This window comes from Coloeus monedula (assembly GCF_965178545.1).
Source record: "Coloeus monedula genome assembly, chromosome: 8".
In the NCBI taxonomy this organism is placed as follows: domain Eukaryota; kingdom Metazoa; phylum Chordata; class Aves; order Passeriformes; family Corvidae; genus Coloeus; species Coloeus monedula.
Genome location: NC_138788.1, coordinates 3,889,979 through 4,124,408, shown reverse-complemented (window position 1 = coordinate 4,124,408; position 234,430 = coordinate 3,889,979). Strand labels below are relative to the sequence as shown.

Sequence of the window (234,430 nt, the reverse complement as noted above, 5' to 3'; positions counted from 1 at the left end):
CCATGCATCCCTCTATGGGAGCCCACAGTGACCTGCAGCTGAGCTCGCTGCCCCCGGTGCTGCTGCTGCTCTGAGTAATTCCCTCCACGATCCTTTGCTTCATCAGATTTCCAGCAGACACTAGGACCAGCAAAACATAGGCATGGAACACAAAAGAGATAAGGAGCGCGGGCTTATCTGCTCTCCATGCTGCTCTTTGTCTGCAACCTGGGGGAAAAAACCCCCCTCTGCATTTACTCTTTCAACTATTTCCACTCCCAACTTCCTCCCAAGGCTGGCCTTGGGAAACGTGCCACCAGAGCTTCCCACTCTGCTTTCATCTCCCAGCAATTTTCATCCTGGACCTGGCTCTCCTCCAAGGCATGGCACAAGCACAACACTGCTTCGGTTTGCCCTGCAGCGCAGCTAAGGAGCCTGTCCAGGCAGGTATTTTTTGGTTAAAAACGTGTCTAGTCAAGCTAAAAAAAAGGGGGGGGGAAATCACTTCCTATGATGTTTATAAAGTTGCCGAGAATAGTCACAAGCCTCATCAAATTGAAGCCTGGAAACTGCCCATTGGAGGAGAAAGTTGGGAATGGAAAGTCCTTCTGACTCAGAGGTTACACTCAGGAGCAGCAGCAGGAGCTGGTGTTGGTACAAACAGGCACCACTGAAACAACTTTGGTTCCATTGCACGAGCAATTCCAGGTGCATGAGGCTGTCTTCAGTCCACTCTTTTTTCCCACCTGTGCTCTGTGATGACTCAGATGAGCTGTCCTTGTCCTTGGTGTCCCAAAAAGCACTGCCCAGGAAGGGTGTGGAGGCTGGTGGGGGCACAGTAATGCTGGTGACAGGACCAGCACAGGCTTCATGGCCAGGGTAGACTGGTCTTTTCTCTCCCTCACCTTGGTGGTGTCCAAAGAGAGGTGTTTTCTCCTGACCCAGCAGAGAGGAGAGCTGCTGCTCCCACCCCTGGTGAACATGATGGGACTCTGAGACATCAGTGCTGGGCATGGGGGTAAAACACCTGCATCTGCCAGGCAGGGACTAGCCTTTGGAGCTGGATCTGGACCAGGAGCCAGCTAAAACACCTTCAACCTTGAAATCAAGTTGCTGGAAACCACAGACACGGCTGGGGCGGGGTTTGCAGCACCACCTGCGGCAAAGGTGAGCGACTGAACGCGCCGAACTGCTGGGCAGCGAGGGGGGCTATAGAGCAGACCACCAAGACGGGTGAATGGACGGGCCGGCCCTGTTTGCTCGGCGCCGGTGGCACAAGGCCAGCTGCTGTGCGTGCCGGCGGCCTCTGGCCACGCTGGGAACCGCAAATGCCCATCCCTGCTTCAATGAGCCCTTTCTTTGGGGCGCAGAGCCCGCGGTCCCTCCCACCGCCCCACACTCCTTCTCCTCACTGCTCCACGCTCGCCTGGAATCTCTTCAGCCAAATCCATCCCAAAAACAGGGATACCGCTCTCTCTGTGCCTGGCTCTGCTCCCCTTTCAGCCCGAGACAGGCATCTGTAGCACTCCAGGGACCCAGAAGGGACTGGTGGCAAGAGATCGTCGCCGTGGGGAATAGTGACCTGTGCTAGAGTCAGCACAGGGAGACTGGGGATGTGAAAACGAGTCGTATGCTGAAACAACATGGCAGATGTGGGAAAATTGCAGAGTTAAATCCCTGTCCTGGTGTAGTGCTGTAAATCGTCGGCTGTGGTAAAGGAGACCCTTTCCTCCGGGCACCAAAGCCAGGCTCGGTGCAAAGGCAGCGGGGTGTGGGCAGCTCTCCCCAGTGTGGCCGGGAGCAGCTGCTGAAGTCCCGGCAGGCACAGAGGGGAGACTCTGCTGGGATGGCCTTTTCCCCCCAAGGTATCCCCATGCCAGCCACGTCCCATCTGGGGCCGTGAGGGTGTCAGAGTCCCAGCTCCGGCAGAAATGTCGCTGGCTCCCGGGAATCGGCCGAGGGCCAGCGTGCCCCGGTGGCCCTGGGACAGGAGGGGAAAGGCTGTGAACAACTTTCCAGTGCTCCCTGGTAGGGGTTGACAGGCCGGATGATGCAACTCCGGGATGGTTGTGAGAAACTCTCCTTTTCCAAAGTCTCCTTCTGTCGCCCCAGCCGCGCTTCGCTCCGGACGGAGGCTCGGCGCTGCCGCCGCCGAGCTCGATCCTATTCCATTGATTTTTTTTTCCCCCTGGATTTTTCCCCGAAAGAAAGGTATGGGCAGAGCTGCTGAGCAGTCATGTGCTGGGAGGACTTTCGGCGGCAGGGAGCTGGGATCCGGCTGTCCGCCGAGGGGAGGGAGGCAGGGGAGGAAGGGAGGCACCGCTGGCGCTGCCCCGCTGCGGGAGCGGGCGGAGGGGGGCCCCGCACAGAGACAAAGGAGCGGCCGAGGCCGGAGGGCGCACAAAGGAGCCGGCGGAGCCCGGGGCCGCCCCGTGGGGGGATGCGGCCACCGAGCCTCCGGGCTCCCCGCCGGCCCCGCTCCCCCTGCCCGGGGGAGAGCTCGGGGCCGCGGCCCCTCGCACGCCCAACTTCCCGCAACTCCCCGCCGCGCTGGGAAGGGCCCGATCCCCGCCGCCATCCTCCCCCTCGCCCCGGGGCTCCCGCTGCCCATTGCGCCGGTCCCGGCCCCCGGCTGCGCTCCGGCCCCGACTCCGTCGGTCCCGGCCCCCGCTGCACCTACCCGGCGGCGGCCGCTCCGCGGGGCGAGCTCGCCCGGTCCTGCCGTGCGGGAGGAGAGAGAACAGCGGGTCCCCTGCTTTTCTTCACGGTGCTGTCATCCTCCCTCCCTCCTTCCCTGATCCCCTCCCTCCCCTCTTCCCTCCCTCCCTCCCTTCCTCCCTCCCTCCCTCCTTCCTTCCTTCCTTCCTTCCTCCCTCCTGGGGCAGCGGCGGGGGGGAGCGGTCCCGGCGCCTGGACGCGGGTCCCGGGGCGGGGCCGGGCAGGGTCCCCGGGCCAGCCCCCCCGCTGCCCCCACCCCGACAAGCCACGCCGGGAAACCGGGAGTTACCGGCCCCAGCCCCGGGATCTCTGGAAGGTGCCGCCTCGGCGCTGGGGTGGGGAAAGGGGGGAAGTGGGGACCTGGGAACTCACAGACACCCCGCGAAATTGTCCCATCTGGGCCAAGGTGAGTCCCCTCCTGGACACCACGGGGTGATCTGGGCTATAGGCTTCCCGCCCAAAGCAGAGTGACACTGGAGTGGTCAGGGCTTTATCCTGCAAAGCTCCAAGGATGGAGCTAGTACAACCTCTCTTTGCTCACTGTCGTATTGGAGGAAATGTTTCTCCTTATATCCACTCCAAACCTCTCCTGTCCAGCTCTCACCATCCCATCATGTGAGCAACCTGGCTCCATCTCTGTGACCACCTTGTGGGAAGGCTCCTTTTTGTTACCCTCAGCTAAAACTGGCTTCAAGGTCAGCACCTTTCTTCCCAAACTCCACTTTGTCCCCATGCAGGAGCTGTGGGGGGGTCGGTCCCACTGTGGTGTGCTGTGCTGGTGAGTTCGCATCTGTGTGCTCCAAGACGGCAGGGAGTGAGAGCATCCTACTGGGTGCAGCCCAGGAGTGTCGGGGGACACTGGCTGTCACTGCCCCTGCAGGGCAGGCTTAGGGTCCTGGAGCATTAAATATTACAGACATGGCTATTTTGGCTGAAGTGCAGAAATTCACCCAGCTCCCTCAGAGCTCTGTAATGTTAGACATCGAGGAGCTGAAAGATATCTGGTTCTGCAAGCAGAGAGAGATCCAAAGAACTAGTCCCCATAAAAACTTTCAGCCTTCTTTCACATTCCTGACATAGTTTTTCTGCTACACATGTGGCACAGGCAGCAAAATGCAGGTTTTCTTGGCATTTAAGTGTGGTGACCGACATTGCTCCTCAGTGGCTTCCTATGAGCCAAGGTGATGGGGATGGGTTTGCATGGAGTGCCAGCAGCCTGGTGGCACAGCTGGTATGCAAACAGCAAGGCAGGAAAACCCTCCCTCCCTCCCTTCCTTCCTTCCTTCCTCCCTCCCTTCCTTCCTTCCTTCCTCCCTCCCTCCCTTCCTCCCTCCCTCCCTTCCTTCCTCCCTCCCTCCCTTCCTCCCTCCCTCCCTTCTTTCCTTCCTTCCTTCCTCCCTTCCTTCCTTCCTCCCTTCCTTCCTCCCTCCCTCCCTCCCTCCCTTCCTTCCTTCCTTCCTTCCTTCCTTCCTTCCTTCCTTCCTTCCTTCCTTCCTTCCTTCCTTCCTTCCTTCCTTCCTTCCTTCCTTCCTTCCTTCCTTCCTTCCTTCCTTCCTTCCTTCCTTCCTTCCTTCCTTCCTTCCTTCCTTCCTTCCTTCCTTCCTTCCTTCCTTCCTTCCTTCCTTCCTTCCTTCCTTCCTTCCTTCCTTCCTTCCTTCCTTCCTTCCTTCCTTCCTTCCTTCCTTCCTTCCTCCCTCCCTTCCTTCCTTCCTTCCTTCCTCCCTTCCTTCCTTCCTTCCTTCCTTCCTTCCTTCCTCCCTCCCTCCCTCCCTCCCTCCCTCCCTCCCTCCCTTCCTCCCTCCCTTCCTTCCTTCCTTCCTTCCTTCCTTCCTCCCTCCCTCCCTCCCTCCCTCCCTCCCTCCCTCCCTCCCTCCCTTCCTCCCTCCCTCCCTCCCTCCCTCCCTTCCTCCCTCCCTCCCTCCCTCCTTCCCTCCCTTCCTCTTTTCCTGGTTTTAGTGGTCACCCACAGCCAGTGGCTCTGCAATCCAGCTGCAGATAAGCAGGATAACTGATAACTCCAGGGCTCTGGCTTCTGCAGCATTGTTCATGGAGCTGGGGTGAAGGGCAGTGTCTTGGAAACTTTGTCTAAATGAGGCAAACCCAGGCTGGCAGGATCAGGCCTGTGTAGGCTGTCAGGTTGATCATGTCATAAAAAAATTGGGTGTCTGGCTGGCCGCACACTGCAGGAGTTTTGTGGGGTTTTGAGACATGGCAAAGCATTTTTAAGCTCCTCGCTTGTTATTTCAACTTGGAACATGGCATTCTGCCTCGGATTTTGTGGGCAAAGATCTTGGCAAAATTACAATCCTAATATGTAAATAATTTTGAGATGAGGGCAGAGAGAGGCTGGTGGGCAGTTGAACACTCATGCTAGTGGGGTGTCACTGACTGTAGGATGCTTTTGCGGTGGTTCCAGAGGGTGGCAGGAGCAGAGGAGGGACCTTCCCCTGCTGTGGGGCACAGCCTGAGTCCGGGGTGTGCTCCCTGCCTGCTCTGCATGCACACTGGGGCTCGGGACGGAGATCACCTTCCTGCTTCATCAATAAGTAAAGCTGGCACGGGGAGGAACAAAGTGTCTCCTCCACCCCTCAAACTGCCGAGCGAGGCGGCGGGAGAGGCAGGGAGTTGTGTTTCCTCCGCCCTTCACCAGCTGCGGGATCACATTCCCTTCGTCCCCCGTTCCTCACCCCAGGGATAACAGAGACGCTTCTCCTCGCTCCCTATGTTGCACATGGGCGTGTACACGCGTGCGGGAGGAGGCAAAGGAGCAGTCCCCAGAATGACATCAGGAGCAAGGAAAGGGCGACGTGTCACTATAGCAACCAGGATGCTCTGAGTTTTCGGGGAATAAAGGCATCTGCTGCTGGTTTTACGTCCTCAGTTCAAGTTGATGATGTGGCAGTGACCAGGTCAGGCTTCAGTTTAAAAAAGCCTCCACTGGTTTTTCCTCTGTTATCACCAAGGCAGCATTTGCCTAGGACACTGGCATGATAAAAAGCATTATCTTATCTCGCAGGATCTGCTTGAACAATTTGGGTATAAAATAGAGGTAATTAGTTGTTTTTTGGGTGGTAAAATCTACTTAATCTGTAGGAGACAAAATGGGGGTGGTGGTGGAAATTCGAGTTAGTCTGGAGGGAAGAGAATGATTCGAGGTAAAAATGAGGTAATCAACAAGTAGAGAAAATTTCAACTAGAAAACTTTAGGTAATCTGTAAGGCACAGTGAATATTTTGGGGGTTAGATCTGAGATGATCTGTAGGGGACAGAATGACATTTTTTGAGATAATCTAGAGGTAATCATCGTGGGGTTTTTTAGTGGTACCATGTACGCAATCTGTAGGGGAGAGAATGAACATTTTGGGGATAAGATGGAGGTAGTCAGAAGGTTCTTTTGGTTGTAAAATCTGTGCTAATCCGTAGAGGACAAAACTTTTGGGGTCTAAATGGGAGGTAATCTGTAGGGGACTAAATCTTCATCACAGATTGTTGCACAATATCATCCTTTCAGTTTTAAAAACATAAGTCAATGAGCAGCAGGAGTGATCCATGTCCCAAACCACTTCCACCTTTTTTAAACACCAGTGGCTCCATCTGCTGGGAGAAGAAAGTGGGAAACGATGCAAAATAAATTTAGGGAGAGATCAGGGAGTTGCAGAGTGGTTTGGGTTGGAAGGGACTTTTAGGATCATTTCGTTCCACTCCCCTGCCATGGGCAGGGACACCTTCCACTATCCCAGGTAGCTCCAAGCCCCTCCAACCTGGCCTTGGACACTTCCAGGGATGGGGCAGCCACAGTTTTCCTGGGCAGCCTCACTACCCTTACAGGGAAGAATTTCTTCCTAACATCCTATTTTTCCTTTTTTTTTTTTTTTTTTTTCCTCCCCTGCTGAAAGTGGGCTGTGACAAGGAAATTGGCTCCAACGAGATCAAAGATCAGTGCGGGGTCTGTGGCGGGGATGACTCCCAGTGCTGGACAGTGAAGGGGACCTCCAGCCGCCCTCCCCCGCATCCCGGACAAGCGTCCGCCGCACAGGGCGGGGCGGGCGCGGCTCTGCCGGCAGGGCCGGGGCCGGCACAGGCGTCAGGGGCCCCAGGACACTGGAGCCCTGGCGGTCGCCCCCCGCCCCATTTACTCGTTCAGAGCGAGGAATGGGGCGGCAGCGGCGAGGTCCAGATGAGGCGTGGGTCTTCGATCCCCCGTCCCGTACCTTCCTCTACCCCTCCTACTTTCCCTCGCCTTCTGCCTTCCCCCCAGTTCCTGTAACCTCTGCCTCCCCACGACCCGGTCTCCCCCTTCCCCCTCCAGCATCCCCTCTGGATCCCATCCTCCAGACGGGGGCCCAAGGGCTAGGGGGTGGCACTAGGGGAGAGGGGCACTGCTCTCCAGGACAGTCTCTAGTCACGGTGCCTAACTGTACCTGCCTGCTACTGATTACCTCATTTTTACTTCAAGTGTTCGTTCTCTACCCTGCATGTGACCACAGCTTTTCCCTCCACAAATGTCCCCTACAGTCACCAACACCAGCTCCACTTTTTGCCCTGCCAAGGCAGCAGCTCCCTGACCCACTTCAATCACATCAAAGCCTCAAATGGTTCATTTTGGGGATGGCGAAAACCTACATCCTAAGAAGGAGAGGACATATAATTCCGTGTTTATTAAGTGTAAGACAACTGGAACTTGCTTTCTTCCCATGGGTAAATGGAAGGACCAAGATTTACTCTGTAATTTTTAGAATCAGAATGGTTTGGGTTGGAAAAACCCTAAAAGATCACCCAGTTCCAATCATGGAATTTATTTTCCCCCTATATTATCTAAAGCCCTTTGAACTGGTAAGAGTTAAAAGCAAATCTCCTGATCCTCAGGGAACAGGCTAACTTGCACGTTCCTTAGGCATAATAAAGTAATGCTATTTCTGCACCTTTTTGAGTCTCCAAAGCTTGTTTAAAACAAAATGTCTCATGTGGATGCTGAGCATGAGAATAGAAAACCCCAAAGGATCCAATTTATTGGCAGAAGACTTTACAATTCCTCCTCTTTTCCTTTTCCCAAAGAAATTCCCCATGGATCATAAACAATAACAATTTCCCCCACCCTCTAAAGAGGGAGCAGGTTCATCTCAGTGCCAGGGTGTGGGTGTATCACCCCGGAGCTGGGAGCAGGGTGTGTGTGGGTGTGTGCACAGCCATCCCAGAGCCTCCAGTCTCCCATAACCTGCACCTGGCCTTCCCAAGGCAAGCACTTTAATGAGAGCTCTAATGACTCCCTGGCTATGGGCTGGTATCAGGAAGGTATCAGTGTGAAAATCCTCGTTGTCTTCCAAGGGCCGAATGCCATTTTTAATCACTGACCCACCTGTCCTTGGACTTTTCCTCTTGAACCTTCCCACATAAACCTCACAAGGGAGTTTCCATCCTCTGTGCCAGGGCTGCCCTGCTTTTTCTGGGGAATGCAGAACTAAGAATTGAAAGTTTTCTAGCTGTTTTTTGTTTGTTTGTTTTTGTTGTTGTTTTTGTTTGGGTTTTTTTTGTTTGTTTTAATGCTTCTATGAATAATTAAACACATATCCCCTCCTACTGGGAAACCTCTCTGCTTGTAACCATCAATGGGGTGTTCCACCCTCTCTGCCGCTGATGAGTCCTAGGCCAAAGAAGGCTGTAAAAAAGCCAAGCTTGGAAACTCCGTGGTTTTACCCCATTTTCAGAGCCCTGGGATGCAGCTGTTCCTCTCACCGGGCTCCTGCTGCCACCTGCCGACCGCCCGCCGCCCCCTCGCCTCCTTGCGAACTGGTCCCAGTTTCACAGCTGCAGCCCTCACTGGAGCGGGTGCTGCCTTGGGTTTGGGGATTCCTCTCCCAGGGAGCCGAGCTCCCCCCGAGCTTCCTGGCCCTGCAGGTTGGAGGCGGAAAGCGCTGCCAGACTCCACATCTGCTTTTTCTTTTCCTCCTTCCCCATCTCTTCTACGGATTAACCCCAAAAAGCTCCGGTCTGCTCCCTGCATAACCCTTGTCTCCCCCCGCAGTGCCTGTTCCTGTCTCAGCGACTCTGCTGAGTCCCCCAGGGCTGTCCCAGACCCGACGCCACGATGCACAGCCCTGGTGCATCAGCTCTCACGGGGAGGGTATTGCCATCAAAGAGGAAAAAGCAAATTGCCCACAAAGAGGGCAGCAAGCCCAAAGAGTGGTGACAGGACCCAGGGGCTGGGGGAGACGACAGCCAGCAAACAGCATGGAAAGGGCTGTCCCTAAGCCAGCAGGATATGCCATCTGCTCAGCACCCGAGGAAGGAGTTCTGCTCTCCAGGGAGAACTGATACTTGGCCAGTATTTATCCAGTATCTGTGGACATGGCTGATTTCTCATGTTTGCTTTCCCGGCTGGTCTGGCTTGTGCAGCCCCAGCATATCCCATCATCTGAGCTCTCCAGAGGGATTTTCAGTTCATATTTCCCCCACTTTCACAGAAGGTATAATTGAAACAAGCCTTCATAATGAGGGTCGGAGCTCAGTGGGAATCAAGGTGCTCACAGCCGATGTGCTTTTGGCTGAACTCCATTAGCCCTTCCCTCACTGCCTCCTTCAGCCCCCCACAAACATGTGCAGGATCTTCAAATGACCCTGCACCTCATTTTCTGTTCCTTTTTCAATTCCGCTTCTCTAAAACTGCTGAGGGCGAAATAAAGAAGTTGGTTTATTTTTAATCATTGCAAATGCTTTCCAAACCTGCAGCACAGAAGATTCACTTTTGACATGATGAGAGCAGCTGAGCCAGGGGGATTTCTGTTGAGAAGAGAGACTGGCAAACCTTAAAGTAGTGACACCAGTAGAAAAAGCTTCTGATGTCCCCCATCCCAGAAAGCTCAGTCTGCTGCTCTCCCAGGTGAGCAGGAAGCCCTGTGCTTTTTAGTTCGGCTTTTGAAGCTTCTGTCATGGAAGAAAAAAGGCAAGTGAGAACTTAGGGTGGATCACATGCAGGCTGCAAGCGCATTTTTACCAGTGTCACTGGCTCTGGAGCAGCCCTGCAGTGAAAAAAATGCCATCAGGTGACTGTCAGCATCTCAGTAAGGTCAGCAGCATCCTCAGCTGGGTAAAATCTGGGTCCCCCTGCTCTCTACAAACATGAAAAATTCCCCATCTGACCACCTCACTCTTCCAACACACCATTCAAGGAAGGGAACTCTATGTAAGATCAAGCAAGTATAGCTCCTTTTCTTTCTGACTGGGTTTTTGTTGGGAAGTGCCACACAAGGCCACAGGCACAGACCAAACTCTCTGTGGTCTCTGCTGCAGGGTGTCCTCTTCTACTCCTCACCCAGAACACCATGAGACAGTCTTAAGAGTATGGAAATAAATTCAGGCAACGGGGACTTATTAATATCTAAGCCAAACCCTTGGTTTCAATATGAGATGGTGTGGTTTTATCAAGGCATCCTCAAATGTTGACGAAACCTTCAAGAAGCCTTGGAAGTTTGGAAGAGGTTCTTCATGCTGAATGCTTTCATCAGTGAGGTTTAAGGGTGTAACTTATTTCCTTGCCCTAATGTGTTATTTGTATCTCATCTTTTTGTTGCCCTGCAATTTCATGAGGTGCTTAAATCCACCTAATGCAGGGGAAGCACCATCCTGTGCTCTCTTTCTGTCCCTGACACATGTTCTCTCTCCCTCCCTTTGTGTCACCTGCAGTAATATGAGCCTGTAATCTAATATTTTATTGTCTTTCCTTTGCAAAGGGAGAGTTTGGAGTTGGATCCCCCTGATCCTCCTGATGTAGCTGGATCAGGAGCTGATCAGGGCTACTCAGGGTCAGTCTGTCCCTTGGCAGGGAAGCAGTAGGAGCGCGTGGCCAGGGCGTGACAGATGGCAGAGGAGCCCCTTCCAGCATCAGCTCAGGCATGCTCAGTTCCACTGTGAACACCACACAGAAGCCCCTGGGTGGCTTCTGACAATCCCCTAACAGTCATGCTGTGGCCTTGTGGGTCTGTTTCCAAAGGGAAGATAACATCTCTGCCTGGAGACCTTTCTGACTTGTTGATAACCAAACCCGAACTCCTTTACACACAATGAGGGCACCAGGATTTTTGGAGCCTTACTCATAACAGAGAAGGGCCTTTCCAAAGAAGAATCTGAAACAAAAACACCAAGCAGATAAAGAACAGAGAACCAGTATCTGCACAGAAGCCTGGGGAGTTCAGTGGGACGTCCATAGGGTCAGCCAAGCCCTGCAGCTGGACCTCTGGAAGATTCACCTCTAGGAAATGGCACTGCTACATCCTGGCAGCCTGGAAAAATGGAACATGCTTCTCCACCTCTTGGCTGCTCTAGTCATGGTGGGCCTCATTTGAAAGGTGTGTTGTGGAAGCAGAGATGGTGTGTGACACAGGGCAGGACCCTCCTGGTATAGAACCCATAGGTCTCAGGGAGAGAGCAGGATGAGGTCCACCGAGGAGATAATCTGCTTTGTGTGACACCTGCAGGAGGAACCACTGCTGCCAGCAGGGAGGCTGTCACTAGAACAGCTGTTCAGAGCAAGCTAGGGAAACCCAGACACTTTTACTAGAAATCACTACAAATTCCACACGTCTTCTGGTTGCCCCAGGCAGCAACAGGAAAACTAAAGAAGAGCAAAACCTGTTTGCTTTCTAAGCTTCCCTGTGAAACAGGAGCAGCTCAAACCTGGTTTTTTTAATGGAAAAAACAGTTTCCAAATCTCTTGGGGATAATTAAATCTCATTTGCAGATCTGTTAGCAAGGTCAGAACATGGCTCTGGGCCTTGTCCCACTAAAGCAGCATAGAGAGAGATCAGCTGCAGCTGAGCATGAGAAGTACAACCTGAGGGGAAGCAGCTGCTGGGTAAGTTTTAAAAGGCAGTTGCAATAGCCTAGTGAGGGGAAATGGGGATGGTTTTTTTTCAGCAGGTTTGTGGTAGGTGCCTGAGATGTCTTGGGTCAGTTTATCTCCCTGCCCTTATACAAGCGCTGGGTGTGACCCAGTGTGTTAGACCAGGAATGCCATTTCCTGCTCTTGATAAGAGTGGGTTTTTGCCTTTTTTTTCCCTCCTCTCTGTTCCATGGGCTCGGCCATCCTTTTGCTCTGCAGCTGATTGAGTTGCAGTGCCAAAGGCTGAATGCTAACTCCTACGCCTCTCTGCCCTTCCCCAGGGAAGGATAAGAAGGGTTTTGTTTCTCTTTTGACATTCACCATGGCAAACAAGGCTCGGCAGAATGGTGAGTTTTGCTCCAGCTGTTTCCTGGCAGTAGCTGAGCTTGTGTGGGTACATGATGCTGACTTTCTCAAGGCCAGGATTTACAAACTGAGGGTTAAAATAAGCCTTTATTGAACTTTTTTTTTTTTTTTTCTGTGAAGAGCAAGTGTAAAGACACACATCAGGCAATAATCATGGAAATTGTGATTACCATGGAAAACCAGGCTGCAGGCTGCCACTGTGATTGCCATGGAAAACCAGGCTGCCAATACTTCATTAGTCAGCACTGCCCATGGAATTCATAAAGCATCTCTATTACCTGTTTTGAGATGTTCCAATGTTTCCCCAGCTGCTGCTGGGTGAACAGTGGGAAGGACACAGGAAAGGAGGCTGCTGGCAGGGAATCTTCTTGTGAAATCCACAGGTGTTGAATTGTAGCCGTTTGCCTTCCTCGTGCCACTATCCTGGTGGTTTTTTTCCCTGGAGTGAAACAAGCTTTTGCTTTATGAAGTTGGAAGGTGAAGAAACCCTAGAAGAAGCTCAGGAAGTTTGCTGTGGGATGCCTGTCAGACTTGGAGCAAGCAAGGGATGAACACCATACTGGGCAACTTGCTCCCAGCTGTTAAAATCCCAGGCTTAGCTGGGACAGTGGAAGAGAGAGGTTAAGTCTCTGGCTGTATTTTTATCCTTTTGTAAAAGAGGGCAGATATTCAGATGCCCACGACTCTGGGCATGGGTTTTGTCTACTGGTATGATGAAGAAAAACCTTGTGGTGAGAGCCACAGTAGCTGTACTTGCCACTTCCCCCTGTGGCCTTGTGACTTTGATTAATCCCAACCTGTGCCACTTTTGGCCACAGTGGTTGGCTGCTGCTGCAAGCCTCATTGAAATACACAGCCTGGCTTAGAAATCCTGGGCCGTGAGTGTGCAGCTGAGGCGAGATCATGTGTGACGAGGTGCTTGCCTGATGCTTTTTGTGACCCAAAAAAAGAATTGTAGACCTTGCAATAGCACAGAAAGCAGTAATCCCTGCCTGACTTCACAGGCTGTTTGTTAAGATTTTGGACTACATGATCTTCCTGTCCTGTTCTTTCTCTCTTTCCTACACATCAGCTATCAGCTCACCCAGATTTTTGAGGACAGTTTACTTGGGCTTTTATTTCCAGTCCAAACTCTTCTGTTTTGTACCTTCTTCCCCAAATAATAGGTTCTATTTAGTGCCTTCCTTTTTGTTTTGGATAATGAAGGAAGAGAAAGCAAATATTTCAACAGAGAAGGAAACTGAAGAAAGTCTGGGGGGTGGGTGTGTTTCCTCAGCCTGGTTCCTTACAGCAGCTCTTGTAGCTGTTCTCTGCCAGCTCTTATTTCTCCTGCAAAATCTGTAATTCTTTGTGCTTTTCCTTGAAGCCGTAGCTCCTGGAGTCCTGTGATTATCTAATCACTTCTGTGTGAGCCCAAATGAGTCACAGCAGATGGAAAACACTGGATGGCAATAACCTCGACTGCTGAAAAAGCCCTTAGAGCTTCCAAGTGTAATCCTCAAAAACCTGCAAAGCAGAGAGCAAATAAAAGGAACTCAGCCCCATATTTTGTAAACGTTTTTTGGTTCTGGCAGGCAAGTTTTGCCCATTTCTGTCTGGCAATGCTAAAAGCAAAGCTTTGGTGTTTGGAGCTGCCAGTCCTGTGTTGAGAGCTGAGCCTAAAGGCAATGGACCGGTTAAGGAAGAAATGGAAGATGAAGATATTCTCCACTCCACACCAAAAGTAACAGTGAAAGAGAGACCCTACACACACGGGGTCCCCACCCATGCACTCGCCATCCCCATTTGGGTTAAGGGCAAGGCCTGGCTGTGCCATTTGGTATTTGTTTCGGAAAATGCCTGCCCTGCCTGGCATCTTGGATAGAGGTGAAACACTAAATACACCTTCTGGAAAGCAGCTCTTCCATGGATAGACGAGCTGCAAAGACCTGGCTGCTCTATGAAATGGTGGTGAGCTTCAATGCAATAGCACAATGTGACGGAGGGAGGGAGGGCAGCACCAGGCAGGAATAGATACAGGCACTCTTCTGTTCCTCCCTATTTTTTTTTACTGCAGAAATCCTATAAAACATCAAGCCTGCTCCTCTTATTGGAGAGGATCTCAGTTCCCAGTAAGAAGCCCAAGTCATCAGCTTTGGATCTTTATGGGCAAACCAGGAACCAAAAGAAGTACTGCTTCCTGGGAGCTGCTTCTCTGCTATAGTATGAATGGGAACTAAAGACTTCCTAAAATCTTCGTTTTCTTGGTCAGGCTTTATATTTTTGGTATTTCTGAAGTATGTTTTAAAATCTGTTATACATTTCCGTTTGTTTTCTTCCTGGATAACCTAGATGTGTAGTTCCAATTTTTTTTTTTTTTTTTTTTTTTTTTGGGGGGGGGGGTTGGGTAAATAGGATTTACAGAAACATATTACTTTACATTTATAAAAAGAAACCCTCCTTCAAAGGTTGTGGAAGAGATTTATCTGGCTGCAATCTTACTGCTTATGACCCTGACAAGATGACACAACGGGAGCAGTAATGGAATTCTGCATCTTGGTGCATATCCTTTAAAACATTGATGAGGTGGTGCTGCACTATTGATTCCCTTGTATTTAGGCGGAATCATCTGCCTTTCTGGCAACTCTGTTGTTATTCCAGATCTTGCTAGAGCTGGTCAGTAATCCTGGTTCATGAGGGCAAAGCATTTATGGCTGCTGACACTCTTTGTGTTGATCTACTTGGTTTGAAGTACCAGTTGTGGTTTGCCTTGAAATAGGAGTTTAATCCCAGTAAGTAGTACCTAAAATGCTGAGGAAACCTGGAAACAAACCACAGCTTATAACTAAAATGCACAACTTGTATTGGCTGACAAAGGAAATACTGAAATGAGAATTAGCTGCAGTGATTTGGGGTTTTATGTTATGCTTTGCTTGGAAAATCCAGTGTACTTGATGTGAGCCCTTTAGATAATTAAGTTGTGGCTGAGCTGAACATGGGAAGGAATGCGGCCTGTGACTGTGCCAGTGTTAATTGAGAGCTCTGCTGTGGCACAGCTGCCAAAGGGGGATGGTCCTCGATGCTTCCACCCCACGCTGTGCCACAGGCCTTCAGACAGCGAACAGGATCCAGGCCAAAAACTGCCTGGAGAGAGGAAGGGATCACTCCTAAAGGCAGATCAGTCACTGGGCCCAGCAGTGTGTGGTTGTTTTTTGGCTGATGCCAGGGGCCCAGAGGCTGGAAATGTGTAGGGTCATAGACTCACAGCATGGTTTGGGTTGGAAGGGACCTTGAAGGCCATTTTGTTCCATCCCTGCCATGGGCAGGGACATCTTCCACTGGACCAGGTTGCTCCAAGCCCTGTCCAGCCTGGCCTGGGACACTTCCAGGGATGGGGCAGCCACAGCTTCCCTCGGCAGCCCCTTACCAGGGCCTCACACCTTCACAGGGAAGAATTTCTTCCTCATATCTCACCCAAACCTACTGTCTTTCAGTTGGAAGCTGCTGTAGTCCTGCTCTTATAGCCCAGCTGTCTCATCACATGATGCTCTCTGCACCCTGGGCTGATTCAGGCCCTGATCCAGTCAAGCACCATCTGTTTCTGTGGGCCAGGGTGGTGTTTTTTGGTAGTTTCTTTTTTGTGTGTGTGCCAGGAGGAGTGGGACATGTCCCACCTGCCCTGGCTGCTGCTGATGTTGCCAAGCTGCAGCTCTGCCCTTGGATGCAGTCCCTGCAGCACTGCCATCCCATTTGGAAAATGCTCTGATGCTTTCTGCTCTGGGAAGAATGTCAGAGCAGGAGCTATTTCTCTGCAGCCTGTTAGTGGTGAGGAAGGGTGGGTGAGTGTGTGGGTGCCTGTCTCCACTCCAGCGGGACCCGCAAGCCAAACTATCTGGTGAATCACCGGGAGGCTGGTCTTGGGCTGGAATAAACTTCAAACATGTCCAAAGATCTGCATGAGGCTGTCAGGCTGTAATTTGTGGCTGGCTTTACTTCTCTTCCTCCTCCTGCTGCAGTCGGAAATGCAAAATAGTTTGAAAGCCAGGCTGCTGCGGAAAATGCCTCTCTTTATTTATTTCACTTGTTTTGGTTTTTTTCTTTTGCAAAGAGAACACTTCTCCTGCAGAGCTGGCTGCAGCTGCAAAACCAGAGCCTGCAGGGGCCTCTGGCTGGCCTCCCGGGATTGCCAAACAGAGATTCCTCACGTGCCCCACTTATGCAAAGCACAGAACTGGGCGCCAGGAGGGCAAGGTGACGTGGAAGGAATTAGTGTGCTGTAGGCACGACAAAACTGAGCATCAAAACCAGCCCAGGCTCTGGTGCCAGCCCGGTCCAGCTGGTTGGTAGGGAAGGCAGCTGGAAAGTGAGTCATGTCTTTAGCTACAGGAAAGTCCCTCACTTGGCTGCAACTTTCTGAGCCCTTCCTACTCACTTTCTCTATGCAGAGCATGTGCCTCCCAGAAAATGGGACTAAAAATCAAGTTTAGGCTGGGGAAGGCCTTCTCCCTCAGCCACAGCCAAATGACTCAACTGTGTGTCACTACAGACAAGCCATGATCCTTCCTGAGAAGCCTCATCTGGCACCTCATCTGGTGGGGTTTATCTTCAGGAAAACCCCCACATCTCAGCAGAAGCTCAGCAAAAGCAGAAGGTGGTAGGCAGACGGTGGCTGCAGCTCATGCCCTCAGTGCCAGGTCTTGGCTCACATCTGTGAGCTGGACCTGGTCCAACAGGCTGAGATATCCTTGGGAGTTTCCCACTCTTCCAAACATCCATGGCAGACAGCTAGTGCTTGAATTCTTGATGCCATTTTATTTTGTTTAATCCCATTTTTAAGTGAGGAAACTAAGAGGCACTATGGCTAGACCGGGAAAGCTAAGTCATGAAGACAATTTGTTATTGCCAAATATTATATTCTGTGTGCTTGAGAGAGAAAAAAAAGGCCCCAAATCAATGGGAATTGGCAAAGCTCCAGGAAAACCTGAGCTAGCCTGAAATTATAACAGATTGGGGGTAGAACTTGCTAGCTCCACGCTAGTTCTTCCTTCCCCCTGTCCTTCAGCTCTCAGAAGAAAAACACTCTGCCTGCTGAAATAGCTCTTATGTTCCAGACAGTCTTACTTAACCTCCTTTTAAATATTCTTCACAAAGCTCTTTTTTTCGGTGTGTGTTTTCCTAGGTTAGTAGCTGACTGCTGGTTGGAAAGTTGAGGTGCCTCATCAACACTTTATGTGCACTCCTGAGATAAGGGCAGCACACAGAGCCCTGCCTAGGCAAGGTGGCTTTAGAGCCAGAGTAAAGGTTGCTTGTTTAGTCTGGCCAAAATTGGGGGTGGCTTTCTGCCTCGTTGATTCAGTCTGGGTGCACCTGGCTCCAGTTTGGGAATTACCTAAGAACCTGGCACGCGATGGTGGCGATAGCAGAGGCTCTGGAGGTTCCAAATGAAGCTGTGCTGACTTGTGGAGGGGCAAAGGCCTGCGTAAGCATCAAGTTCTCCTGATGTGGTTTGTGAAGAAAATCACGGTAACTGTGAATTTTTAGCCTGGCTTTTAACGGGTCCTTATAAGAAAAGGAGAAATGTGCATTACGCTGTTTGGAATAGCCTGGCAAAGTGAAACAGAACAGATCCACTTCCTCCTAATCCTCATGCTGCAAGTAAAGCTTAAATATTATCAAAATGCTATCAAGTCTGGTCCTTGAAAAATGAACATGTAAGTAAGGACCTAACAAGGTAATAACATGTGTGCCCTCAGATGAAGGGCTGTACCTGGAAGATCCCCATGAACCAGGCAGGATAAGCCTGGCAGAGGGCAAGCTCTTCGGATGGGATAAGTTTGTGTTGTGCTCAGGCCACAGGGGATGCCCAATCCCCCAGGCTGTGGGAAGCGTTATCGGGGACCCTTCTTCCAGCTACAGCAAGCCTTGAGTGTGGGTTTAGAAGAAGAGGGGAGCTGGTCTGGCAGCTCTGCCCAGTCCTGGGGAGCCCATGAGGGATCTGCTCTGTCCCTTGGCTGAGTTGGTTCAGTTTGCTGATTCAGTCAGGAAAACACTGCCTTTTTTTTTTTTTCCTTTCTCCTTTCTGGGTTAGTTTGTTTTTCCAGTTAGCTGTATCAGTGCAAGGGGCACAGCAGGAGTAAGAGGCTGGGAGATAGCAAGTGAGTGAATTCAGGCTATTGTTCTTAATTGTGCTTTAAATTGCTGTTCATTTGGACCACAGGGATGCCTGGCTGCCCTGTGACAATGGGGAGCCTTCCCTGCAGGACAATGAAATAAACAGCATTCCCATTGCCTCCCAAGCAAGATGGGACGCCCGTGAGTTGGAAGTGCTGTGGTGGCAGATGCCCAGCAGGATGTTTGGTTGTGTGGAGACCTCACAGCACATCCTGCTATCTGAAAGAGGCCACAGGGAAGCTGGGGAGGGACTCTTCATCAGCAATTGTAGTGACAGGACCAGGCGGAATGGGTACACTTTGAATGAGAGGTAATTTAGGTTGGATATTAGGAAGAAACTTTATTACTGTAGGGGCAGTGAGGCACTGGCACAGGCTGCACAGGGAGGTTGTGGATGTGCCATCCCTGGAACTGTTCAAGCCCAAGTGGGATACAGCCTTGACCAACCTGGTCCAGTGGGAGGCCCATGGCAGGGGGTTGGAAAAGGTCCATTCCAACCTCTTAACACTACGTCTTCATGTTGGTGTGTGCCTCAATGAGATGCTGCCAGCCTGGCAGGTCTATGTGTGGGGACTCCTGCCTTTGGGACTTCCACTGCCTCAGGGCAGAGCCCGTGGAGGCAAAAATCCCCTTGAAGGCTTTTCTTTTTTCCGGCCTAACACCGCCGTCTCCAGTAGCGGGGGCTCGCAGAGGGCTCCGGGGAGCTGCAGCTCCGGCCTTCGGAACACAGACCCGAGGCCGCCATTTTGCGCTTCCCCGAGACGCCCCCACACGCCCCCGCCCCTCGCCGCTGTCCCGCCAGTGCGCGTGCGCGGGAGGCGGGGCGGTGTGCGCGCGTGCGCGCCCCGCCCCTATATAAGGGTGGGAGCGGCCGGTGCCGGCGGCGCCGCATTGCAGGCGGATAACGAAGCGGTGATTATGGCGCGGCCGCTGATCCTCGGGCTCCTCAGCCTCCTCGGGCTCCTGGCCGCCGGTAAGCGCTGCCCTCCGCCTTTCGAGCTCCTTCCCCGTCAGCTGAGCCCCGGCGGGCTCGAGGAGAGGTTCTCTGAGCGCCCAGCGGGACGAGGGCAGCGTGGAGGGGGGAAGGCCGATCCTAATGCTGTTTGTATTCCCTCAACAGGACCCGCTCCCAGATCCGAAACAGAGGAAGCAGCGATGAGGGAGGGTGGTGGGAGTGGGGCTTTCAAGGGCGCCTTCGGGATGGCTGTGGTGGAAATGCTGTGTTTGGGGAGGGGGGGCGGGTCGCCCAAAAATAGCCCCAGGGAGAAGTGGGGAGTCCCCTTGAGGATCCGGCCATTCCCGCTGCTGGTAGGGAAATGACTTCCCGATGGCACGAATCGGGCAGCTCAGACCCCAGGTTGGTGGGGACAATTGGGAGGGACTGTTTTTCCTGCCAGCAGCGGTGTTTATCTCCGTCACTTCAGGGATAGATGGCTGCTAATCCTCTTGCAGATGGTGGGAGGTTGCCTTTGCTGTTGTGTTTTTGCATTAGGATCTCCTGCTCCATATGGAAAATTCCACTGATTCTGCTGCTCGCTGCCTCGGTACCTGTTGTTGCTGAGGTGAAAATGATGGGAAGAATAGATGATACTCTCCCTTTAGCTGTAGGATTAGAGGTTAGAACATGCGATGCTTGTGTTTTGGACATTGCAGAAGCTTGACAGAGGTATGGAAATGGCTCATAGTCTGATGAGTGGTAATACACCTTTAGGTTGTGGGGTGGAATGGCCAGAACCCCCAAAATGTAAGGATGTGATGTACACAGTTACTTGGCGAATTTTCTTCTAAATAAGATTATTTTAATCTTAGAACTTATTTGCTTACAAGTTTAACCTGCAGCATTTCTAAAAGCAACCAAGAGAAAAAGCCCAACTGGCTGTTTAAAGGCCACAGGAGTAACCAGCTGGCATAGCACAGTAAATGACGCTATGAAATTTTTCATGATTGTACTTTACTGTAGTTTTAATGTCATGAAATCATAGAATGGCCTAGGTTGGAAGGGATCTTAAAGGTCATCTAGTTCCAACCGCCTGCTGAGGACAGGGACACTTTCCCCTAGATACACTGATAATATTTAATATGCTGATACGTGGGCTGTTTAATGGATTATCTCAGACTTTTCAGTCAGGAAGCAGGAAAGCAAATGCCAGCTTTCAATCTGCATGTGTATCTGCTTTAATAGTGTCTTTTGAGTCTGCTCTACACTGGGTTAGCTGCCATCAGTTACCACTCCTGGGACTGTTTCTAAATCGCTGAAATCATTGCAGTTTCTTGTGCTTTGGAAATGAAAAGGCTTCACCTTGAAGTATCCACCAGCTTTCCCTTTAGTGTATTTAGGGAAATTGTAATGAGAAACCAGTTCAGCAATGAGAGTTTGCTTGGCCTACATGTTAAAGGCATGGTATGCAGCTGAGGGTAGCAGGAGACTAGTCAGGCCTGTTTTTCCTTAGGAAGTCGCTCTTTTAACACAAATAAACAGCTGTCTTTTTTCACCAGGGTTCTGTTATGAGTGCTAATTGCCTCACCTACCATGCAGATTTTCCTGAAGATTTTGCTGTGACTACCTGAAACACCGTTTTCGTCTGCTGAGCTCGCTAATTAGCTGTGTAAAAATTCAGCCACCCTTGTCAGATCCTAATGGAGTCACTTGGCTGCCTTACAGGCCGTGAGGGTTTTTGGTTGACCTACTTACAGAGCTTCCGTGCATCTTCCCTTTAAGGGAGATACAGAGGAATTAAAGCAGGCTGTACAGGTCCTGGCACCTCCGGACTACTGATGCGCACTCTGATTATTCCGTGTCTTTGAGGCCAGGGAAGGAGGAGGAAGGCTGGCTGTGCTGTTAAAGTGGGACTCAGTTTCTCTTTAACTGAATATTTCCCCCCTTTTCCTAAATTAAGTTAAGCTGGGAGTGGAAGGTAAAAACTTTGAGGATATGATTTTTTCCACATCCACCCTCCCCTAAAATAGTAGACTTAAAACCTTGTAAGGAAGGAAGATTCAAGTTAATGTGTATTTTCTCTAGGAAACACTGGTCAGAACATCTGGGGACAGGAAATTTGTGAGTTAGCCTGTCTTGGATTTTCTTGAGGATGTGAATAAAGCAGATAATTGGACCGTGTTCTGTAGTTTGCAGGCTTGTTCTGCTATCAGTATGGTTTCTAACAAAGAAAGCCAGGCTGCAGCCCACTGCTGCAGATTAAATTAGAAGAGTGGAGGGTGTCTTGTATCAGCAGTGGTGTGTCCAGCAGGACCAGGGCAGTGACTGTCCCCCTGTGCTGGACACTGCTGAGGCTTCACCTCAAATCTTGTGTCCAGTTCTGGGTCTTCACTACAAGGACACCGAGGTGCTGGAGCATGTCCAGAGAAGGGAACGGAGCTGGGGAAGGGTCTGGAGGGTTAGTCCAGTGAGGAGCAGCTGAGGGAGCTGGGAAAGGGGCTCAGCCTGGAGAAAAGGAGGCTCAGGGGGGACCTTCTCACTCTCTGCAACTCCGTGACAGGAGCAGGGAGCCAGGTGGGGGTCAGGCTCTGCTCCCGAGGAACAAGTGACAGGATGAGAGGACACAGCCTCAAGCTGTGCCAGGGGAGGTTAAGGTTGGAAATAAGGAGAGATTCCTTCTCGGAAAGGGTTGTCAGGCCCTGAAATGGGCTACCCAGGGAGGTGGTGGTGTCACCATCTTTGGAGGTATTCAAGAAACATCTGGACCTGGCACTCAGTGCTCTGGTTTGGATGACAAGGTGGTGGCTGGTCACAGGTCGAACTTGATGATTTTAGAGGTATTTTCCAACCTAAATGGGGCTGTGATTATATAAAAATAAAATCTGTGTTTTGTTGGAGGAGTAACTGGATACGAGGCACTGTCAGGCCATCACATACCGTAGCAGGTGCTTTGATAGCAAACCAGTCATGTGCCCTGTGCAAACCTACCCTTGCACAATCCCCTCCTTGTTTGCTGGGGAGGTATAAATAGAAAGGGTTGCTGTTGGTTGTGTCTGGAGGAGCTGAGCCAGCCGTTCTGCCTGCTTCCAGTCACGCTGGGCTGAGTGCTCCATTGGAGCCGCAGAGCTGCCTGAGCCCAGTGCGGCCTTTCTGCACTCCTGATTTGTGCTGTTTGTGCACCAGAAAGGAGCTGTTCTGGGAGCCTCCGAACACCGAGATGATGTGGAGGCTGGAGCAAGAGAGAGGGAGCTTGTCAGCAAAACTGGATCTGTCACCTGATGTCAGCTGAAGCTTCCCAGGAGGCTGGACTGTGCTATTTCAGGGAAGGCTTTTCTGGTATAAAGTGCAGGGACATTTTGATTTTGTATCTGTGGGGGAAGCAGGACCAATTACTGCTGCTTGCCATGGGTTTTTGTTTCAGTATCTCATGTAGATCTGATTCTTCAGAGCAGGTTGGGGCAACGCCTTAGAACTCTGTGACATAAAAAGAGAGAATTTATTTTTTCTGAAAGGATTTACTCACTTTGTTTTATTTTTTTTCTTTATGGAGCAGCTTTTAAATGCAATTCATTTGCTGCTATTAAAATATCAGAGTTGCTTTTGCAATTTAAAAAGGCTACGTTGACGTGTGTGTATATATTTCAGGGCAGTGCCTCTATGTATATGGTCATGGGGCAGTGTTTGGTTTCAGCTGCTAGATAGCAGATTTTCCCAGTCTTTGTGCTGTGGATATGTTTGTCTGGTGAAAAGGGGCTGTTAAATACAGGATTGCTGCAGAGACTCACATGAAATCTGTCCCCTGCGTCCCTGCAAAAAACCCTCAGAACAAAAGCAGAAAGAATGGAGATGGACAACAAGTATGCCCAAAACATTTTTGTGTATTTCTTCAGGGATCTGCTGCTACTCGTAACTTCTTGGGAATATCTTAGCATACTGTATGGGACCACTTACTCCTGATGACTACCAGGTGCCCTAGAACATCCACTTCTCTTCTGGATTCTGCTGTAGAAAATCTCAGGCAGAAGTCAGGCCTTGCTTGGCAACATATGGCCAACTTGGAGATTATTCTCTTGCAACCTTTGTAGTTACCTGGGACAATTCACTGGGCCAGTAGAGGTGATTTTACTGTCCCACCTCATCCAGTTCTCTGCTCTCTGTAACTTCATTGTGATTGCTTGTACCTACACAAACTGCTTCTCTTGCCATGCTTCTGGTGAGGGAAGCAAGGGAGCACCTGAGGTAGAGGCAGTGTCCCAAAATGAGAATGAGCTCCCCACTTTGGGGAAGACCCTGGTTGTGGTGTTAACTCCAAATTAATTTCTTGCCCATCACTCTAGTTAGAAATGTTTCAGGCTTGGCTTTTTGTCAGTAGATACTGGACAGGAAGACTCATTTTTAACTGGAATGCTGGTAACACTAGCCACATTTCCTCCAGTTTTTCTTCAAATTGCCTGTAATCCCTCAAATGTTATGGTCACTTTTACTGCCTCATTAATCCAGACGCATAGAGTAGCCCTTTGGCAAGAGTCACTGGTGTGTGATGCAGTTATGACTTCTGAAGTTTTACTATTAACTGACCAGAGAGGCTGTGGAGTATTGGGCCCTTCAGATAACTTTACGTTGGGGTCACTCCTTCACTTCTTGACACTTTGTAAGCTTCGGTGAAGAGAGGTTGATCCCTCTTGACTTCTTTAACTTAAACACGCTTTGCTTTTGCAAGTATCAAAGGACATGGGGAAAAGTCAGTAATTAACAGAACACAGATGGCAGAGGCTGATGCATTCACTTGGTCTGTGGTGTCTCTGGGAGATAATGAACGACTTTTTTTAACATTGCAAGTAGGACAGCCTGAGAATAACATCCCTCCTGATGAATAGGTTAATACACTTGGACAAGTTGGACTGTCACAAAAGCATAAGAGTTGACAACACCCCAAATGATCTTCACATTTTACTTCAATCCATTGAGTTGAATAGCAGCTCAGCACTTTCCTTGAGGTTTTTTTTTCCAAATTACAGGTTAATTTGTCTGTAACCAAGGGTTTTTCTAGCAGTTTGGTTTGGAGGAGGCTGGAGTCTTCAGGTTGAATTTCTCTGTGTTCTGGATGGTAGTTTTCTAGTTCATCCTTTGGCTCTTTAAGGTGTCTGGTCTGGGTCCTTAGAATCCCTGTTGACTGATGCATATATAAGGTGTTAACTTTAAGTCTCATTTGTAGCTTCAGGGCAGCTTTGGAGGGGATTTCTTAGGATGTTTTTCTGAGAATCTAAGGGAAAAAATTCTGACTGGCTCTCCGTGGAAGAAGAGTGACACAAATGCTTGAGGGAAGGGAAGGTGTTTTCCAAGAAAGGTAATTGCCTAGCAGTTTTCCTGTAGCTGTCCTTGCAGAATGATAATCCAGACATTATAAGCTTCCTTTTAGGTCCCTGTTTCCTGGAGAGGAGTGGAGAACTGAGCTGTGCTTTCACATGCAAAGCTCTATAAGCCAAGTGGAAAAGGTGATATTTTCTGAGGGTCCATCACCTCTACTTCTCAAATTTGTGTCTGTGTGTTAGGATAAACTTGGTAAAGCAAAGGCTGTTTTTCCTTAAATTGAAGAAGCTACATCTGAAGTGGTTCAAGCAGGGAGAAACCAGTGAAAAAGACAAGTAAAGAAACACCTTGGCCTTCACAGATAAACTTGTTTGATGCTCTAAAATTACTGGCTTGCAAGAACTTCAGGAAACGGGGGACAGGTCTTGGTGGGCATGACATGTGACTGTTGAGAGCTAATCTACAGAGAAAGGAGAAATCTATTAAAAAATAGATGACCTTAGATAAGGAAGAATATATAAAATAGAGATGCTAGAGATAACAAAGGAAGTAATTCCTTTGGGTTTTTCCATCAAGCATTGAGAACTCTGTGAGGTAACTGATGGTGCTTTGCTTTCTCTTGGGTTGCTGCTGTGCTGGGGATGTGACGTACCATGTTAAGGTATTGCTCCTTTTGTAGCTAAGGCTATTTGGAGGGAAAAGTTAAAACTCAAAACTATTTGTTCTGAGGCAGCACAAGGTCTTAACACACTTCACTGGCATGTTTGCTTTTGTTGTAATATAAGTTAATATAGGAGGGAAAAATTCTGTTTCATAGTTTAATAGGAGAACAAGCTAAAAGGGGAAAAAGTGGTAAAGAGTAAAGAGTTTCCAGCTATTCTTTTCTGAATCTGCAAGATCTGAATTAATGCTGCCTTTTTTTAGCTTTGTTTTTCCCAGAATGTTCAGAAAAGGAGGGTGGATTTTGTTGCAATGAAGGTGCATCCTTTCATATTAGATACAATATTTCAAACAAAAGTACTTCCACGTAATACAGAACAAACTAATAAAAGTTTAACTGACTTTGAAGTAACTGTGGAAGGTGTCAGAAAAGAAGCCGTGATTAGTGTGCATCATCTTTATTCTGTAGTTGCTCTAAAATGTGCCAACCATGTGTGGCTCTAACAAGCAGATTTGCTTAGTCACTGTGTGACTGGAAAGTTCTGTACTGAAAACATAAAATTTAGAGTTGTCTTTTCAGAAGAAAAGAACTTTGCCATGTCCTTTGCAGCAGAAAGGGCACTGCTGTTCCATCATTTTCTGTCTTCTGTAGGTAAGTTCATCTTGTAGGTTCATCCTGTGGTGTATCTGATAAAGGTTTCTTGAATCTGTTGGCTTTTTTGACAGAAAGGTCAGGAGGTATAGTGGCATTTCCTCTTGCTCTGATGTTGTGCAGGAGTGAGGACTTCAAATAATACCAGTGGGAAAGTGTTCGGAGTGCGCACTTCCATCCTAAAACAGTTTTTAGTCACTGGCTTACTTCTTCTGCCTCTTAATCCCTGTTATTTTCAAGTTCTTGTAAGATTGTATTTGGTCCTCTCTAGAGGATGGCAGATAGAATTAGTGTCCTTATTGTCAAATTTGAGGTGACTGTGTGCCCAATGCCACTGCTTTGAGCAGAATCTGAACAAAGTGTTGCTGTTTACACCCCTTCTGAGAAAATACTTCTTTTTCAGGGTGGTGAGATGTAGTGCAGGGAAACAGTGCAGTCAGAGGCATGAATAGTCAATGCACTGTCAAAAATCAATCTAATTTTAAGACTTTTTCTTTTCCTCCTTGTGAACAAGTTGGAGCATTGTGACTGTGTGAGCATCTGATACAGAAGCCCTGCAACAGGAAATTTGTGAAAGACACACAGCCAACAAAGCTGATAAGTAAAAATAAATCTGAAGCACAGTATTTTTAAAATTTTTTAAAGAAGGAACAATACATTGTTCTGAAGCTGGTACAGATCTGAAAAGTCATACAGTGACAGGATCTTAAAAGTAAAAAAGCAAACAAAACCAGAGAGCTCACTAAGAGCCTGATCAAACCAGTGCAAGTGACAGCATGAATGCCTCCATTTGGTTTTTAACACTCTCCTAAATCAAGAGTTTGATAAACTGCTTGGAATAACTATTACTGGAGTTGTATAGTTCAGTTTTGTAGTCTATAGTATGCTTCAATGTGGGGGGGGGGGGGGGTAATTGTCTTTTGATAAAGACATACGTTAAAAGCTGTACTTGTAAACAGTTGGGAACCCTTAATTCCACTGTTTAAAGTCCAAGTCTTGATTGACTTTATTCAGAGCTCGGCTCTGCCTTCCAGAGCCTTCCTACCACTGTTCAATGCCAGTATCTGAAAGGGAAGAATAACTTTCCCTCAACCAAGTGTATTCTTGTTAATTGTCACTCTGCCAGAGCTGACAGCTCTTTGGCTGGCCAGTCTGACTTTGAAAATTAACTATTCTTAGTGCTTGCAGATCAATAATGCTGGAATTTAGAATAGACTGTAAATACTTTGCTAACCATACGTTATTAGAAGCTTTGAAGTCTTACTCGTGCATTCTCCCAAGCAATACCAGTGTACTGTACTGCTCAAGAATAATATGCAATGAAGGCTTTTGGCTGGGAAGAGAGGGTGGCAAGCATCAAGCTCTTGTGTAAAAGATTAGGCGTGCAAAGCACATTTTTCTTAAAATGAATGGGTCATTCCTCTGAAATCCAGTATAAACAGGCTTTATAAATCAACAGCTGAGAAGGCTACAGAATGCCACCTATAAAGCAGTGTTTCTCTGGCTGTTTGATGAGTGGTGGCCATGTACCTTCTAGATGCACTGGTAATTCAGCTTTAAATCAATCCTCTAACTGCCTAGAACAAGACATGAGAAATGGAAAAGTGATTATTCATCTGTTGTAACCTTATTAGAAGCTTCACAGGAATGAAACAGCTTAAATCCTGCCTCGTGGTGGACAATGTAATTTGCCAGGGTTTTGTAATGTGTGTTGATGTAAAGATAACAACACCTGTACAGCTAATAGGTTTGAACAGGTTTGGTTTATATTTTGTTTTGTTTTGGTTTTTTTTAATTTTTATATACTTTGGCAGCTGTGCCTTGTAGGCTTGGATCATGGTGGGTTTCTTTGGAACCTGTCTGCTGGAGCCTTTCAGGAGTTGTTTCTTGATTGGTTAGTACAATGTAGGGCATTGTCTCCTGAAGATACAGAGCTTACTGACAGATAGGATGGTTTCAGAAACTGGTAGAAATTGGGTGTCAGGTCCAGACAGCATAATTAAAAAAAAGAAGCTTGGAAAGTCAGTGAAAATGTGCATTTGACTCACTTGTCCTACTGATTACTCATAGTGCAGATATTTTACAATTCTTTACCAGGACTGTCCAGTAAAGGTGTGCTGTGTCTTAGCTGTAAACTTTATAGGTTGCAGGGCAGTCCCACATGGGATGGGAGGTAATGTCCAAAAAAGGACTGGTACATTTTTTCACCCCCACAGATTTTTCTGTACACAGTTGAAGGCCTGACCAAGAGAAAAAAAGGAAGTGTAAGTACGTTTAGTAGGTTTGATAACTATGATAGAACATTCCTTAAGAGCATTCTTAAAGCTTTCTGTTTATGGTCAGTGTTTTGGTCTGTACCTGCTCGTAAGTCTTCCATGCAATATGCACATTGTTGTGGCTCCTAATCTAATTTCTGTCCTCACTCTCTAACTTGCTGTGTGAGAACAGGATGGTTCATGTGGGAGGAGGAATGCAGACAGCAATTGCAAGCTGGTTCAGAGTTGAAGTGACAGTAGGACAGGAGAACAGGGAGGTTGTAGCTTTGGGAATCAGCTGAGGAATAGATTTCTGTAATGAGCAGTTTTTCTGTTTCAAGTCATCTGGTAGTTCTTGTGTGCTAAGCAAAGTGAGGTTTTCTATTTTGGGATTTTAAAAATTTTTTTACGAAAGGTGGATGATGGGGGAAGGTACTGCTGAGGTGCTGAGACTTGGGCACTTCATGAGGGAAGTTCAACTGTTGTGGCTTTTCTAGTTTTTTTTTCTTTGAATCTCTAATCAGAGTTTGGGATGCGTAAAAAATTGCTGGACTGAAATGTGCTTAAAAAGATTAATAAACAGGTGGTTGTACTGCTTGCTTTGCAGTGGGAATCATCCAAGCACGCAGCTGGAAAGGTTGATTCTGTTTCTCTCTCTGGCAGCCGTGGCAAGCCCTGTTCTGTGGCAGAAGGAATGCGTGAAGGGGCCGGAGGTGTGGTGCCAGAGCATTCGCACCGCGTCACAGTGCGGGGCGGTGAAACACTGCCAGCAGAATGTCTGGAACAAGCCTGCTGTGGTAAGTGTCAACCTCTGAGACCTCCCAGGCCCACCTGGGGCTGAGGTGGCTGGTTTCCATATGCTGAGGAAGATTTCTCAAAGCCTCTGATTGGAGTTAAGTGCTACATCTGACTCTGTCATTTGGGTGCTAGATAAAGGTTGCTTTTCACTGCTCTGTCTTGCACAACTTGTCTGCTGACTTCTCCCGTGACCTGTTGTACAATCACCCAGCAATGTATGGAATGGAGCTTGTGGATTTCACTTGTTCCTCTTTATTGCTGGCTCCTAATTCATAGGAATCTTTTCCGAACTTGAGCAATTATTATGAAAAAAGCTGTGTATTTCTTTAGGTCTTTCTCAAAGGTTACAATTCCCAGAAAGATGCAGCATATGCTAAATTATGAAAGTCATGACAGTAAATAGTAGTACCAATATTACATTTAGTGCAGCTTTTCAAGTTGCATTTGCACTAAATGTGAGGGCTGCTTTACTAGATGTAGCTGTAGTTTGGGTATTGTTTCACAGTTTTCTAGGGGAGAAAAAGGTGTTTTACTCACAGATGCATTCAGTCCACATTGGCTGTGTCTGTGCAGAGGTACTTCAGTTTAAGGAAAAACAGGGGAAGGGAGGAATGTCAGAGCACCATTACAATGATTGAAGCTGCCTGAAATGTTCTAAGATTACTAGCAAGTATGAATGCACTGAAGAAAATGGTAAAAGAAGAAGGTGTCTTGGGGCAATCAACTATATTATACTTCAAGGGACTGGGACAAGGTGAAATGAGCAAGTGGTAGCATGCCAGCTTTTTCATACAGTGTTGGTTTACTGAAGAAACTGGAGCTAGACATCTAGACATGCTTGAAATAGCCTCACTCTTTGTTTAAAAATACCTTTTCGCACCCTGGCCTCAACCAGTATTTCTTCCTTAACTTAATTCCAAATCTGTTTGTTCTTTTTGTTGTTCTTTTCAGTTGTTCACACACTGCTCTTACAGGCAGTTAATTCTTTCTCCAAGTAACTCTCTGCTTTGCTCTCCAGAGCAGTATTCCCTGTGACTTGTGTAAGGAGCTTGTGACGGTGGCTGGCAAGGTTTTGAAGGATAATGGCACTGAGGTAAGCAGAGCTCCTTTTCTCCTCACCCCAAAACACTATTTGGTTTCAAGATCTCGTGGTGAGGGGGTGGAAGAGTAGTCAGTTTTCCTAACATAAGCAGCAGATGTTGAAAGTGCATGAGGAAAAGGCTTTTAAACAGCCTTTATTGGTTTAGAAATTAGCACATTCTAGAGCCTCCCATGCCTTAACACATCTGTGATTGACTGTAGATGCTTAATAAAATTGTTCTTGTGCCAGTGGGGCAGCAGTCTTAAAAGATAGGGCACTGCAGTCTGTAGGAGTGAGTGGTTAACCAAGTGAGTAAACCAAGTGGCCTTAATTTTGTTTTCTGAGCACTGCTTCCCTTTTTCTTTTGTCAACTTGTGAGTTCTTTGGATAAACAAGTCACAGTCCCATGAGCCCATAAGTTCACTTTCTGCTCTTAAATGTGAATGTTTGGTTCTGGTGAGGCTGGACTGCGCAGGCCACACAAGCAGTGTTACATGTTTTTGCTGTGGCAGGGTCTCATTGAAGGTCCAGAACTGGGGAAGATATGTCTATAGTGTAGAACCTCATTTTAGTTTCGCTTGTTCCTACCTGGACCTACCTGAATCTGAGGAGCTAGTTTCAGGCTTTGTATTGAGCATTTTGGGAATGGAAGGAGCATTTGAGAGAGAGATTATCTATCTATGCTCACCGCGTCTTTCATAGGACGAGATCCGCTCTTACTTGGAAAAGACGTGCGAGTTTCTTCCTGACCCAGGCCTGGTCTCTGAGTGCAAAGAAATTGTGGATTCCTACCTTCCAGTTATCATGGATATGATCAAGGAAGAGCTTGTAAGTAGATAACAATTTTCAGCTGTTGGTATTAAAAGTTGTGCTCCTGTTGATGCCCAAATTTCTCTTCTGTGTAGGATTGTGCATATGATCTTTCAATCCTGTGTGGATCACTGGTAGTATTAGTTTGAAGCCTGCTTCCTTGCTGTGAAATGTTTTCCCTGTCTTACCATGTTTCAGCTGAATGACTCTCTACTCTGAGCTTTAAAAGTGGCATCAGTTTGGAGCTTTATGTGTGTATCTTGTCTCCCCTAGGATAAACCTGAGGTTGTGTGCAGTGCCCTCGCTCTGTGCCAGTCCCTTCAGAAGCACCTTGCAGCAATGAAGCTCCAGAAGCAGCTCCAGACCAATAAGATCCCAGAGCTGGATTTCTCTGAACTGGCATCCCCATTCATGGCTAACGTGCCTCTTCTCCTTTACCCTCAGGACAAGCCCAAGCAGAAGCTTAAGGTAAGGGTGCCAGGGCTGTTCCAGTGTGGACCATATGTATAATCTCGGATTAAGTTCTACAGTCTGTAAAGGCAAGTCTTGTGCTGTGCTGTTGCTATCCAGGACTGTGGTAATCAAGCAGGTCTTGCTGGAAACAATTTCTTCTGAGAGAAAGCTTGGCACCAGGGTTCAAAGGAAGAACAACTCTTCTCATATTTTGAGCAACCTGCTAGCTGTGCCCCTCAGGGGATGCATTTGTCTCTGAATGTAGAGGTGACAGACTGGATTGGAAAAGAGCAAATAGTTGACAAAGGGGGAATAGATGAGGCAATGAACTTGGGTGCAGAGGCTGAGTGTTGACAGCGAGCCGAGCCGGGGTGTGGGAGTTGAGCAGTGACTGGATTGAGAACAATGCTGCTGTGGGTGGAGCAGGTAAGAACTATGCTGGATTTAGAAACCTCCCCACTGTGGTCTGTAACAAAACCAAGAGATTTGAAGATTGGGTATCTTAACTGTTATCTCTACTTTGAAGCCAGGTAGGTACCTAATCTCCATCTAGTGGCTGGTGCACACACCAGCAGTAGCTTGTCTCCCTACTAGCTCAAGCTTCAAAGTATTCTACAGGGTGTTTATTAAGGTTTGCATATTGCTCAGAATAGCTTGTAAAACTTGGTAGTAACAGAAGCATCTAAAACATGTCATGTGAAGTTACGTCAACTTCAGTTTCCTTTCACTCTTTGTCCAGGCGAGTGGGGATGTGTGCCAAGATTGCATTCAGCTGGTCACTGATGTTCAGGAAGCTGTGAAGACAAACTCCTCTTTTGTAAAGTCTTTGGTTGCTCATGCCAAGGAGGAGTGTGACCGTTTGGGACCAGGGATGTCCGATATGGTAAACTGTCCTTTTTTGTTGAAAAATTCTGTTCCGGTAAGCAAACATAAAATAGTTTGCTCAGTGCCTTAATCCCCTGATCATATTCTCTATTTGATATCACAAAGGAGACTCTGATGCATGTGTTAACACAGTAGAACAATAACACTAAAATTGTAAACTTAATGGTCAGGAAAGTTGGGTGGGGTGTGTGGGACTGGAGAGGAGGAGAAAGACTCCAGATTGCTTTTAGCCATTAAAGGCCTTTTTCACAAAAATGGTCTGGCTGGGTAATGTGGTCGTATCAATGAGGGGGAGGGCTCTTTGACCTGAGAGGAAGAGAAAAGGCTAAGCAGTTAACTGTGCAGCAGTTTAGTAACCTGCAATGCCATTTTGTATTTGGGACAAGCTCTGAAAGACCTGTTGTTATGAAGTAGAACAGGTAAATTAATACCTTGAGATATATTAAAAAATTCTAGATGAACTCTACAGCATGAGTGGTTTGATAGTCACAAGACTTTCTTTTCCCAATTCCTGCAGTGCAAGACCTACATCTCTGAGTATTCTGACTTGGCCATCCAGATGATGATGCACATGGTAAGATCAGCAGAGTGTAATATTTGCTCTCAATTAATTTTTCTGGCTTATGTAGCTGGCTTCTTTGGGAACAGGAAACATGCACTGCAGTAAAACTTTGGGGAGAGCCCTTGCTCTGTAAGTCTTGGTGTTAATGCTTTGAACTTGGTGTTTGAATAATAATTTCAGTTTCAAGATGCTTTCTTCAGCACTTTTCTTTCCATTTTATAACCACTTCTGCACTGCAAAAGGCACTCTAATCCTTTGAAATGTGAAGATACATTACACATGTTCCTTTATATTCTTTTATCTCAGTCCTGTACTTACATCACTTCCCCCTCCCCCAGATACTGTGTTAAGGATATTAGAGTTGTCTTTGTCACAGTTTTGCAAAATTGGCTCACGTGTTAGAGATAAGGTGTCTCCTGGAAGCAAGGCTAAACATCCTTCTGGAATTGCTGTCTCAGGGCTCCTGCTCTCTGGGCTCTTGGCAGGAGCCATGCAAAGTGAGTGGTACCTTCTGCAGCAACATGCATTTACCTCTGACCACCTCGATAGCACCTCTTTATCCAGAGAGCTGAGGGCCTTTAAAAAAAAGAGCTTAGCCTTTCCTTAGAGAATGCAGTCCCTAGATGCCACAGGTGACACAACAAATTACAGGTGAGTTTCTGAGTAGAATATGTGGCTGACTTGAACCTGAAGTTGGCAACATAGTGGCCTTTTTTTGTTTCCAGTTGCTAAAGGCTACTTAGAAGCTCATTGTGTTTCTTAAACATTCTGGGGGGAAGTCAATCTTTGTTCCAGCAGCACTAAGTTTCTCATTTTAAGCATTGCAGTGCAGTGTGTTGTTAATACCTGAAACTGGAATATGACTACACCTTGTATGCATCTAAGTGTTGTCCAGCCTCTTCAGAGGTAGTCTTGCCCACAATGCCTTAATAACTGCAAATGAATAATGCTGGTTAGCACTGTGCAATTAAATGTGAGTTGCTCTAGCTGAGGATCTTTGGGGTGGGGACTGTGTCATATTCCATTATCTTCGTGGAAAGAATTTATGCAGTTCCAAGTGCTTGACATGTTTTTTTCTCTTAACTGTTATCTTAATTTCTCCTTTCTTCCTCTGTCTCCAATCTCCCCTGTCAACAGAAGGATCAGGTAGGTGAGCAACTTGCCTGTGGTGGTAGCCTGCTTGTAGTTCACCCTTTGCTCTTAAAGAGCTTGTGGTTCACTTCTTGCTCTCTTAGCTGTACACATGGTGTGATTGTACTCAGTGCTGACAGATACAAGGGATATTTATGTGATTAAAACAGAGAAAGACTATAGGCTTCATCCAGTGCATCAGTCCTACTTCCAGCTCCAGATACCACTTTGTGCTACTAAGATTTCAACTTGATTATGCCTAGGCCAGTAGACCAGAAAATATCCTCCCTCTTATAGAAGAAGGATAGATGTGGAAAAAGCATGCCAGTGGCTCCTGTCAGCTGCTGGTTTGAAGTCTGGGCTCAAAAGGGCTTGGAGCAAAGCTGTCCCCAGGTCTTTCCTTGGTTAACCTTTAAATCCAGAACAGTGGTATAGATGTTTGAAGTATATGAATTGAAAAGATGAAGGCTTCCTAGAGCAATTTGGGCTTTTAATTTAACCTGTCCTGTGAGACCTTGTGTCTGTCATGTCTCTGTGAGAGAACATGTGTGTATGCGGGTGTTGCTGTAACATTAATACCTGGAACTGCTTCTGACAATGCATGAACCAAAGGGCTTGATTTAGGGGTGCTGCCTGGAGTAGTCTGAAGCAGCACAGTATCTCTGGTGTGCTGCTTTTGCCTGTGCATGAGATTGTGGCATGATATATTAATATTAACTCTAGGATAAGCCTCTGCTGTAAGAAGCTTGTGACAGGTGAGATGTGATCTTCTAATTACCTATAGGACCAAGGGTGTCTTTTTCTAGCTTAAGTAGACTTTAGGTGGGAAAATTCAAGTTTTGTGTCTCTCTCACTTTGCGTATCCTCCTTAGAGCAGTTTGCCTCATATCTGGCATTTCTTTGTGCATTTAGTAATGTATGTTTCAAAAAAGAAGTGCATGAGGAGTGTGTTTCTTTGAGAAAGACTTAGCCTTTCTAAAGACTGATACTGTTTGCTCTTTTCTCTTACTGTGAGAAGAACATGTGAAGTTCAGTTGTTGCAGTACAAATGGTTAGGCTTGAGTTTTAACGAGCTCAACTTTTGTTTCTTGTAGGCTGTGTTCAGTAATGCAAGAAACTGTTTCTGTTTGCAGAATGTGATGTTTCTGGCAGCTTTAAAGAAGGTAGTTTGTGGATGAGGAAAGAGGTTCTTTCTTCTTAGGCATTTCTTTCAGCTTTTGGGTGAACTCTGAAGTCAGGATAATTGACGTCTCCTGTGATTACTTAAAGCTGGGGAGCAGCTTTGTGGATGCAGGTCTGATGTGATGCTGCTGGTGGCCTGTTTTGGTGTTGGTAGCTCTTAAGTCAGCTCCTTTCAAAGGGTGTGGGTAGTGTGGCTCATGGGACGTGGATTTTTAAATGGGGGTTTTAACCTCTTCCTCTTTAACAGGAACCGCTAAATTTCATCCAGTAGCTGTCCTGCCTATAACCTTACCAAATGCTTTGGCAATACTTGAAGTAGAAGTAGTCATGAAACTTCTAGTTGTGTTGGAGCCTTTTAAAATTTAGAGCCCTGCTCACAGGCTCTGTAGAAAGGGCAGAGACTTCTAGACTTTTAAAAATTCCTTGTACATCTCTTTTCAGCAACCAAAGGACATTTGTGCCATGGTTGGGTTCTGTTCTTCTGTGAAATCTGTTCCCCTTCAGCCTCTGGTACCAGCTCACGTGGTTCATGAGGTGAAAATGGAAACTGTGGAGGTAAGATGGGGTTTTTGTACTTTGCTTTCCTTTTTGCTTTAGTGTAACAAACTCAGTGAAACAGAAAAAGATGAGCTTTTATGCACAGAATAATCCAAGTCTTCCTGCATATAAATTCCTGGCCTTTTCTTGTTTCTGATCCTGATTTGTGAAGTTGGAAAGCTGATGATTTGTTTCAAAACCAAAGCTACAAGGTAATGCTTCAGGATTGAAAGGGGAACTCTTGTTCCAGCAGTTCTGAGTGACACCTTAAATGTAAATTCTTAGTTTGAGTTTTGCTCTTTGTTTGGAGTAATACTTTGATCACTTTTAAAAATGGGGCAGCACTCTCTATATGCAGATGGGTGATCAGGGTCAGAATGCTGAAGCTCTTGAGTTTGAAGAAGCGCCTTGTCTTCTCCAAAGTTTTTTTTGTGAACAGGAGGGTGTCTCAATTCTAGGAAATGTTGTCCTCCATTAAGGTATTGTAAAAACCACTATATATTTCCCTTGATTTCTGTCTCTGTGGGATTGCTTATTTCTTTGTGTCTACTAAATTCAACTCCTTATATAGCCTGGGGGTTGTAGTCTTGAAATTGGTCATACAAAAGGCCTGTTCATTCAGACAGGCTTTTTGCTGAGACCTTTGAGGCTGGCTTTGGGTTCTGTGTGACCTTTTGAATACAGCCCAAACTGAGCAGTTAGGTGAATGCTGTTAGGAATTGTCCCTGTCAAGTGGGGTCCATTGCTGATGTATTGTTTGTGTATTTCTTCTGTGTATTCAGAAAGCCGTAGTTCAAGAGAAGACTTTTTCTCTGTGTGAAATCTGTGAGACCATGGTGAAAGAAGTGACTGGCCTCTTGGAGAGCAACAAGACAGAGGTGTGTTGAGTTGGTGGGCATGGTACGCCTTCCTAGGCTTTGGCTGATATGGGGCCATACTGAAGGGGGAAGGAAAGTTAATTTTATTGCCTGTTTTCACAACAGCAAAATTTCTGTCCTGGGTGGGACAAAAAAAGATACGCTTATGAACTGAGTCAGATTTCTCTCCCTCATTTACTCCTCCTCCTCCCCTGTGCTTCAGGAGGAGATTGTGCATGAGATGGAGGTGGTCTGCCGCCTGTTCCCGGGAAGTGTCAAGGACCAGTGCAAGGACTTCATCGAGGTGTATGGCCAGGCTGTGATTGACATGCTCTTGGAGGCAACAAATCCTGAAGCTGTGTGTGCCATGCTGAAATGCTGTGCAGCTGGCAAGCTTCCCCAGCAGCCAGGTGGGTGATGAGGGGTCTGTGGTGTTCAGAATGAGCTGGTTCAGCTATGATGAGCTCTCTCTTAAGGACACTGCAGATACTGCCTCTTTTCTTCTCTTTGGGGGTACTACCCAAGCACTGATGTTTGGTTTGGTTTTTATTTGTCTCAGTTGTAGTGAAACCTGCAGGTGGCTTCTGTGATATTTGTAAGATGGTGGTGGCTTATGCAGACAAAGAGCTAGAGAAGAATGCCACGACAGCTGAAATCGAAGCGTTGCTGGAAAAAGTCTGTCACTTCCTGCCAGAGTCTGTCAGTGATCAGGTAAGGTGTTTGTGCAGGAGGCAGACTAAAAAGCCATGGTCTTGGTGGTTGGGAACTGTCCCTGTTGAGTTGTTTGGTTTGCATAGGTCCTAACAGTGACAATTATGCTTAACTTCATTTTCTGAGTGTTTTACCTGACAGTTTGTCTACATGCTAATTTTAGGTTCGTCTCTCAAGTGTGTCTGCTTCTGCTATAAATGTCCAGGTACTCCTAACAGAGGTCTCTGTGTTTGGCCAAATGCCTTGTCCGTGGCTAGAGACAAACTGTCCACAGGTGCAGCTGGGACTGGCTTGTGTCCAGCAACCTGACCCTTCACAGATTTTTCCCTTTACTAGTTAGCACCAATGCATAACAACTTCTCCTGTGCTGTAGAGCAAAGAAAAAAGGGGGAAAAGGCTTGATCTGAGGCAGCTGAATGACCTTGCTGTGTGGCAGTCTGCCTTCCAGTCAGGAAAAGGCAGATGGAGATGAACAGAAGGATGAAACACAGAATCCTGGAATGGTTTGGGTTGGAAGGGACCTTAAAGACTAATTCCAACCCCCCTGCCATAGGCAGGGACATCTTGCAGAGTATTTGGGAAAACTAGAGAGCAGCTTCTCTTGCTGGTTTTTTAACAGCCTTCTCTGCTAAAGACTGGGAGGAGTTTGGGGTGCAGGCGGTTAGGTTTGCTCAGTTCTCATCCTTGGGAGTTGGCAGTCCTTTGAATAGATGTCTGCTTTTAAGGGCCTGAATTGACTGGCTGGATTGTTGGACTAATTTGCAGTCAGGAAAAGTTTGCCTGGAAATCCTCTGAGGACAGTGGGTGGGAGCAGTTGAAGGTTTGTTGGTTTTTTTTCTCAACACTCTTCCTGTTCAGGGGATTAATGAAGTAATTGGAAGTAGGCTGCTGTAATTTCAGTGGGACACCTGTTAGACCACTGATACCAAGATTTACCTGAAAATCTTATTATGTGGCTGCTGAGTGTCAGCAAGTGGCAGCTGCTTGTAAGTTTACTGGGGATAGAATATAGAGGCTTGAAGCAGCTGTGGAGCAGCTCTTCCTGCTGTGAGGCTGTTTAATAGCTGTGGTTGGTTTATTAATTGATGCCATTCGTCTCTGCTGAGAGTGGCAGCATCTTCCTTAGCTCTGACGGTGGCCTCTCCACTAGAGGGAGAGAGGCTGTTCCTGGCAGAAAGTGCTCCTGGTACTGCCTGGTCTGAGGGAATGAATAGCTTGAGTCCAAGTGCTTAGGAGTCCTTGCTACTGTCCTGCTCAGGATGTTTGTCTCCAGCTGGTTCCATGTGCTTTCCTCTTGAGACAGGAGTGATCTCATGCTCAGAGAAGAAGCTTTGCAGTCAAAGCTTCTCCTGCTTGGTTCTTTTCCCAAAGCCTGTCCTGTTTGGTTCTTTTCCTTGTGATCCCTTCTCTCCTCATAACCTGTCTGCAGGCAGCTGCAGGCAGGTAGGAGCTAGCAAAAACAATGTAGTTGTGTGATTAGTGCCTGACTCCTTTGCCGTCTGCAGAGCTCAAGCCTCTGCTGTATCCTTGTGGAGTGTGTCCTTGGGGTGTTCGGGGTAGCATGCAGGCATGCCTGCTGCAGACCACACATTCCTCTGCTTTCAGAGGCTCCAACGGAAGAATCTCTCACCCTGTGTTTTGTTACAGTGTGTGCAGTTTGTGGAACAGTATGAACCCGTGGTTGTGCAACTCTTGGCAGAGGTGATGGATCCCACTTTTGTTTGCACTGTGAGTATTGCATTTGGTTTTATTGAGTGCAGACTCTGATACAGTCCTGCCTACTGTCCTGGGTGCCTTTCAGTGCCCAGCATGCAGAAACTCCACTGGAATCAAAATCAGCGCGCTGAATACTTAGAGCAAGCCCCTTGAGCAACGCCTGGGGCTTACTGCCTGGCCTGACTGCCAGCCTAGCACAAGGAAGGGCAGAAGGAGAGAGCTGCCAGTGGTTATCCACTGCTGAGGTTCAGTGACAGGGTGTTGTGATGTGCCCTAAGTGTGGTGGGAGGTAAAGTGACATTTCCTGAGAAAGGTCCCTCTCTAGAAGACCTGTTTTTCAAAACTTGGTATGAAGGAGTTGCAGTAACTTAATTTTCCCCTGAGTCAGGTGACAGCTTTGTGGCTGCTGGTTCAGCTGCAGGTGTGACCTCAGTGAGAGCTCCGGCAGCTCCTGCTCCTGTGCAGCTTCCACACTCACTCTCAGATGGAAGCTCATACATAAGGCTGGACTTGAGATCTCTTGGTGCAATTAGAAAGATGCTGACTGTGCTGCTCTTTTCCCAGAAACTCGGAGTCTGTGAGTCAACTAAAGAGCCTCTCCTGGGGAATGATGCCTGTGTCTGGGGTCCAGGCTACTGGTGTAAGAACATGGACACTGCTGCTCAGTGCAACGTACGTAAAGCAGGGTTCTGCCTCCAGTTTCCTATTGATCTTTGACAGCTCCTTCTGAGCTTCTTTTGGCTTCTACCACACTGTGAAGTGGATGAATTCCAGTTGAAAAAATAACCAAATGGGTACTAGTTTGATTAAAAGGTGTCTCATAGCTCTTAGCTTTCCTCTTCTTTTTGTATCCCCCACCTGTCTGCTAGTATTTCAGAATCTATAGTAAGGCACAGTGTCAGCTTTATATTTAGTTAGTGTTCCTGCAGCCAACAGACCATGTCACAATCTCTCATCAGGCTCTAAAAATTGGCTTCCAGTATTGCTTTTTCTGCCAGGCCTTAATGGCTAAGGGTCATCAGCCTTTTCTGAAAGCTCCTGGCTGGTGGGACCAAGGATGTTATTTATTCTAGTCCTCTTTGAAATCACTTACTTTAAGAAAAACATATTTACTCCCAAGATCTTGGCTCAGGATAAGGTGTTGAACTGCTTGTTTGCAAACTGGCTTTTTTCCACTAATATCAGCTGTTTCTTCCCCTTTAGGCTGTTGATCACTGCAAACGTCATGTGTGGAACTAGAAGAAGAATTTCCAGTTCTGAAGGTTTGCCATGGCTCTTAGGAAATGTGGGCTGAGGTTGGCAGAGAGCTGTATCTCACCTGTCCCTCCTCTCTGCTTCATTAACAATTTGACCTTCAAGTTCCTTTGTTGTAACTCTTCTGTAGCAGTGCTGCTGTTGAAGGATCAGATCTTCATCGTTGACTTAACAAAGATATTCCCGATTGTACAGTTTAACTCATTATGCTCCTAAAAATAGTCAGTGTGTTGTAGATTTTTTTTTTTTTTTTTTAATTGGTAGGCTGAAGTGGTTTTTTTATGTGCTGGGAACAATGACAGAGATGACGACATGAGACAAGGCTCTTATATTTTAATTTTAAAAAAAGAACAAGGTAGCAACTAAACTTTCAAATGTCTTTCTGTAGGCAGCATTGGGAAGATTTTATATGCTTTGCATTTTTAACATCTGGCTGGAATGTTTCTTTTCTGTGTATGGGAACTCTAAGGGATAATGTTGAATCTGGAAATCCTTTCAGCTGGAATTTTCAAAGCTCTACAGATGCAGAGGAGGGGGCTTTGTGTGCCCAGCTAACTTTCAAAGTAACTGGTACTTTAAAAGATGCATTTGAGTGATCACGCTTGTGGCTCATGGTGTTGTTATAGCTAAGGAAAACCCTCCCTCAGCCTTTGATCACATCCTTCTGATTTCCTTGGACTACTTGGTCTCAGCATGGGTGTTCTGCTGCCAAGCCCTGTCCAGCGGGATGTCAGTCTCCTGAAGCATGCTGGCGTACCTGAGGAATGACTCTGTTTTTTCTTATCCTAGTTGCTCAATTCTGCTTAGTCTTGCAGCTTCCCACAGGCAGCCCAGCTGGGTGCTGAGGAGGAAGCGTGAGCTGTCACTGGAAGATGGAGGAGGATCAAGTCAGCAGGAGCTGGGAATATGTCAAAGGGAGTTCAGCATTGAGGGCAGAATTTTTGGAAAAACGGGTTTTATTGTAAACTGTTCGTTCCTTGATGTGCTTTTTTTCTCACAGCATATTTCAGTCATCTGAAACTTGTGAGGTGCTGTGAGGTCTGGGGGTACCTCCCCCTGCTACCCACCCACTCTCACTGACACCCTTCTGAGTAACTGGAGGTATGAGTTGTTATCCAGAGTTCCCATTTCTGTTGGGAAGTGCAGCAAGCAGAGATGGCAGGTGGTAGGAGCACTAAAGTAGGTATTTGAAGCTCTGCTGGCACACTTGACAGCCTGCCTTTCAGACCTCTCTGAAATTCCACTGAAATGGCCTGAAATCCCAAAAAACAGCCTTCAAGGCAGACTGCTACCCTGGGAACATGGCAGGCCCTTGATGTGAAGGGTCCTTGGGAGTGAGAATCCTGCTTGTATTCCTTGGGATGGGCCTTGCATTGGGTGTGCACTTCTGATCACGTTAATCCCCACAACAGAGGCACCAAAGTAGCTCTGAGACCTTGGGAAGGAGCAGCTGGGCAGATGTGGAGCTTTGAAAATTCCAGTCCTGTTCAGAAAGATGCTGGTAACTCCTGCTGTTCCTGTGGTGTGTGGGGCATGCAGGAGCTTCCCTAACAACACTGTAGCAGCAAGTAGAGTATTTTTCCTCGGAAAACCACGGGACTGCTGGTTTTTGGTTGATCTGTGTACATGCTAAAAGCCTGGGCGGTGCTAACACATGGCAGCAGAGGTTGGTCTCTCCTGTTTCCTGAATGCTGAAGCACTCATGGCTTTAAACAAGAGGAGAAAAAAGGAAAATTTCTGCTAAAGACATAAAATACCTGCAGCTTTCTGTCCTGACAGGCTTGTGCAGTGGTTCTGGTGGTGTATCCCAGCTGGGGTAGATAGAGCAGATAGGAAATGGGCTCTGTTCTTTTGGCATCACTGCCCTGGAGGGACAGGCTGTGTTACACCACGGTACAGAGGGTGGCATGTGGTGTTTTAAACTGGATGGCGTGGATCTTTCTTGGGGGCAGGTGGAGCTGCACTGACAACTTGGCAGGTTGGGAAGGTTTTATTTTCTTGGGGTTTTTAGCAGGATTCATGCTGGTGACCTGCTGGGCAAGGCAAACCAGGGGAAGTCCTGTGCTGCTGCTGGGAGTCCCTTTAGTTTTTTCTGTTCCTGTGGACTGTGGCACCTGACCTGCTTGAGTCATGCTGGGGGGACACGTGCAGTTGCTTTCTAAAGAACATTGTCTTGATTTTTTCTTTTTTTTTTTCTTTTTTTTTTTTTTGGCACAAAAGCTTCCTTAATGAACAATAAAAACTTCTGTAAACCGGTAAGTTCTTGTGTTTCATTTTTTTCATTGGCAAAGGATCTTGTTGAGGTTCCCTGTGGCTGCAGGGCCAAGAGAAGGCACATCCCAAGGTGTCACTGGGAATCTGGGACTGAATGGATTCAGGTTCCAATTAATCTGCGTGTCCCATCAAGCCTTTGTTCTGCTCAGCATGGTTGCAGGTGGAAGAGGCTTGTCTGGGATTGCTGCTGCTCTCTTCCCTGGACAAACACAACGCCTGGTGTGAGGCAACAGCCCTGTGTTGCAATCGCTGCCTTGCGCAGGCCAGAGGGACTTCTTGATACCGGCCTTCCCTGCTGACTTGCATTTAACGTGGCTTCCCTTGTGTCCTCATTCCTTGCTTGATTTCAAATAAAACATAAAAATGTCTTTTAAAGGCAGGGCACGTGGTGATGTCACGTGGCTCCAGCACAGTTTTCCCTGTCCCTGCCTGCCCTCTGCAGCCAGGTTAGTGTTGAGCAGCAGGTTCTGGGCTGCTTCTGACCTCCTGGGAATACCTGCCTGGCTCAGGTCCCTCCCTCCCTGGTGCTGATTTTATAATCAAGGCATAAAGTGAGGGGTGTGGTAATTGCCCTGCGTAGGTGTGGGTTCTCACTGCTTCTCCCAGCCCATCCAAGATTCCTCAGTCTGGGAGCAGCATAGGAGAGGAACCAGCCACTGAGGACTCTTAGGAGCGGCATGGAGAGCAAATGGAGTAGCTTGGTGCTGATCATTTCTGTGTGCCTGGGCTCCTACCAAGGTAAGGCCAAGCCTGGGGGTGGGTAGGATGTGGAGAGCCCAGAAAACCCTGCTGAATCCCAAAACTGTTCTCAGCTTTGGTGTCTTAAGCTCCATAATGTGCTTCCTCATTCCTCTGGTGTTGGAGTTGGGCAGAGGAGAGCTTGGGGGAAGGTGGCACCACTGGCTGCTTTACCACCTGGATATGAGTGTTGGAACTTAGGCCCTTAAAGGTGATCTCAGGGCAAAAAGGGGTTTGCTCCCTCCCTTCTCTGGGATTCAGGCACAGCTGGTGCTGTGCTGGGGCATAGAAGGAGGAAGCCAATTGCTGGGGGTGTCTGCAGTGGTGCAGGAGAGGGGCTGCTCTCTCTGCTGCCCTTGGTACTGGGGCCTGGCTGCCAACGTGTGAGCTTGGGGAAGCCACTTGCTTGTCACAACAGAGTGATGACGCTGCCACCTGAAGCTGCCCTTTTCCTGATGGTCCTCAGAGGAGATGCAGGAGCAGGAAGTTGCCTCTGCTGTGGCTTGCTGAGCTCTGGGAAGGGTGATGGGGTGATGTGCTCTACTCACATCGGGACTTTGGTCTCTGTGAGCGAATCCTGCTGCAGGCAAAGCTCTGCTGCTGTCCCTTAGTCATGCCCCTCCCCATCCCCAGGAAACAAGCTGGGAAAGGCCTGTTTCTAACCTCTGGTCCTCCCTTGAGGCCAAATCGCTGTGTTTTGGGGAAATCTTCCCCAGAATAAGTAGAGCCCTGCTGTTGTAAGGATATCCCCCATGTTTAAGAGTGAAGAGCCCCCTTTGCACCCCAGTTACCCCAGGCTTGGTTCACTGGGTTCCTCTGGCGTGACCTGCCCAGGCTTTGTGGTGGAGGACTTGTGAGTGCGCACGCGTGGCCCGGGGTGGGGGGGACGTGTCCAGGTGTTGCAGCCAGCAGCAGGCAGAGCAGGAAAGTTCACCTGCGCTCGGCACGTCCAGCCTGGGGTGACGCCTGCCCTGGGAGCCGGCAGGGGCTTGGCTGCACAGCACGGGGGTGCTGCGGGACCGGGGACCCTGCAAGCCTTGGAGAAGGATTTGGGAGCTGGGAAGAGTGTATTTATGGTTCTTGCTGTAACAAGGGGTGCGCGCCAGGCCGGGAATTGGGGCGCTGGGGCCCACGCTGCCACCCCCGGGGTTTACGTCACAACCGGCTCGCCAGGCTCTGCCGGCTCGGCCGGGGCGCTCCGAGACTCCATGGAATGCCAGCAGAGCCCTGCCAGAGCTGGAGCTCGGTGCTGGATCCCCCCTGAGCAAAGCCCACCCCATCCCCCGGGCCTGGCAGACCGGAATAGGGCAGTTGTGGCTGGCCTGGGACCACAGTGGCACGGGAGCATCTCTGCCTTGCTCCTTTTGCTAAAAATGGCATCATCTAATAACCCTGCTGCCTGTGTGCCTGGCAGCATGAGGTGGCTCCGGCACGGCTTTGAAACGTGTAGGAGAGCTCACGAGACACCAGTTGCCCCAGTTGCTTGCCCCGTGGCAGTGGTTTCCATTGGGGGAAGCTCCCCGTGCTCTCAGCTGTTGGGTGTTATGATTAGTCCTAATTACCTTCTGGCCCAGCACTTGATGCATGAGTTTCAGCTTGAGCAGGGCGAGGAGCAAGCGCTGAGCTGAGGAGCTCTGTGAGCCAGGAAAGTTCAGGACCAAACTACCCGTGTCTTCTAGATCCCCCTCTGGGGTCCGGGCTCCAACACAGGGCTGTGAGAAATGCTGGGGGACCAGCTCAGAAAAAAAAAATGCTGTGGGGTTGTTGTCTCCCATCTCCTTGGTTTTGGTGCTGCCCCTTAGTGTCTCTGCTGACTTGCCATTCCTGTTTGCCCTGATGCTGGGGCCAGGGTTGAAAACATAAATATATACCTCTCAGCTGATGCGGCGAGCTCGGCATCGCGCAGCTGGGGAGGTGTGTGGGAAGCCTGGGAAACCGGGGGGACTCGCCCTGCCCCGCGGCTCACCTGTCCCAGTGCTGCCGTCAGCCCGATGGGGAAATCGGGGCTGAAACACGACCCGGCACCCTCCGAGCTGCGCCAGCGCTTTTGGGGGCAGCCGGGACTGGTGAGGGGCTTGGGACCCCTCTCCCCACAACCTCCGGCTCAGGGGACTTTCCAGGGTGGCCCTGGGCACCTCACGCTGCCGTCTCATGGATGAGCTGGAGGCGTTGCCAAAATCCAGCATGCAGGGAAAGCAGCTTTTGGGGAGAAACCTGATAAGGGCAGGGTTGGGTGGAAGGAGCAGTTTCTGCCTTTGGCTTTATTCCTGCTCTGCAAAATCATAGACAGGGCTGGTGGATAAAAGCTGGATGCAAACGCTTGGAGCGGGGAGGGTTGTGGTTTGCTTAGAAACGCCTCTTGCAAGAGGGTCTGCAGCAGGGTCTGCCTGTCCCTCTGCTCGGGTGCTGCTCCCTATATACCCCCAAATTCCCGGAGCGCCTCCCAGCCAAAGTAAGGCAGCGAAGGGCTTGGGTTGTGTCCTCTCCCCGCCTCCTCCCCAACCGCATCCTGGGTGGGCACAGTTCCCGGTGGAAACGAACACTCGCCCCAGCAAAAACGAGTCCTGACACACCAAGGTGACAATTAAAGCGCTGCTCTTGCGCCACGCCACCGCGCTGCCGGGGCGGGCCATGCCGCCGCTGCCGTGCCGGGGATTTACAGTCAGGAGAAAATGCTGTCGTGGGGAGGAAATAAAACCAAAAGAACCCCACCAAAAGTGGGGTTGCTCAATCGTTGCCGGGAGCCGTGGCGTGACTATCCGGCTGCCGTGCGGGGCTGAGCGCCGGCGCCCCGGGTTTGCAAGATTTATTGCTGCTTTTATAAGCAGCCGCCTCTGCAGCGTGTCAGAGGGTGCCGTGAGGTTGAGGATGAGACCCAAATTCCCTTTGCTTCTGACCCTGTGACATCCCATTGAAAAAGCTGGCTGCCTGGCAAAGCCAGCCTTAAAAAATCATTTATAAACGAAACAACCTCCCCCACGACTTTGGGAGCTGAGGTGGAATCACAGCGGGAGGGTGAGGAGCATCACCCCTAGCTCACTGCGGTGCAGATAGGGAGATTAGTTTGGTGTCTTGGGGTGCCTCGTGGGCTGACCGTCTCCTCTCCCCTCTCACAGCCGGGGCCAGCCCCCTCCACGAGTGTGGCAAGCGGCCGGAGGACTGGTGCCGCGACGTGGCGACCGCGGCTAAGTGCGGGGCACTGGAGCTCTGCCAGCTCACCGTGTGGGACCGGGCCCTGGGGGTAACAGTGCTGGGAGCAGGGAATGCGGGGGGCTGCGGGAGAAGTGCCCATCTGCCCCAGAACATGGAGATGGCAGGAGAATCCCAGCCTGCCCACCCCAGCATCTGGCGCCCTCAGGCAGCGACATATCTGCACAGTAAACGGCAAAAATCAATGGGTGCCCCGGGACGTTCCCAAGTGCCCCGTGGTGGGGTGGAGGATTGGGATCTCGGGAGCAAGTGGTGGGTCTGGGTGCTGTGACAGCATCCCCACATGTCCCCTCTCTCAGCAGAAGGGGATCCCCTGTCACCTGTGCCAGGTGGCGGTCTCTGTGGTGGGCAAGATCCTGCAGGACAACTGCACCGAGGTGGGTCTCAGTAGGAAGGGGATGTGGGGCTGGTGTTCCTCCCCACCAACACCACTGAGGCCCTGAACACTCTCTCTGTCACCCAGGAAAAGCTGCGGCTCTTCTTGGATAAGAAATGCCAGTACCTGCCCTTCCAGGACTGGTCTGTCAAGTGCAAGAGGATGGTGGACACTGGCATCCTCGTGCTCGTCCAGCTGGGCAAGCAAGTGCTGGTAATGCAGGGGAAGCCCCTGGGTTTTCATTTCTCCGTGGTTTGGGATGTCTTAGGGGCTTGCAGAGCAAAGGATGCTCCTGGAGCCTGGGACAAAGCATCTGAAGGATGTGATGGAGATGGAAATGACCTGGGGCGGGTGGAGGTAGTGGGTGTGATGGGGCAGATGCAGCCTCAAGCCCCCACCCCTCTGCTCCCCCAGTCGGAACCGAAGGTGGTGTGTGGGACCATCAAGTTGTGCCAGCCCCGGAACAGACCCACGGAGAGCTTGAAGTATGAGAAGCCACCACCAGCTGCCACAGGCCCCACCCAGGACTTCACCGACCTGATCGCCCCCTTCATGGCCAATGTGCCCCTCCTGCTCCATCCCCAGGACCTGCCTCACGGAGAGGCCCAGGTACCCTGGCACGGACAGGAATGGTGCTGATCATGGAATCATGGAACACTTTGCGTGGGAAGGGACCTTACAGATCATCTCATTCCAAACCCCTGCCACAGGCAGGGAATGTGCCCAGGTTGCTCCAAGCTCCATCCGAGCTGGCCTTGGACACTTCCAGGGATGGGTCAGGCACAGCTTCTCTGGGCAACCTGTGCCAGTGTCTTAATGCTGCTCAGGGATGAAAATCCCCTAAAAGCATCACCTACTTAACAACAATAAAAGAAAGCCCCGAAAATTTCTGTGGAGCTGAAATAACTTCTGGTTTTGGGGGTGTCACCAGTTTGGGGGGATATTCCAGGATGCAGGAGGGAACCAGAGAGATGCTGGTCAAAGTGCTGCCCCAAATTGCAGCCAGTATTTAAATCCCAGCCCTGCAAATGCAGGTATTGGGGGGGGGAGGGGGCAGTGTTTGATTTTATTTTGGGGGTACCAATGTGTCCCTGCCCTTGTTATCCTGCAGGAGATGGAAGAGGTGTGTGGGCACTGCCTGCAGCTGGTGACAGCCGTGCAGCTGGAGCTGAGGGCCAACACTGCCTTCACCTGGGCACTGGTGGGCCATGCCAAGCGGGTGTGCGAGACCCTGACACCTGACCTGGCACAGCGGGTGAGGGGGCCAGCAGGGAATCACACAAGGGTTTGGGCTGGAAGGGGCCTTAAGGACAATGTCATTCCACCCCCTGCCATGGGCAGGGACACCTTCCACTGGACCAGGTTGCTCCAAGCCCTGTCCAGTCTGGCCTTGAACACTTCCTGGCACGGGCCCTCTTTTCCTCCTCTATGGGAGCATCTTTTGCAGATGCCTGCCCAGGTGGGGGGCGTCCACTGTCGGGCACTGAGGCTGTGTCTCCCTCCCGCAGTGCAAGCGCTCCCTGGCCGAGTACACGGACACGGCTGCCCAGCTGCTGCGCTACATGGTAAGAGGGTGGGGGCTCCCCGGGGGTGCCAGGGGAGAGTGGCTGCTAGCTGGGGGGCTGAAAGGCACAGCCAAGGGGCCTCATCAGCAAATGCTCCTTTTTTTTAAAGTTAAACTCACTGCATTATATTCCTACAAAATTTAAATGTTTTTCCCCCCTTCTCTCTGGCTTGCAACTGCTGTAATTCTATTTTATGTTCATTTTTTCTTGCCGTTTTCTGGTCCCTCCACTGGTAGCAGGCTGAGGTAAGTGAGACCCATGCCCTGACGGGCTGAAATTCCCCTCCATGGGGGACAATGCCCACCTTATTCGGGATGTTTCTCTCCCCAGGACCCGATGGAGCTGTGTGGCCAGCTGGGACTCTGCGCCTCCACCTCGGCACTGCCCCTCCACACGCTGCTCACAGAGAAGGTGACGCAGGTCCTGAGCATGCTGGGGGTAAGTGGGGTCCCCCCCGCCCCCCCTCCAGTTCTGCTGTGATCCTTAAAATCCAAATCTTGTGAAGAGGGAGCCTTATTTTGTATTTTATTTCCTCAAGCATCTCCATTTATCCAAGGGGGAATGCCTTACATGGGGGGTGATGGTGGAATAGGATGAGGGTGGCTCTGGGGGGGCTCGGCATGCATCCCACCACCTTGTCTCGACAGGACAGGGTGGGGAGCACTCCACTGTGTGACGTGTGCCAGTTCACCGTGAAGACAGTCGAGAGCCTCCTGGAGAACAACGTGACAGAGGTGACCACTGCTGCAGTCTGGGGCTGGGGGGGCTGGGACAGGGGACAAAGGGGCAGCAAGGAGCCAGCGTTTCCCTCTTCTGCTTTGTGCCGGCAGGAGCAACTGGTGAATGACATCGAGAAGGTGTGTTACATGCTGCCCCACAGCGTCATCGGGCAGTGCAAGGACTTCGTCAACTCCTACGGCAAAGCCGTGGTGATCATGCTGCTGGAGGCCACCGACCCCGCGGCCGTCTGCACCATGCTGCGCTGCTGCCCCCGCAGCGGGGACGCCCAGCCCGGTGAGCTGGCACCCAGCACGGGGCCCCGGGGAGCAGGGTGTCCCCTCCGCTGGGTGCTGACGGCCCGTGTCCTCCAGGGGCTGCCTCGCTGGAGCAGCTGGCGGTGAGCGCGGGCGCCTTCTGCAACGTCTGCCAGATCGTCGTCACCTACTTCGACAACGAGCTGCTGAAGAACGAGACGCTGGAGGAGCTGGGCGAGGTGCTGGAGAAGGGCTGCGCGATGCTGCCCACGCCGCTCACCAGCAAGGTGAGCTGAGGGGGGCACACCCAGCCCGGCGGGGACACCCCCGACACCCCCGCCGGGCTCACCCCCTCTCTCCCTCCCAGTGCGAGGCGCTCGTGTTGCAGTACGAGCCGGCGGCCGTGCGGCTCTTCGTGCAGATGATGGACCCCACCTTCGTCTGCACCGTAAGTGTCCTCGTCCCTGGGGGGGCCTGGACCAAGATGGGCAACTTTTGTCCAAGCCTCGGGGCTGGGAGAGGGGCAGAGTGACCAGAGGCTGCTCATGGAGGTTTTTTTCCTCCTCCTCCCACCCTTTTCCTTCACAATGCAGAAAATCAGAGCCTGCGACTCAGGCAAGGAGGATCTCCTGGGCTCGGCCCCCTGTGTCTGGGGCCCGCAATACTGGTGCAAGAACATGGCCACGGCGGTCGAGTGTAATGTAAGTGCCGGTCGTGTCCCCTCCCTGGGCCGGCAGGGTGCCGGGGGTCCCTGTGTCCCACCGCCACCCCACCCCGTTCCTCCTGCAGGCCGTTGCACACTGCCGGCGTCACGTGTGGAACTAGGAGCCATCTCCTCTGCTGGCTGGACTTGCTCTGCCGTTTGGTTCGGGATCCTGGCTCCCTTCCCTTGGGATATGCCTGCACTCACAGACGGCAATGGCAGGAGCCAACCGGCCTCATCGCGCCGGCAGGGCTGCAGGGAACCCCAGCGCCCTCGGCCACTTACTCTTCCACTCCTGGGGCTTGGATTTCCAAATCAGGTTAAGGGACTCGTTAGTATTTTCAGGACTGGGGATTCAGCCCTGACATCTCTCAGGGTAACTGCAAAATCCCCATGCCCACCTCTGTCCCCATCTCTATCCCCATCCCCAATACCATCTCAACCTTTCCATCCCACCCTGAACCACTCGTAAGGCCCAGATCCAGCAACGTGGATCTGTCCCTGTGGACTGGGCTGGGTTCTGCTGCCCAAATGCCGGCCCCCCACTCCTGGCTGGTGGCAGCCTCACCTGAACAGAAAATGAATGAGTTTGGGTGCAAGGATTTCCTTTCACACCCCCCTCCCTGCTGGAGGTCCTGTGCTGATCCAGCCGTGGTGGTGAGGGCAGCGGGGTGCTGGCTCATCGCCCCCGCCCTATCAGGGGGATGCCTGCAGTGCCTGGTGCTGAGTGTGCACGGGAGCATCCCATCACAAATAAACTCTTCCCGTGAGCCTGGCTGGCTGTGTCCTTCCTCCTTGTGCTCGGGCTGCAATGGGGGTGCGGGCAAACCAGGAGGACATTTAATGCTTCCCCCAAAATCCAAGGGGCAGCAACACCCAGGGTGGCATCTTGTGAAGGTGATGGGGTTGAAGGATGAATTAAAAGAGAGTTTTCTCTTCCAAAGGGGGTTTGGGCGTGATGGATTCGGGGAGGAAGGACAACAGACAGGTTACCCAAAGCCATAGACAGTGTATTTCTGAGTCCCGTAACAGACCGTGCCCAACACTCTCCACAAGGTTACGACTGGAAACAAACCCCCGAACAAACAAACCCAAATGCAAGAGAGAAGGGGAAAGAAAAGGGCAACAAAAGACACACACGAGCACTCCACATCCAGAAGCCCCAGTTATTGTTAGTCTCTTTCAACATCGCAAGTAGTTTTGGTAAAGCCAGTGAAATGGAGGAATGTCTTTGGGTTGTTTTTTTTTTTCTTTTTAATTTGTTGGGTCTTTCCTTACTGGAAAGGTGACGTTAATGCCAAAAGGACTCGGTCTCTCCCCATGCTTCTCCGGCTGTCCCCATGCCCGTGGTCGAGGTGTGACAGCTGCTTGTCCCCAGCCTGTGCCCAGGGATGCTGTGGCAGCACATCATCCACATTCTCACTGCACCTTCCCCCCTGTCCAGTCTGGACTCATCAGACTCATTTAGCTTTTCTTTTCCTTTTTTTTTTTTTTAATAAGAAAAATAAAAAAAAATTTAATGGTTTCATGGATAAATGACAGGTGAATAAAAGCATTCCGGTCCTGAGAGCCCTCTCCCGGGGCCAAGCTCTCCAAGGCTGCCGGAGTGATCTGCACCAGGTAGCCTGGACTCCTTCTGCAGGGGAAGAGGGGGCCAAGCACCAGTCTCGGGCTGCCCCTGGCCCCCACCATGGCCCCCCCTGGTCTGTGCTTCATCCCCGCTGGCCCCGGCTTGCCTAGAGGAGCACCAGCAAGCACCACTGCTCGTCATAACTCGGTGATCTCCAGAGGGCTCTCCATGATCACCTCCCTCATCTTGTGCAGGGGGGTGGACTTGGCCGACTCGGTGCGGGCGTTGTGGTCGCTGTAGCCCCCGCAGTCGGCGGTCAGAGTCTCCAACGAGCGACCCAGCACCTTCTGGTCGTCCTCGGGCAGGCTGTTGAGGTCGGAGGCGAGCAGCGTGCCTGTGCTGCCGTGCACCATGTGGATGCCATCGGGACCTTTCAGCTCCACCGGTTGCTTGTGTCGGAAGCGCAGACTGCCCTGGCTGGGACTGCGGTCCTCCTCCTCATCCTCCAGCTCCTTCTGGATCAGCTGCAAAAGAGCCATGGAGTAAGGAATTACCACTGTGGCCATAGCAGCTCCTGGCTTCCATGACTCCTGCAATGCTGGAGTCCAGCGGAGGGAAGGACTCTCCTCTTCTGAAGCACTCTCAGAGCGTGGTGATGAGGATCACCAGGAGATGACCTCCAGCTGGATCACTCTATTTTTGGGTGGATGCCCTGGCTCAGGCACCAGCTACCAGCTGGGTGTCGGGTCCTGCAGCTGCCCCCAGAGTGGCCAAGGAGGAGTTTGGACCCGGGCTGGAATTTGGGGTTGTGTGAGGGTGGAGGAGCAGGAGGCAGACAGGGACAGAAGATGAAGGAAGGCTGGATGGGGCTGGAGGGGAATAAGGGCATAGACAGATGGAGGGCAGAAGGGTTGAAAGGCATCTCCTATCCCACTGCTCTCCTCTGCTCTCTTTGCCCCTCGTTTTGCCCCCTATGAAGGGTAGAAAGCCGCAGGAGGAATTGCTTCTCCCCATACCAGCCCTTCTGCACCAACACCCTCCAATCAGAGGAGCAGAAGGAAGGAAAGATGATCCCTCACAGCTTTGGCCAGCCTTGGCAGAAATGGGAGCTGATGAAGAGAGTCCACCCTACAAAGAGGGATGTCCTCCCCTGGGGTCAGAAAGACCAAGGGAGAAAGTGCTGCTGATGCTCAGAGGAAACACGGAGAGTCACTGTGGGGCATCAGCAGCCTGGAAAACCAGTGAAAAAACAGCAGTGGGAACCAGTGGAAAACCAACATTGGCTCATTTTGACCAAGCAGAGAGTGGAGGGACCACTGTGTGAGAGGGACCAAGAGTGGCCACAGGGAGCGACCACAGCCTGTGGGGCCAGGAAGACACACTGCATCCCAAAGGGCACGGCAAGCATCTCCCCACGCCCATGCACACCCCTCTACCTCTGAGACTGAGGAGCAGTCCCCCTGACTGGCGGTGGCCTTATGCACCATCCGCTGGGCAAAGAGCTTTTTCAAGCGCATGTAATCATCCAGGACCACCTTCAGGAGAGTGCCCTGGGTGGAGGGGGAGAGACTGTGGGTTATCCAAGGGAGATGGTTTGATTAGAGGGAGGCCAGCCTCGTCCTGGCATTTTGTGAAGCGACATCACCCTCTGGCACTGTGAACTTGGAAGGTGTACCTGTAAGAGAAGACCCCTTGGCAGAGGACGCCTGCCCTCAAAACTCACCTTGATGGGTCCCTCCCGCATGATCTGCCCCAGCTTGGCAATGTTGTCGTACTCCTGGATGGCTGCCCGCAGGTAGCGGTCATCCTCGGGCTTGGCGGCAGAGGGCTCTCTCCCGAAGGTGCCCTGCGGGAGGAGAGAGTGGCTCAGGAGGTGCTGTGGGTGACAGGCGCGGGGACACGATGTCCTGGCGGGGGCCGTGTCTCACGTGGGTGCGGGCAGGGCTGTTCCAGAGGTCAGTGATCTCGCTCAGGTTCTCTGGCAGGTCGTCCTCGTGCTCTGCCTGTGCCGCCAGCTCCATATTCCTGCAGAAGGGGTCCAGCCACACCGGGTTGGCCCTGCCCAGGGGGAGGAACTGCCATCAGCACAGGCAAAGAGTGGCATTATCCCTAACGCCATCTGGAGCCTGGATGCTGAGGTTACACTGCCTCCTCCTGCCCTGTGCAGGTATGAATTTGGCTGCTCTGGATCCAGATATGTGTCAAAACATGCCCGTCATCTCTGCTTACCCCAAACCTGGCCAGGATTGGCACAGATGGAGTCACAGGAGAAAGACCAAGATTTTTTAGCTTAGAAAGCTCTCAGAGCAAGCACGTGTCCCAGGGCCAGTCATGCTCCATGCAGAGCAGAGCAGAGCAGAGCAGAGCAGAGAGACATCATGGCTCCACAACACAGGCATCCCTCTCTCGGGAGCAGCCTCCAACCCCAGGGGGTGGCACTCACCCATCAAAAGAGTACTTGTTGGTGTTTGGCATGTCCATAATGTCCATGAAGCCTCTGTTCCCTGCAAAAGGCAGGGATGGGAGTTACAGGGGGACACATTGGTGGGCTGAGCAGCAAACCATGGGGTGACACTTCTTTATCAGGGAGGGATAAAGAGCAACCAGAAAGGCAGTGACAAACATGCTGGGATGTGGCTGATCATGCAGCGCCTGATGCTGCGAAAAGCCTCCCACCACCACACCTTGCTGGGCAGGATCACTTCTGATACACACCCCACGATATCCCCCATGTCTCCCTGTGATCCTCCTCTGTGCTCTCCATGCACCCCACTCTCCCACACAGCTGGGACACCCCAAACACTGCTCACCAGTGGAGCCAGCCACAATGGCTTTCAATTTCCTTTTGTGCCTGCAAAAGAAACAGCCACTCAGGGAGGGAAATAAGGAAGATGCTGGAAAGGAGGACACACAGATTTGCAATAACCCTTCATAGGTGTACCCCCGTGTTAAATAAGGGTGGGAGCTTGGAGGGGAGAGGTACTATCAGTATTAAAACCATGCATTTTGGAGGGGATAGGCAGAGAGAGTTACTCACACTGTCCGATAGTACCAGTTCATGAGGATGAAGAGCATGGCAGCCAGGAAGAGCAGGACGGCCAGCACGATGATTGCCATCTAGGAGAGACAGAGGTGTGGTGGAAACCTCGGGCATGGAGCCAGCACCCACTGGTGGGCACATGCCCAAAGTTATGTGGGTGGAACATCTCGCCAGTTACTGACCAGTCCCCATGGGAAGGAACACCACCACACCTGCGAGCAGCACCTCCAACCCCAGATGGACCCGGACCCATACCTGCAGAGCTGAGAGGTCATCTGGTGCCCGGGCAGTAATGGCAGGCTGCACATCCAGCACGTTGTAGTTCCTGAAGAGATTCCTCAGCTGCTCCTTGTTCTCGTCTATCATCTGAATAACCCTGGGAAGAGAAGGGTTGCTTGGGCACCTTGACATTGAGGGTCCCGAGGGAGCTGGGCCGGGTGGGGGGCCAGGGGACATACCGCTCCACATCCAGGATGCGGTTGGTCTCCCTGTTTACCACATGGATCAGCAGCTCTGTCTGGGCAAAGTTCACCCGGCCTTTCTTGTCAACATGGAACTGGGGAGAGACAGCAAGGTCTCCAGTGTGGGAGAGGAGTCTCCTCCTGAGCATGCTCCAAAGTGTACTCGCGTGGCAAGAGACCCTCAAGCACCAATCTGGACCCCTTCAGTACACCCCAACCTGGAGTGTATTCGTCACCTTCTGAGCCCAAGAGTGTCTATGGTTATCCAGGCAGGATTCCCCCAAAAGAGACTTCCCAAGCAGCATCTGGAAGGTTGCCTACCCCGCAAAGCAACGTCCAAAGAGGATGGTTACCTGCACATCATCTGTGTTGACGATGGCACCTGTGATGTTGGAGAGCAGGCTGATGAACTCCTCCTCAAACTGCCTGACCTTGTCAGGGATCTCATTGATGATGATTTTGACCCTCTGGTCATCCCGCAGGATGTAAATCCCCACAATGGCCGTGTCATTGTGGCCCACCAGGTCAGAGGCCATAATGTCCACCACAAAGTATCCGGGGTTATAGGCCGTGAAGAGGTCAAAGGTTCGCAGGACGCCATCAAGAGTTCCTGGGGAATGGATGGTCACATGCCTGGGATTAGTGACCCCAGCCATGGGGACAGCTTTGGCCGTATCTCTGCCCAAGGTGCCATGCTCCCGGCAGCAGGCTGGGCACTCACCGATGCTGAAGATGTTGGCCACCTCCTCAGAGTCGTTGGAGTGCTGCTTGATGTAGCGAATGCCCAGGATGTTGTACAGGACCAGGCTGTTATTGCCCACATCGGCATCCACTGCGACCACTCTGATCAGCTCCGACCCCACCTTGGCATCAGTGGCAACCCCTTTGAGGGAGAGATGGGAAAGGGACCTGGGGCGAGGCTGGCTCTCGCTGCCCCATCATCCTGCTGGATTTTCCTGGAAGTATCTCTGTCTCCTGGTGCCCCCCCAGCCCCTGGCACCCCTTACCCGCTGTGTACTCCGACTTGGTGAACTGGGGGTACTGGTCATTGATGTCATCCAGGAAGATCCGCACCTCCTGAAGTGTCAGGTCCCCACTGAGGTCCCAGAACTGGGCTCTTCCCGCCTGCTGGTCCCGGGGAGGGGACCAGTTCCTCTGGCTGGATGCTTTTACAATGATTGAGTGGTACGGCTCCTTCTCCCGGTCCAGGTCCCGCAAGACCTTCAGCTTCCCCTCTCGGCTCAGCTGAAAATTGCTCTCCTGGTTCCCAGCTGGGTGCAGAAGGGGGTCCCCAGTTAGGCCCCTTTGGGCTTGGCACTTCCAAAATGCCACCTTGCCCATTGAGAAGGGCAGAGGGGCAGTGAGGAGATGAAGAAAATCCTGGGTGAGGGGTGTGTGGAGGGACACAGAGCTGCCATCTCCACACCCACCTGCTATGAAGTAGTAGACAATGGCATTGGAGCCCTCATCTGCGTCCACTGCACCAGTGACATTCCCCACCACAGTGCCTGGCCGCGAGTGCTCGGGGACAGAGAGTGCCTGGTACTGGGGACTATCCCTCTGCCAGAGACCCCAGAGAAAGGAATGTTAGGAGCACTGAGGTTGCTTTAAATAAAAGCAGACAGATCCCATGGTGCTGCCCACCATGGTGATGCCCAGGGCTGCATGCTCCATCACATGTGCTTGCTGGCATACCCATCCCTGCATCCCCTGCATCCCACCCCCTTCACTCTGGTGCCTTACAGGTGGCCTGAGGAAGATGGGTTCATTGTCATCGATGTCATCGAGCGCTACCTGCAGGGGCTGCATGGTCTCATAGGGTGGCTGGCCCTGGTCACAGGCCACGATGATCAGCTGGGGAGAGAGGCAAAAGGGCTGTCCTGGGCAAAACCACACACACTGGGAGACATCACTGAGGCAGGGACAGAGAGGACAGCTGGATGGTGGACGATTTTGGGGGGATTTAACAGGGAATTGGGTGTTGGCTTACCAGGATGCAACCCCCCTATAACACTTGATAACCACCCAGTTCCTGCTAAGGTGTGGTACCTCCACAACTGTGTCAGCCGACCCCATCCTCACCACATCACTTGCATCCCACCAGCCCCATGCTGGACCCACAGCCTCAATGCCTGCCCCGGCCCCCTGCCCGGCTCACGTTGTACACTGCCTGCTTCTCCCGGTCCAGCCGCATGGCCGTCTGGATCAGCCCACTGACAGAATCGATGCTGAAATACTCCCAGTCCTTGTTCCCTGCCCCAGTTTTCAGCAGGTTGTAGAGCACCACTCCGTTGAGACCCTCGTCTTTGTCTGTGGCATAGACCTCGTAGACGTTGGACCGCAGGGGGATCTCCTGCTTGCACACACACAGCCCTTCAGCCTTGGCACTGCATGCAAACCCCTGCTCCCCCTGCCCCTCCAGACCCCTTGGTCCAAAATCCCTTGGGTTTGGAGGTCAGCAAGCTCCCACTACCCAAACCCAACATGGGGCTGGCAACATTGAGCCATGATTCCCTTTGGCTTGGTGGCTGGGGACTGGCTGAATCAAGCCTGGCTTCCCAGAAAGAGGAAATATCTTAAATGTCAGCATTTCCAGCCCATGTTTATAAACATGCTCTGCACGCACCACACACGGATTGTTTACTAACTCTGAGTGCTGCTGGGGTTTCTGTTCCCCAAATCTGCCCCACTACCCTGCTCGCATGTATGGAGAGAAGCTGTTTTTGAGTGCCCAGCCCCATGAACCAAACCTTGCCAAATGCAAAATCAAGGCCTTGTTCCATCCCCAGTGGAGATGGAGTTTGGATTTTGCTGCTGATAGGCAGGAGTGCTCCTGAATACACTTTCAACATGCCATGACCCTGCTTGCTCCCAAGGGATTTACCTCCTTGATGTGCAGGATAGTGCCATTGGGTGGGCGGATGAAGACGGGGCGGTTGTCATTGATGTCGATGACCTCGATGTGAAGCATGGTGGTCCCCCAAAGAGGGGGATGCCCCTTGTCTGTGGCCACCACAGTCAGGTTGAACCTCTCATAGGACTGCAGGCGCCGCCGGGATGTGACAAGCCCAGAGTCTTTATTGATCTTGAAAGCCTCTGGGGACAGAAAAAATCCCCCACATCTCTGGCTCAGGACACTTTGCGCCAGATAAATTATAATTAAAAATGAGTATACCAGCTGAAGTGCACCCCTCACTGGTGGGAAATCCCTGTCAAGGGTGATGGAGTAGAGCTGGTGCCTGAGGCCAGGAGTGTGGATGGTCTCAGGGTTTTCATGCCATCCCAACCCACTGCCACATCCTTGTCTCTGGGCTCTACTCCCTGGTTACCCCTGTCTGTGTTTCACTCCTGCCCAGGCTGGCATAGTGGAGCCAGAGGAGTCCATGTGTCTCAGGAAAATGAATGTTCTGCCATTCCCCTCTATATGCTGGCTTTTGCCTGATTTCCATGATTTCTCCATGTGCAGATATACTGGATTTCAGGCACTATCACTACCCACCCACACCTTTGCCCTTCAAAGCCTTCACCTAAAGCAGGCAGTGAGCTTGCTGCAAGACACACTGGTGTACATAGAAAGTCCTGCTGGGGTGGGGAAGACAAGAGCATAAGCCAAGGCTGGGCTTCAGGATGAAGTCAGGCAAAGTCCTAACACCCCATGAGGAACTGGGAACTGCAGAGCAATAGCAAAAGCTCCACGCTTTCAGTATTGCTCCCAGGAGCCGAAACCAGCCACCCGAGATGGGCTGTAGGCTTGGTGCCTGCCTATGACTCCTCCCTCTTCATAACCTTCCTCCCTGGGGAAGAGCCCCCTGCCCCCAGCACCTACCTGCTCCAGGACCCTCGATGCTGTAGGTCACCACGCCATTGTCCCCTTCGTCCAGGTCGGTGGCACTCATGGTGATCACTGACGTCCCTGCTGGCTCATTCTCATAGACGCTGGTGCTGAACTGGCTCTTGCTGAACTGGGGCCTTACATCGTTGATGTCCAGGACTGTGATCAGCACCTTCGACAAAGCACAGCCAGCTGGGTGGTGTGAGGCTGGGGAAGGCTGGGCAGGCCCTGGGGCCTCACCCCTGCTGTGACCTTCAGCTCTGTTGCTGGAGCAACTTCCTGCTATTTGTTTCAGCTCCACCAGCTGAATTCCTGCCTCCAACAATGGGGGCCGCCGTGGCTGGGGCACCCATTGATGCCACAGCACTTGCAGACAATAGCATCACCCTCCCCTGCCCCTCCTGCTGACGTGCTGTCCCTGTGGCACAAAGTACCCTGCACCATTCACCCCACAGCTCCTGGCATCATCTGCTCTTCCTTCTGCCTAATTGCCCCCCAGTCCAGCCACTGGGGAGGAAAGGTGGAGCTTTAACACCTTCTTGCTGGTGATCAGCACACAAGGGGTGGTGGGAGGAGGAGAGCCCTACCTGTACCGAGTTCTCCCGACGGTTGCTGGAGACATCCCCAGGGTTGTCCCTGGCCACGGCTGTCAGTGTGTAGCGATCCTTCTTTTCCCGGTCCAGGGCTGACAGGATGTAGATGTCACCCTGCAGCACACAGAGACCTTCAGGTGGACCTCGTCTGGAAGAGCTGGTACTCAAGAAGGGGCAGAAGGTGAGGTGTGGGAGCAAGGCACAATCTGGGACCATTTCAGCCTCCCCTCTCTTTCCCTGCTCTGTTCCAGCCTCGGTTGGCTCCTTACCGTGTTGGGATTTATCCCAAACTTGCCCTCTCCATCGCTCAGGCTGTACTGCATGAGAGCAAACTGCCCGGAATCTGCATCGGTGGCCATGACCCTCACGATGACCGTACCCAATGGCACATCCTCAAAGACAGCTTTCTGCAACAAAGGGAGCAAGCAGGACTGGTTCATCCTGTGCTGTTTCAGTGGGCAGTAACCAAGGGCACAGAGTGGCACCCAGGGCTGGGCACAGCCAGACCCCCAATAAGGTTCTGGCACAGAGCGCATGGCAGGGTTGACTACCTTCAAATGGTTCAAGCACAGGCAGAGGGAAGAAAAGGTGTCCCTGGAGAACCCCCAGCTCTGTGCCTGTCCTCACCAGGCAGGCACTGCCCAGCCCCACAGAGAGAGTTTATTTAACAGCCCAGCTCACCTGGTAGGATGGTTGACTGAAAACAGGGTTGTTGTCATTGATGTCCACGATCTGGAGGTACACGGGGATCTCAGCCGATCTGCGGGGAGAGCCATTGTCGGAGGCTCGGACGGTGAAGTTCAGCCACTGCACCTCCTCATAGTCCACTGTCCTGTTGGCCACAACCTTCCCTAGAGGACGGCAGACCCTGAAATGAGAAACCTGCCCCAGGTCATCAACCTGCCCCAGATACCCACCTCCCCAGGCCACCAACCTGCCGATGGGTCTTCCAGACAGGCGTAACCTTCTGGAGAGAGGTTCAGCAGCTCATAGGTGATCTGCCCATTGGCACCTTTGTCTGGGTCCACCGCTGAGATGGAGATGAGTGTGGTGCCCTGCGTGGCTCCCTCCAGGATCCTCTCAGTGAAATAGGTGACCCCGAAGGGGCGGAAGCGGGGTGTGTTGTCATTGACGTCCAAGACGTTGACTGTCAGCTTTGCTGTGGCCATGGTAGAGACCACAGGGGGAGAGAAGAGATGGAGAACAAGTGACAGATGAGAAGGAAGGTTGGGAAGAAGGAGGGCTGTAAAGACACAATTGTGAAACTCCAGGAGAGCCAACTGGTGCTAGTTCATCACAAAAAATTGCAATATTCCCCAAAGCCACTATGCCTGGAGCATGCTACGGGTGTCCCTATGCCGTAGTGGGACACCTACTCCTGTTCTTTGTGTGTCTTCTCACACAGGAGCCTGAATTTACCCATAGCAGGGTGGCAAGATATGATAGGAATGGTAATGAAGAAATGAGTGTAAGGTTATGGGCACACAGCCCTTTTCACACACACTGTAGCCCTGGGATGTCTGGGACATTCTCTAAAGCTCAGGGGAGAACCTGAACCTGACGGGAGCTGGTCCAGGACTGGTCCCACTGGAAATGCTGCTGGTCAGGATGGAGAGGAACGTGGGAGAGCTTCTGATTATCCAGAAGCTGCAGTGGTGCCTGGGAACGGCTGTGCCAGTCCCTGTCCCCACACTGCCTGGGCAGAGCCCACCCTTACCGTTGGGCACGCTGACCGAGTGGTCGATGACTTCGCTGGCATTGTCATGGACAGAGATGGTGACCTCGTAGGTGGCCACTAGTTCACGGTTGAGGGGAGTTTTGATCTTCACAGCTCCTGTGAACCCCAAAATACGGATGTCACAGGCTGCCCCCTCCAAGGACCCTGGGCAGGGCCGTGTGTACCAGCCAACTGCTGCACCCTGTGCCATGCTTGTTCTCCTGCCTCTCCAAAGGCTGACTGAGGAAAGCACTCGAGAGCTACAGGAAGAAACAACTGTTCTCCCCCCGCTCTCCAACTCCTGCCTTCCTGCCTGTTCCATACAGCCTCATCTGGGTAAGGGTTCCGGTTGTGCATCCAAGAGGGGTCAGGAAACAGCTGTTGCTGTTCCCTTGCACAACCCCATCCACCTGAGCTCAGCATCTCTAATAACCTTGTCCTGTATACTTTCCAACGAGGGCCTTTTTCTTTCCTGGATCAGCTTTCTGCTTCCAAAAGAGATGCAGAGAGCTCCTGGCCCTCCTTCCCCAAAGGAGCCCACCACCTACCCCAGAGTGCCTGCCTTGCTCCCCCAGTGAGGGTGCTTGGGTCCAGTCTGCCAAGGCTGAGCAGCCCCTGGCCCGCAACAGAGGCCATCTCTGCCAATGGAGATGGGTGAGATAGAGGGAGATGACGGGTGGCACGGAGAGAGAAATGAGCACAGACACAGAGACAAACCTGGCAGGCTGAGAGCCAGAAAAGAAAGCAAAGGTAAGTCAGTCAGACAGGTAAGAGAAGACAGGGCAGGGTGAGACAGGGCAGCTGGAGGAGGACAGTGGGGAGGCAGGAAAGGAGCATCACCTCCCTGTACCTTGGTCACCTACCTCCAGGCAGAGAAGAAGCAGAAGCAGAAATGAGGAGAGGGGTCCACACGGCCCGTGCCACCCTTCCTGCTCTCCTACCTGTCCTAAAATCCACAGCGAACGCTCCTTGCTGTTCGGGCACCAGCGCATCCGTGTCATCGCGGGCCACGATCCCCAGCAAGTAGTACTCCAGGCGAGGGTGGAGGTCCCTGTCAATGGCGGTCACCTCGGCCACCACGGTGCCAGGGGGAGCCGACTCGGGGATGCTGACAGTCTGGATGGGGTTGATGAACTCGGGCCGGCAGTCATTGATGTCGTCGATGACGATGCTGATGGTGGCGGTGCCCGAGAGTGCCGGGGTGCCCTGGTCCACGGCCACCACCGTCAGCCGGTAGGCACTGCGCTCCTCCCGGTCGATGGTGATGTTGGCCACGCGGATCACCCCTGTGGTGGCATCAATCAGGAACCTGTCCTGGCCACCACCCTCAATACGGTAATCCAGCTGCTGGTTGAGGCCACTGTCAGCATCTGTGGCTGTCACCTGGAGGACGGAGAAGCCTGGAAAGGTGGGACACAGCCCTCTCAAGCGAGGGTTGGACGGCAGCAGTAACAAGCCCTCGGTCCCAAGGCAAATACCATGAAGCAACATGGGCAGCCTCAATTCCCAGATTTTCCCTTTGACCCCATCCTGGTCAACTGTGTCATTGGGAGCTGGATCTTCACAGTCCCAAGGGGACACCCAGGTCACCCCATTTCCCACTCTCACATCCAGTCCTGACCTGGGGGGCTGTTCTCCAACAGCCGTGCCGTGATGGATGCTGGCTGGAAGATAGGGCGGTTGTCATTGTCATCCAGGATGGTCACTGCCAGGCTGGCAGTGCTATTCAGCCCTCCCACATCACAAGCCACCAGCGTGAACTCCAGATGAGGGTCCAGCAAAGCCTCTCGGTCTATTGCACCACCAGGCTTCACCGAAACCACACCTGGAGAAGGAGAAAAGCCTGGTGGCAGACCACATGGGGACCTGGTGGCCCTGAGCTGAGGACAGAGCAGCTGAGCTACCCCACCTGTCTTGTTGTTGATAACAAAGAGGTTCAGGGATGTCTTCAGGAGCTGGTAGGTCACCACGGCATTGCTGCCCTGGTCAGCATCCAGAGCTAGGATGGGTCCATTGAGCATTGTGACCGGTGTCCCTGGATGAGATGACAAAAGCGTTAGGGAGGGTGGCAGTCCCCTGTGGGGCCTCCCGTTCCCCTCCCACCCTGGTGACACATGAGGGACAGCAATGAATGGATGGAGGAGGTGACAGAGTGGGGCCTTGCAGGGTACGAGGCACTGGGGGGTGGCTGCTGCAGCCTTGCAGACGGACTCGCGAGGCCCAGGAGAGGTGGTGGGACATCCAGCTAAAAGCAAACAGACAGACACATCCATCAGATGGGTGGCACCGGCATCCTGCCACCGAGGGTGTCACCTGGAGACACCCAAACCCTTTTCTTGAGATGTTCCTCAATGGCAGGACGGGATACCTAAGGTCTTGGAGCAGGGAGCAATTTAAACAGCAGGAAGGCAAACAAAATAAAAAGAATAGTGTTTTTAGCTCTTTGTGTGGGAAATATCTACCTGACCAAGCTGGACGTTTTTAAAAATCTCTAAGCCCGGAGCAAGGCAGTTCCAGGTGATGGAGAGATGGCAGTCCCTCCTCTTCAGGCATATTGGGCAGGTGGGTGCCCTCAAGGCTGCCCCCAGGGCTCCACACAGCCCACGGGCACCTGTTGCAGCTGAGCAATTCCCAAATGGGGCTGATTTCTGTCCTGTGCCAGGAATGATTTCCACAAGCAGCATGGACCAAAGCTACAGTCTCCTTAAGGCTGATCAAGGCACAAACTCCTCAAACTCAGTGTCCCTGTCCCACTGAACTGCAGCCCTGTCCTGTTCAATGTCCTGTCTCCTTCACCATGGCCAGGAAACACCTCCCCTCATCCAGCCCTGAAGGCAGCCTCCAGGAGCCACATAAGGGAGCGAAGAGAGACCTACCAGGGGGTGAATTCTCCATCACCTCAGCCTGGTAGGAACTCTGGGTGAAGAGGGGGCGGTTGTCGTTCTCATCCGCTATGGAAATGACCAGCAGGTCAAAATCCTAAAGGAAAATTGGGACAAGAGGGTGATGACCATAATGTCCTTTCCTTGAGCTCACCTTCCCCCTCTCCCATCTCTAGTCAAAGCTGCATTCCCTGGACCACCCTTGAAGGTGTGCAGGGACCCTCACCCTGAGGCAGTCAGCCAAAGGATGCTCCACTATCACTGTGGTTGTCCAACTCCCCAGCCCAACATTGTCCCACCTTCCATGACATCCACTGCTGTTGCATGGAGTCAACAAATGACTTTGGGCTTGCCCTAGATCCTACTGAGCCTGTTCTCTGCTGGGGATGGGGCTGCAGCCCCCTCCTTGTGATCCCCAGATCCCTTCCGGGGACGGGGTTGCTATCAGAAACACTGTGGGTAAAGGCACTGCTTGTTTTTGGCCATGGCAGGAACCCCCTTTTCCACCTGCCCTCCCGTCTGCACCACTGGAGGTCCCGGCAGTGTCCGTAATTACCCGCCTGGCATTGCGTATGTTCTCGGGGTTGTCCTTCACTGTGATGGTCAGCCTGTACTCGGCCACCCGCTCCCTGTCCAGCGGGCGGTTCACGTACACAGTGCCACTCTACCAGGAAAAATAAGGGAGAAAACATCACATGGGATGTGAGGAATGCTTCCCCTAGGGGCATCTCCTGCCAGGGCAAGGATGCCAGACAGCACACCTGCGTTCCCACCCTCCTTATCCCAGCATCCCACCCCCCAGGCCGTACGGTGCTGTTGATGTAGAAGGCATTCTCTGTGTTCCCTGCTGTTATGTCGAAGGTCAGGAGGGCGTTGGGGCCCTGGTCCGCATCCCGGGCAAGGACACGGGTGACAAAGCTGGAGACAGCGGCGTTCTCACTGAGAGTGAGGTTCATTGGAAGGTTCAGGAGCACAGGGTCGTTGTCATTGATGTCCAGCACACGGACACCCACAAGGATCTGCCAGGGGAACAAGCAGGGCAGGCATGTGGCACTTATTTACACCCCTCCCATCCTTTCCTCGCACTCCCCAGGCAAGAGGTGGGTTTTCCCACTCAGCCCAGTATGGAAAGGCCTAGGGACAAGAAGAAGGAGGTGGAGGAGAGGAGAATGAAGCCAGAGACCAGAGGGAAGGAATTGGGCATGGGGGACGGCAGGCCACAGCCCCCTGCGCCAGCCTGGGGGACTCACCGTGGAGCTGAGGGGAGGCACTCCCCGGTCCCGGGCGGCAATGGTGAGGTTGTAGAAGGGGATGTTCTCGCGATCCAGCTCGGCATCCTTCCGCACTCGCAGCTCTCCTTCCACCGGGGAGATGACAAATTCCCCTGCCGGAGACAGCAGGGCCCTGGCTCTCACTGTGCCTTGGCTCCCCAAGGGAGTGGCTTGTCTGGGAGCTAGGGCACCGTGCCAGGTCTGGGGACAAACTCATGTCCTGTTACTGCAGATATAGGAGGACTGTGACAGCTGGGGACTGTGCTGGATGCACCCTCAGGAACCAGAAGGAGCAGGGGATGGAGTGAGTGGCCAATTAAGAGGTGCCCGTTCTCGTTTTCTGGGCCTTTCTGGAAGATGCCAACAGCCCCTCCATGCCCTGGGATGGCATGGACACAGCACAGACCCCCCACGAGCTGAAGGGCCTCGTCCTTTGCTGTTCTGGCAAAGCTTTGCAGTGGGGTCAGCTGGGAGATGTGATCGGGCTCTGCCTTCCAGATTCCCACCACCCCCTTCACAGGGGGACCGCCAGATGTTCCCACGGTTAGGGATGGCCCCCGCTCCTCTGCCATCTGCACCATGGTGCTGGTGGAGCTGTGAGTGCTGGTGAGCAACTCGGTCCCCAAACACCCTTCAAACCCCACAGGGACTCAGGGACAGGGCTCAGTTTCTCTTTCTGTGCTTTGGTTTTTTTGCCTTTTTGATTTCTTTTTGCCTTTATTGTTTAGCAAATTTCCCCCTTCCCTCCACAAGTCCCAGCCGCCCCCTGTCCAGGCATGAACAGGTTAAGTTTCCTGTTGCTCAAAACAGGATTTCCTGGTGTCGACAGGCTGAGCAGGAAGGGAGGATGGCTTTTCTAAAGCGCTTCCTCCTCGCGCTCCTGCAAGCCAGGCTCTTCTCACCGAGGGGGTCCCCGGCAATGATGCTGTATTCCACTTGTCCACTGGGTCCTGAGTCCCCATCATGGGCCAGGAAAGTCCAGACACGAGGGCCGGGCTGCCCCTCGGTGACATCGAAGGGACCCTCGTAGGGCCGTGGGAAGGTGGGACAGTTGTCGTTAATGTCATTGAGGTTCACCAGCACCTGCGGTCAGGGTGAGAAGGATGAGAGTTGTGAGAGGAGAGGGATGGAAGGGGAAGACCACCCCACTGGTCATGAGCATGGGAAGCCATGGATGGGTGACACTGGCAAAATGCCTCCTGTATTTCTAGCTTTTCTGGGTTCACCAGACATCCAACTCATAGCTCAGAGATTCAAACTCGGTTATTCCTGACCACAGCCATCCTACAGCCACACTACAGAACTCCAGCTGCACACTGCTAAACCCCTGAGCCATACACCACGGTGGGGAACTCAGTGCAAAAGCCCACTGTCCTCCACATTCATGTCCAAGCAGGACAGACAAAAACACAGACATGAGTTAGGAGACACCCGATCTCTGCAGCAGCTGCACACTTGCTCACTCCTTTTCCTCCAACAAATACTTAATTCCTAATGCTGAGCAAACTTTAAAAAACTGGCACGTTGCATCCTTGTTCCAACAAAACCACCACCACCAATGGTGGTACTGATGGTTTTGAGAAGGACACTGGAAATGAGGAATTTTCTGACCTCCTGGGTTAAAGAATAGTGAAATCCACAAGATGGGCATTTGTTGCTGGTTAAATCTAATCTTTACAGAGAGTATATCCAAATTTCTGCTCCGTTTCCTAGCAGTAGAGAAAACAAACACTGGCACGTCTTATCAGGATGATGGACTTGCCATCACTGGGGATCTCAAATAATCCCTCAAACTCCTCCTAAAAGCTGTGTTTTCATACATTGCTGGCACAAACTCCTTGGGCAGTGGAGGGAGGGTGCTTCCTATCTTTTCTGGCTTTGGTGCTTGTTGCTGAAGGGGTTTCCAAGTTCATGTCTCTGCTTGAGCCAAGTGCAGGGGAAGCTCTGCCTTCACCTGCAGCACATGGCAGCTGCTGCCTTCGCTGCCTGCAGTTGAACCCCGGGTCTATCCTGGGCCGGGAAGTCATCACCAGTAGTATCAGATGCCCAAATCTGAAGGCTTCACCTTTTCCCAAGCACGGAGTCCCACTGCCAGGCTTGTGAGGACAGATTTATCCATAGAAATCTCCCACACTGGTAATCCCACTTTCCTTCAGTTTTTCTTTTTTTCCCCCTTCACACACAAGAACTTATCTCCTTTTGGGGGATTACAGAACCTGTGGCTCAATATCAGGGTGAGGTACAATGGTCCACGGCAACCGAGACAGAAGATTTAACCCATCCCTGACACCTGCAGACCACCAAATCAATCTGGGCATGTGGCACAATTTATCAAGTCACAAAAATAATCAGTGTACTCAATTTCTGCAAAATATTTTCTTTGGAGCTGCTCGCCTGCCCTCCCCGTCTTTGAGCAGTGCACTAAGTTCAGGTCAATGAGGCCCAGGGAGAAGAGAAAGAGCTAGAGAGAAAAGTAACATAAAAATGACTAAAAGCTTTAAATAACCTCCTTACAAGAAGGGAAAAAGGAATTTTAAAAGCACATAAATAACCACAGAAGATAAAGATTAAGCTGAAATTAATGCTATAGCAATGCTTTACTACCTGCTGTCCCTTCAAGCAAGAAGAACCAAGAGGCCAACTCAAGAAAACATAACGCAACTTAAAAGGAGTTCCAGGAATTTCTCTATGTCTTTGCAGGACCTAACAACTGGGCTAATTAACCCATAAGTGTCCATTGTGCATGACCCTGTTTTGAAACCCCCCTGAGGGAGCAAAGTGACAGCAACTGGGCAAACCGGCCACAGCTGGGAAAAGCAACTGGTTACCACTGGGAAGGAGATGTGAAACTGCTCACAGAGCAGGAACTCCTTGACCCCAAAAAGGCCACAGTGTCGCAACCCCCCCATCAGCTCCTTACTGTGGTGGTCGATGTCAGCCGGCGCGAGACAATGGGGCACTGGTCGGTGGCGGTGACGATCAAGGTGTAGCGCCCGTGGCTGATCTCGTAGTCCAGCTCCTTCATCGTGCGGATCTCCCCCTGCAAGGACAGGGGAGAGCAGCTGGGAGTGAAGGGAGCAGGATAGGGACACATCTGGAATGGGGCCGGCATCTGTACTGACCGTGGTGTTGTCAATGTGGAAGGTACCCAAGATGTTGCCTTCGGTGATGCCATAGGCCACCGTGCCATTGGGTCCCTCATCCTGATCCAGGGCGTGCACAGTGACCAGGGTGGCGTTGAGTGTGGAGGGACCTTCATCGAGGGTCACCTCGTACAGCTGCTGCCGGAAGGTGGGAGCACTGTCGTTCTCATCCAGGATGGTGACATACACCGTGGTGGTGGCCTGTGGGACACGGGACATCACGTTAGACACTGTGGAGGCATTTGCTGGGCAGTCTCTGGAGCTGGCTGGGGAAGGCTGGATCTGTCAAGGCCAATGACCAACACAGGCTCAACAGTGCCAAGAGACAAAAACAGAGTGCAGGGTTCCAAATGAAATGAGCCGTGGCAGCAAACGCACTTCCAGGTAACGGCTGGGTACAGAGATAAACGTACTGAGATTAAATCACACCCTTGGTCCCAAGCAAATCATGTCTCTATGAGGTCTCTCCTCTTTTCACAGTTTACCATTGCTGGCAACACCAGGGAGCAGCCCATGGCACAGGGAAAACCAGAGGCTGAACCTCACTGTGCCTCCCTGCCTTTGGAGGAGGCACGTGTGAGTCCTTGCCTAGCCACTGGGAACACCATGGCTGCTATTAACAAGTGTGGCAATATGGATGGAAAATACCTGGAGATGACGCTGCCACAGCTCAGGGGAGGAACAAAACCGAGCACCTTGGACAACTGGACTGACCTCTCACAGTCCCACCATCTCCCTGCTCACCACAATGTCACTGCTGGTCAGGCTCAGCCAGATCTGAGCCTCTTCCAGCTGTCCCTGGCTCTGCACAGGCACCTGGATGTCCTGGTTGTCTTCTGCAGGTGTCACCCCACCTGGGGATGGGGAGGTGACAATGGCACAGCACTCTGCCTAAGGGCTCAGCACAGAGGTGGGGGCTTGGGACAATAAACCATTTTCTTGGAGTCTCTGGACTTCATCCTACACCTTCCCCAAGCAACACACTTCTTCCAGCCAGCCAAGGGTTACATTTTTGGCAGGAGCATCACAGCCGTGTTTGCTGTAAAACCACAATGCCACACGGTAATTAGGTACTTTTCAATTTCCCTGCACGCTCCAGATTCAGAGCAGGCAAGCAGCAAAGTTTCCTGTGGTTTGCAAAAACTCCCCGTGTCTGCGGGCTCCACTTTCCAGGGAACGCTGACTGGAAATGAGGCAGCTCTCAGCTGCAGCCAGAGATTTTGTTGATGCCTTAGGAATTTGAAGAGAAGCTCCCAGAGGAGTTATGTGTCAGACCATGGGGCTGCTTTGCTATTTCAGGGCAGAGTGTAAATGGGCTGTGGGAGGGGATGCTTTGCTCCCATTTTTTGGGGAAAGCTCCGTTTCCTTTTCCAAGCCAGCATTGCTCTGAGTTACGCTTCCCTGTACCTGCCTCCCGTTCATCCCAGGAGAGGTTCTGCCTCCTTAATCCTCACAAACACGGGAAAAACAGTCCTTGCAAGTAAAGTAATTACAACCAGGCCCAAGGAATCAGCTCCTGCTGGGAAAGGGATGGAGACCAGCACCCGCAAGTCCCTTGGCACGGCGAGCATCCCGCTAAGCACCCCAAAAATGCAGGCAGGAGGACCAGCTGGTTCTACGTGAGGCTGTAAGGGAAGAAACCCAGCAAACGCACCCACTGCCCGAAGAGGTGGGGTCCGAAGTGATTCCCCCCTGCGGGTGCTCCCGCCCGCAGCTCCCTGCAGCCTCTCACCTCCGGGGGGTGCTCGCCGTTCTCTCCAGCGCTGCGCGACATCGCAATGAAATTTCCTGTGTGTGCAAGTCCGGCTGTCGCTGCGGGGCTGCTCAGAGCGTGCAGTGGCTCCGCAGAGGCCACCTCTCCGCGGTCACCCCGCCACCATGGGGGCAGCGTCCCCCCGAACCGGGCTGCTCCTGGCTGCGCTCTGCCTGCTCGCTTCCCACGGTAAGCTCCAGCTCGCTTTCCTCTCCTCCCTGACCGGAGAAACTCTCCTCACTGGGGCACCGTGTTCGCCTGCCCGGGGCTGTGTCGCGGCACAAGGAATTAGGGGTGTTTGGGGCGTTATTTATTCTCTTTCCCTGTGATTCTGGTGTGTGGGGGATCAAGCCAGTGTTTCACACGGTGCTAGTTGTGCTGGGGTAAAGGGGCCACAGGGGAACTGCTGTTCTAAAACTCTGAGACTGTTTTTTTCTTTCTTCCTCTGCTTTGATCTAACATGCGTGGAAGGAAAGCAGCCCCCTGTCCCCGCCAGCCTCCCGCTGGAGACCCCCGGCTGGAAAAGCTGCTCCGTTCCCGCACGGCACTTTTCCCTGGCACTGCGGGGGTCCCCGGCTGTGCCACGGTGAGAAGATCCTTCCAACAGCCCTGGGGGAGCGGAGAGAGGGGATTTGTGCGAGCGGGGCTGGGATGCCCTCTCTAAGGATGCTGCGCTCCGCCGGGATGTGCCGGGCAGCTTCTCCGGGTGGGCAACCAGCCGTGGCCAGGGCCACTGTGAGTGGCTGCCGAGTTCCCCTTCCTCGGAGTGAGCGCTTCCCAGTGCTGGAAGCTCGCTGGCTGCTTATCAGGGGGACGCTTTGGGAGGGGGCTGCTTCAGACTCCGCACCAGCCCTGGCAGGCAGCGTTTCCGTTCGGGGCTCCGGGGCCAGGCGGTGAAACAGGGGCGGTGGCATTAAAACCGCGGTTCGGCTCTGGACGACTCAGAAAAGGAAGCTGGGACGGACCATGATCCCTCCCTGCCCTGCGCAGGCAGAAGGTGGGCATCGGGCTTGGCTTCACCCTCTCTCCCGGGACAAAGTGACTGCCTCCATGATTTCTGCCAGCGCATCTCCAGGAAGAAAATATGCCCAAAGATGCCCCACTGCAATGGGGCCGGAGGTCCCTTCTCTCCTATGGGACAGCAAGGCTGGTGTGGATTGAACCACGTTTTGCTTCTCATCTGAGTCTCGGCATCAGGGAGCAATTCCCAGCATCTCTACTGGGATTTCAGTTATTTCATTTATGCATCTGGGGTGCTGGGACTGAACTTCAGGCCTTCTGCAATGCAACAAGCTTGGATGCTGATGTTCAACGTGGGACTGGTGCCAGAGGAACCAAGCTTTGTACAACCCTGTGCCTGCCAAAACTTTCTGAAGCCCTGGCTAATTTTGGCAGGGACTGATGGAGAAGTAGCCCTTGGAGACATCCAGCTTGGGGATGCTGGCAGCAAGGTGGATGAGGAAGTGGCTCCTCTTCACCCAAAGGATGGCAGCTCAGCTGGGCTTTCCAAAATCACATCCCAGGTACTGTCCCTGGGCCAGGGCTGTGCTGGAAGACGAGCAAGGCAGGACCCTTCCAGTGGGAGCACCGGCTCCCAGCTGCTCCCTCCACTGCCGGGATGATGGGTACCCCCACTGGTGGAAAGCCATTTGGCTCCTGGGGTGCAGGAGATGAGGGCTATTAACATGTCTCAGGCATCTTCAGCAAGTTTTTCACTCTTTCTCTCGTGCTTGAAGTACTCCTGCAGAGCTGTGGATGGCCCTGCACATCTCACCTGGATGATAACCTGAAGCATAATGACAGCACAGTGATGATGGGGCTTGTGGCACTTTGATGTGAGCCTGTTACAAGAACTCCCAGAAGAGGAAAAAAGCAGAGCTCCTTGCTCCACCTCTATCCAGCAGCCCCTCCTCTGCAACAGGTGAGCCCCTCCAAAGGCTCCATCCCCTGCTCCCTGCTGACTTCCTTGGAGTGGAAAGAGGTGGCCTGATGTGGAAGCCATTTCTGTCAAGCACAGGAGTGCAGATCAAACATCTGCTTGCTAGGGCGAGGGACTAAACTTAAGAGAAGCAGCCAGCAGAGGCTTTTGGACACTGACCCAGAATTCGGTGTAAATCCTGATTTATTTAAGCTGCTGGTCAGCGAAGTAGCACAGGTTTCCGCACTTTTTTGTGTTTCTGTTTTGTCTGAAAGCAGAGTTCCCAGGTGTCAAGAGAGGCAGTGATGCCAGTGCTGGGATGTACCAACACTGCACTGGGCTCTGCACCACACCGATGCAACACCACTGGCTGAAGTTACTGAGGTGCCAAAGAGGAAAAGGGGCACTTTTGGCACCTGCTTGAGACCTCCTCTGTCTTGACCAGATGGTGACAAGACAGCAGCTCTCAGCTCAGCCCTCAACTGGTCCAACCAGCTGGAGATGTGCAGAGATGGGCATCTGGCTTTATTCTGGCATTTGCCAGCAGCTCTGACTTCAAAGGGAAGTCCTTCAGTTGGGGTGTGGATGGAGCCAAGCCTGGGCTGTGGGCATTGAAGAAGCCCAGGAGATTAGGATCCATGGGCTTTAGTATAAAGACACCACCAGAAGATGTTTCCTCTGGGCTCCATCTGGCATTCAGCATGCATTTGAAGCCTCGGTAATCTTGGGGAGGGAACACCAGCTGCCCTGGCACTGCTCTGGGTTGTACCGTGCCTTGCCAGCTGCTTTCTCCTCCAATCAATGGCTTTTGAGAGCCTTCCCCCGCTCCAGAGAAGGAAGGGAAAAAGGCTGCACACATGTTAACCTCTGCCCCTCCCCGAAAGCGTGGGCTGTGCTGACTTTCCATCCAGACGGTTCCCATCAAGCTCCGGAGGTGGAGGCTGGATGGTGTAGCAAGGCAGAGCTTTGCAAACTGCGCGGGGATGAGTGGGACGGCCCTACTTCTTTTGAGGGGGGGTGCATGGAAAACAAAAGACTCCTGAAGACACTTTTGGAAGGTGTTGGAAGTGTGGCTTCCTCCAATAGAGCCCTGGCTTCCCTTCCTCTGGCTCCCAGGAGACCCCCGATGTGAATGGGGCACTTCCCCTTGCAGCAGGTATTGAGAAACACATCTGAGGTGCCTTTTGTATTCAGTGCTTTGGCAAGGAGGTGGGGGATCTACTCTGCTGCCTGCAGAACCCATCCAGGCTGGCCATGCATCCTGGCCCCAGCAGCACCCAAGGAGAGGAAGAAGCCAGGGCTCGAAAACAAGACTGAAAGAGGCAGTGCTGAGCTCAGGCCCTGCAAACCTATGCCGCAGAGCAGCTCCGGGGACGTGCTGCTGCACGTGCTGTAAGCAGGAAGCAATTAGCTGGAGTGGTCAGGCAAAGGTCACGCCATCCCTGGCTCTGGGGACTCCTTGGCACTGTGGGCTCCAGAGCAGGGAGTGCAATGGGGCAGATCTCCTTCCCAAAGCCTCCCTCTCCCTGCAGAGCACCCTCAGGCAGGGACTCAGGGGCTTCATGGCTGCTCTTGCACCATCATGTAAGAGACAGAGATAACCACGAGGGGTGCAAGGCACGTTTTTGGTTTCACTCTCTCCAGCAGAGCCCCGTGCCAGGGAGGTGACACAGTGACTCTACTCCCAGGAGGAGGATGCTCTCCGGGTGGCCCAGCAATGGGGAGCCTCTGGCCCGGCTGCATGCTTGCGGGCAGCCACATCACTCCGTGCCTGTGATTGACACCCTCTTGATACAGCAAGTGAAAAACCTCAAAGTGAAACGTGGTGGAGCTAATGGCACAACAGGATGTTACCAAAATAAAAAAGCATCTTGTCCTTACAACATCTTCTCTGCTGCAAACCAGCCCCAGAAACCTCTTTTCCACAGTAATTTAAAGTAAATAAACCCAGAATCTGCTTTTTCTCCAGCTTTTGAAGTGACGTTTGCACTTCGGCAAACATGAAGGAGTGGCAGGGCCAGAGCACCAAAACCTCTCCTGTCTTTGCACTTTTCCCTCCCCTCAGGCACAGCTCCCCTCACCCACCAGTGCCCCCCACCCGTGTGCTGGGAAAAGACCAGCAATGCTGCTGTGTGCCCCTTGCTCCCACTTCTGCCAGGGCTCTTGTCCACATTCCAGAATTTCTTTCTGAAAATTGTTTTCATTTCCAGCAGCTCCTAACTGTCAGCATCAGCCAGTTCCCCCTTCTCCTCCCTGGGGGCTGAAAAACAAGGAGGGTGGGACCTGCTCCCCGCCTCATCTGTGGGAGAAGGGGGGGGACACTGCTCCTCCTAGAACTTTTCTGTTTGTTTTTGCTCCTTTTATTTTTTTGCAGCTGGCTCAGCAGTGCTTGTGTTTCCTCCTTCCTCATGAAGGAGGAAACAGAACCTGCTACCTTGCTTCTCCTCATCCTCTGCATGCTTTGCCTCCCTGCCCCACACCTCTGCTGGCCCCAGAGAAGCTTCTGCCTCCCTGCTGCTGATATTTAAATCATGTCTCTCCTCCAGAGTTGATTTCTAGGGTGAAGTTGTGCTCCCAGCCCCGCTACAGAATCCTGGAATGATTTGGGTTAGAAGGGACATAAAGACCGTCTAGTTTCAACACCTTCCACTAGACCAGGTTGTTCAGAGCACCATCCAAGCTGGCCTTCTACATTTCCAGGAATGGGGCAGCCCCAGTTTTTCAGGGCACCCTGTGCCAGGGCCTCACCACCCTTTGCCGACATCGGTGGTGGGTTTGCAGTGCTTGTTTGGGGAGTTTTGCTACAAACTCAGGGTAAACACAGGCTCTGACTCAGTGCCTTCTCCCCGGCAGGAGGGGCAGCAGCTTTCCTGATCACCACCCCGTACTCGCTCTGCGTCTGCCCCGAGGGCCAGAACGTCACCCTGACCTGCCGGATCAGCGGCCCCCTGGCCGAGCGCCACGACCTGCTCTACAAAACCTGGTACTTCAGCAGCACGGGGGACCAGAGTTGCTCCGACAAGCGGCACATCCGCAACGTCACCGAGAAGGAGCTGCACCACGACCTCAGCAGGCACCACGAACTGCCGGGCAACAGCTCCCAAAAATCCCCCCTCAGGCGGCAAAGCAGCCACCACGGTGTGGAGTTTGTCCCTGACCACCACGGCGCCTTCCACATCGTGGTGATGAACCTGACGCTGCAGGACAGTGGGAATTACTGCTGTTACGCCGTGGAGCTCAGGCGGGAAGGTCACAGCAAGCCCCACACCAGGCAGGTGGCTCATGGCTTCGTGGAGCTGCAGATCCAGCAAGGTGAGGGGGACAAGGGGAGCCCCTGCCAGCCCTGCATCTATGGCAGGGCAAAGTGCCAGAGAAAGGGTGGTGGGGGATGCAGCACTGGGGCTGGGGAGGCAGTGTGTGCTGATGCTGGAAGTGCAGGGCATGTTCCAGAAGGCAAAGGGCAGCAGATGTTGAAGGTTTGGATTGGAGCTAGAGAGCAATGAAACATTAAAAAAAAAAAAAAAAAGAAAAAGCTTAGCAACTCAAGGGGCTGGCATGCAATAAAATCCATGGTACATAGTTTCACTGATCTTCATCAACCTTTTACTGGCAGAGAGGAAAACAAGCCTCAACTTAAAAGGAGCTGGCTGGTGGTGCAAGCCTGAGTGAGGGCTCACAGATAACCTTGGGACAGCAGCCCAGTGGGAGAGGCATGAGGGAGGGGAAGGCGTCTCCTGGCCTTGATTTGCAGCATTAGATAGCTTTTCTTTTAAAAAAACTATAAAAAAATAGAGGCTGCATGGCCAGGGATGGGCCCTGCTGCCATGGGGAAGAGGGCCTTGCAGCAGGGATCTCAGTGAACACTTCCCAGGATTAAACTCCTGCTTTGGGGTGCTCTGGGATGACATTCTCAATACCAGGGAGAAAAGGCAAGGACATCGAGCAGGTTGGGAGTTCTGTGGGACCTGAGGGAACCCCCCAAGGTGTAAGACGCTTTTCTGTTCTCTTCTGCAGGCAAAGGGGAACTTCAAAACTGCACATTTCATACTGCCACCAGCAAAGGTAAAGGGAAAAAACCCTCTTTCCAATGTCCTGCTCACCATCCTGGCCCAAGCATTCCCTAGGGATCACTGCAAACACACCAGTGTCCAGATGCAACCTCACAGACAGGTGTTGGGAGGGTGGTTTCCAGTGCTGTTCCAACAGGGTGTGCATCACAGGTGCATCCTCAGGCTAAGGAGAGCCTTCTTCAGCCCATCACCTGGACATGACTGTCCTGAAGCCCATGGAGATCATTCACCCTGTTGTTCTAAAGCACCTGAACTCCGTCCCAAAACAGAGTCAGGGAATTAGCGGCCGCTGCCACGAGAAGATGGGAAGGGACAGAAAGATAAAGAGTTGCAGGCACCTCTTGCTACACCCCAAGCCTAGGCCACCTCTGCCTCGAGCAGGGGAAACCCAAATCTTGCTTGAGTGCTCAGACAATGTGCGGCTCCCCCAGAGCTGTGTCTAGACATGGAGATGCCCACACTTCACTTCGCAGCTGGTTTCTTGCTGGGTCGCTCTGTCTACCCCCCTTTGCTGGCTGCTAAATGGGCAGATTTGGCTAAAATTATTTTGCAGCTTGCCCAGACAAGGGAAACAGCTCCTGGTCCCCATGAGCTGTGCTTCCTGTCCCTAACCCTCAGTCTCAAGTGCTGCCCTGTCAGGAAAAAAGGAGAAAAAAAGCCCCCTCCCAAAATGCAGACACATGGGACAAGAAGCTGCTTCCTCAGATGTGCAGGAGAGGAGCTGAACCTGCCCTTGATTTAAGAAGCTCTCAACCTCACCATGAGCCATCCCACAGGGACCTTGATGGCCATAGATGTGCCTTCAGACTGCCAGCCTTTCTGGGAGCCTCTGTGGGTGACATTCTCCAGGGACACATCAATCAGCAGAGGCTGTGGGTACCAAGCCCTTTGATGCCCGAGCACCTGGAGGCTGGCAGTGGGTCAGAGTCAGTGCTCCAAAGTTGCTGGGAGCCTTTATCAGGGCTTCTCTCCTCATATTTAGAAGACCAAAGACCTTGGGATGTCCTGCAGCAATGAAGGACTTTGGTCTAGGTTCTAAAAGGATGCCTCAGAGCTTATCTCCACAGCTGGCAGTGCACCCCAGTGTGAATCCCGTGTGTGTGGGAGCCACATGCATCGTCTCTGAGGCAACATGGGGCTGCCCTGTGCTGGACTTGATCTTTAAGGTCTCTTCCGTCCTAAACAATCCTGTGATTTTGGCTTGGGGAAGCCAAGGAAAGGGAAGGTGAATGGAGGGTTCATCTCTGCCCTCTTCTGTTGCAGATATCACGGCCGCTGCACTGGCCACAGGCGCCTGCATCGTGGGCATCCTCTGCCTGCCCCTCATCCTGCTCCTCATTTACAAGCAGCGACAAGCTGTCAGCAGCAGACGTATGTACCGGGACACCCACCTCATCTCCTGGCCTGTACTAGCCTGGCAAGGCTGGGATGGGATGTGCCCCACTAGGATCAGCTGCTTCAGCTGCCCTAAGTCCCATGGGTGTGCTGTAAGGTGGCCCCCAAAGACAGGTCCCTGCCAGGTGCTTCCTAGAGAGCTGTCCTGGGAAGGACCAGGCATGCCTGCAGGCTGCTGGTGAGGAGTGTGGGATATGAGGGGACACCAGCAGCGTGCTGGAGGCACTGAGACTGTGAAGATGCTCCCTGCTGAACCCTTCCCTCCACATCCACTGTGAGAGCCATCTCATTTACTCATCCCTCCCTTCACTGAACACCTGAAGTAGAAGCTTTGCCTTCTAAGTGATTGAAAAGCATTTTTAGCACTTTTTCTCCCCCTCATCTTTAAAAAGACCCCTGACATGTCCATGGCCACAGAACTGCAGCAAGCCAGGTCTCCCCTCCGCTGCCCCAGCTCTGGAATATCAGGCTGTGCTGAGGCATAGCAGGCTGACAGCTCCTGCCCATGCTTGGCTCCCAGAGACTTTGGTAATTAAGTGGAAAGGGGCACCACCTTAACTGGCAGAGCCATTTCATCAGCCCTTGGGCAAGCGGGGGCCCTGCGGTTTCCCTCTCCCAGCCTGGTGGGCAGCTGTGCGGCTCTGAGGAAACCTTTGGAGAAGTGGTTTTTGCAGCAGCAGCAGGCACAGTGCCAGCCACGAGAATGGGAACTGTGCTTTCGACAGCCATCCCCTTCATGCACCCATTTAGCAGTGGCTGGGCTGCAGCTCCCACCTCCATTGCAAAGAATCACCTGGAGGCTGCTTCACCCCAGAGGGGAGTCAAAATCCAGGGCGGGGTTGCCTCTCAGGTACCATGGACCAGGTTATTTCCACAAAGCACTTTTCTTTGGCACAGTTTGGGCCAAAATTCGAGCACCTCAGCTCAGGGTGATTGCCATACAGGTGTCCAGCAGAGCCCAGTAACACTCCATTACTGTTACTGGGCTGTGGGATCTGCTGCGGCTAAGGGCATGAGGGAATACCTACCACGGTGCTGCCCAGCCAAACGCAGGGGCAGCCAAGTGCCCAGTGGTGTTTTGCAGAGCCCCAGGAGGGTGCCACAGGTGGGTGGTGGGTGCATCCAGGCACGAGTGGGCCCAGACTACAGCCTGGGTGCTGCAGCTGCACCTCACTTCACCCCATGCCTGCAGAAGTATCTCTTCCCCTTCTTTGGAGGGTAAGAGACACTCAATGGTCTCTTGAGTGAGAGACCACAATTGGTCTCAATGTGGGAGGAAGCTGGGCTGGGGAGTGAACAAGGTGGGAGAGGGCAGGGATGCAGAGAAGGAGGTTTGGGAGCGAAGCAGAGAGCTGAAGAAGTGGATGAGGAAGGGAGGAATGCAGAGGGAGAGGAGGAAGTGCAGGTGGATAAGACACCAGAACACAGCACTGGGCCTGACGCTGGGCCTTGTGCTGCTGGCACTCACCCCAAACGTTTTGTCTTTGGCAGGTGCCCATGAGCTTGTCAGGATGGATAGGTAAGGAAACGCACGTGCTCCCAGCTGCCCTCTCTGCCTGCATCTCAGACCCTACAAGGGTCTTGCCCTTTCCTCCTTCCCTTTAAAGCTGGCACATATCCTCAGCCTGGCAGAGCGAAAGGGGTGCTGGTGTCACCCATGCCCTGAGTCCTTTCCCTTTCTGGGAAATCGCTTTTTCTCTTCCCTCTCTCCAAGTCGGAAGTGCCTCCTTCTGTTTTGCCTGTGTCAAGGGCCTGCATCTCCCTGCACCCCCAGAGAGCCTGAAACCACTTTGGCTGAACTTTCCCTGCTGCACTGGGCTCCCTGTTTGCTCTCAGCTGAGGTGCCACCACCTGAACCTGCTCCCCGCCCTGCTTGGCTGTTCCCAGTGCTCAGCCAAACCCCTGGGGATAAAAAAAGGCTCCTGAGATAAAAGTGCAAATGCCTCTCCTGTCCCACAGCAGTGCCCAGGGCATTGAAAACCCCGTGTTCGAGGCGGTGCCATCGGCGAGTGTGGAGCCACGGCCCCGGCCCCAGCTCTCCTATGTGGCCAGCAGGCTGCCCTCTGAGTCCGGCCGGCATCTGCTCTCGGAGCCCAACACCCCCCTGTCACCCCCTGGTCCCGGGGACTGCTTCTTCCCGACCCTGGGTGAGTGATGGGCAATGCTGAGCTCCTGTGAGACCACAGGAGAGGTGGGGAGGAAAGGGGAAGGTGAGGGGTTAAATATCAGTGACACACTTTGTGTTGTGTGGGACATCAAGTCCCATGGCTTAAAAGAGGAGAAGGACCTAAACTCTCTGTTTTCCATGCAAAAGTAGCGTTTGGCCACTTCCTGAAATAATATCCCTTCAGCTGTAGGCTGGACTAATACCCCTGGTCTGCCCTTTTCCAGATCCTGTTCCTGACTCACCAAATTCCTTGAAAGCCTAAAGACCCCAGAGGAAGCCACATCCTGCAGACCACGCCATGCTCACCAAGACAATACCCCCCAGAGGGTGGCAGGGCCAGGGGCAGCAAAGCCTTAAGAAATGAAGCTGTGTGCAGGATCCCTGCCCTTGTCTCCCATCCTGCCACTGCCCTGGGACTGGAAGTGAACCTCTCTTCCTCGGATTTCAATTTTTAACTACCTGTTTCCTTGGATAAGTGCATGGCTCTGTATTGCTCACATTTTACAGACTAGCTGAAAATTGAGGATGTGGAGATGGAAGGATGTCGTGCACCTGCAGACTTCCCTGAGGATTAACTTATTGCCAGGGTTTAAGCTCTGCAACATCAACACATTTCTGGATCCTTGACTGAACATCCTCTCTGGGAGTGGATGGTAAAATACTTTATTCAGCATGGAACAAAACAGGATCACCAGCCAACCTTGTACTACCTTTCTCTTTGCAAAACAGGAAGGGGAGAGGCTCCCTGCTGCCACCAGAGCCTTCTTTCCTTACCAGCCTTTTAAAATGGCCATGGACTTGTGATGCTGCTGCCTTTTCAGCAGGACACATGTTGGGAGGAGCCTTATTTCTGCTGCAGTTTTATCCTTGGCTTGGGATCAGGGCAATTCATTTTTCTGTTTGTTTCACTATCAGTGCTGATTAAAAGGAAAAAAGGATGTTTATGGTTTTAGTTTGTTTTTTGGTTTTTTTTAAATGCCTGTCATTTAGGAAGTTCATTTGGAGGATGTTGGAGGATGTTCCCATGAGGTGGCCAAGAACCCCTGTGGAGAGGTGGAGGCACAGGGGGCACAGTGGGAAATGCTACAGATGGCTTCCCCTGGCCCTCCTGGGGCCAGCACAGCCAGAGCAGCCAGCGCTGGGGCCACTGTGAGAGGACTCTCTGATGCCCTGGGGGACGTGGGTGCTCTTGCAGCATCTGAACACAGCACCTGGCATTGCTTATCCAAAAGAAGCTACAGCTCCAGCGTGACTCAGCCCCAGTGATGATATCAAAACTTGTGGCAGATGCTGTTACTCATTGTTTTGGGTTTTTTTCTTGTTTCTCTTTTTGTTGTAAAGTGGGCAAAAAAATGGCCACGAGACAAACATAAACATTTGTCATAGCAAAACAGTGAGCAGTGTCAGACCTGAGCTTTAGCTGTACCAGGCAGCGTGGCCAGGCAGAGCATCCCCGGCAGCACATGAATTTCCACACGGCATGGCTGGATGAAACAGCATTTGCCTCTGGAATGGGGTGGGGACGCCCTGGGCTGCTGCAGGATATTTTTAATCCAGTGCTGGCTTTAGCAGGAGCAACCTCAAGGTGGTTCAGGGATGAAGGAGAAGCCAGCACCCACACCCCCATGTACCACAGCTGTAACGTCCTGAGCGCGGGACTTGTGCTTTATTGCCATCCCTGGCTCAGCCCCTTCCCGGCTTTGCTGGGGAATCTCGCCCGGTGCCTCTAGCACTTCCTTCTCCCTGTCCCAGCAGCTCCAGCTGGAAAGGCATGCCAGGGTTTTTCCTGCCTGCAGGTCTTAACGGCTTTGAAACCCTGTCCAAGTCCCTCTGTTCCCTAACAAATGTACTGTTTGAGGACAGAACGAAGCTTTGTTGGAAACAGGTTTTTCTCTGTGCAGCAGGAATCCCATTTTTCGGGATGGCTGGCACTGCAGGCAGAGCTAAGCTGAGCAGCCACGCTCTCTGCCAGAGGCTCTGGTGTGGCATGCTGGGGCACTGAGTGGCATCAGTTTTCCCGCCAGAAGGAAAACTAAAGATTCTAGGAGACAGAAGAAATGGCTTCCCAGGCTTCCACACATTCTGGAGTAGGAGTCCTGGCATGGGGTGCTGGCACCCCACCCTGGCCCCCACTACCATGGAGAAGGTGACACAGATGCTCGTGGTGAAGGTGACCCACCTGCAAGACCAACATCTGGGCAGTGAGGATCCACGCTGCCTTGCTGGAGCCACCAGTGCCTGGGGCTGCAGGTGCCAGGAGGATCCCTGTCCCAGTTCATTGGGGTACTGCAGCTTCCTTGGGCAGACCTTCCTGCTGCTGCAGGAAGCATCCCGACCACTCTGGAGCAGGGCAAACCCTTGGAGAGGTGCAGCTGCTGGCTTGCACCAGGGTCAGACAGCTCCCAGGTGACTCCTGCAATTCCCACACACCTTCCAGTTGTAGCTCACCAGCCTGTGAAGGTTTTTTCTCCTGTAATGCTTTTTTATGAAAATACTTTCCTTTTATCAGCAGCATTTTGTCCTTTTGTTCCTGCATTTCCAGCTCCCAGGAGAATCCTCTCAGCCAGTCTTCCCTGCTCCCTTGCTGTCGTGGGTATCCCAGATCACCATTTCCAAGTGAGGACTTCATAGTCCTCTCAGCTCTGTCTCCTCTGCCTCTCCCACACAGAGAAGGCCAAATCTTGAAGCCCATGGATGGATGTACAAATTACAAACAATCATCCCCTTTTGTGCATGGTTGCATCAGCCTGGACCTACTTGTGAAAGCAGAGTTTCTGGCAGGCAGCAAGCCCCTGACAGACATAATTTCCCCACCCAGGCATGAGGCCAGCAGGCACCCAGTGATATGCCGGCCAGCCTTTCACAAGACCTGAGTGTCCTCCAGCTCTGAAAAGGGCCAAAGCTCTTCTCTGCACTCAGGAATTGGGTCACTGGGCACTTTGTGTCGCAGGGATTTGGATTGTTGCTGCTGGCATAATGTGTGCTCGTGACCATGGTGGGCACACAGCAGAGCCTCTGGGGACAGGCAGGGCTGCTGGGACACCGCCTTGGCAGCGTGAAGTGATAAGCTGTGCCATTTGTCCTCACTGGCACCAGGAAGGGAAGAGGGCATTGCCATGGCAATGGGATTTGCCAGCTCAGCACACAGCATTCCTCAGCACACCAGGATCGGTGATGGGGACAAGGAGAAGCTGGTGGCATCATGTGCTGCAGTCACATGAAGCTGCCTTCTCTCATTTTGGGGGAAGAGACTTATCTTGGTTTAAGCTTCAGTGACAATACAACTAATGGAAAAGATGGTGTGCAGAAGCTGGAGTGTGAACTAACCAGGAGGGAGGAGCTGAGAGTGCAAAGCCTGAAGTGAGAATCACAGTTTGCACTGCTGGCTGTGATCTGTTTCATCACAATGTAGAGCAGGGCTTTGCAGACAGAGCTCCGCTGGCAGAGCAGAGAGATAGTGAGAGATAGCAGGTGGAGGTGGGGGACAGGAAGGATGGCAGTGTCATGAAAGGCATCAGCCCACTCACCATTTGTGCACGTGGGTGCTGACTCACCTCTCTACAGAGACGTGGGGTTAAAAGGGACTCAGAGCTGGAAAATGCCCCACATGGTATTTGCTCTTTTGACTCTCCCACGCCAGAGTCATCCTCAGGGGCACAAATAATGAGCCAAGCAAGACAGTCACTTCCCCAGGTCACGGGACAATGGGTGGGGCCTCGTATCAACCCCCTTTCAGTCTGAAGCCATTCCCCCTTGTCCTGTCACTCCAGGCCCTTGTCAAAACCACCAGAGCTCTTCTCACTGACCACATAAGGACCACAGCAGACACGTGTGTCAATGGTGAATGGAACTGTGGTTGAGCTGCTGCTCCAGCCACTCCCGGTGCTGAGGTGGGTGGGCAATGTCCGGAGACCTTCCAGACCCAGCACCTGCAGAGCCTGTGAGCAGGGCAGCAGCAGCCAGCACACTTCCCCATATTTTTGGCATTTGGAGGTGGGAGATAAGGCCTGCTGAACGACTGCAAGGGAGGGTCCTGCAAGACCAGGCACTGAAGTAGCCTCTGAACCAAATCTGTGCACAGCAGGTTTGGACCCCGAGTCACAGAAACATCACACCCTGTGCCTTTTCTCCCCTTTCACGTTCCACACTCGATGCCAAGTTCACTCCCACAGGGCTACCCAGCCCCTTCCTGCCCCTGAAAGGACCATTTTGGTGGCTCACCGACAGGGAGGGGGTGCCCTCGTCCTCCACAGTGACCACAAGGCTGTAGAAGCTCTGGCGCTCGCGGTCCGGCGGGGAGGGCCGGGTGGCGATTTCGCCGGTAACACGGTCCATGCGGAAGGTCAGGTCCTCATTCCCATGGGTGATGTAGTAGGAGAGGACACTGTTGAGGCCGATGTCCCGGTCGGTGGCACGCACCTGGGCCACTGCCGTGCCACCGCCGACATTCTGCGGGGTGAGCAGCAGAGATACGTGACGTAAATCCCACGAGCCTCATCACGTATAAAATACCTAATTAATAATGTAATTTTAATATAGAGAGGGCACTGAGGTGCTTGAGGCTCCAAACTCACTGTTCCAACACCCAGCAGCTCAGCAGAAACCTGCACATTAGGTCTTATCTAGTCTGGCACAGCCTGGAAGAGCATCAAACCCAGAGTGTGTGCAAAGGTGAAGGCTGTGTAATGGACCTGGAGCTCGGCTAATTATTTTTGGATAGTCCCATTATGGGGGAAATCAAAACAGAAATTCTGTTCTTCAACCTGCTCTGAACATGAATTAAATAGATAAGAAAACCCTAACAGGGCAATATCCTTAATGCTAAGCTATAAATTATGAGCAGCAGTTCCTCACAGCTAAGTGGCACTGGCTATTACTCATATTTCATTTTTCATCACCAAATTGAGAATCCCCCCCTGCCTCAGTCCAGGAATTAAACTGTCAGGAAATAAGTCGTCATTTTTCATGCCTGATTGTGTTTTATTGCTTTATTATCTAGCCCTTGCTAAGCTGCTTCCTGAAAGCCATTCCTATTCTGCACTGAGCCGTCTCTTGTGTCACTTTGGTGGCATTTCCATGGGTGTGTAGCCACTTCTCCTTCCGGCTGGTCCCTGCAGCCTCACAGGCTTAAGTTGCTTGGAGAGCTTTTTTCTACCCCAAAACTAGGAGTACATCACCAGTGTGGGCTTTCAAGGGGTTGCCAAGCCTTACAACACCCAAGGTGAGGATGGCAAGGGGCCATCAACCATCAAATGACCAAAGATGAGGTTTGCAAGGGGTCACTAATGCTTAAGTGACCCAAAGTGATGTTTGCAAGGGACACTCTGTTGTCCCCACCTGGCTTGTGGTCAGACTTCACCCTGGGAGGACAGAAGGAGAGGAGCTGGGTGCTCACCTCGCTTACGCTCACATTGTAGCCGAAAGGGCTGTCGATGACAGGGGGGTTGTCATTGACATCAAGGATGTTCACTCGCAGAGTGTGCTCCTTCCTCCGGGGAGGAACGCCGCCATCTGACGCTTGGATCTGCAGTTGGGGGGGGAAAAAAGCTATTTTGAAGTTCACACATCCACGAAAACAGCCTCGGTGCTCAAACCAGAAGCCTAAGGGGTGAGAGGGCTGGTTTGGTGCTGACCCGTAAGGTGTAGTGATCCAGCAGCTCCCGGTCCAGCGGCCGTGCCACGAACACCTCGCCGTAGGTGTTGTTGGTGGTACGGATCTCAAAGGCCCGGCCGATATTCCCTGATGTCAGCAAGAAAGTCACCTGGAAACATCACAGGGAAAGAAAAACAGGCAGGCAGAGTGATGCTGAGGAGGAAGGAGAGAAAGGAGACTGTACAAAAATAAATCCAGCATCCCCTCAAGATGTCTCAGCTTTTGAAAAGGCCCAATGTAGTGGGATCCACAGGTGTGCTGTCTTACTGCAGCCACCCCAAAGCTAACAGGGCCAACCCGCGTCACAGCCACAGCTCCTATGCTGCCAGCAATTTTTGTTATTGGGGTGATAGGACTTCATTAATGCTCATCTGCAGGGTAATGAAAATAACAAATGCCAGAGAGCTTCCTGCTCAGCCTGCCAAGGACTTTGCTCCTGGCCCCCACGGTGGGAGAGGCCACAGCTGGTTTTCAGATTGCCGGGCTCCTTTTGACACTTGTCCCACAGAGCTCTTTGCCCCAGACAGCCCAAGGACAATGTTTTTCTTCTTCTGCTGCACGCCTTGACTGAGGATTGCTGGTACTCACTGCACAACCCCCCACAAAACCACTGGCATTAATGACCAGAGTTTGCTCTCACGGGGGTGCAGAGGAGAAGGGGTTGGGAGGATGCTGGCAGGGGTATTTCTGTGTCAGTGAAACACTACCATGGGCAGCTCTAAGACTGCTGTGCCAACCTCATGGAAGTTGGAAGGGACCCACAAGGATCGTCGAGTCCATCTCCTGGCCCTGCATAGGAAAACCCCAGGAATCATACCATGTACCTGAGAGCATCATCCAAATGTCTCCCTCTCTACCTGCCCGTTCCTGCCTGCATCTGGATCTCGGGCCAGGACCAGGGCCACCCTCTTGCCCACGGCACTGTCTTCGGCCACGCTGACGGACGAGTCAGAGGTGATGTCGAACTGGGGGCTGTTGTCATTCTCATCCAGGACTGTGATGGTCACCTGTGGAGGAGGCATGGGGCTCAGGGCATGGACAGGAGCAAGACCCCTGCCCACCTGGCATTGACAGCCACCCTGACACCCCGGCACGCCATCAACACACCACACCCCTCCGAGGTGTCAACAGTGTGTCATCCATCCCCTGTGGGAATGATGCAGCTGTTTGAGCCCAGGAGCTGAAGTTACATCCCTGCCTGTGAAGGAGAAGGAGGAGGGATGCTTTGAGGCTGGAGAAACAGCGCAAAGCTGTAGTTCTCAAGCAGTGCATTTTTTTGGGGAACGTCCTCTGGTTTCTATCCTCCAAATAGCCGGGCACAGAGCAGCTCAGGCTGCTGCAGGGTGACCCTTTCCTGCTAAACTTTTCACAAGCAGTGATTTCATCCATGTTCACAGCAACTGGGTGAGACAGGATTTGCTTTAAAGCTCAATGGGCACAAAGATGGCAGAGCTGAGGGTGTTTAACTCAGACAGGGCAAGCTGGGTGTGGAGGAGGCCTGAGCTCCCTCCTGGAAAAAGACTCACGAGCATGAGATACTCGAAGGGGACCTGGCTACCTTGGCCACAATTAGGCAGAGGAAATGCTCTCATCGAGTTTGTAATCAAAGTGCTGCAGGGCAACGCAGAAATGAGAGAGGAAGAGCCTTTCTGTTCCCAGGGTGCTCCAAGCTCCCAGGTGCGGCCAGGCTGAATGTGACAACATCCTGGGAGGAAGCTGGGGAGCGAGTTGTGCACCCTGGGGTGATGCAGTTATTGTTGCTGCTGAATTAAAAACAGAGAGCCAGGAGCAGGGAGAGCTCATTCAGCCACTGCAGCAGATCCGGCAGCTGCTGTCCCAAATGCCAGATCAGGGAACTGGGATTCTGCTTGCCAGCAGCAGGGTGGTTCACGGGGCTGTCCCATGTCCTGGAGGGTGGCAGGGAGGCTGGTGCTGGTGGGACAGGGCTTCAGACCTCCAACTCAGTCTCTCCCTGCAGCTCAGTGTGGAACTTGGGATGGGTTCCGGTCCCCAAGGTGACACCAGCACGACGAACATGCTTACCTTCTGTTGGAGGAAAGCAGAGGAAGAAACAGAGAACACAAACAATGAGGAGTTAGTGGGGGATGAGGAAATGTGGGTTAACCCTGCATCCTACCACAGCAGCACCAAGGGTCATGGGTACCCCTGTGCAGCAATTTGGAGGCTCCTCTGTTGGGGCATCCCTTTGTTTTTTTCTAGATAAGGTTGGCATATCTGCCCCTCACCCTGCGAGAGGTTCAGACAAGAGCACAGCGCTGTGTGGAGAGCAGAGCCACTGGCACCCATGGGGTGGCCCTGCACCCGGCACAGAAATGCAAATCACCCCCTGCCCGGCTGCCTGTGAAACTGCTAAATATAACCCTCTTAAACACAAGTCACTGTGAAGTATTTCAAGGCCCCTAAATTTACCTCCCTCAAAACTGTTTATCAGGCTTTTCCCCAAATCAGGGTTTCTGGACCCTAGAAACTGGAGCAGAGAGCTCAGCTAGGACACGCTGTCCCATGCCAGAGGTGGCAGAGGTGGGTGATCTGAGGTTGACAGTGGATGGTGAGGAAGCTGGGATAATCTACTCACCACTGTGGAGTCAATCTTTGGTCCTCCATCATCAGCCACCACTGTCAAGGTGTAGAAATCCCCTTTCTCTCGATCCACCTGGCCTTTGACTGTGATCACACCCTGACAAGGATGAACAACAGCTGTGCTGGCCACCAAAACCAGAGCTCACAGTGCACAACCAAGCCAGGAGGGACCATGCTGAGGCTACTTACGGTGATCCCATTGATTTTGAAGAGGGAGAGTGCTTGGGGGTTGGTGTTGGGGTCGAACTTGTAGGTGATCTGGTTGAGGTTGTCGATGGAACGAGCCTGGACACGGAGAACCTCAGAGCCCAGGGGGATGTTCTCCATGATCACGGCCTCATAGCTGCTGTTGGAGAACTGCACAGCCTCATCCAGCTCGTTCAGCAGGCTGACGTACACGCTGCAGAAGCCCTGGTTGTTGGGGGGTGCTTGGTCTGTGGCAGAGACATTCATCAGGTAGCTGGTTTTGGTCTCATAGTCCAGGTAGTCTATGGTTGTGATGAGGCCCGTGCTCTCGTCGATCTCAAACTTCCCTTCTGCGCCTGACACGATTTTGTAGTTCACCAGGCCCCCGTTCCCTGGGGAGGGAGCAGGAACCGTGATGCTGGCTGGACCAAGCACCCTGAAGAGGCAGGCACCACTGATGCCTACCCCCAGCAGAGCCCATCCCACTGGGTTTCAGCCCAGCCAAGCCAGAATCCGCGCAGTGGCTGATCTCGCCAATCTCCCCCACACTGGGTGTTTCTCATCCCCCCTTCCCACCTGTGTCTCGGTCGGTGGCACGGACCACTGCCACCGAGGTCCCTATTCCTGCTGTCTCCCGCAGCCCCAGGCGGTTGTACTGGCGCTGGGTGAACACCGGCACCTCGTCATTGACGTCTTCCACGTACACAATCACCTGGGAAGGCCCGGAGAAACCATGCGTGAGCTGGGCAAGCTTGGGAAACATACCCTTCATGGTACTCGTGGAGAAACACTGCAGGGTGTTCAAAGCCAGGCTGGACAGGGCTTGGAGCAACCTGGGGTAGTGGAAGGTGTCCCTGACAACGGCAGGGAGCTGGGACTAGGGGAGCTTTAAGGTCCCTTCCAACCCAACCCATTCCATGGTCCTGTGATAATCTCTTCTTCAAACACCATGTGATGGAGAGTGAACACAAACAGTTTAACATCACAGATTTAAACAAGCTCTGTGGTCGGAGTGAGTCAGTCTTCCCTGGTGGGAGGGAGGTACACTGGGTACATTAATTCCTCCATCCTCTGGGATCCCCTGATCAAATCCTTGGAGACCTCACAACACAGAAACGCTGGCAACTTGGTGGGAAATTTTGCTCTAAGTTCAGTGGATCGAGCTGCTGTTTCCCCAGGGAGCACACTTCCTTCTCCTGGGTTACTGCTTGCTGCTGGTGCTGGGGGCACTTTGCACTCAGCCAGAGCCCACCCCACCACTGGGTCTAAAAATAGATGTAGCTGGAGGGCTGGGCTTGCGGGAACCGTGAGAAGCTGGTGTGCCGCAGCTAAAGACTGTCACCACTGGGTCCTGGATAATTTAAATAGTGCCTGGACAGGACACATGGTTTTCAACAGGCTGAGGCTCAGCTCTTCTTCCCAGCAGCAGAGCCGAATCTCACCAAGTGAGCAGGACTCCCTCTGAGTGACCGCTGCACCACTTAGCAGCCTAATGGCACCAAAATGTCACAGAAAAAAAGAAAAATTAACCAACCCCCCCACCAACAAGCTCTTCTCTACCCATGAGCAGTCCCCAGAGATTTCCCATCAGCATCTCCATGCCAGATCTTTCTAATTTCCTGTACAACTTCAAGCGCTGGAAAGGACCAAACATCCCAAATATTTTGCACTAACTGCTCTGCTGTGCAGCCCATGGTGGCTGTGAGGTCCTTACCCGCACGGAGCTCCTCATGGGTCCCTGCTCCGTGTTGTAGGCCTCCACCTCCAGCACGTGGGAGGAGTTCTGCTCCCTGTCGAGGTGCCGCACACCTCGCATCACCAGCCCCGTGCTGGGATTGATGCGGAAGTGGTTGTGCTCATTTCCTGGTGGAGGGGAGAAAATGAGAGGGATGTGCCCGCTTGCCTGTACATCCATCCTGGTGACACACTGAGCCCTCCCTGGGGAGGGTCTTTTAGAGGGAGATTATTGAGCAAAACTTCAGCCCCATCACTGCTGGCTACATCAGTCTCAGCTACATCAGTGTTTGGCCCTGGATCAGGCCAGGAGGAACTATGGAATCTCATCAAATAAGAAAAATGTGGACGTGCTGGAGTGAGTCCAGAGGAGGCCACAAAGATGCTCTGAGAGCTGGAGCAATTCTGCTCTGGATCCAGGCTGGGAGAGCTGGGAGTGTTCAGCCTGGAGAAGGTTCTGGGGAAACCTTAGAGCCTCTTCCAGTGCCTAAAGGGGATCCAGGAGAGCTGGAGAGGGACTTGGGACAAAAGCCTGGAGGGACAGGACAAGGGGAAATGGCTTCAAACAGAAAGAGGACAGGGTTAGATGGGATACTGGAAAGAAATTCTTCCCTGTGAGGGTGGGGAGGCCCTGGCACAGGGTGCCCAGAGAAGCTGTGGCTGCCCCTGGATCCCTGGAAGTGTCCCAGGCCAGGTTGGAGGGGCTTGGAGCACCCTGGTCTAGTGGAAGTAGTCCCTGCCCATGGTAGGAGGATGGAACAAGGTGAGCTTTAAAGTCACTTCCAACCCAAACAATTCTGTGATTTTAGGATTCTATCTAGTTGTCCATCAATGACAAATCATCCCCTGTCAATGAGCCCTAAAGGTGAAATTTTGCTTAGGTCTGGGAGAAATGGTTCTGTGGGCTGAAAAGTGCAAAATGATGGAGAGCACAACCTGCTGGGGCTGGGCAGAGCCTGGGACAAACTCCCTGATGCATGAAGGGGCACCCGGACTTACCCTTGACAATCCTGTACCACACTCTCCCATTAATGCCTTCGTCCGCATCAGTGGCTTTCACCTTCATGAGAAAAGCAGAGGAGGAGAGGTGAAGGGCAGAGAATTCCAGACTAGGACTAGTCCTCCCGCCCTGCCGAAGCTGGACATCCTGCTTCTCCAGCTGAGCTGAGGAGCTTACCAAATACAAACCCAAGTAAGTTACTCTCCCCTCATCACCCGACAGCAGGGATAGCGGGCTTTGGAGCGCTCGGCTGCCACCTTAGCTGTTAAATTGAGGTGGGAGCTGAGCCTGAGGACCACACCACAAATCCCACGGGTCTGTGTGCTGGAGGAATGCCTCCATCAACCCTGCATTCCAACACTTGTCCCAGTGGCAATGCCACCAGGGATGGAGCCTTGCCGGGATAATTCGAGCTGGGCAGGGGGAGCTGCTCCCATGTCTGGTGGGCACGAAGCATCCTGGTGAGTCACCCAAGCAGCAGCACATGGAAAAATTAGCAAAGGAAATGTGAATGCAACCAGCTTAGTGTGGTGCACTCAGCACTGAGCTGAGTCCTCCTGAGCCCCCGAGCAGGGGTGGGAGCACCCCTTGGTTGCGATGCACTGCAGAGTTCTGGCATGGACTATGTCTGCCATTCGCCCCAGGAAAACCAAGGCACGGGTCCCCTCTGGTGTCACTGAACAAGACTGCAGTGCTTGCCCTAAAGCCCCAGCCAGCAGTCGGCAGCTGGGAAGCAGGACCTGGCGGTGACCAGCAGGGCCAGGGCTTCCAGTCCAGCTGGCACCGAGCCGCTGCATCTTCTCTCAGCAAAACCCACTCCCCACAAAGCGCCCAAAGCTCGACTGCAGCGTGGCCGCTCGCGAGTCACCAGGGTGAGGGTGTGGGGAATGCCTGAGCCTTTATTCACTGCCTGCTTCCCTCTGCAAGGCATCTTCTGCCTCATCTTCTTCCTACAATTTTATCCAGCAGGTTTTTTTTCTGCAGAAAGGTTTGCACTCAGACTTGTGCTGGAAGGAGGAGAGGTTGCTGCAAAGGATGCACGTGCAGTGGGAAGAGTGAGGGCTTTCACCCCCGACCCACACAACACTCACAGGAGTCAGAGATGCTCCTCTACGGTTTTGAGATACCTTGAACTGCTCTTGCTCCCCTCCACCAAGGCCCCCTGCATCAGCAGAAAACCTGGAAAATACTGACTTCTATCTGGATTTCTCATCCCTGTGCCCACACATGCTGTTTTCCTCTGCCCCAGACCAGTTCCTATCTTGCTTGTGGCTTATTCCACGTTTCACCATGGACCCAGGCACCTCCCTTTCACAGTGCGGAGCTCTCCCTCCCAAACCATCTCTTTCACCCGCTGGGCTCTCTGAGGCAGAGCTGGGCTGTCTCCTCTCCTGTGGGATGGATGGACCCCACAGCAGCAGGCAAGCGATGGCCAGGCAGACCAGCTGCCTTGGCATGGCACAGGAAAAAGCTATCATGTAGCCAGAGGAGGAAAAACAAAGGGATGGGAGGCAAACCTCTGCAGCTTTTTGTGACATTCCTTGCCCCACTATGCCCAGGAGAATGCATTTCAGGATGAGCCAACTGCACCTTGCAAACACCCCTTGGGCCATCCTCTTCCCAGCTCACCCCAAGCATGAAGCTCTGGTCCATGAACTAGGTGATATGAGTCAGCCCAGGCATTTGTTTTTTATTAAAAATCAGTAGTTTGCATTAAAGCAACATGTGCTCCTGCCAGCCTGCAGCCTAAGGAAAGCACGGCTGCTGCTGGTTTGACCCGCTGTGGTCTCAAAGGAAAGGTGGTACTTTGACAGACTGTCCCAAAGTCGGGACAACAATGGCACTGGAGTGCAAGCAGTGGGAGAAAAGCTCTTTCTGCTGCAGGTGGAAAGCACCATGTGCAGCTGAGCTGAGCTCCAGCCTATTTTATCCCTCTGCTATAGAGTGGGCTGCAGGCACAGCCAGCCTGTCACAGCCCCCTTTCAACCCCCCTCCAAGCTACTGGAAAGGTGTCAGAAAAGGATGAGGAGGGGCAATAAAACAATGGGGGGAAAGTAGATTTTCTGGGAAAAGGGGGAGCAGGCATGTGGAGGGCAGGTGCCACCCCTCCCACCACAGGGGGCTCAGCCCACGACCATTCAGTCATCCTACAGGGACAAATCGTGGGGAAACACATCCCAGGGGGCTCAACCCCCAGCAAGGGACGCAGCTCTGGGGCACCGCAGCACTGGCAAAGCCCGGGAAGGGGCTCAGGGCCCCTCGGCTTTGGTCGCTCAGGCTGTCCCCAGCCTGGTGCCACCTCTGTCCCACCCTCCCCAAAGGGAGGAGGGGGCTGGCAGCCGGCAGAGCGCCGAGGGAGAGGCGGCAAGGCGGGAGTGCGGGAGGCAGAGCCCGGGCTCGGCCGGAATGTGAGAGGTAGGGAGCCCAAACTCCGCGGCAAAGCCGCTGTCGGCCCCTTAGGTCGCCCCAAGGGGTGAGACGGAGCCCCCCGGCTGCAGAGCTGCTGCCCTCAGCCTGGGGAAAGGGCTGAAAGTGGGTGGGGATGCAAAGTTTGCGAGGGCGTGAGGTCAGGCATCCATTGCCAGTCGCGTTGCTCTGTCTCTCCCAAGGAAGGGAGAGAGGGAAAGCCCTGTGGATGCAGCTCCGCCGTTTAACAGTGAGGGTGACAGGGAGCAGCAGCACTCGGAGCCCTCTGCTCCTGGAACCCAACCATCTGGGTCAGGAAGCCGGGTGTTTCGTACTGTCCAGCATTTCCTCCTCCTGCAAGTGGGTGGAAAGACTTAGTACTTTGGGAAAAGCTAGGGAGCTTCAGGAAAAATGTTGCTAAGCAAGATAGGGAGGGGTATGAGAGCTGCTTTTCATGGGAGCTGTGTCACAGGCAGTGCCTGAAAACAGCCTTTTCTCTGCAGGAGTTTGAAGAAAGGGAGGGAGAGCATATGGAAAAACTCCTGCCAAACTAGGCAGCCGGGCCAGGCCAGGGAGCAGTGCCTGGTTCTGGGCAGAATAACCGTCTCTGCTGCTTATGCATGAGAATCATTTTTTCTTCTTCCTTTCCACCTTTCTCAGGGACATTTTACCTTTTGCAATTTCTCTTTTTTTCCCTCTGATCCTCATCTGCTTCGTGGCCAGTGCTGGGTCCCAAGTGCTCATGGGGATGTGTCATGCTTGGAGCTGATCAGGCAGGGATGTCCCTTCTGGAGGGCATTTCCAGGGTGGGCAAATCTCTTATTAACCCACCAGGGTGAAGAATATGGGGCCTGGGTGGGAGAGTGATGCTGGGATGGGGCAATGCTGTGAAAGCCCAGACCTTCCCTGAACGCCCAGCTCTGCCAGCTGAGCTGGGTGTGAGGAGAAGCTGGATGGGAAGCAAGAGGAGAACAGAGCATGGCTGGAAAAGCCTGGGAAAACACCAGTGTGATCCCTCCTGATGGTTTTCTACGGAACACTGTCAAGTGAATTTAAAAGACAAACTCTGCAGCCATGACCGAGGGAGCGAGAACAGCCTGAAGGAATTGTCCACGCCTCTTGGCTGGCTCTTAAGGAACAATATAAAGTCACCAAGCTGAACACACACAGTCCGTAAATGCCAGCATTAAGGTAGCCGTGGAAACCTTGATTCAGGCTGCCTTTGGTGTGGAACACACTGCAGCCCTGCCTGCTGGTTTCTGTGCCTGGACAGCACAGAGGAGCTTGTCCATGGAGCAGGGGGTCCTTGGGGTTGTTGCTCTGCTCCCAAAGCTGAGGGGAAAGGATGGAGCTAGTTAAGGATAAAAAAATACTTTTGAGGTGAAGAGAGGGGAAAACCTCACTTTGGAGGAGGTGACAAGAAGCCCAGTCCCTGGGACTGCCTGCAATACACACAGGGATTCACCCTCTCAAACGCTGACCCAGTTGTTTTTGCACTTCCCATTTTCCAGGCACAGACCTGGCTCAGACCCATGGAAACAGCACCATCTCCCCAAAGACTCCCAAGCTATGAGCAAGTTAATACAACCTTAGTGATTAAAACCATGCCACTGATGTCTTTTTTCCACTTTTTGGAATGTTTTATGGTGAATGTTTGGCTGCTGCCTTACACACACCTTGTGTGTGTGACTTTGGCATGGCGGCTGCCAAGAGCAGACCCAGAGACCCTGGCAGTCCCTGCAGCCCTCCCTTTCCCCTCCTAAGATCTTAGTTTTAGATTGGCTCAATCCAAATCCAAGTTTACCAGGAGATTGCCCAGCCACAGAGAAGTTACACAGCTCTCCCACATCTCTGCAGGAAAGTCAGCATAATAAAGCTTTACCTCCAGTGTACGGAGTGGAGCACCAAGGGCATTGCAGAGGGTTGGCACAAACAGGATTTCCCCAGCCTTCATCTCTTTATCTCCATCTGGAGAGATGCCAGCCTCTGGCACAGCCTGTCTGTGGCTGGGGGGGTGCATGTGAGCAAAAAAATGGGTGCAAGCTGCTCTTGGGAGGATTGACCCAGCAGTGAAAGGAGAGGACAGTCTCCACCAGGTGTTAGGTTAGAGCTCTCACTGCTGACACTTTGGGAAGCTGGTTTGCATCACCTGTGACATGTCTGAGCCTGAAATCAGGTCAGCAAAACGCCTGACATGAGGATTTTTGGCACAAGCAGGGTGAGGGTGTTACACTTCACCCCTGCAAAATAATAAAGACAGTGCTAGTACAATACCACAGCTTGTACAATACTACAGCTTATCAGGGTACAGGCTCAACCAACTATCCAATTTCTTTGGGGGAATAATCACAAAACCCCCAAATGACAGCCAATTCAACAAGCCCACATTTCTGGGGAATAGAGAAGAACCAAACCTCAGCAGCCTGGGGGGAGGATTTTGAACTTTCTGTAGTACATGAATATTTATTTCTTCCAGAAAATCTTCATGCAACATGTGTGTGCTCCCTGAAGGTGTCCTCCCAGGGGCCATGGTACCACATGTAAATAGTGGTAGATTTCTTTGCCAGGTGGTTTTGCACTTCACTTCAGGGTGATACTTTGCAGGTGTCAATGCCACCACCTCTGTGCTTTGCCTCCTGGCAAAGCAGATGGAGACCTCCTGTCCCTCCATGTCACTGAAAACATGGCTGGGAGAATCCTGGACATCAAGGCATGACAAGCATCCATCAGTTTAACCAGAGGGTGGCTGGCTGTCCAGCTTCCACGGGGTAATCACCTGTGCCACTTCTCTGTATCACCTTGCACTGCAGGGAAGATGAGCACAGCGGACGCTGGCAACGGGACCTCTCCCACCCGGCCTCTCCTTGGGCTTCTGGTTTCCACCACGGAGCCGGTCCCACCCAGTGCTGCATCCCCTGAGGTGACAGACTGGATGCCCATCATCGTCGGGCTCACCTGCATCTTCCTTGTCCTGGCCACCTTCCTCATCTTTGTCACCCTCTGCAAGCCAGCGGCGCTGGGCCAGTCCCTCTCTGGCCCCCAGGAGTGCCTGCCCCACCACCCCATGGATGCCAGCGAGCCCCAGCTGAGGCTCTGGAAGCATCTGGGCTCCCGGAGGTGCTCCATCAGCAGCTTCAGGAGGAGCCAGCTAGTGTCTCAGAGCCAGCTTGCCTGTCCCAGAAGCTTCTCCACCAGCCAGGACTGGGACATCATGGAGTCCACCAAAATGTGATCTTGCCCTGCTACTCATTCCCAAGCTTTTGGCTCAGTTCCCTTCTCAAGTATCCCTTGGTATCCTGGGCAATGCGGCAGAGACCCTTTGAGCAACTCATTTCCAGGCAGTGTCTCTGTGAGGAGACAGGAGGTTTTGCAATGTCAGGTTCCCAAATGCCTTCCAGGTTACTGCTTCCTGCCAGGGAAAGTGGAGGCATCCAAACTACACCCAGGCGCACCCACCACCGGGCAGTCCAAAAAGATCCTGCTGCTTCATTTTTTTGGAAAACATTGTGCAAGTTGTGCTCCACCTGAACAAACAGCCTGCAAGGGAGCGGGAGAAACCTGGCTACCTAAAGAGAGGCATCCCAGAGCAAACCTGCTCCATAAAAAGCAATCCTCAGTGGAGAATTCCCCACAAGCTGTACTCCAGAGCAGGTGGAAGGAGGCTCGTGTCCCCACGTGCTGCCTGGTCCCTGTCACGCCCCTCCCCACACAGTCAGCTGTGGGTTGCTGTGGTCAGTGCATTCCCATTCCTGCTGTCTGGCCCTGGTCTGCCTGGTTGAGGGAGAAAGGGATGGGGAAACATACAGAAATCCTCCTGCTGCCCTGGGGATGTGGGGAAGCACTTGAAGGGAGAGACCTTCTGTACAAATGGTTCACACTGAAGGTGTAAATTAAACTAAAGCCAAGTGATGGCTCATTTCTGTTTCTCTTTGATGTTGTTCTGTGCAAAACCAACTTCCTCCAAATACCTCCCCTCCTTTACCACGGACTTCCAAGGGCATCCCCCTCTTTTGGGAAGGTTCTAAGAACAGGCACTTTGATGCCAGTCAGACTCAAGTTCCCTCCATCCTTTGATTTGCCAAATCGGCTCAGTTTTAGGAGTCCCATGCAAGGGACACACCTCCATCCTGGGATTGCAGGCTGATGCCTGACCCCAGAGACATCATGTACACCGTGCCATGGCACAACAGGTGATAGATGAGGAACCACAGGATTCCTTGGGGACCGGCTGCCCCAGCAGACACAGGGCTCCCCGCAAACCTTTGTTGCAGGAGGCAAAAGGCTCCTTTCTTCTCTGCCGGTGACTCATCCTGCCTGCCACAGCCAGGGACAAAGCCACCCCTTTCCCTGTGCCGGGAGAGGTATTGAAGGCAGGAGGAGCCTTCCCAGGGCCCTCTGCAAAGAGCCTTTGGTGCCCGCTCCACAAGAGCCCAGGGTTTGAAGGGATGCTGGAAGGCCCCAGAGCCCGTGTGAATGCCCACATTCATTCGGTGCTCACTGAGCCATTCAGCTCTGCCCACTGCTCCCTCAAAGAAGAACAAAAATGAAAGCAAAGTCCAAATGCTTTTCTCCCTCTCCAAGGGTTTTCCCCCCCTTGCTGAGCATCTCTTTGCAGGCACTCTTCTCCCTCCCTATGGAGATCTCTGTTTGGGAGGAGGGAGAACGCAGAGAGGTAGCCAAAGTGGCCTCGCCAGCACAGGGTTTGGCTCTTCTCCTCTCACCCCCTGCAGAAAAGGGGTGAATTCCTTTATTTTTCCTTGTTCTTTGCTGCCTTCTCCCTGGCACTCACAGCCTGGACTAGCAGAGGAGTGGATGAGCGAGAGCACATCTCTCCCTGCCCCGGGGGAACAGACCACTGACAGAGAGAGACAATCTCTGTCCTGGGCTTCCAGCAGCTCATGGTCAGGGCACAGTTAGTGGGGGACTCCAATCTCCCAGCCCAGGGTCCCAGGGGAAGAGCCACATGCCTGCACTATGCTGCTGGCAGCTGGGATGTCCTCGGGAACGCTGACTTCATAGCTGCTCTGCAGGAAGATGGGTCTGTTGTCGTTGACATCCAGGACAGTCACGTACACGGTGGCAGTCCCGGTGCGCCGGTTCCCGGTGGGGCCGTTGTCTGCAGGGAGAGAAAGGTGAGGGAGGGAGGTTCAGTCACCTCCTCCTTGCACAGGTGGTGCTCAGCCCATGGCTGCTGAAATAACAGGATCAAGATTTCTAAACCAAAACACTTCATCTTTTTGCAGCTTTCAAATCCTACATTGAACCATGGGTTTTTAGGGCTTTTTTCCACTTCCTATTCCAAAAGAAAAAGGAAAAGCCAAACCACCCCAAGCTCTCCCATGGAGCCAAGTGAGGCTGGAAGTGCAACTAGTCATTATAGAGGATTTGCAATTCCATATACCAAGTGAAGGGACTGCTGGAGGCCAAGGATTTGGGAGATGAAGACAGCCTGATAAGTTTTCCGTAGCTGCAGCTCAGCTCACAGTCAAAGAGCACCCGGATGGGTTGATGTTCAGTTGACAAGGACATGGCAGCACAGTTCTTGGATTTGCCAGGAAGGATGAGGCACTGGGAAGCATGGATTTTTCAACACGCCTGTTTTGCAGGGAGCGCTAAGCCCACCCATCTGGAGGCTGTGGGATCTGGGAAAACACAGGCAGTGTGATCCCCACTGGAGGGGCAGAACAGACCCTGTGACCCTTGGGATCCAGTCCTGTGTGCCTAGGCAGTGCGGCATCCCTGCGCAGCCCCTGTGGCACCTGCAATGCTGTGTGACCAACATTTCTGTCCAGGCCACTTATTTCTCCTTTCAAAAGGGACATCCAAGTCATCTGTGAACAGGCACATCATTATAAAGCTCTGGGGATGACAGCCAAGCTGAGTTTGGCACACGGGCCCTCTGCCTGTGCCAGGAGGCTCAGGGTCAATCAGCAGCCACAGAGCCAAGGGCTGGCATGGCATGAGGGGAACAATGCTGTGGCATTGGCATTCTTGGGTGGAGGGCTGCCCTGGACAGTGTGGAGCCCCTCAGGAACAGGAGGCCTTGCCTTCCCCAGGTGAAAGGGAGAGCCCTGGGGCTGGGCAAACTTGAGAGGTGAATATCCCATCTGCAAGAGTCATGACGGAACCAGGACATATTAATTCACATGGGCTGTGTAATGTTAACACCAAGCACAGGCTCAGGTTTGTAGAGTACCTTGGAGGTTGCTGCCCCTCTGACACACCTGCAAGGGAGCTTGACACGTGCACGGCCACCACATGTGGCTGTGTGGCACTTTCCCACAGGATCCCTGGGAAATCCTTACCGATGGCCTCTAGGATCAGTGTGTAGGATGCCACAGTCTCCCTGTCCAGACTCACGACTGTCCTGACCACCCCGTCCCTGAAGCCGACGCTGAATTTGCCATCCTGGTTCCCACCTGCAGCAAAGGACAAATAGAATAGAAATTTGGAATGGTTTGGGTTGGGAGGGACCTAAAAGGTCATCTTGTTCCAACACCCTGCCATGGGCAGGGACACCTTTCACTAGACCAGGTTGCTCCAAGCCCTGTCTAACCCGACCTTTAACACTTCCAGGGATGAAGCATCCACAACTTCCCTGGGCAGCTTGTTCCACCCTTTCAGTGAAGAAATTTTTCCCAATATCTAATCTGAATGTTCTCTGGTGCAACTTGAGACCATCTCCTTGGATTCTGCAGCCTGGGCATGGCATCAGCCCAGCTGTGCAAGGATAGTTTTGTGTCTTATCCCAGGCAGAGCACCTCTCCCTCTGCCTCACGGCACAGGAAAAATCCAATGGCCCTAGGAAAAGCTGAATCATGTGAGAGCCAGACAATTTTCTGAATGCTTTGGAAGCAAACTGGGGTATCTTTGCATGTGAGCTGTGGTACCTGTGGGACAACACACCCCGTTTTACATGGGGAGAGGTCGGAGGGGCCATGACATGAAACACCAGGCTGCTATTGTGGGAAAAATGACTTTCTGGTGACACTTCTGTTTTTACCCTCTTCCTGAGGGCTCAATGTGCAGTTTGCAAGTCAAACAGTGGCCAGGGGATTCCCCAGCCTCCTGCTGCAGGTGCTGCAGCTGCGGAGTGAGCTGGACACTGCCCAGGTGGCACTGCTGCCCCCCCCAACCCCACCTGCCCATGGGGATACAAAAATGCCCCAAAATTCCATTTATGGCTTCCAACCATAAACACTCATGAATGCCACCCCAGCCCTTGCTCCCTAGCTGTGTTCTGCACATCCTCATGCTTTTCTAGGGATGCTGGGCGCCAGCAGAGTGGTCAGCACGGTGGGGAGCCAAGCAGGGTTGTTCAGCAGAGGGCGATGCCAGACAAGGTTTGGAGGGGCTGGGAAAGGCAGCACTGACACCCTGCCCAAGGTCTGGGGCAGCCTGTGCCTTCCTGCACCCAAAGCTCCCGTTCTGCATGGGGCTCTCACCTGTGATGAAGTAGCTGAGCTCAGCGTTCAGCCCGACGTCGGCATCCGTGCAGTTGAGCCGGACCACTTTGAAATCCCGGGCCACGTTCTCAGGCAGGGACACGTTGTAGATGGCTGGGAAGAAGGTGGGGTTCTCGTCGTTCACGTCCAGAACTGAAAAGGGGGAGCAGAGCTAAGTGTCCTGCCAGGGCTGCCCCTCCTGCAGATGCCAGGCTGATTCTGCTGTGCTCCCAAACCTCCTGCCTCCTGCTCTCAGCATCCTAGGGAATGCTCTGCCTGACTCTCCCCGCCATTTGTGCAGTGAGGGTGCCACCAGAGTGGCTGTAGGCTGTATTTGGTTGCCTCTGATACACACAGATCACACTCCTCACAGCCAAAAAACCATTACATCACTGAAAATTCAAGTTAGTATTTTCACCAAGCCTGTTTCCATCCCTATTCAAAGGAAAATCTGGGGCTTAAATATAAGCTCAGCATTTCCTGGGGCATGGCAGAGAGCTCTGAAGGTACAGGACCAGGAACTTCTTTTCCAAACTCAGGCCTGAGGACAATCCAGGGTCAGTTTATTTCCAGATGACACTTATCCTTTTTCAGCACTAGGCTTGCATGAAGCCAGTAAATAGCAAGGCATTAAATTAAAGACAGGCCACGCAATAAGGCTCCAGCTCTGAACTGGGATTGCGTGGGCTGTCCAGGCACGCAGCTGATGGGAATCACATGCTGAAGCAAAGGAAAAAGCAGCACTGGGGATGGGGGAATGGAGAAAAAACAATAGAGAATTTGGGGGCCCTGCCAGAAACACCACGTTTTCCCCATCTCTGCAGTGTGTTGATAGCAGACACAAAGCCTGTGGGGATGGGAGCCATCCCTATGTCCTGTTGTTCACAAAGCCAGACAGGATCCTGTTTTCAGGCCTCAGTGTGTCTCTCACAGAAACTGCATTTCCTGCAGTGAGGTGTCCTTGTCACTGAGGGACCGGAGGGCTCTCGGTGCACCCACCTTTGACAGTGAGGGTGCTGGTGGAGCTCTTGGCGGGCGCGCCGGCATCGCTGGCCACCACCCGCAGGTAATACTCAGGGATCCTCTCCCTGTCCAGCACGGCCGTGGAGGTGACCAGCCCACTGGTGCTGTTGATGAGGAAATCCATGCGGGGCATCCCCACCTGCATGCGGTATGACACCTGCCCGTTGGGGCCCTCGTCCAGGTCGATGGCCACTACCTGGTGGGGAGAGCACCCTGATCATCTCCTGACAATGGAAGTCACGGTACATAAACCCCGAGTGCCTTTGTCCCCAGGGATGCTGGGATGAAATGGCCCTCCCTGCCGGGAGTGAGCCCATGGAGTAAAGATGCACAACCCCTTCTGCATCCCCCCAGTTCCATTGCTAGAGGATGGCAAAGAGGAGGAGATGGAGAGGATGGAGAAGAGGGAGAGGAGGGAGAGGATGCACGGCTAGGCCGCTTTGCAGAAGCAATGGCAGTGACAGCAGCAGCTCCCAGCGTGAGGAATGGCAGCAACGGGACACGCTCACCTGGAAGACAGAGGAGCCTGCGGGAAGGCCCTCGGCAATCTCAGCAACAAAGGGCAGGTTCTGGAAAGTGGGGTCATTGTCATTCAGGTCCAGCAGGTTGACAAAAACTGTGGCACTGCTGGTGGCTCTCAGGGGTGGCCTCCCACCTGCAGAGGAATGGGGTCTCAAGGTTAACACTTGAGGTGCTTCCACCCGTTTCTCCTAAAAAGGAGCCCTCACTCCCTATGCAGACAGTAGTGCAGGATGGGGTGATGGCCCTGATTTGTCATGGATGATCTGCCAGTAATGGACAATTAGACAGAATCCTGGAATGGTTTGGGTTGGAAGGGACCTTACAGATAATCTACTTCCAACCCTCTGCCATGGGCAGGGACACCTTCCACTGGACCAGGATGCTCAGGGCCCCGTCCAACCTGGGCTGGGACACTTTCAGGGATGGGGCAGACACAGCTTCTCTGGGCACCCTGTTCCACCACCTTCTGAGTAAAGAATTTCCTCCCAACATCTAATCTCAATCTCTCCTCTTTTGGTTTAAAACCGTTCCCCTTTGTCCTACCACTATCTGAAAATAAAAAACTATCTTCATATATCTACCTTTTTTCCTAAGAAGTTCCCCTGGTGTACTATTTCCAGAGAAAAACCCATCAGCTCTGCTTCCCTCACCTGCTCAATTGATTTTCTGGGATGCCAATGGAGCAAGGCTGATGGGAGGGAGAGTTCCTGCCTCCCAGACTTATTGTCAGGGTTGCTACATGAATGACTGCACTCACGTTTTGAGGGGTTTCTGGTTTGTTTTAACAGCAGGTTTAAAGCTACTCCCATTTGTTAATGTCAGAAACACGCTCAAAACAGGAGAACAGAAAATAGAAGAGACATTGTCATAAAGGCAAAATCAGGCTGGGGAAGTGAAAACAATCAGTGTGGGATGAAAGCTTACAGTCAGTGACAGACACCACGATCCTGCGCATGAGCTGGGCCTCCTGGGCATTGGGATTCTCCCGGTCCAGCAGCACGCCCGTGGTGCGGATCTTGCCCGTGGTGCTGTTGAGGCTGTAGAACTTGTTGGGGGGCCGGATGCTGTACACCACCGTGCCATTCTCCCCCAGGTCCGGGTCAACAGCCACCACCTGCCAAGGGGGAACAGCACAAAATTACAGCAGAGTGCTGGGAATTAATTCCTGCAGGGAGTCCCTCCGCAGATTCGCCCACGTTAAGCTTGGCCTCCCTGTACCAGCAGAAGCAAGAAGTTCTCCCTCCATCCAGCTCTGTATTTCCATGGTATTTGTAGGGATTTTGCACCCTCAAGACCTCTGCTGTGATGTTAAATCTCCCCAAAACTGGCCTGTGAGCACAGGAGGTAATGGCATGGCAAGACACAAACATGCAGCAATCAAACTGGATTTTCCTTCTTTTGAATAAAACCAGCTAAGAAACGAGGACCCTTCAGAAAAATAAAATAAATAGGACAAAGAGGCAAACTGAGGAACTTGTGCTGCCACATCAGGGATGCTGGGAATAATTCCTTGGTGGAGTTCTCCTCCATGCCAGATATTCTGTGCTTTATTGTTCTCCCTGTGATGTTTTTAATTACAGGGGACATTTACATTAAAAAACCACCCGATTTCATTGCCCTCATAACTTCCCCAGCTCCCGCTGCTTGTCCTGCAGCTGAATTTACATCAGATCGGTGACAAAATAATTATTTTCCCAGCAACTAATTGGGATGACAAAGGCAAGATGACTTCAAGCAGGCGCTGAGCAGCAGGGCTGAAGTAGACAAAACCACTGTGCTCTGGCTCAGGCAGCACTGCCAGACCCTTCTCCTCCTTCAAAAATCTCTCTTTTTTTTTTGCAGCCTTCCTTCTTATATGATTTTGTGGATTCTCTTCACTTTTCCCTCATTTATTTTCCATTTTGTTCCCGTCATTTTTCTCTCGGCGTGATGGAATAGAAGCCTCCCCTCCTCCTTCTCTTTTATTTCACCAGAGGGACTTGAAAGGCTGTAAATCAAAGTCTTTCAGAGAGGTCCTTGAAGGAGGTCGCAGGCGAGGCTAAGAAAAGGAGGATTTGGCCAAAATCCACACAATTTGGAGAGGAAAAAAAATATCCCAGCAGGGAGAAGAAACACAGGGGATGGTCAGCAGCAGGGAGGCTCAGGAGTAAGCTTGTAAATGGAATTCTGCAAGACGGTGCTGGACTGAAGGTGACACAGGTGACACCAGTTAGGAGGTGACACCCATCTGGAGGTGACCCCCTGCTCCAGCCAATCCTTTCGTACAGCCATCACCTTGCCTCACACATACCGTGGTGACGTCTGAGTTGGGGGGAGTCATTTCCACCAGGTTAATGAAGTATGGCTCATCCTTCCAGGTGGGGTAGTTGTCATTGATGTCCAGCAGTGTGATGTTCACCTGTGAGAGTGCAAGGAAGCAAAGCTGCTTCAGGAGGTACAGCTTCCTGAGGTGTGGAATGTCCCCTGGATGTACCCAACACGTGTTTCAGGCCATGCCCGAGTCACCATCCCTCAGGGGATTTTAAAGATGTGAAGCTGTGGCACTTGGGGACACGGGTTAGTGCTGGGCTTGGCAGCGCTGAGGGAATGGCTGGACCTGATCATCTTAGAAACCTTTTCCAACCTAAATTATTCCAGGGTTTTGTGATTCTGTGTTCACCCTCCAGAGAGAAACCTTGCAAAAAATCAACATCCTGCAACTTCACAGCCAAGGCTCCCTGGCATAGCCAAACTGGGTTTTGCTCCTGTGCATCTATCAGAGTTAAGAACAACCACATGGCACAAGGTGTGTCTTCAAGCAGCTCTTTCACGGGAAGGGGAATGAAAATCAGTGGGAATGTGGCAGGAAAGGAAGGAAAAATCTGACTGACTGGCAAAAAGCAACAGAAAAAAAAGAATAAATGAGAAAGCAGGAGAGAGTATGGTAACAGGGAGTAGGACGTGTAAAGACAAGAGCAGGGGCAAGGATGGTGCCCTGAAGTGTTACCTGTCTTCATTTCCAGTGTGACAAATGGCACCTCAGTGACAGCAGTGAGCCTGTGGGATGCATTCTGCTACCTGGGAGTCTCTCACCTCCTCACAGCACTCATTTCACCCCAGCCTGCAGGTGTCTGAGGGAAGCAGGGGGTCCCAGTGGAGCTTTTCCTGGGATCTTCTCTGCTCCCAAAGCCACTGTATCCCGCTGTCACACCAGGCTGAGCTGCTGGTGCCACCCCGTGGTAGAAGAGGCCACTCTGGACACCACGGTCTCCAGGGACAAGCCAAGGCAGCACGGTGGTCCCTGAGGAAGGTTGCTGACCCCCGCTACTCTGAGCAGCCCAGGTGCTTTACATCACCTGGGGACCTTGCAAGGTCCCTGAATGGATATTTACTCCCGATCAAAAATGATTATTTTGAGTGCCAGGTGTATATCCCAAGGACAAACTTACTCAGCTGCCCTCATCTCACTGAGTTTTAATATTCTTTAACATTTTAGGAATCAGGAGGCATTTTTTTCTCCCCTTGTTTTGCCTTTTAACAAGGCTGTTAGGAGAACATAATCCCATCTGGAGCCCCAGAGGAGATGTCAGCATTCCACAGGCCATGCTGGTGCCCGGCCAAGGCCATCACATGTCTCTGGGAGGCTCCATAGGGAGCTTCCAGTCTGCTACCACAGACCTCCTAATGGTCCTTGGCAGGAGAGACAATTACTTTAGGGATATTCCTCAGCACAACCACAAATTTTTCTGCATCACCCTGTGTTGTGTGGGACATCTCTCCTGCAACCCAACCAAGCATCCCAGGAGCAGGAGAACTCAAATGGTATGAAATGTCCAAAGAAATGTGATGCCATGAATGGTGAGAGAATCATGGAATAGTTAAGGTTGGAAAAGACCTTTAAGATCATCAAGTCCATCAGGGATGGATCCTTGGCTTTTGACCTCCTGATACTTCTGAAGAGTTTTACAAATGCTTTGCCAACAATGGGGTTCCCTGAGGCCTACAAAGGGCAAGGCAAAGCACGAGGCTTCAACCTGCAGCTCCACCAGAACCTTCCCAGGAGCACAAGCATTCCAGACCGGCTGGAAACCCCTGACCCAGGCAGCACGTGAACAGACTAAGAAATAACTAAGCATACTGGCAGGCTCTCCAAGTAAGCCCCTTCTCAAAAGGAACAAAGGGAGCTGAACAAAGGGAGCTGTTCTGCAGGTGAAATAGGACTCATTACCACATCCACAGGCTCTGGAAAGTCAAGTGGCTCCTGTGTGACTGGTTTTCCAGGAAAGCAAGCTGATTTCAAGGTCTACACCACCTTGAAATTGTTGGTCCTTGTGAGCAGCAACGGGGGTAGCGCAGAGGGCAGGGACCATTGTGTGCTCTTTGCACAGGGAAAATGAAACACTGCAGCTCTCCACAATCCCGGCACCAGTGGCTTGAGGAGATGGAAATTCCTCCCACACTCACCATAGCAATGCCTGTCTTCTGATGGTGCCCCACGCCTCCATCCACTGCCCGGACTATGAGGATGTACTCAGATTTGGCCTCCCGGTCTAGCAAAGATGTTGTTGTGATTTCTCCTGCAGCCACAGGAGATGACAAGGTTAAAAAAGAAACACTTAAAACCAATGTCAGGACAGTCCACAAATGGGCCCTTTTTTTTATTCAAATAGATGGACCTTGGCAGCTTCTTAACTAACAGGAACCTTCATGGCCAAGCCTTTTCTTAGGCTCGAGAGCTGAGTTGCCATGGATGCCTCTGCTGAAGCTCCCAGGGTGACTGAGCAAGTGGTGGTGGCTGAAATCTGGTGAACCCCTTAAATCGTGGGTCTCCTAAGTAGGCTGACTGGAGGAGATGAGGGAAGGGTGGGGGTGGAAAAGGGAGCTGAAAGGAAAAGGGCAGAGCATGTCCAGAGGCTCACCTGAGCGAGCATTGATCCGAAAGTGCGAGGAGCCTTCCAGGGAGTAGATGATCGACTCCTGCCCATACTCCCTGGACCGGTCCATGTCCGTGGCATTGAGAAACAGCACTGTGGCTCCTTGGGGAAGGCAGAAATGACAACTGGGATGAGCCAGAACTGCCCTGTGCCCCCACAGTGCTCCTGCAGGTCTCCCAGCCAAGGGGTCCCTTCTACTGCACACGCACAGTGTGGACAAACTCCCAGACTCCACAGCTATGAGACTTTATCAGGCTTTATTGGCCCAAAAAGGGATCACCCACCCCACTCTGGCTGTAAAATACCCAGGGCCCTCCTGGGAGCCCAGAAAAGGAGAAGGGGTGTGCCCTGTACCTGCCATAATGTCCTCCATGACGGTTATCACATAGGAGGCCTTGCTGAACGTGGGGGGATTGTCATTTTCATCCTGAAGCAAAGAGAAGGTCGAGAGGCTGGTTGGGAAAAAGGCAAAATGGTCAAGTAGCTGCAAAAGTCTGGTATGGGGATAGTCCTGGGCATCTGCATCTTAAGGTGTGACCAATTCATGATGCCAGTGAGGGGAAGGTGGCCTTGGGGGGAAGGCACAGGGCACTGAGCACAGGGTTTCGCTGTAGAGGCAGCTGAGGTTGAGGTGAGATGATTGTCAGTGACTCTGCTGAGCCCTGCAGCGGGGATGGTACCAACTACTCCACCACCTCATCACCCAGCACAGGGCTGAGGAACCACTACCACTGACAGAGGAGCATCTTCTGAGCTGCTCCTGACTCTACCACAAGCCTGGGAAGCCTCAGGCACCACATGAAGCACCACAGCATCATGCATAGATCTGCTCCTCCCTCCCTGCAGTACAGGGGTGGCTTAGTGTTCCAGGTCATCCTGGTCACAAGGCCATGAGGCAAATTGGGCCAGGGGAGCTGCTGAGCTTTGGATGCCTTCCCTCCAGAGGAGGAATGCTGTGGGTGTTTGCAGAGAGGGCAGCCGCAGCATTTTTGAGGGGGAAGCTGCATCCTGATGTTCTCCCTCCAAGCCTGTCTCTGCCAGTGACCATGGCCATCCTGGAGAAACCAAGTAGGAGCAATTGCTTGAAACATCCCTCAAAACAGATTTTGGACTGGTTTAAAGCTCCCTCCAGGGGGCTTTAAATGCTGTTTAAACATTGTTAAGAATCATCCTTAAATGAACCAAACCCAACTGCCTATGGAGGGAAGAACAGAGCTGCCAGGACATCAAAACACTGTTACGGACCTTCCCATTTCCCTGGGGCTGCTCTGGAAACGTTTTCTACCTTGAGACCACTGATGGACCTCAGCTGCTCCTGCTGCCACCGAACGTGAGATTTGAAGCAATTTCACGTGCCAACGATGCCCATCGTGCTGCAATTAAATTGCCAGCCCCTCCTTTCCCTTCTGGAAGCAGGTGGTCTTTAATCAGCTTTTGCGTCACTCAGCTTTCCCAGCGCCTCCTCTGAGGGTAATGAGGAAATTGCTGCCTGTCCCAGTGATGTCCTCACCATCCCTCCTCCTCCTCCTCCTCCCAGGGATGGGTGGGGGTCATCCAGGGCAAACCTAGGAGGTCTGGGCAGGTTAAAGGCAATGGAGAGGTTGAGTGTGCATCCACATGCAGCTGGATGGGGCTGAGCTGTGCTGTGCTCCAGCTGGGTGGACACGAGCCAGAGCAGATGCTGTGTTGTGTCATTAATGTTCCTGAGATCATCAGGCCATGCTCAGCAAGGCCACGGCCCGGCAAGCATGGTCCCAAGGACCCGGGGTTTGCTTCTGGCTGGCTCTCCATCTGGCCTGAGCTGGACTGCACCTGCCTTCTACTTGAGAAGGACATTTCCCACTTCAGCAACAGGAGCTCCAAAGCTCCCCAGGGCACCTGCAGCAATGTCAGACAGAATCCAGCACTCTTCCACTCCCACAAAAGAGGTTACCCACCTAACCAGCTAAAACCAGCTTCCTGTGTCCTCCTGACCCTCAGCCTTCCTCCCTACAACCTCACCCTCAGACAGCCGTTGTATCATAGAATTTTAGAATGGATTGGGTTGGATAGGACCTTAAATCTCACCTTGTTCCAACCCTCTGCCGTGGGCAGGGACACCTTCCACTATTCCAGGGTGCTCAGGGCCCCATCCAACCTGGCCTTGAACACTTCCAGGGACGGGGCAGCCACAGCTTCTCTGGGCACCCTGTGCCAGGGCCTCCCCACACTCCAGGGAAGACTTTCTTCCTAATATCCAAACAAAACCTCCCCTCTCCTCCAGTTTAAAGCTGATTCCCCTTGTCCTATCACTCCCCGCCGTCTCCAAGGATGCTGAGAGTGGCAGATGCTCACACTAAGCACACAACCCCTCTCCTCCAGGCACAGGCATGCCGTGAGTTGCCGGCTCATCGCTCTGAGCAGGGCGTCAGTGGCAGGGAGTGAGGCAGAAACTTATTAGCGGTGCTATTTCCTGGGATCCTGGCGCGGCGCGCACTATTAGTTCTGACTCGGCGACTCCCTCTACAAAAGCGTATTGTCCCCTAATGGGAAATCTACAAGGCGAGTTTGACTTCTTTATTAAAAACCAACAACCAAAGGATGAAAAAAAATTACCTCCTTCCACACTCGCTCTGGTTCTGCCTTCTCACAGCTCTTGTTCCTCAAGTGCTGTCACAAAACACTTCCCCCTCATTTTCTTCCTAGTCTTTGGCTTTTATTTCTTTTCTTTTGCAGCTGAGAGAAATTCCCTTTGGTTGAGAGTGGGAAAAGTGACAGCTGCTTAAACCCTGCCAGCATACAGACCCAACACGGGGAGATGACCCACTGAAGTGTGGTCTTGAAAAAGAGGCATTTATGCTGTCAAAAGCACAGTGTGGAAAGGATGTATTTAACCACCACTAACTCCCTGGGCATTACCCTGTTCCCCCTCTCTCGAGCACAGTGAGGGATCTCAAGGAGAGACATGCTCATGGGACTTCATTCCCATCTTAGAGTATCGTTGGCTTTGTCTCCTTCACCTTCCCAGACTGACACTGCCATCAGCCCAGCATAGATCCCACAGCTGCGAGACTGACGTGTTATCAACCAAACTGTCTCCATCACTGATACCTCCCTCCAGACTTCCTCAAACCACAATGTGCCTCAAAGTGACACGCCGATCTGATCTTCCTGAGGAATGCTGTGATGCTTTGTGTCTCCCAGCAGGAACCCCTCCTCCAGAGGGATTTCCACACCAGTCCTGCTCTGCTCCTCACCCCGTGGTTAGCTGTGGCATGACACATGCATGACACATATACGAGACATATACAATCCACACATCCACATCCATGGGGTGGGATAGTCTTGCTGGGCTAGTGAAGAATTAATAGCACTGCTATGGAGCAATTCCAGGGAAACCACAAGAGAAATGTCAGGCACTGACTGTACTTACAAACACCTCGACGGTGACGGGGACGGTGCTGTTGAGTGGTGGGTTGCCGGCATCCTTGGCCATCACTGTCAGGTAGATGACCCCGTTGGCTACTTGCTCATAGTCCAGGGGGTGGTTCACGCTGATCACTGGAAGGATGCACAGTGGGGGGGTCAGGGGAGCACTCATGCACTGAGCAGGATGCGGGCACGCTCAGGGGCAGCCCTGTGGTGCCAGGATCAGCACTTACCTCCGTACCCTTCCGACACCATGATGTCGAAGTAGTCACGGAAGGCAGACGCCTGTACGATGCTGTAGGAGATCTGGTTGTTTGGAGGGGAGTCCTCATCAGATGCCTAGGGTGTGAGCAGAGGGAATACATGGGCATGGGAGCTGTGCCAGGGAAAGAGCTGAGGGGATGGGAGCTGCAGGAGACTGGAAAAGTGATGGAGGGAGGTGTGCCCATCAGGGGCCCCGAGGGGGTCTGTACACCAGCCTGCTCTCACCTGCTTCTCTCGTGCAAGAAGGAAACTGGTTGATGTGACCTGCTTTGGAAGATATTTGTTAAACCCATCAGAGGCACTGATCATTTTAAATGGACAGAGGGAGGTTTAGATTGGATACTAGGTAGAAATTCTCCCCTGTGAGGGTGGTGAGGCCCTGGCACAGGGTGCCCAAAGAAGCTGTGGCTGCCCCATCCCTGGAAGTGTCCAAGGCCAGGTTGGATGGGGATTGGAGATACCTGATCTTGTGGAAGGTGTTCCTGGCCATGGCAAGGGGTTGGAACTGGCTGAGCTCTAAGGCCCCTTGCAACCCAAACCATTCTGTGATTCTATCCCACTCCTGTCTCCCTGCTGCACACCCCAAGCCGAGGAGTCACTCCAGTCCCTCACCCGAAGCCGGACCACCTGGGTGACAGAAGGCTCATTCTCCCGCAGGGCCCCCAGGTAGGCCTCCTTCTGGAAGGTGGGGACATTGTCATTGATGTCAAGGATGTTGATCCTGACACGCCCTGTTGTCTCCTCCCCGCCGCCGTCCCGGGCGATGACAGTCAGGGTGTAGCGCTGTGTGGTCTCGAAGTCCAGCCGAGCTGTTAGGAGGATCACACCCGTGTCCTTGTCCAGGGAGAAACTGAGGGGACAGCAAAGGAAGGGCAAAAAGCCTTGGTGACCACACAGTGGAGATGGAGAGGCAGCAGCCTGACAGCGTGAAGTTCACGACGCTTTCTGAGGGATATTAGGTCCCAGAACACTTTGAACAGCTCTGCACAGCTGAGCAGTGAGAAACCCTCAGTGCTGCTCCACAGGCAGAGAAAATGGGTGCAGAGGCCCCCAGATCTGTTCTTCTGGGCAGCCCAGGTATATTCCCCAACTTTCCACGACAGGTGTGGCTCCAGGGCTGGCAACTCACTGCGAAACCATTTACTGGTCTCAAGCAACGCTGGCGCCTGCAGGTCCCAACTCAGCAAAACAATTAAACATGCTGAGCATCAGGCACGTGCTGAACACACCCCTCTGGGAGACAGCATAGACAGGGGTTCATAGGGCATCTCACAGATAGGACATAACCAGTGCCTTTAAGTGCCTTGTGACAGCCTAGTGAGGTTAGAAGAGGATTTTGGAGGATCAAACTCCTGCCAGTCAGTCACACTTACCGGTCAGGGTCATCACTGAAGAAATAACTGACTTTCCCATATGAGCCCACATCATTGTCAGTTGCCTGGAAAACATAAAAGCTAATTAATAAATGAAGGTATTTATGGAAATGTTGCATTGAACACACGACTGCAGACCTTGTGTGCTGCCATTTATCCCCCAAGAGCAGCAGGGCTGGGGCTGTTTGCGCTCCCCTGCTCATCGCTGACTCCCAGCCTGCTCTAGCTAACAGCCCTCCACCAACATTCCTCAGCATTGCTCCCAAAACCTTTGGCACTGGGAAACATTACACCTACTCATTTTCCTGACACATTAAGCTAACCTGGGAAGCACACCTGAAATAAAGTCTCCATGGATAATTCTTGAGGGCCACCCATCCTGTCCCCATGAAGGCAGAAAGCTGGGACTCCACAGCCACAGCTTGTATCCTTCCCTGTGCATTCTAGAGCTGAGCTGGTTTTGCATGGCCTGGTTTTTGGTAGCGGGGGGGGGGGGGGGGGGGGCACAGAGGTGGCTTCTGTGGGAAGCTGCTGGAAGCTTCCACCATGTCCAGCAGAGCCAATGCTCTCATCCAGAGATGGCTCTGAAGATGGACACGCTGCTGGCCAAAGCTGGGCCAATTAGAGAGGCTGGTAACGCTTCAGTGATAACAGATTTAAGACTTGACTTCTCTCTCTTCTCTCATTTCTGAGAAGAAAACCTCGAGTGATGAACTGACCAAACCCCCACCCCCTGTTCCCCTGTGCTGTCAGTGGGAAGGAGGGAGGAGTTGGGGGAAAAGGTGTTTTTATGGGCTTTACTTCTCATTATCCTCCTCTGATTTTGTACTCACTTGGTACTTCTAAGTTGAGCCTGTTTTGCCCTAGGAGTGTTTTCTCCCAGTCTTTATCTCATTAATCCTTCATTAATTTTTTTTTTCCCCTTCTCTGCCCAGCTGTAGCAGGGGAGGGTAGGTGAGCAGCTGTCGTGGGTGCCTGGTGTTCAGCCAGTGTCAAACCATGACAAGAGTAGAGAAATAAAAACCTACTGCATTTCAGAATGGCCCCCCAGGCTAAAATACAGATCTGGAAAAGCAAGGAAAGTGATTTCAATCTTGCTTTCCACAAGGACAACCCTTCTGGGGGTGCAGTCTGCTGCATTCCCATGGATGGAGTGGCTCAGGATGCTGTGGGATGCACCTACTCCACCGGCAGCTGCCAGAGCTGCAGCACGCTGGTCATGGCTAAATGACCAGCACCTTCTGGGGAAGGTGTTCACAACTCACTGTGTCAGCTCTGGATGAGCAAGGCAAGATTTATTTGTGTTTTAAAGTCTTTGCTCTAATGAATATATGAAATATGCATCAGTGGCAGCAGGAAAAAGGAGCAGAAAATTTTATTTTTAGGTGAGGAAAGTGGAATGCAATACCCAAAATATCCTTTTTCTCCCCCAATATATTTTCTAAATTGAGTCCTGTCTGGATTAGTTAGAGACCAACAGGTCTGTGAAGAAGCAGGGTCAAAGACACATTTTATATCCAGATACTGGCAAAAGGCTGTATTTTAGGAGTGGCATGGAACACAGCCTGTTCCTGAAACCTTCCTGATTTATTGATGGCCTTGATTACCCTTGACAGTGGAGTAGGAACTTGAGCACAGCTTTGCCCCCATGTGCTGCTCACCTGCCACACCACGGGGTGACAGAGAGCAAAAGGCATGAAAAACACACAGGATTATTTAAGTTTTTCTCCCCAAACATTTTCCCAGCCTGAGCAGTGAACTCCTGCTGCTTGACGCCAGCCGAAGGGTGCTCTGGTGGATCTAGTATTCCAGACCTACTGATTTTGCTGATTTTCCTCTCCACTGCTATGATGTGATTTCCTTTCCGTGGGCATTGGAATTGCATTCGGTAAAATGGAATAAACCTGTGGAAATCTGCCTGGAGAGATGCCCAGAGACCAAGCAGCACCCACTCCTGGGAGACAAGTCCCTCTGGGGTATGTTTTCCCTCTCAGAGGACATCCATGGAGGTGCTCCGCCCCAGGCAGAGCCTGGCAACTTTTCTGTATGGAAATACCTGGAGAGAAGGGGGGGTCAACCCACCATCTGCCCACCCCAGCCAATTCATACTGGGTTTAATCCCCCATCCTAACACCTGCCACCAGCTCCTTTTTTGGGTCCTCTCTTCCCAAAATCCTTGAGTGCTTTGAGCACCCTCAGCACTGCCAGCCCTCAACCTCCAGCCAGGATGTCTCCTATCCCTTATTTCTGTGCCCACAACTGCTGTGAATCCCTCGGTCCCATTAATTCCGAAGTGGCTGGTGCGAGAGCAGAGCCCAGAAAAGCATTTTCCATGCACCTGGATGGGCTGGTGATGAGATAATGATTTACAGGGGGTCTGACAGTACCAGAAAGCACGGGCAAAATGAATTCACTTCATTTGGCCCCATACAATTGCACTCCTAAGTGCTTATTGCAGTGACAGACAACACTGGGAAAGTGTAATTTTCTTCTGACGAGGAAAAAAAAAAGACAGGGAAGGAGGAAGGTTAAAAGAAGGTTAGTGAGGAGGGAATGGGAGCCCTGGGGAGAGGGGAGCCAGGAAGGTGGCTGGACCACAAGCTGTGAAGACATCAAAAGTGCCAGTGAGGCAAAAAGCCCTTCTCCCAAGGAGCCAGGAGGATGGCAGCCTGACTCTGCCCCTTCCACCACCTCGCCAGCCGGGCTAATTAATGCCCCTGATTTATACCAGGGGAGGTGGAAGGTGAGGCCGGCTGGATGGCTTTCCTGGCAACTGAACATCATGGAGATAATGCTGGGCAATGGAGCAGGTTAGTTGAGCGTGACAGAGAACATGCAAAAAAAAGCCAAACCACGCACGCTCAGCATATTTAATTTGGGATCTTCGCCTGCTTCTGAATTACCAAGCTTTTTCCCCTCTAAGGGTAAAAAGGATGCTCAGCTGCTCAAGCCCCTGGGGCAGCGACACACACTCGCTTTGCAGAGCGACGCCAAGGGCTCCCAGGGAGCACACGCCTGCAGAACACCCCAACTCCCCCCGAGCTGTCAGCAATCCCTGGGTACCAGCTGTTTTCCTGTGGCTTTTCCCCACCACTGACTGGTTTTCCCTGCCAGCATGCAAGCATCCATTCCCACAGCCCGGGGAGGAAAGGCATCTGGCTGGAAGTTTCTTGGGGTTCCACCTGGAGAAGCAATCAAATGGCTTTTACGGCTCTCCTCTCCTGCGCAGAATATTAAAGCGGGATTTGCCCACTGGAGCCTGCAAAAGGGCAGGATGAAAACGCAGGTCCACATCTGTACTTTTATGAGCTGTCACCACCGCAGACCATTTCTAAAAAATCCCACATTTGTGCAGTTAAACTCTGGGAGAGTGGCAAGAAGAGGAAGCTTGGATAACCCAAAGGATTAATTTACTGAGCTGCAGCACGGCGTGGGCACCCAGCACGTGAATCACACAAAAATACCCACAGCCCAGCTCTCCATCCATCTGCATCCCCCAAGCACAAATATTTGGGGTGTCTCCTTTTGTCCGACCAAGGGCCATCACATCCACCCTTCCCCACCCGCAGGCCGGCAGAGCCGGAGACAAAAGCAAGGAGCTGGCGAGCGGTTCTGCTCTCGTGGGCAAATCTGCAGGAAAGGGCATGTCGTCCAATTTGTTCGGGAAACAATAGCAATGTTTGACATGTCATCAGGATTGATGGAGCAGAAATTTACATGGGAGAATTCCGTTTTAAACAGCTCCATGGAGCTTCACCCGGTAATGGTTTAGACATTCATCATCTGCCAGACCCACTCAACGACTCCTTAAACTGCCGGAGATTAACTCTACTCACAGCAGCTTCAGGGAGCACGGCAGGAGGAGTCGGCAAGGGCTTAAAGAACCAAGAAGAGCCCTTCGAGGTGGCTCAGATCCCCCCTGGAGCCCCTGGGATAGCAGTCCTCCCCCCAAAACTGTCAGATGGGGGTAAACAGCTGGAAGTTGGTTGCAGGGGTGAGCAGAGTGCATTGGAATGATGATCAGGGCTGCCAGGTCCTGCCTGGCTGAATAGCCAAACCCTTCCCACCTCTCCCTCAGCACGGTGCTGCCGGAGCAGGTCCCAGCTCTGTTTGTTCTCCTTTGCCCTCTTTGTTTTCCCTCCCTCACATGCACAAGGCAGGAAATAAAAATTGATGGGGAACAAATTGCTTTGGCCAGGAGCTCTCTGCTTAAAAGAGTCGTGGCAGGAAAGCAATTACAGGACGTCAAAAAGCTGTCAGGGTACCAGAGTGACCGGGCAGAGCCTCGTCCCTGCCTGCTCCTCTGGCTTGCTCCAACTAGATGCCTAGGGCTTGGGAAAGCAAACAGAAGGAGGATTCCCATATGCTTCCTAGCTTTTTTCGGTTTTCTAGGAAAGTGAGGCAGATGCAGTTGCTGCTTGGGGCTGACTGGGCAGCCACGGGCTGCTCAGACTGGTACAAGAATTCCAAGGTGGGGAGCCATGCCCTGGCATCCTACTGATTTTTGGAGCCACCAAAACCTGCATGTGTTAACTAGGCAGCCATCCAAACATCCCTTCCTCAAGGCAACCTTCAGGTCCCAGGGGAATAACAGCTAATTGCTGTGAGCCCTGGGATTGGGATTTGATTTGCGATTTGGGGGAGACAAATGTGAAGGACCAAGGGCTTCCATGAGATGCAATCACTGGGCCGCGAAAGTGGAATGCAAAACCAATGGAAAAACCTACTTTAAGTTATTATTGAATGACTTTAGTCGGAAAACAGCTCTATTGTCGGCATTGCCCGGCCCGGCCGCGTTCTTTCCCAGGCTTTTAAAGAGGCGGCCCGGTGGGAGGCGGCAATCAGGCGCGAGCAGAGCCGGTGGCTGGCCGGCCCTGGAGCCCAGCGGCTCCGGTGATTAGCTGGGAGAGAGGGGGGCGGGAGCGGGGAATCAGGGCAGCGCCAGGCTACCGCCGCTGCCACCACTTCCCCAGCAGCTCCAAACCCTGCCCGGAGCCAAGGAGCTCAATCGGCGCTAATGACCCCAGAGGGCTGCACTGAACCTGGCTGGGGGGGAAAAAATAGTCAATCAACCCCCCTGGGAATGGCAGAGCTTTTTCCCACCTCTTCTGCCAGCCACCAGGGAAAACAAGAGCCTCCCTGATTGTGTTTTGTAACAGCAGCCCCTGCAACACCAGCTCCACTCAAGCAAGGTTAACACTTGCCTGGGCAGCCATGATTTAGCGGGCAGTGATTTACTGTAGCCAGGCTGTTGGAATGACTGGAGACAGGGCTTTAAAACACCAGGTGACAGAAGATGGGCCCAAAAGTGAAATAAACAGGCTTTACCAGCGTGGGTTTTCACTGGTGACACCCAAGACCATTTAAATGCCCACCTCGGTGGGTTTTACTGGAGCTGGGTGCAAGTCCTCCACTAATGAACCGCAGTGATTTCATATTCTCCTGTTGTCCCCCTAAACGGCAAGTGGCACATCTGAGCGATTAAATAACCCCACAACTGCCTGGCTTGACATCTCAATCACTTTGCTGTTGGGTCTCTAATGAATTTTACAGCACAGCAAAATGGAAGAAATCATGGTCAAAGTCTGGTGGAAGAAATATAAATCCTCAGTGATCTCTAAAGTGTTTGCAAGAGCTCTGGGAAGCCAGTCATGCCACCCACCATCTGCAACTCCACCTCACCCAGAAGAGAGGCCCAGCAGGCAGAGGGGGGATAAAAACAAAGGAGGAGGGATGAGCTGAACAAGTCCTTGCCAGGAGATGGACATGAACATGTTGCATCCCAGCCTGGAGAAAGGGAATGGCAAAGCCCAGCTGATTTGCACATCTAATGGCTCCCAAATGCCCAGCTCAGGTAAATTACCCTCCCCTTCACACCCAAGGTCAGCCTGTCAGCAGCACCAGGGGCAGCTCAAGGTCATCTGTCCAGGGGTGACATCGGAACAGCGTCACTCAGCCAACAGCATCCACTGGGTGCTGATTCCCATGGGAGCCTTTTGCTCGAGGAAACACAGCCTTGGATGCTTTGGGAGAGATGTGGGGGCTGAGGGCAGCTTCAAAAACAGATTAAAATCCCAGGAGTGTTGGCTCTATTGGAACTTTGCAGGTGTAAAAGCATGAGGAGTCTGGGAGAGGATGTATCAAGGTGAAGACAGCGATGGCCCTAATGAACTGTTGAGAAGGAAGTGTGAGGACAGGGTGTTCACATGGCAAAGAGCATCATCTTGGAAAAATTCTCCCTTGAACTCCCAGCCACATCCCAAATCGCCAGGCAAAGCCAGCAGCAAAGGAAAACCACCCAACCCTGTCTCCTGCTGGGAACACTGGGAGGCATGGGGGGAAATCCTGCTGCCTGGTTTGTGCTTTGCATGATGCAATTTGGACAGGAGCAGGTCTGCATTTGCTCCCTGATTTTCCTTCCCATCTCACGGGCTGAATTGTTGGGGTTTTTTTCTTTTTTTTTGGTTGGGCAGGGGGAAGGGGCCAGGCTGTGATTTTGTTTTGTTTTCCTGCCTCCTGCTCTCACTTTGCATTTTTCCTGACAGCTCCATCAGGACAGCGAGCGGCTGCACAAGCTGCAATAAGTGTCTCTCTCTCTCTCCACAGCGCTTGGGCTGTCATGATTCCCATTCCACCCCATTTCGGTCTCACGGATTGATATTTAGATTAAAGAGATAAACACAGCCAAAGAGCACTGGGCCCTGACAGAAAGATGAGGACTTCAGATCTGTCAATCATGCCTGGTAACTCCCTCCTCCCCTTCCCTTTATTTACAGAGCTAGCTTGATAAGAATATTTAATGGGAACAAGGAGTGCAAGCATATTTTTATACTTGTAAAAACCCAAGGAGCATGCAGGAAGCAGCCAAGCCATTCATGTTTAACTTTCCAGGCAATTTGGAATCGTCTGCTTTGATTATTTAACTCTTTACTGTTTCATGTGTTTGCAGTTTTCCTCTCCTCTTGCAGATAAAGGACTCAATTTTCTTTTAAGCGGTAGGGAAATTGGAAGAGATTTTGTTCTGCTTAAGCACAGCTGGAGACAGAGCACTGGGGAGGGGGGGATTGAGACCAACAAGATCAATTAAGTTGCTGACAGGGAGGGAGAGCTGTGTGGGCCATGGGTGGGAAGAAGGGCTGGAAGGAGGTACGAAATCCAGGCTTGAAGGACATCAGAAATGTCCAACTGAGAGTTCTCCAGCCTCCATGAGCTGCTGCTGAGCCATGCTTTCATATTCCCACCAGTGCCCTCTGAATGCCCTCCTGCTTTCTTAGATCCTCTCCCCATGTGTGAGCCTCTGCAACACCCAGGTTGCCCCAGACATTTGGCTGGTAGTCCCCAGTTACCACCACCCTGTCCATTCCTCCTCTGCAGCAAGGACTTTCCCAGACATCTTCCATTCACTTAAAGCAGATGGAAAGGATGGGGCTGGCCTGGGAGTCCTCCCAATGTTTCCCCATCCCGTACTTCCCCAACGCATGCAAGAAGGTAGAGGAGGTGCAAGTTACTCCTAAAGTAGGTGGGGTGGGTGACTCCCTGCAGAGCAGGACATAAAATCAACCCCCTGAGCGAAATATAGAGGGTCAGTCAGCTGAACAAGGTTGAGAAGTCCTGTGCTGTCCTCAAGGTAGCATCAGGGAAAGCTGTCCTGCTGACCACCATGAGATGATGGGCTGCACCATTCTCTACTCCTAATGCTGGGAGAGCACCCCAGGTACCACCAAAGAGGACAGGGGATGGTTTATCCCACACTGATTCCCCATGGAAGATCCCTTGGTGCCTTTCTATCCATCCATTGATTTGCAAGGTACTTCCCCACCTCGCTCCCTGCCCTCAATGGCTGTGTCCTTATCCCATGCAACCTTCCCAAAATCAGGAGCAGTGTAGGTTTTCCCTTGATGCTGGTCCACATAGTCACCATCACCATGGGAGAGAGAAACACAGCTCAGGCTGGGTCCCTCACCCACCAGCATCTCAGAGCTGCAGCCTCTACTACTGCCTTTGATCTCCGACTGCTTCTGCCCCTCTGTGTTCATTTCTTCTCCAAGAAAAAGGGGAAGGAAAAGCTTTGGAGATCCCCAAGAAACAACAGACAGTGGCAGCTCCACAGCTGTTGGGGGATAGTGAGTGCCCTTGGCCAAGGGGATGGCAGGATGTAGGGTGGGGTGAATGCTGAAGGCAACCAAAGGAACCCCCAAAGGCTTGCAAAGCCTCATCCCACCCTCATCAGGACTTGGAGTAGGACAAACCCAGAGGGATGCAACTCTCTGGGCATCCCACAGTTGCTCTGGGCTAGCTACAAAGCAGTGTGATGGGATGTGGGAGTGCCGTGATGGGATGTGGGAGCCCACAGACCACGGCATCATCCCTCCCAAACTCAAAGGCTGATGGCTGATTGGGAAAGTGATTTGCATCCTAAATAGCTGTTTATTGATGTCTGCAACTCTCCTTGCCAGGGTGGGGAAAGTACATTATTACTTTCTTGTTGACTGGTGTTTACAGCTGGCTGGAAAGAAGGGGAAAGAAAATCAGGCCGGGATTGATTTTCCCATCCCTGACACGAGGCCAAAGAGAGATCGAAGCAGCAGAAGAAAACTGACAGCTGGGTGGTAAAGGAGAGGAACTTTGCCAACCAAATTAAAGGTTGATTTAATGAGGAGAGTAATGGAAGGTTAATTAGTGCATTTACTTCATTAGGTTCTTACTAACAAGGCTTCTCCTGAGGAAGTGCAGTGGCAGGGAGGGTGAGGATGAGAATCCAGGTGAATGGATATGTTGGGGACGATGTTCAGGGAGGGGACAACCCATGGAGGGTAGGAGAAAAGGACTCCGTAGGAGTGGGAGCCCTTATGTATATATATATATACTAAATCCACACACATATGTAAGAATACACAGGCTAATGCATTTGCCAAAAAGACAGGGAGACCATCTCTTCACCTCCTCCATCAAATAATCTGAAAATTTTAATCCAGATTTCATTAAAAACCAGGGAAAATAGTGGGGTTTTTCACACACAAGATCGCCTTAGAGATTCAGGTTATCAAGCCCCAAGGGAACACAGTGCTTATTTTACCTGCCTTGCCACATATCACAAGATACAGAAAATCATTCCTGTGCCAAAATCAATGCCTGTTGGTTGATTCAGGCACCACAGTTTATAATCTGAGGGCTGTTGGAGATGCTCACACTATTCCTGAGGGTCTCCAGAAGATCTCTGGAAAGCCTGCTAGCAGCTTGCCCGAAAGTATAGTGTGTGTGTGTGTGTGTGTGTGTGTGTGTGTGTGAATACTTAGAGCTCTGAAAAGTCTCCACATCCCTTTCAGACTTCTTGAGGGTGGTTGTTGTGAGGAGAAACCCAACCCCATTTCAGAGGTGTTTCAGGGTAAGGAGGACACCAAGACAAGACAGAGAGCATAACCTCACAGGGATGTGGGAGGAGGAGATCCCACAGAGAAGGAAGTCATTAACTCAGAGAGGATTTGGGACAAATAGTTACACAAATCATCCCAGAGAGGTGTTGAAGTGATTTCCAAAGCATGGCTCATCTGATCCATACCTGATCTGGCTGGAGTCAGGAAGAGCTGGCAGGAGAGGATCAGGAACAGCAGAGGCTAATGCCTGCTGGGAGATGCTTGTGTGGGGCCTGAAGGAGGGCAAGTGGGCAATTCATTCCCTGCAAGCCCCTCTGTGTCTCCCTGTCTTCATCCCAGCCATTTTCCAGGGCAGGAGAGCAGGAAGGGGGCAGGCAGCACCCCCCAGCTCACTGCTGCTTGCCAGCCAGTTGATGAGCCCACAGCCACTGATCCCAGCCTGTGCAGCCAAGCCAGACCAGGGCAAATAAAGTGGAGAGGAGGGATCACGGAGCTAGGATTACTTTCCACACTTCCCTGGAGAACCATTTTTCTCCAGACCCTTCAAGGCAAATCAAATGCATTGTTGTGTTAAAAACAAGTTACTCTTGGTTTGTTTGGGCTTTAATGATTTTGGTTATCGGAGCTTTTCAGAAGGACTTTGCTGTGCAGATCTGTAGTGTACGAGGAGCTTAAGGAGATCTCCTGCCCCTTAATTCCTGCCTCCTGCTGCGTTGTCTTAGGCCCCTTCCCCATTCTCCAGGTCTAGCACATACATCAGCAACTGGAGCATGGCTTTTGGAGGCCCTTGGCAGCTGCTGGCAAAGCAGCAGTGTCGGAAGGCAGGTCTGGAGGGACATTGTGCTCTCTGCTGTCACACCCTGCAGCTTTGCAGTGAGGCAGAAGCCTGAGATGGCACAGGCTCAGTGTGACAGGTGTGAACACAGGTTGGCACCTGAGCTTCCCAGCCAAGCATCACCCAAGGGACAGGAGGGGATGCTGGGCTGAACTCCCCCTCCTCTCCCTGTTGGAGGAGCTCACTGGAAGCTGAGCTGGGTCTTGATGACCCCAGAAACAAGGCCATGTTTATGTAGCTTCTTCCACCCAAAAAAAGCTTCCCAGCTGAAAGCTCCATCCTGCTCTCTCTGTGGGGCAAGGTGTCACAGAAGAGCTCCTCAGGGGAGCCCCACCAGAGCAAGCCCGGGGGACTGCTTCCAAACGCTCCAGGCATGGGAGAGGAAGGAGCAGAGACCTGGGCAACTATGTCTGATGCCAGACCAGCATCAGTCCCCTTCACAGCCCCTGTGCATGGGGCCCTCAGACTTCCGTTTCTTCTCCTGTTCCAGCTGAGGTGCTAAAGGAGGGCTTGTGAAGCAGTGACACTACAGCTGCTGGCAACGAGGCGGCATGGAGCAGGATGGAGAGTAACAGGTTTTCCTGCCTCTGGACTCAAGGACCTGAGGATTAGCAGAAGGTGTCCCTGCCCGCAGCACTGGAGCTGGAATCAGATGATCTTTAAGGTGCCTGCCAACCCAAAGCATTCTATGGCTCTGATCACAGCTACAGCTGGACACAGCCACTCATCCCCCCTAGCAGGGTCCTTCCCCAGAGCTTCCTACCACAGAGCCCCGAGTCCCCTGCCCCGAGCCACAGCAGGCACCACACCTCACCGCACCTCTGCAGGGTCTATCCTTCAGCCTGCTCCTGCTATTAGGAAAGCCAGCACCCACCAAAAGCCACCAGGCACCAGGCAGGCAGGACCTGGTGGGGGTGTCAGATCCCCAGTTAATTCAGGGTGCAGTGTATGTTCTTGCTGCCTCATTCCTGGAAGGCATGAAGTTATACTGTCTGCCTGGTTGCTCAAGAAGTGTGAAATTCTTTCTCTGACCTTTTCTGTTATGTTATTAAAAGGCTTCATGGCCAGTTGTTTCAGTAAAAAAAATAGTATTTCAATATCTGCTGGTAGCTGGGGCAGAACTGGCCCATCTCTTCAGGCTGAGTTCTGCTCACCTCCCTGCTTTGCTCCAGCCTCACAGAACCTGTTTGCTGCTGTGTGGGACCTCCAAGCCTTTCCAGCCTGCCTTTCCTGGCACAGCAGTCTGGGGCATGGAAAAAATGAAGTTTGCATGGAGAGAGGTCTCTAACAACTGCAGAGCCCTGGACAGGCTGCTTGTTCTTCAGTCATCATGGACATGTGATGGACACGTAACTCTGAACAACCACAATTTATGTGACCTGGAAGCTTTGGCTGGAGTAAGGAGCCTTTCACACTGGTCTCTGCAAAAGCAGGAATCTCTGGCCTAAGGGGATTATCACATGTATAAACAATCATGGAATCATTAAGGCCAGAAAAGGCCTCTGAGATCATCAAGTCCAACCATGAACCCAGCACTTCCAAGCTCACCATGCACCCACGGCCCTAAACACCATGTCTATGTGTTTTTTGAACACTTCCAAGGATGGTGCCCCCACCACTTCCCTGGGCAGCCTGTTCCAATGCCTGACCACCCTTTTCACTGAAGGAGTTTTTCCTAATATCCAATGTAAACCTCCCCTGGCACAACTTGAGGCTGTTTCCTCTTGTCCTGTCACTGTCTAACTGAGAAGAGAGCCCAACCCCCACCTGGGTGCCCCCTCCTGTCAGGGAGTTGTGCAGAGCCAGAAGGTCCCCCTGAGCATCCTTTTCTCCAGGCTGAGCCTCCCCAGTTCCCTCAGTTGGTCCTCATGTTCCAAGAGCATGGAGGCAGGAGAGTGCCTTGGGGTACATTGTGGGCCCCCTGTACAGGGCAGGAGCTGTTCCCACAGAGCCTGGACTCTCCAGATGTTCTTGTGCAAGCAAATGACCACCTGAGTCTAAACAATAAATGCCTTTCAGGGACAGAATTAAACAGACAGATGGATGGATAGGGAGATGGAGGGAATGCTAAGCAGAGAGCAAACAAAATCTTAGAGGGTGAACAAGGTTGTGCCGTGCGAGGGAAGAGGCTGAGGTTTGACCAGGAATCCACAGATCCGAGCCCACGCATCCCTGGGCAAAGGGAAAGAGGCAGGGAGTGGAGAGCAGGCAGCAGCTCTGGGTCCCCGCTGGGTGCCTGCACTTGGGGTTGTTTTACAGTTGATTTATACGTGTAACAGGCAATGCTTCTCTGCTGTCACTGACATTAGGAGCTGAAATGCTGTAGAAACAAATGGCCATTTGTCACTGCAAATGAAGTCTACTTGCTCCTTCCTTTTGCCTTTCCCTTTCAGCTGGCCAAGCTGAGGGCAGCCTGGAGAGGGTGGCATTGAGGAGAGCCTTTCCCCTCGCCTAGACACACCCCATCAGGCACAGCCAAGGGGGGACAGCCAGGATGCACTCACTGGAAGATGGGCAAACAGCCCAGGGACTTTTGGGCTGTTGGGAGCAACTTGTCCTCCTTCCCCAGAACATTGGGCTAGGCAGAAGATCAGCGACCTCCCCTTGCCTCAGCTCCCGTGGTTTTAGCTGCTTGTCTTCCTGCCAGGAAGGTGCTGCAGGCACTGCTCTGTCCTGCCAGCTGTGCCTGGCCATCTCCAGCAGCAGCTGGCACGAAGCCTCCTGCCACCCTTCAGCAACCACTCACCCAGCCCACGCACTCCCCTGTTCATCCCAATCCCACAAGCCACCTGAGTTATCCTTAGCACCCTGAACCCCACTGTCTCTCCAAACGTGCACTTATTTGCGCAAAGAAGCACAAAAAGGGCAGCCAGCAGAAGTCTCCTTTCATGAGGATGTCATCCAGCAGCCACCAAAGAAGTGGGCATGCCATGTGGCTGGCCAGGCTTTCTCCAAAACCCCATCCCTAATGCCTATGCGTCAGCATCCAGGAAGACTTCTCGAGCAAGTGGAAAAGAAGGAAGAAAAGGAAAGGAGGAATTTATTAGCAAGGAAACCAGGCTTTTTTTCTGCAGCATGTGGGACAGGTGGAGAAACATGGCGCAGACAGGCAGCGACCAGAGCGCTGCAGCTCAAAGGCAAGCGGCCGCAGCAGGAGGAGCTGGTACTTTATGAGGGTTGTTAAAAGTTTGGGATCAGCTGGGAGGGCAATTTGGATTTCAGTGCTAATTGCATCCATTCTGATTTATCACAGAAGATTCAACTCCTGGCATTTTGCATTCGCTCTGAAATGCTGGCATAGCTGGAAGTTGGGGAGAGAGGAGACGCAGTAACAATCTCATTGTTTAGTGTCTGACGGCCTGACTAGCTAAGCATCTGCTTGAAATATTAATAACTGTCAGATGGGAACAGCTCGGGGGCTCTATACAGTTTCACACCATCTGTTTGTAAAGTAAACACACTTACACATAGGCACATACACCCAACTCCTTTGTCCAGGCTTTTATACTCTGAGTGGGCATTCCTGCACAGATGGGAGACCAGGGGCTGTGCCTCGGGAGAGCAGGGGGACAAGGAGGGGGCAGGAGGGCAGCTAGAGGAAATTCATTGGAGAAGGAGCCAAGCAAACTCATTGATGACTAATGGTAGTGGTAGTGACACACCCAAAGTGTAGCAGGGGGTTTGGTGCTCCCTGCTGTGATGTTCCCCATCCCAAAGGGGCTTTAATGGCTATTCCAATCGTATTTCAGCACAGGGTTTTGTTGTGGTTCTTGCTCCGCCCCACACTGGCACTGACATCGCTCTCATGCACCAGGAAATGTGTCTTCTCCATGAGGATTCCAACCAACCCACAGAGGAGGAAACAAGCCCTATGGAAACGCCCCCTGCTATCACCACCACCTCTGCCTGCCTCTGTTCAGCTGCCAGCCATGTAATACCATGCTCTGCTAAACAGAGCCATTCCCCTCCTTTTCCATCCTTCGCCCTTTTAATGGCTAGACCGACCTCGGTTTGGTTGAGGAAGATGATGCTTCCAAAGAGAGCAGTGAGAAAAGCCACACCAGGGGGACCGTGACCACTGGGATCAGTATCTGCAGATGAAATGCAGTGCAGGACTCTCTTTGAATTCCTGGTAAGGTAGGAAACACATGCACATCTCCCAGAGAACAGGAAAGGTCAAGGCATCTGCTCCAAAAGCCCGTGAGAAGGCTACACCCCACCACCAGCATCTCCTAATGCTCCTTTCCCAGGCTACCCCTTGGTGAGGGACACCACAGAGCCAACACATGTGCCAAGGACTCAGCAAAGGGAGCTGGGATGCTCCTACTCACGTGGACCTGGAGGACAGTGGTGCCCACGGTGGCGTTCTCGAAGAGGCTGACATTGTAGAGGACCTTGCTGAACACGGGCCGGTTGTCGTTCTCGTTGATGAGGTTGATTTTCACCCGCGCAAAGCCGACGTGGTCCGGGATGCTCTCATTTGCGAAGAGCTGAGCAAAACATGAAGGCAAGGGGAGGGTTGGAGACACTGGGAAGCTTGGGAGAGTTGCCTATCCTTCTTTAGTGGAGAAAACAAGGCTCTCCTCAGCTCCCTCACCAGCTGAGCCAGCTCAAGACAAACCACCAACAAAGCTGGAGCAGGAGGATGCGGAGGGTTTTAGCACCTGATAGGTGCTCTTACAACAAAGTTTTATGCTCTGTGAAGCTTTTATGGCCCTTCTCTGCTTAAGCTCTTGCAGCTGAGCCTTTGGATGTTGGAAAGAGAAAGTGCAGAGCAGATCTCTTCCCCACCTCCTTCTTTATTATAATTTCCCTTTTTTTGGCTGTTTTGTAGTGTTCTGCTGTTTCATAGTGGGGATTATCATAGAATGGCTTGGGTTGGGAGGGACCTTTAATGGCCAGCTAGTCCAACCCCCTGCCATGGGCAGGGACATCTTCCACTAGACCAAGTTGCTCAGAGCCCCATCCAACTTGACCCTGAGTACTTCCAGCAATGGGACATCCACTGCCTCTATGGGTAACCATAGAGGTAACCATATGGGTTACGCTGTTCCAGCATTTCACCACCCCCATGGAAAAAACCTTCTTCCTTACACCTAATTTAAATCAACCATGAAAGCCATCCCCCCTTGTCCTATTTCAACAGGCCTGGCTGAAAAATTTGTCCCCATCTTTCTCCTAGGCCCTCTTCAAATACTGGACAAGAGAGAGGAAGATGGTTAATGGTCACTCCTAGGTCACACTGAAAACCATGGCCGTCCCACAGAGCCCAGGGGTGCAACCTTACCGAAAATTCATAGCGAGGAATGGTCTCGAAGTCCAGCGGCACTGCCACGCGGACACGGATGTCTGCCTTCCCCTGGATGGAGGTCGGCGAGATGATGAAGTGGTTGGAGTTGTTGCCCACCAGGTAAACCTCAAAAACACTGTTGGGTCCCTGGGAAGAGAAAGAGCTAGGCTGGTATTTTATACAAAATCCACATGCACATGAGAGGATCATCCCAGGTCATCCCTGGGATGACCCCGCACAGCACACAGAGGAGAAGTCCCTTTTGCTGGTTGAAGGTTCACACACCACACAGGGTGTCACACACTGGGATTTCACTGTCTCGGGGGGGGCACAGTGTGGGTGCCTCTCCCATGCAGAAGGCTCTTTCCAGTAAGGCAGCTCAAACTGGGAACTGGAAAAACTCCTCCTCTTCCAAGCTCCTCCTCTTGCAAAGCAGCAAGGCCACCAACACACCGGTAACTTTCGGAGCCGTGCCCTGATCACGGCCCTCTTGCCAGAGCACGGCCCAGCAGAGCACATGAAAAGCAAGCTCAGAAGCTGCCAGAGATGAATTTCCAATTTTCCCTGAATGACCTCCCTCCTATCAGAAAAAGTGGCCAATTAAATGCACGAAGGGGCACTAATAGCAAAAGCTGCCTAAGTGTGACCGCTGAGAGTGGGTGACATGAGCGGAATCTCTGCCTTGCCCTTCTCCTCGCACACCTCCATGCAGTTGGTGGAGCTGAGGACACACTGAGCATCTTCCAGTGGAGCCCCACAGCAGGAGCAAGCCCCAAGGGTACCCACAGAACCACACAAGGGCAGCCAGTGTCTCAAGAGCCCAGCAGTGCTCTGCTGGTGGATGGTGGGAGCATCTCAGGGTAGACTGGCACCTTCCACGAGCTGTTTTAGTGCCAAACTAGGAAGTGAGGGATGCCCCCGACACCTCAGACACACCCCTGGGAGGGAGGGAACAGAGGATACAGAGAATGGCAGAAGGAAGCATTACTTCCCAAGCTGTTTTGTACCCTATCCTCAAGGATGTTGATTTACAACAAATGGCCATTTTCCACTAGTGACAAAAAGCTGCTTCATTGAGGAATTTCTGCCTGTCTCTGCTGCCGAGCCCTCAGGATCTCTCCCAGGGCCTGTGCCGTCCCTGCAGTACACGAAAGCACCTTTTGTGGCAGCGAGATGCGAGGGATTTTCTTGGAAGCCAGAGAAGAGCGAGTTTGTTGGAGGCATGAGATAAAAGTTGAAACATCAAAAGAAATCCAAGTATTTGCAGGAAGAGAGTCAGGTGGATTAATTCCCCTCTAGCTGGGGAAGGAGATCAGCTCCAGATACCCACTATCCCTAATTAGCAGCCCCTCAAGTGCCTTAGTCTCCCCATGTGAGGTCTGGAGAAGGGGGATACAGCTGCCTCTCGGGAGGGCTGCTGCAAGCTGCCATTTATATATTTATTCAGTTATTTATTTTTTTGCCTCGGCCCCCATGCTGCTTTCCTTGCTCCTGGTTCCCGGAGCTTGCGAGCCCCCTGCAGATGCCTGAAAGCAAATCTGAATATTTAAATTGTTATCAGCTGCCCAGCAGAAGGGCCTGGCTAAGCCCAGCTCACAGCAAGGACCCCCCACTCCAGAGGAAGCCACAGGGAGCTGCTTACATTTCCCTCACCCCTCCCTACCTGCTCTTGCCACCCAGAGCAAACAATGGATTTGAAACGTGATTGGGAAGAGGAAAAACAAGCGCTGCATCTCCGGGCTCTCAAAGGTCCTGGTGTGCAGTGATCACAGCCAAGCATCATTTCCTTGCAGTGCCAAGGATGAGGATGAGGATGTTATCAGCGACCTGCTTTACGTGCTCATTCCCCTCTCCATCCCCTGACCTCCCAGCTCCTGCACAGCTCGAGTTTTTCCCCCGCCACTGCAAAAAAACTGAGTCCTTTGCCTTCCTTTAGAGCCACAAATTAAGGAGCAGCCTGCCAAAGCTCAGCAACCTTACAATAATAAACCTGTCTCCTTCCAAAACAAACCGATCCATAAAAAACAGGTATCGGAGGGAAGTTTGCTATTGCCCAATGCTAGGATGCAGCCACACATTTTCCAGCTCCTCTCATCCCACGCCAGCACTCGGAGCTTGCCCTCGCTGTGGCTCGAGGCTGCTGCCTGCTGCCTCCTTCCCGGCAATCAAATCTCTCAGCCAGTGCCGCAACCAACAGAAATTTCATGTCAATTCAGCTAAAAGACAATTGGAGCTGCAGTTGGGCATAATTACAGCTTTGTTCTCCACGTGTGTATTCCTCGGAGCGTGTAATCAGAGCTGCGCTGAGGCCCCGCTGCCACATCAACTGCACACCCATACCCTGCTTCCAAAAAAGCCACCACTGGTTGATCACGTGGCATTTTTGGACAATTTGTGACAGGCCCGTTTGCCAGCCCCATGTGCCTGATACCCCTCTGAAATTCCAGGGGGAGAACCCTAGGCACAGGTGGGACTGGCAGGTAAGGGCAAAAGCTCAGGTGTGAGTTGCCAGCAGGTGGGTACAGGTATCACTCCAGAGGTCTGAAGCTTCGGGTTGGACGCACTCATGCACCTGCTGTGAATCATGCCCAAAAATCTGCTCTCCCAGCTTGCAATCCACACTCGCATGGCAGAGCTCACCAAGAATCAGGAAACTCCTTCTCCCATCAGGAGGCTGAGGCAGCCACATCAGCTGTTTCAGCTGAAACTGAGGATGGATCATCATTTTTATTGCTGCTTTTTCACCCACTTTCACCTGCTGGCTTCATCCATCATGACTTCTGCTCCCACCCAGCCCCCTCTTCATGGGAGCACACCCGGAAATGTTTCAGGAATTATTCCACCTTCCAGCAGTCACAGCAAATACTTAGCATCACTTACCAAGGGCTACAGAAGAAAACAAATTTAAAAAATATAATCCAAATCCCTAGACAAGCAGACAACCCTTCCTCAACCACACTATTCCCTGAGGTGCGTGGGTAGGTTGATTTCCTGCAGTCATTTTCAGCACAAAGTGAACTAGATTTGGAAAAAGTAGCCTGGGAATCCTCAGTTTTGTTCTTTTCACGCTGCCTCAGTACAGGTCTGCCTTTGGGTCCCTCGGTGCAATTTGCTTTCCCTGCCTTCCTGAAGCACAAAATCCAGTGCAACTCCAGCTTTCCTCCCAGTCACTTTCTAAGCATGGGCTATTACCTACAACAAGCTATGGAGGTTTTAATATTCCTCATTCTGGGAAGTCTACAAAGAAAGGGAAGAGGTGAGAGTTCAGGAGTGGAGGTGAAGGAAGGGGGAAGAAGAACTTGGTGGTTTTTTGAGAGCAATTAGTGCCTTTTTGTTGGGCTTGGATAACTTACACCTGGTTCTAGTGAGTCACACACAAATAACGCTTAATCCCTGCTTTGAGAAGACAAGACATGAAGGGGGTTATTCCCTATGCCCATTTCAATGCATTTAACTTAGAACAGCCCTCTGGGTGTTGCCTGCCTCTCTCCCACTGCCCAGCCAGCTTGGACTCCCAGCACCTCTCTCCCACCCAGTGCCAGTAACCCTTTTGAGGGCTCACTGGGCACTGGCGCTTGTCCCCTGCATCCCTAAGGAACTCACTGGGCTGGCGGGCAATGCAGGATGCCTGGAGCAAAATGCTCCCCGACCCTTCTGATCCTCCTCCCCATGCCAGCAGCCCTATTCTCCCATCTTTTTGTCCATCCTAAGTGTCAGTCCTTGCCCGTTCCCTCCCTCCTGGAGGAGTTTTCTCCTTCCCCGCTCTCCCCAGGTTATCTGCTGAATTCCACACACGCCTGCACAGACAGGATCAATCCGAAGCTGCCTCGCCTTCAGCTTATCTCTGCTCCAAATGATTGATTTTCCCTCTTTAAGGGTAATTTGCTGGTGAATTCCATGTATTGCAAAAACCCCTGTGAAATCTAATTCAGCCCGACTGGCAGCTGGCACTTTTGGGAGAGAATACTTGTGCGCCGTCAATTCCCCTTTACAGTTTCTTGCCATGTAGATCATATTTATAGTGCTTGTGCCTGTCATATGCATATATATGCCCTGGATGATTCATATATTGCCACCTGCACATGCATGGGTACACAGGATATCCTGATGGGGGTCACTGGTGGAGCTCTGTGCAACAAAGAGAGCGTATTCCCATGGCCCAGATTTTCCTTGTTTTAAATTCCCCATTTACCTTCCTCGATATGCTTATTTTAGAGAATTGTTTCAAAATGGTTTTGAAATGTCAGGCCATCATAGTGGTGCTTCAGACAGCCTCTGCCCTTTTCTTCCTCTTCACTCAACTGTGTCAAGGAAAATGAAGTGGAAGTCATGGTGAGAGAGCTGGTTTCCCTGGCATGGCCTGGGAGAGCAGGCTGCTGCTTCCCTTAACATGCATCCATGGATCTTGGAGCCACAGGAAATGGGGGACGACCGGAAGGATACCCTGCCCCTTTTCCTGGATGGCCAAACCCTTGCCTTATCCCTGTGACCAAGCCACCAGGTATAGAACACCAGCATATCCAAAAAGGACATCCATGTCCCCCAAATCAGCCAGACCAGGAGCAGATGAGCCCTCTGAATTATCACCAACCTGTTCCACAGCTCAGGGCTCCAGTTCTCAACCTGGAAACAAACCTTGCTGTAAAAGCAGGTAAGTCAATGCTTTGATCTTCTGCCTCATACACAGGATTTATTCCTCCCTGCTGAACTACCACAATGTGAATGAGAGGAGAACCCAACCACAGCCCGGGGGTGTCCAGTTGAGTGTAGGCTCAGTCTAAACACTGGGAAACTTCAATGGATTTTCATACACAGCTCTTGAATGGCTTGGGAAAGCTGTTCAAGGGTCTGCTCTCTATCTGGCAGGGAGAGGAACTCAGCTGCACAGCAATTAGTGCTTTTTTCTCTTCCACTAAGTCCTAGAGAATGCAGAAAGGAAAACCAGCACACCTGGTTGAACACCTCTTGGCTGCACCCCAAATCCACATGTGGGGCCACCTCAGCTCAACCCAGTTGCATCCCTCTTGAGAAGCTCCCCATTCCACCTTGCACTCCCAGCCAGCTCCTCCTGGAGCAAGACCATGGCCACATCTGGGGGATGGAAGCTGGGAGTTTGCAGGGGCTAGACTCCAAGGAAGGGCTTCTCCTTGGAGACACTCACTTGGGTACCTTGTCTGAGAGATTAATGCCAGCCAAGCTGCAGAAAGGCACTTACAACACAGAGGGAAATCCAAGCACAGGCTTTCAATGTGGTCTTGTGTGCCTCGGAAATGCATTTTTAAGTGCTTTGCTGAATTGTTTAATCTGACTCCTTCCAAAAGCCATCATTTCAGTTTGTGCAAAACACACCAGAAGAAAGAAAGACCAAAAACCCCACAGTTAAAAAAGGCTGTGTGGGCCTTGTTATGAAAAACCCTGTTTAACAGCCTTGGCAGCCCACACGGTGTGTTTTAAAGGCCCAGCTCTACAAAGGCACAATGACAGGAAGGCTCCCCAAAACCACCCAGCGCCACAGGACTCCTGCACGGAGCAAGGTCCAGGCGTGGGCTGCTCCATCCAAGCAGGACCTCAACAAGCTGGAGCGCTGAAGGAGCAGTGCCTGAATTTTCTGGAGGGGCCAGAACAAGGCTGGGGGGCTTGGCTCAGAAAAGAAACCAATCTGCCAAGGGACTCTCCCAGGACTTCATGACATAAGTTGGGAGGCAGGAGACAAACTCGAGCAAAGTGATCTTCCCAAAGACTCCAGTTTTGATCTCCCATGTCTCAACCCATCTGCTCTCATTTATTTCTCTCTCTGCTTTCCCTGGAGATGTGCATAATTCTCTTCTTGTTTCCCTCTGCCCCTTACACAAATGAGTTGTGTCATCTCCAGCATGAAGCTAGTGCTGCCAGAATAGCTTCTGTCAGCCACGTCCTCAGTCACATCCCTGCCTGAAGACCTAGGTCCTTGCCAAGACATCCTCCCACCCCTGCATCCACGGAAAGATGAGAGAGCCCGGTGCCACCTCAGCTGCCTCAAATCCAGATGGTTTGTAAAACCCTCACAGCTCTCACAGGGTACTTGAGCATCCAAAATATCACTGTCAGGCAACTATCTAACCTTTCTTTAGTTTTTTCACTGAAAGTTGATGGGTCTTCAGAGTTCTAGAAATACTTCTCTGGGAAGCAGTGCTGGCTGTAGGTGCAGTCCTACTTCTATCTCACACACATCTTTTTCACAACCCGGGCATCTTCTCCCCATTTTTCCCCCCAAAGTGCTACCTTGATGGTTAACCCAGTTGCAAGCATCCATGAGAGGAAATAAGGAAGATCCATTGCAGGATAATGCAGAAAAAAAGTAACCAATTGCTTGTAACTTTTCTCTCTCCAGATATTCCAAGAATCAGCTCTCCTCTCCTTCTTATCAGTGAAAATAATGCCATGGTGAAAGCAATCTGTGCTAATATGATGTTCTCTGAAGACTTGTACAGTAAAACTCCTTCAGACTCCCTCAGCACAAGAGATCCTCTCTCAGCAGTTTTAAAAATCTCAGCCAATTCTTTTGGGGAAATCTCAGGAAGTTAAAGAAATACATCAAAAGAACAGCATCTATTTTTTGCTGGTGCGATGTGGAAGGCAAGGCTATTTTTTATTCTCCCATTTTAAAATTAGCAAGGCTGAAAAGTGAATTCTTGAATGGGAGTCACTCCAATAAAATGAGCTTTTAACCAGAAATAATGACAGATCCTTCATCCTGGTGGCACAAACAGAAGTGTTACAATGCCCTTCAAGAATGGATCTGCTGACATCTCTCATAAAGCATGACAGCATCTCTATTCAGAAACTATCCTAAGCATCTGTCATATCCATATCTTCTTTATTAGCAATTGACATTTTCAAGAAAAAACAGTCTCTTTATCTGCTTAATAGCTCATCTGCACCTCTTCAGGCTGAACTCATAACTCCTGTATGGTGACATCATGTCACCAGTAGATTATTAGTTCTGTGTCATAATCACTTCAGATGAAAAAAAATGGGATTTCTGGGTGGCTTGATGAGACGGGGTGAACTCCACCCCGGGCTAGGAAACAGCAAGTATATCTTCTGAGTCACAAAAGGCATCTGAAAAGATGCACATTTTAACTGACTCACTGGGATTTGGGGGGCCAGGGGAGGATGTTTTGTTTCCCATTACCTGAAGCATCAGGAAAACACCCTGATGATGTTTTGCCATGATGCTGGATGGAGCTCTGAACCACCTGGTCTAATGGAAGGTGTCCCTGCCTGTGGCAGGGGGGTTGGAACGAGATGATCTTTCAGGTCCTTTCCAACCCAAAACATTCTACGATGCCATTTATTCTGACAAATCCTCTCCTCTCATCTCCTGCTCAGCCTGAAGAAGAATGGGAACAGCAGGAGCCTGCAGGCAGAGCCTTTCCAAGGGATTTTGGACAGCTCACCATGAGGTGTCAGCACTAGTTTGGAGCAGACACCCGGCAGCATGGCAGGGCTGGGGGGGGACCAGCACACAGGAGCAGCCAGACGTGAACTGCACAAGTCAAATAATCAGAGTAATTGAAGGCTGGGAGCCCAAGGCTGGAAAACAAGCTGCAATCCCTAACACGGCACAGATCGGCGCGTGACAAATAGGAGCTCCACTGACACGTGGGAGGAACAAGCCTCCAACGCTCCTGGCTTGTTTGCAGTGATGAACTGGTATCCCAGTCCTCCCCATGCTGATGAGCATCCCTTACCTCCTCTGTGACAGCAGCAGCACCTCTCCCTCAGCAGCCGGGGCAGAGAGCTTGCGGCTCCTGTCTTCCCTGTCCCTGGCAGGTCCCCTGGGGGCCCAGAAGAAAAACTCCTTTGCTAAACCAGACTGGCAATGCACTGCCTGACAAGAGCCCTCAGAAGCAGGCGGGGCTCAGCCTCCCAGACAATCCTACTTTCTGGCTCTCAGGGGCTGTATAGTCCTGGCTGCATTAGAGCTTGTGCCATGCCTGCACCCTGGGGAGGGAAACTGGACTTGGGGTACACAAGCAAACAGAGCAATGGCAGCGTTAAGAACTGAAAAAGTGGATGTTGGGACAGAACCATGCACTTCATCACAGGTTCCTCGACGACTTCTCCCCTGCACAGCCCAAAACCAAACCAGTGCTACCCCGCAAAGGAGGGACAGGATACCTCACCTCATCCTTGTCCTGCACCTGGATGAAGAGGGGAAGGGCAAAGCCCACCTGGGCCAGCTCTGGGATGGCCACGCTGTACTCAGAGCTGTTGAACTCGGGAGCATTGTCGTTGACATCAATGACCAGGATGTTGAAGGTGGTGGTGACGCTGGCGTTGGAGGGAGTGCGGTCATCGTTCAGCTCCGTCCCCTGCAAGGAGAGAAAGCAGGGGAGCCTTTATTTTTCAGAAAGAATAAATGTAAAAGAAAGTGTGTATGGTGCATGGTGTGGTGAGAGACACTTGCAGCTTTCTCTTCTTCCACTTTGCCATGGAAGACTGCCCAGCTGGCTCTGCCATTGTCCCATTAACACACAGAGATGTTGGCCCAGCTCTCCCATCACCCATGCTTTGGTCCCACAATACTCTCACAAAACTTCCCAGGGGTTTAACATTTCCCTTGGGATGGCTGTGGCCAAGTTCTCACTTGCCTCTATCACGCCACAGGTTGGCAGGATCCGGAGTCACAGAAGAACAAGTAGGAGTTTTCTCTGCCACAAGCATTTTAAACAAAAATAAATATCCCTTGTGAGATGCAGGGGACAGTCCGCAAAATAAAGGAAGGCTCAATGATCTCTCCTCAGCCATCCCTGGGGATGGGAGCTGACAGTGAACCACACAGGATGCTAAAAAACATAGGGATGGAAAACTAGGGCACCAGAGGAAAAGAAGATTTAGACCTTAAAATAGGTTTGGCAACACGTGTCTAAATACAGAGCTGAGTCATGAGTCCACATCACACCTCTGTCTCAAGAAGGACTTTAGTTCTGCCTTCCCAAAAGGAAAGAGCGCAGATTTTAATGCCAGAGAAGCAAGACTCATGGAACAGCCTTTTCAAGCTGAGTCCCTCCTCTTGTCCTTTGGATAATCTTGCTTTGCTGTGGGCATGGAAAAGCAACGCTATCACGACCCACACGGCTCATTGCTATTCACTGCTTCTGCACACAACAGCAGAACAGGCTGATCCCAGCGAGGAGCAATCCAGCTGTATTTTCACTGTGTGCTCCAGGATGAGAGCAGCAGAGAACATTCTGGGTCCTGGGGATGCGGGACACAGAGAGCTGGCATTTGCGGGAGGATGCGAAATTTGTGGGGATAGGACATAGAAATCTATCAGATCAACAGAATATGGTTGGAACTTCATTATCATGCAGGGAGGAAAATGGGCAAGTTTTCAGGCTCACAAACCTTTCCAAGATTAAACAGATATTTTTGTCCCTATTAAAATCAGACAATCCTCCCTGTCTTGATTTTTGAAACTACAAAAGCCTGAATAAAAAGATACTACGGATGGGTGAGGATCTCTTCCTCACACACAAAGCCCCATGGTATGAACTGTGTCTGGGACCTAGAGGGGTGATTTCTTGTCTCTTTGCCCCCCTCCAAAAAAGCATCACTCTTGCCAAAACAAGAAGGCGGTGTGCTGGCTGCCTCCCTCACAATCAATGACCCTTCCTACACCGCTGATTTTTCCCTACCCTGGCCCAGCAGAATCTATACTTCTAAATGTGTTTCCAACCAGCTGCCCAGCTTAGTATTGATTTTAATTACAGGGCTGTGAGCAGAGCCAGGGAGCCACTCTCAGGTGGGGCTGGAAAGCCACGCTCCAGTGCCTTTTCTTGAGAAGGCAACTTGCAGCATCACTCCCTCCCCGCGCTGGGCAGGCACAGATGATGCCCTGTTACACCACTGCCTGCTGACGAGACAAAATGTCATGTTTATCCAGGGTTTTGGTGGGGAGAAAGAGGGGAAACAGGCAAAAGCAGGCACAATTCAGGTGCCTGAATATGTGTCTGGTGCTATATGCAACCTCGGGGTATCTGCATGCTGCCAGAAGACACGGCCACAGGCAGGACACCAAAAATGCCCTTATACATCCATATTGAGTGAATGATATTTTGGGCCACCAGGCAAGACGGCTGTGCTTAACATCTCACCTGCCTTGGCCAGCACATCATGGCTCTGCATGCCCAAGAGAACAACATATCCCAGGTTTGCAGCACTACCTGGAAGGGGCTGTCCCCAGGCAGGATGCCCTCTGCATCCTGCTCTGTCAATGTGCTTCCTGGCTGGAGGAGGGCTCACCTTCACTGTGAGGATGAATCCAGTACTGTAGAAGGGATTTTCCCGGTCCAGGGGCCCATTCAGGGTTAAGGCTCCGCTGATGTAGTCCAGTGCAAAGATGCTGTTGGTGTTACCTGAGAAAAATAACAGGAATGTGAGCACAAGCAGCTGGCACAGCTGATCCCAAAAAGTGCTGGGGTTAACAGAGGGAGAGAAGCAGGAGGACATGAGCTCCAAGCTGGGCACAGGCTGCACTGGGCTCTGGGAACCTGGCATACCATTCCAATGTGCTTTAAAATGTCATGGCTCTAACACTCCTCTCCTCCTCTCATCTGCCCCGGCTTAGGGCTCAAAATGGGGCTCTTCCTCCACAGTCAAAAGTTGCCAATGCTGGAAGCAGCTGAAGAATTTCAAAGGGGTTTAGTTATTAAAACGTGCAACAGCAAAGCTGAAAGCAGGACCAAATCCAGCTGCTTCCCTCTGAGTGACCACCTGCATTCGCAGGGTACCATGTTCCCAGGGTGGGCATGGCCTGTCTCCTAAAATACAGGAGTTAAGGGACACCAGTCCAGGATAATCACAGGGAAGCACAGATGAACCAAGCTCACAAGGAATTCTCCACATTACAGGTGGTGGTTTAGCTGTGGGACCTCTTGCCAGAGGGTGCTGAGGGGGATACAAGTCCACATGTATTCAAGGAGAGGCTGAAGAGCTTAAAGAAAGAAAAAAATTCTATCAAGTAATAGAGAAGCCTCACAAAGCTCAGGAATTTCTTAGCTGGATGTATTTGAAGCCAGGGAAAGTATCAGCAAAGTAGTGCAGGCTCTTGCCCTGCTTTTATGCTCTTGCCAGATACGTTGACCTTGTGCAGCTGCCTGGTTTTCCTCTACTGGAACCAAATTTGGCCCCTGTCCCTACATACAAGCAACCAGCCAGGATGCCACAGAGGGCTGGGCTGCCTCCATGGACCATCCCATCCCCAGCTTGAATTCTCCTCTGGAATTAGACACCCAGAGAGGATTAAGACAACACTCGAGTCTCATGGCCAGCAGATACTAAAAGGACAATGTCCTCCTCTGGGAATGCACTTGTGACAACTCCAGGTGCTCTCCCTGTGAGCCAGACAAAAGCAAGCAATTGGTGTGTGGAGCCTGGGACACCTGACACCAGCCTGACACCAGCCTGACACAAAACCAGAGCAGTCTGCTGAATTAGTGACGACCTAGGAGGTTATATCCTGGCATATGGTCACCCACACAGCTCCCCTCAGCATCTTAAGGCATGCAGAAACCCCTGATCCAGACCCAGACGGGAGCCAGGAAACCCTTCAGGTACATTCCAGTCATCCCAGTCAAAAGGAAGTAAAAAATAAATCCTGTCTTCTCAATACATCTCAGCATGAACGAAACACACACAGCATTTGTCATTTCCCTGGAAGGGAGCTGCAAGACAGATCTTCTGCCGCAGAAAGTTCACTCAGCATCCACCTCATTCCCTTCCAACCTCTGTTTGATCACAGCTGCACCTTTCTCAGGATGGCCAAAGTCTCCAGGTCTGGCCATTCCCTCCCACCCCAGGAGCCACCTGGCCTCTCCTCTCTCTCCCAGAGCCCTAACTGCCTTAATACCTTTCTCCCCATTACTGAGCCATTCTATCTTCCTCCTGGACCAAATTCCTCCCATTCCTGTCCTTGGTCCTCTCTTCTCTCCATCCGAAATGCCCCACTGACCTCTCACCAGCTTAATGAGCTGATGCCAGGCTACTTAAAATATTAGGAGCAGCCTTGCTGGTTTTTTTCCTAATCTTTTGCCACTGTACATGAAGATCTCCAGCTTCCTCCCTTGGATAATTCCCCTCTTTCCATCCTGACTTCCTACTCCTGCACTGTAATTTATGGCTGACTCCTTAGGAAGCTTCTTCCGATCCCAGCTCTGAAGGGCACTCCACAAGATGGATTGGACTATGCTGTGAGGCATTTAAATGCTCCAGGATACCAGGGTGCCACGGTCAAGTTTACACCTCGGGGTCACCTCCCCCTAATATAAAGTGTAAAAAAATGCAGGAACAATGGAATTTAGTGGAATTAGGTCAATAGGACAGGAATTTGACCGAACACAGCGCTGTGTTCCGTGTCCTAAAAATGGTTAATGCATTTCATATTTGACCACAGTCACTTTTTGAAGGATGACTGTTGGGGAAGACGAAACAGGAAGGCCTTATAAATATGATTGCCTGACAAAAGATTTTGGGAATATGAAAACTATAAGCAACATCGAAATGAAAGCCACCTTTGAGATACCAAGTCTTAGTTACTGAACAACTGGAAAACAATGGTATGGCCGACTGAATGTAATCCCCTCTTGATTGAACAATACCCTCTGCTTGCAGGCAGGTCCAAGGGTCAGAGCAGACCCTACTAGCTCAGCAGAAGGGGTCCAAAGAGTAGTTTTTAGGAGTTAAGATGTAACACTCTATGGTAATATAAGAACTCTTATAGGCTGTATGTAAATGCTATAGGATTTGTATCTTGTATTAGATTGGTTAGTGACAATTAGAATATTCAGTACAGAAGATGATTTATTGTATTGTAACCAGGACTTCAGACACCTTTTTACTACATTCATGCTCTCTCTCTTACTAGACTCTCTTACTATACACTCTTACTGTAGACTCTTACTATTCTCTCTTTGCTTACCCGCTTACTCTCTTGCTCTCTTGGGCCTGCTCAGAGCTGCCAGCTGCAGCTCTAAGCAGTGCCCCTGTACCCACGCCCTTCGCAATAAACCGCATGTTCCAAGACCCCCGGACTACAGAGATCTCTCGTCTCCATCCGTCCCCGACCGTCCGAACCCGCACCCAGCGTCCCGAACCCCCTTGCTCCTACAGTCTGGCGCCCATCGTGATTGCCGAACCCCCCAAGAACCGTCAGTCTGGCGCACAACGTGATTGAAGGCTCGGTTCAGCTTTCTCCATCTGTGGGAGACTTCTCCATGGACGGTAACTAAAAGACCAGTTATAGCCACCTAGAACGTGTCGTGAGCACGGCATACCGTTGCTGAGCATCGTAAAAGCCGGAGCTCTATAATTCTGCCGAGGCAGCCCTCGAGCACGGGGATTACCTGGAGCTCTTGGAGGGAATTGCCTGGCAGTCCTCGAGCACAGGCGGCCACTGCTGCGCAGCGGCTCCCTGGAGCTCTTTGAGGAAGTTTGCCGTGGCACCCCTCGAGCACGGACACGCTGCTAAGCAGTGCCGACCGGAGCTCTAAGGAGGGACCCTGCCGCGCGCCCCGAGCACAGGCGAGTAGTGCTCAGCACCGCCCGCACTGGAGCTCTTAGTGTGACCCACCCGTGAGGTCCTGAGCACGGAAAGCCGTTGCCACGCGACGCCTCAAACCGGAGCTCTGAGAGAGGACCCAAAAGCAGCGTCCTGAGCGCCGAGTGGAGTGCCTGGCCAGCCCCCCACGACGGACCCCTGAGCAAGGACACTGCTCCTACGACAGCATCTAACCCCGTCTCCCGGCACCGCCGCTCCGGCAGCGTCGTTCCTGCCCGCCGCACCACCACCCACCCCAGCCCAGCCTACAAGCTCCCAGCGGCAGCACGCCGTGATCCAGCCGCCGGCCCTCCTGCCTCCCGCCGCCCCGAGACCATCTCCTGCCGACAGAGCAGCTCTGCCGCCGCCGCCCGCCTCCGTGGCCCCAGACCGCACCCTGCTGTATCCACCGCAGCCTCCCGCTTCTCAGCTGCCAAATAGTGCAGCCCCACGTTGGGCGCCAGACTGTAGGAACAGGGGGGCTCGGTTGGGGACGCTCGGTGCGGGTTCGGACGGTCGGGGACGGATGGAGACGAGAGATCTCTGTAGTCCGGGGGTCTTGGAACATGCGGTTTATTGCGAAGGGCGTGGGTACAGATGACCAACTAAATTGGGGACCCAAAGGCCTCCCAGGCTGCACACCAGAGGCTTTTCTTTATCTCAGCCTCCCCAACAGCATCAGATACTCATCCTACGCCCACTAGGGCTTCCTTTCTGCTAGCAGAGAATTCCTGACTTTGTGAATTTGCAAATTTAAGGAAAGAGGTGTCTCCAAACTTATCCCCCAGAGGCCTTTCATGATTTCCTCTACAATACCTCTCCAACCACCACTTCCTCACTGCTCTGACCAGTGATCCTAATGCCCATTTCCCGAGACATTTTCCTTGCAAAATCTCTCTAATCATCTTCACACGCCTTCACTTTCCTGAGAACAAGGGGAAAAAAAATAAGGTGGGGGGAAATTAGCCAACTGTGTCTTTCTGGAGAGACCAGAGGGACACACAGGGACCTGGCAGAAATTAAAGGACAGGAAGGGAAAGGCTGGGCAGCAAAGTGCGAAGAAGAGCAGAGAGAAGGAAAACAAAGGACAAAATGTTTTAAATATCAAAAAGACAGAGTGAAGGGGAGAATGACAACAACAAAAAAATTGAGACCTTTGGGACAGCAGTATGAATCCACTTCTGACAGACCTGTTGCTCCCACCCAGCAAGGACCAGGCTTGCTCAGGGCCTACAAACCCAGCTTTTTGTTGTGACATGGGTCAAGTAGAAGGAAAAGTTTCCCATCCACCTGTCCATGTGCAGGTACAGGGACAGCAGCAGCTCCTGCATACACTGCAGCCGAGAAGGCAGGGACTGACGGGATGCTGGGTTGGGAGCAATGGGATGGATCACAGAAGCCCATTCCGAATGTTTTTCCAGGCTCATTGAGGAATGGATGGTGGCATAGGTGTCATTTTGGAGAAACACTGCTATAACGAGGGGTTTTATAGATGAGAGCCATAATGTTTAATTGCCCTCAGCCAAGCTCTCAGTTTAAAAAGGCCATTAAAAGTACTGGCTCAAACCCAGAGAAGGGGGGGAAGAAAAAGGAAAAAAAAAAGGGGGAAAAATAAAGAAGACATCAATATCTCCTCCTTCCTCCCTACCCCTTTAGCCTTTGAGCATGTTCAAATTGTTCAGAGGGAGAGATGCAGCTACTGTCCTGCTCTAGTGAAGAGCTACCTGTCAGTCAGGGCAAGCTGTTTTCCCTGGGCAGGATAATTTTCCCACCCCCTCTGCAGGAAGGGCTGCTCATGTTGGGAAGCCGCCATTGAACTTGGAGCGGGTGACTTTCATGAGATGTGAAAGGGGAACCCATCACACACCTTGCTCCGGATAATTTATTAATCGAAATGTGCTCCGTCAGGGCTCCTCGGCACCGAAATAGATGCTGTTGGATGTGGTTCATGGAGTCAGCAACAGACACAGTTATTAGCGTATAAATAGTCCATCAGCTGCCGTGAGCACCCTGCTGCTCTTCACCTTGAGTCTCTGCCCCCTGGCCACAGGCAGGGAAGCACTGCCAGGGCAGGGACCTTGCCCTGTGCTTAAATTCAAAGGCAACAAGTCATTTCCAAAGGAAAAGGGGTTATTACAGTCTGAGCTTTCCGGGAAATCGAGTTGCTGTATAGAACAGTGAAACAGTGCCCCTTTCTCCTGCTCGGGACTTTGGTTTGCTGCTCTTCTGGGAAGATGCAGCTCTTAGGGGTAACAGATCCGAGCACAAAGCTGTGTGCCAGTGCTCCTTCTCACATGCCTGCTCTGCAAACAGGCCTTTTTAGTATCTTTCCCAAAGGATTTGTCCATCCTAGCACAACCAGCAGAACTCCTGATCTTCCAGATCACATGCTTGCATAGTTCCCTTTTTTAGAATGGAATGTACAGTACAAGGAAATAAAAGGAGATATTTATCACCAAGGTGCAATCTTCTCCCTCCCAAATTTCCTGGGAGCTGTGGCCAAGTACCAGAGAGTACAGAGCCTGCAGAGTTTCTGCTCTGAGTGTAATTCTTCACACAAAAGGATGCTGAGTCTTGGACCACAACCATCATTCCCCCACATCATCTAAAATGGGCTTTTTGATGTAAACCTCACATCTCCAGGCTCCATAGCTTTCTGAAATTCCTCCATTGAAAACCATCTCAGAACCAGTTGCTTTTTATAGCCACAACATGAACAGAGGTGGTCCTGGTTCATCTTTCTCCACCGGTTGTCAATATTGAATCCCAGACTGGTTTGGGTTGGAAAGGATCTTAAAGATCATCTCATTCCAAGCCCCTGCCACAGGCAGGGACACCTTCCACTAGACCAGGTTGCTCAGCCTTGAATACACATTAAATACCACAAGTTAAATAGGAAGTCTCAGAAATTAAACAGAAAATATGCTTTTTTTTCCTATTTACACATAAAAGGGAATGTATAGTTTTAATTACCAAGGGCCATTTGCTGGGGGACCACCTGCCATGCAAACCATTATCCCAATCATATCTCTTTCCAATGATTCCTGGATTGCCAGGGAGCCGAAGCCAGATGCCAATGTGACAACAAAACATCATTAACAGCGTGGAGAAAGATGGGGAGCAACTGAGCCAAGGAAAGAGGGGCTGTGACCGCAGCCACCATCTTTGCTTTGTGCTGTCTCATCCTCTTGCATTGGCAGGGTAGGAAAAACAGCTTTTGATGGATAACGTGGCGCAAAGCACTTTTCCACCCATCAGTGTGTCCTCCTACAGAAATGTTCTGCTGTGATGGCTGCCTTTAAATCACACTGGAAGGCCCTCCCAGCAGGTGTAATTTATGAGAGCTTTAAGACCCCGGTAGCTCACCGAGCGAGTCTAATGTGGGAAAAAGCTGGCGCGATGTAGGGAATAGTAAAATGAGCAGGTCCCCACTTCCAAGGGTTCTACCTGATGCCTGGTTTAAGGGTTTTAGGGAAGTGGTTGCTTTGCTCTGCCTTCTTTATTAAGTCAGGTCAAGTTACGCAGGGCAATGTCAGCAGCTGAGGGCATGGAGACCTCTTTGGCCACTTGACCTTTCCTCAAGGATTCATGCTGCACTTTCATAAGGAAGGCAGTGGGGCACACTGGCTCTGTTAAGAGCATGGGAAACATGTTCTGAGCTACTGCACTAATTTTTACTCATATATATATTTTTTTTTTAATACAGAAAAAAATATTTATATATATGACATTTTATTCTTTAGCAGGAAATCCAGGAGATGGAGAACAATTTTTTTCAGCTTCCCTTGCACTTTTGTAAGTCACACTTCTATAACATTGTGCAAATAATGTTTTTTAATTCATGTTTCCCTCAGGATGGACCACCTTAAGGAAGAGAGGCTTTGCTAGAAACTGCATCAGTCCCATAAAACAATCCACTTGGAGGGGGAGGGAACCCCCAACCCTAAGGATTTGTGAATAGCCCTAAGGACCAGCTCTCTGACTGAAAGAAAGCTCACTCTCCTCTCTCCTGAAGGACTTTCCAAGCCCCAGGAAGGACGTATGGACTGCCCTTGTGCAATCTCCCATTGCCCATCCATCACTGCACCTGAAATGTGTCAGGCAGTCAGAGACTGACATTTGGGACCCTTTCCCCCGGGTTAACCCTTCCGTGCCTGCCCAAGCAGCACAGGTCACCTTCACATACGCCTGCCTGGAGACTCCAAGTCTCCTGACTATCCTGGAAATAAATGAAGCCCAAAGTTTACTGCTAGCCAGCAACATGTGAGTCAATATGTTTTCGTAGTAAAAGCTTGCGGGCCAAAGTCTCCTCCCGCCTATTAATTAAATTGCCATTTAATTCACGCTAAAAATCCTTCCCTTAAAGAGCCAGAGGATTCCCCATGCCCCAGGCGATGTGCAGCAGCAGCAAATGTGAAAACACACTGCCGTCTGCAGGGCTGATCCTGCCCAAAACGCCAGGGCCCTCCCGATTTCCGCCGGGAAAATCAATCTCTGTTAGCCCAGAGAGTTCCCCTAAATGAAAAGCCTTATCTAGAACAGGTCGTGTTATACAACAAGTCACTCACTTTGCCTGGGAAATGAAAGATGATGAGGCAGAGTCCCCAGTACAGAGGCTATCTCCATAAATCTGCCAAAAAGGAGCTGTGGATTACTTTGCGGGATTAATTATCTGTCCTTCAAACAGAGTCCTGACCTCAGTGGCTGAGCATCTCCAACCCATCACTGCAGCCGGGGAGGGAGGGCTTTCACAGGGCTCTGGCCACAGGAAAAGCAGCAGGAACACCCTTTGCAGCAATGGGAGCCCTGGCACTGACCAGCCTGTTGGCACGAGGGGCTTGAACTGTGAGGTCTCAATCTGGATTTCTTTTTCAACTAGGCAGTGAGCCCACTCCTTGTGAAGTGTGAAGCGAAAAAGTACATTTTCCTGGAGTTAAAACACTCTGATGGGAAGGAAGGGGGAATAACAACTGAATGGCATTTCCCTGTTAGATATGGAAATTATTCCCAATGCAGGCAGGACAAGTAGCCAAAGCCATGGCACAGCTACACCTGTGCTCCTCCGTCATCTCAGCCTTAACAGCTTTGTAAGCTGGCAGCATAAAGTTAGATCTCCAGTCGTATTTTATGTGGTTATGGTTAATCTTTTAGTTTTATTGTGTTCCTGTCACGGGAGGACCTTGTGCTGGAGATAGCTGTATAAATAAGAGCTGCTGCAGTACATCCCTGGCCGTGGCTGCCCGAGGGATGGAGCTGAACAGGATAGCAGCAATTCCAAATTAATTTTTAAACCCCACCTCCAAATCATACCAATGCTTTAGGTGTTAACACTGAAGGTATGATGGACGGCCAGGTTGCTTTTCATCTCTCTTCTGCTGTATATACAAGCCCAAAAGGCAAAATCAGACCAGCCACATGCTAACCCTGTGCCCAAAAAACTGTGAGAGCCGGGAAAAGTCATCACCCATCCCTGCAGGGAAATGGGAGCAGCATCACTGCCACCTCCCCTCCTGGAAGGGAGCTGAAGAGCCAGGTATAATTACTACTTCTACCAGCCACTTTCACTTTTGCTTATGGTCGGTTTCTAATTTAATTTGCTTCCCCGTTCCCATATGTTAGGCTTTTTTTTTTTGCAAAATTGCCACAAAAATTTTCCAGCTCAGGCAAAAAATCTGCTCACTGACCTTTACCATCATGATTGAGGATAATGAGAAATTAATTAGGCTTTACCTGCCTGCCAAAAAAAAAAGGCTTGCCTTGGGTGAGCAGGATTTTGGAACTGCATTAGATTCCAGTCCTGCGTCTGGACTCTCAGACATGAGAAAGTCACATCAGCTCTGTCTATAGGCTGATCATTCCCATCCAACCCTTTTCCATGAGACCCTGGTGACGACAGGAGGATTCCTGGCCAGTTAGAAAATACTTTGTAATTCTCATGTTTGGGAAAAAAAATAATAGTGCAAAGTAGTTTAATCACTCTTTGATCTGTTCTGCTGGATCCTCTGACAGGAGAGCTGTCCCCACTAGGCAGGACTGCGGGCAAGGGTTAAGCTCTTGGCATACACAAGCAGATGCAAGGCTGTGTGCAGTGATCTTCCTATAGGTCTCTCCATATTCCACCACCACCTGAATCCCAGAGCATCCTGGTTCCCCTTCCACCATCCCACTGCCCACCCAGGATGGCCAGGCTGACAGCTATTTTACCATCCTCACCGTAATTCAGCAACCTCTGCAAAATTAGATTGATGTTTCAGTCCAGTCTCCAGTGAAAAAGATCCCGTATCAGCCAAAAGACAGTCCCTGCTGCACCCTGGCCAGCTGCTACCCACCATCTGGGTGAACCTCTCAAATAAAGTGCAGAGGGAATTAGAGGAATAAATAATCCTCACATCTTCAAAGTCTGGATACTTGCAGTCAGGATCAGTGCGCTTGAAAGTCAGGGTGAAATCACCTTGACCCTCGAGGCTGATTAAAAGAGGGTTTGAAAAGGCTGGGCTTTAAGGAGAAGAAACTGGGAAATTATTGCTGCACGTGTAGGCAGCACCAGGAGCATGTGGCACAGTGGGGAGGGGAGGCACTGCTGCCATTTCTTGCTGGGAAGAAGCCCCCCCCAAAAGTGATGCCAGGAATAGGGTTACAACCCACACCCACCAAGCTGGTCCCTCATGCCTGGGTCACCTCGAGCAGTCTGTCTGTCCTCACCAAAGCAGCATCTGAGTGCAGCCCTGTGAGCATCAAAGTCTGCTGGGGTATGGCAGAGATTGCTGAGCTCAAGGCATCTTAAATGAACGGGCCCAAGCCCCCAAGACTGGCCTTTCCATAAGGAAGCTGTGTTTTATCTGGAAACACCTTCCCAGCCTGCCCTGCCCCTGTTGCCATCGGAAGGGATCCGCAGGCTGCGAAGCCAAAGGGGCCAAGCATTGCCCAGCAATGATCCGCTCATCCACACCAAGAAGGGTTCCCAGCCTTCAGAGCCCGACAGCAAAGGCAGGCTCAATCCATGTGCCTGTCAGAAGGCAGAAAGCCACCACCACTTTAATTAAGCTTCATTCTCTAGCTCTGTACCCTCACGGGCCCAGCCCTTGCATCCCAGCTTCCGAAGCTTTTGGGAAACACCACAGAAACCACCAGGAGCCATTCAGTCCATCATCACTTGCGTTCCCTTCCTGAACAGAAAATCCCCTCCGTGGTATTGTGTGAAGCCGAGCTGTTTGTGGTTCATCGTCAGGAATGAAAGGTTTCAGTGTGAGATATTGTCAAATCTGCTTGGAGCAACCTGGTCTAGTGGAAGATGTCCCTGCTCATGGTAGGGGGGGTGGAACAATCATCTTTAAGGCCCCTTCCATCCTAAGTCATTCTGTCTATTCTATTCCATGATTTCCCAGGGATGGGATGTACAAAGACTTATTGCAGGGCTATCCCCTCCATCCATCCCTTCTGGAGTCACCTCCATGTCCCCCAAGACTCACCCGAGACGATGGTGTAGCCGATGCCCCGGGGACGTCCCTTGTCCTGGTCGATGGCCGTTATCATCCGCACAGTGGTACCCTGGGGAGGGACAGGGGACAGGTGTCACAGCACTGCTGGAGCTCCCAGAATGGCCTGCACCTATCGCCGTGGGCCAGGTGCTGAGGGATAACCTGCCCTAGGACATGGCAGGCCGTGGAAAAGTCCCATCACCTGCCCTTGGAGCAGTTCAGGCTCACCACTCATCACTCTGGAGTGAGCTGCAGAACTCTGCTAACCCACGCCAGGATGTAGCTGGGAATGCTGAGGGCGTGACCAGGAGGACATGTCCTCTAAGCAAAGCCCCGAACAGGATGAGCTTCACTGTGCAGAAGGTTTGTGCCAGGGCAAGTCTCCGCAGTGTCTGGAGAGAGCCCCACCACACTCTGTCCCTGTGCTGCTCCTCCCCTGCCCACAGGAGCAGTATTTGAAGTGAGGTCACTGTGACAAGCACAGCTATTGTTGCTGAAGGAAGAAGAGGAAGGAAGAACTGAAGGTGCAGCCTTGGGAAAGCCAGGAGAAGCCTCCTCACAGAGTCACAGCTGACAGGCAACAGCATGTGCTCCTCTGCCTCAGGGATTTTCATTCTGCAGTCCCTCAAGAACCAAAGGCAATGATTCCCTTTCACTATGACCTTCAGCTTGGTCACTACACCAGTTTAATATTCCACTGGCTTCCCAATTTCAGCCTGTCCTCTTCTCCCACTGTGTTCCTCAAATGAAGCACCCCAAGCCATAAGGGATGCTCACACTGACCATCAGCATCCAGCTGCACAACTAAGTGAGCTGCAGAGATTTTAACTGAAACCCTTGAGGAAGAGGGTTGGACAGATGCTGAGAACCAGGCATTGCCCACAGGCAGGAGCTTCTGCAACTGCCAGCTCACCCACTTCATCCTCCATCCTGCAGGACACACTGTTCCTATAGCCCAGCAGAAAGATCCAAGAGTCCCCCAAAACTGACAAGAAGAACATAAGAGGGACCCAAAATTCTTGTTTAGCTCTTGAAATAAAAATATCCTGCTCCATAAGTCAACTTCCACCGCCGCAGTGCAGTGAGCCCCTGTGAATACCAACACATGCACATGCCCGTAATTAATGTAGTGTGAAAAAATTTACAACTCAGCTGTTCTTGTTTTCATTGGCTTATTAACAGTGGGGAAAGCAGCAAATTTTTTAATTTTTTTTCCCCTCAAAGGAAATGTCAGCAGAGGCATTTGCATATCTAATGAGGGAGCAGAGCGGGTCGGCAGCCTTGTGCTTGCCCTGCAATCCATCATTTGAAGGCCAAAGGGAAAGCTGTGGCAGAAACATCACCGGTGGAAAGCAGGGACTTGCCATCTTCCCTGGCTTCCAGATCCGTGTCCCTGTGGGCTCAATGCCGCTGCTGGCCATAAAGAAGGCTCCCAGGGCCAGGCAGGCTGCGGTTCCCTGATCTCCGAGGGCATTTCAATGGACTCCTTAAGTAAATCCATGTTATTAACTGAGAACATTAGCCATAAATCCCAGGTCACTGGCCTCTGAGCAGCATTCGGCTGGTGAGGCTCAGCAGCCGCTCAGAGAGCCTCTAAATTACTGACAATAACTGTGCTTTCCCAAGGAGTACAGAGAGAGAAAAACCACTGGAAAAGTGGGGAAGGAGCAGGTAGGAAAGCAGAACAGGGGATATGGAAAAGAGGGCAGGGCAAAGTGGGGGAGAAAAAAGGGTGATGCATTTCAGTGTGCTCTGTCCCAGCATAGTTTTGCCTAAATTATAATATATTATACCTTATACTATACATATACATATAATTGTATTATATATATAATATATATATTATTTACTGTATGTTGTATTATATGTATTAATGTATCTTATGTATTGTATTATACATTATACTCATATTCAGCAGAATCAAAGTCCACACAATCTTTAATCTGTCCCACAGGACAGATGTGAGCCCCCTCCCCTCCCCAGCGCAGCAGGAGCTCCCCCATGGAAGGGGCAGTGGGTGAAGGCACCAGATCTGTCTGACAGCTTGCTCGTCACCTGTCACACAGCTCGGGAGCAGCACGGAATGGGAATTGTCTCCTGCAGAGGGAAGGCAGCTGCGGGAGAAGGCAGGGCCCTGCGATGGCTGGGGAATAGCAATGGGCCGCTTTATCTGAGGGAGAGGCCCCTCCTGGAGGAGCCAAGGGGAAGGGCTGGAGGGAGAGATAAAAGGATGAACGTGGATGTGGCAGCAGGGGAAGTTTGGGAGGGGTGGAGGGGGAATCTCATTCGGGTATCTCAGCAGCGTGTGCCACAGAGATGCCCACAGGAAAGAAATTATCCAGACATTTGATTACAGGAATGAGGGCTGAGAGGGACCATGCTGCAATTCACCCTGTCCTTGGCAGGCCTGTGATGATGATATCATGCTGCTGGGTTTTGGTGTTGGGGCTCCCCCTGCTCTCCTTGCAGCTCCATGTTCCTCTTCCTGCTCCACAAGCCTCTCCTGGGGATAAGCCACGTTTCACCAGTGTCCAAGGAACACGTGATGGAGCGGTGCTCGGCTCCCTACCATCCATGGATGCTGTCTCCTGGAACCACAGCAAGATCCTTCACATCCCACCTGGTTTCCATCCTTCCTGACAGGTCCTTCACAAGACTCTTCCAATGTCCACGAGACTGGCAGACGCCACCTCCTGGGGATGGACGGTCCCTTCCTGAGCATCCAGAGTGTTTGGGAGCAATCTTGAGCCTTCCAGGAAGGGGATGAGCAAGTGGCACAGGGTAGGAATAACATCCATGCCGTAAGGATTGGCTTTGTAGTGAGGGTACCAAGTGCTGGAGCCACACCGCAATGGCAAAGATCACCATCCATGAACCACATCTCAACAATTCCCAATTGGAACACAACACCATTCCTTTCAACAATCCATCTTAGTGCAGCAAGGGCAGCCAACTGCAACCCTAAATTGGAGGGGACCCTCTCACCGCCTCCAGCTAAATACACCTGGCAAGGATCCACTTACTCACAGAAACCACAGGCTGACTTCCAGCACCAAGAGCTCTGCCCTGGGTATCTGTGGCAAGACCCTGCAGCTCTTAGAAACTCCGAAATATTCCTGACTTTTCTTTTAAAACAAGTCACACCTTGCCCGTCTACTGCAGACAGCAGTGGCTGCAAGGAGAGGGCTCGGCTGCTGGATACACAGAGAACAGAATAACTTTTCCCCTCTGGGGAAGGAGGAAGGAGGTTTAGAAAAGTAATAATCTGGGAAAGCCTATGCTTAAAAAAAGGGAAAGAAAATAAAGAATGGCACATTATCCAAACAAAATCTCTGGGTTTTTTGAAGAGGGGCAGGGGTAAATCAATCCTTTTTTAATAAAACCCTGAGCTTTTAATAAAGTGTTCACACTGATGGGCTGAAAATATTGTAAGAAAGAATTAACTCGGAGCTATTGAGACTCTAGGGCAAAACCAGCACTGATTCTACATTATTTCTTCAACTCAAGGAGTTTCTGAGGAGGAGGGGGATGGTGCTGAAGAATTAAAACTGTTTTAATGATGTTTGACATGTATCTGTACCATTCTACTGCAAGGAAGTACAACTGCTGGTCTTGGGGCCATGTGCCAGTGGGGTTTGGCCTCACTCTTGCCTTCACGTGGCTCCCTGTGGGATGAAGCACAGGTTCAGAGCCTTCAGCTGGTCTCCTGGAGAGTGGATTTCTCCTCCTTCACCCACAAAGCGAAGCTGCAGCACTGCCTGCACCACGCACCAGATGAGGTGCAGAAGCAGGCGCTCATCAGAACCACAGCAGCTCTGCAAGGGGAAATAGCCTGTCTCCTCCAGCTCCTATCAACTTGTCTGGAGGACATGGAATTGCAGAATCATTTAGGCTGGAAAAGCCTTCTGAGATCATCCAGTCCAACCATTCCCCCAGCACTGCCAAGGCCACCACTAACCCATGTCCCCAAGTGCCACATCCACATGGCTTTTAAATCCCTCCAGGGATGGTGATTCCACTACTACCCTGGCAGCCTGTGCCAGTCCTTACAACCCCTCCTTTCCATGACATTCAACATCAACCATGCCACCCAGTCTACAGCTGCTGTGAGGACACACATCCAAAAACCCTCTTGAGGATGAAAACCACACCGCCGAGCTTTGCCACAGATGCAGGTACACTCGGGTGCCCTGGGAAAGATGTCTGAGCCATGCTGGGATGATAAACAACATCAAGAAAGAAGATACAACACCTCCAGGGACAGCAGTCTCTCCCTGCTGTGTCCTCTTCCTTTGCCTGATAAGAAATTGCTTTCTTCTCAGTGTCACAATAAGCACCTGTCCAAAATGCTTCTCAATTATGCTCCCAGATCCCAGCCTAAGAGAAATAAGAGCTACGACTGCACTTCTGTCTCCTCTCATGCCCCTCCACCCTTTTTTCTTCTTCTTCTCTTACAGGATTAGGGACTTGAAAGGCAAAGTGCGGCCCAGCGTTGCAGCAGGAGGAGGGGGGGAGTGCTTCAGAAAGCTACCACGGCAAAAAAAAAATCCCATTTCTCACTTCTTAATTCCAGTCAATTCCAGTCAAAGGGCTGATAAAGATCTGTTTGCGGTAATTTGCTGCAGTTTATCCACTCTTTTTACCTTCTATCGGCTCTCCACTGACGGGCTGGCTGACATGCTGTTACTCGAGTGAGGAAATTAAAATTTGATGCAATAATCCCAAATAAGAAGGATTTTATTAGGTAATGTATACACTTTAGATGAGGTATTCTTGCCTGATACATTGATAGGGGAACACAGACATGCTGTGCACCCCAGATAAAAAGAAGGAAGAGAGACGGGGAGTGGACGCATGGAGCAGCGGCTCTGTGGATTTAGGGCTGGGATGAGATGCCTTGAGCACATATTGATCTGCTGAGTCCAACGTCAGGGCAAACATCATCCAAAAATGCACTGCAGCATCTGGGTTTGACCTGCAAGCTTGGTTTTGGATGGGAACCGGCCAAGCCCAGACTCCCTACCCAAATTTGCGGTTATCATTTTGATAACCAAGACATTCACTCGACACATGGCTCCACTCAGAGGGGAGGGCAGAACTGATGAGAAGATTTCAACTGGGAGGCAAAAAATGCACATATTTAATGGCTGGACTTGATGATCTTTGAGGTCTTTTCCAACCAAATGACTCTGTGTTAAACCCCAGGCTTGTCAAAGCAAATCACATCCTTGTTTCAGTAGTGGAATTTCTCCCAGGAAGGCTGGGAATTTGGGTCCAAACCAGAGAGTGACACCACTCAAAGCAGTCCCCACCTCCAGCCATCTTCCTCTTCACCATGTCTCTGGTGGCACCTATCCATCTTGGATCCCTCAATGCCTTTGGAGATGTTGCACATGGCCAAGAGAAATTAAAATCTCTAAACCTGGTGAGAATTCCTTCTTCCACTTCCTGTATCATGTTACACAGTGGTTATTTGCTGCTTTCCCGACTGCTAACAGTGAATGTTCCAGGAATAACTGCGGTGCGTGTCAGTGTATTGACACAAAGGGATCCTTGAGCCTTAATATATATCATTATTTGAAAGACATTCCCTTTCCTGGATGCCAGATCACTCTATGAAGGTGATGCAGTCTATGATTTTTAATACTTATGGGGCTTCCTTTAATTTTATTTATAGCTTTTTTCCTCCTAGTTAAGTGTGATCTAATTTGTGAAGTTTTATTTCCCTGCAGCTCACTCTGCCCATCCCAGAAATACTCCTTAATATCAACAAAACTTTTGCCTTGTAATTCATGAATAAGCCACTTTTTTGGCCACCTCTGGGCCAGCAGAGAGGTAATGTGCTGTGTCACCACGGGGATTTGTGACAGGCAACTCAGCCCTATTGATCCAGCACTCTCCATGTCAGGGCTTTGCTTCAAAGTGAATAAAAAGGCATAAACTGAAGCACACACGAGTTCCCTCTTTCTCTGAACTGAGCCACCAGGCGTTTGGGACCCAGAGCACGAGAGAGCTTATGGGATGCACATGTGGTGTGGATGCTCACCATGCCATGATTTTAAGGCAGAAGGTTTTCCTTCCACACACAAAAATGTTTCCCTGTAGACAAAGTGATGGGATGCACAGCTGTGGATGCTGCAGAGAAGGGCTGGTGCTTGGATTAAAATCCTTGGTGGGAGCAGAGCAAACAGCTCCCAAAGCCCAAGCTGCCCTCCACACTCCCTGGCATCTGTGGGAGAAAAAAACCCTCATCCCTGCTGTATTTAGAGACAGGGAGACATTTTTCCACAAACAGCGAGTTTGCTGACAAACTGAGTTTCAGAAGAACTAAAATGATTGGATCAATTTGGCAAAACCTGGGGGAAAAGACTCAAAGTGCTGAAATGGCTGATGATTCTGGCATTTTCAAAACTGCCTCATTTCAGGAACATTTAGATTTTTCCTTCAAGTTCTCTATTGGAAATGGCATGCAGATAGACCATGCGGAGGAGACAGGGTGACTGTCTGCTCAGAATAACACAAAGCCTTTGTAGAACTTAAGAAAAAACACTCAGGAAAGTATTTTATTTGGGGTCCAGGCTTCCCGAACCCCCATGCTTAGGCTGTCTATTTGAAAAAGGGGCTGAATATTTTGGATCTGGCTGGAAATGTGCTGTTTCAGAAGGAAACCCCAGGAAGCACAGCCCTTACCGGAGGCGAGTTCTCATAGATGTTTGTGCTGTAGGGTAGGTTGATGAAGATGGGGTCCATGTCCTGCACGTCTGTGATGGTGATTGCCAGGTTGACCAGAGTAGACAGCGGCTTGTTTTTATCTTGGTCCTTGAAAAAACAAGGAGCAGGGAGGGGAGAGAAAGGATTTCTATCAGAAAAACAGAGTTATTCAGCAGTGTTAAGTCTCTTGTGGTTGTAGCTGGGGCAGGATTTCTGAATAGTGGAGGTAATCATCTCTTTTTCAAGCTACCTGCTGGAATTATTGTCCACTGCACCTCCCTCTAAGCTGAAATACAATATGCATTTCATTGCAGCATAAGCCCTTTCAAATGAAGCAAACACCAATTTAGTTTTCACCACAATTTGAGTGAAAATGCAGCAACGCTGTTCAACATCTACTTCAAAATGCAAATTCCTTCCTAATGCAGACACAGCCTAAGGTACCTCTGCATGGTCAGACCCAGGGGTGGGTGCCAGCAGCCTCTCTCATACCCACAGTGCTGATGCCTCAACACAGTTTGGGCTCCATCACCTGAAGGGGAGGCTCTGGGAGACCTCAGAGCCCTTTCCAGGGCCTAAAGGGGCTCCAAGAGAGCTGGAGAGGGACTTGGGACAAGGGCATGGAGGGACAGGACAAGGGGAATGGCTTTAAATGGAAAGAAGGCAGGGCTAGGTAGGTATTAGGAAGGAATTCTTGGCTCTGAGGGTGGCAAGACCCTGGCACAAGTTGCCCAGAGAAGCTGTGGCTGCCCCTGGATCCCTGGAAGTGTCCAAGGCCAGGTGGGGCTTGGAGCAACCTGGGATAGTGGGAGGGTGTCCCTGCCCATGGCAGGGGGATGGACTAAATATCTTTAAATATCCCTTCCCACCTGAACCACTCCATGATTCTATGATCACCTCCCTTTCACTCCATCACATCCCACCAGGAGAGAGCCTTGGGCTCTTTTCCATGACCCTTCTCCAGCAGCCAAAGCCACAGCAGTAGGCACTGCCACCAGCTTCGCCTGGCAGTGCCCTGCTGCCACTGGTTTTCTTGCTGAAGCCTTATCCTGTGGGTGCTCAAAAGTGATCCCAACACTCAACACCCTTTGCCAAGGGCAGGAGTAAAGAGAGCACACGGAGGGAAGGGAATCAATGTCTCCTTACCCCCAATCAGGCACTGTGCTGGAAGGTGACCATTAGAGGTTACCACACACTCCTCCAAAGCAGCTTTGAACAGAGGTAAAGACTGATTGCCAGAAGATTAATGTTAATTTAAACTGAATTCCACAACACAGCTTGTACATTATCCTCTTAACCTGCAGGGCTCTGTGTTTATGGCCTGGGTGGATGCTTATTCTGACTCTGCTGTTAGTGCCATCAGGTTGAAGTCCTCTGTTTCTTCAGATAATGTTCATTCCTCTCCCCTTCACCTCTTACATTTTGTTTAAGCCATCACAGATAGTACTGAAAAATCAAGAGCACTTCCAGTTTCCTCACTGGACTGTCTCTCCTGCTGTTCTTTCCAGCCTCTTTCTGTGCTTGCTGCCTTCAGCCCTGGGATGGAACGACTCCTGCCTGGCACCTGTGCACTTCAGCAATCCCTGCAGCCACCCATCACCCCATTTCCCACCCAGGACCATGCAAACTCTTCATCAGGCAGGCAGAAAATCGGCATTTGCTCTTCCAGCTCCTGCTACACTGGTGCAACTCTCATCCTTATTTCCTGGCACAACTTTGCCCTGGGGTTTCTCATCACTTTTCTTCTAGGAATTATTACTAGCACTGACTGAGCCAAGGAGATATTCCCACAACTGCCATCCAGCCCAGTTCAGAGACAACATTTAAGTCCTTGGATTCCCTAAGCTGGAAATCACCAGATGCCAGGGGTGTATCAAGCAAGTAACAGGGTGACCACAGAAGTTGTGGCTGCCCCTGGATCCCTGGAAGTGTTCAAGGCCAGACTGCACAGGCCTTGGAGCAACCTGGGATAGTGGAAGGTGTGCCTGCCTGTGGCAGGGGGTTGGGATGAGCTGGGCTTTACAGTCCCTTCCAACCCCAACCATTCTGGGATTCTGTGAAGTACCAGATGTTATCTTTTCTGGGATACAGGGCCAGATGGAGCTGGGTGGACCACACTGACACCCTTGCGTCCTTGAGGAAATCAGAATCCTGGAAGAAAGTTACATTTCCATCAGGAACTCTGTTTGGTCCCACATTTTCCAACCTGCTAGGCAGTTCAGTAACACATCCCAGGAAAGCGTGTCAGCGACAGACACTGGCAAGGAAGCAAACAACAGAGTTGTTAATACTCTTCCCACTGGAGTATTAAAAATAAAATTAGGTATGTTTAAAAAAACAAAAACAAAAACAAAAACAAAAACCAAGTTTCTGGGGAAAATTCCACAGCCTGGAACATGCAGGGCTTGGGCTGAAAGGTTGTGGTGTTTGCCCTGCAGTCTGTGAGTGCCTGGGCTTGGTGCTGTGAAGAGCGAAGCACAGCCCTCTGTGTCCTCCTGACATTTGTGGTTCTGCATCAAGACAATGATCTTGATTAAATCACATGCTTCAAGAGTTCTAGCCAGCTGCCTGGAGGGGGCAGAGAGGGTCCCTCCCCCTCCTGAGCATGGGGTTGGTCAGATGTATTGTAGGGCTGAATCTCACCTTCCTCTGTTGCGTCTGAGGTGGGGAAGAAACCACCATCCAGAGCTCCTGCCTGTATGGTCCTCCACATTCTCCAGCTCTCTCTAGACTGAACACCAGGGACTGAACACCCATCCATATGGGCATGAATTTGCCATGGTGGACACATCTCCCAAGGGTCTCCTCCCAGTGTGATGGCATTGACTGTAATTAAGACCTTGGTTTCTCCTCTGTCCACCAAAACTTTAACTCTTGGTGTCTGAACTTAATACAGGTGAGTCCACTTGTAATAAACCACAATGTATAAGGAATGAGTCTGGAGGATCCAATATACCAAAGACATTCTTTACTTGGGGGGTGGTGAGACACTGGCACAGGTTGCCCAGGAAAGTTGTGGATGTAGTTCCATCTCTGGAAGTGTTCCAGGCCAGGCTGGACGGGGCTTGGAGCAATCTGGTCTAGTGGAAGGTGCCCCTGCCCATGATAGGGGGTTGGAATAGGATGGTCTTTAAGTTGCTGAACCCAAACCATTCTGTGATTCCCTGAATGGTCTGTATGCCCTGTACTGGGTTTCATCACCCAGGAGCTGGTCCCCTTCCTGCACAAGCTCCTGACACATATGAGATGCTGTTGGAGAGGTGCAGCTGTTCTCCACAGCAACTTGAAACCACCCAGAGACTGCATTGCTGTAATACCTCATTAAGCAGAAAATTCTGGATGTGCCCAAGAAGATTTGCCAGAGCAGGGCAATGAAACAAACCCCAGACAACACCTCCAGCCTGCAGCTGCCAGGGTAAGACTCACCGTGGCGTTCACCTGGAGCTGGTAGGCCTGAGTGACTTCATAGTCCAGCTCCCGGATCACTGTCACGATGCCACGCCCGCTGTCAATAGCAAAGAAGTTGGAAGGGGGCTGGAAGGAGTAAAGCACGCTGCCTCCTGCCCCCTGGTCTGGGTCTGTGGCGTTCACAATGAAAATCGGAGTGCCCACAGGGGTATTCTAGAGATAAAAAATAAATATCAGTAACATTGTGCACTATTTTCACATCAAACATGCACCAGCAATTTCATTTGCCCACCACGAGTGATATCCAGAGACCCAACAACTTCAGTCCTGTATTTCCAGGACACTTTTAAGTTACACAGCTGTATTCTTTATCATAGCAGTGCAGGGCCTATAATAGTTGTTACACACTTATAATAATAGTTACACAGCTGTGGTCAAGACGGCACTCTATCACAAACCCTTACTTTCCCAGACATCCCAACTCTCCAGAAAAATTGCTCTTTCCTGAAACTTGTTTTCTGCCCAAAGGCGCTTTTATTTTTGACACTGATTCCCTAACTGTTTTCACCACAAAGTATTAAATATAGGAGAGCTTTAAAAAAATAAGGGGAAAAAGAAAAAAAAGCATTAAATGCAACACAGAACTTAACGTAAAAGTCAAAGTTGTAGTTTCCACAGCAACTACAACCTGGCCCGATTAACGCAGGCATGAACAGTTCCATCGTCATAAATCTGGAACTAATCTACATGCATAAAATATGCAGCTGAGTGCACAAAATCAGCAATGGCAAGTGCAGTTTGGCACTTCTTATTGTTTAACTTCACAGCGGGGAGAACAATTATCCGTTTTTGGTGGAACAGCTGCATGTTCCTATGCAAATCTTAAAATGCATATTCTTGTCTCTCCCTAAAGGCACGAGCACAGACTGCCAGCAAAAAGGCTCTGCCGGGGCTCCAGGTACACACGGATCACGACACCTTGGGAATGTCCCTCTGCCTGTGACAGGATCAAAAGGGCTGACAAAGAGCTAAACCTCGAAAGGGGACACAGCAAAGGTCAGAAGTGGGTTATGGCCAGCTGGGATAATACAGATTATTCCTGCAAACCTCTCCCCAAGTCTCTGCATTTTATTGTTAACTCCTTTCATACTAATTCTTCGCCCTCAGCTTACAGAGAAGTATCGTGAAGCACTGAGAAGATGGAAAGGAGGCCTGAGGAGAGGCAGAGCTTAGAAGATGGGATACTGCTTCCAAGAAAACTGAGAAACAAACTGAGCCATTTTCAGGTTTTTTGGGAACCAAAGCGCTTGCAGAGAACCAAAAGCTGTCCTAGTCAACACTTCCACTAGAAAATACAGGAAAACAGGGCTCCACACTAGGAGATCTTATTTAACCAGCTTAATACCAGGTGATGGCACCAGCAAAGAACCAAAGCATCTGCATGTCCTCTGTCAAAGCTCAGGCCAGCAGAAATTTGCTCTCAAGGCAGCTGGCAGTATTTTGTACAACAGAGCAGGGAACCCAGGGCACACTCTGCAACTCACACTGATGAATGCAGGCTCAGGACACTCATACCACACACATCTCTCCTGCCCCCTGCCCTTGTATCCAGACATGTGGCACTGCAGGGACACTGACACCCAAGCTCACCTCAGACTCCAGCAAAATTCCACTTCCCTTACATCAGTGTCACTTCTGCCAAGGTGTGAGAGGTTGCAGCTCCCACTTAGGTTTTTCATTTCCTTTCTTTTTTTTCCCTCCTCTAAATCAAACTGCTCTAGAAAGCCTCGCAGGGCATGGCCTGAGGATTATTTTTTAAAGGGCCTTCAAGTTTTTGGTGATCAGCAGTCACAAAAGCGTAAAAGATATAGCTGGAAGGGACCTCAGAAGAGAAACCTGTCCCCCTGCTCCACCTAAATCATTCCCATCCTGAAAGCCTTCTAGCAATGGAGACACCACATCCTCCCCAGCCCATCTGTCCCAGAATTTTGCTGCCCTTTGCCTTACAGCTCCTCATTTTCTGCAAGGCTTAGCACAGCCCTGCCCTGCTGACGTGTAAACCCTTGACTTTGTGCCACGCACTCAGCACCTTAATCCTGGCTAGGGCATTTAAACTGCTCAGGAACCAGGATTTTGTCAGCTGGGGGGTTGCACTGGGTGAAGAGACCTTCATGGGGGCCTGTGGTGGGTGTTTGCTTTCTGAGCACTCCTAAAACACCTTTTCAGACAGGACTAGAGCAGCTCCCCAGTCCGTCTTTTGGGCTACCTGCCTCCCCCAAGCCATCACCACTGGGAGCAGCTCCAGAGCATCCCACAGCCCTTCTCTTGCTGCTGCCAGGGCACTGCTTCCACCACCTCACTCCACCTGCTCCAACAACTCAACTTCCTTCCCAGAGCCACTGGGTACCAATGTCACAACACAGAGCATCACAAATTAACTATTCATAGGGAGAGGCAGAGCAAGAGTCGATTCGGGGTTGCACTGAAGGGTCTGGGCAATATTCATAAGGATAAAGCTGGCCTTGATTAATATGTTTTCTCTTCTTTTTAAGTACCCCTAGCCACTGCTCTTAACATGCAAATCCGCTCTGGTCACCCGTGATTACGGGGCTGCTCTCAGCTGGCTGTGAAAGAGGAGGGCTTGAATTCCCCCGCATTGTACTCCATACAATAGTCCCAAAGCAGGCTTTGAAGGGAGTTCATCTCCTTGTCCTTCCAAAGGAGAAGCTGCCTGGAGGGGACACGGAGGTCACCAGCTTTGGTGCTGTCAGCTCCAGCCCCTGCAGACACCACTGGGTGACTGCCATAGCTTTATCCCTGTTTTACAGCTTCGCTCACCAGCTCCCTTCCTTGGCCAGGACAGCAAGAGCCATACAAGCAGGGGATCAGTTCTGGACAAAGATCTGGCCCTGGGAATCAGTCATGGACATCAACACCAAAGCATCTGAGGGGCTGTGAGCGACCCCAGGGCCAGATCACAAGCATGGGCGCACGAGCAAAGCACAGCCCGAGTGAATTTAGGAGGGGAGCAGAAGGGCTTTCAGGCAGCAGGAAGAGTGTTACAGGAAGCAGAACAGCACGGATGCAGAGAGGGAAATCTCTGATACTGCACAAAATGCACAGGTCAGCGTGAATATTTCACTACAAAACACATGTCCTTATTCCCAACAGCACACAGGTGAGAGGATGCAGACCCATATGGAGTGCTCTGGGTAATGCATCTTTTTTTCCACAGCTCAAATTCAAGCAAAAAAAGAGAAAATCCCCCCGAACCAGCAAAACCAGCTGTGGGGTGCCAACAACCCGTGTCAACAGTCCTCCAGGGGAAAAGGTCTCATCAGTGCTTGTGCCCAGGAAGGCACAGTCAGGACTCAGAGGAATTTTCAGGCCATCTGCCTTAAAAAGCATAAAAAGTATGTCTTTAAAAGCTTCTTGCCATTTTTGGGTCAAATAGGCTCAAGATATTCCTCAGTAGGAAGCTGACGTCTTTATTTCCCAAAAGCTGCGGCCCATCATCTGAACAAAGAAGCAAAACATCTGGATAAACAGAAGAGCCTGGGGCTTGTGTTTGATGGTAAACACCGAGCAGAGGACACAACCCAGGGAGATACCTTTGGAAAGCCCCGTGCTGGACCGTGTTTCTGCCTTTTCAGCATTTGACCATTTATAGGACTCTTCCGCATATCCCTCATGGCTTTTCTTCATTAAAAAAGACTAATTGTGGTTATGCTTATCTCACCAACAGGCAAAAATAACAAATCCTCTCTTTTTTTATCCAGGCAGACAACAGCCTACAGGTGTTCATGGCAAACAGGTGAGCTTTCTACACGAGTCGCCAAATTCCGTCATCTTTTAAAGCTTTCTGCTCTCTGCAGCAGCCTGCAATGGAGGCTTCATTCACTACAGAAAAAAGAACTGGTGACAAAACTGTGTCATGTCATTAAATCTTTGTTACGACGCCAGCAGATGTGAGATTAAAAATAAACATGCAGACAGATGCTGCCTGTTGGGGGGGAGGAGGAGGGCAAACAGGATGGGACCTGCTCCCGACCTGTCTCCAGCACCCCATCCTTCATCTGGCAGCTCAGCAGGAGCAGCTCCAGCACGCAGGTCCCCCCACAGCAGCTCCAGGAATTAAAGAGCTCTGGGATGCCTCTGGAGTAGTGAGGCTATTTGTGCCTCCCTTAATTTGCAATAAATGAGTAAGAAAATTTCAAACTGTTTAAAAAAAAAAGTATTGGAAGAAGCTGGGGATGGTCCAAAAGAAATACTGAACAGTAATGCAAGAGCCCCTAACTCTTATCATAAGGAGACTGCTCTGTTCCAGTGGATCCCCAGCAGCAAGGATATGTTTGTGTTAAAATAAGGACTGAGCAACCCTAAAATCCCTGTTCAAACATGGAAGGATGCTGCTGCACAAGGGGGAGGCAGAGGAAAGACCAAGACCTTGCTTCTCTCTGAGCAGCACAGAGGTGAGTGATCACAAATAATCACAGGATCCCAGAATGAGTCAGACCGCAGTGGGTGTTCTGATCTCACCTTCCTGCTCTAGCAGGGATATCCCAGAGTATGTGGCACAGGATTGTGTCCCGGGGGTTCTGGGATATTCCCAGAGAGGGAGATTCCACAGCCTCTCTGGACAATCTGTTCCAGTGCTCAGTGACCGCATAAGAAAGAAGTTCTTTCTCATATTCAGGTGGAACTCCCTGTGCCTCAATTTTTCCCTGTTGCCTCTTGCCCCATTGCTGGGCCCCACAGCTCTACCCTCTTGATATCCTCCCAGGAAGTTGTGTTTCCATCCCAAAGATGTCATAGGATGGCCCAAGCACAGCCCACCACAACAAACAGCTCCCCTGGGCTGTCACCTCCCGTGTGACCTCAGCATGAATTACCAGACACAGATGTGCCCCATTAACCCTGACAGCTGGGACACCAAAGCCTTATGCAACATTCTCTGCAAGGGGGCAGTTAAGGCTGAAGAAGAGGTTACTAAAAAGGGACTTCTAAAAATATTTACACCTCACTCTCTGGCCACACCAATAGTCTTTAATATCTTATTATGAATCCTGCTATAATACGCATTAGTAATAAAATTTTGGGTGGATGCTGCTCCAATGCAACGTGGCAAGACAAGGTGGATGACAATGCAGAGGAGATGCCCTCTCTGGGGTCACAATCTGAGCAACCTGGGATAGTGGAGATTGTCCCTACCCATAGCACAGGACTGGAACTAGATGCCTTTAAGGTCCCTTCCAACCCAAACCATTCCACGATGTGTCCTGCCAGGCAGGTTACATGGCTGCAGCTGAACATGAGGGACACCTGAAAAATGTCAGAGCACCACCTCCTCTTGTCTGCCACCAAATGTTCCCCTCAAGTTGTGCCAGGGGAAGTTCAGATTGAATAGCAGGAAAATTTTTTCATAGAACGGTGTCATGGTTTGACACTGGCCTAATGCCAGGCACCCATGAAAGCTGCTCGCTCACCCTCCCCTGCCACAGCTGGGCAGAGGAGAGAAAAATTAATGAAGGGTTCATGAGTTGAGATAAGGACCAGAAGAAAACACTCCAAGGGCACAACAGGCTCAACTTAGAGGTACAAAGTGAATTTATTACTAACAAAATCAAAGGAGGATAACAAGAAGTAAAATAAGTCCTTAAAAACACAGCCTGTAGAGGAATCTCAGCTCCGGTGCCTGGAGCACATCCACCCCCCTCCTTCTTCACTGACCTTGGTGTCTCCATGTTGTTTCCCTCACGTATTCTCACCTTCTCCTCTTCTCTAGCTGGAATTAAAACTGTGCCCACTACCTTTGTTGTGATTTCTTCTTAAATCTGTTATCACAGCGGTGTTACCAACCTCTCTAACTGGCCCAGCTTTGGCCAGCAGCGTGTCCATCTTCAGAGCCATCAGGGATTGGTTCTGCCAGACAGGGTGGAAGTTTCCAGCAGCTTCCCACAGAAGCCACCTCTGTGGTCACCCCACTACCAAAAACCAGGCCATGAAAAACGAACAATAAAGGATTGTCAGCACTGGCTCAGGCTGCCCAAGGAAGTGGTGGAGTCACCGCCCCTGGAGAGATTTCAGATGTGTGACTGTAGCACTTGGGGACATGGCTGTGTAACCTGGCAGTGCTAGGTTAGGGGTTCAAGGTGATGATCTTAGAGGTCCTTTCCAACCCAAAATGATTCTTGTGAACAGGCTCTCCTTTCACATAGGGCTAACAGAAAAAGGCTGAAGAAAACCCAGCTCCACCCCCTTTTCTTGAGGTCCATGGCACCTGCTCCCACAGCATTAAGTCCCTCTGACTGTGAGACCACTCACCCTGCTCAGGGAGCAGATTTTCTCAGTGCCTTTGAGAGTTTCCCACCACAGCAAAACCATTTCAGGGGCCACAGGCCACCAACACCCCAGACGTATTTTGATCCATCAGTCTTGTCCAACTGGCCTGACACCAGGAGCCCTGTGGGCAAAGGGCTGAGAGGGGGAATATGGAGCGCTGAGTTTTTTACAGCAGGGTCAGAGTCTGAGAGAAGCAAAGGTGGGAGATGAAGCAGAGGAGATCTGGGAGTTCATTTTCCAGATACTCCCTTCAATGCATCCACTTTTCCAACACACAGAGTGAGCAGCTGGTGGCTCTGAGCTGGTGGCTGGGGTTAAACCACAACAACCTTCTGACAAGAAGGCTGGGCACCCAAAATGTCTATTTTGGTTTATGTGGGGCTGGTCCCTCCATGCCAGCTCCCCCTCTCCAGTGGCTGGCCATGTAGAGGACCTCCATCTGACCTCCCAGGGCAAAGTCACCCGGCAGAAGCTGGTGGGGATGATTAGGATGCCGATGCATGCTGTAGCCATGCAAATAATGTGGAAAAACGGCAGGCAATCTGGCCAAGCAGCTGTCGGAAGGTCGGTGAGATGAGGCGACACAAACGGACTGGGGGGCACATGGCACCGGGCACGAGGGCTCAAGCAGCAGGCAGCTCTGATCTCCTCACTGAAACAGCCTCGCCAGCCCCGTTCCTGCTTCCCCCTCTTTCCGCTCCACGCTGCCCCTGCATCAAGGCGGGAGCTGACCGCTCCCATCAGGAGATGCTTCGCTGCTCCGTGCTCCTGTTACAACTCAGGTCAACCTATTACTCTTAAATAATTCCCTGCTGCTGTTCCTGGCAGCTCTTTTCCCTCTCCCTGCCTCTGCACCGTGCAGTGGGGCGGATGAAAGGAGCTTCGCACTCTGCTAAAAGCTGGCTCAACATCCCTGTGCTCCAGGCAAAGACACTCCTGCTGATCCCAAATCATTGCAGGTGGGAAGGAGGGCTCAGTGCCTCTTGCTGAAGGCAGGGCATCTCAGGGTGCTGTGGAACAGAGCTGACATGGATTCCAAGTATTCTCCTAATACAGCTGGGACCCTGTCTCCCTCATCCTGGGCCGCTTTGGACAGATTTAAGTCACCTATTCCTGCCCAGGACTTGTTTGCTGCAGGAAATAACTGCAGAAGCAGAGTCACAGCAAGTGCCAGACCCTCTTCCAGCCCCTGCCGAGAGGAAAAAACCAGCCCCATGTGTTGGTTTCTGTCCCCGTGCTCCATCCTGGGAGCGATCCGGCTGCCAGACTGGGTCCCTCATATGCCAGCTCCGAACGCTCACACGGATGTGCACAGACTTCCAATTCCTGTGTTCTTAATTGCACTTTTAATTACATTTATTAATTGCATTACTGCTCGTCCAAGCCAGGCAATTTCCAATTTCAAAGTTTGATTTTAAAACCTGATAATTTCCCTTTCTAAATTTTTTTTTTTTTTTTGGTGGAAATCCACCCCACCTTTCAATCAGCTCTCATTAATATGTACCTCTTGTTGCTATCTCTATTAAGTGACCTCCCTCATTATTGGGTGACACTGGCAAACGGCCACCGCAGAGCTATAATTCAATTGAGGGGCTTTTGAAAACACCATAAACACAGCTGGAATGGATGCTTTATAGGAGCTGGAGAGGAATTAGCTACTGGATAACCACACTCAGAGCTGAGAGCACTTGTTCACAGCAGACACGGCCGGGCCCAACGTATGGTGCTGGAGGAAGGGATATCACAACCACCCAGCCCACAGGGGAACTTGCCATGCTTGGAGGACAATGGCACTCAGCAGGCAGAGGACAAACAGCCACACAGAGCAGAGGACGCTCTGGTACCCCATGGGAAAAACCAACTTGCTTTTTCCAGCCCAGAGATCCCCTGTTTCCCGCCAAAGATAACCCTGTCCTCACCAACATGGCTGATGCATAGCACAGCATCCCCAAGAGCTGGGCTCCTGGTGGCACCAGTAACTTCTGCAGCATGGGTCTTGAGGGGAAAGCCCAGGAGAGGTGGACGGAAGAAATCAGGGAATCCAAAAATGGTTAGGGGGTTGGGTAGGGAGGGACCTTAGAGATCATCCAGTTCAAACTAGCAAAAGCCAGCAGCTTCCCGCTGCTCTGGGAGGGGGCAGAAGAAAAGGGTGGTGACGCAAACACCACTTCACTAACTCAGCATCCACAGCCAAATTTCATCACAAAAGCCACATTTCTCTCCCGTTCCCCAGCGCCAGCCTTCAAGGAGCTGGAAGGGGCAAGGCAAGGGCTGGGAGGCAGTCTGTGCTTCCCTCCTCGGCTGCTGGTAGGTCAGCCCCAGTTTTGGAGACAGCAGATGGGAAGCCAAGATGGTCTAACGAGACATTTGAAAGTCAGACACAAGTGCCAAGAATGTGAAAACCTGTCAGTCAGAGAGCCCCTGGCTCCAGCAGCACCGCATCTCTCCTGCTGGTGTGAGTCTCCTGCTGGAAAAGGGCGTTTGGAGCAATCTCCCCCTCTGCAAGGACATCCACGGCAGATGGCCTGGCACCCCTTTGGCTCTCATCTTCCTGGAGATAGTGGGTACAGATCAGGTGGATCCAGGTGGCCACAATCAAGGTCTGCACTCCTCCAGTGGCTGCTTTTGTTTAGGGAAGCAAAGGCAGTCCTGACCTGCAGAATCCAGTGGGGTTTTCCACCATCCCTTCCCTCAATATCAAAATTCAGTAGCAAAGTCAAACCACCAGAGATTTACTTCTACCAGCTAGCATTCATTGTGGGGTGAGACAAGAAATCCATTTTCCAATTCCTGCTTGGGGGTGATGCCATAAACCGGATGGATCCTATTTTTTAATATCCCCTTTTTTTTTTTCCAGTTGCCACTAACTTTCACTTTCTGGCACCCCATGGCATCTGGTGATGCTCTCGATGGCAAATGACTTCCATTAAGGCAGAGCGTTCACACAATGCATTACAAATGAAACCCTAATGACAGGACACCGGCAGTACCGCTCCCACTTGATATTAATTGGGTGCCACTTTCTTTTAATGGTACATTAATTAATGTGGGATATCAACAGAAGTCCACGACACCCCCATTAATACAAATGAATTCATTATCATCGGTGTTACTATAAGAAATGACAAATAAATCTGTAACAGTGGGACACTTCAAATAATAGCCACGAATCATTAGGTATTGTCTTCATTTATACAATGTACTGCAAATATACACATGAAATCTATGGATGCTTATCTAGCCACATGTCCCTCTCCATGCCTCTTCCTGAGCCACCTTGGAGGGCCACCAAGCTGGCCAAGGAGAACTGGGACTTGCTTTGTCACCTCACTGCCTTCTTGCTATCTCCTCTTATCCCAGCACTTCTCACTATCCCCTTCTCTTGAATCTTCAAAAGACCCTCTGATCTAGCACATGTAATCCTGGAAGGAGGATCACCTTTCCTGCCTCCATCTCTTGCACTCCCATTTTAGCCAGGCAGAAAGAAACCTGCTTGCTTTTCTACGGTATTTATTTATTTTACTGGTTATTTATCCCTGTTCTGTAGAGAAGATAAAAGCACCTTTCCCAGCACAGAGCAGCCCACCTCTGACCATGGGAGGAGTGAGTAATGCGTCCTCAGAAAACTAAGGAAAAATTCCCACGACTCCCTTTGAAATCTGGGATTTGTAAGTCCCAAAGATCCATCAAAAAGAAACTCCTGGAAAAGCCTCTGCAGAAGCCTGAGAGCAGGTACCACCCTCAACACAAGTGAACACAAAATCCATACAGCTGGGCTGATTCAAAAAATACTTCCCTGTCTTCCTGTGGATGGGGAAGGATCGATACGGGTTCAGCTGGGGTCTCCTCATCGGGCTTTGCTCATGCTGAGACAGCAGACTCTGGCAGGAAGCGTTCCTGTCGGAGCCACGGCATGGGCACCACTCTCCTGTGGGAGGTGACACTCCAATTTCCTGTCTCCCACTGCCCCGGGGGTGCTCATGGGCAGAGAGAGCAGCTACCAGCCTGGGACAGTGGAATGTGCAAGGAACAGCCTTTTAAAATATAATACATGGAGGCTGACTTGTCCTTGAGCCGCAGGAAAACGCAGGCAGGAGCTAGTCTGAGTGAGTTAGATGCATGATAAAGACAGGGAAGCTAGCAATCCAAAGGAGGAACAAATGGGAAGAAAAGCATGATGCTCATCTTTAAACTGAAAGAGGAGAGATTTAGATTAGATGTTAGAAAGAGATTGGTTACTCAGAGTGTGGTGAGGCCTTGGCACAGGGTGCCCAGAGAAGCTGTGGCTGCCCCTGGATCCCTGCAAGTGTTCAAGGCCAGGCTGGAGGGGCTTGGAGCAGCCTGGGATAGTGGAAGGGTGTCCCTGCCCATGGCAGGGGGTTGGAATGAGATGGTCTTTAAGGTTCCTTCCTACCCAAACCATTCCATGATTCCTGGTGGTTTTGGGTGTCTTGCATTGCTCTTGGGGATGAGACATTTAGGAAATACAAGAAAAGGAAAAAGTTTTTATTTTTAATGTGATGATGTGTCTAAGCCATGTCCAATATGATTTATTTTGTGGGTCTACTTGAGAAACTGTGCTTTTCAGAACTGTCATTAGAAATAGGGTGTTTGTGCTGTGATTTAACCGATGAGGGGACAAGCCCTGAGCCTGTCCCTCGCTGATCTGTGCTGTACCCTCTGTACCTCACGCTGTCTCCGCTGCCTGGGCAGCCTGCTGCTTATGCTGTTGCTTGGGGATTTAGAAGCACAGGGAAGGATTTCTTCCTAGTATCTAATCCAAACCTAGTCTCTGTCAGAACGAAACCAGTCCTCAACAGTCAGACTTTATAACCCTCTCCTCAAACCTGAGCTCCCCTTTAAACTCCCCCCTAACCTTGATTTGGGGAAGGATGGCAGCAAGAACTTCCAGCAACCTTTTTTTTTTTCTGCAATTCCATGCATCTGCCCAAGGTCTCATAAACTCTATGTTGAGGCAAACAAATTTTCCCTTTAATTTCTCCTCATGTTGCCAGAGGAACCAGCCTTTACAATCCAGCCCAAAGAACTGGTCAAGCACACTGAGAAGAGGTGTCAAAAGCAATCAACTGGTGACACCAGTTGTGACAAGCAGATTTTTAAAATACCTTGAGTGTTTTATTACAAAAGTGCTCAGCTGGTGTGTTGGGGTTTGTTTCTAAAGGGGCCCCAGTCTCTGAGGGCCTTTGGGAACATCACACAAACTAAGGCAATGGGGTCCTAAAACCCTTCCACAACATCTTCTGCAGGGATAATACACCAGGAAAAGGCTTACAAAGCACTAGCATGGAAAGCACATTCCAGCATGGGATGTCTGTGTTAAAGAACAGGAACAGGGTGGGAAAGGAGGAGAGAGAAAACAACAGAGAAGGAAAAAACCAGCTTCTGTCCTGGTTTTTCTAGAAACAGAGGGACGACTCCCTCCTTCCCTCTCCCAGTTCACCACATCTTCTTGCAACCAGCAGAAGAGATCCCAGATCTGCCAGCATCCTTGCCAGGTCCAAGGAATTAACATGACTTAAACCCTTGGCATTACCTGAGTGGGGGGAAAAACCCCAAACCCAGACAGACCTAAATCCACATAACCCTGGCAAAGCTTTCCTTGCTGAAACCATTCCCTTTGAGGCACTGTCTTCAGTCACAGCCTTTTCCCAAGTGCTGACATCCCCCTGGCAGGATCATACCAAGCCTGATCACCTGTGGCTGTGGAGCAGGAGAGAGTCAGGATCATTTGCCAGGGCAGGGAAAAACTAACCCTGCATCCCGCCCGCCCCCCCTCAGCCCTCCTGCCACGACTCCCGCTCCCCCTTCCTGTGCTGATTGGAGAAGCTCATCCTTCTGCTGATTGCAGCTGATGGTCCTGGCTGGGTTTTGCCCTTCCAGACCAGACCCTCAATTATCAAGGGTCTGGTTTTTATAAAAGGCTTGGCTTTTTGACTGTTTTGGTTTTTTTTTTTTTCAGTTCAGCTAGCGAGTTTGTTTTTTGCTTGGGCTCTTTCCTGCACTGTCTGGATGTGCTGATGGATTTTGGGGCTTGCCAGAATCCAGCAAAACCAGGCTTACTGGGTAGTATTAACTTCTAACCCCCGCATAAAAATAGCTGCAATAAAGCAGAGTGAATAATATCAGCTTCACCTAATGTAACTTTGATTAAAAAGTGCTGCGCTCTTCATCACTCCTGGATGGTAACTCCAGAGAAATGTCCTTCCCAAGGGATGGAAAGCCAGGAAGGTCTGGGGAGAGAACTGCCAGTATGACACAGGCACATTCTAGGGTTGTTGCTGAGCCTAACAGGGAAGGTGGAGGGACCAAACTCAGAGGAAAAGTCAACAAAAAAGGAAATAATGGCAGATTTCCTGCCCATCCGGGTAGCAAGGCAGCCCACAGACCCTTCCAACTTAAGTCCAGTTGCAGGACCAAAACACTGAGGTCCATGGCACAAAAGCCTCATCCTTTCCTTTCCCTCAGATGCAAAAACCTCCACGTATTTAATTATTCTCCTCTTCACTCCTGGTGCCGACAGACTGTGTCAGGAGCTGTTTTGTTACAGCATGCAGGAGGAGGCAGAAAAGGTTTTAATTTCATGCCATGCACCAGGCGCTGCAATTTTGGACACTGTTTGTTATCTGACTTCTGGCCCTATCTCTGGTCCCGGCACTCCTCAGGCAGCTGCGGCCAGTTGGCTTTTTAATTTATTCTCTGCTAGAATGGGGATTCTGTTCAAGTGAGAGCCCTCACTGCCCAGGCATGCTGGTTTAATAACAAAATGCCTTCGAGCTTGGAGGTGTGACTTTGTGCCAAATTCAGTGCCACTCCTGGGGGGCTGCAGCTCCTGTGCCACAGCAGACAGGGTTGAAGGAAACCCCACTGCTGCAAATCATCCTTTCCTTCAACTTTTGTTCACCCAGAAAGAAAAAAAAAAATCACCTAAAATAGGATTAAAACCAATTCCTGAATCTTCTCCTCATGAGATGGATGAATTGTAACCTCAAATCAAATGATGACCTTCTAGAGAGTGAGAGGAATCATGGAATAGGTTGGGTTGGAAGGGACCTTAAAGCTCATCTCATTCCAACCCTCTGCCATGGGCAGGGACACCTTCCACTATCCCAGGCTGCTCCAAGCCCTGTCCAACCAGGCCTTGGACACATCCAGGGATCCAGGGACAGCCACAGCTTCTCTGGGCACCCTGTGCCAAGGCCTCCCCACCCTCACAGGGAAGAATTCCTTCCCAATACCCCATCTAGCCCTGCCCTATGGCAGTGGGAAGCCATTCCCCCTTGTCATGTCACTCCATGCCCCCATAAAAAGCTCCTCTCCAGCTCTCTTGGAGCCCCTCTAGGTGCTGGAATCCCCAGCAGAGGATTGAGATGACTTGGAAAGCAGCTGCCCTCATCTCTCCAGGCTGATCCTTTGCCCAGAAGCCAGGTGAAGAATTTCCTACATTTTTGGCATGTGCATAAAGCAAGGCATAAAGTCACATTTGGAGGCTGGGAAGCCACAGCATCCATCTTGTGTTGGATGTCCAAAAAACCCCCAAAAACTGGCTGAGCGCCTTTGAGACAATCACACCCCAGGGAAACTCCCCAAAGTTTTTGTTGTGTGAGCCTTCTTCCCAAAGCCTGACCCATGTCTTTCTTCCAGGGTGGTTTGTCAATACAGAGTTCAGATCTCCAGGAAAGGACTGGGGATGAAAGGAATCAAGAGCAGGTAATTGCTGCATGAAAATGACAGCGCAGCAATTTCCACGGACTAACACAGACTGTGGAATACCAAGAGGCAGCCGACAGTGGAGAATCAATACCTCCCAAGAGGTGGGATTATTAGGGAGAGAAAGGGGCTTGAAAGATCCATAAGTGCCTGATGAGTGACTATTTCCAAACTACTGCTGGCTGAATGAGAATTGCCTTCAGAAGGATGCCGGGCCCATTCCCAGAGTGTGCCTTCAACCTGGGGATGCTTTGGCAGGAATGGCGAAGCCTGGCATCAAAACACGGCTGTGCCATCATCCCCCACCTTCCCGAGCCCCCCTGCTGCAAAAGGGAATTCTCCGCTTCCCTTGGTGTCCCCTGGAAGTGCCAGGTAACATCCCAACAGGGATTTTAGGGAAAGCCAACTCTGGCATTTTGGCCTCCACACTGCCATTTCCTTCAGGAAGGCAGGAAAGAGAGGTCACAGGAGAACACATGGGGTTGTAATTCCTCTTACCCAAAGCACCTCTGCAGTCATTAACAAACCACATCTGTCAATTCCCTGCAGTCATGTTCCACCAGCACTTTTAAAATCACAATTTCCATGCTTTGCTCAACTCTTCCACACCGTAGCCACACATAAGGTCCATCCTACAGAACCACTGACATTCCCCCGAAACGATGAGTGTATCTGTTTTACACCTCTCCACAAAGCCATGAGAAGCCACCAGGATCTCCTCCAGCACTCCCAAGTGATGATGACTTCAGTTCTCAGCCCCAGGAGAGCTGATTACCCACAGCAGCCATCCCATTCCCCAGGGACAACTGAGCATCCGAGCAGCCAAGACAACATCACAGGACAACAACATCACTTTGCTTCTCCCTGATACATCAGGTGTACACCTGCCAAACTATCCTTAGGATCAGTCTCTTGGAAAACACAAATTCAGGCACCTCCAGATGAAGATTGCCCTCTGGACACGAAGAGGGAGCTCATTTTAAACAAGGATGCCTCTGGGCATTCCAGATTTCCACAGGTTTCACGCAACCAGCAGCTCTCTCTGCCAAGAACAGGCTGCTGAAAATACAGCCTGGAAGCTGCTTTCAGTGGCTTGGGGGAAATTCATGTTCAGCTTAGTGCTAAGCATGTTTAAATACAAAAGTTCCTCCTGGATGAGAGCAGCCAGGAGGCTCGGGAGTCTCATTTTCCCAAGGGAGAACCAATTGCTCACAGCATATCTGGGTAGGAAAAAGGAGTGAAAACCAGAAGAGCTCTTTCCTCTCTGACTCCTGTGCAGCTCCAGCCTGTGCACAGTTATTTATTTACTTAAAGTCTTCTTTTTTTTTCAAATATGAAAATATAGATAGGATTTTCTTTTAGGAGGAGAGAGAAGCACAAGCAAGGATGGAGTGCAGAGGAACCTAAAAGAGCAATTTTTGAAATGTCAGCAGGCAAGAGTTTGCCCAGGGACAGCTCGGATGAACCATTTCTTTCTCAAAGGAAGGTAAAATGGTGTTACATGCCTTGGTTTGCACCCTTTAGGTCATCAGGTGGACTCCACAGCAGGAAAAGGCACAAGACATGCTCTCCAAAACCTTCATCTTCTATTGATGTTTATTTTCTATTAAGAGTAAGAAGAATGAAAAGCTTTTGTGTTTAACTGGAGGAGTTATTTGCTAGTACTTGGCTCGGGTCAAAAACTAAGGATGTATTACCCTTCTTGGACAGGAGCAGAGATGGAGCTGCACGTGCAGCCCCCAGCTCAGAGAAGCTCTGGCACACCTGGCTCAGCACCAGCAGTGCCACAGCCAGCCCTTGGAGCTCCTCCAGCATCTGGAAGGATGGGGAAGCCCAGGGATAAGGGGCAGAGGAAAGGAAGAGCTGAGAAATGGCAGCAGCAAGGGAAAACTGCTTCCTCTCCGCTCCTGCCATGCTACAGAGCCTTTTGCACTACTAAATCTTGCCTCCTCCAGCATCCCACCCCTGTCTGTGATGGGAAGGTGGGTGTTGGATCCACATACCTTTGTTGTGACTCTGAAAGCAGAAAAATCAACAAAAGGAGTCATCTAATTGAAAAACCGATTAATGAGACCTGTAAGGAAGCCCAACAGTCCCAGTAAAGCACGAGATAGGAGCTGTTACCAAAATCCTATCCCTCCCCTGATGCGTGGATAAGAGGCAGTGAATAAACGTCCAGCAGCAACAAATGTGGGATATTTCGGGTACTGCCAAGCCCACTACTCACCCATGTCCCCAAGTGCCACATCCACACATCTTGTGAATCCCTTCAGGGATGGTGACTCCAGCACTGCCCTGGGCAGCCTATTCCAGAACCTGACAACCCTTTCAGTGAAGAATTTTTTCCTAATATCCAATCTAGACACCCACTGGAGCAAAACACTGAAGTCAAAGAAAAAGTCACCTGGCTGAGGATAACCCAGAAGCGAGTGCTAAGGCTGCAGCCCAAAGTGCACACACAGCTATAAATAAAAGCTAAAATGAGCACTTTTGATATCTGGATGTGGTTCTTGTTGTCAACACATTCTGTGTACTCAGTTCAAGACTTAAGCAGGAAATTTAAACAAAAGCACCTTGTCAAAGCTGTGATAAGGAGGAGGATTTTTTTGGAGGTGGGGGAAGAATGAAGCCTGTTAATCACCCATTGCAGCCAACCCCAAGGGGTGAAAGCAGCAATGCCAGCTTGGCACGGGTGCAGTACCCAACCCAAGTGCAGACCTGCTCCCACGCCTCAGCGGTGCCCACCTGCTCCACCAAAAAAACCCCATTAAAATGCAACAAGCAAAAATAATGTTCCAAGAACGCATCTCCTTCAAAACAGCTGCACCCGGCAAACATTCTGTGGCCTAAGACTCAAATGCTGCTCTTCTTTGCATCCTTCAGGCTCGGTGAAGGATTTGCTGTGTGGGTTTTGTTTTGTTTATTACTTCTAATGACTTTCTCATTATCATTTCACTGTGAAACATAAATGATGGTTATGGGAGAAATCATATTATTCGGATGGCTTTATTAAATTAGAGAGCAAATCTGTGTATATTTCTAGCTCAGGATAAATGTTTGAACTTTGAGAGGCCAAAATTCATTTTCAGACAAAGCCATTTTTGGAAGCTTTGGAATCAGTGGTTAAATTTGCCCTCAGCTGCAAGGGAGATGTATGGGGGTATTTCTCCATTTAATCCCGCCTAGTGATTTAACCAAATCCCTGCTTCTAGTTCTGCTTATGAGAAACCCGAGACTTGTGGAACATAATGGAGAAATAAAGGGAAAATAGCACTGAAAGGAAATACAATAAAATAATAAAATCATCCTAGCTCCATGCCCCCATTCCCCTAGTCCTCACAGAGGGACTTCAACCATCTCACACATTTTCTGTGAATAAAATCACTGTCTTCACACCTTCACAACAAGAACAAGTACTTATTCCTACAGGTACTACTATAACTGAGAACACCAGCACAGCTCAACCAGGAATAGTAACATCAGCGAGCAGACCTTCCGTGCAGGTGGAAAACTGTGCCAACATGGGACACCTGCAAGGATTAGGGATGTGCCACTTAAAATACACAAGGAGAGGTCTGGCACCTTCTCTGCATCAGGTTTCTGCAGGACCCAACTTTTGGTGACAGCAGCAGACAAGCAAGCATGACACAAGACACACAGGATGAGAAAGCTGTTGCTGAACAGGCAGAAGTTTCCGTTTCCTCCTCTTTTCCATCCCTTCCTCCCAGTTCAAGGAAGGGAATAGAAGCTAAATGCATTTTCCATGCAACAAATCAAAGCCCGCTCCCCCGCCGCCCCCAGCCTTTTACAACCAATACCTGACACTGGAATAAACCTGCTAAAAAGAATCAATTCCCCCCAGCACACCCAAAAGGAGAAAGCAATAGAAAATCAAGCCTGATAAAAGATGTATTAAATGAAAGCACTTTCAGTGTGCCAACTCAAAATGTATGGCCCACAACAAGCTTGGTGAGAGAAATCCCTGCTGGAAAAACACAGTAAGGAAGAGTGGAGGGAAAATATTTGGTGTCCTCCACCATTAGGGCAGAGAATATACAACCTACAAGGAATAGGCTCTGAAGCACTGGGACAGGTCTGTAGTCTACAGGATCCCAAAGACAGGGGGTCTTTGGGGACAGGCCTGACCATTTTGTGGGAGCACAGGATTGGAAGGGACACAGCAGGAATATGCCAAGCTGGAAACAAGCAAGATCTACTCTGCTAATGATTCGGCAATCAGTATCAAAGGAACTTGGGGGAAAAACAGGGAAAGGAGCAGTTTTTGAAGCAGGGATGCTCCATGGAATTGGGCATGAGCAGCTGGTACTCACAGCCTCTGGAGGATGGAAATCAGGAGTCAGTGCTGCCTCTCCACTGCCCAGAATGAAACACACCTGGCCATCCTTCCTGCACCTCGACAAGCTGCAGCTGAGCAGAAATGCTGCCGGGGCACCCCAGCAGTCCTGGACGTGCCTAACCCTCCCTGCCCTCGTGGCACATGGTGGGTGGGCAGCAGGAGCAGCTCCCTCAACTCCAGAGCCAAGGGATTCCCACCCGTTGCCCAAGGAAAAAGGAGAGGAAAAAGCAGATGTCTAAGTAAACTGAAATAAATGAACTTTAGATGTGAGAAGAATGAGTTAATTAAAACCTTGTCTCAGACTGTCTGGGAGCTCCAGGCAACCACCACGTGTCAGCACTACCGCTTCCTCTCCAAGGACTCCCACTGGATCACTAAAATCCCCCAAAACACTCAAGAGCATGTTTCTCTTCCTTCCCTGTAAGTGAGGTCCTTTGGTCCTTGCAGGCAGATTTATTTCCATGAAAGCCATGCAGCTCCTCTCTTTCCTTCCTGCTCCTCCTCCTCACCCCCTGCCAGGGCGCTTGGCAGCTCTCTGGGTTTCTGACATCAACCAGTCCCACTGGTTGGTTCTGACACCAACCAGTCCCATGTCCCCCCATGACACCACCTGTGCCTACAAATGGGAGGAAAATCCTTGTGAATCCTCCCCACAGCCCTGATGCAGAAGGAGCTAAACCAGGAGACCTCTCTGCATCAAGGCTGACGCCCACCGGCCCACTTCCTGGCATCTCCCATCCTCCTGGATGGAGAGGGGAGAGCTCACATTCCTGAGCTTACATAAAAACACTGGTTGTGACAAGCGCTTACCTTCCCCACAAATGCTTTAAGACAACTCTTGAGCTGAGACTGAAGGGAGGCAAAAAACCCTGCAATCCCATCAGCTCTGACAACCCTTTTTAACTCTGTACATGTCCGATTGTGTCGTATTTCTAAACCCACAGCCAGGCAGATGTTTCAGACGCTCAGATGGAAGCCATGGATATGTCTGGGAGCACACAAAGCGAGGGATGGGGTCTGAAACCAGCTTCCCAGTGCCTGTCCAGAGCCTGCACTGAGTAAAAGGCTGAGTTGCAGCAGACAGCAAGGAGCAACACCATGTTTCACACACCACCTGCACCTCGGAATGGGACTGCAACACCAAACACAGTGATGAAGAACTGATGTGACACTCTTTTAGCAAACTCCTGTGTCTGGGAATGGCATCCTACTTCTTACAACAAAAGGATAGAAAACCTATAAACACATTTATCCTTTGCAAAACATCTCGACACCAAATCGATGGCAATAACCTGCATCCTTTGCCCATGAGAAGCTGGTGGAGCACCTGCTTCAAGCACAAGGAGGGCTTCACGTTCCAGTCCCCCTCTCCCCCAGTGTTGCCACCCCCTTCATTCCTGGCCAAACCATTTTCCAGAAGCAAGAGCACCCCATGGGATCCAACACCCCACCAAATGGATGGGGAGGCAGATCGAAAAAGAGAAGAGCAACTTTTGCCAATCGTCTTTTTCCAAACTCATAGAAAGGGAGACAGGAAAGAGCCAAGCCTCCTTGGGAGGCAAAGCCCTCAAAAGTTAAATGTATCATGAAAAATAAAAGTTCTGTCACTGCTTAAAAAGGTTTTTGACAGGTCTTCATTTGTAACCCACAAACAAATGCAGTCTCTCATGCTCCATAGACTCTAGTATCACTTCAGAGCAGAACCTGAACCCAACTCTCCGTTGAAAAACTGGAGAAGCAACCACATTAAAATAGCTCTCTTCACTGCCTTTGGGCACACCAGAAATCTTTCATTTCAGGAGCTGCACCTAAAGTGCCTGGGAGCACAGCCTGAGCAGGCAGAAACTGCAGCTCAGAATCATTTCAATGGCTTTGGGTGGGCCAGTCGCAGTTAAGTCAAGCCTAACAAACAAGGCGTTATTATACAAGACAGAAAGAAAAAGTGCTTTGGCCTATTTAAGCAAGTTTCAGAAATCCCTTTCAATGTCTGAGTTGATGGGAGAAACTGGTCATAACCCTACAATTCAGTCCATGTGGCTGTTGTGTGTTGCCTGGGAAAAGGGCGCAGAAAGTAAGTGGAAGAGTCATCAGCCCACAGTGGGGTTAGGGATGGAGGAGAGAAATAAGAACACAGACCACGTAGAAAGACAGAGGCAGTGGAACAACCTGCCCACAGCAGCTGTGGCTGCCCCATCCCTGGAAACGTCCAAGGCCAGGTTGGATGGGACTTGGAGCCACCTGGGATAGTGGGAGGTGTCCCTGCCCAGGGCAGGGGATTGGAACAAGACAAGCTTTAAGGTCCCTTCCCGTCCAAGCTATGAACATGTCCACTGGCCACAGCCTCCACTCTCAATCTGAAACCTCAAAACCAGCTCCATGAGCACTGAGAAGCAGTCCCTGGCTGCCTGCTCCACATCCCACCATTCCTCCTTATTCATTTCAAAGTTTGGTCAGCACACCTACTTGCCCAGAGCATCCCTTGTAAGACATTTACAAAGACAGGTGAGTCTAGAATTCCGTATTTCATCTGGACGATGTGAGCAGAGCATTTTTACCCCTTAATTTTGTGCTAATTTTGCCTCCTTGCTTTCTTTCTGCAGAGTTCCCAAGATTTTGTGTCAGCTACTAACTCATTCCTCATCCCGAGGGCTACAGAGCCCAGGTTTGTCACCAGCCAGAGCAATCCTCTAGAAAGAAAACCTGCAGGAGAGAGATAAGCAGCATCTCCTCCACTCATCGGAATTCAGGGAAAATACCAAAACAAATATTAATGAGAGGCACTTAACTGTGCCTGTTCAGCAATCAATAATACATGACAGGGTACACAACTGGGCTGAGCATCCCACACCATTGTTGTGCTGGGGTCCAAACTGGAGGGGTCTTCTCTAATCCCCTACTTGGGGCTGCACCAGCAGCTCTCCAAGGCCCTGTCCCTTCCACAAACTCCCAGGACTAGAGAGACAAGGGACAGTGACTAAAACCTCACTTTTGTGTTTAAAGATTACATCCACCCTGACTAGCCACGCTCCTCTTTTTGTTAAGATTTTTATTAATCTACTTCTTCTGATTATTCCAAAATATGACCCATTTGGCCATCCCAGTGAGTGCTCTGGAGCATCTCTCTGTGTGTGGGTGGCATTTTCCTAATGGGCATCACAAGGAGAAAGCACGGGGCTGCTTGGTGGAGCTCTGAGTGGTGAAGGGGGACAGCTAGAGAATGTGACCACAGAAGGACACAGGGCACCTGAGCTGCAGGGACGCACTCAGAGTGGGCCAGTACCTGCAAGGAAGGAGACTGCAACTCAGGAACCTCTTTACCTTTCTGTAAAATAGAAAAACCTGCATCTTCATCTATCACTAGTGTGGCTTCTCCTCTGCAACACCCCTTTAACGCCCACCTCCTGCTCAGAGGGTGCACCCCCGGCTCCCACTCTTCCAGCAGGATTCCAGGCTGGCATTCGAGGACGCCTGAGCGGGTCCCGCTGCGCGGGCTGCGGGAGGAGAATGGCTTTCAGCTCAATTACCCTTCAACATTCCGATTCCATAACGCTCCAGTGAGGCTTTTTAAGCTGATCCCCCCCAAATAAAGCCTGCCTGCTGAAGCCCAGCCTCAAGCTCAAACGTGCAGAAGGGAGGTGAGGCTCCGCTCCCCTGTCCCTGCTGCCTGCCTTTCCCAAAGATCTCCTTGAGGTTGCTTCTCCTCTCCTCGCCAGCTACCATTTATGTGGCTCCTCCTTGCTCTTCTTCCAGCCTCTGCTTGCCACTCCCAAGCCCAAAACATGTGGGGATCAGGCTCCTTGGTGTTAGGTGCAAGCATCTGGGCCACCAAACACCCCATCCACCCCACAGACATGGGTCAGCAAAGTGCAGACGCTCTTTTTCAGAGGTGCTATCGTAAGAAAAGAAGGTGGTGAAGCACTCACCACTTTGTACAACCAGGTGAGAAATAGGTTTGCTGCCTGCTGGAGGAGAGCTGACCTCCTCCTGACATCGGGCAGATCAATGGTGACGTGTGAGCGCACAGTGAGACATCGAGGTGGTGACGAGGGACAGATGATGGAGCACACGCTCTGGAGGTACAACCTTGCTGGGAAAACTGCCCTTCAGACAGGGCAGGTCTTGTGTTCGAGGCCCTCAGAAAGGAGGCGGCCAAGGGAAAGCCTTGCAGTGAAGCCCTGTGACATGGTGGGACACCAGGCTGGTGGTGATCGCTATCACTGGAGGAGGATTCAGGCTTCCAGCGTTCTCCCAGCCCTCCTCCTGAAGCTCAGGCAGTCCTCAGGCCCCAGCAGGACCTTGCAGGTGTGCTCAGAGGCAATGCCACAACTGTGTCCCACAGGGCAGAGATCCCCACCTGCACAACTCCTGGCCTTTCTCCCCGACACCCGTTTCCCTGCTGACTGCAAGGACTGGGGCGATTTGCAGTGCCACAATCCTCGTGGGGCTCACACCAGCAGGCACAGCCTCTTTGCAGAATTTCTTTCCCCACAGGCACGAGTTATACACAGGAAAACAAAACATCCACATGTCCTGCTATTTCCCCAACCAGCCAAAAACCCCTCAATGTTACACAGGCCATCAGCTGTTCACTGCAGTGGAACAGCACTGTGCTTTAACCCTCTCAGCCCCTCTAAGGCAAGGCATGGGCAGCAGATCCTGGGGCGTTTTCTCCTGGGAGGCTGAGGAATCTGCAGACACACATCTGGCTGTGCATTTCCACCACATTTAATAAAGTGATTTTCCAAGCACTGGCACAGTAGCTCCTGACCCAGGTAGATTTGGGGTCATCCAAATCACATAGGCAGTAAAAATTATTCCCCTTTCAGTGTGTTCATCCAGCTCTGGTTATGGGATGGAGCATGGGTACATCCCTCTTTTTCCACAGGTTGGAAAACCAGGCTCTCAACTTACCTCTAAATAAAGATTTACTAACTAGGGAAAGATCATCTTCCTCATGGTAATGAACAGAGAGGTGCTAAGAAAGCATCCCCTGATGAGCATACCAGCCTATCAGTTACAAACTCCTGTTTTCCTTCTGAAGCACCAGTTTGAAGGTAGTGTTGGTGGCCATCCCGGCACATCCAGCCGGACTCCAGGTCAGGAGGTGCCTCCAAACATGTGTGAGTAACTGAGATTAATCACACACAGGCTGGGCAAGAGGTGGCTGACTTTACCAATACCTCCTCTTCTCCCTTCACTCCTTCCCATTACCCTTTCCAGTTTAGAATTGTAGGACAAGCCTAAGGAAGCAACATATCACCACAATGAAAGGCAAGGCAAGGTTTGAAAAACAAGGCAGTTGTTGGTATAACCATTCACCTGAGCCCAGAGATGTGGCCAAACCCAGCACACAGCTCAATTTCCTGGAAAAAGAGGGACAAGCAACCATCAACCTACACAATGTGACAGCTGTGACCACCTCTCCTTTTTCACCCACACTGGGTTTGCATCCTGTCTCAGAAAAGCAAATAAATGTTTTACAAATCTCCCATAAAGCAAATCCCCAAAAACTAAAACCTCCCCATTTTTTTCTCCTTGAACCAAAATTGCCTTGAACCCTCTATGCACTCTCCCTGCTCTCTCCATTATTTGTGCTGACAAAATAAATCAACCACATTTTAAGTTCCCACAGCAATTAACGGTTGAAATTAAGTAATGGCTGCCTAATTCTGATTGAAACTTCTACTTAGATCAAAATCCCTCAATTTGTAATGAAAATAGTTTGAAAGTGATACAAACAGTTTAGTTCACATATAAATATTTTAAAAACTTATAGAGAGACTGATTTAGTCTATTATTTTACCACGAAGTTTGACCAGCAGTAGAAAGCTTATTATACATGACTGTCACTGACACATTACAAACTAATAAAACACAAAATGCAATTCTCAAGAAGAAATTGGAATGAATCTATTGCAAGAGCGATTTTTATGGTTCTTTTGAAATGCATTTCTCCCCAGCTTTGCTGTCAAAATGGCAACATTTTCCCTAAATATTTCCATCTTAATTAAAAATGGTGTTTTTATTGAAAAAAGTGCCTCTTGTGCCAGCTGCAGCTTCACATTCCCGTGCTACACAGAGTGAGGATGCTAATGTGCACCCACCTCATAGATCTGCTGCTGATCTTGGTTACTGCAGGTGGAAAAGAGCCTGGACCCCAAAATTCCTGCGTCCCTCACACAGCGCCTTTCAGCACAACCTTAATCATCCCTTAATTTAGGGGCTGTGACTGAAAAAGGAGCCTAAACCAACAAACTGCATGATTAAATGGGTAAAAGACATTAAATATACTTTCAGCGATGGGTTTTTTGCTTCCTGGCATGGAGCAGTTGCCACTCAGACGGCGCCTTCACTGCCTGAACAAGTTAAAAACCATTCCTACATCCAGGCACGGTCCTGCTGCCAACTCCAAAGGTGAAGTACAGAGAGGGCGGTAAACAAAACAGGGATGTGAGGGGAGAGAATGCAGCTTTTGCTGGCTGGCATGGGATAATAAGTTACATCCCAGGCTTCTGGGAGAAGATGGTGACCAGAGGAAAGGGAGATAAAACAAAACTAATTGCCAGCAGGTCACATTCATTCCCTCCTCACTCCTCTGTTCCCGGCAGCACAGAGCCCTTCCTCCTGCCAGGGACAGGGAAGAGACCTTGAAGCCATCTGCTACCCAGATGTGTAAGTGTAATTACACTGAAAGGGCTGGGCTGGAACGTCCCCTGGAAAAGAGACCTTCCAGCCCAGGCCTAAGCTGCTCCTGCAGCAGGAAGTGCAGTGGGACCACAAACCACTGTTTCTGCTCCAGAGGAACGTGCCTGGTCTCAGCAACTCACTGCCAGCAGGATCCTGAGGAGCCACCATCGCTTGGCAGTAGCCGTTCTAAGCTCAGACATTGTCCTGACCTCCAGGACGACACTGAGACAGACCCATCAGAGCTATGAAATCAGCAGATACGTGCCCTCAGCACCCATGTGAAGGAGCTTTGGGGAGTGAGGATGTTTTCCTTGTTCCCCTTTCTTCCACAAGGAATGATTACTGATTTCTCCAAGTTACCTTGCTCCCCTTTGCCTGTGTTCTCCTCACTCAGAATGCTGCTGTACACTTTCCCTTCCTCAAGATAATTTCCTAATTTCCCAGCATGACAGCTCCTCCACAGAGGCACTGAATTACTTGCTGCCCCACACAGGCTTCCCTTTCCTCTCAAAATCTGCTGTTTTCCCCCTTTTCTGCTTTTCCCCATCCCCCATGTCCTGCCCAGCACTACACTGGCCAGAAGAGGACGACTATTTCTACTTTTCAGGCTGCCCCCTGCTTTGCTGCAGTACCCTTCCAGAAAGAGCCCAAGTTTTGCCTGGTGGAAATGACTGTTATCTCCAGGACACTTTACACATTACTTCCACGCCATTTGGAGTTTTCCGCCCCAGTAGTTTCTGTTGCATCTCTCATTTCACTCCTCAGTCACGTGTATTAAAGGACCAGGGTCTCCTGTTCACTGGTGAATCCAGACAAGGGACAGTGGATGCTTTCTTTCTCCTAGGACATCACTCGAGCCCCTCTGATGTCACAGCAAACACATCAGCAGTAACGACAAAAACTTGCACCCAGATGACCTTCAGAGGGAATGATGCTCGAGGTCTGAGCACCTACTTGGTCACAGCTTCAAAGGAAAAAGTTGTTTAAAATGAGGGTGGGCAGGCACAGAGTGCCCAGAGAAGCTGTGGCTGTCCCATCCCTGGCAGTGTTCCAGGCCAGGTTGGACAGGGCTTGGAGCAACCTGGTCTAGTGGAAGGTGTCCCTGCCCATGGCAGAGGGATGGACTAAATGACCTTTAAATATCCCTTCCAACACAAACCATTCTAGGATTCTGACATCTACAACATCAGCTGTGCAAACCCTTCAGCCCCAACCCCGTGTTTTATTCTATGCACTGCAGTCTGTTTTAAGTGCTTTTCTCCAGTCATGGTGGAAAAAAGCAGGGAGAAGATGACAGCTGGTGCCTGCTGTGCTTCCAAGCTCTTGTCTGAAGACACTGCTAGCATCCCAAAGCCAGAAGGAAAGCCCAAGACAGGGCCTGCACTTCCTGGCCCATTTATGTTTTGCTTGTACGTGGGAAGCAACAATAAACACCATTAAAACTGAGGGTGTCCAGGAAGTTTGGGAGGTGTTTCACCCACTGCAGATTATCACCAAATCCCTGTGCAACAGAGACTCTCTTGCTACAGCAAACACCAGTTAAATCCCCACTTCCTATTTCTCCAACAGGCACTGGAGGTGAGAGATCACCAGCACTGGGCATGCCAATGGGATGCCAGGTTGGAGGAGAGATGGAAGTGCTTGATCAACCCAGGAACGAGAACCAGCTTTTCTGTCCAACAGTGCTTAATGAACACAGCTTCAATAACTCACTACGTCACTTGCTGCCTTTCCAGGAAGTTTCAAAAACAACAAAACACAAGAAATAAATAATTTTTTTAAACTGCATCCAATTCGCTGAGGAGAAGTTCAAGAAGACACTTGCAAATTTTGCACGCTCAAAGGTGGCAGAAGGAAGGGAAGGCTGGATTTGAGGGATAATTTATTCACTGTAAATTATTGGTTCAGTTCTAAACTCCACATGGAAACACAGGGATAAGGGGAGAAGGAAAACAATGAGAGAAAGGAAAAAGAAAAAAGAAATGAGGAAGGAAAGCAGCCAGCAATGATTATAGAACATTTTTGCAATGTGGTAGGAACATCTTCCTTATCAGCTCTGTTATCATCACTTCCCATGTAAAGGCTCTTTATTTAAAGGAGGGGAGGAAAAAAAGCCCCAGAAGGTGTCTGGGAGCGTGCAAGGGAATAGCTAATGCAGCTGAGGGGGAGCTCAGCTCGTGGCAGCTGCTTCGTATGCGCAGCATCAGGCCTCGAGCCATGGCAATAGAATTATACGAGCCCCTGAAGACTCCCCGGCAGGATGGCAGGGAAACTGATGTAATTACTGACATTATTACCCTTAAAGCAAAATAATAATTTTAATTACAGCAAGGGCTTTTGGGCCTTTCTCTGCTCCTCCCTGCCCCTGCTCACTGTGTAGCACAGTCTGGTTCCAGGCTGTGCAATGGGACAGGGCAGCAACGCTACCCTCCTTCCTCTTCCCCTTCCCTGCCAAATACCTTTCTGCACAATCAAGAAAAAGACATCATAAAAGCCACAACTTCAGCTACCCCCCCCATACTAAGGATGGAAATGGTGTCCAGCAGCTTGTGAAGGCTCAATCCCAAAGGCTGCTCCTGGAGCAGAAGGGACTGCTGCTGATGGCGAGTGCCTGCCTGCCTCCCAATTAAAATAAATTGGCATATCAGGGGTAAGCTCAGGAGATAAGACACCTGCAAGCTGGACTGTGGTTGCTTCAACACTGCTGCGTGCAGACCAGAAACTTTCCTTTCCATGTTTAAACTCCTTTCCCACAGCCCTGCCTCTTTACTGGTGCTTGCTTGAATTCAGGACGAGATGAGCACATTCCCAAGGCAGAGGGTTTTGGTTACAAATCTGAGAGCAGAACTCTTTATAAGTCCTGTGTCCTTGTGAAGTTACAGGTACTTTTCTTGTGGTGCAGCTGTGATTTCATGAATGACTGAGGTGCTGCATTGCAATCTCTGGCCCAGTACCGAGCATTTTGCTGGAAGATCATAGAATCATGGAATGGTTTGGGTTGAAAGGTCCATTAAAGACCATCTAGTTCCAACCCCCTGCCACTGACACCTTCCACTAGACCAGGTTGCACTTCCAACCCTGCCCCTGAACACTTCCAGGGATGAGGGGGTGTAACCTCAAGATATAATATATATCACTTCATAAATCACTTGGTGTGTTATAAATATAACAGAAGGAACGAGGTGGGGAGAGCACAAAAGGAGAGAAAACTCCAGTGGAAACCATCAGCAAAGAAACCAACAATTAAATGACCTTTCTGAGAGTGTGGCAGAACTGCTGATGCTCCAAGGCCAAGAGAAGGCCACAGATGGTTTGAACTTGATCAGCAAGCTCAGGATATTGAGGGCTTATAGAGGAAAACAGCTTTTCCCAAGGAGGTACTAGACTTGAAGTTTGTTCACTTCATAGTATAGCTTAGGTTGGAAAAGCCCTCTAGGATCACTGAGTTCAACCATTCTCCCAGCATTGCCAGGGCCACCACTGAACCATGTCCCCAAGTGCCCATTCTCTCCAGGGATGGTGACTCCATCACTGCCCCCAGAGTTGAAGGCAAACAGAAAGCTGTGTGGAAGCCCCAGAAGGTTTCCTGCTTGGAACTGGGACAGAACACCCAGCAGGCACCCCGGGGGAACACTCCACCCTGACCTCACCATCACACCAGGTACCACAAAACCACAAAGAGGGGCTTGGCTCCTCTCCACTTGCTTACTTCACCTAAAAGCATTGAACCATGACAATCCAACAACTCTGAGTTCCCTATGGATCCAGCCAAATGGAAAAAAGGTCAGATAAAGCAGATTGGACTTGTCAGAAACTGAGGCACGGCCACAAGAGCCTGCCACAGGCTTGGCAATAGATTTCTCCTTGTTTAAAAGCCAAAACCCTGAGATTCCCAGAAAAGCGGTACCCTGGGGTTGGGTGAGGGGGTAAAAAAGAGGCTGTGAGCAGGAGATGAAGTGCAAGGGATGCATCCAAGAGGAGAACAAACCCTGAAGGTCAGAGTAGCAAGCACACGAGCAGCTAACTAATGTACTACAGCAGCACCACGGGGCACAGCCACGGGCATGCACGTCTTCGCAAACTGGAAAGCCATAAAAGTCTATTACAGCAAATCAAACAGCAGCCAGCATGACAGCCATTAGCCTGAAATGAATACACGGGAACTTAATGAGCTCTGTCGGGGCCAGCTTGGTGAATTAAGTTGCCAATTCTAGCAGGATTCCCCTTTTCTTTGCAGAATTGAGAGCGCCTGCCCCGCCTCGTTGCTTTTTGACAAGCAAAGCACGGGGCGCCCTTGCCCAGACGGGACGGACGATTACGCTGGAGCAATATCCCTCTCCCGGCACGGGGCCTCCTGCAGCTATTCCAGGGATGAGATTAACACACAGCGAGCACAGAAGACCAGTGCCACTCCAGCAGCCCCCGGTCTGGGCATTCAGAGCTGCTGTGGTGCATCCTCTCCCTCCCTTCCCACATCAGAGAGGGATCACAGTCCACAGCCCATGCCCAAATAAATTCCCATTCTCACACCAAGCAGACCGCATATAACACCAGGATGGGTATTTAGCAGCAGTATTGTTTTTAAAGGTCAGTTTACTTCATGTTCCATTTATTTATGCACACTCTTCTTTTGACTTTCCAAGTGCCACACAATAACAGCGAGGTTTAAATAGCCCTTCGGTTGCTGCTCCATTAGCTACGACAACTGCAAATCCATACATCCATTTATCTCAAAATTAAAAAGAGAAAAACCCTCATTAGCTGCCAAATCTGCACAGAGCCAGTCTATTGAAAACCACACTAGCCTCTTCTCTTTCTCCAAGCTCCAGCCCCTCTTCATTCATTATCCACAGGCCCTTTGATTTGTGCTGCGTGCTCTTTGAGGTGGATTTTGGTACCTGTGCCCTCGCTGCTCACCCTCAAGCTGTCTGGAGCATGGGGTGACCTGACATCCCTCACCACGGCTGGTTCCCCAGCCTCAGCAGCTCCCCACGTGTCCCCTGCCACATTTCCATGCCACATCACCTCCAGCTTTGAGTACTCATGAACAAGCAACAGGGAAAACCTGTGGCTCAGCACAGGTCTCAAAGCCAAGTGCACACCTCCTCCTTGAGAGCCGTGCCACCACGCACAGAAAATGTCTATTGCTGACATCTCCAACGCGCTGTAGCCCTTGGAGGGTCCTCTTTAGGTGGTGAGACCCCATCCCCTGCTGTCACAGTGCCTGGCAAAGCAAGGCTCTCTCTTCCCTGGCAAAAGAACAGGAGTGCCTTCAGGGTGCTGGCAGAGCAACACGTTTGTGCCTCATTACCTCTGATCAGTGCCCTTGGTTAAAGATCATGGATAGAAACTGGAAGCTGGCACACGCTGCCTTATAATTAGATTAGGCCAACCTCCAGAAGAGCACAGATCCGAAGGCCAAGTGCTCAGTGGCTGCACCGGGGGAACACCGGGCTTGCTGCACCCCAAACAACCAGGCAGTCCTGGAAATCCTTCCCAGCAGAACCGAATCTCACATGCAAAACACTGTGATATGGCACAGAGGGGCTCTAAGGTTCAGCCTCTTCTTCTTTTAAATACTTTTTTGTCCAGATCACCTGCCTGCAGTTCCTCTTCCTCAGCCAGACCTAATTTTCTACATATGAGGGCATGGAGTAATCGGATACAGGGGAATGGGTTTCAACTGCAAGAGAGGAGGCTTAAATGAGGTATTAGGAAGAAATTCTTCCCTGGGAGGGTGGTGAGGCCCTGGCAGAGGCTGCCCAGAGAAGCTATGGCCGCTCCATCCCTGGAAGTGTTCAAAGCCTGTTTGGACAGGGCTTGGAGCAACCAGTGGAAGGTGTCCCTGCCATGGCAGGAGCTGAACTAGTGGAGCTTTTAAGGTCCTTTCCAGCCCAAACCATTCTGTGACTGTAAGGTTCTATGATTCCAAACCAGGACCCCAAGCTGGGCACAGGTTAATATTGGAAATGGGGAAGACCACTTTGCAAATTGGCTCTCAGGACCGAAGCCATCAGCAAGAAGAGATGTGGCATAGATACTCCAGGTACATGAAAAACTGTTACTTAACAGTCCCGATTCCCAGGGGAGTCATGGAAACCCATTTCCATCTCTTCACATGAAGGGCAGATAATAGCAAAACCAGAGGTAAATCTGAGGGCAGGGGAGAGGAGACTGTTCTCCTCCCATCCCACTGCCATTCCTTTTGCTTTACAGACCTCTGCAGGCAGAGCATGACCGGGAGCAGCAGCAGCAAGGCACGACAGCCACCCGCCAGCTCCAGAGTCCCGAGCAGAAGGCAGGAGCACCTCGTGTGGGTTTTGCTACCACTCATGCTCTCAAGAGCAGCAGAAGTGCCTCTGATCCAGTGTCATTCTCACAGGGAGGTTTCAGATGACTTGGTGCAAAGATGAGACTCCAACTCCCCACTCGTACATCACAAGTAGCTGTAATGAAGAAACCTCATCCTTGCAGCAGAGGGACAGGAAGGGATCAAAGCCCAGCACGGCAGGCAGCAGCAGCAGGAATATTAAATACACCCTGGTAACACAATCGTTTGCACCTCTCAGTTACCAAAGCTGCTTCATTTCACACACACAGTGCACACAGGACCTCACCCACACCCCAAGGAACAGTCTGGGAAAAACTGCTCTGCCCTGGCACTGTGGTGCAAGAGGAAGAGGTTTCCTCCACTGGAAGATGTCAAATGCCCTACTGACTCCCTGTTTCAAATTAAATACCCTGACCTTCTCCTCCTGGCACCAGAAGCCACAGCTTTAATGCCTAAATTCACATGAGACCTGTAAATTCCTGGCCAAGTCAGGCTGCAGGTGCAGAAGCTCTCCCTGACGGATGAGTAGATGTCACCTCCCTTGCAGTGGCCAGCACAGAGAGCAGCACAAGGTTGTGGAAACTCTTTCCTTGGGGATATTCAACACTTGGCTGGATAAAGCCCTAAGCAATCTGATCTAACATGAAAATTCTCACTGGGTAAGTGGGAGCTTGAGCCACATGAACTCCTGGGGTCCTTTCCCACCTATTCTATTCCAGGGACATCACGGGACAAGTCCTGCTATGGAGCTGTTAAAGGAAATCACCAGCCAGGGCAGAAGCCTTTACTGGAATTCAGGCATTTAGAGAAATATTTGGTCCTGCCTCAGGTCAGCCCTGTGACAAGAGCTGCACATCCTCCCAGCTCCAAGGAAGAGAACAAGACACAGACTCTCATCTACGCTCATTTGCAAACTTCCCACTTGTCATGGGAAAGATGCCACCAAAGCTCCACATCTCCTCTTCCTCCTCCTTCCCCCAACACCCAAAACACTTAGTTTCTGCTGATTTTCAGGCAGTAGCTTCCAGAATTCTCATCCTCCTGCAACCTCATGAGGGTCCAGGGCAGGAGGACAACCCCTGTACACCAGTGGCCAGCTCTGTGGTGGCAACCAGAGAGCACAAATGGCCACCGAGGGAAGAGCCAGAAGCCAGGGAGAGATGATCCCTACCTCTGGGATGCGGACACTGTAGGGCTGGTTGTGGAACTGTGGGGCGTTGTCGTTCACGTCTCCGACTTGGATGTTGACTGTCCCTTTGATCACCTGTGGGCCCAAGGACAACAGCAGGGTGTCAGCTTCACGTGTGGATTTAGAGCCTAAAGCCAGATTGTGGCCGTGGTCTTGGGCTTTGGGCCAAGGGGTGACCCCTCTCCCCTGGTGCAGAAGGGCCCGCAGTGACCCACACCCCCTGCTCCCCTCAGTCCATGCCACAGACCATGAAATGAGAAGTCACACTCACCCCTTGGCTGTCACTGACAGAAAATTCAACCGTGAATTCTGACTTAGTCTGAAAGGGAAAGAGAAGAAAAAAACCTATAATTAAAGATACTGTAGTGTTTATCTGCAGATGGCAGGCTGGGGACTTTTAGCCAATGTTATTACACGCAAAATGCTTTCAGGACCTTCCAGAAGAGGAGAGCTGCTTGAGTGCCATTACCTACACCGGGCAGAAAATGCTGGGGAATCTGAATGCCAGCAGGGCTCCCATGTATTCCACAGGCACAGGAGATGTTCTGCCCCAGGTCAGGGGGATGCAGGGACTAAGGAACTGACTTCCTGATTGGCAGCTGAGCACTTAAAACACAGGAAGATTTATGATTCATGGCAATGCAACACAGTCTCAGTGAGGACATCTAAATCCTGCTGCTGCTTTCCCAACTTACCTATCACACAAGCTGGGAATACTGGGATAAATCCATGGTCTGTAGTAAGAACTGGCTGAAATTCCATGAAAGTGCCCACACAGTCCTCTCTGCCCCTTATTGCTTTAACTAAATTCGCAACTTGAAATAGGGATCTATTCAAGTCACTGATGCTGGGATGAGCAATGAGGGGGAAAGAGCAAATGTTTTTGGGATCAGGGCAGGGGAATATTGCTAGTGGAGGCAGACCTTCTCTTCCTGACCCTTTCCTTCCCACCAGCAATTGTTCTGCTCATGTTTTATCAAGGCATCATGTAAAGATGGACAGCAGGACTCAGGCCACCACATCTATCTGGTACCTGACCACCAGCTGCTGTTTTGTTCCCCTCCAGTCCTGGCAATCCCTTCCCACCTCTGGTGTCCCTTCCCTGCCTGAGCTGCTGGAGCACAGCAACTTGATGTTTCCAAAGCATCATGCAGGAAAGGCTGGAAAAGCCAGCTTGAAATGGCTCTTCGTGTTGCAGCTCTGGTTGATTTATTCCTAATGAGATCGGCTCAGGGACAGGCAGCAGCCAGCAGTGCCTGGAGCAGGAGCTCTGTTTGCACCATAGTCGAAGCTCATCTTGGAGAAGGGTTTGGGGAACTGCCCCCCACAGGGCCCCCCCCTGCTCCCACATCTCCATCCAAATAGTCGGGAAGTACAACGGGAAAAAGCCCTTCCTAACTCCTGCCTCGGGGCAATGCTTGTAGGCAGAGGAAGAGCTGAAATCCTGAGGGAGAGGAGATACTCTGCTCCCTGTGCCATCCCACCCTGCTGCATCAGTGCCTTTCAGCCCTCTTTTCCCCTTACTCGGAAGAAAGGAAAAACAGGAGATAAGAAACAACCTGTTGAGCATTTAAATTTTAAAAACGCAATAAAATAATCAGAGAAAGCTTCCATATACCAACCGCTGTCTCTAAAATTATTTTAGCACAATTCTTTAGCCTCAGGGTCTGCCATGTTTTAAAAAATCCATTTTCTTTCTAATCTTCATAGAAAAAACCCCAACTTTAAAAATTCATTTTGGCTCTATACATTTGCTCCTTCCTCTTTTTCTCTGTTTCATCTTTTCCTGCATCATTTACCTTACTATGACTCTTTCTCCCTTCTTCCTCCTCTCTTGTACAAGAATTCACCTCTTCCTTTTTCTTTCCCACCACTTCTCCTGCGTGGCTTTCTCTCTCCTGACTTTTTGACCATGTGCACCCAGGCCAGTGTTCTCTGATCCCAACCACTTGCCCACCTCCATCCCTTCCCTCCTACTGCTTCCTCCACCAAAAATTCTCATTTACACCTCTCCCATATCCATTCCCAGCACTGGTCTGTCTTCACTGTCTTCCATGTACGGCTGACTTTGAGGTCCTGGGATCACTGATGGGTGTAGGCTCCTCTCCCAGCTGAGCCCATCCATGCATCCAAGCTCTGCCCAGCTCCTTCCCTTCCCACCCTCCACACCACAAGACACCGAAAATCTATTGATCACCCTCCTGGGCTTCAGGCTGGTATGGGAAGTATCAGAGAGCAGAAGGCATTTGAATGAGGGAAGATTCATGACACACCAGCAGCTGTTGGCACGGGGAGGCGGAGGGGAGAGGGGCGAAGAAAAGCACTTTATTTTTCCAAAGTCTCGCTCTTAACACTGTGGAATTGGGTTTGGCCTCCCCCCCACCCCAGCCTGAGCAGCATCCACCACCCTGCTCCTCTGCATCCCAATGCCTGGCTGGCTCCGACCAGGAACGCCAGCGCCGGAGGTGTGTTAATGGGTTTGATCTTCCCAACGCTGCTGCCAGCCACAGCAGCACTAAATACAGGCAGCAGGAGCACAGGGCAAATTAAGTATGTTGCCCAAATCACACAGTATTTCCCCAATCTTCCCACCATCCCTTCCTCCTTGCTCCAGGAATGTGGCAAGGGCCAAGGTTTTAGTAAAGCAGGCACCTGGATGGGATTCCAGCCTTGCACACCAAAGCTGCCATTGAAAATAGGGGTGTGAAACGGCTTCGAGGCGAGAATCTTGCCAAATTTAGCATCCAGCAGCCTGAATCCACAAGAGGATGAAAAGTCTTGATGAGATTGAATAAGCAGGGATATCTCTTCACACGCTGTTCTAAATAGTAAAGGATTTAATTGGCATAGAGATTTAAAGAGGAAGTTTGTAGATTTCCCTGACTGTATGAGCACCCTGGCTCCTTGGTAGATCATCTCCACTTATTAATTCCTTTACTTCCAGACCCACAGATGTTATTCTGGCATCCAGGAAAACCAGCAAATCAGATCAAACCAGAGCATGCTGTTTATTCCCCGTGTCCCCACTGAACTGGAGACACTGATGGGGTGTCTAGGGAACGCGAACACACCCAGATTCCCAACTCCATGAGGTGCAACACCCATCTCAGCTGCCACAGATGGTGGAGAGCCACCATTTACCTGAGCAGAGGTGTTTTTTCCCCAGCTTTACCTCTCTGTCCAGGGGCTGCCTGAGCCACACGACACCGGTGACGCTCTCCACAGCAAAGAACCGACTGGCCTCCTCCCCGACCACCCCGAAGACCAGCGGGTCATTGTCCAGGTCCCGGGCCAGCAGCTGAGTCACTGAGGAACCTGGGAGAGACAGAGAGGAAAGAAATCCTGAGCAAAACAAGGCAGAGAAGAAGAAATCCTGAAAACATCCAGCTTGTCAGAGATCAGAGGTCTGCGGACGACCTGGAATCACGCCCATGACGCTCCAGTGTCTCAAGAGGAGTCAGGCTGTGCATGGTCTGACTGTTCTGCCTAGCACAGATCCTCTCCCTCCTTGCCTTCATCAAAGGAGAAAGTCAGCCCAGTTCAGCCCTGGCACTAGAGATGGAGGATCCCACACCTCCTCTGGGTAAGCCCTAACCAGCCTCCTTCACACTCTCGCCTGCCAAGGAGCACCACCAGCAGGTACAACAACAGAAGCAGGGGACAGCCACCACCCCTGGAGCCTCATTTCAGCCGCACAAGAACCTCCTCAGATCATTCTGGGCCTCTCCATGACACCTCTGTGTGCACTCACAGTCTGCCATGGCTGGCTGACCACGGGTGGCTGCCTATTGTCCCACCCAGCTGCTCTCTGTGCCTTCCCCAGCAGGATGGGGGAGAAAACAGGAGGAAAAAAGCTGGTGGGTAGAGATAAGGATGGGAGATTCCCTAGGATGCCTGGCCTTGAGGATGGGGGGATAAGGATGCGATTTCTCCTTGGCCACGTGGATTTGGGGATGGGGGACACAGTCTGTGTGAGCCACCTTTGGCAGTACCAGAGCACTCCATGCCCCCAGGTCACCTGGCCAAGGAGAACAAATGCCCAAATTTCATCCGGGAAGTGCAGCTCCAGCAGACCAGAGGGCAAAAGCAGCGGCACAGTTTGGAGAGCAGAGTGAGCCGGGCAATTCCCGATCAATTGGCGTGACATCAATCACAGCAGAAATAATGGAAAAATCCGATATGAGATTCCATTAATAAAGAATTAAACTATAGGAACATAATTAATGCCAGACGTGATTTTGTGGAAAATAGAGCTTGTCAAACAAACCTGATTTTACTCTATGATGAGATTTCAACCTTGGCAGATAAAGAAGAAATAATAGAATTCTGTAAGGCATTTGGCTTTGCCCTGTGTGACTTTGTGATTAAAAATTTAGTGCCCTACGACATCGATGAAGCACATTTTGAGTGAGGACCCAGCTGGCCTGGCAGGTCCCAAGGCCACCAACCTCACTGGGGACATAACAGTGTGATGTAAAACTGCTGCTGGTACAAACTCGGGTGACAGCATGGCAGATAACAGGGAGGACCCAGCAGCCAGGTGAAGCCCTCGGAAATTTGGGCTCGTTTGGTAAAAAATTATTTTTACAACCCTGCTCCAAGCATCCTCAAAAGGCTGGAGGGCCACAGCTGCAGAGGAGAACATCCCAAAGCCAGCCCTTCTGGCAGGACTGGGGATCCAAGCATGCAAGGAGCCATTCCACACCCCGCCTGGAGAGCCACAGTGCTCTTGCAGAAGTCAGGAGTGGTTTTTAGGTTAAAAAGCTGGTTCTGCCAAGGCTGCAAATCTACAAGCTGCTTGCCTGGCTGCATCGCCTTCAGGACTGGATGGAAGAGGAAGCCATAAAATTTCAAGAGCTAGCAAAAATGCTTTTCCCTTAAAAAAAGGCTTTAAAATCTTGAACTGCCTCATCTATGACTAAGAAGAGTGAGATGACTCAGGCCATCTCAAGCACATCCATGGAGAGGACAAAATGTGATACTAAGCAATGAGCGCGAAAGCATAGCAGGATTCAGTGCCCAAACCGGACAAATTCCTATTTGGAGGAGGAATAGCAGATGTTTTAAAAAGAGCAGCTAGAATTAACCACTGGGAAAAAAACATTCCTTCCACCAACAGGTGCAAGTGAGTGATGGGTCACAACCAAAGACACTTTGGATAAAGACAAAAACAAGTGGTTTTATCCCAACCTGTGATCAGAGTGTTCATCTGCAATGTTCTCACCTCTTCAGTGCAGCCAACCCCATAGATACAAAGATCCTAAGCTTTCTCAAACCTTGTAGCCCTGATATAAAACAAGGCAGCAGCTTGATTTTATGCTGGAGGATGTTCAAAGCCATCCTTAGCAAAGGTTTCTTTGCCCCAATGAAAAAGGAAGACACTCAGTCTCCATGGCAGTGAAAGCCAGTAACCAGGGCAAAATAAATCCAGGATCATGCCTCTTTATTCTGCCCAGTCTAACAGGAGAACAGACTTCCACCCTTTACATCCCATTCAAAAAACCCAGATCAACAAGCCACCTGCATTTCCCTCCAGGATGGCAAATATTTCAAACTCCAAAAGGTCTTGGTTGCATCTTTGGAAGGGAAAGGATCTTAAAATTCCTGCTGAATAGGAAAACCATGTGCCACCCAGTTTTAATCATAGTTGTGGTTTGCGTGTTGCAAACCCAGTCGTACCAATAAATAAATAAATAAATCAACAAGCAAACATTTAACTCTTCTCTCTTTGCACTGCAACGGCCTCCAACGGTCAGGGAATTCAGCTCCTAAATTCAGGACAACCTGGACAAGGAGGCAAGGCATTTCTGGGCAGAGCACATCATCGAACCTCCATTTCTTGCTCCTGCCAGTCTCTGGAGTCAGATCCTTGGGAAATAAGGATCCTCAGGGCTCGACCACCCTCTGCTCTGAAAAGAGTGAAACCAAGGACAGATTCCTCAACTTCTCTGCGCTTTTGTTAGTCAAGAAGCTTCATTAGAATGTAGATAGGGACAGCTCAGAACCAGTATGAGCTGTGCTATAGCAGAGGAAAATTCCATCTTAAATAGACCCTCCCAAATGAGGCACCAAAACCTAAGAGCTCTTTCACCCTTTGCCTTACCTCCCTGTCAGGCACTAATCACCATGCTACCTTCAGAGCACCAGAAAAAAAGAAGTATCACAAATGTATAAAATACAGATCAAAAATAACAAATTAAATAGAAGATAGTAAGAAACACAGCCTTGAAATGAGAAATGAGCCTTCATAATTGTTTTGCCCCAAGTTTTTTCCAAGTTTTACCCCAAGGGAATGCTAAGTTTAGGAGTGTGATATTAAACCTTCACCACTTTCACCACGACGACAAAAGTCTGTACAAGTTACCTTCCACCAATTTCTTCAGCACCAATTTATTCTGTTTACTGATTTTATCCCACTTTCTTCCACCCCTCATCAGGGAGCAGAGGGTCCTGCCCGCACAGGGCACGCAGAGCCAAAACTGCAGCACATCTGCCAGAAGCCCCTCTCAGGGCTCTCACAAAGAAAAGCACCTTCCCATCTGTCCCCGGGGTCGTGCTGGAGATGCTGCCCAAGCCTCCTTGAGCCCAAGCACCAACCTGGCTCCAGCAAGGGCTGAGGAAACAGGGACAAATTATCTTTCTGCAGTACAAAGTTACAGGCTCCATTTGTTTCCTCTCAGGAATCAGACAGGGCAGTTAAGTGTCTTGATTTCACCAGATAATCAGAATTTATCTTGTCTCCTTTTGCCTCTTTTTTCTCAACCACAGCTACTTCTTCCTCTTTCTCACACATACACAGATTTTCTTCTTTCTCCAAGTCTTGAACTTTGATTGACCTCAGGAGCTTTTTTTTTTTTGGCTGTTGTTTTCTTCCTGATTGGATTTTATTATATTTTTTTTAGGTTTAGCTGTTTTATGGGGGCTACTTTTGCATCCCATTGAGGAGCCCTTGTCACAGCACCTTGCTCGCAGCTGGAAACCTCTGTATTTTTCTTTGCCCTTCCGCTTTGCCAAAGAGGAAAGGGGGAAAAGGGGTTGCACCCCACTGATCCATCTCCATTGGTTTTGCTTTCAACAGGAGGACGAGAAGGGAGAAGAAATAAACTCTCTGGAACTATTCTAGAGCTCCTGGAAGGTTTTGGAAGTGCAGAGCCCCAGGGGCAGGGAAAGAGCTGGTGGATGAAGAAGCTGCCTGAGCAGGATGCTGACCCAGACCAGCAGGAATGGGCTGGGGTGGGATAGAGGGCACTGGGATCTAACAGAAGGGGCAGGTTTCTAATTAATTGCTTAATAAGCTTCTCTCTTAAAAGGTCTGATTCATACCCAAGTGGAGTTAATAGGAATGTCTGCAATGGGTTTTGGCCTCAAGACTTCAGGCATCAGCTACACTTTAATATAAAAAGTATTTAAATCCTGATTTTAACAACCACTGCCAGTCTCCCCCCTCCTGAGCTCTGGCTCATATGTGTGAGCACAGTCACTGCATTTTGGCTCCTCCATCAAGGTCACAAACTGGCACAGGGAGCCCTCAGCTATTTTTCAAATCCTTAAACCAGCAGAAAGTTAGTTAAAAATCATTTTAGTAACCCCACCCTTACACAAAGGCCATCACCACACTTTACTTCCAAAAGTAGCTGCCACCACATTTCCTTGGCTCCCCTTCTTCCCTGTGAGGGAGATGGCACAAACAAGTCCCACTCCTTCTCCCAGCAGCCCTGCTTCCCCGCCTCAGCCACCCCAACACCAGCATCTCCAGTTAGCCCAGTTAATCTCAGCAGCCTGGCCTCTGACGTGCTCAGAGGCAGCATTTGATGGATTTGATCTTGAAATTCCAAACCTGTTTTTCTCATTTGTCACCTGCTCCCTTTTTGTTCTTTGCCTCTACTTCATTTTCTCTTTCACCTTTCTAGGGAAAAAAAAAAAAAGAAGAAAGAAAGAAAGAAAGAAAAAAAAAGAGGAATAGAAAGCCCTTCTATAGATATTTTCCCAAAGATTTTGAAAAGCAGGAGGACACAGGAAATGGGAGCTGTTCCCATGTTGGGAATGAGGCTTCATTAATTTCCTGGAGGGGACAAAGCCAGAGCTGGGGACAGTGTGCCCAGAAGACCTGATGTGGAAGGGACAACTCCAGCACAGGAGGGCAACCAAAGCACATAAGGGCTCAGGAAATCTCTTGCCGGCACCAGGGTCTCTCCACCTCCATTCCTGCATTCCCTGGGTGAACCACATTAGCAAAACTCCTGCCACACAACCCATGCTGAGTGTAAACCCTTGCCAACACCACCCAGCTATGCTCAGGGGCACCTAAAGGCACATCACAGATCCCCAGGTGAGCCACTCATCCCAAAGCAGGTGTCTGGTAGCTCATTCCATAAGCACAGCCTCAACAGATACTCTCTGACCTCCTTCTTAGAATGGGTGCAACCACTTGAGCCAAAACTTTCCAGAAGGACTCAGCCAGGAAAGTTTCCATTCCTAAAATTCAACCCGAGCTCAATGTTACACATTTCTCTTTCCAGGTGCTGATGGGAAGCATCAGCTCCTCCGCCACGGCTGCCTCCACTCCAATCACTGCACCGCAAGCCAAAAAGGGCAGGGAGACACCAGCACCTTGTTAAAAGGCTCTCATAATAAATAACCGAGAAAAGAACAATTTCTGCCATCAGAAAAAGAGGGGTTTTTCACCAGTGGTGTGAGGAAAAAGCCTTGGACCAGCTGGTCCAGGAACCACAAGCTGCTGTCATGTGTGGAAGGGAAAGGAGCCAAACACAGAGGTGACAGGAAAGAGGGAAAACAAATCTGTGCAGTCAAAATCATTTCTGATGGAGTTTGTCAAGCTGGGAAGTGAAAGGCACAGCAGAAGAGTTTTTCCTGGTTCCTCAGATGCTCCAAGTCAGAGCCTGTAATTTCTCTGCTGCGTTTAGTTATTTAAGTGGGGAGTCAGTGTGGAGGCAGAATCCGTAAGCAGAGCTGACAGCCAGTGGTAAACCTCAGAGAGAGGCACTGCCTGCCTTCCACCCCCAAGCTCTCACAGAGGTGTGTTTAAAGCTGTTTAAGAGAGAGCAGCAGCAGCAAAGAAGAGCCAAGCATTCACATTTACAAAGGGCTTCTTTGGTTGGCTCAGAACTGAGCACTTTGGTTAACTTTATAACACAAATAAGAAGAGGAAAAATACAAAAATATCAATGGTATGTTGAAATTTCTTAATACTATCATTAAAATAAACAGAATTCCCGAGGCTCTCCAGGCAGATGCTGTGTGTGCAGTCCCTGGCTGCTGGCATACACCCAGGCAGAGAAGTGGCACCCTCCCAGCTGAAGTCAACATCTACCCTGACATGACAGAGTAATTGCCATCCATCAGCCTTCAAACAGGTCTTACAGCAGCACAGGTATCACACAAGCTCTCCAAACCCACTTTAAATGCATGGTTTCGTGCTGGTGCTGTGTCTCCGCAGTGCCTGGAAAGGCTGAGGGAGATGGGGCTATTCAATTTGAAGACGAGAATCTGAAGAAGAGAACCTTCAAGAACCTTCCAATGCCTGAATAGGCTCCAAGAGATCTGGAGAGGGACTTTGGACAAGGGATGGAGTGACAGGACAAGGGGGAATGGCTTCACACAGACAGAGGGTGATTTAGATTGGATATTAAGAAGTTCTTCCCTGTGAGGGTGATGAGGCCCTGGCACAGGTTCCCCAGAGAAGCTGTGGCTGCCCCTGAATCCTTGGAAGTGTCCAAGGCCAGGCTGGATGGGGCTGGAAGCAACCTGGTTTAGTGGAAGGTGTCCCTGCCCGTGGCAGGGGCTGGAATGAGGTGATCTTTAAGGTCTCTTCCAACCCAAACCACTCCAGGATTCTATGGATGGAGATGACATCCCTTGCTCACTCACTGGCACCTCTTTGGGGTGGAGACAGGGGTTTATTAACCAAAACTCTCCAACCAGGCTGGGGTATTGCTGCCAAAAATCACTGATGCACCTTAGTATTGCTGTGGTATATCCAAACCTGCCTGGAAAAAAGGGAATAAAAAAAAATGCTTGTCCCTGGGCAATCCCCTGAGCAGCAGCATTCCAGGTCCTTCTCCCTGCCTGCTCTGGCTGGGATCCAGCAATTCTTGCCTTCCCTGTCACTACAAAACCCACAGGCCTTCCCTGGGACGAGGGAGAACACGGAGAATTTTCAGAAACTGAAAGGGCTTTTGTTTCCTTTTGTCTGGGAAGGAATAGACTGCTTCAGTATAAAAGAGGGAAGTAAATAAAATCGCATCAAATAAAACACCAGAACACCCAGGAGATAAAATAAGAAAAGAAACGTGTAAAAGGAGGAGTTTGGGTCTGTTAAGATATTTCCGGTGAAAAAAGGGTTCCAGCACTTAAAAAAAACCCCTTAAAAATAATTTCCTCTCCAAACTGCCTGGGAGCCTCATAATTACCAGCAATGATCACAGACCCATTCATTTGATCCTAAAATTAATACATCATGTTTGGAATGATATAGCATTAATTTATCACAAGATTTATGAAACTTGTACTTTTTTTCTAATGAGTTTTATGCAAATTCTGCTCCATCCATTGTTTGCACCCTTAAAAAAAAAAAAAAAATTTCCCTCACAGAAGCTGCTCTGTCAAAAAGCCTCATTCACTTTTATTGATATCTGTCCTTCTCTCCTCATCCCCACAACAGGAGGGGGAAGGAGAGGAGCTGGCTCCAGCCTGGATGTGGTCCTGTTCCCAAGGCACAAGCCATGAGTTCTGCATGTGAACCAACCATTCAAGGCACTTGGTTTTAAACTATTTTTAAAGGAAATTAACTGGTGGTTCACTCACACCTTTGTCTGAGAAGGGTCAGAGAAGAAAAAGAGCAGCAGGGAACTGGGAAATTGAAGTATTTAGACTTCCCACAGTGGAAAGTCCATGTTTGGTAAACTTTGAGAATAAATACAAAAGGTGGGAGGGAGGGAAGCATTAGCACTGAGCATCATGGAGTCATAAAGGGGGGAATCCCACAAGATTCATTTAATATTTTATGGCAGAGCTGTAAATGCACAAGATGCCCCATCACCTCAGTAAAGCACTCAATGTAGTGCCTTACAAATCCTGAATTTTCCCAAAGATCAGGGCAATTCTTAGGAGCACTGGGAAGATGGTACAAAACAGGCAGGACCATTTCCAATTCAAGCACAGCAGGAATATTTATTTCATTCTTGAGCACTGCCAACTGGAAATCAGACTGTGATCTTCATCAATACCCACACACCTCCCAGGAGGCCGGGGAAAGGGAATTCTGGAAAAAACCTAAATATCAGGTGCAGCCTTACTCCTCGGAGCTGCCTCCAGTGACTACTGACAACTATTCGTAGAGGGGTGTGAGAAGGCAGAATGAACTGGAAAAGCAAAGAAAAACATAAATCTGGGGTCAGCAGAAATATCCCAGCATCACCTGGGGGCTTTTAAAACTGGCCTGAAAAAACCGTTAGCAAACCAACCCTGGCATAGCCCCAGCAGCACTGGCTGGAGGAGACCCAAACGCCAATTTTGGCAGCTCTGGAAGAGGAGGGTGCTCCCCACCTCTGAAGGCAAAATCCATTCCCTCTGCATGGCCAAAGACTTCCTTGAGCACTGCTCCACATCCATGCCTGTCTCCAAACAACCAGAACACTTGGTACACCCTCCCTACTGACTCCTCAAGGAAAGCCTGGCTAATGCAGCCTTGATTAACATATCTGACACAAAGTTTAAACCCTAAATCCATAGAATATCCTTTTCTAATTAACTTTTGAAATCAGAAACAGCCCAGAAAGAACAAGGAGTATTTCCTATGTTCCTTCCTGCCTTCTACCCAACTCCCTCCAAAATGTTCATTTTTTAACTAGCTCTTAGATCAAAGGAAGCCCTGTCACAGGTCCCAGTGTGGAGGGAAACAACATCCAGCCTCCCTGGCAAGTTAGAGCCAAACGTGGGAGAAGGATTTGTACCACAGAAAACACAGCAATCCTACAAGTTTCATGAAAATACTGGCTACATTAAGGAAAACTCAGAGTTCCTCCTTAGGAATATATGCAACACTTTTTTTTTTTTTTTTTAAGGCATGGTTGACAGCTGTCCCATCTGCACGGAATTATTATAGAATGGAAAGACCTTGTTCCATCTCCCTGCCATGGGCAGGGAGACCTTCCACTATCCCAGGCTGCTCCAAGCCCCATCCAACCTGGCCATGGACATTTCCAGGAATCCAGGGGCAGACACAGCTTCTCTGGGCACCCTGTGCCAGGGCCTGCCCACCTTCTCAGGGAAAAATATCATAGAATCATATAAACTGAGCCACAGTGTGCCATCAAGGCAGACAAGATGCTGCCATCCCTCCCATAAAAGGGGGCCCAGAGAAGGTGGAAGCCAGAGTGTTACAGTGTCCAGAGACTACCAACCAGCTCTGCTGACGGACACCAAATCCTGGCTCCAGGGATTAATTTCTACTTAGTGGATGCAATAAACCAACAGGAGTTCCACTGAGATCCTTGAGATGGGGGTGAGCTCTCCTCAGCTTGGGAAAACAGGGGTACACACCCACTGCCATCTCCCCCCTCAGTACAGAAAGCAGGAGGGCAGAGACCAGAAGATGCAGCTGACACACAGCCCTTGAGTTCAGTGCTTCTCTTAGGCCTTATCTCACTTTCTAGAAAGGCACCAGGGCAAACAGGAGAAGAGCAGAACCCCAGAAATCTATTTAATGAGGTGCTTTGCTACTTGGTGTAAATAAATTATTTATGAGTAAGGTGACACATGCAGTATTTTGCATTTTAGCCAGGCTAGGTAACACAGCTTTGTGTTAATTAGAAAAGAGAAGCTGTTCTGCAATTAATATGAGGTCGGAGATAAAGCTCATTAGGTTGCAATGCCCATGGAGCAGGTCTCCCAGGACTGCAGGACACCTGTGGGGTGAACACACCCCCAGAACTGTAAGGCAGGGACATTAGCAATGCTAATGGAGAAGTCATGGGATGCTCTGAGTTTCTAGGGACTTTTAAAGGCCTTCTAGTCCAAACCTCCTGCCATGGGCAGGGACATCTTCAGCTAGACCAGGTTGCTCAGAGCCTTGTCCAACCTGACCTAGGAATAAAGCACTGAAACAAGGTGCCCTGGCCCTGCTAAAAGTCCCACTGCTGAACTGCTTCCTCCACCAGCAGCCCTGTCAAGCTGAGGAGCTGATCAATATGAATGGGGGAAAGAGGGGAAAAAAAGCCAACAACAAAACAAACCCGTCAGCAAATTACACTTGCACAAGTGAAGGGATTCATTCACGTCTTGTTTGAAATTCATCTGCGCCTCACAAAAGCTGAAACATCCCCGAGGCTCTCAGTCTCAGAGGGAATACAAACCCTTTCGTGCTACAGCTTTTGCCTGCGGCCCAGCTGCTCTGCTCTCTGAATGGTTCAGGGGAACAAAAATATAGCTATCCTCAGCCCAAATATCAGAGGGTGCTTTGCTCCAAAACAGGATTTGGTACAGGCATCCAAGTCCCAAAGCCACAGGAAATGGTACCAGCGGTCAGGTTTTTGCCTGCAGATCTCAGATCCATGAGTGAACTGGCCTTGGACTGTCACCATAACTCTCTGAGGTTTCAAAACATGTGCTGGGTGATGAATTCTGCCTCATTATAATGAAGACACAGTGAATCCCTTCCTGATTTACCTCTCCGGAGTTGAGTTAGCACCTCCTGATCTCCAAGATACAGCTGCAGTAAAAGCAGGACTTGAACAAGAGAGCAGGAATTAGAAACCCAAGGCAGACAGTTTTGGAAAGGTTACATTTCCTGCTTCTCTTCCTCCTTGGATCATAGAGTTGTGGTAGGGTTTGGGTTGGAAGGGACCTTAAAGGCCACTTCATTCCAACCTCCCTGACATGGGCAAGGAGGCCTTCCACTATCTCAAGTTGCTCCAAGCCCCATCCAACTTGGCCTTGGACACTTCCAGAGATCCAGGGGCATCCAAAATGAAAGCAAATAAAACTTTTAAGAGAACCAAGAGAAACAACCAGAGACTTAGAAGTCTCTCCTCAAAGGTGACGGCCTGAGAAACACACGCAGCCCATCAACCCAACTCCTCCAGGCACAACCCAGCTCCTCAGGGCTGGCAACGACTGTCACAACTCGGACGGAGCATTTCCTCCCCTGCCTCCCTCTTTGTCCCTCTGAAATGCCAAAGAGGAGGTGGGGGGAAGACTTGGCAGGTGGTGCCTGGATATGTGAGGCAGGAGCTTATCTGCGTCCCCACCACGGCACCGCAGTAAATTGCTTGTTGATAAATGAAGCTATTTAGGAGCTGGTGGTGCCAGCACTGAGGTTATTAATGATGCCGACGTGGAGAGACATTTAAGAGTGGCCCCACGTCCCATTGTCCCCTCGCCTGTGAGTAATGGGGCACTTCTGCCACAGGGCTCCACAACCAGCTTGGGCTGTTTAGCAACAGAAACAAAACAAGGCCTAGGGAAATGGATGGAGAGCGCTGGACTGATGACTCCAGTGTGCTGACAAAGCCAAGCTCCTCAGAGAGAAGTTGGGCAAAACTCCAGTCTTTAGATGGAATTAAACCGAACCCGGCGACCAAGGCTCTTCCACTCATCCCTATGTGCTCTCACCAGCCACACATAGAACCTTGTTCTCTCAATCTATGGTCCTGTGCAGCAAGCCCACCCCAAAAACAGGGAAAAGCCAAACCACAACAGCCTCAACTAGAAGCAGCAGCGGTCCAGCTGTACTTGGCAACACATGGCACACCCTGGAGCACTGCGAGGGTGATATTTGCTGAAGCCTGGGAGGCTTTCACAGGGCCATTGCCTCACTTTGGACATCACAGATGTTTAAACATGGTCACGAGGACAATGAGTGAGAATTAAAGAGGCTGTTTATTGCAAGACGAAACCTTGGAACAGAGCTCCACAGTGGCTGCTGGGAGAGAGAGGCAGAGCATGCAAGCACACAGCTGTAAACTTGTTTCTGAGTTAATATACCCATGAGTGTTTTTCTTTTCCTATGAAAGCATACTCTTCTGCAAACAAACATCTGGAAAGCTCTGTTACAGCTGGACCATTATCCCCAGTGACTGGAGCATTCAATTAATTTAGCCTTTCTCATTTGCGAGTTATCTGCAAATAGACTTGGGTTTGCAGGAATTTATTTGTTATTTGAATATATTCAGTGAATGGTTTATTAAAAGCATATTTCAGGCAAAGGATTTCTCACTAATTGCTCCTACAACTGTCGCTCTGAGTGTTGGCAACTGGCAGCTCACCCCACATAAATGGTCACTGTGGTCAGGTGGGAATGCCTTTGCATGTTGATGGAATGTAATCTACCTCTGGAAAGAGCTTTCCAAGGGTTTGTGGAAACACCTGCACAAAAACATATCCTCATGCAAAGGCATAGCATCCAGCCTGCCTCAATTTCCTGAAAAAGCACAGAAGAGCTTCTCCTGAAGCTATCACAAAGAGAACAAGAGCGGGGTTGAACACCAGAATTGATTGACTTTAGGCAAAAAACCACAAAAAGCATCTCTCAGTCACTTCCACAGCACCTTGCAAGAATCCACGGGGCTCCTGATTCAGGATCCCCCCTGCCCAGGTGCCCTTTGTCTCAGAACTCCAGGAAACACTTGCTGCAGGAGATTCATCACAGCCGCATGAGAGAACAGGGTGAGAAGGGAAGCAGTGAAGGGCTATTTCCAAGACTGATGTAATCCCTTGGGCATGCAATGAGCCCAGGCTCCCCCTTGACAGTGTACTACAAACTGTAGCTTATACAGTACCTGTGACATGTCTGAAACCACAAATCCTCCTGCAGGAGCAGTTCTAGTCTTCTACTAGACAGGACAAGGGGAAATTACTTTAAACTGCCAGAGGGCAGGGTTAGATGAGATATTGGGAAGAAGTTCTTCCCTAGGAGGGTGGGGAGGCCCTGGCACAGGGTGCCCACAGCAGCTCTGGCTGCCCCTGGATCCCTGGGAAGTGTCCAAGGCCAGGCAAGATGGGGCTGGAAGAAGCCTGGGATAGTGGAAGTTGTCCCTGTCCATGGCAAGGGGTTGGAATGAGATGGTCTAACCCAAACCATTCCAGGATTCTATGATTCTCCTGGCCAAGGTGACCAGTGAGAGCCTGGCTTCTCTTTCTGCAGGCTGGGTCAGAGCTGCAAGGGGTGGCTGAGCCTACACACCCCTCACCCAGTGTCCAGATCAGCCAGCGCTCAAAAGAACCTCCCTCAGTCACATGTAAAATCAAATAACATTTTCAAATCCAAACTGAACACAAAACTTCATGCTAAATCCCAGCTGCTGGATTGTTTGAAAGCAAAAAGAAAGCAATCACTGAGGTTTCACAGACTGTTCTAAAAGTGGAAATTTATGAAGAGAAAAGTGATCCAATAAGTCACAGTTTTAGGCTTTTTTCTTTCAATTGCTCAGAGTGAACACTTTCAAAGCTTCTCTTTCCCCTGAAGCCCTGATTGAGGGAGAAATGGGGATTGACCATCAAATTCAGCATCTCCCTGCTACGTGTACACATCAGAGACTCCTATGACCCAACAGCTGTCCCATACATTCATTTTTCCAGCCTCTTGGAACCAGCAGCCTCCAGCTTCCATGCAAACCCAGCCTCTCCAGAGCACATTCGCAAGAGCTGAACCCTTCCTGTGCTATTTGACCATTTCTTGGACAAAGAAAACCCACCCTACTCTTTCCACTGATTTCCAGACTGAATCCACATCAGCCACTTGGCCCCTTGGCTCTGCTGAAGGACCTTATGGGTCTCCATAAGTGAGTCTTGGTGCATCACAGCAGAGATGAGCAATCCCACAGCCCTGGGGACACTGTCCCAGAGGCTGGCAATCCCCACAGCATGAGACACATCTAAAAACCTCAAAGAAAACTCCCAAATGAACTCAATCCACCAATCCAACCACACCACAGGCACTCCCTTGCAGTGTTCCTTTGTGAGCAGTGAGCTGCCATCAGCAAGAAATGCACCTCTTTTCCCCCTTTCCATTAAAAGAGAGCCATTCTTTTTTGGCTGTCCTTTATTCTAGCCCTTGTCCTTGGCAGGATGCAGACACCCTGGCCTAGGTAACTCCCATAAATTCCTCAAATTTGAGCTGAGATTATATCTGTGGTTATTAAAGAGTGATAATAAACCTTATCAATCAAGATTGAATGCAAAAGGAATAAGGGAAGGATTTTCCTAAGACTGAAAGTGCAAGAAATTCGTAACTAACTTAATACCTGTACCAATAAGAGATCCTCATGATGAATCTACTTTAAAATCAGTTTGACTCTTTCCATAAGAAAAAAAGAGAAGAAAAGAGAGACACTGGGGGTCTCAGCCCTGGCCCTGCATCTCTTCATCCCAGATAATTCTCATGCAAAACTCCTGCTTCTCTTTCAACTCCACCTCTTGCCCACAACATAATCCCAGGCTCTTCAGGTTTTGGGATGCCTGTGTGTGCCCTCAGATGAGGATGTTGCCCCATCTGTCCCTCGTGTCCCCTCACAGATATTTCCACAGGCTCCCTGCAGCCTCCCTTCTGCCGTGCCTCCCAAATGACTGATGAGCCTGCATGTTGTTTTTGAGCAGCTCACGTGCCAGGCAGGATGACAGACCTTGGGAACCTGGGCATTAATCTGGAGATTTATTGTCAAATCCGTCATGCTTGGGGAAGCTTTTTCCCCCCAAGAACTCTGCCTGAAGGTCACTTTCCCCGGGCAATAAGCTCCAAGAAACTTTCTCAGCCACCTTGGCCCCCCGCAAAGGGAGAGCAGGGGAGGGGGACAGCCACCAGGTAATGTGCCCAGCCTCAGGGCACAAATTTCTTCCGTATATTATATATATTATCTATGTTTATATATTCTCCTCTCCCCACTGAGGCTGATGACATTCACAGGAGGAGCTGGTGAAGAACAAGAAGTCCAGATTTTAAGGGTGCAGTGAGTCTTGGAGCAGGCAGAGGGAAAACACCTTCTGGAAGCTGCCGTGGGCTGGGTGGCAATTTCAGGCCAACAGCTGAAAAAAAAAAAAGGCAAATAAACCTGCCCAAGTCAGGATTAGCTGGGCAGCTGGATAACAAAACTGGAGGCAAAGCTCACTGTGCACATGGATGAGAGCCAGGACCACCAGCAGTTCCGACCTGAAGCTCCCGGGATGCCCCAAAAGGATGCTCTGGCTGAGACAGTTTCCAAGAGAGGCTCTTCTCTGCACATCACTTTCCTGTGGGAGCTTCCCAGGACATGCCTAAAAGCCAAACCCCTTTCTCAAGGCCCCAGACACCCCAAACAGGAGGGCGTCTGTTACGTAAGATGCCTTGGACAAGGCAAGAGCTCTTGTGTTCTCCTACAACGTGTCAGGATGGGCTGGTGGTGCACGTGCTGCTTGCGGCTTTGCCGGCAGAACAGATCAATTCCGACAAGGAAGACTCCTGAGGTTTATAGTCAGGGCAGTGCAAATAAAACCAATGAATCACCTATTCAGTCAATTTTATCTATCCCTAACAATGAGCTGTCTGACAGCAGACCACAAATTTCTCTAGTGTATTCTCATTTAAAGCAGTAATCCCTATGGATAATTCTTAGACTCTGGCTTGTTTAGAAAGCACAGATTATAAAGATGTTTCAGAGGAATACAATGTTCACCCTTTCTTCCCTTGTCTGAGCCGTCAGATCAAGTTTACAAGCCAAACAAGGATAATTCCAAATCAGAAATTCGCTTTCTGTTAGCACTGCTGGCAACATCCGTGGAATGCTCCTGCCTGCGACCTGTGTGGGAAGCTGACCTGCACAGCACCTAAGATATCTTCTTACAAAAATTCACTCCCCACAAATGTCTGCAACACTTGTCCAGCTTGTCACAGAATCAAAGACAAGAGAAAGACTCCCTAGAGCAAGTCACAAGACTATGGATGGTGACAGACTCACTGCTTCACTGATACTTTCCAGGCTGGCTCGTGAGGATAAAAGGTATGGAAGGGAACAGGGATAAAACACACAATAAAGGCTTTTGAAATTCAAGAGTTTCAAGAGCAAACACTCCACTACACCTTTCCCTTCAGGACAATAGGCATCCTTTTCTTTCCCAAAGATTCCCCTTGCACATCCTTCCAAGCTCTTTTTCCACCTGCTGCACAGTACATCTCCCCATCCAGCTCCTTCCCTGCCTTCCCAAAGCATTCCTGTGTTCCAAGGAAGGCAGCAGAAGACGACACACATTCCCACATCCCTGCAGACAGAAGCCACCCAGGTGACAAACACATGTTGGGCTGGGAACAAAGGGGGAGCAGAGAGGAGGCAGATTTGCAGGCTCTGATCCCAGGCACTTGACCCCCTCCTCTCCCGCGTTATGGATGAGGTAAATTAGCTGTGACACCCATTAGCTGCAGCTCCTAATTAGTGAAAATTAATATTGGTTTTGATAGAAGTGTGGGCTGAAGCTCTCCCATGCAAAGGCATTATGGACCTTGTGTCCTGTTTAATAGCAAGTTGCACCACAGAAACTACTTTTCGTGGAGTCAACAGACTGCAACCAACTCCCCCCCTCCCTCCCCCAGCTCCCTTTCCCTTCCCTATCAGCTCCAAGGGACAGATCCAGCCCCTGTCAGAGCACCCTCAGCCCCATGGGTACCTACACCCATCCCTGGCAGCACCCCAAGCCTCCCCATCCCTGGATGCACCCCAGAATCCCAAGCCCCATCTGACTGATGCCCCTCATCCTCCCCATCCCATTCCAACACCCCTTGTCCCAAGAAACTCCAGACTCACCAGAGGAATTGCCTGCCACCACCTCTACTCACAGTTTAAAAAGAAAAATAAAGGGGAATAGCTGCAATGCAATTGCAGAGACCATTTAATACGAAACAAAATAGGAGCAGCATTCCTTGACCTCTGGGATCCCCGCCCTTGGAGCCTGGGAATCCCACGGTGGCAAAGTAACAGACACCAGTAAAAACAAAAGGAAAACATTTGCTACCAAAGTTATGCCTAAAAACCCCACCACAGTGCATTATTCACACGTTAGTAACAATAAAGATGTCAGACTGTCAGATAAGAAGTTAATCTCACTCAGAGCACAATTAAGGATGCCATTATCCAGCCACCTGGGGCCACTTGCACAAGGCAGGGGGTTTCAGGGAAAACAGGGATGAGCCCAGGCCTGGTGGAGCAGCTGGCCCAGCCCCACCTTGTCACTGCCCTCCAGCCAGGGCAGCATCTGACGCTGCATCTTGTTCAAAAGAGGCTGCATGCAGATCCATGACAGAGAAACTGCTTTTAAAGAGCACTCCTCCACTCCTGGGAGCAGCACCCCAATGAAAACTGTCCCTCTGCCCGCCTGGGTAATACCACTGGATACAGGATGCAGGATACACAAAGAGCAAACCCAGACCACCTACAGTATTTGCTGATCCTGGGGTGAACTTCTGCTTCTGGGGGCTGGAGGGGGGAATATCACCACTGGAAAACAGCTTCTCCAACAGATTCCAGTTGATTTTACAGTGGGATGCTCATCAAGTACAGCAATTTTGGTTTTTGAAATGAACTAACCAGCAAAATAAAATAAAAAATACACCCTCAACTTACAACCTGGAATGCAAAAATCAAGCTCCTGGTTTAAAATCCATGGAGGCAGCAGCCTCCCCTCTCTCCTAGGGGACACCTTTTCCACCTATATCTGCCAGAAACTGACTGTGGATCATCCCAGCACCAGTGAAACTCATTCTCCTGCCAGTGCTGTGTGAACTTTGAGGATGCTGCCAATTTTTATGGCTCTGTGAGACCATCCTGTTGCAGTGTGATCAAACCAGCTTGGAATTTCTTTCCCCCCCAATACAGAGCCTTAATTTCTGTTTCCCCCACCCCACCAAAGCAGGTGGGCAATGACTTCTGGCTGATGCTCTCTGCAAGCCCGCACTCCCCACTCTGCACCTGATGGGAGTGCAAACAATTTTTTCCAAGACAAAGAGCAACTTGCAAATCCAGGGAGATTATTTTTCCCCACCCTTTATGCCCCTTGGAAAGCTGCTGGGAGAGATGAGGAGGCAGGACGGTGCTTTCTGTGTGGTCTCCTCACCTCTTGCCTCACCATCCCACTACACATCAGTGCTCCTTTGCAGAGAAATGCTGTTTTATCCAGCAGGATGTGTTTAATTTGATGCTGCTGCCATACGGGAAAAGGTGCATTTCCAGAGTCAGGGTTTTCTGCAGTGCTGTTACTTATTTTACAGTCTTCTGCTGCATCTTGTTCCTTCCCCTCTATTTCCCAAAATCATTAGTAACAACCATTATTTTCTGCCTGGGAGGATGCTCTGTGCTTCTCTCCATACCCCAAATTGTTCATCTCCCTTGGACTTTCTATATTTCAAAATCTTTTTCCCCCTCTTATTTTCAAATTAACTGCTTGAAACCAAAATAGCAGAGCAAGTAAAGCCACCACATCACTGTTTATGAAAGGATATTACGTTCCATGACACCAGCTCTCACCTCAAAGCTAATAATCAATTAGAAAGGAAAAAGAAACAGGTTTCTCTGTATTCAGGTACCAAATCACCCTCCTAATTGCTCACAAGCAGCAAGACAACCTCCGTGATACAATAGCAGAGCCTCGACAGAGCAGGCACCTGACAAAGCCATGCAGATGAATGGAATAAAATTGAGTTACTAACCATTAAATGTCAAGTGTTTGAAATCTTTCCCCCTCGTGTACCCAGCAATATTAATAAATCTTTAAGAGAGGGAGCACACGGAGCTTTTTCACTGCTCTGACCAGCACTGCAAATGGAACAGATGTTTTCATGGAGTTGTCCAACAACGCTTTCTTCCCCCCCCCCCAAGTGGTTACAGTTAATTTAAAAGGCATCAATGTACCCGAGCAGTTTGACAGGAGGAACCTATTTATTAACTCCCCCTGCCAATCAAGCACATTAAGCCATTCAAAGGCAGGAGGGTGCATCAGCACACGCCAGCAATAAATCAGTTTAAAAGCCAGGAGACCGGGAGGGGATGGAGTCATGCAACAACACTGAGGTGACCCACGCTCCCCAAAACCATGGAACACATGAAAAAACAAGCTTCCCAAGAGGTGGCCCTGCCACCCAGGCAATCAACACAGCACACCATGTACCAACAGCCCGGCCCCACACAGAGGATGCTCACCGGGACAGCGGCAGGTTCCTGCCCAGGCACTTCCCAACAGCAGGAGCTGCATTCCTCAGTCTCAGCACCATGGCATGTATCTACATTGCCAGAAGGGCTCTCTTCTGCCTGCCTATTCCCATACTGGAATGCGGCAGCTTTCCATAATGGGGACTCAACTAAGTAAATTCTTCACGTTTTAATTGCTCGGATGACTTTGATGAGCGTAAAAAGAAGCTGGACCTTTCTGAACTCTTAGTTGTTTGGGGTTTTTTTTCCCTTGGCATTTTTTCGGCTTGTTTTACACCAGTAAGCAACAACCACCAGCTGGTGGTGGTGGTGGCATATAGTCTGAATTTTTTTTTGTTAAAGGACTTCCACAGTGCCCAATTATAGAAAGTTTTAACTGAAAGGGTAATTTTTTTACTAGTCTGGAAATTCTGTAGAAAGAGACATTTCTCTATAGAAGATGGTATTATGGAATGATTTGGGTTGAAAGGGATCTTGAAGACTGTCTTGTTCCACCCCCTGCCATGGGCAGAGACACCTTCCACTATCCCAGGTTGCTCCAAGCCCTGTCCAACCTGGCCTTGAACACTTCCAGGGATGGGGCAGATCCAGACTGCAGAGATCTCAGATGTGCCACCGTTAGAAGTAGGGGGTAAAGGAGTTAGGGTTTTTCCTTCTTTTTTAAGCTTACACAACCCAAATACATCAAGTTTCTGATCTGGCCAAACACACAAGCATGTTCATCACTGTTTGCAACCAGACTATTTTTTTTCTGGTAGTGAAATCACAGATCACCCTTCCCCACCAAAAATAAAATTATGAGTGTATGCAAATGCAAGTATTTCTCTCCGGTACAGGGAAATACCCTTGGCTCATAATATTCCCTTAGAACATGAATACCTCCACAAAGGTGTGTGTGTATATATATGTATGTGTGTGTATATATATATATATGTCTCTTGAATATATACACTTCATATATATATGAACTTGAATATATACACACATATCCATACATGTGTACTTTTCCCCTCCTGTGTTTTTTTTCTTTTTAAGCCTGACTTGCGTTATTATCTCTGCTCTATATCAGTTTTGTCACCCATGTTAATGCCTCCAAATCAGCCTGGCAGGCCCAATTTGACTGAGCTGGGATGGTGTTGACATCCAAGCCTGGGCATTCCAGAGTAACAAGGAACAGGGCATATCCAGCAAGAAGCCAGCCTGCAAATGAAGCTCCTACAGACAGCATTGTACAGATAATTAATGCTGCTAAAGCCATCCCAGACATTAAAAAGATCACCCCAGACCTCATTACCGAACTCACACATCTATCTCCCTCTCTCTGGAAAGGGCTTGGCCCCCATGCCAGGGCTCAAAAGGTGGCAAGATCAAACCTTCAGATGGTTTGATGAGGCGCTTGCCAGGAGCAAGGTTACCCTGGCATGTTAATGAGTCCATATTGCAAATATACTTTCCTCTTTCTCCTTCTTCCCCTTCTTAAATATAAGCACTAATGTTACTGCCTATTAGCAAAGCAGATATGAAAGTTTAAGTGATTGATGAAGTGATTAATTTAATGACACAGAGTTAAGGGTTTGGGTGGGAGTGGGGCTTTTTCTTTAACCTTAAGTTTCCTGATGTTGGGAATAACTAATTTTCTAGCCTTAAGTTTTCATTACAGATGCTGTACTTTCTGCAGCTCAACAAGTAATTTCATCAATGGGCCTTCAAATGACAGAAAAAGGGCTTGAGTTGGGAGAGCTGAGATCCCCTTTTTAAGCTCTCCTCAAATATTGCTGTTCATTAGGGTTGTCAGCGCACTTAGAAACAAGGCTGCTCCTCTGAAGAGCACTCAAGAACCCTGAGAATTCAGTTTTAGGCAGTAAACAGCCATTGGGTGATAGATAAACACTGAAGAGGAAGGTGAGGTGGCCACAGCCTCCCCTTGTGAAGGAGAATCTCAGCAATGGCCAGAACGAAGCTTGTAAGGCAGGTTCAAAACCATGCAATCTCTGTCACAGCCAGAGTCTGTCACAGCATATTCCTCTGGAATTACCCTTCCTAAAAGGCCAAATCAATTCTGCCTGCTGCACATACACACCCCATGGGTGTTTGCTTCCTGGGCAGCCCACCCAGCAAGCAAACCAAGGAGTTTAAGATCTTCCAGTACTTACCAAGTCACCTTATTTCTGTCAGATAAACAACAAAAGCAGCTTTGTGGGGTTTTTTATCATTATGAACCCCATGCTCCCGTGTCAGTGCTAACACACATAGTCCCCAAGTTCTGTAACCAGCCACAGACCAAGTGCCACCATGCACTTGGCCCACTTGTTTTACTCTGTTTGCCCTCCCAGCTGGGGATTTTTTTATATGCAGCAGCCTGGCTCCACCATCAGCTAAAGCTTATCAGAGGCAACAGCACAGCAGGGATGGGCAGCCTCTCTTGGCCTCTCACAGAATGCTTTGGGTGGGAAGGGACCCTTGAAAAGATCTCATTCCAACCTGCTGCTACACTACACCAGACTGCTCCAAGCCCTAGCCAACCTGGCCTTGGACATTTGCAGGGATGGTGCAGCCACAGCTTCTCTGGGTACCTTGTGCCAGGGCTCACCACTTTCCCAGGGAACAATTCCTTCCCAATATCCCATCTAACCCTGCCCTCTGGCAGTGGGAAGCCATTCCCCCTTGTCTTGCCCCTCCATCCCTTGTCCAAAGTCCCTCTCCAGCACTCCTGGAGCTCCTTTAGGCCCTGGAGGGGGCTCTGAGCTCTCCCTGAAGCCTTCTCTTCTCCAGGTGAGCACCCCCAGCTCTGCCAGCCTGGCTCCAGAGCAGGGGGGTTCCAGTCCTTGGAGCATCTCCATGGCCTCCTCTGGACTCACTCCAGCAGGTCTGTGTCCTTCCTGTGCTGTTCTGGATAATCTTCCCACTAAGAGCTCAGCCCTGGCTGTGAAGAGGACAGCGACTCCTGGCTGAAGCTGGTGAAGCTGGATGGAGACTTATCCAACCAAACAGCAAATTTGGACAGAGCATCTCTAAAGAGAAGGGGGTGTCTTTGATTAGACCAAACACAGGCATAGAGGCCCCATTCCACGGATTCAACCAGGTGTGAAGAGGGCACAGTCACTGCTTTAACACATATTTCATGGAGGCTTTTCCAAGCTCTCCATCCACTCTATTACCACTGTCACCACCTTTTCCAAAAGCACTTCCCAACTTACCAAACTTTGCTAAAAGCCAGCCTGCCTCGCATGATTCACAGAGGCTCCCAGTGTTCCCCCTGCTGCCCTGCTCCTAGGAGGAGCTAATCCCAAACTTTAAAGCCATCCTGAGCCCCACCTCCTTGTTAACCAATTAGCACCTCATTAACAGTGTGCCTCCAGGGTACTTTCTGGTCTTGCCACTGTGATTTGTAACCCCGTGGTGCACCGAGATTAATTCATCGTTTTCTCTGTAGCTTTAACTCCTTAGTTTGAGTAAGGGGGACAAAGAGCAGTACATCCCCCCTCTCCGTCAACAGCAGCACGCTCCTGCAAGTGAGGGGGTAGACCCGGAGACACCAAAGGGAAAAGGGTCTGGTGGCTGTGCTGTACTCAGATGACCACAGTCCTCCATCCAAAGCTGTCCCCAACAGATGCGCCCCCCCCGCCCCCAAGCCTCGTGCATGGATATCTGAGCTCTGAAACGATTTAATCAGTCCAGAAGGATGCAGGGATCAGAGAGCCAGCGCTGGTTTTGTTTTTTGTCTTCCAGTGATGCATTTGGAGAAGCCCGGGAACCGCAGTGGCCGGCACATGCTGACAGCTGTGGGATCAAACAGGTTTAGCCCGTGTTCAATCCCACACTGACAACCGTATCTTCAGCAGCAGCTTGAGTGGCCCAGCACCCCCAGGGACCTTTCCCGAGTGCCAAAGCATCTCCCTGTCCAGGACCAGAGCACAGCAGCAAAAAGCTGTGTTGGAAGAGATCATGCCTTGGAAAGGACAGATACAGAGTGTGGAGGATGGAAGTCTTCCCTGCCTGGAGAAAAAAAGCCCTCTGGCCTGGTCCTTGTCTAGGACAGAGAATTAAATCAAATCATCCACAAATATCAGAGGGATGTGCTGCCCCAGCTCCATGTGAGGATCCTGCAGAACACCCTGCCCGTGAAATACCATGTTCCTCTTTAGTTTTCTTGCAAAATAATTCTGTGTCTCAGCAGGCACGAGGTGTCACACACCAACCTAAACCCTTTAATCGCCACCAGCCAGCAAAGTACACCCACACCTCAGTGGCACTCCACTATCCCTGGCTCCTCTTAGGCTGCAGCAGCCTCAGGGGCACAACTGTGAGAGCCACAACTCCATAGGCAGTGCCTGCTACAGCCCATTCTGAAGTAGATGTTATAAAGAGCAAGATTTAGCTCTGCCTATTCAAATTTAGTGAAGAAATATCCATGGTCACAGCATTTGCCAGCTCAGCAAAAGCTGCACAGAGCAAAAAGAGGGCAGAGCAACCTGTGAAATTCCCTGTCAGCTATCCATCCATCAATCCATCCATCCACCTTGCTCTCTGGGCACAGTGGACCCCAGGATGGAGAGCACAGCCTGTGCCTCCTGGGAGAGTCGTGGAGCAGGAGGGAAGGAAAAGGGGGCTTTGAGCAGCAAACACAGCCCGGGTCACTGGACATGGTGCTGAGCGGGCACTGCCTGGGGCTGTCACTCTGCAGTGGTCCTGACCCTGGGACTTGCTGACTTGGGGGTTCTCCTTGGCCCCGCGCTGTCCCAGGTTAATACGTGGGAGGAGGTGCTGAGGCAGCTGAATTTGGGGGACCCAGGGCTGAGCATCTCACCAGTCACAGGAAGCATCCCGGTGAGCTGGTGGGGTGGAGAGCCGAGAGCCTCAGCTGTAGATGTTCCTACCCAGGAATAAGTATGGGAACCAAACAGCCGGCAGCCCTGGCAGAAGTCCTGAGGGAGCCCAGCCTCCCCACCTGCCAGCTGTCCCAGGTGCTGTCGCCAGCTTGAGCAGCACCTCCTCACACTCGCATTGCCCAGGGAACGGTCATCCCAGCAGGTTTCCCTGTGCTGTGCACTGCTCACCTGAGCAGGCTCTGCAGGGGACACCAGTCCTTCACAGAATGGTTTGCATCGCAAGGGACCTTAAAGATCATCTTGTTACAAACCCCTGCCAGGCACCTCCCACCAGACCAAGGGCTCACAGCCCCATCCAACCTGGCCTAAGATCCAGACTTAATCCCTCTCCTGGTTTTAAGCAAGGCATGAGTTACCAAGGTCTGATAGGCAGGAGGGGACACATTGATCCCCACCCGGGTGACCGTGCTCCCTGACACAACATGGCCTGAGGGCAAGGCCAAGTGCATGTTATCACCTCAAGTGCAGTGGTTGAAGTGTTTCCCACTCTTTTAAGACAACATTATTCCAGTAACGCTAAAATGTTATTGCTAGGATGAAGGGGAAGTGGAATTACACTCGTCTGAATGGCCTCTTTTGTCATGCATTTTGCAAGGCATTGAGGCATGAAAGCTTTCAGAGAAACCTGGGTGAATCCAAGCTAGGTGGTTAAAAGGCTACTTACAGACCTGACATGATGGATCATCTTCATTCTCCCATTCCTGTCCTGCTCACAGCAAATCCATTTGCTGGGCAATTAGACTCCAGTCATTACATTATGCTAAGAAGACATTCCTTTGGCAGCAGCAGGGACCCCGACCAAGAGGAGCCGGGAATGCTGCCTGCCCATTCCCACCTGCTGACACATCCAGGGCTGAAGTCACCCCAGTGGCATCAATGCCACCCTCCCAGCTCACATCATGCCTTGCCAGGGTCCTCCAGCAACTCACCTGGCGTCCATAGCATCCCTTATCCACAGCCCTCCAAAAGGTCTGGGATTAAGCAAAATGGCCCTTGGAGTAATTTTGCCTAAGACAAACAGCAGCAGGATAAAGATGGACAGTCCCTCTCCTGCACACTCTTCTCCCAAGGGGTGTTATCCAGCCAGTACTCCCATTTTCCAAGTAAAACACAGGGTGACACAGCTGCTGGCAGCTGGCACAGGCTCTCCTGGGGACCTGTCTTGCCCATGCCACCAACAGCCCAACCAACATCATCCTCCCTCCTCATCCTGCTCTCAAAGTATCTCCCCCCTCTCCTACAATTCCCTTCCCAGAACCTTCCTGGAGTTCCCATCTCTGACTCCCTCTGCATGTGTGTGTGTTTCCATTACTTCTGGGTGAAGTAACTGACTACAGGGTCAGTCCACCTGAAAATTGCTCTCCCCAGACCTAAATGAAACAGATGGGCATTGATGATGTTTTGGGAGAAATTAATCAGCCTGGACCAGCGGCAGTGCCAGCAGCTCGCTCAGCCCAATCTTACCTAATGAGTTCCAAGCTCTCTGTCTTAATAGCTCCTGACAAAACTAATTTACTCTTGTAAGTGATTAGAGGGGGAATGATCTCTTAATTGTTGCTTAAGATCCCTTTTGACATGGCAGGCAGCAGGCAGGGAGCGGCTGGGTTTGGAGGGAAGGGATGTCATGGGAATGGGCACTCAGACCTCAAAAAGGGACACTTTTTTTTCCAGGAAACAGGTGCCACACACTGTTCTGCTCCTCACACTCAGGATCTCGGAAAGGTGTTTCCAGATGCTGCTTTTTTTTAAAGTTAGTAAACCTGAACTCAGAAAACACCTGCCAAAAGCAGGAAACACAGAAACAACTGTGTGTGTCAACACTTCCCAGGCTGACATTTCCCTCCGGTGCATCTGGAAACAAAATCCCAACGTACCAATATTCTTAAGAGTCAATTATATATAGACACAGTGTAATACAAAGTTTAAAAAAAAAAAGAAATTCAACTGCCAAAGTAATTCCAAGAACAACTTGACTCACATAATGACTCACTAGAAAGCAGGCTGTAGAAAATCTTCCCCTATTTCAGGCAAAATAGAAGTTCAGTCGAATTCCCATAAGGTATTTCAAGCTCAAGTGCTTGGAGAGCAAGGTGCTCTCTGAGGAAGCATTTCCATTAAGCTGTTCCCAAGCAGCTCTCACTCCTGCTCCCTTCCCAGGGCTTCTCCTGAGGATGCATCTCTGTGCAGTGCTCAGCTACCACACAGGAGCCTCCACCATCCATCCAAACCAAGACTCCACATCCTGCCTGCTTGCTCAGACACCACCCTAAATCCCACAGGGGCTGCAAATGCGTGACCAAGGGGACCCAGGAAGGGACAGAAGGCTCAGCTGGAAGCACTGGTTGAGTCCTGGAGGAGACCTCTCCAGACTCTTCCAACGCTTGACAGCTCTGCTAATGATGTGGGTGCAGCAAGAGCCCTTTCTTAAGGAAGGTGCTGCTTGGGCTGCACGCCTGGAGGTGGGAGAAGGGATCTCCACAGGCTCCATCCCAGCCTCCCAATCGATTCCTCCCGCATTAAAAGCCAGTCACGAGCCCTGATTGAAGACCACAAGTTTAATGGACTGAGAGCCTGGGAAGGCGCCAAGAATGACCGGGTCGATTTCTGCATTTACTAAAAACTGATCCCCAGCTAAATAAAGAAAGAAAAGCTCCATCTGTCAGTCAAAAGAAAAGCGTTCCTTTTCCGTACTTTTCCATAGTGTGGTGGCAGCTGCTGCCCACAGGCCCATCCCACTTACCCACAGGTGTGTCCTCGTTGATCAGCAGGTAGGTGTCAAAGAAGTAGTTGATGAAGTATGGCAGGCGATTGCCTTGACCTGGGAAGAGGACAACAACAAGGAGTTATTTCCCTGGCACGGGCCAGCACGGCTGGGAAAGGCTCAGGAATGCTCACAGGGCACTGGGTTCATGCTGGCAAGGGGTAACCCCCAAGATGAGAGCTAGCAGAAGGACAGAAAGCAGCATGAGGTCCCCCATAAAAGCTAGCAGGGGAGCCACTTCCCTCTACCAATCTTTCTGGATTTGATATTTTCCAAAAAGCTTAGGGGAAGAGGGAAGCCAACAGCACAGGGACCAGGAGCATCAATTATTGGTTTAGCCCATGACTAATACCTTCGCTTTGTTCCCATGGCTGAGAGCCTTTCGCCTTGTCAGCCACCCCAGCAAACCCCTGTGCTCCTTCCCTCTCCCATCACCCGGCTGCCTTTCCCTCTAATTGCCTCCTTTCACCTTTAATAACCAGGTTCACTCCTTTCCACTCCCGTTTTTACAGCGCTGGAAGCTCATGAGCCTGCCCCTGGCCCGCAGCCTCATTAGGGGACAGAGTCAAGTGCAGAGCACGTAGGAGAGTGACAAAGGCAGCCTGAGCCAGGGAAAGAGTCAACCAGGAAAAACCTACTGTACCAGGGCTGCAGGGAAAGAGGTGGCGGGAGAGGCACATAAAGATTTCCCAAGAAGGTTTGGCAGAGCGTGTTCAGCATCCCACCTCAAGAAACAGGAACCAGACCAAGCTTCAGAATCCTCTTTGCCTGCCCAAGCACCCAAAGGAGAGAGATGCTCCTGAGACCTTTCAAACGCAGGTCTCAGGTGTGCATCCCAATAAAACCTGCTCCTGGGGACATGGGCACAGGATGGGAGAGCAGCCCAAGCTCCCCCAGGGCTACCTCCATGACAAGACAGGGATTTTTCAGCGCTGCCCTCTTTCCTGAGGCACCAGGTTGGTTAAACACCCTGAGAAATGGGAAAGCACTGGAGGCAGCACTGTTGCAAAGGCACATTTAAATCCCAACCTCTGGAGTTAAGTACCTGGAAAGAAAATAAAAAGGAACCTGACAAAGGGGGTTATTTGAGGGCTAGGAGCATCTCCAGAGGCTTGGCAGCACACTTGTCACTGGCTGCCACGCTGGGGCCAGCAGGCTCTGGGAGGGGCAAATGAGGCTAGAACACCCCAAGCAGCCCTTAGCACACAAGACTCACTTCTGCAAAACCTTTCTGTTGCAAAATACATTTCTTAATATCATCAGCGTGCTAAAAATAAGTTGCACTGTCCAAATCCAGCTGCAGCAGGTGCTGGGAGGCTTTCAAACCACCCAGCACAAAGGATCTGTGTGTTCAGGGAGGAGGGAGACCAGCACCTGAGAGCTTGGAATTGCTGAGGGAGGGTCTAAAGGCAGGACACTGCTTTGAGCTGCAAATCCCAGGATAAACGCTGGCATTTCCTTCTGAGAGATTGCCACAACCACCCAGTTATACCCTGGGATGCACCTTCCCTGTAACCCTCAACACAAGAAGGGGTCCCCTGAGCACAGGAGGAACATGGACCTGCTGAACAGAGTCCAGAGGAGGCCACGGAGACACTAAGAGAATTGGAGCCCCTCTGTTCTGAAGCCAGGCTGAGAAAGCTGGGGGCGTTCAGCCTGGAGAAGAGAAGGTTCCAGGGCTCACCTCCTACAGCAGTAGCCAGGCAGGAGCAGGGAGACTCCACTGCCATGCCAGAGCTAAACCATCCTCTTCCAAACACTCCAAGCCCACTCAGGCTCCACTTGTCCATTATATCCCAGCTCATTGCTTCACCAGGAGCTTTACAAACCTTCTGGGAAGAGTTGCTCTGTCACCTGCAGTGCCCAGGGTGTGTGGTAGGGCATCCATGCACTTATGGCTATGGCAGGCACAGGAGCTGTGCCAGCACTTGCTTATCACGGAGATGACAAACCCAAGCCCTGGGCAGGGTTTAGGAGAGAAGGGCTGGAACGCTGCTGAGCTGCAAAACCTCCAAATCCCCATTTCTATGTGCTGCCTGTCCAAGGCTTTGCAGTTTCTCACTGCAATGAGGGAGCAAGTCCCCAGCTGGGCAGGCAAACCCCACCATCCCACCTTCAATGGGATACCCTGGCAAGTGACCTCTTGGGGGGGGGGGGGCGGAGGGTAAAGGACTTGCTAAGATTGTCTTTTTTCCTTATTTTTCCCCTTCCCAGAGGAGCACCAGGGCAGTGCTCCCAGTGAGGCTCTCCTTGATCCAACACGACACCAGAGGGAGATTGACTGCGCCTGTCACTCACAGCTAATGTCATCCACTGACTGCTTAATCAGGCTGCCAATCTGGGCAAGCCATCTCGATGTTTCAGGAGGGGGAAAAAAGGGGGAAAAAAAGCCTTTATTCCAAAGGGCACAGTGCTATCAAATAGACACACACTGGCTATTGTTTATCAGCAAAAGCCACACAGGCACCCCCTCCCTACACCAGCACCCAGGGGGTTTAGGCCGGTCATGCAACAATCCCAGTTTTCACGGGGCTTTGCTGTACATTTACAGCTCCTATGCACCTTGTGATATGCCAGAACCTGTCCCAAAAGGCACATTTTCTACACCAAAAGGCTATTGTCCCACCAGCTCCCTGCCAGAAGCCCCTGTGCCAGGAAAGACCCACAGCATCAGTGGGAAGGGCTTACTGTGGAGGCTCTTCTGGCCCACAGCCCTGCCTTTCCCGCCATGGGGAATTAGAAAAGAGGTTTTGCAGCTCAGATAGGACTTATTTCCCCCCCAGCATATATTAAAGCACAGTTCAGGTAACGACTTTGCTGCTGAAAGCATGGGGAAAGCCCTGTCAGCAATATTCTGCTGCTGAACAGCTAACAAGCTTCTGCTTTACATCCCTGCCTGTGATCTCTGCCTCCAGTTTTCTTTAGGTATTGTTTACATAAATTGACCTCATGTCAGGTCCAGCACCAGCTTTGCCTTGGTGAATCCACACCTGGAAGTTGCCAAGGGCTTTTCACCGAGATACACCAGGAGCATCTACCACTGTCGGGTTCACCAGCACATCCATCCTCCTCCAAGGCTTTTTCCAGTCCCACCTGCTCTCTCACAAGAAGGGCCATCTGATGCCACATGTGCAGCCAGTAAGGACTACAAGGAAGAGTGGGAGCACAGTGTGCAGGTCCCCAGGACTTCACGGGATGGAGACAGGAGATCGCTCACCTGTAGCAGCCACATCACCCCAGCAGTGCTGCTTTGTATATCCATCAGAAGACGACAAACACAGCAATTATTGCCTTTACACCTTGCAAACATGAGCACTGAGCAGGGAGAGAGCAGAGACAGACTTACCTAGCGAGACCAGCCCCAGGAGCAAGAGGAGAGGCAGGAAGGTGCTGGCAGCAGGAACACGACGCTTCATGGTTCCTGTCAAAGAAGAGAGGCAGTGTCAAGTCCAGCACTTGACAGATATGACCTTGTCTCCCTAAATCAGGCTCAGGGTACAGCCCTGCCCCAGGTTCCCTGATGCCACAGGGGAACCCTCAGGACATCAACACTCTGTTTCTCAGTTCATATAGCCCCCAAACATCCTCTTAGCGATAGAAACCACGATTAACCTGGTGGAGGTGCTCCATTTTTTTCTTTCCTCTTCCCAAAGATCCTCTCGTGTGAGGGGACAAGCCACAGTGACCGCTGTGACCAGGAGAGGAGCAGCCCCAGCTGGGATGAGCCACTCCAGCACCAGAGCAAAGGAAGAGCTGCTGTGACCTGGGAGTGACACAGCAGTGAGCTGTCAGCAGCCGGATCTGAGATGATTTGGCAGAGTTGTGCGGGAAGCTTGACCCAGAATCACTGGAGAGGCACCAAGATTTGGGAACAGAGCCCCTCGAACCTCTCACAGCACCTGGGTGGCTGCAGAGCAGGCACTGCAGGAGCACAGGAGGCAGGGAGGCTGCCGAGCATGTCCTCAGCCCTCTCTGCCTCCCAAATTTTCAACACAGCACAGGGCTACTCACTCTGAGGAAACAGAATAAAACAGCACCAGGGAGCTGCCAGCACAGCCACATCCTCACCTGGTGTTCAGACCATCAACCCCAAAGCTTTTTCCAAACCAACCCCACAAAATCTCAGCCAAGTCTCGCTTTACAAGGAAACTTGCACACAAGGATTTTAAAACATTCCAACCCTGGAGGAAAATATAAATCACATGTATTACACAGAGTGTAAAGGCACAAGGAGACCTCCAGAAGCTTCCTCAGGCAGAGCCTGAGACCGACAGGACACCCCAGTGACACATCTCTGAAGCTCTCCATGTTTCCCTGAGTGCTCTGCAAGCTGTGGGGCAGTGAATGTTTTCCCACCAGATCCAGCTGGGACAGCAGCAGCCCCAAGGACAGAGAGAGGAGGTGACACTCCAGGGAGAGGAGCTGTCACCCAGCTAAACCTTCCCTTCACAGCATCCTGCTCTACCCACATCAGTGGGTAGAGTTATCCCAACCCAGCTAAGGGTGAAGGGTTCTGCCCCCCTTAAGAGATTCATGGGAATCCTCAGGGAGGCTCCTAAAGGAGCTCCAAAGCAATAGCTACACCTATTTTATTGTTACTGATGGATGTGTCAGAGCAGACAGCTCATAACAACTCTGTCACTGCAGAAAGGGCCTGAAATTCTAATTTCTCCCGCTATTTTGCTACAGAGAGTCTCTGGGATGAAGAGGTCTGTGCCTAGACAAGAAAAATGGTGCTGTGGTGCATTTTGTGCATCTTCAGGTATCTCAGTGCAAGCCTGAGAAGACAGGTGTAATCATGCCCATCGCCTCAGAAAACACAGTCAGGGCAGGAGAGTTTAAACCTCCACCCCATGACAAGCTTCTGACTTCTGAGTGCTCGGTGTCAGCAGAGCATCCATAAGGCCCAGTTTCTAAACAAAAATGACCACTTTCCCAGGAACCAGGCATCCTGACAATCCCTTTAAATACTTATGTTTGGCCAGCAAAAGCAGAATAGATTCTTGTAATAAAGAAAAAACACCAAACATCTCAATTTTCCCCTTGCTTTAATAGGTTTTGGGGAGGAGGAAGTCTCAGACAGCACTGTTGTTCCAGACCCCTGCATGCAGCATGGAATGCAGAACCCAAGCTCTTGGTGCTGCAGCCAGAGAGGATGCAATGGAAATGGGTTCCTCTGCCTTCTGCAGTGCCAAAATGCCACTGAGGAAAACACTAACTTTCTTCTCAAACAGCACCACTATCAGCCCAAGTGAGCGTGAACATTTTCCATCTTCACAGCCCATGTTTAAAAGGCAACAGGGCAGTGGAAAAACAATTTATGTGATGTAGAAATAAAGGCGGTTGACAGCATCCCCTTTTGAGTGTCATGATAAATCTAAATATTGGATATTCCAAGTCAGTCACTTCATTATGTAAGTAATTGCCTGAAATGTCATTTTGATTTTCTCTGTCTTCATTAATATTGCAGCTCTTCACTGGTTCTTTGAGATGGTTCACTCAGATATTGCAAATTTAAGGAACGGGATCAAGAAGTCTCTGGGGAGAACTTAAAAAATTGTGACTAAGAGCAGATTAAATTGCACCTTGTGCCTGAATGAGGGTCTTCAGAGGAAGCATTCGGTGCAGTTTCCAGCATGATAATGTCTCTGGGCAAGGCATCCCCAGGAGCTCAACTGTTGTCTCCTCCTGGCTGCCAAAGCACTAATGTTAAACCAGAGGTTTCCCCATCCGCTGGCAGCTGCTCCCAAGGCACACAGAGCAGCAGACAGAGCATCAGGGAATGGGAAGCTGAGGAAACACCACAGTGCAAACAAATCTGGGGCTTGAAAGTTTAGGAATCAACTCAGGTCAAGCAAAGGCTTTTCAGCCTGCTTTCTCCAAATGCCTCCTCCTTTCCCAAGCCTGAGAAGCGGCTTTTTCACTGCTTCAACAGCATTGCTGCATCCCTAAACGTGGCAAATCCCACCTGCTCCAGCCCTTGGCACGCACCCACCCCAGCCATGCTCCAGGAGCCTCCTCCTGGCACCTCACCTCCATGGAACGCTGGAGCAGGGACGCTCCCAGTGCTCCAGCCCAGGCCATGGACTGCTCTCGGGGTGCTTTAACAGCAGTTCCAGGCTCTGCACCCAGGCTGGTTTATTTTTAAATGCACTGCTGGGGCGCTTGCCTACGGGAGCTGCTCTGCGTACACACAAAACATTCCACTGCCTCCGCCGGAGCTGCCGTTCCGGAGCCCGGCTGGCAGAGCTGCTCCACGCTGGCATCTTTAATCATCCCCAGAACCCCTGTCCCTTCTTCCCCCCGCCTGGTCTTCCCTTCCCCAAACAGCACCGCGATGCTCGAGCCTCAAAATTTACAGCTCCAACCTCTCTGTTTGCTCCGCGCTGCGCCAGGGGCACAGAGAGGAAATGAAAGTGTAAATCAGAGCATCTCCCGAACGGCCACCGCAGGAGGAAACTCTGCACCTTCCCAAAAAAGCCCCTTTTCCGGCAACAAAACACCAATGATGTCCCCCAAAGAGGGGGAGCATTGCCCACCCACAGGATTTGATGTGGGAGGTGGGGTGGAAGTACCTGAGATGTCACCAAAGTACCTGAGATGTCACCAGGATGCCACCACACCCACAGCATCCATCCAGCTGCTGAAGGACCCCTCTCTGCCAAGCTTCCTCTGTCACTGTGGCCACCTTGGAAGAGCAGCCAGGAGATCCAGCATGGACCACCACCAAACACGCATCCAAAAAACCACCCCTGGGATCCCCTCTGGCCAAGCACATCGCTTAACACCACCCCTCACACCAAAAGAACAGCCTCTCCTGCTTTCCCAGCTTCCTCGTCCCTCTGCTGCTTAAAAAAAAGCACTGCTAGAAATTCACCTTTTCTTATTACTGCCTCTTGGCCAGGACTTTACAATAAGTAGGATTCAAAAGGAAAAAAAATTACAACTTAATTCCGATTTTTTTTTTATTCCCACCCCCATATTGGCATGAGCCATATCCAAGTCATAATTCCCAAAAATAACAAATTGCAGAACAGGGTAATCAGAAGTAAATTGATATTGATAAATAAGCTTTTCTCCCGTGCAGTAGGTGGTTTATTTTAATCTAATGAGTTTTATATTTTCTGAGCTTTTGGATTCCGTGATGAAGAGCCGTCCGCGCTAGAATTACAAAGCACTTTGAAATATTGTAATTTTATGGCTCATTTTGTCAGGACTCTTGAAAATGAGATTTGTTCCCAGTGAAAAAATTTGCCCCCCCTTTTTTTTTTTTCTTGCTTTCTATTCCCTGCAGCGAAAGAAAATAAAATTTCCCAGTTAAATAAATACAGGCCAGGATATTGGTATGCACATGGGAGCAGGGATATGGATGCCCACAGGGAATAAGGGGCACAGCTGCTGGCACCTGCCACAACCCACCTGAGATGGTGTATGTAGGAGAAAAGAGCATGAAAATCCTCTCTCTCCTTCCTTCACCCCAAAATCAAAATGAAGGCTGGAGAGAGGGGTGTTTTCTCCCCACAACTCTCTGCACTTCCCAACTGGGGTACTCAAACCTTTCTTCTTCCAGGGAAAAAGCTCGAGCTGCTCCTTACTAACAACTACTAACACCCAAAAGTTTCCCACGCTTCCAGCAGTTTACTTCCATTTTAAAACAAGGACAGGAGTGAAAGTATTTTGGTTGGGGCTTCCAGACATTTCCTTTCCCACAGGAATCAAACATTAGCTGCAAAATTACATTAACACATCATTTAACCAAAAACCCAGATTCAGAAGGAAATGCCATCTTTAAACATTGCTGCCCATGCAGGAAGGCTGTGCCTGGGTTGGAAATGACATTGGTTTTCCAAGTCACCGCCACAAGACAATCCCAATAACTACCCCGCTCTGCATAAGCAACATCAAACCCTACACCATAACTGTGGCATCTCCAAGGAAAAGTCAAATAATGCATCCAACTCAACTTCTGCATCCATGGAATATTAAAATAACACCCCGGGAGCTTTGGGAAGAGGGTTCCTATTCCCTGCTGCATCAGTCACTGGCACCCATCCCTCCATGGCAAGGGCAACTTCTCTTTTGGGGAGACAGAAATGGAGCTTCCTGATCTATATCCTTTTAAGTGGGACAGCACTGGCTCTTCAGAGTCTCCAGCACTGGTTGCTAGTCACCATAGGCCTCATAGCAACCATTTTCCATCACAAAACCTCTGTTCAGCTGGAACAGCAGCTCCTAAGCTGGGAGGAAGGCTGGGATGGGGCATGGAGACCAAGCCAGCAGGCTCCTGGGCTGCACCAACACATGGAAGCAACACAGCAAAGCTGTGGAGCAGATGATGCTAACGTGGGATGAAAAGGTGGAAAAGCAGCCAACAGCAACAGAGCTTGGCTTAAAGGAAAAAAAGAGGGAGGAAAAAAGGAGGAGGGGAAGAAGGGTGGGAATCCTTGCTTTAGGAGGAAGTGGAAAGCTGAATGCAGAGAAGTGACACACACAGTCTTGTCTCACAAGACAGGACCCCCTCTCCAGGCTCTTAGAAAATATACAGGAATGCACAAAGTGGCAAATGTAAGAATGCTGAAGGCCTGACTCCAAGCCTGCTCAGGAATGGGATGCCAGACACTTTCTTCTTGTGCCCTGCCTGGAAGAGGAAGGCCTCCCCCTCACCCGGAGCAGGCAGCAGCCTGGCTGGACTGCCAAGCACTGCATCAAAACTATGCAGGAGAAGTGTCCAACATCCTCGGGCTCCCACACACAATCCCTGAGTGTCTGTACTGCTGCCACCCAGCCTGTGCCTACAGACCCTGGGGGTTCCCACCCGTGCCGCTCCAGAGCTGGGCACACGAGCTGTGCTTGGTTTCGGGGAAAGAAGAGGACAAGATATGTGTGAAGTGGGATTAAAGGGGAAAAAAGCATCTGCTGGTAGGGACTGCCTTGGCACCTCCCTCCTTGCCACGTCCAGGTACAGTTTTCAAGGTGAAGATCCCTTTTTTGCAGCAGGAGGGAGCAGGGCATAGGCTTTGCCCCAAGATGTCCCCCCACAACAGCAATAAAGGATTCAGCATCAGCCTCAAGAGCAAGTCACCAGCCTCAGAACCACCAGCTCCTCCCAATCAGTCACCAAGCTGCATTTTAAAGCCCTGCCAAAGGAGATGGGTGAGTTACTTAACTCCATCTCCCTTGGCAAACACCACTGCAAGTCCAGGACCCCGGGTGTGTGTGCACCTGGGATTTCATCCCATCTCCCTGCCCCCAGCTGCCCCTAAGCTCCAGGCTGGGTGTTTGCAACACTAAAAAGAAGCAACAAGGCTACTTTGCTCAGGCCTCTGGTGACTGGAATGGTAGATCTTAAAAACAGAGGAAAAAAGGGATGCTTCAGAAGAAAGGGAAAAAAATAAAACAACTATAAGAAAACCCACAAAAAAACCTTCACACTGGTGAACTGGAGCTGCAAAGGCTCTCAGGCCATTTCTTGCCTCATCCAAATCAAGAGGGAAGTGTCCTTGCTGCTTTCACACAAAGCTCACTTAACTTCCAGAGAGAGGCACTTTGCTGCTCCAGACCTTTCCAAGGCCCGCTGACTGTTCCAGCTAATAAAAGGGAAGCTTTGCCTGGCGGAGCAGCACCATGGGCACACTGGGGTAATCACTCGCTGGCCGGAATTGTAGGAGCAGGAAAAAAAGATAGAGACAGCACACGGCAAGGAAGATGGGGATACTTACGAGGAACCCCCTCAAAATCCCTCAATCCCAAACAGCAGCCCTGGGGAGCAGGGATTGAACAGAAAGACAAAGGCATGCAGCAGGGATGAAATTATTTGGATTAATGACAGCAGTCCATCACCAGTGACAGGCTTGTTCATGCGAACCCTCCTGAGACCCCAGATGTGGCTGAGGGCCCTTGAAGCTGTCCAGTCCCTCTCCTACATGCCTTTTCCAAAGGTGCAGCATGCCCAGCCTCCAGCACATTGCTCTATTTCCATCACAAATTTGCCCCCAGTGACTCTCTCTCCCCAGCTCACTCCAAGCAGGACCTCTTTCTTCCTGGGAGAGCAGCTGTTTTATCAAACCCACAGATCAGGGCAAAGCAATCCAGGCTCTGGCAGAGGCTCTGAAGGGACAGCACAGCCTTCCCACACCCAGAGCAGTTTCCATTGCAAGCCAGGTCCTTGGCCCCAGGACACGGGTTCAAATGGACGCTTCCAGGAGGCTGCAAAAGTGATATTGTGTGCCAGGATTGCCCCACTGGTCAGAAGGGACTTTAAAGACCACCCAGTTCCAGCCCCTGACGTGGGCAGGGACACCTTCCACTATCCCAGCTTGCTCTAAGCCCCGTCCAACCTGGCCTTGGGCACGTCCAGGTATGGGGCAGCCACAGCTTCTCTGGGCACCCTGTGCCAGGAGCTCCCCACCCTCACAGCAAGGAATTCCTTCCTAATATGCCATCTAATCTTCACCTTCATGGACTGAAAGGCACCAGGCCCCTGGACTAACATCTCCTGCCCACACTGAAACCTCAAGCTGAGCACAGCCCACGGATAAATGCAACTCCAGCCCCTGCCATAGCATCCTGGTCTTTACCAAACCACTGGCAAGATCCAAGACATCTGCAAGATTTGGGTCTTAACCATTGGAATTCCCAATTTCTCCCCATTTCAGCTGCAGAATCTACACACTGAAATACAGTCAGATAACATCAGCACAAAGGCAGGAATTTTCACATTTGTAGGCCTTGGGCCACAAAAGCCCCAAAATAACTATATTTCTCCTGCAACATTATTAGAAGTCTTATTGGAGGAAGAAGGATACTATAGTGGGGAAAAAAACATGGAAGTTTTAGGTTGCACATGGAACTGTTCATGCTCCCAAAGCAAAGCTCCAGCTCAATTAGCCTGGCTGCGAGCAGCTGGGATATTTTACACCCTAACAAGAGGCCACAGGCCAGCCCCCTCATCAAGCCAATCCCATATCCTAAAGCTTCTTAAATTCAAAACTAATCTGTGCTCCAGACCATCCGCACAGAACATCTAAGAAACTTCATAAATGGAATCCTTTTTAAGAGATCCTTTCCCCCCAGCTGCTCCGGGGTGTGCTCAGAAGAGGATTGCAGGGCCTTTTTCCTTGCACCAGGTCAGCAGAGGAGCTGCCATGCCATGGGCATCACTCTGGAGATTATTGCAGCTGGGCAGCAGGAAAGGTTCTGGTGCTGCCTCCCTCCCTGCTGTACCCAGGTGATGCTCCTGGCAGAGGGACACAGTCCCTTTGGACATGGGCTGGGGGCCCTTCCCAGGCTCAGCCACAGCAGCCAGCCAAGCTCCACAGCTCCCACCTCTTCCAGACATTGTTGCTCCCAATTATCACAAAAAAAGTTAAAAATTAAAAGAATGGACAACATCAATTTTTACAGTTTCCCACAAAGATGGTGTTTTACAACCTGATCTTAAAACAAAACATTGTGTTTTTCACTACACCATCCCAACTCCTTCTGAAACAAGAAAGCTTTGTGCTGGGGAGGGACAGAAGTAGCGAAGGAAAACGGAATTGCACAGCAATTTCTCCTCCCCTCCTTTGACAGGACAGGGGAGAAGAAGAGACAAAGGTAAAACTCACTCTGCCAAAATAACCACCTGGATTTTCACAAATGCGAGTATTCCATGGGAATACTTTATTCCCAGCCCCCACTCTCCAAAAAAATAAATTTAAAACATCTCAATGCACCGCTCTATCCCACATGCACGAAGCATCCCAGGCTCCCGCAGGATGCACCGGGAAGATCTCGGGAAGAAGACAGGCTTGTTGCATGCAGCCCCAGCAGAGCGAGCCCCGGCAGCTCTGCCAGCCCTCCTGCCCAAGGAATCCGCTGCCAGACGCGACTTTTCCCCCAGCACAGGCTAAAAAACCCAAAGCAACAACAAAGAAAACACACATCAGCGTAAGAAATGTCCCATTCCATCATCCCTCTCCTCCTGGAAAACGCTGATGGATAAAAGAGGCAGCTTGGGGAAGCGATAGTGGCCGGCAAGGTGGCCAGAACACGGATTTAAAGGAAAGAGGGTCTGCAGGTTCTGGAGGAGATGAAGGAAAGCAGCAGCAAGTAAAGAATCAGAGGAGAAAAAGTAATCTAAAATAAAGTGTTTTCTCAAAACGTTCCGGGAAAGCTTGACATTTTAAAGCGTTGTCCTGCTATTTTAATAGTGTTTGGAGGGGATTTAAAAATCCCACCGCTTCCACTGCGGCTCAGCCCCCAATGCGGCGTGGCATTCCCACGTCTGGGAAGAAGTTCAACCCTGGCTTATCCCAGAAACTTTGGAGCTTCTGAGCAGCCCGAACTCCAAATTAGAGCCGGGGATAGGGGGAGGAGGGGGCAGCGTGCCCGCTCCCTCGGGGCAGGACAGCGGATACCACCGTACGTTTATAGTGTTATTTTAGGGAAAAGGGAGAAAGGTTGGGCTCCCCCTCTAGTGCCACGGAAACCACCGCGCTAAGCGCGTCCCCCCGCCCAAAAGAATAACAATAGTAATAATAATAGCAGGGCTCGGCCCCCCAAAAAATCTGTTCGCTCGGTGAAAGCAAACAAAGTAGGTTCTGGAAGGGAGACCCCGCGCAAAGCCGCCCCCCGGGAAATGGAGGGGGTGATGCCCTCGCCTCCGCACATCCTCCTCGCCCCCCATCCCACCCCTCCCAAATGAATAAACCCACGAGGAATAAGGAAAAGCGGTGGGCCATTACCTGTAGTGGATATCTCGAAGCCCGGTGTCAGCGGCGACCCCCCATGCCCCCCCCCCCGTCGCCCTGCGAGCCGCGTGAGCCGCCGCGGGAGGAGGAGGAGGAGGAAGGGGAGGGAAAGGGAAGGAGCGCGGGAGACACTGACGCGGGCGGCGCAGCGCCCCTCGCCCAGGTACCCGGGATTTCAGCGCCGGCTCCACCTTCCCCCGCTCCTGACCCCTCCCTGGGGACTCCCAGCCGCCCCAAATCCAGGGCTCGCCCCCCCAAACAGCAGTCACCTCCTCAAATCCAACTTCAGCCCGAGCAGGCACTGGGTGCTGGTTACTGAAAGTTTAACTCAGCCTCGGTGGGTTTAATTTTTTTTTTTTCTTGCTAATGTTGTTATTTCTCTGACCTGCACGCGGGAGCAGCTGGCAGGGCCCGGAGCACGTAAATCATACATGAGTAGGAAAGCGATCCGGGCACGGCGTGCCAGGAGAGCCGCACGGATATTGCTGCCGAGC

The 234,430-nt window shown here is 50.7% G+C and overlaps 4 protein-coding genes across 8 annotated transcripts; 3 read left to right on the top strand and 1 right to left on the bottom strand.

Moving 5' to 3' along the window:
- Positions 1-18,960: 18,960 nt before the first annotated feature.
- LOC309575568 (prosaposin) lies at positions 18,961-42,138 on the top strand. Of its 4 annotated transcripts, XM_082286119.1 has the most exons (15): positions 18,961-19,061; positions 28,566-28,699; positions 29,719-29,793; positions 30,484-30,609; positions 30,865-31,059; positions 31,784-31,927; positions 32,447-32,503; positions 34,717-34,785; positions 35,246-35,359; positions 36,124-36,219; positions 36,422-36,608; positions 36,758-36,909; positions 38,557-38,637; positions 39,190-39,297; positions 39,829-42,138. In XM_082286119.1, the coding sequence occupies exons 1-15, from the start codon at positions 19,007-19,009 to the stop codon at positions 39,862-39,864; spliced, it is 1,629 nt and encodes a 542-aa protein (XP_082142245.1). In that variant the 5' UTR covers positions 18,961-19,006; the 3' UTR covers positions 39,865-42,138. The 4 variants fall into 4 exon arrangements, with proteins under 4 accessions (XP_082142245.1, XP_082142244.1, XP_082142243.1 ...); XM_082286117.1 differs by lacking the exons at positions 18,961-19,061; positions 34,717-34,785 and adding an exon at positions 19,404-19,445 and having other exon boundaries at positions 28,510-28,699; XM_082286118.1 differs by lacking the exons at positions 34,717-34,785; positions 39,829-42,138 and having other exon boundaries at positions 39,190-39,357.
- A 692-nt stretch (positions 42,139-42,830) lies between these two features.
- On the top strand, positions 42,831-49,841 carry LOC309575450 (prosaposin-like; the record flags this gene model as incomplete). Its single annotated transcript, XM_082285875.1, has 14 exons — positions 42,831-42,891; positions 46,008-46,132; positions 46,404-46,478; positions 46,565-46,690; positions 46,892-47,086; positions 47,589-47,732; positions 47,986-48,042; positions 48,373-48,480; positions 48,690-48,776; positions 48,873-49,056; positions 49,134-49,303; positions 49,384-49,464; positions 49,610-49,717; positions 49,806-49,841. The coding sequence occupies 14 exons, from the start codon at positions 42,831-42,833 to the stop codon at positions 49,839-49,841; spliced, it is 1,557 nt and encodes a 518-aa protein (XP_082142001.1).
- Positions 49,842-51,486: 1,645 nt separating this feature from the next.
- On the bottom strand, positions 51,487-224,621 carry CDH23 (cadherin related 23; the record flags this gene model as incomplete). Of its 2 annotated transcripts, XM_082286522.1 has the most annotated exons (67): positions 51,487-51,813; positions 52,726-52,839; positions 53,013-53,135; positions 53,218-53,347; positions 53,733-53,793; positions 54,100-54,140; positions 54,327-54,406; positions 54,585-54,705; positions 54,788-54,885; positions 55,144-55,400; positions 55,512-55,673; positions 55,798-56,061; positions 56,221-56,350; positions 56,534-56,644; positions 56,949-57,143; positions 57,675-57,886; positions 58,617-58,794; positions 59,210-59,329; positions 59,485-59,622; positions 59,897-60,066; positions 60,150-60,374; positions 60,933-61,049; positions 61,874-62,332; positions 62,554-62,757; positions 62,842-62,967; positions 63,809-63,911; positions 64,371-64,478; positions 64,624-64,833; positions 65,065-65,198; positions 65,988-66,168; positions 68,006-68,125; positions 68,208-68,429; positions 83,753-83,980; positions 84,927-85,055; positions 85,165-85,293; positions 86,042-86,191; positions 87,781-87,882; positions 87,975-88,363; positions 88,548-88,683; positions 89,686-89,834; positions 90,705-90,765; positions 98,079-98,227; positions 99,417-99,530; positions 100,557-100,709; positions 101,556-101,775; positions 102,089-102,234; positions 103,026-103,215; positions 104,392-104,499; positions 106,545-106,657; positions 107,000-107,116; positions 107,369-107,441; positions 110,427-110,554; positions 110,656-110,761; positions 111,299-111,536; positions 112,060-112,124; positions 126,600-126,758; positions 127,556-127,705; positions 135,727-135,915; positions 137,849-137,961; positions 148,610-148,688; positions 155,309-155,437; positions 158,756-158,950; positions 191,354-191,446; positions 191,643-191,690; positions 194,544-194,686; positions 221,185-221,262; positions 224,552-224,621. In XM_082286522.1, 67 exons carry the CDS (start codon positions 224,619-224,621, stop codon positions 51,487-51,489), a joined length of 10,080 nt encoding a protein of 3,359 aa, XP_082142648.1. The 2 variants fall into 2 exon arrangements, with proteins under 2 accessions (XP_082142648.1, XP_082142649.1); XM_082286523.1 differs by lacking the exons at positions 52,726-52,839; positions 158,756-158,950; positions 191,354-191,446; ... (2 more) ...; positions 221,185-221,262; positions 224,552-224,621 and having other exon boundaries at positions 155,309-155,383.
- Positions 70,056-80,410, top strand: VSIR (V-set immunoregulatory receptor). The gene is made up of 7 exons (XM_082285943.1): positions 70,056-70,170; positions 74,753-75,211; positions 75,914-75,961; positions 77,233-77,340; positions 78,856-78,883; positions 79,324-79,511; positions 79,756-80,410. The coding sequence occupies exons 1-7, from the start codon at positions 70,107-70,109 to the stop codon at positions 79,791-79,793; spliced, it is 933 nt and encodes a 310-aa protein (XP_082142069.1). The 5' UTR covers positions 70,056-70,106; the 3' UTR covers positions 79,794-80,410.
- Positions 224,622-234,430: the final 9,809 nt, after the last annotated feature.

Bases quoted from the DNA above. Each gene is read 5' to 3' on its own strand.
- VSIR (XM_082285943.1), top strand. From the start codon at position 70,107: ATGGGGGCAGCGTCCCCCCGAACCGGGCTGCTCCTGGCTGCGCTCTGC. The intron at 75,962-77,232 runs GTAAAGGGAAAA...CTTCTGTTGCAG, and splicing joins TCATACTGCCACCAGCAAAG to ATATCACGGCCGCTGCACTG. The intron at 77,341-78,855 runs GTATGTACCGGG...TGTCTTTGGCAG, and splicing joins ACAAGCTGTCAGCAGCAGAC to GTGCCCATGAGCTTGTCAGG.
- LOC309575568 (XM_082286119.1), top strand. From the start codon at position 19,007: ATGGCGCGGCCGCTGATCCTCGGGCTCCTCAGCCTCCTCGGGCTCCTG. The intron at 19,062-28,565 runs GTAAGCGCTGCC...TCTCTCTGGCAG, and splicing joins CCTCGGGCTCCTGGCCGCCG to CCGTGGCAAGCCCTGTTCTG. The intron at 35,360-36,123 runs GTAAGATGGGGT...CTGTGTATTCAG, and splicing joins TGAAAATGGAAACTGTGGAG to AAAGCCGTAGTTCAAGAGAA.